Below are 288358 nucleotides of genomic sequence, written 5' to 3' on the forward strand. Positions count from 1 at the left end.
ACCAACTACTTCTCAGATAGAGTTCAGTGTGTCAATCGGAGGGCCTGTTGTCTGGACCTATGGCAGTCTCTATGGGGGTGCCACAGGGTTCAATTCTTGGGCCGACACTTTTCTCCGTGTATATCAATGATGTCGCTCTTGCTGCTGGTGACTCTCAGATCCACCTCTACGCAGACGACACCATTTTGTATACATCTGGCCCTTCATTGGACACTGTGTTAACAAACCTCCAAACGAGCTTCAATGCCATACAACACTCCTTCAGTAGCCTCCAACTGCTCTTAAACACTAGTAAAACTAAATGCATGCTTTTCAATCGAACGCTGCTGGCACCCGCCCACCCGACTAGAATCACCACTCTCGACGGGTCTGACCTAGAGTATGTGGACAACTACAAATACCTAGGTGTCTGGTTAGACTGTAAACTCTCCTTCCAGACTCACATAAAGAATCTCCAATCCAAAGTTAAATCTAGAATCGGCTTCCTATTTCGCAACAAAGCCTCCTTCACTCATGCTGCCAAACATGCCCTCGTAAAACTGACTATCCTACCGATCCTTGACTTCGGCGATGTCATTTACAAAATAGCCTCCAACACTCTACTCAGCAAATTGGATGTATTCTATCACAGTGCCATCCGTTTTGTCTCCAAAGCCCCATACACTACCCACCACTGTGACCTGTACGCTCTTGTTGGCTGGTCCTCACTACATGTTCGTCGTCAAACCCACTGGCTCCAGGCCATCTATAAATCACTGCTAGGCAAATCCCCGCCTTATCTTAGCTCATTGGTCACCATAGCAGTACCCACCCGTAGTCTGCGCTCCAGCAGGTATATCTCACTGGTCATTCCCAAAGCCAACACCTCCTTTGGCCGCCATTCCTTCCAGTTCTCTGCTGCCAATGACTGGAACGAATTGCAAAAATCTCTGAAGCTGGAGACTCTTATCTCCCTCACTAACTTTAAGCATCAGTTGTCAGAGCACCTTACCGATCACTGCACCTGTACACAGCCCATCTGAAATTAGCCCACCCAACTACCTCATCCCTATATTGTTATTTATTTTGCTCTTTTGCACCCCCAGTATCTCTATTTGCACATAATCTCTTGCACATCTAGCATTCCAGTGTTAATACTATTGTAATTATTTTTGCACTATAGCCTATTTATTGCCTTACCTCCATAACTTGCTACATTTGCACACACTGTATATATATTTTCTGTTGTATTTTTGACTTTATGTTTTTTTACCCCATATGTAACTCTGTGTTGTTTTTATTGCACTGCTTTGCTTTATCTTGGCCAGGTCGCAGTTGTAAATGAGAACCTGTTCTCAACTGGCTTACCTGGTTAAATAAAGGTGAAATAAAAAAATAAAAATAAAAACTTGATTCCACCTCTATGTTTTGAAGCCTTATGAGGTGTCAAAGGAACACAGCTGCTGGCGTTGGTGTGCCCCATGGAATGGAAAACAACATGCATTTGTCCTCACACTTTAGTATGATGTATCATCATCAGATCCAAAGTCACCTGTAGGCCTATACATCAATAATCCTATTTAAATGATCTAATCAAAAAGTGCAACATAATTTATAGTTTGCCTATTTTTATTGAATAAAATGTAATGTGCACATAAAGTACATGTTTAAATTACAGTACTGTCATTGTGTGATGTATTTTTTTCCTGATTGGATGACTGTCTCCCAGAAAGAGAAGAGGCGGGTGGGGGTGCTTTAAGAGACTCGCACAATAGCCCTCATCAAATAGCCGCCCCTGCAGGAGAGCGCACGAGCAGCACATGCTACCAGGAAGAGCGCACATCATAGATCACGAAGTTTGACCAACCCCGACTCTTGTAACGATAACGACGTGTTGTCACCCCTCAAGAAATCAGGTTTGTGAACATTATTAGCCTACAGTTTTGAGGAATGATTGTCGTGACATGGTTTCTTATCCGCTTGCTTAGGCTATCTGTCATAGGATTTGAGGCACGCGTAAAAGTAGTTTACCAGGTTATGTCAATCTGTGTTTCCGAAGTGACTTTGGAAATACTGTAGTAATGTGGAAATTAATGTTAAGGCACAGGTTTTTTAATACATTTGCATGTCAATAAGTGTCCAGGTTTTGTAAAATAATACTGAACATTTTACAGATGAAAAAAAACAAACTATTTTTAATGACTTTTAAAGAGGGTTTTAAACTTTTGTTTGTTTTGATATATATAATATATATATAATACTATAGACTAGGCGCCATATAGTCAGCTGTTTCTCTCTACCAAACGAATGCAAACATGAACAAAGTCGATTCTGCTGTGTTGCGTCAATCGGTCAATGTCGTTCTCAATAGTCAATACAGAATGTGAATTCAACTAAATGCCAAGACACATTAGCTAATCATAGTAGGCCTACCTTTGCCAAAGTGCGGCAATAAACGTTTCTGTGAATGCTCTTGACTGGAGCAGAATATCGGAAATAGCCTACTGTCTTGGCACAATATTATTCAGCAAAAACAAAATGTTACTGTCACTTATTATGATTTATTATGATAATAATGTGCAATTGTTTATACGTTGCTTTTTGGATTATTATGTTTTTTCATTATGTAAAAAGCAAATATGCTTTCTTGGACCACAACAAACTGTGTATCATTGTTTTGTGTCAAGGTGATTAAACATGATTACAAAGAGAACACTAGATTCAGGGATCTTTGTATATTCACAGGTACATTGAACAGACTTAATCTGAATAACAATGTCCAGCCATGCTCCTCTGAGAGAGGTCATATTTCTGTAATACATCATGTAACAAGTATATAATGAAACTTGACTGTTAGGGAGCAGTGAGTGCATTAACAAAAAAACAACAACAGTCACACTGTTTTCCAACACTGTTTGCTTTGAGTTATTTGAAACCATGGAATAACCTGCAGCTTCCCATATGAGGTGGACCAATATGCCAGGAAATTGTATGACAGCATGTGTTAGCAACTAGACAAAATGTTGTTAAATTACTAGTTAGACTACATGTAGTTCACTACTGATCTAGGAGCAGCTGCTTATGTGTATACTGTGTCTTTCATTTAGTCCTCCTTTGTGTGTTATTGGATACAGCTTGCCAGCTGTATCCAGACACTGGGAAGTGCTATTGGCTATCCCCGCTGTGCATACAGAACAGACATCTATTGCCTCAGTTTATTGCTGTAGTCCGAGAGCTATTTGAGTTTAGAAAATCTGTGCTGGGTGTGAGTGACCTAAAGCCTCCAAGGCTTTATCTGAATTGTGTTGCATTGTATTACCATCCTCCTGGCTTATTCATGAAGCTGGTTGACTGTAATGAGTAAGCGGAGGCTTCTTATCTTTTTTAGGAGGAAACCTGTGGGATTAACACTAAGAAAGCACTCATGCCCAGGCTCCCGAGTGGCGCAGCGGTCTAAGGCACTGCATCTCAATGCTTGAGGCGTCACTACAGACCCCCTGGTTCGATTCCAGGCTGTATCACAACCGGCTGTGATTGGGAGTCCCATAGGGCGGCGCACAATTGGCCCAGCGTCGTCCGGGTTTGGCTGGTGTAGGCCGTCATTGTAAATAAGAATTTGTTCTTAACTGACTTGCCTAGTTAAATAAAGATGAAATAAAATAAAATAAATGCCCTTGTCAAGTTCTACAGGGTGACTAAACTCCTGCTAGTATCCACTTACAGTAGCTTGCTAGCTCCTAACATGATGAAAATGTCATGCTGTGGTGGGATTCAATTTTGAGCGCCGGTTCAGATGTGGCCACACACTGCGTTTAGAATGTCTAACATCCTTTATTCCCTCGAACAGAAGCTGGCATCTCCCGAAAGGCCGTAGCTGCACCTACTGTTTCCATCAGCCGTATCTGCATCTACAGTTGTTTGAATGGAGGAGACCAGAGCTGTCAGTCATGGCACTCTAACCTCGATTGGGAAACACAGGGTTTCGATTTCCTGCCGAAGATCGCCCTTCAAATATTCATCGCCCCTATATTCTGGAGCCATTTGATAATTGACACTGGGACAGGTTTTCTTATCTCCTCTCTTCATCTGAGCGTGTGGAGCACCATTAAAGATAGCCCTTTAGCCTCTCACACCAGACCTATTAAACCTGCCTTTGTGTTGTGGCCCAATGCCTTCTTGGACTAGAAGCTGCTGACTGTTAGGAGTTATTCTGTTAAACTCTCCCTTTCTTCTCTAAATGTGTTTGGTCTGCTTTTCTTTGAGAAATATTATTCTGAGATGCTTGAGGATTTCCCTAGCCCAGAGATCAGTTTTACTGACTCTGACTTTACCAACGTCCTGCGTTCATGTCTTTGGAGACTTCTCTTTCTTGCTTAATCCATTCTTTAGGGCTCAATGTATGCCTTCTGTTGTGAACTGGATCTGTACAGTTAGCATGTACTGTATAGCCCAGCTATCAGTTTGACCGGACAATCAGCGTTTTTTGTCCTTAACTGCCCTTTAATTCAATTTCATTCTAAGACAGACTTAACTTTGTGGCCAGAGATAAGAAAAGAGGGAGTGGGCTTTCCGGTCCCAATCTGTCAGCACGTCTTCTTATCACAGACTGAAATGTATTGTATTATATCCTGTCTGAAAGTTGCTTTAACCTTTTCCCAACCTTTCCTTTGGACATTTTTAGTTTAGACTTTGCGGACTCTCTGTCTTGTTGGTGCTCTGCGGAGCGTATAATATATGTGTTGATATTCCCTGATCTGGCACGAGCCCCCACAGAGGATCAGAACAGAGGAAAGTGCTGTCCTCTGACTTTGGGAGTGCTGACATCTTCATATTCCTGCCCACCCTGCCACCCGCTCCCTCCCAGATACCTCTGGTTGATGTTCGTCTGCCTGGCCGACTTTCGTCCGCTTTCCTTCATGAATACAGACGTGAATCACAGGGATTAGCATTCCGCTCTTCCTCTCTCTCCCCGCCTCCGGCCGCCTCTTCCTCAGCGGTGTCTCAGCTCCATACATGCGTCTGGCAGTTCCGCTGACGTGGGGGGTCTGTGATGAGTGGCTGGGGGCCCCGGCGGAAGGAGCCCAGTCGGACGCTACCTCACTCACTGCCACTTTGGAAAGCCCTCGTCTCACTGAATATTTCATGGTGTGATTTGGGATGTAAATTAAAGATGTGTTCCAGGTGGGTTTGACTGGACTGAGTCTTATTCTCTGTGACTGGTGGGGAGAGTGGCTGTTCTAAGGCTGCCCTTCACCTTGGCAGGCTCGTAGGGACTTAGGGTTGGAGTGACGGGTCTTTTCTGGGTGTTGTTGTTCTGCTTGTTATCACAGAATATAATATAATATATCACAGATAAATATCAACTCAGAATGGATGAAGTGAGCGAAAGAAAGAATTTGAGCGTTAGTGTCTATGTGTGTGTGTTTATTTACTGTAGGCTGTGTGTGTGTGCCAATGAGAGACTTCTAAATTGGTAATGCCTGCATCCCACCCTCAGAGAGGTGGCTGTTTTCTCTGCCAGCATGGTGGAGTGTAATATTACTCAGCAGCAGCATGGGCTCTTTATAGAAGGCCACAGGCTCCCTGCGGTGCGACACACACTGACGGCTCAGACAATCAGGAATATTACACAAACATCCTGGAGTGGAAGCAGGCGTTCTGAACTAGAGGATGAAATCCCCCGCTGGGTTGTAGTGTGCTGCTGTCCTCTCACCAGATGACCCTGAGTCTAGCACAACACCAGCCCGGAAGGGGATATGTTAATGTTGTAAAACATTTGTCTCATAACTGATTCAAACACTAATTGGAATTCGAATTGACTGATCACATTTATGCTTCGAATAGTCTGCATGATGCATCTGTGGGATAACAGAGTGGACTTTGTAAAAGGAAAACGCTTAGCCATTGTGCTCCTGTCTAGAACAGATTGTCCTCCTCCCTCTGCCTGTCCTGTATCATGGTGAGGAATGTCTTCCAGGGAACCCACAGACAATTTATAACCTCCAAAGGCCACCGTTTACTCACTAGAACAGCCTGAATGGCTTATACTTCAAAATTATGAGGGTGAATGGGAGAAAATTACATTTATATATGTGAGCCAACATGTCTGGAGAATGTATGAATATACAATTCATCTCGTTGTCGTTTTATTCGCTGCATTGTTTTAAAAGGTCAGCAGTCTCAAAGTGCTCCACCCCTTCGCCCCTGCTCGCCCCCCTCGCCCCGGCACCACCACATTCACACTCGGCAAAAGAAGACTGTGCTACTCTTCTCACTAAAGTGACAGGCCGACTAGAAGGGGATGGCAGAGGGCTAAACAGGCACTTCAAGATGGAACAGCTGTATGTTTAATTGTTCAACTTGATCTCTACAGTAGTGTTTGAATGGCGGCCAGCATCATTAAGTAGAGAGAGAGAGCAGGACCTGGCCTGAGAGGAACGCTTAGTGTAAAGGGAAATGCCAATTTGCCCATTTTGTCTTTTGTTGTCTCTAAACATACCTCCGAAACAGAGTTGGGTGAGGGTATAGTGTTTTTATATAGACTGGCGCTAACTGGAGCTGAGAGGCTTGGATGCACATAGAATTTGGTTGGTTTGTTGTTGTTGGGAGCCCAAGGTGACCTGGTGCTATACTCCTCATTATAAACTGGGTGGTTTGAGCCCTGAATGCTGATTGGCTGAAAGCTGTGGTATATAAGACCGAATACCACGGGTATGACAATTTTTTCTAATTACGTTGGTAACCAGTTTATAATAGCAATAAGGCAACTCAGGGGTTTGTGGTATATGGCCAATATACCACAGCTAAGGGCTGTATCCAGGCACTCCACGTTACGTTGTGCACACACCTCCTTGGGCCTTATTGCCTAATTAGTCCCCTTGTGCTGGGATGAATGGTAGAGGACAAACACTAATATATCTATCTATACACGGCTAAAATCAAAGAAGCACATCAATAAGGGCCATGATGGATAGCATCAATAGGATCTCCTATGGACCATACTGTGATGCCTCTTCTGTATTTCCTCAGCATATGTTTTTCATACAAATAACATGAGTTTTTTTAGGGGCTGGATATAATCTGAGTTTTGTTGACTGGCTCCTCTGCCCTTTTCTCAATTCCAATTTATCTTTATCAACACAAAATTGGAAAGGGTTAATTCAATTATCTGTAGTCCTATGAGACTGGAGGACATTTAGACCTTTAGAGGAGGGGTTGCTTCTCTTTCTCGCTCTCTCTTTCTCTTTCCCTTTCTGTTTATTTTTCTATTTCTCTTTCCTTCTCCCTCTCTCTCTCTTGGCTGTAGTTAGGTGCTGCAGTTAGAGGTGGTTTGATAATACAGTAATGGTGATGGACCTAATGAAAAGATATTGCCCTGCCACGTTACTGCAGGTTGTGTGTGTGTGTATGTGTGTGTGTGTGCACTTGGAGAGCAGGGAAAGGGTAGAGCGGAGCCCAGTAAGGTAACTAAATGTAATTTAGCTATTTCTTCATTTACTCTGATGAGCTCTGTCACCACCTGTGTGACCAATGGCCCTGTGCAGGCGGACCCGTGGTGTGTGTGTGTGTTAACATGGCCCCGTGTAGCTCAGTTGGTAGAGCATGGCGTTTGCAACGCCAGGGTTGTGGGTTCGATTCCCACGGGGGGCCAGTATGAAAAAATGTATGCACACACTAACTGTAAGTTGCTCTGGATAAGAGCGTCTGCTAAATGACTAAAATGTAAATGTAAGATGCGGGTGTTCTATGAAGAGTGATGAGGCAGGTCTCCCCTCTGCACCTCTCAGAGGACTTGTTTCAGCAGCAGGGCTGAGAGGAAGTGTCCTCATGGAGTAATGGAGTGGGCGAGCGAGCCTGATGGAGGGTGATGGTTGGAGGGAGGACTAACGAGGAGGAAAATAAGCTGAGCAATCTCCCCCCACCCCTCCCTTCCGAGTGACTGTACACACACACACACACAGACACACACAGACACTGACTGACAGCCACTGAATAATGTTTTCCCTTGACTCCTCAGTGACACAGAGAGAGAGAGTATCTTTGTGTTATCCTCTATCTAGCACACTATCAAGGTCAGTTGTAATGAGTTTTGGACAAAACAACAAATTATCAGAAACCTACACATGGATAGTGTGTAAGGTTTCTCTAAACAGTTTTGCCAAATTGAAAATGTATCCTTTTAAACTTTATTTTCCAAGTAAAATCAATAGTTATTCTTCCTACTATAGTGTAAAAGGAAAGAGACCTTTTTAGAACACACCTACGATTGGATGATTGAATCCATAGCTATTGTTGGTGTGGAGGTGAGTCTGTGCTCAATCGGACATGTGACAGGTGATTAGTTAAATGTTTGTCTCAGGGTGAATACAATCCTATTGAACAGTAGTCGGTTTCATAGGTTCTCTGTCTCTGTCACATACAGAGAGCCACAGGCAAGGAGCCACAGGCACAGCAGGGAGGGAGGTGTGCTTCCTGTTTCTTTGTCATTCCCCAAGGAGGGACGTTCTCAGCCAGGAGTCTGTTTCTACTTCTACTTACTTTACTTTGTTCCCTCTCTACTTCCCTACTTCCTTTTTCTATTTCTGGTCTTCCGACCATCCAAGTGTCCAAGAGGAAATAATTGAGATGACTGTGTGTGTGTGTGTGTGTGTGTGTCCCCACAAGGGTTTTCGTTAGCCGGTAATAGACGGCTTTTGCCGATAAATCAAATTGGTGCAGGCCAAGTGTCCGGGAGAATAAAAATAATCCCATTGCGAATAATGCTTTTTAGCCTATTCATTGATGGAAATACCAGTCGATGTAAATACATTTGACCGGCCATGCTTATCGGTTTATAGGTAATTTGCATAATTTAGTGGAATTAAATTGGCGCTTGTGTATTTTCGTTAGTCATTATATATCTTATTTATCACACACGCACAGCATACAGATATAGAACCTAGTTTTAGCGGGAAAATCTGTCAGACAGAGCGAGAGCTGCTGCTACAGCTCCTGTTGCTGCTGGAGTGAAACGTAAAATGCTTTTATAAGTCCAATCAATGAGCAACAATTCTAAATGCAATCACGTGTTATTTTTTTATGGCCACAATTAAAAAGAGCTACTCATTTTATTTCTCAACTGGAAATTGAAGTGCGCTTCCCATTCGCCATTCAAGTGCATAAGCAATGGTATGCAGGCTTCAGTGTGTGACGGGACAGCCTTGCAATGAGCTGGAGGCAGTATGCAATTTGAAAACATATACTTAGTTGTTTGAAACCTGAACATTTTACTACATATTATGAGGTATGTCTTTCCTTGCTTCAAAGTAGCCTAGCCAAAATCCGACCATAGAAATGTGGAGGCAATTATTTTATAAAGACTTCCATTTCAACCAGCAGCATATTTCTCTCATTTTCTATTGTTTTTCAAATCAAATTTATTTCATTGTCCATTAGCCAAAGGCACAATCCTAATGATATTATACTAGTTCTTGCATCTTTAGATCTCCCCTCTTTCAACATTTCTAACGGATATTTTCATCTTTGTCACATGAACTCTCTCACATGTGCGGTGCACTTTTGACTATTGTATTCCCGCTAATTGCATAATGGAACAAACATTCAAATCAAAATAAAATACAATTGTATTTGTCACATGGTTCGTAGACTAACAGTAAAATTATTTCTTACAAGCCCTTCCCAACAATGCAGAGGGAAACATTTTTAAATAATAGAACAAATAATAACACAAGGAATAAATACACAATGAGTAATGATAACATGGCTATATACATGGGGTACCAGTACCAAGTCGATGTGCAGGGGTAAGAGGTAATTGAGGTAGATTTGTACATATAGGTAGGGGTAAAGTGACTAGGCAACAGGATAGATAATAAGCAGTAGCAGCAGCGTACGTGATGAGTCAAAAGAGTTCAAAAGGGGTCAATGCAGACAGTCCGGGTAGCTACAGTGGGGAAAATAAGTATTTAGTCAGCCACCAATTGTGCAAGTTCTCCCACTTAAAAAGATGAGAGAGGCCTGTAATTTTCATCATAGGTACACGTCAACTATGACAGACAAAATTAGAATTTTTTTTTCAAGAAAATCACATTGTAGGATTTTTAATGAATTTATTTGCAAATTATGGTGGAAAATAAGTATTTGGTCAATAACAAAAGTTTCTCAATACTTTGTTATATACCCTTTGTTGGCAATGACACAGGTCAAACGTTTTCTGTAAGTCTTCACAAGGTTTTCACACACTGTTGCTGGTATTTTGGCCCATTCCTCCATGCAGATCTCCTCTAGAGCAGTGATGTTTTGGGGCTGTCGCTGGGCAACACGGACTTTCAACTCCCTCCAAAGATTTTCTATGGGGTTGAGATCTGGAGACTGGCTAGGCCACTCCAGGACCTTGAAATGCTTCTTACGAAGCCACTCCCTCGTTGCCCGGGTGGTGTGTTTGGGATCATTGTCATGCTGAAAGACCCAGCCACGTTTCATCTTCAATGCCCTTGCTGATGGAAGGAGGTTTTCACTCAAAATCTCACGATACATGGCCCCATTCATTCTTTCCTTTACACGGATCAGTCGTCCTGGTCCCTTTGCAGAAAAACAGCCCCAAAGCATGATGTTTCCACCCCCATGCTTCACAGTATGTATGGTGTTCTTTGGATGCAACTCAGCATTCTTTGTCCTCCAAACACGACGAGTTGAGGTTTTACCAAAAAGTTCTATTTTGGTTTCATCTGACCATATGACATTCTCCCAATCCTCTTCTGGATCATCCAAATGCACTCTAGCAAACTTCAGACGGGCCTGGACATGTACTGGCTTAAGCAGGGGGACACGTCTGGCACTGCAGGATTTGAGTCCCTGGCGGCGTAGTGTGTTACTGATGGTAGGCTTTGTTACTTTGGTCCCAGCTCTCTGCAGGTCATTCACTAGGTCCCCCCGTGTGGTTCTGGGATTTTTGCTCACCGTTCTTGTGATCATTTTGACCCCACGGGGTGAGATCTTGCATGGAGCCCCAGATCGAGGGAGATTATCAGTGGTTTTGTATGTCTTCCATTTCCTAATAATTGCTCCCACAGTTGATTTCTTCAAACCAAGCTGCTTACCTATTGCAGATTCCGTCTTCTCAGCCTGCTGCAGGTCTACAATTTTGTTTCTGGTGTCCTTTGACAGCTCTTTGGTCTTGGCCATAGTGGAGTTTGGAGTGTGACTGTTTGAGGTTGTGGACAGGTGTCTTTTATACTGATAACAAGTTCAAACAGGTGCCATTAATACAGGTAACGAGTGGAGGACAGAGGAGCCTCTTAAAGAAGAAGTTACAGGTCTGTGAGAGCCAGAAATCTTGCTTGTTTGTAGGTGACCAAATACTTTTTTTCCGCCATAATTTGCAAATAAATTCATAACAAATCCTACAATGTGATTTTCTGGAAATTTTTTCCTCAATTTGTCTGTCATAGTTGACGTGTACCTATGATGAAAATTACAGGCCTCTCTCATCTTTTTAAGTGGGAGAACTTGCACAATTGGTGGCTGACTAAATACTTTTTTCCCCCACTGTATTTGGTTAACTATTTAGCAGTCTTATGGCTTGGGGATATAAGCTGTTCAGGGTCCTGGGGGAAGAAGCTGTTCAGGGTCCTGTTGGTTCCAGATGGTGCATCGTTACCGCTTGCCGTGCGGTTACAGAGAGAACAGTCTATGACTTGGGTGGCTGGAGTCTTTGAACATTTTGAGGGCGTTCTTCTGACACTACCTGGTATAGAGGTCCTGGATGGCAGGAGGATGTACTTGGCCATACGCACTACCCTCTGTAGCGCCTTGCAGTCGGATGCCAAGCAGTTGCCATACCAAGCAGTGATGCAGCCAGTCAAGATGCTCTCTATGATGCAGTTGTATAACTTTTTGAGGATCTGAGGGCCATGCCAAATCTGTTCAGCCTCCTGAGGGGGAAGAGGCGTTGTCGTGCCTTCTTCACAACTGTGTTGGTGTGTGTGGACCATATTAATTCCTTGGTGATGTGGACACTGAGGAACATGAAGCTCTCGACCCGCTCCACTACAGCTCTGTTGATGTGAATGGGAGTGTGTTCTCCCCTCAGTTTCCTGTAGTTCATGATCAGCTCCTTTGTCTTGCTGATGTTGAGGGAGAGGTTGTTGTCCTGGCAGCACACTGCCAGGTTACTGACCTCCTCCCTATAGGCTGTTTCATTGTCGTCAGCGTTCAGGCCTACCAGCGTCGTGTCGTCAGCAAACTTAATGATGGTGTTGGAGTTGTGCACGACCACACAGTCATGGGTGAACAGGGAGTACAGGAGGGGACTAAGCATGCACCCCTGAGGGGCCCCTGTGTTGAGGGTCAGCGTGGCGGATGTGTTGTTGCCTACCCTCACCACCTGGGGGCGGCCCATCAGGAAGTCCAGGATCCAGTCGCAGAGGGAGGTGTTCAGTCCCAGGATCCTGAGCTTAGTGACGAGCTTGGAAGGCACTATGGTGTTGAATGCTGAGCTGTACTCAATGAACAGCATTCTCACATAGGTGTTCCTCTTGTCATTCGTGCTTAGCCTACTGCCTTGTGGGCACTGCTGTGCTTATAATGTGAAGAAATAATATTTAACCAACATTTTAAACTAAACGTCCTCTTCTGTTGCATCAGTCTTATTGCTTAAGAATATTTTTTTATGTTGCCTAGGTCTACTGGTTGTGTGAATTTGGGATTTATCGTCCCACAACTGTCCCAGAGTCTATTTTAAGTAGGCTATTTCTTTCTCGCACAGGACGACAAGATGACCAATAGAATAGGTAAACTCTCTCGCTCTCATATGAGTATTTTACCTAGTTATTTACAGATTATCTCATTTAGCTCTTTTGTAGCTTTGTCAACTATGTGTGTGTTTTCTATACCTGTTCGCACCTCTCCCTGTAAGCTTTACAGACGCTCCCCACCCCTTGGCTGCAACCCTTCTAATTTAGTGTACCCTGCGCGTACAACCCATGTGGAATTCCTGATCTCTGGCAGCGTTTGGAACTGCCGATCTGCGGTCAAGAACGCTGACTTCATCTCAGCCTATGCTACCCTTCAGTCCCTGGACTTTTTGGCCCTGATGTGGAGACATGGATCACCCCAGAGAACACTGCTACTCCAGCTGCTCTTTCTTCATCTGACTATGTTTTCTCTCATAGTCCGTGAGCATCTGGTCATCGCTGTGGGGCACAGGTCTACTCATTTCTCCTAAGTGGAGATGTTCTCTTTTCTCTCTCTCTTACCTGTCCATCTCTTTGAATTCCATGCTGTCACTGTCACTTGTCCACTCAAGCTTAACATTATTGTAATCTATCGCCCACCAGGTGCCCTTGTAGAGTTCCTCAATGAGCTTGACACCTTGATAGGCTAATTTCCTGACAATGGCTCACCGCTCTTCGTACTTGGCGACTTCAACCTCCCGACGTCTGCCTTCGATTCATTTCTTTCCAACTCTCTCTTTCCCCTCCTTGCCTCTTTTGACCTCACCCTTTCCCAATCCCCTCCAACTCACAAGGCAGGCAATACGCTTGACCTCATCTTTACTAGAGTCTGCTCGCCTACTAATGCAACCCCCCTCCAGGTCTCTGATCACTACTTTGTTTCCTTTTCTGTCTCCCTTTCCTCCAACCCTAACCACTCAGCCCCTACCCAGATGGTCATGCGCCCATCGCAATCTTCGCTCTCTCTCTCCCACTACTCTCTCCTCTTCTATCCTATCATCTCTCCCTTATGCTAAATCCTTCTCCCTTCTGTCTCCTGATTCTGCCTCTTCGATCCTACTCTCCTCCCTTTCCACATCCTATGACTCACATTGTCCCATTTCCTTCCGGCCGGCTCAGCCCTCCCCTCCAGCTCCGTGGCTGAGTGACTCAATGCGAGCTTACAGAACAGGGCTGCGGGCAGATGAGGGAAAATGGAGGAAAACTAAACTTCTGGAGGACCTATCATCCTTTCACTCCCTCCTCTCTACCTTCTCTTCCTCTGTATCCTCTGCTAAAGCCACTTTCTACCACTCTACATTTCAAGCTTCTGCCTCTAAACCTAGAAAACTCTTCTCCACCTTCTCCTTCCTCCTTAATCCTCTACCCCCTCCACCTCCCTCTTCCCTCTCTGTGGACGACTTTGTCAACCACTTTGAAAAAAAGGTTGACGACATCCGCTACTCATTCACTCAGCCTATTGAGTCCACTGGTCTCACTCACACAGAACTACCCTACGCCTGGACCTCTTTCTCCCCTCTCTCTCCAGATGACATCCTGCGACTAGTGAGGTCTGGCCGCCCGATAACCTGCCAGCTCAACCCCATCCTCTCCTCCCTTCTCCAGACCATCTCTGGAGACCTTCTTCCATTCCTCACTTCCCTCATCAACTCATCCATGACCACTGGTTGCGTCCCCTCTGACTTCAAAATGGCCCGAGTTGCTCCCCTCCTCAAGAAACCAACACTCGACTCATGGGCTCCCGAGTGGCGCAGCGGTCTAAGGCACTGCATCTCAGTGCTTGAGGCGTCACTACAGATCCCCTGGTTCGATTCCAGGCTGTATCACAACCGGCCGTGATTGGGAGTCGCATAGGGCGGCGCACAATTGGTCCAGCGTCGTCCGGGTTTGGCCGGTGTATGCCGTCATTGTAAATAAGAATTTGTTCTTAACTGACTTGCCTAGTTAAATAAAGATAAAATACAAATAAATAAAAAATTAAATCTGACGTCAAAAACTACAGACCTGTATCCCTTCTTTATTTTCTTTCCAAAACACTTGAGCGTGCTGTCTCTGATCAACTTTCTCGTTATCTCTCTCAGAACGATCTTCTTGACCCTAACCAGTCAGGTTTCAAGTCGGGTCACTTAACCGAGACTGCTCTTCTCTGTGTCACGGAGGCTCTCCGCACTGCCAAAGCTGACTCTCTCTCCTCTGTTTTCATCCTCCTAGATCTATCCGCTGCCTTTGACACCGTGAACCATCAGATCCTCCTCTCCACCCTCTCAGGGCTGGGCGTCTCAGGCTATGCACACTCTTGGATTGCATCCAACCTGGCAGGCCGCTCCTACCAGGTGACGTGAAGAGGATCTGTGTCTGCACCACGTACCCTCACTACTGGAGTCCCCCAGGGCTCGGTTATAGGCCCTCACCTCTTCTCTCTATACATCAAGTCACTCGGCTCCGTCATATCCTCACATGGTCTCTCCTATCATGGCTATGCGGATGACACTCAACTACTTTTATCCTTCCCCCTTCTGACACCCAGTTGGCGACACGGATCTCTGCGTGCCTGGCAGATATCTCAACTTGGATGTTGGCCCACCACCTAAAGCTCAACCTCGACAAGAAGGAACTGCTCTTCCTCCCCGGGAAAGCCTGCCCGCTCAAAGACCTCTCCATCACCGTTGACAACTCCACAGTGTCACCCTCCCAGAGTGTAAAGAACCTTGGCGTGACCCTGGACAACACCCTGTTGTTCTCTGCAAACATCAAAGCAGTGACCTGCTCCTGCAGGTTAATGCTCTACAACATCCATAGAGTACGACCCTATCTCACACAGGAAGCGGTGCAGGTCCTAATCTGCCCCTCACTACCTTCAGGCTATGCTCAATCCCTACACCCCAAACCGAGCACTCCGTTCTGCCACCTCAGGTCTCTTGGCCCTCCCATCCCTACGGGAGGGCAGCTCCCGCTCAGCCCAGTACAAGCTCTTCTCTGTCCTGGCACCCCAATGGTGGAACCAGCTTCCCCCTGAAGCTAGGACAGCAGAGTCCCAGCCTATCTTCCGAAAACATCTGAAACCCTACCTCTTCAAACAGTATCTTAAATAATCCTCCTCCTCACCTCGACCCCCCCCCCACAGAAAAAACACTTAATCAGCACTTGCACTTGACTGCTGCCACTACGTTTTCCTAATGGAAACCCTGGTGTGCATGTGTCTGTGATGAACCCCCATGCTGAGGGACATGTATGGCTCTGTAGCAGTAGACACACAGCTAGTCAGGCTAGTCTGCATGCCTGTACTGTGTTGTGATGTAATAGTTGTGTGTGTGTGTGTGGTGTGGTGCTGCCATCTGTCTCTGGTTGCTGTGGTGTGCTGGGCAAGGCACTGGTCAGTCGAGAGGGCACCACTACTGCTGGGAAGCACTGCCACCCTTCCCTGCTCTCACACAGTCAGAGAGACTCCTTACCAAAACACCTTGCAAGTTTCCAGCTTTCACTCATGCGCACACACACCCACGCACGCCCGTACACACACACACACACACACACACACACACACACAATTTGCCCATTCTCACTTTATATCAAAGTTCCATCACTCATCAAATCAAATCAAATTTTATTTGTCACATACACGTGTTTAACAGATGTTATTGCGGGTGTAGCGAAATGCTTGTGCTTCTAGCTCCGACAGTGAAGTAATATCTAACAATTTCACATTATATACCCAATACACACAAATCTAAGTAAGGAATGGAATTTTAGAATATATACATATATGGACAAGCAATGACAGAGTGGCATGGACTAAGATACAGTAGAATATAATGTTCTCAGTTGTAGTACTTTAATGAAAGACCACAGTGCTGTGTGTAATCATATGTGTAGCCAGTCCTTAGAGCTGGGGAGGCAGCCAGCCAGAGTCTGTAGGGAGCTGTGTGCCAGGAGTGGAGACCACTGGGGAGCTGGTGATGGAAGATGAGAGGAGAGGGAGGAAGAGAAGGAGGAAGAGGAGAGGGAGAGAGGGAGGAAGAGAAGGAGGATGAGAGGAGAGGGAGAGAGGGAGGAAGAGAAGGAGGATGAGAGGAGAGGGAGGAAGAGAAGGAGGATGAGAGGAGAGGGAGAGAGGGAGGAAGAGAAGGAGGATGAGAGGAGAGGGAGGAAGAGAAGGAGGATGAGAGGAGAGGGAGGAAGAGAAGGAGGATGAGAGGAGAGGAAGAGAAGGAGGATGAGAGGAGAGGGAGAGAGGGAGGAAGAGAAGGAGGATGAGAGGAGAGGGAGAGAGGGAGGAAGAGAAGGAGGATGAGAGGGAGAGAGGGAGGAAGAGAAGGAGGATGAGAGGAGAGGGAGAGAGGGAGGAAGAGAAGGAGGATGAGAGAGTCTACAAGGTAGACTATAGTATTAGCAGGGATGACAATGTACAATGTGTGTGAATCATGGCCAAGGTCGGCTAGCTAGAAGAGAGGTAGAGGATGCTATAACTGTACTCCAACCTGGCTCTGTCCAACCCGCTACTCGACTCTCCATACCTATGCTCATTCACTGCAGGTGCTTTTGCTCTGTCCATCCATCTCCCCCTATCCCTCTCGCTCTCTCTCGATTTGAAACCCGTTCCGGTTGTCAGGGAGATGTGATTTATATAATTAATGAGAAGTCATTTGATTGCACATTTTTCTTTCAATGAGCAAACGAGCTGCTGAAACAATACACTGATGAATGAATGACATTTGTATTATCAGGGTTGTTCCACAAAAAGAGTGCCTTTTGATATTTAAAGTAGAAATTCTGCACCAATTTTGAATTTTAAAAGCCTTGTATATTAAATGAAGTGCCCTTTTTAATATAGACCACATGGTAAAGTGCCAAAATTCAGTATTTTAACATGTGCCTCTGTAAACCCTGTGCCACTTCTAGGAATATTTCAACCCATTTAATCCCTACATTTCTCCAAGTTTCACCATTATTATAAAGCCCTAGTCATTTTGTTGCTTTAAAAAAGTAATTTCTGAAGATGAAATTAATTATCATGTGAATAGTGATTCATTTACGTGTGTCCCTCATTTTAAGGTCAACCCTGTTATGTTTTAATGTGGTGAAACTATTCCATTTTAAATATTATTTTCAAATGAAACATTGAACATCTAATAGTCAAATCATAGTGTAAAAGCAGGTGAGCTGGTTCTACTCTTTTTGGCCATTTTCTGGTGTTTCGTGGTGGAATACTGAGCGGGTCAAGCGTAACACGTCAACCTTGTAACACATAGATAGTCAGGCTAGAACTGTTTTAGCAATTCATTTTCTTTTGTGAAGCTTCCATTCTCCCTGTCACGAGGGGATTTATGGCTGATTTTTAAGATGAAATCGTCAACCCTGTTACGGTCAACCCTCTTACTTGATTTGGCACCTACTATAGTCTTTTTAACATTTATTTTACCTCTTGAGATGGGAAAACGTGTTTTTTATGAAGTTGAACATGTGCTCTTTGTGACAGAATGTTAAAATTAGTTGAAATATATTATTTTGTTTTACCAATTTGCACTTCGCAAAAGGCACAGAATTGGTGGAACGAGCCATCACTGTTTATAAGCGTGTATTCATTACAGCTAATGCTCTTCTAATGCTGCTATAATCATCCACTAAATGAGTGTAATCAAGCAGAATTTCAGTGTAATACTTGCTACAGCAGCTGAGAAATGTCAGAATGTAATTGTTTCTTATTGACCCGAGTCTAAGAATGGAAGTATTTAGTGGAGTTTGCAGGGTTTTAAAGTTCCCTGTTCTGGCTATGGTCTATTAAGGCTCATGGTTGTGAGCATCAACCTTCAACCTAATCATTATAAGCTCCATAATGCATATAAATAATGCATACAACATTATATTGATATTAGTCAGAATGATCATAATAGGAATGTTGACTGTTGTGTTTCTTGTGCTTTCAGGTTGTGTTTTAAGGAGAGGAGGCGGTGAAGTCGCGTGGAGGAGAAACAGTTACTCTTGGGTTACAGACCTGGAGTAAGGCTTGGCTCAGTACACCAGAGGAAACCAACCCTTCTCTCAGAGGATCCTCTTCTTCAACACAGTAATACCCTACCGAGGACTCAGGACCATTGACTGTTATCATCAGTGACTGTGCAAACCCATTGACAGACAGACAGACAGACAACCATCTTTTACCACTTATTTAATCCTAAAAGGACACACTATATAGGGAGACCACAGGGTGAGAATGTTGACTTGTTAGACCCCCACTGGGCTATAGACAGAGCCCTGCTCTGCTTTTCAAACCCACTCACTGTCCCTTCCCTGGAGAAAAAGGCTTACTTAGCATCTAACACTAGCAGGGCGTGCTGTGTGTCACTTTCACATTCAGCACCATTGATCCACTGACCCCCCTCTGATCTGATTAGCCTTCTAGCCTCTCTTATTGTTTACACACACACACACACACACACACACACACACACACACACACACACACACCGGCGCTGTCAGCTCGTTCACACACCTGCGTCTCGCCTGGCTGTGATTACCATCCACTACAGACAAGACCTGGGTATATCCCATCTGCACACCATTAGCCCCCATTGAGGGAGCTGGGTAGTACTACTAGTACAGTACCCTGTTGCCCTGTGCTGTGCTGTACTGCTGTGCTGTGCTGTACTGCTGTGTTTATCCACACTGGCAGGTGCTAGTGTCATGTCCTGTCTGTCAAGGCAGATGCCTGTGTGAGAGAGTGGATACGACAAGGCTATGATAAACACATGTTCTGTTGTCGTCTACTACTGCCTACGGGTCGGTCACTGTGAGCGGAAGAGGTCCTGGTCCTGATCATACTGTCTGTCTATCACCCTGTCAGAAGGGATCAAGATCAAATCTCTCTTGAAGAAGACGCTTCATCTCAAAGAGACTGACCTGGATAAACAAAGGCTGAATAGAACATATTAGTCTGTCTGTCAATCCGTACCCCCAACTGTGGCCCTCCTCTTGCCTGCTCCCCCCACCATCCAATCTGTGTGTAAATTCTGCCGCCGGGCCCCTTGGAGGATGAGCGATGTCCCCACCCTGGACTATGAGCTGCTGCTGTCCCCCGGGCCCTCCCTCCCTGGGGCCCCCAGCAACCCTCCTCTGGTGGGGGGCGACGCGGAGCAGAGGACGGCCTTCGCCTTCGTGGGGCTCCTCATGCTCTTCCTGGTCTTCCTGCTGGTGCGCTGCTTCCGCATCCTGCTGGACCCCTACAGCCGCATGCCATCCTCCTCCTGGACCGAACACAAAGAGGGCACAGAGAGGGGGCAGTTTGACTACGCCCTGGTCTAGACCTGGGTCGTGTTCATTAGGCACCAAACGGACTGAAACAGTGAGGGACTACCAGAACTTGTCCAATAAGGAAGGCTTGTTTTTGTTTTCCGTTGCACAACGTTTTGCTACGGTGTTCCCTAATGAAAACGACCCTGGTAGGGTCTAAAGGGGGCAGTTTGACTGGCCCTGCTGTAGAAACACACAAGTAGTCAGACTGGAACTCTCAAGACCCAGACCAAGATCAGAACCCTCAAGACCCAGACTGAGATCAGAACCCTCAAGACCCACACTGAGATCAGAACCCTCAAGACCCACACTGAGATCAGAACCCTCAAGACCCACACTGAGATCAGAAGCCTCAAGACCCAGACCGAGATCAGAAGCCTCAAGACCCAGACCGAGATCAGAAGCCTCAAGACCCAGACCGAGATCAGAAGCCTCAAGACCCAGACCGAGATCAGAAGCCTCAAGACCCAGACCGAGATCAGAAGCCTCAAGACCCAGACCGAGATCAGAAGCCTCAAGACCCAGACCGAGATCAGAAGCCTCAAGACCCAGACCGAGATCAGAACCCTCAAGACCCAGACCAAAATCAGAACCCTCAAGACCCAGACCGAGATCAGAACCCTCAAGACCCAGACCGAGATCAGAACCCTCAAGACCCAGACCGAGATCAGAACCCTCAAGACCCAGACCGAGATCAGAAGCCTCAAGACCCAGACCGAGATCAGAAGCCTCAAGACCCAGACCGAGATCAGAAGCCTCAAGACCCAGACCGAGATCAGAAGCCTCAAGACCCAGACCGAGATCAGAAGCCTCAAGACCATCCTCCTTGAAACTCAGATCAAGAGGTAGAAAGGGGTTAATACTGCACTGCTGCCTTAAAACCCTATGCTGCATCTCCCCTGCTGTAGTCCCTGTAGACTGGCTAAAATGCAGGTGAAAGCTACCAAGCCATTACAAACATCCTGTGATATGGGATTACAAACAAGATCTCTTAACTACAGAATAAACCTATACATAACAGTATCTTGCAGTATTTACATCTCACCTGTTTCTGCACCTCCAGTTGATGATTTGTTATAGTATATTCAGCAGTTATGACCTTTTTAACCCATATTATTCTGACAGATTATTATTATTATTATTATTATTATTATTATTATATTACAACTGTGTTTACAGATGCAGTCACCCCTTTAAGAAACCAAACTGGTGATTTGTCTTCATATAAATATTATTCGTTTGTTTTGTGTCTGTATAACTGAAACAAAGCCATATCTTTAGTATCTATAGCAACATGTTGTTTGGTTGCCCTTTTAGCTTTAGCCACCCTGCCAAGCTTGGCGAAAACATGTACTCTACAACTGGGACTTTATTTTTGTATTCCGACTCAAGTTTGGATGGAGTCTCCTTTTGCTAGTGTTTTCTGTGGTTTGTAGCTCTCTCAATCTTATCGTTGGACTGTGATTCTTGAGGTAGCCAGGTCTTGGGATGGGGGGAGGCAGAGCAGGCAGCTTTGCTTGCGTTTTCAAGATTTGTAAGTAGATATTTTTCCTAACTGCTTTGTTTTTCCTACGCAGGGTTTCATTCTTTGAAATAAAATGGGGTTCTTCAATTAGTTTTTCCAATTTCCTGTGTAGGGGTGAACGGTTGGAGTGGGTAGATACAGGTAATTGACAAAATAAAGGAAACGTGTGAGTAAATGAGGGATACAAAGTATATTGAAAGCAGGTGCTTCCACACAGGTGTGGTTCCTGAGTTACATCCCATCATGCTTAGGGTCATGTATAAAAATGCCCAGTTGCCCATTATTTTGGCTACCATGGCTAGCAGAAGAGATCTCAGTGACTTTGAAAGAGGGGTCTCAAAGGAGCACAGGGTGTGTGTGTGTGTCTGTCTGTCTGTGTCACTAGATCGCAACCCAATTGAACACTTATGGGAGATTCTGGCCACCTTCAACAAAACACCAAATTATGGAATTTCTTGTGGAAGAAGGGTTGCATCCCTCCAGTAGAGTTCCAGACACTTGTAGAATCTATGCCAAGGCGCATTAAAGCTGTTCTGGCAGCTCATGATGGCCCAATGCACTATTAAGACACTTCGTTGGTGTTTCCTTTATTTTGGCAGTTACCGTTAACTCTTCCTGTAAGATCAATAAAACATATCAGCACATTAACCCACTTTAAGCACCTTAACGAAGTACTAACGAGACATTTACAGAGCTGGAAAATGAAACTCCAAGACAATCCTTTAAAAATATAACCCACAATACTTTTATTGCCATTAATGTCACTGACAAAAGTTTACAAAATGATGAGAATCACTCAGATTTGACAGATCGCAAATGTGTATACCCAATTAATGTTAGATTCGTCCCAGCATAAAATGAGAGTTTGGAAAATGAGAAAAGACTAGTTTGTCAGGGAAGTTCAGTTTTGCCCCAGTTAGAGGTATGTTATGGCTCAATGATTGTCATGGAAACCACTAGCTGGTTTCAGAGAGCTCCAGGTGTTGTCTGTCTGTGTTCTCCACACCTTCCTGAGCACCTCTAAAGAAATGACGTTAGAGTTATTTTCTCCCTCAAATTCAAATCAGAACTGACCGATTGAGCGATACCAGTGAAGTTCAAGTTTGACACTGAAGCTGAGATACAGTACGCACACGCACATTTTCTTAACATGTATTGGCAAATAAAATAAAATAAATGGACAGACAAAAAAAGATAAAGTATACAAAGTTCCCATGTTCGAAAAATGGTTATGCATAAATATAGCCCAGGCTGTGGGAACAGTGTAGTAACCTTGGATGTTCAGAGAGCAAAATCATAGTTGAGCACCAGAGATAGGTTACTAGACAGAAGCCACGTTTATACCTGGTTCTAACATGCGTCCTTTGTTCTGATCTTGTCCTCATTCTGATTGTCCCCACATTATTAGACAGGTGTAGATGATTAAAAGACTAATTGTGAACTGATTTTGATCAGATCTTATAAGTGTAAACGGGAAAGATCAGGACGAAGGATGCATGTTAGCGGCAGGTATAGACAGGGCTAGGGACACTCACAGCCAGAGTGTGAGATAGATGGCCACGTTGCGTTTGCGTTGATCCTATAGGCTTGTTACAGTGTCAACTTCATGATAGAGAGACATACTGTAGAGTGGGAATGCTACTATAGCTGTGTGTTTTGGTCTCTGACACTCAATCGAATCCAGCCAGGTCCCAGATCTGTTTGTGCTGTCTTGCCAACGCCTATGGTCGTTGCATAAACTGATCTGGGATCAGGCTACTGGCAATCCGCACCCACTAACCGACAGCATTATGAGCTCAGAGACTACAGTATGAGCTGAGAAGGACAATGATAGGTAAACAGTGGTACTTTAAGGTCATGTTCTAATCTACTGCATGATCACAAAATGGATGCCACTCCAGGATTTGATTTGATCTTTTCTTTTTCTGAGCAAACAAAGCCACCAGCACTTTAAGGCATTCAATCTTGGCCAGCCTTGACGCTTTTAAAAACAACATAAAAAACATCTACATTTCACTTAAAAATATACAATTTAATTTTCAAGAAGCAAGTTTGATAATATTGGTTTTCAGCATTAAGACATTACAAAAGACAGACAAACATGAAACATAAAACCTAGTAAGAATGACACTTTTTGCAATCAAGATTCAAGACTGCAATTGTTTTTGTACAGCATGTAAGAGATGGAATTATTTAGCACCTTTTTCTCTTCGAGAAAAAAATAATAATTGTGAGCTGATGGATGCTTGTTTTCAGTGAAATGTGGTGTTCACCTGTCTTGTTCACCTGTGTATTTGTGCCTGCATTTATGTGTGTGTTCTGTAAAAATCCCAAACGTTACCTGTCTGTTGTGGTAACGTTGTTATGTACCATTGAGGTTGTTACAGTATGTTTAGTCTCCAGCTATGTTTCTCAATGGGCTGCAGTTGGTTCAGCCATCCAATAAGTTCCCACTACCAGTCAGAATGCCAACTCTCAGAAAAGCTTCAAAATAAAGTTCTTACTGAAGCCGAATCCCTCAGGACCTGTTTGCTGCATTTCTAAGCAAAATCTCCCTGATTAAATTCAAAGAGCAGTTTCAGTGCATGATATAAAACTGCAGCACCACTAGTACAATGTCCTGGCAGTCTTTTGGAGAGAGGACTTACGGCTCGAGGTAGCAATCATCCCTAACCACTGAGCTAGGATCAGAGCACCCTACCCCCGATCCTAACCTTAACCATTAGGAAGATAAAACATCTGATCCTGGACCAGTGATTAGGGGCGGCCTCTACCTCCTGTTTCTGAGACATGGTTCATGCTCAGGGACAGTGTGGCCCTCTCCTGGCCAGAGGCAGCATTACAACAGAGCTGTATGGTGAGTGGAGGACATGAGTGAGAAGCATTTAGGTAACGGAACGCGGGCAGGCAGCACATGCCATCACACCAGAGTGTCCCTGTTTACCATTGAAGACATGATTATAAACAGTATAACGATGGTGTTTTACTCCTAGAGTTGATACTATGCATGATGACCAACTCGCCATTCCTGTTAAACCTGACGTGTAAATGTTGCAGTCCTTTGTGTGAAGTTTTATGACAGTACAATACATGAAATTACACAGAATACCGAGTAGGGCGAAGCATGACCCCTAACCTCAGTGTTGTGATTTCACAGAGATTACAGACAGGCGAGGGACCGCTTGGACCACCATTCACCAACACATACCCTTAGATCTCTTTTAGCAAATCAGTGGTTCTTACCTTTCCACATCACCATAAGAAGGTTGTCCCACACACGCTCAACTCAACAGTAAAATACTCCCCCCTACTTTATAGCACATTCTTTAGCATTTCAACCTTTTTCAGCTTTTTTGTGCATCTTCTTCCATTTCCACTTCATCCCAGTGCTTCATGGATTCGAAGGCATGAATCGATTCTTGTCAGGCATTTTGTGTGTAAAATCTAAAATGGCAGGGGTTTGTGGTCCAAACACTGCACACCTTTCTGTAATCTCCTCCAATTGTTCTCCAAGTGGAATAAAGATGTAGGATCTTAATTTGATCACTTTTTTGTTGCTGAGAATTTTCCTGCACAGCAGAAAATGCAAACTTGTAGTATATTTGAGTAATTTATTTTTCTTCTAAAGATTCTAATGTCCAATTTCAGACTTGATTTGCCCTAACAAAAAAATTATCAACCCCTACAAAAATGTCCATGAATTATAATCCACATAATATTTCACATTTCCTGTTGCAGCAGGATTATTTTCCTGCTGTAGCAAACTGGCTCAAATTAAGATCTTACATCTGTAGGCGGGGTGGGTCCGGGGTGGGTAGATACAGTAAGGCGGGGTGTGGGTAGTCAGGGTAACAAATAAAATAAAATACTTGACAATTAAAAAGTGGTGGTTGGGCTGGTTGACTCAGTCTTTCAAAGCCCCCAATTAGTTGGATGGTCCTGGGGTTAAGGTCAAAGGTCAGAGGGGTCATTATAAGGTTAGTCCATGGGCGGGAAGGAGGGAGGTTAGGGAGGGTTGGAGCACTTGCAGCTCAGTGCAGGTGGATGTGCAGCTTGATGCGCAGGGCGTCTCCTATCTCTCCCAGCAGGTAGTCGCTGTCATGTTCATCTTCCAGCTGTCGGAGGCGCCGCGGCCCGAACAGTGGCAGACTGGCAATCTCCAGGCGGTAGGAGCCGGGGGGAGGTGGCTTCCTGCCCAACCTCAGCACGCTCTTCCCATTGTGGCGCTCCAGCAGGCGGAAGTGCTCGCCCTGGTTGCCGTGGGTGATGACGTAGCGCACATGGTGCTCCAGGGGCTCCAAGGCGGGCAGCAGCTCCAGCAGGGGCTCCTTGTTGTGCAGCGAGGCCAGGCTCAGGTTCATGGGGATGGACTCCTGGGTGTCTAGGCTGGCCATGCTCACCTCCTGGAGAGATGATTGAGGAGAGGTTCAGCACATAACAAAAAACATACACATACACAAAACATACACATTTATAACCTGTAGATTTGAGAAAGAGTGAGAGACTGCAAAAGAGCAGAAAAAGAGAAGAGGAAAGAGAGTAGCAACAGCACCTTGAGGTCGTTGTCTCCAGCAGCGTGACGTCTGTGTCGGCCCTTCTTGCCGACATCTCCGTTGATCTTACATTCGTAGCAGGCCTCTGGAGACAGACTGTCCTCATCATCTCCCTCAGAACTAAACTGGTCCTGGAAGCCCTGGCCTGTAATACAATGACTGAGGAGACAACAGAGAGAGAGATAGATGTCAGGACATAGTACTCACATTTAGAACTCACATTCCTTAACACTGAGAGATACTCTTGTGGAGAAAATAAGTGTGACCGTTTATACAGTGTTGTGTTGTATGAGGTTCCCAGTGGCTCCAAATACATTTTTGTGCTGTGACCAACCTAAAGCTTTTGAAGTCTTTAAGATATGTATTTTTTCTCTTCACACAATAAGTGAATAAAACCAATGGTTGTAACCAAGACCAAGTTTTGAGCCATTAACCCATAAGGAATCAGCCACAAGCCTCAACCCATTTGGGAAACCCTGGTGTAAGTCAGTCAGTCAGTCAATGTAAGGCTAAGTCTCCCATCCACTCACCCCTGTCCAGCCCTGTAGTATCCTCCAGGACAGCCACACAGGTATCCTCCGTCTGTGTTGGAGCAGCCGAAGCTGCAGGGGTTACTGCCCATGGAACACTCATTGACATCCTGGCACCCGCCCCCTCCCTGCTCAAAGTCAAAACCGGACGGACACACACACTTAAAGCTGCCCAGGGTGTTGTAGCAGGAGGCCGAGCCACACACAGACGCACCCGAACACTCATTCTCATCTATAGAGAGGAGAGAGAGAGACAGAGAGAACGAGAGACAGAGAGACAGAGACAGAGACAGAGAGACAGAGACAGAGAGACAGAGACAGAGACAGAGAGACAGAGAGACAGAGACAGAGACAGAGACAGAGACAGAGACAGACAGATTGATGGGTCAAAATTAGTAAAAGACAAGCCTAAGCACGTTGTGCACACAGTATCAGATTTTGTTGATTGATGCAGATACTTGGTAAGTTAGGTCCTGAATCGTCATTGAGAATATGACACATAGAGCACAGCTCCTATGTCTCAATACTGGGCAGTGACATATCTTGTGGCCGTATGCACCACTTAAAGCAAAAAGGGTTTAAGTAAGTGACTGGTCTTGTGACTGGTGTGTGTCTGTCCCACTTACCCACACACTGGTTCCACTGGTAGTGTTGTACATAGCCCTGAGGACAGCCACAGCGGAAACCTCCCATCATGTTCTGACAGCCGTGCTGACAGCGATGGTTACTACCACACTCATCCACATCTGAAGGAGATGTCACAGACATGGAGGTTTAAACATTCCATAAGGCATTTTGGGTTAAAACTAGCAAAATTGGTGGAGTGTATGTGTGTGAGCTTATGGCTGGGAGTGTGTGTGTGTTTGTCTGCATGCGTGCGTCTGTCTTACCTTCACACTCCAGGCCAGTGGTGTCCAGAGAGAAGCCTTTCCCACAGTCACAGTTGAAGCTGCCGGGAGTGTTGACACAGGAGGCTCTGGAGCCACACACACTGTTCTGCCCATTACACTCATTGTTGTCTAAGAGAGATGAAGATACACATTCATGAGATTTCATAAAAAAAAAAATTGGGGTTCAAATTAGGTGCAAGTGAGGTGCTTATGGGAACTAACAGTTCTGAGTCTAAGTTTTTTAAAAACTTTTCTAGGTAGTAGAATTGTCCTAAGCAAAGTGTGTATCTTGTTCACGGCCACTCACCGATACAGGCGGTTTGGTGCTGGGTGAAGCCCGCAGGACACTTGCAGGTGAACCCTCCAATGGTGTTGACACACAGGAACTGACAGTTATGCTGCTTAGTGGAACACTCATCCAGATCTGTAGTAGAGGGGTAAAAATATGGATTTGTTAATATGCTGTGAAAAAAAGCATGTATACTGTATGTACCGTAGTTATATGAAAGCGTCAATACAGGACTTTTTTTGGAATCCTACTTTGCCGGCTCTGACGCTCGTCAAATGTGGCAGGGCTTGCAAACTACCACGGACTACAAAGGAAAACCCAGCCGCGAGCTGTCCAGTGACACGAGCCAACCAGACGAGCTAAATGCCTTCTATGCTCGCTTAATGGAAAGCAACACTGAACCATGCATGAGAGCACCAGCTGCTCTGGACGACTGTGTGATCACGCTCTCCGTAGCCGATGTGAGTAAGACCTTTAAACAGGTCAACATTCACATGGTCGCGGGGCCAGACGGAATACCAGGATGTGTACTCAGAGCATGCGCTGACCAGTTGGCAAGTGTCTTCACTGACATTTTCCCTGACCCAGTCTGTAATAACTACATGTTTCAAGCAGACCATCATAGTCCCTGTGCCCAAGAACGCCAAGGTAACCTGTTTAAATGACTATCGCCTCGTAACACTCACATCTGTAGCCATGAAATGCTTTAAAAGGCTGGTCATGGCTCACATCAAAACCATCATCCCAGACACCCTGGAACCACTCCAATTCGCATACCGCCCCAACAGGTCCACAGATGACGCAATCTCTATTGCACTCTGCCCTGGACAAGGGGAACACCTATGTGAGAATGCTGCTGATTGACTACAGCTCAGCGTTCAACACCATAGTGCCCTCCAACCTCATCACTAAGCTCAGGTCCCTGGGACTGAACACCTCCCTCTGCAACTGGATCCTGGACATCCTGGACAAAGATTTGGCATGGGCTCTCAGATCCTCAAAAAGTTATACAGCTGCACCATTGAGAGCATCTTGACTGGCTGCATCACCACTTGGTATGGTAACTGCTTTGCGTCCGACTGCAAGGCGCTACAGAGGGTACTGCGTACGGCCCAGTACATCACTGGGGCCGAGCCCACTGCCATCCAGGACCTCTATAGAAGGCGGTGTCAGACGAAGACCCTAAAAATTGTCAAAGACTCCAGCCAATCAAGTCATAGACTGTTCTCTCTGCTACCGCACGGCAAGCGGTACCGATGCGCCAAGTCTGGAACCAACAGGACCCTGAACAGCTTCTTCCCCCAGGACCCTGAACAGCTTCTACCCCAAAGCCATAAGACTGCTAAATAGTTAACCAAATAGTTACCCGGACTGTCTGCATTGACCCCTTTTGCACTCTTTTGACTCATCACATATGCTGCTGCTACTGCTTATTATCTATCCTGTTGCCTAGTCACTTTATCTACCTCAATTACCTCTTACCCCTGCACATCGACTCGGTACTGGTACCCCATGTATATAGCCAAGTTATCATTAGTCATTGTGTATTTATTTATAGTGTTATCATTTTTCTATTATTTTTTCTCTCTGCATTGTTGGGAAGGGCCCATAAGTAAGCATTTCACTGTTAGTCTACAACTGTTGTTTAAGAAGCATGTGACAAATAATATTGGATTTGATTTGACCCACCTTTGCAGGTCTTTCCATCAGGCTGCATGGTGTATCCTCTGGGGCAGGAGCACAGGTAGCTGCCCTCTGTGTTCTTACACAGGAAGTTACAGGGCTTGGGAGACGCAAAACACTCATCCATATCTGAAAAAAAGAACAGGAAACAGTAGTGAGTAATACGATCAGAATGAGGGCCATTTCTACCCCGGGGCAGGATGGTTTGGTCCAAGGCCCAGTAAGAGAGAGAGAGACGGGTCATACCAATGCAGGAGGTGCCGGTGAAGTCGGTGGTATAACCCACGTTGCAGTGGCAGCGGAACGATCCGATGGTGTTGATGCACTGGCCGTTCTTACACAGGTCTGGCATCACCGTGCACTCATTGATGTCTGCAACAACAGCAGGCAAGGAGGTTAGACAAACACACACACATCCCTATCTCCTTCCACATTCCTTTACCATTTACTATGACCCTCCCTCAACCCATTCTCACATCCTCTCCCCTCTCTAACCTCTGCCGTCGGTGGTGTACCCGGGTCCCAGTGGGCACATCCTCTTGTACTGCACGGTGCCAGGCAGAGGGCAGAGCTCACACTGGGGTCCCCAGCCACGTCCGAGGTTGCAGCAGCACTCAGATTTGGTGACACTATTCCTGTTGGTGGAGCCCTGCTGGCACATAGTCTGGAGCACCTCGGTGAAACAGAAGCCCTGTCGGTTATCTGTAGGGGTGGAGGGAGGATAGTGAGTGACTGAGTGACTGAGTGTGAGAGAGAGAGAGAGAGAGAGAGAGGTCAGCAATATACAGGAGCTGTATATCAAGTGTGTGTGTGGAAGGGGTGATATATTCTTTCATTATTTTGTTTTGATGTGGTTACATTGAAATTGCATGGATGGGTTGTGCATCCTTCTGCAGAATCCTTTGTGGTGATATGCTCACCGATACACTCTGTTCCAGTGGAGCTGGGCTGGAAGCCTTCGTTGCACACACAGCGGTAGCTTCCCACTCTGTTCTCACAGCGCCCGTTCTTACAGATGCCAGGCTTCGCACGACACTCATTCAGGTCTGCCAGGGGGAGGAGGATGAAAGATGAGAGGAGAGGAAGATGAGAGAGAAGAGAGGGGGCGAAGGAGAAGAGGGGAGAAGATGAAAGTTTAGAACAGTGTGAAATAAAATGTAATCACTTTCAAGAAGTGTCCTACTTCTCTCCTGCAGTGTGTGTGTTTTTGTGTGTCTGTCTGTGTGTGTGTGTGTGCCTGTGTCTTTGTGTCTGTGTGTCTTTGTGTGTGACTCACCCATGCAGCCCTCTCCGTCAGGTGTGCGCTGCATGCCAGGGGGGCAGATACACATAAAGTTGCCAATCAGATTCTTACAGGACATGCCCTTGGAGTCACAGTCATCCAGCCCCTCTGAACACTCATCCTGGTCTGGAGAGAGAGAAAGATTGAGAGGGAGAGAGAGTGAGAGATAGAGAGAGAGAGAGAGAGAGAGAGAGAGAGAGAGAGAGAGAGAGAGAGAGAGAGAGAGAGAGAGAGAGAGAGAGAGAGAGAGAGAGAGAGAGAGAGAGAGAGAGAGTGAGAAGAGTAAAGGTTTAAAGAACAATAAACCAATATGGCTTGGCTACTGGTAATGATAAGTAGGAGGAAAAAACACATTACTAAAACAGATGAATGACAAAAAAGATTCTACTGTAAATTATTTTCAGAATCCAGCCCAGTTCACTGTAAAACTGCCATCTCTAAAACATGACCATATAAAACCATCCTGGTGAATTTATGACTTCACTCTACCACAGCTGTATAATAGCTACCCCACATGGTTTCGTCTTCCTGAGTGTTTCCATATGACTACTGATAAAGGGAGAGAGAGAGAGCGAGATGGAAGGAGAGAGGTGAGAGAAAGAGAGAGAAAAAGCTCCTGTAGAGAGAGTAGTGCTGAGCGATTAGATTTTTCAATTATTTGTATTCCATTTTGTTCGGGGGTTTTCTGAGCTCAATGCGCAGTTTTCTCTAAATCAGATAAATCAGATCAAGCCCAAACTGTGCGATGTAGTAGGGAGTTGTATTTTCCAACAGGCCAGTATTCTACATAGTTTAACTCAGAAAACGTGGAATGAAATAATAGTCATCAAATGAAACTAATGTAATATACACAACAACTGACATATTGTATTAAATCATGGGATTAAATGATGGTTAATAAGTGATAAGCAGAAATGGGCATTCACTTCCATCATGGGACTTTTATTAATAGTTGAATTCTGTGTCGTTACAGCATTCAACACACATAATGCATAATGCATTTAATGTAAAAAAATATTAGCGAAACTGAAATCGAAAACCGTGATAATCTTTTAAATAATCAAACAGAAACCGAACCGACCTCAAAAAGCACTAATCGCTCAGCACAGAGAGAGAGAGAGAGAGAGAGAGAGAGAGAGAGAGAGAGAGAGAGAGAGAGAGAGAGAGAGAGAGAGAGAGAGAGAGAGAGAGAGAGAGAGAGAGAGAGAGAGAGAGAGAGAGAGAGAGAGAGAGAGAGAGAGAGAGAGAGAGAGAGAGAGAGAGAGAGAGAGAGAGAGAGAGAGAGAGAGAGAGAGAGAGAGAGAGAGAGAGAGACTCCTGTGTGGAGGTAGTTTATGGTGTCCCCTCACCTCTGCACATGCGGAGGTCGTCTCGCAGCACATAGCCCGAGGGACACATGCACTCGTAGGAACCAAAGGTGTTGACACAGCGGAAGGCACACAGCAGGGGGTTCAGAGAACATTCGTTGATATCTGGGGAGAGAGAAAGAGGGAGAGAGAGAGTGAGAGGGAGAGAGAGAGAGAGAGATGAGTACATTCTATTATACAAGACAAATTGTAGAATCTGATGGTATATCATCATAAGCATTTGTAATTTTCCATGTGTAAAGTTAGGTGAAATGTGAAAGGTGAGTATTCATATGATGTCACATACCTTCACAGGTCATCATAGGTCCGGGTTCGAAGCCTTCATGACAGGAGCACTCGAAGCCTCCCAACACGTTAGTACAGGTCCCGTTACCACACGGGTTCCCTATAGAGCACTCATCAGTGTCTGGGGTGGGGGAGGGAGGGGGGAGGAAGAGGTGGGAAGGGGAGACAGAGGGGGGAGGGTGGTAATGTTATGACCTCTGCCAAGAATGTCCTTTTGAATGAAGGACAGTCAATGTAATCATCATCCTCATCGGTTTATCTGTAAAAAATTGTAACCTGCACTTGTATGCTGATGCCACTGTTGTGTAAGCCGATGCTCCCACGGTTGACCAGGTTCTTTCTGAGCTACAGTCTGCATTCATTGCTTTACAGAAAATCTTTGTTGAACTGAAATTGGTGCTGAATGCAGATAAAACCAAGTGTATGTTGTTTTCCAGAACACTTACAAATGTATCTGATGATTTAGACATATGTACTTTGGATGGTGCCTACATTGATCGTGTCCCTGCTTATCAATATCTGGTCATCTGGATAGACGAAAAGCTGTCTTTTAAAAAGCATATTGATGAGTTAGTTATTAAGTTGAGAACAAAAATGGGCTTCCTTTATAGAAATAGGTCAAGCCTCTCGTTAAATAGCAGAAAGCAAATGATTCAGTCGACGTTCTTCCTGGTTCTAGACTATGGCGACATCATCTATATGAACGCAGCTCCCACTACATTAAAGCCGTTAGATGCTGTTTATCATAGCGCATTACGCTTTATTACGGGTGTCAGGTTCAGTACACATCACTGCATTCTATACATGAAAGTAGGCTGGCCCTCTTCGAAGTCACGTAGGTCAATTCATTGCTCCCTGAGACCATACCCGGTCTCAGGGATGGCTGACTCTGGAGACCTCTTCGGTCTCTACTGAGTTAGGTAAATCAGCCCCATGTATGGATCAATCTACAGAGTTCCTTACAACTAGATGTACCAGTGCCTCTCGGGCAGTTCAAATTGTTGATTGGGGAACTCTTTGCTGAGGAATGTGATTGTTTCTCTTGAGTGTATTTTGTAATTTTTTATATTTTTATTATGTTGTATTTGTAAATTGTGTATATGCAGGGATCCCTTGTAAAAGAGACATTGGTCTCAATGGGACTCCCTGCTAAAATAAAGATTTTAAAAAATCATCATCATCAGCATCACCAATAGGGGTCAGGGGTCAACTCACCAACACAGTTGACCCCGGTGTAGTCCAGGTTGTAGCCGAATGGACACTCGCAGCGGAACGATCCGTCCGTGTTGATACAGACACCGTTCTGACAGATGCCTGGGTTGTCCAGACACTCATTCATATCTACAGAAAGACAGATAAGGACACTTTATTGACTAGAGAGTTTTGACATCGGGTCATCAAAGAGCTGATGCAGTTGAGGGGTGGGTATGTCTGCGGTTGGCCCAGTCGTGTCACTTGTCACTCACCCTCACGGGCGTCCCCTAGTCCAGGCAGGGCTCCATGGCCATAGGGACACAGGCTGTCAAAGGCCGCTGGAGACACAAGGTGACAGAGGTCAGAGGTTAGATCTACGCACACTGATAACAAGACAGGATCATTTTGGTTTAGCTCTTATCAACTGGCTTGAGTTGAAGAATGCATTATTATCACTACAATGAATGGAAAAGTACTGTGTGTTTGTGTGTGTGTGTGGAACATGTCATGTGTGTAACTCACCCTCGCTCTCGCGTGGGCACAGCTCGCAGGGGTCCCCCCAGCCCTCGCCTGGCATCTTGCTGCAGCAGCACTTGGCCTTGGTGGTGTTGAAGGCTTTGGGCACAGAACACTTGCCAGACTCAAAGCGGGTGAAGCAGAAGCTCTCTCTGGTATCTGCAGGGGTTGGAAACAACCAAGTCAGGGGGAGAGTAGACAATAGACTACCACCAATGGGTCTGAGACAGTACTCAAAAGGTTATTACTTTTTGGCCACACTAGAAAGGACAGAATTCTGAGACTATATTTCCACAATTGTACTCGCTAACATGGGCATCTAGTGACTACTTGGAGGGTTTTCTCCCTCACCAAAGCAGCGGCGTCCGTTGTCAGACAGAACGAAGCCATTCTGGCAGATACACTGGAAGCTTCCTGGGGTGTTGGTGCATGTGCCAAACTGGCAGATATTGGGCTCCACCTCACACTCGTTGATATCTGGGAGGAGAGAGACAGGGAGGGAGGAGAAGAAGGATGACAGGAGGGAGAGGGGATGAGTTTCAAACTCCAAGGACAGATGGTGTATGGGTGTATAAATGTGGCTATAAGGCCGTTACACAGTGTGGTGTTTGTGTGTGTTGGGCCAGATGGCGTGGTCGCTGCAGGTCATTGACACCCTGATGTGTAGGTTTGGGCGTATTCTGACTCTAGCTGTGTGAGCAGGTGGGATCAGTATGTATAGAAGTGATGAAGTCATGTTCTTTGTGGTGGTCCAGTGTGTGTGTGTGTACGTAATTGCGTCAATGTTAATGATCTCTTTCACCTCCAATGGTCCAGTGTGTGTGTGAAGGAGACTCCTACCTATACACTGGTCGTTCTGGACCTCGTATCCAATGGGGCAGATACAGCGGAAGGATCCGTCCAGGTTCTGACAGGTTCCAGGAGAGCAGGTCCCAGGAAGACTCACACACTCATTGATATCTGACAAATGACAGCAGTACACTCCTCACTAGAAATACACCACAGTTCACACACACCAAGTCCTGATCAGACATACATTAAAACATTCCAAATACTTGATTTAGCTTGGAGTTTGCACTTTTCTGACTATTCCATTGGTTCCATTGTACAGGGCAAACTAAATCAAGCGTGGGTCAAGTATTTGAAAGTATTTGACATACAATATGTATTTCTTCCCCTAGTCTGCCTGGAAGTTGACTTAACTTACCAACACAGTTCTTTCCGTCTAGGGTGAGTTCGTAGCCTTCCTGACAGAGACACTGGAAGGAGCCCAGGCCGTTGATACACTGGCCATTCCTACACACCTGACCCACCAACGCACTGCACTCATCAATGTCTGGAAAGTGGATAGAGATAGTTCGTTTTCATCTTATCATTCAAAATATGCTTGAAACATTTCTTCATTACACAATTGAAAGTGTTCCTTTTAACATTTAGCCTGAATTACTCCTAAAGGTTGGTAATATAATTATTTTCCAAGATGTGCGTTGGGATGTGATCGAGTACGTACCCATGCAGTCATTGTTGTGCGTGAGCTCGAAGCCAGGGAAGCAGAGACAGTTGTAGGAGCCCACTGTGTTCTTACAGGTTCCGTTCCCACACGGCTGTCTGTCACACTCATCAATATCTGAGATGGAGAGAGACCAGGGGGTGAGGACCAGGTGAGACTGAGGTGAGTTGATTGAAACCAAACTATATATCATATACTGTGTCTGCTATTGTAAGTCTATTGAGTTCACTGGGATTCTTTACTCACCCATGCACATGGTCTGGTCGGCGGTAGCCTTGAATCCGTTGTGACAGAGACAGCGGTAGCTGCCCTGGGTGTCTATACACTCTCCGTGGCTACACACGTTAGGGATCTCCTGGCACTCGTTACGGTCTACACACACAGGGAGAGAACATTCATTGATTCATACATCATACACACTTTTTAGTTCATTTGTAATAAATGATCGAACTAGGAAGTTCCATGGAGATCAATAATCTGTTTTCCAAGGGAGACCAGGCCAAGAAGGCAGCTCCAGCATTAACTAATAGACGTTCCACGAAAAGAGTGCCCTTTGATATTTTAAGTAGAAATTGTGCACCAATATTGAATTTTAAAAGCCTGTTATATTAATTGAAGCTCCCTTTAATATAGACCACATGGAGAATTCAATAAATCTGTTTTTTTTATATGAACAAAGACTAGGAAGATTCTAATCCGCTTAACCCCAACATTTCTCCAAGTTTTCACCATCATTGTAAATCCCTAGTTATTTTGTTGCTTTGACAAAGTCATTTCTGAAGATAATTCTTTATTTCATGTGATTAATTTACATCTGTCCCTCATTTTAAGGTCAACCCTGTTACGTGCACTAAACTCTCATTTTAATATGGTGAAACAATTCATATATATTTTTTTCTTCAAAAGGAACATTGGACATTTAATGCTCTATTTTAACAAACCTAACCCAATGCTAAATCTAAGCTCTGGCGATAGGGCTATAGGTCCCAGGGTGTCAGAAATATTTGTGCTATTTTCACTGCAGGAATTATGAGCGCAATAGCTGGCGGTGACGCGAAAGGGCTGTGTTTTTAAGAATAAATAAATTATAGGTGTGACGAGGGCTTGCCCACTCACTGGCCAATCAACACGTTTCACGGCTTAATACTGCATGCCGTTGTCTCAAGTTCTGTAGGTTATTGACGGTCTTTGTGTTGTCATCAACTCCATTTTGTCTGCATGGGGGCACCGAATATTACCTTCCTAGTCCATTGTGGATTGATACAGTTTATTAAAAGGGGATGCTCCCAAACTTGATCTTTGGTGATTAAAGCATAGGTGATTAAGATTAGTTTCAAAGCAGTCTCATGAGCTAAACCCTTTATGATAGTGTTGACTACTTGGCGAATGCATTGGGCAGAAAAAAAAAACTGCCTTCATTGACAGGAAGGGAGGCTATGTTTTATTTTTTTTATCAAATGAAATTGGAAAGAAAACATTTGTTTTTTATGTTTCTTAATACCAGGTTTACGGGCACTAAAAGCAAATCTCTCTTGTTCCATGTGCATATGGGTACTGTGCATCACGGCTGGATAGGCTGCGCTTCCGCTGTCAAAATCCATGCCATAACCAACTGGGTTACCGCTAAGACCAGCTTTTGGTTGGTCTTAAATATCCCCAACAGCGCTGCCTGAAATTGGCACTTTGGCACGTTTTTAAGGACACAACTCAGATATTGCCACCCCTCACACCTCAGCTCAAGCAAGCTCATATAAGACAGGTAAATTACCAATCCTGGCGCAAGGGTTCGAATACAGAAAAGCGCCAGCATAAACAGGTTGAAATTGCAAACTAGTGTGCGTTTGACAATTGTGCTGGCTTAACGCCAGCTGAAAATAGAGACCCTAATAGTAAAATCATAGTGTAAAAGCAGGTGAGCTGGTTTGATTCTTTTTGCTCATTTTCTGTTGTTTTGTGGTGTAAAACTGAGCGGGTCGAGCATAACATGTCAACCCTGTTACTCATCGATAGACAGGCTAGAAATGTTTTAGCAATAAAAAAAAATGGTGGAAAGCTTGAATTCAATAGCCACTCCCTGTTGCACACAACAAGCTTCCATTCCCCCTGTCACAAGGGGATTTATGGCGGATTTAAGATCAAATAATCCTCAACCCTGTTACGGTCAACCTGTTAAGATCTACATTCTTGGCCCCCCTTAAATCTGAACTCAGCCCCTGAGTGACTTCCAAGAGGTTAGGAGTCACCATAAAGCAGAACTTGGTATCCTAGGTGACATCTAGGTGACCTCCCTGATGCCAAGGGTCAATGGCTGTAAATTCAGCCATCGATGGTTTCAAATGATCGAGACATCTAGTATAAGGCTCACTCTGACCCAAGTGCTCTCGACAACCTTGATTAAATGTTTTGATCAGGGGCCCGGAACACTTGGGGAACGAACAGATAAGCAAGACTATTTATGCCTGCCTGCCCTTGAGGACGTGGGGCAGATTGGTACGTGGCTGTGAAGGAACGTGTTAGTCTCCCTCTATGCTGCACATTATTTTTGTTTAATAAACCTTTAAATATAGAAGTTGTTGACCTTATCCTTGTATCCATCATTTCCACACCTCGGGCAAATTCACGCTTCCCGACAAACCCCTTGTACTTTATCTGGCACTTAACCCCTTACATGTGTGGAAATTGTCCTTTATGGATAGGGCCAAACTGAAATGTTTTTAACAGAAGAACTATAAAAAGCATGACCATGGTAGCAATTAAAAGAGAACACTTTGGAGATTATGGGAAATTAACAGACCAAAGGTGAGGACACAACAGTTCACCTTAAACAAGACTGAATCCAAACATTACACTCTTGATTTTATGCGCATTTCACATTTACTGTACTTCTCACAGCATTTGTCAATAACGTACTCTGGATACTGTCCATTCAGTAACATAATAAGTATATTTTTGAGTGAGATATCTAACTGGTGTCTCCAAGTGTCCACACACCTCTCCAAACTGTGCACAGTTCCTAAGTAATTTCAAAGCACTTGTATGACTCAAGGAAAGAGCCTTCAACTATAAAGGGGCTTTTTTGAGCTCTCCTAGCTTTGCCATTGAGGAACTGAAGCAAGCACACTTGTAGTTTTTTGTTTGGAACACAGCCCTGCATCCCCACCATCACACAATTACTGTTGTTGTTTACGCAATCCAAAAACAGTCCATTATAAATCGCAATCTGGGTCAGGTGGGCATAATTTGAAAGGTTATTCTATTGAAAACATGACTATCTAAGGTATAAAATACGATATTATAGTGTTAGGCTTTCAAAAATCAACAATTTTGGTACGCATAGAATGGAGTCATGAGTGCATTCAAGTGTGTGTTCCTCTGTAAATTTTGTTCACGATATGACAAACATAGGCTTAATATGTTCAGGACAACCCAGGGTATAACGCATGTCATCCTTGTAACTGTGGATCAAACATAGCGATCATAAACGTTGATACTGTAAATGACACAAGTTTTCAAATATGGAAATGTGTGAAGTGCACATTTGGACTCATTGGTGTGTGGTTTACTTGTATGACATCAAAGCTGTATTTATTATAATCCTCAACGTCTAATCTTTCAGATCACATCAACTCCTCTCGATTTACAGCATTTCCCTCACTCAGACAACAACAAATGGGCAAAAGTAGCCCAATTAGCGGGAGGAATGGGGGAAATATTCTTGTCGCGTCAGGTGCTCAAGGTAATAACGGCTGTCAGTCAAAACCAATACAGCGCTGTAAAGCGGAGAACCTGAGCTCTGACGTCATGTATAGCATGTTACTGTACAGCCACTGCATTCCAATTAAGGTGCTTATCGATGACAAAATCTGCCATTTTCAACTCGTATAACCTTTTTCATTTTAACATGTGTTCTTTATTACAGAATGTTAAAATGAAGTGAAATCAAACATTTTTTCTGACAAAGTCACACTTCTCAAAAGGCACCGAACTGGTGGAACGACCCACATATCGATCATCTGTGTGTTTTCCCATTGACTAATAAACCATCTAACTCTCGTACAATTACCTCTCAACAGAGAAACTCACTGTAGTACGCTTTACTTATAAACCATTAACATAATCCCGCCAACCCCCTATTGTTCTGAGATGGTAAATCCCTGCTGCCCCTGGGCACAGAGTCTGGACTCACCCACGCAGGCCCCGCTGGGGGACAGCCTGAAGCCTGGTGAGCACTCGCAGCGGTAGCTCCCTGGGATGTTGATACAGTTGGCGTTGCGTTGGCACAGGTTGTCTCCGCTGTTACACTCGTCAATATCTGGAGGGAAGAAAAACAAGAGCGGGCAGTGAACATCAGTCACAGTGGTCATAACCGTCTAGTAAAAACCCAGTGTGAGGTAATACAGAGGCTGAGGAGGACCAAACAGAACAGTGCCAGGCTGGCTGGGGTTCAGTGCATCTCTGCTTTAGGGTGATTTAAGTCCCCTGGACTGGCAGACCCTGGCACTAGGCTCCTACAGGGCCAGTATACTCTGCTGTCTGTCTTTACAAGCAAGGATAATTAAATGTAGGAGAGAGCAGCATTAAGTCTGCTGATCAGGAGTGCTTCTTAAGTGGCAGGTAGCCTAGCAGTTAAGAGCATTTGGCCAGTAACTGAAAAGCCAACTAGGTGAAAAATCTGTCCTTGAGCAAGGCACTTAACCCAAATTGCTCCTGTAAGTCGCTCTGGATAAGAGTGTCTGCTAAATGACTGTAAGTGATTGTTTTATGTGAGAGTGTCAGAGATTATATATAGACTGAGTGTGAGTATGTGTGTGTGTAGTTGCGTGTGTGTCCGAGCCTTACCTTCACAGATGAGCAGTATATTGTTATAACTGAAACCCATGGGACATTCACATCGGAAGCTTCCTATCTGGTTGATGCACACTCCGTTGGCACATATCCCCGGGATCTCTCGACACTCATCAATATCTACAGAACAATACAGAAACATCATGCTATGTTAGCGACTCTTTCACTCACAAAGCCACTTTCTACTCGACTAAGTCTTGAAAAGCACGATTTACAATAGACACAGACATGGTGGTACCATATAATTACAATAATGATGCCAATATAGATCAGTTTATGTGTTGAGCAAGCAGTAGGCCATTATGACCTATTTGACCTAACAACCTTACCGATGGGCTTGCCCGTGTGGATGTCTATGATGAACCCAGGAGCCTGGTTCCCACACAGTAACTGGTACTCCGCTGTGGGGGAGAGGACAAAACAACTGAGTGAACTTATGCACCAAGAACATATTAAGAACATATTAAGGGGCTGTATTGAAAGTGCTGGAGATAGTGTGTGTGTGTGTGTGTCTTTTGTGCCAACTCACAGGTGGCAGGGGTAGGGCAGGCTTCACAGGGCTTGTTCCAGGCCCTGCCCACATTGTAGGCACAGCAGCACATCTTCTTGGTCATGTTGAACGACAGCTCATTCTCACACGTGTCATTGAAATTGCGGTAACACACGCTCTTCCTCATGTCTATGATGTCAGAGAGGGGGTAGAGAATGACTCACCATAAATACACAACTCAATAACTGTTTAGAATCCATTATAGTTTGTAAACCATTAGTAAACTGTTTATTTACATACATACAGTATATGCACCACCCAGTGTGGTCTGACTCACCCATGCAGTTGTTTCCTCCGTTGACCTGCATGTACTCAGGAGGACACACACAGGTGTAGTTCCCCAAGGTGTTGTAGCAGGTACCAGGACCACAGATTCCAATGTGTGCTGTGCACTCATCAATATCTAGACACACACAGAGAATACACACAGTACAAATATAATACCAATCTAACAGTACAGTACTGAATAAGTACCCCACTTACTGACAGTACAGACATAACAGCTACCCCTCTTACAGATAGTATTGACATCTGACCCCTCTGCGACCTTTGCCCTCTTACCCTCGCAGATGCGTGTCTCCTCGTTGAGGTAGTAGCCTGCAGGGCACTCGCACTGGAAGCTGCCGAAGGTGTTGACACAGTTACCACCCTGGCACAGGCCTGGCAGCTCCTGACACTCATCAATGTCTAGAGAGAGAGAGAGAGAGAGAGAGAGAGAGAGAGAGAGAGAGAGAGAGAGAGAGAGAGAGAGAGAGAGAGAGAGAGAGAGAGAGAGAGAGAGAGAGAGAGAGAGAGAGAGAGAGAGAGAGAGAGAGAGAGAGAGAGAGAGAGAGAGAGAGAGAGAGAGAGAGAGAGAGAGAGAGAGAGAGAGAGAGAGAGAGAGAGAGAGAGAGAGAGAGAGAGAGAGAGAGAGAGAGAGAGAGAGAGAGAGAGAGAGAGAGAGAGAGAGAGAGAGAGGAGAGAGAGAGAGAGAGAGAGAGAGAGAGAGAGAGAGAGAGAGAGAGAGAGAGAGAGAGAGAGAGAAAGAGAGAGAGAGAGAGAGAGAGAGAGAGAGAGAGAGAGAGAGAGAGAGAGAGAGAGAGAGAGAGAGAGAGAGAGAGAGAGAGAGAGAGAGAGACCGGTTTAGTTTGTTGGGACATACAGATGAATAATAAGATCAGGACAAGTAGAAGAATAGGACAGAGAGGATGTGTTACCTTCCAGGATGACAGTGATGGGGTTGGGTCTGAAGCCCTCTCCTCCGGGACACAGTGTCTTGTACTCCGCTACAGACAAAAAAAGACCCCAAAACATCAATCTAGGACAACATATTCCTCAAAAACATAAGTGGAATTGGGCAAGATTAGCTCAGATCTTTTTTTTCAAAAAGAAAATGTCTGTCATGTTTTGGTTCGACCAAGCTTTATTGTACGTACTGGAGTTGATGGGGGGGCAGAGTTCACAGGGGTTTCCCCAGGCTCCTCCCAGGGAGCAGCAGCAGGAGGCGCGGGTGACGCCCACGCCGATCTCAGCACTGCAGGAGATGCCCCCGTCGCCACGCGCCAACGTATCTAGGAAACAGTTGCCCACTCGCGTGTCTGAGATGAGGGAAATAAACTATTGTTACACTTACACCCATCAACACTTCCTGCCAATCATTCATTGGCTGAGGTGTCTTCATCTCCATGGCTACGAGATATTAGCATTGCTCTAATGCCAGGTGTCCAGTACTTACCCACACAGCCCACTCCAGTAGGGTTGAGCTCGAAGTCAGGAGGACAGTTACACAGGTAGCTTCCTGGTGTGTTCACACACAAGCCGTTGATGCAGTTCACAGGGTCCGCACATTCGTTAATGTCTGGAACACACACAGAGCCAGAAACACACACTTTATGACCAACACTAACTAACACACATAGAGCCACACACAAACACTTTAACACGAGACATACACTTGATGAAAGCTATGCTTTCAGACTGTGAGATGACTTGAGAAAGCAGAAAGAGCCTTGTTAATCTCACAGACTTGCTGCGGCTGCATTCCTGAGATTGAGAGGTACAGCGAGGGAATAGAAAGTCCAAATTGATGGAGAAATATGAGGGTTGCCGGATTGGGTTGGTACGGAGTGATGCCGTGGCAGAGTTCTCAGTGTGTGGTATAGGGTGTGTGTTGCTCACCAGTGCAGTTTCCTCCACTGCGGTCCAGTTCGTAGCCGTCGTCACACACACACCTGAACATCCCCGGTAGATTCTGACACGTTCCAAACACACAGATGTTCTGGAAGTTACATTCGTCGATATCTACAGATGGAAAACACAGAGAGGATCAGTCAGGATCTATGGTGATAAAAATGAAAGGAATCACAGGGTGAAAAAGAAAGTGTGTTATTCTAACCCTGGCAGGCCTTGCTGTCCTCGGTGGGGGTGAAGCCCATCTCACATTCACAGCGGTAGCCCCCTGGAGCGTTCAGACACTGGCCGTTCTCACACAGGTTCACGTTGTCAGCACACTCATCCATATCTGAGCAGGAGAAGCCATCCCCGTTGAAGCCCTCCTTGCAGGCACAGCGGTAAGAGCCAGGGGTGTTGACACAGTCTGCGTTGAGATTACAGTTGTGCTCCTCAGTGGAACACTCATCCACGTCTATGGGGAGAGAGAAGAGAGTGGTCACAGTCAGCCATTATCAATGGAGACCCTGGAGCAATTAGGGTTAAGTGCCTTCCTCAAGGGCACATCTGCATATTTTTCACCTTGTCGCCTCTGGGATTCGAACTAGCAACCTTTCAGTTACTGGCCCAACGCTCTAACTGCTAAGCTATCTGCTGCCTAGTGGTCACATCCCCTGGTCATAGAGAGCTGAACAGAGGATCAACAGGGTTTTGTTCCAGCCCAGCACTATAGTGTACTCACCCACACACTTGATGCCGTCTCCCACCCAGCCATCACGACAGCGACACTTGAAGCTCCCGGGAACGTTGAGACAGGCAGCATGCATGTCACAGTTGTGAGCCCCAATCTCACATTCATCAATATCTGGAAGAAATAAGAGAGATCAATACAGGACAAGACATAACATTTTAGTTCCTCTCTCCTTCTGTCTGTACTCTGGTTTATACCCTATAGTCTGTACTCTGGTTTATACCTTATAGTCTGTACTATGGTTTATACCTTATAGTCTGTACTCTGGTTTATACCCTATAGTCTGTACTCTGGTTTATACCCTATAGTCTGTACTCTGGTTTATACCCTATAGTCTGTACTCTGGTTTATACCCTATAGTCTGTACTCTGGTTTATAACCTATAGTCTGTACTCTGGTTTATAACCTATAGTCTGTACTCTGGTTTATACCCTATTGTCTGTACTCTGGTTTATACCGTATAGTCTGTACTCTGGTTTACACCTTATAGTGTGTACTCTGGTTTATACCTTATAGTCTGTAATCTGGTTTACACCTTATAGTGTGTACTCTGGTTTATACCTTATAGTCTGTACTCTGGTTTATACCTTATAGTCTGTACTCTGGTTTATACCTTATAGTCTGTAATCTGGTTTATACCTTATAGTGTGTACTCTGGTTTATACCTTATAGTCTGTAATCTGGTTTATACCTTATAGTCTGTACTCTGGTTTATAACTCATACATTATCCATGGAAGTTAAACATGTCCAAAGCTTTATGACAGCGTCATAACTAAGATAGTGTTTTACAGTAATAACCTTGCTGTTACTACAATTATGTGTGTGTAGCCCATGGTGCTGTGTGTGTGTGTGCGCGTGTGTGTGTGTGTGTGTGTGTGTGTGTGTGTGTGTGTGTGTGTGTGTGTGTGTACTGTACCTGTGCAGCCGGTGGAGCCCTTCTTAACAAAGTAACCCAGCTGGCAGTGACAGATGAAGGATCCCTTGGTGTTCTCACAGTCCCCATGTAGACAGATGTTAGGGTTCAGCTCACACTCATTCACATCTGGACACACAGACAGGAACACACACAGAGGAACATGAGTTAACTGGTCTTGGAGAGGGGACAGAGGAGTAAAATGTCTAACAATTGATGTCTAACAGGGTCAAAGAGAGAGAGCGAGACAGAGAGAGAGACAGAGAGAGAGGTGGGGAGTGAGAGAAATAGGAAAAGAGAGAGAAACAGAGAGGTAGAGAGAGAGAGAGGTGGAGAGAAACAGAGAGGTAGAGAGAGAGAGAGAGAGAGAGAGAGAGAGAGAGAGAGAGAGAGAGAGAGAGAGAGAGAGAGAGAGAGAGAGAGAGATGGGAGAGAAAGAGAATAGTCTCACCGATGCAGGTCCTCATGTCCATGGAGGCCATGAATCCGTCATAGCAGAGACACCGGTACTCTCCAGGGATGTTGGTGCACTGGCCTCCATCACAGATATCAGGGGTGTCCTCACACTCATCAATATCTACACAGGGTGTGACAGAGTGAGTGTTAACATGTATTTTTTCCATGAGTGTGTGTATGTGTATGTGTGTGCATGCATGTGTGTGTATCCCAGTGACATACCAGCGCAGGTCCTGAGGTCAGGCATGAGAGCGTATCCCTCACTACAGCTGCACTCGTAGCTGCCCTCTGAGTTGGTACAGTGTGTGTCACAGCCTCCGTTCATAATGGTACACTCATCAATATCTGCAATCAGACGGGTTACAGGTAAGTATAGACACACACACAAACAGAAACTCAAACATTGCCATTTCTGATATGACAAAATGTTTTGACGTGATCTGCAAAGTCTGTTGTTGATTATTTTTGTAAACTTATGTAAGGTGTTACCGTACACTGAAGAATGGTAATTCCCCCCCGCCTCCCCAAAAGACAAATGATGACATGTCTCAGTCAGTGCTCACTCACCCACACAGCCCTGTCTGTCTGGTGTAACCTGGTAGCCCGTGTCACAGGAGCACTGGTAGTTCCCCACCATGTTGACACAGTGGCCATTCTTACACAGGTTGTCACTCAGCTGGCACTCGTTCACATCTGGAAACACACAAAGAGAACATGACAGTCAGCTTAAATCAAAGAAACTAGCTTCCACAGTAGACAACATAGAAAGTAGTAGAATACCTTGAGATTACCGTTATGGAGGTTAATGTCTGGTTAACTTGAAAATGCATTCCAGATGACTTTGGGATGATGTAACTTTTTTTTTTTTTTACGGTGGTGTAAGTGTCTCATATTCTAGGTGTGTGTGTGTGTGTGTGTGTGTGAAATGTATAGTGTGCACTGTGGATGGATATATGACCTACCTTCGCAGGAGGAACCATCGGGACTAAGCTGGTGTCCGGGTGGACATTCACACTCGTAACTCCCCTCTGTGTTCAGACAGGCGCCTCCTCGACACAGCAGAGGGTTCCGCTCACACTCATCAATATCTGCAGGGGAGAGGGGGAGGAAGAGAGGGAGAGAGTGCAATGAGGTCAGCTGTCAAAAATGACTTGCACAGAGGATCTGTGAGGAAATTCTCACACTCTCCTGTCAGCTGGAGAGCAGTGTGTGTCTGTGTTTGTGTGTGTGACTCACCCATGCAGTTCTTCATCATCATGAAGCCACTTTCGTAGCCCTCGAAGCATTCACACTCGAAGCTGCCAGGGGTGTTCACGCAGGTGCCGTGGCCACACAGGTCCGGAGAGATATGACATTCATCAATATCTAAGACACAGAGACAGAGGAGGGAGAGACAGAGGAGGGAGAGACAGAGGAGGGAGGAGAGACAGAGGAGGGAGGAGAGACAGAGGAGGGAGGAGAGACAGAGGAGGAGGGAGAGACAGAGGAGGGAGAGACAGAGGAGGGAGGAGAGACAGAGGAGGGGGGAGAGACAGAGGAGGGAGGAGAGACAGAGGAGGAGGGAGAGACAGAGGAGGGAGGAGAGACAGAGGAGGAGGGAGAGACAGAGGAGGGAGGAGAGACAGAGGAGGGAGAGACAGAGGAGGGAGGAGAGACAGAGGAGGGAGGAGAGACAGAGGAGGGAGGAGAGACAGAGGAGGGAGGAGAGACAGAGGAGGGAGAGACAGAGGAGGAGGGAGAGACAGAGGAGGGAGAGACAGAGGAGGAGGGAGAGACAGAGGAGGAAGGAGAGACAGAGGAGGGAGGAGAGACAGAGGAGGGTGAGACAGAGGAGGAAGGAGAGACAGAGGAGGAAGGAGAGACAGAGGAGGAGGGAGAGACAGAGGAGGAGGGAGAGACAGAGGAGGGAGAGACAGAGGAGGGAGAGACAGAGGAGGGAGGAGAGACAGAGGAGGGAGAGACAGAGGAGGGAGGAGAGACAGAGGAGGAGGGAGAGACAGAGGAGGAGGGAGAGACAGAGGAGGGAGAGACAGAGGAGGGAGGAGAGACAGAGGAGGGAGGAGGGAGGGAGAGACAGAGGGAATAATGTACATTACAGAAATATAATATTCAGCATTACTTTACTGATCTCATGAGAAAATTCAGCTGTGTCAACAAACAGCCCACTGGGCACACACTGGTTGAATCAACGTTGTTTCCACGTAATTTCAATGACATCAAATCAAATTTTATTTGCCACATGCGCCGAATCCAACAGGTGAAATGCTTACTTACAAGCCCTTAACCAACAATGCAGTTAAACATTTTTAAATAGCAAATAATTAAAGAGCAGCAGTAAAATAAAATAACAGTAGGGAGGTTATATACAGGGTGTACCGGTACAGAGGTAATGTACATGTGGGTAGAGTTAAAGTGACTATGCATAAATAATAAACAGAGTAGCAGCAGCGTAAAAGACGGGGTTGGAGTGGGGTGGGGGGGCAATGCAAATAGTCATTGCATTGAACCAACGTGGAATAGACATTGAATTGACGTCTGTGCCCAGTAGGAGTGTTTCAAAATGTCAAAATAATGTTTTGCCCCTAAAACATTCTCAAATACTACAGAAATCATATACAAGGATACTTACTAAAGATATAGATTTCTGCTTTAATCATACAGATTTTTAAATGCTTTTCTATGGAATAAACAGAATTATGTTTATTACAGTCTCTCTGCCACCCCCCCTTATAATTCTCTCTCTCTCTCTCTCTCTCTCTCTCTCTCTCTCTCTCTCTCTCTCTCTCTCTCGCTCTCTCTCTCTCTCTCTCTCTCTCTCTCTCTCTCTCTCTCTCTCTCTCTCTCTCTCTCCTCTCTCTCCCCTCTCTCTCTCTCCCCTCTCTCTCTCTCTCTCCATACCTGTGCAGTTCCTCTCCTCCATGGTGAGGGCGAAGCCGCTGCTGCAGCGACACTTGAAGCTGCCGATGGTGTTGCGACAGGTTCCGTGGGAGCACAGGCCGTTGAACACCTTACACTCATTTACATCTATGGAGGGACAACACAATGGACGAACAGCAGGGGTTAGCGGTGGAATTGAACATGGAATCCAGTAATAATCTAAAGAAATGTCTAGTGGTTAAAGAGATTAGACGCTGTGGTTGGTTTGCAACTGCTGGCGTGAGGCCATAATGGTGTGCTTGTTTTGTGTGTAGCTCCTCAGTGTAGTAGTAGGACTTCACTCAGAATCTGTTAGCGTAAGAAACATACCTACTTGTGTTCAGAAGATTATGACTGCTCATGAAGGCTTTATGAATATGTTGTGAATGCTACATTATCCCAACGCAAATTAGAGTGTTACCAAGACTAGATAATAAGTCTTAGTTCCTACCTTTGTAGAAGGGTCTGCCAGTCAGGATGTCTCCTCGGTTGGCGAAGCCTGGTCCTCTGGGGCAGATGGCCTTGTACTCCGGGGTGCCCGCCTTGGGACACTCCTCACAGTCAATGCCCCAGGCCGCGCCCACCGAGCAGCAGCACATGTCAACGCGGTAGCGCCCGGGCAGCGGCTCACCACACTCGTCCTCGTGCCACTTCATGTAGCACTGCTCACTGCGCACGTCTGAGGGATAGACAGATGGACGGACAACATTCAGACATACAGAACTTTACGGCTAATGCCACAGTATGCTAACCATGCTAATATTTGTTGTCACCAAATTTGTATTTTCTCCCATGTAGGTTATCATTCATATTTTATAGTGTATTATAAACTGGGTGTTTTGAGCCCTGAATGCTGATTGGCTGACGGCCATGGTATATCAGATTGTATACCACTGGTATGACCCCAAATTTGTTTTTACTGCTCTTTTTTTTACTGTTACATTGGTAACCAGTTGATAATAGCAATAAGGCCAGAGGGGGTGTGGTATATTGCCAATATACCACGGCTAAGGGCTGTATCCAGGCACTCTGCGTTGCGTCGTGCATAAGAAAAGCCCTTAGCCGTGGTATATTGGCAATATACCACACCCCCTCTGGCCTTATTGCTTAAATATAGTATATGTGTGAAGTCAACAGCAAAGATACATAATAGCCAGTTCTGATTTCAGTTATTATAAAAATGCATGGTGTCTGCCAGAGTTTATGTTGGTGGCAGTGTTGTCTTACCCACGCAGGTGCGTCCACTCCCGTCCAGGGTGAGCCCCTCGCCACACTCACAGCGGAAGGAGCCCTGGGTGTTGACACAGCGCCCGTTGGTACACACCCCCGGGAACACCTCACACTCATTGATGTCTGCAGGGAGGAAATAGGGACAATATTACAAGACTGACTGTGCTCTATGGCTCATCATTTTCTGAGGGAGGGAAGGAAGAACGGAAGGTGAATGGAATACCACAGGGAGGGAGGCAGAGGGTCATTATGGCTGTAAGAATGTCTGCTACCTTCACAGTTGACTGTGTGTGTGTGTGTGTGTGTGTGTGTGTGTGTGTGTGTGTGTGTGTGTGTGTGTGTGTGTGTGTGTGTGTGTGTGTGTGTGTGTGTAGGGGTCGATTAGTGTCTTACCTTCACAGTTGACTCCCTTCATACGAGCAAACCCTCTGGAGCAGGCAGTGTCTGTGGAGAGAGACAGCAGTTACAGTACACACCTCACACTTCATTATGTTTAGTAGGTGTGTGTGTTTGTGTGTGTACTGACCGATCTCGCAGCGTTCACAGGGGCTGCCCCAGGCAGCTCCCAGTGTAGAGCAGCACTCGGACTTGAGCGTGGCGCCGTTGATGTTGACCTCACAGCGGCCATCTTGGATGTTCAGCCAGCACGTTCCCTTCATGCTGTCTGTAGAGGGAGGAGGGGGAGAGAGAAGAGAGGGAGAAAGAGAGCGAGAGAGAGAGGGGTAGGGAAGCGAGAGTGAAAGAGAGAAAGGGAAGAGAAATAGGTAGGAGGGGAAGAGAGGGAAGAAAGAGAGAGAGAGAATGTGAGCAAGTGAAGGCACTCAAGAGAACCCTGCAGAGAAAAGGCACATCAATTCAAATGTACTGTAAAGCATCAACCAACATACACACATCTCTCATTGGTATACTGTACTCCAATCATTCCAAGCACAACAGCACCATCAGTGGAAAGTAATTAAGTACAGCTGTCCCTTCCAACAGCTTCCATCTTACCTCAGCCCAAACTGAGACAAATGCATAATTGACATTAATAATTTGCTATGGCAGTCCTAATGGACTGAGAGCACAGTCAGAACAAATGGGATGTGCATTTGTTCTCCCAAAACCGCAGGCTCACCCAAAACTAAACCACAATTTACATTCTCGCTGCTGAGTGATGGCTTTGAACCAAATATATGACTCTGCTTTGAACAGAAAACAGCGCTATATTCTAAAGTACAGGAATCTATTAGACTGACAAGGCCGGCTCATGTTGGTATTTATTCAAATGACTCATCCCAGATTACCATCTGTAGATGTTCAGATGTGTCTGGACATGTCCTCAAAGCAGACATTGACTTGTTTATTTCGACTAGAATAAGTGTGACACCAATCAGGCCCCCGAGGACTGGAATTTCCCAGGCCTGTTCTAGAAGGCCTATGAAGCTAGAAACTTTGGCTCAAATCCCACTTTTCACTCTGACTGTCTGCTTGATGATGATTCTCCAACAGAAGTTTGTCTCAGGAATACGTTGTTTTTCATTTGTGTCAGATTGAGTCTGCAGTTGTGACAGACGCCTCGTTCTCTTACCCACGCAGATGGTGTTGGTGGAGTCCAGCTTGCTGCCGTGGGAACACTCGCAGTTGAAGGACCCGGCGATGTTGCGGCAGACTCCGTTGACACACGGGCTGGACTCACACTCGTTGATATCTGAAACACATGGATCAGAGCAGGGTTAGGTAAGGCAGAGAAGAGAAGAGCCAGTTAAATGGGTCATCCTTAACAGGCTGTTGAGTGGAGAATGGCTTATAATAACGTCCGTAACGGAGCAAATGGAATGGCATGAAACACCTGGAAACCATGTGTTTGATGTATTTGATACCATTCCACCGATTCCGCTCCAGTCATTACGAGCCCGTTCTCCCCATTAAGGTGCCACCAGCCTCCTGTGATATAGACAGACATGCGTTTACTTCAACAAAGACAGAAAACTTTATGGAAAGTGGTTCAAGGACAGAGGATGTAAGCCAACACATGTTCATATATTTGATGTTCTATTTAACTCCAATCTCTCATGTGTTAAACAGTTGCAGGTGTACACACATCTAGCAGAGTTCACATCTACAACATATAGTCAATGAAACGAAGAGGAATACCAACACAGTTCAGATACTCCTAGCATTTTCAACTGTGGTTGCGCATAAGTATGCTGATATTGAGGCATTAGAAATGTGAGGAGTGTGTGTCTTCTCCATTGGTGTGTGTATGAAGTGTTTACCTTCACAAGTCTCAGAGTCAGGTTTGAAGACGAAGCCTTTGGGACAGGAGCAGGAGTAGCTGCCGGGGGTGTTTCTACACAGGCCATTGTCACACAGCAGACGGTTCACTAGGCACTCATTGATGTCTGGTAGGTTGAGGAGAAGATGAACAACAGGGTTGACTTATCAAGTGTAACACAAGCCAGCCAAAACAATCAACCCCAGTGTTTGAAACTTTGTTCATATGTCAAAGTCAAGACCACGAAAGTACAGCAGAGGCTGTGAAAAATATGGGATTCAGTTTGACTTTAGATCACTTTTAAGGTATGAAATGGTCTGATAAACTTTAATTTGGGTCACTGATTTTTCCAACAGACATTGGATACAGGAAGACTGGACTCACCCACGCAGTTCTTGCCGCTGGAGTCGGACTCGTAGCCGATGTTACAGATGCAGCGGTAGCTCCCTCTCAGGTTCTCACACATGCCGTTCTGACAGATGTCTGGGTCCAAGGCACACTCGTTGATGTCTGAGGAGACACACAGGAACAAACCCACATGAGCCACAGCCCACCACAAACCACAGCCTTAGCTTTCAGCTCTCTCCAACCTACAGATTCCTTTTCTTCACTTTCCCTTTTTTCTCTCTTTGATTTGAAATTCGGAGCAAGATTCACACCTTTCTGAGGGACGCATTGTAATGTTTGAGGGGAGGCCTGTTAAATGCCAGAATAACTAGCAGTGATTGTAGGACAAGCTCCAAACCACAGATACCTAACATTAAACAGTACCAGTCACATGACTCACCTCTGCCGTCAGCAGTAATGCCAATCCCACTGCTGCACACTGCCTGGAACTCAGCTGAAAGCCAAGAAAATGACCTGTAAGTCACCTGCTAATATATCCAGTGTAACAAAAAAATCACAATTTACATTATAATTCTAACAATCACTTCTGCAGTATTTGGTAGAGTTCTACAGGATCTTAGCCTGGAATCTAAACTGATATGAACAATATTGTGAAGTGAAACAATAGTGAAACAGAGCATATCAGCTTGGATTCCAGGCTAACAGGATCTGAATGACAGCACAAGTAAACCAATTATGTTTTCTGGTGTGGTTAGGGTTAGTCAGTCACCTGAGTTGCGGGCAGGACAGGGTTGGCAAGGCTCTCCGAAGCCGTGTTCAGGACTGGCACAGCAGCACTCAGACTTGGTGACGGCGCCAGGGAAGGGCCGCGAGCACGTGCCCATCTTGATGGCACCGTAGCAGGTGGTACGCATGTGTGTGTCGACACACACTCTCCCATCCACGTCGATGGCCAGGCCCGGTGGGCACTCACAGCGGAAGGAGCCCTCAGAATTGATACATCGTCCATTCATACAGATGCCTGGTGTCTGGCACTCATCAATGTCTGAGGGAGGAGAGAAGGGGAGAGATATGATGATGGTACTTGTGCCACATGGCTGGCAATACAGTCATGGAATCACTCAAATGTAATCTACATAACATTTCTTATCAGCTACTTTTATTACCTTCAAAGTCCTTAACAGTGACAGCCAAAATGCAAGCTAAGGTGACAGTGGCCTAGAAACACCCTTAGATACTAAGAAACCTTTTGAGAGGATCCACATCCAGAAATTATACCAGATGACGTACCTGTGCAGTAACGTCCGTTAGGTGCCAGGGCGAAGCCAGGTTTGCAGATACACTTGAAGCTTCCGTCCTCGTTGATACACATTCCATTGAGACACATGTTGGTGGTGGCACACTCATCATGATCTGGTTGAAGAAATGGAGGTGAATTAGGCTTTCTACCACGTAGGCTTTCTACCACGTAGGCTTCCTGCCACGTAGGCTTCCTGCCACGTAGGCTTCCTGCCACGTAGGCTTCCTGCCACGTAGGCTTTCTTCCACGTAGGCTTTCTACCACGTAGGCTTTCTTCCACGTAGGCTTTCTACCACGTAGGCTTCCTGCCACGTAGGCTTTCTGCCACGTAGGCTTCCTGCCACGTAGGCTTCCTGCCACGTAGGCTTTCTACCACAAACAAATGACTGTAACCTAGTAACATACAGTATGTGATTACCATGTAACAGGCCTGTAGGTGTAGACCATGCAGTTAGAGAGTAAGGTATGTGTGTGTAGCTCACCTATGCAGTTCTTCCCATCAGGAGTGAGCTCAAAGCCAGCGTTGCAGATGCACTGGAAGCTTCCGTCAGTGTTGACACAACGTCCGTTACGACACATCACTCCGTTTACGATGCACTCATCAATATCTGGGGAGGGAGGGAGGGAGGGGGAGGGAGGGGGAGGAAAGGAGGGAGGGGGAGGGGGGTTTAGGCTTAGTTTGACTGTTAGCCAGGTTAGGTACCAGTCTGTTTCTGTTCTGGACACCTTGTGGTGTTGTTACAAGCAGAGTCAGTCAGTGGGCCAACGTACCCAGTCTATCCATACAATACAACCGTTGTAATAAACAATTATAATGTTCTATAGTTGTTCTGGTGAGTGATTGGAACATACCAATGCAGGCCTGTTTGGTGGGGGTTCCCTGGTAGCCTTCGTGACACTTGCAGTGGTACGATCCAGGTGTGTTGACACAGTCTCCGTTGACACAGGGGTTGCTGACACACTCATCCACATCTGAAGGAGGGAGGCGATGAAGAAATATGAGTTTATCAGTGCAACCCAGGATGCTCCAATTACAAATCTGAACACTCCCATATGTGTTAAAAAAGGTGAAAGAATCAATGCTATTGTGTAAGTATACCCTGAGTTTTACATCTACCAGAGACGTTATGTGTGTGGTCAGAAGATGGCAGTAGAGTGTATGTCATTTTCCTAACTGTAATGACTGCAGTGGGTTTACCAATACACTCCCCGCGTACATCCTGTCTGTAGCCCATGTTACATTCACAGCGGTAGCTGGTCGGGGTGGGGATACAGCGGCCGTTCAAACACAGGTTGGTGAAATGTTTACACACGTCAACGGTCTCATTGACTGACACAGGGACTGAGGATACACAACACAACACACAATCACATTACAATACATTACAATACATTATCACACAATGTTTATAATTTATTAAAACACAGTGAAGAAAAGTTTATGAAAAGCCATAGACTATTCTCTCTTCTTCCGCATGGCAAGCAGTACCCAAGCAAGTCTGACACCAACAGGCTCCTGAACAGCTTCTATCCCCAAGACTGCTAAATAGCTAACTAAATGGCTACATGGACTATCTGCAATTACGTTTTTATTGCACTGACTCTATGCACACTCACAGGACCCTACACACACACTCACTTACACACACTCACACTGACACTCCAACACACACACACACACACACACACACACACACTTAATTTGCTCACACACACATAACACGCACACACATTTATACTGACTCTACACACACACACGCTCACATACAATCATCTTATACACTGCTGCTGTCACGCCCTGACTCAGAGGACGCTTATATGTTGAGTCAGGGTGTGTATATTCCTTGTTGTGATGTTCTATGTTGTATTTTCTATGTTTAGATCTAGTATGTCTAGATCTATGTTGGCCGGTGTGGTTCCCAATCAGAGGCAGCTGTCGCTCGTTGTCTCTGATTGGGGACCATACTTAGGCAGCCTATTGGCACTAGTGGGTTGTGGGATCTTGTTTCGTGTTAGGTATGTTGTTTGTGTACCTTGGACTTCACGTTTCGTTTCTTGTTTTGTCGTTGTGTTTAATAGTCAAATAAACATGTATGCATATCACGCTGCGCCTTGGTCTGACCCGTTCATGAACGAACGTGACAGCTGCTACTTTGTTTATCATACGCTATATATACAAAAGTATGTGTACACCCCTTCAAATTAGTGGATTCTACTATTTCAGCCACAAAAATCATCTGTCCTCTGTTTCAACACTCACTACCTAGTTCCAAACTGCCTCTGGAAGCAAGGTCAGCACAATAACTGTTAGTTTGGAGCTTCATGAAATGGGTTTCCATGGCCGAGCAGCCGCACACAAGCCTAAGATCACCATGCGCAATGCCAAGTGTTGGCTGGAGTGGTGTAAAGCTCGCCACCATTGGACTCTAGAGCAGTGGAAACGCGTTCTCTGGAGTGATGAATCACACTTCACCATCTGGCAGTCTGATGGACTAATCTAGGTTTGGTGGATTTCAGGAGAACGCTACCTCCCCGAATGCACAGTGCCAACTGTAAAGTTTGGTGGAGGAGGAATAATGGTCTGGGGCTGTTTATCATGGTTCAGACTAGGCCCCTTAGTTCCAGTGAAGAGAAATCTTAACGCTACAGCATACAATGACATTCTAGATGATTCTGTGCTTCCAACTTTGTGGCAACAGTTTGGGGAAAGCCCTTTCCTGTTTCAGCATGACAATGCCCACGTGCACAAAGCGAGGTCCATACCAAAATGGCTTGTCGAGATCGGTGTGGAAGAACTTGACTGGCCTGCACAGAGCCCTGACCTCAACCCCATCGAACACCTTTAGGATGAATTGGAACCCCAACTGCGAGCCAGGCCTAATCGCCCAACATCAGTGCCTGACCTCACTAATGCTATTGTGACTGAATGGAAGCAAGTCCCCGCAGCAATGTTCCAACATCAAGTGGAAAGCCTTCCCAGAAGAGTGAAGGCTGTTATAGCAGCAAAAGGGGGACCAACTCCATATTAATGCCCATGATTTTGGAATGAGATGTTCGACGTGCAGGTGTCCACATACTCCACATACTTTTGGTCATGTAGTGTATATCCTGATGCCTTATCCCTATACATTACTACCTCTACCACTCCATTATCCCTGCACATTGTAAATCTGGTATTGGCACTGACCCTGTATACATAGCTTACTTCATTTATCATGTTCTTATTTCTATTTCTCGTGTGTTTTTACTTTATTTTATAGTACTACGGATATTGGTTACTGCATTGTTTGGAAAGAGCTTCCAATAAAGGCATTTCACTGTACTTGTGCAGGTGACAATAAAACTTGAAGTTACTCCCATCATTATTTTGACATTCAGGTTAGTTTCCTTGAGTTACAATCGCTTCTCCAAAATACCCAGTCCAATGCCGCGTTCAAAACAACTTAAGGAATCTTAAGGTCGGAGCTCTAGAAAGAATTTTCCCAGTCAGAGATCGTTTTTTTCAGAGTTCCCAGTTGTCTTGAATGCACTGAAGTCAGAGGTTTCCGAGTTCCGAGCTCCCAGTTGTTTTGAACGCGGCACAAGACCTGATCGACAGGTTAAAAGATCAATAGGTCATAAACTCAGTTTAAACACTCTAATATCTCTGATACAAAACTTAAAACCACAGGCTAATAATGCAACACTACCCTATGGACACATGTCGTGGCCTAACCAACTCACCGATATTACGGCCGCCGCCGTTTCCTCCAAAACCATTGCCTCCTCCTCCCTGTCCCCCTCCTCCGATTCCTCCTCCTCCGATTCCTCCCCCGTTGCCACGGTGACCGTTTCCGTTAGGCCCGTTGGGGTTGAGTTTGTAGCCATAGCTGTAACCGTGACCGTTGCCGCCACCGTTGGGATAGCCGCCACCATTGGGGAAGCCTCCGTGGGGGAAACCTCCGTTACCTGTGCCATGGGGCACCCCTTCGATGCACAGCCTTCTGTACTCATCTACGGGGAAGAGGATGGAAAGGGTTATCTTCAATGAAAATGACATGCATGCACGTTTTGTCATGGTTTGGGTCAGTTTTACCTATTTTGATACAGTGCCTTGCAAAAGTATTCATCCCCCTTGGCGTTTTTCCAATTTTGTTGCATTACAACCTGTAATTTAAATGGATTTTTATTTGGATTTCATGTAATGGACATTCACAAAATAGTTCAAATTGGTGAAGTGAAATGAAAAAAATTACTTGTTTCAAAATATTCTACAAAATATATAACAGAAAAGTGGTGCATGCTATGAAGCCCCTAAATAAGATCTGGTGCAACCAATTACCTTCAGAAGTCACATAATTAGTTAAATAAAGTCCACCTGTGTGCAATCTAAGTGTCACATGATCTGTCACATGATCTCAGTATATATACACCTGTTCTGAAAGGCCCCAGAGTCTGCAACACCACTAAGCAAGGGGCACCACCAAGCAAGCGGCACCATGAAGACCAAGGAGCTCTCCAAACAGGTCAGGGACAAAGTTGTGGAGAAGTACAGATCAGGGTTGGGTTATAAATAAATATCAGAAACTTTGAACATCCCACGGCGCACCATTAAATCCATTATAAAACAATGGAAAGAATATGGCACCACAACAAACCTGCTAAGAGAGGACCGCCCACCAAAACTCACAGACCAGGCAAGGAGGGCATTAATCAGAGAGGCAACAAAGAGACCAAAGATAACCCTGAAGGAGCTGCAAAGCTCCACAGCAGAGATTGGATTATCTGTCCATAGGACCACTTTAAGCCTTACACCGCAAACATATGGAAGTAGGTACTCTGGTCAGATGAGACTAAAATGTAGCTTTTTGGCCATCAAGGAAAACGCTCTATCTAGCGCAAACCCAACACCTCTCATCACCTGAGAACACCATCCCCACAGTGAAGCATGGTGGTGGCAGCATCATGCTGTGGGATGTGTTTCATCGGCAGGGACTGGGAAACTGGTCAGAATTGAAGGAATGATGGATGGCGCTAAATATAGGGAAATTCTTGAGGGAAACCTGTTTCAGTCTTCCAGAGATTTGAGACTGGGATGGAGGTTCACCTTCCAGCAGGACAATGACCCTAAGCATACTGCTAAAGCAACACTCGAGTGGTTTAAGGGGAAACATTTAAATGTCTTGGAATGGCCTAGTCAAAGCCCAGACCTCAATCCAATTGAGAATCTGTGGTATGACTTAAAGATTACTGCACACCAGTGGAACCCATCCAACTTGAAGGAGCTGGAGCAGTTTTGCCTTGAAGAATGGGCAAAAATCCCAGTGGCTTGATGTGCCAAGCTTATAGAGACATACCCCAAGAGACTTGCAGCTGTAATTGCTGCAAAAGGTGAATAGTTATGCACGCTCAAGTTTTCTGTTTTTTTGTCTTATTTCTTGTTTGTTTCACAACAAAAAATATTTTGCATCTTCAAAGTGGTAGGCATGTTGTGTAAATCAAATGATAGAAACCCCCCCAAAAAATAAACTTTAATTTCAGGTTGTAAGGCACCAAAATAGGAAAAATGCCAAGGGGGGTGAATACTTTTGCAAGCCACTGTAGTATACATATGGGTCAGTGGTTGCATAAACTCACACACTGGCACAATGCCTGGACATGATTATGGCTGTAAAAAGGGGTTGTATATGTATGAACCTGATCTGATCTCCACTACCTTGAGGATCTCACACTGTCTATACAGTTGAAGTCGGAAGTTTCCATACACCTTAGCCAAATACATTTAAACTCAGTTTTTCACAATTCCTGACATTTAATCCTAATAAAAATTCCCTGTTTTAGGTCAGTTAGGATCACCACTTTATTTTAAGAATGTGAAATGTCAGAATAATAGTAGAGAGAATGATTTATATCAGCTTTTATTTCTTTCATCACATTCCCAGTGGGTCAGAAGTTTACATACACTCAATTAGTATTTGGTAGCATTGCCTTTAAATTGTTTAACTTGGGTCAAACGTTTCAGGTAGCCTTCCACAAGCTTCCCACAATAAGTTGGGTGAATTTTGGCCCATTCCTCCTGACAGAGCTGGTGTAACTGAGTCAGGTTTGCTCCTTGCTCGCACACGCTTTTTCAGTTCTGCCCACACATTTTCTATAGGATTGAGGTCAGGGCTTTGTGATGGCCACTCCAATACCTTGACTTTGTTGTCCTTAAGCCATTTTGCCACAACTTTGGAAGTATGCTTGGGGTCATTGTACATTTGGAAGACCCATTTGCGACCAAGCTTTAACTTCCTGACTGATGTCTTGAGATGTTGCTTCAATATATCCACATCATTTTCCTTCCTCATGATGCCATCTATTTTGTGAAGTGCACCAGTCCCTCCTGCAGCAAAGCACCCCCACAGCATGAGTCTACCACCCCCGTGCTTCACGGTTCGGATGGTGTTCTTTGGCTTGCAAGCCACCCCCTTTTTTCTCCAAACATAGCGATGGTCATTATGGTCAAACAGTTCTATTTTTGTTCCATCAGACCAGAGGACATTTCTCCAAAAAGTACAATCTTTGTCCCCATGTGCAGTTGCAAACCGTATTCTGGCTTTTTTATGGCGGTTTTCGAGCAATGGCTTCTTCCTTGCTGTGCAGCCTTTCAGGTTATGTTGATATAGGACTCGTTTTACTGTGGATATCGATACTTTTGTACCTGTTTCCTCCAGCATCTTCACAAGGTCCTTTGCTGTTGTTCTGGGATTGATTTGCACTTTTCGCACCAAAGTACGATCATCTGTAGGAGACAGAACGCATCTCCTTCCTGAGCGGTATTATGGCTGCGTGGTCCCATGGTGTTTATACGTGCGTACTATTGTTTGTACAGATGAACGTGGTACCTTCAGGCATTTGGAAATTGCTCCCAATGATGAACCAGACTTGTGGAGGTTTACAAACAACATTCTGAGGTCTTGGCTGATTTCTTTTGATTTTCCCATGATGTCAAGCAAAGAGGCACTGGGTTTGAAGGTAGGCCTTGAAGTACATCCACAGGTACACCTCCAATTGACAAATGATGTCAATTAGCTTATCAGAAGCTTCTAAAGCCATGACATCATTTGCTGGAATTTCCCAAACTGTTTAAAGGCACAGTCAACTTAGTGAATATACATTTCTGACCCACTGGAATTGTGATACAGTGAATTATAAGTGAAATAATCTGTCTGTAAACAATTGTTGGAAAAATTACTTGTGTCATGCACAATGTAGATGTCCTAACTGACTTGCCAAACCTATAGTTTGTTAACAAGACATTTGTGGAGTGGTTGAAAAACAAGTTTTAATGACTCCAACCTAAGTGTATATAAACTTCTGACTTCAACTGTATCTATCTCTATATATACAGTATCTATGTGTGTTTGTCAGCATGTGAAATCGCTTGCATGTGAGTGTATGTTTTCCATGTTGTATGGCAGGTAGCCATCTCCTAGCAAAGGATACAGAGAACACACACACACAAAACACACACACACACACACACACACACACACACACACACACACACACACACACACACACACACACACACACACACACACACACACACACACACACACACATACACATAAACTGAGTGAACCCCAGAGGAGGAAATAGCCAAAGGGAGGCCTCCCACCATAATGTGTGTGTGTGTGTGTTTGTGTGTGAGAGTACAGCTCGGCACTCATTCATACAAACAATCACAAATACATGAAAGTATTAAGTATGAACACACACTCTCACAGGGGAATAGACCTGCGGTAGGTCCAAGCTGTTCAAGCTGTTCATTCATACCACATATGCAAAAGGAGTGTTTGGACTCCCTTTGGACTGTGGGTCAGTAGTGGTAAGTGTGTGTGTGTGTGTGTGTGTGTGTGTACTCACCGGATCCCCTGACAGGGCACATCTCAGGGATCTGTCCAGATGCCCAGCAGCGGCCCGTGTCACAGCAGCACTGCATCTTGGTATACTGGCCCTGCAGGTCGCCCGCACAGCGCCCGCTCGCCAACGCCGAGAAACACGTGCCCACACGCTGGTCTGAGGAGGGCGAGGATGGAGGGAGAAGTGGAGAGAAAGAGAGATGGGAAGAGAGGTCAGTATGCTTCAGTGTGAGTCACTCAAATCACTCATGACCTGTGTTGTAACAGGGTTGACTTCCAGGTCATGTAGAAAATCTACTGTAACTCTTTCAACTTTAAGCAGACCATATTATAATGCATGTGCTTTAACATACTGTAAATATTCTGGTGACCAAGTATAAATACAATACTGAAGTGTTTCACAAATGTGGGTCACAGACAGTTTCTACTGGCTCACAGTGTACGGTTGTGACGGGAAACAGGGGTTTGTACATTCTTGAGGAACACAAGACAATTCAGAAGCCTTCAGCACAAAAAGGCCTGACAAGCACCTCCCTACCACACAGAGGTGTGGTTCCTCCAGCCCTGACGAGGGGATACAGGTAACAGCTGTCCCCAAATACCAGGGCTGCCTCTCCCCTGGAAGTCTCCCCCTGCCTGCCCTCTACATGGTAGCCTGGGAGGAAGCTAATTTATGGTCTGGGAGCTGTAAAGGTCTGAGGGGACCTGACTAACTGCAGGCATCACAAGGGCCTCCTAATTTGGTCTTGTTTGTTACAGTCTCTCAGGTCAGGGTCAGTTGGGTGGAGGAGGGAGGGGGAGGGAGGGAGGGACGCAGGGAGGGAAGAGGGTGTTTGGGGTAAGTGGAGAAGAAGTGAGGGTCCCTTAGTGCGTATGTGTGTTTGTGTGTAATGCAGATGAAAGTGATGGGGGAAAGAGAGGAGCAGGGGAAGGAGGAGTGCAAGTCGATTAACTTGGCTAATGAGGCAGCAGTCTGGAATTAATCAGCTCCATGTGGAGCAATCCTGGCCAATTATATTATACATGAGAAGCTGTGCATCTAGGGTTTACAGCCGAACTTTCCCCCTTGCTTCGACCCTCCCTCCCTCCCTAGGACCAACCCAGCTGGGGGCAGGATTGGGGGAGGATGGGTGTGGAGGGGTGGGAATAGGGGAGCAGAGAGGGGGAGAGAGGAGAGAGGGAAAGTGGTGATGGGGATGATGATAACTTAAATTGGAACCAGACCCTTAGCTAGCTAGTCTATAGCAAGCCGCACAAACACATGCTTTCTCTTTTACAGACTGGGTTTTCACAGTGCGACGGACGGAGCATTAGGGCTGATTAGTGTTGGGCTCAACAGGTCCCTTCGGTCTGCTTCTCCACGCTATGCTGCTAGAGTTGACATTCCTGAACCTGGAGCCCCCCGCTCACTTCATGTAATCTGGGTCAGGTCAAAGAGGAAACCAGAGGTGGATGGGGGAGGAAGGGGGAGGAGTAGTTTCTTAGTCTACCTCCACTTGCAAAACACACCCAAGCAAACAGGGCCGAGTCGGCCGACACACCAGGGGAGCCAGCCATAGCATGCTTCTGGCTGGAGCTGAGGATATATGGTGGGATGTGTCATTGTGTCAGACAGGGCCTGATATCACAACTCTCTTTTATTTGTTCCTGGGGACTCTACAGGTCATCGTGTTACACTAGACAGATGGATGAGCGCTCAGGGTGAGAAGCGAGGGAAAGAGAAAACAGGGGGAAAGAGGAAAAGGGCCTGGAGGAGAGAAGGAGAAAGAAAGAGAGCAGGGGGTGGAAGGAGAGGGAGTGTGAGAGAAATGGTCTGTCCCCTTAGAGAGAGAGAGAGAGAGAGAGAGAGAGAGCGAGCGCTGTGATACCATACGGCCAGCAGCTCATTTTCCCAATCAGGCTACGCTTCCCTCTCCTCCTTCTATTCCCTCTCCTCCTTCTCTTCCCTCTCCTCCTTCTCTTTCCTCTCCTCCTTCTCTTCCCTCTCCTCCTTCTATTCCCTCTCCTCCTTCTCTTCCCTCTCCTCCTTCTCTTTCCTCTCCTCCTTCTATTCCCTCTCCTCCTCCTCTTCCCTCTCCTCCTTCTATTCCCTCTCCTCCTTCTCTTCTCTCTCCTCCTTCTCTTTCCTCTCCTCCTTCTCTTCCCTCTCCTCCTTCTATTCCCCCTCCTCCTGCTCTTCTCGCTCCTCCTTCTCTTCCCACCCCTCCTTATTTTCCTCTCTCCCACTGCTCTACACCTTTGTTGCGACACAGAACAACAGAGAAAGGGGATCGTTTGGATAGTTTTTTCCTCCTCTCCTCCCTCTCTTTTCTGTCTCGTCTTGCTTGTTGTCGTGGTGGTGTCAGCTTTGTTCTCCTGCAGGCCTCTAAGTGAGTCCAGATGTCTTCTACCTTGACGCTAAACAATCTGCCACACAACCAGGCCAGGCAGAACAGAACAGAAGAGAACAGATGCCTCCTTGTGAGATCAACGTTGACCCTGTTCATTGTTCGCTTGGCATTTCCACCCCATTTCCCTTTTTTTTGTCAAAAGACAACAAACAAGTACAGCAGAGATTTGATTGCCTGACAAAGAGAGCGGGGGGCCAACAAAACGTTGACCCGGGAGAGAATTTGAATAAGGCATTCTGCTGCCTAGTAGACTTTGGGTCGCACAACTTTTCAATTAAAGTAATCAAGGGGTTCTGCTTGGCTATGAGTGGGGCCTTGAATGAAGGACAGTTATTGGACTCCCATTCGGACGCTGTTGAAAAGCAACAGAGCCAGCTCTCTGGCGGCCATTTTGAGACAAGCTGCTGGAGATTGCAGGCGCTCTACATTAACACCTGGTAGTGTTTCAGGGTGTGAGTCAAATAGGTGCTAATGCTAAATGTTATTACAGCATTCGAGCGCACGTGACCTGCGGCAGACCTTCTTGACTCATCAGAACACTAGTCACAGGAGGGAGGGAGGGGGGAGAGGGAGGGAGGGAGGGAGAGAGAGAGAGAGAGAGAGAGAGAGAGAGAGAGAGAGAGAGAGAGAAGCCCAGATGTGAGCAGGCAGTGGCTACAGGAGGGTGAGGGAGGGGTTTGTGTGTGTTTGGAGGGGGCAGCAGTAACTCACCTACACATCTGGCACCGTCAGTGCTTGTGATGTAACCACGGGGACAGGTGCAGACGTAGCTGCCGGCTGTGTTGGTGCATTCACCTCCGTCACACACACCTGGGATAGTGCTGCACTCGTCAATATCTGAAACACACACACAAACAATTAGATCATTGGAGTTAGAGAATACACTGAGCTTCATCTTAGTCATACACTTATTACACACACAGTAAATCAAAACCCTGTCACAGGCATTGTTTGGAAGAATTCCTTTTCCTTGAATGCAGCTGTTCAAAGTCTTTGGATCTCTCTAAAATACTTGAAGAAGTGGACGATATCTCAGCTGTCAAAATGCACTTGAGGACCTCAAATAATCACAACTCATAACAACTCTAAAGACAAGAGCAGGACCTACTGCTAGACACAGTCAAGACAACCTGAGTGAAGGTCTGAAGGGAGGAGGCGGTCATATGGAAAATCTCTGTGTTCGTTTTCTGCCAAAGACTCATGACTTTATTTCTCTCTGGTCTACACTTATCAATGTCCAACACACCTCAGTGGACTTCATAACTGTGGTGGATTTTAAGAGGTTTAAATAGTGAGAGTTTCCCACACACACACCATGGGAGCAATTCAGCTGCCCCAGAGAGATTACACTAGACCTGGGAGGCAGCAGTAAAGAGCTGGTGTGTGTGTGTGTGTGTGTGTGTGTGTGTGTGTGTGTGTGTGTGTGTGTGTGTGTGTGTGTGTGTGTGTGTGTGTGTGTGTGTGTGTGTGTATGTATGTGTGTGCACACACCTGTGTGTATGTGTGTGTGAGTTAGCCAGGACTTGGCAGGGTCTACTCTTCTGTGTAGTGTATTACAGTATATTACCCTACACATGAAAACGCCTCTCACTGCTATGATGACAGTGAAGTGAGGTTCCAGAAGGTATTGGGTTTTTATGACGTGCTACCACTTATCTATACACATACATAATGACCTTTATTTGGTCAAATTACAGTATGCGTGTGTGTATTCCATGGCGTGTGAGAGTCGTGGTGGCGTGCCGTAAATGTGTGTGTGCAGTCGGCGGGTATGCATTAGTGGTGTGTGTGTGTTGACAGTGGGTATGCAGTAATGCTGTCTATGGGGCTGTGTGTGTGGTGTGTGTGTGTGTGTGTGTGGTGTGTGTGTGGTGTGTGTGTGTGTGTGTGTGTGTGTGTGTGTGTGTGTGTGTGTGTGTGTGTGTGTGTGTGTGTGTGTGTGTGTGTGTGTGTGTGTGTGTGTGTGTGTGTGTGTGTGTGTGTGTGTGTAATGACATACACAGTGGGAAGTTAAGAGCCACTGGGTCCCCTGCTGACTATTGTCTGACTGCAGTGGTAAAAGGTTCTCCTCAAGTCATATATAAAAGAGTAGCAAAATAAACGTGGCGTCAGCATTCCCCCTGAATAGGAGCAGACTTTACACAGCTCAGACATGGAGAGCTGTGTGGCGCTGTGTGTGTGGAGGGAAATGTCTGCCACCTGGATAAATGACCACTGTTCAATCATCATAGTCTGTGTTGTGAGACAGTGTGTATGTCGGTCTCTGCATGTGTGAGAAAGTGTGTATGTGTGTCGGTATAGTATGTGTGTAAGTGTGTATGTCTGCACAGTATCTGTGTGTGTGTGTGTGTGTGTGTGTGTGTGTGTGTAACTGTGTATGTCTGTACAGTATGTGTGTGTGTGTGTGTAACTGTGTATGTCTGTACAGTATGTGTGTGTGTGTGTGTGTGTGTGTGTGTGTGTGTAACTGTGTATGTCTGTACAGTATGTGTGTGTGTCTGTCTATAAGTGGCAGACGTCCTTGTATATAACACAGAAATCATCTCTGCTCTTTAAGTGTTTCTTTGTGCTAGCACTAACAGCTGGTCCTGGGCCAGTAGTCTGTATTTATCTAAGGAAAATGGGGGGCAAAAAAGGAGTGGAAAAAAAACAACTATGAAATCAGGTAGGTTGCTTTGGCCTAGAAGAACTACCTCCCTGACATCTTAACAGCTCCAAGGCTGGCTCCACAGGAACATGAGGCCATGTTGGTGCATAAACTTGGAGGGCATTTTGAAACCCATTTTCCCTTTGGAAAACAGATGGTTGTCTGTGATGTCTTAACCGAACAAAATGGGGCCTGAATCTCTCAATCTCAGAGCTGTGCTATTTGAGGTATCTGGGCATTTATAGTTATGGATGGTTCAACTCAGTATTCTCTACCCTTTAATGGGCTTTGGAATGCTTGATGTTTTGAAACTAAAAACTGACTGCCCCACTTAAGTTATAACACAATGTTCCCTAAAAGCAGCCCCATCCACCATCCAACCCCCACCTTGGCCCAAGCGAAGCCCATGTACAGAGCCTCAGGCTTGGGGCTGTAATTAGTTAACCTCCAAGGACCTCCACCCCCATACGCTGCCTCTCACCCCACCAGGCTTCAAAGACTACAGGGCATAGGTCACCTCTCCTGCTTGTCCAGCCAATAGGCCTCCAGCCATCATAAGGTCATAGCACAATCCAGCCTTTCAGTGGGACTGTGATAGGACAGCTGCCGGTGTGTGTCATCACATGACCAGCTAATTTGACATTCACATATTGTCCATAATGTCTCTACACACCATTCAAATACATATATATATATTTATATTCCGGAATCTGGTCCGGAAGCTAATTTCCTGCAATTCTATCAATTTTGCTTAGGAGTTTTGTACTGTGTATTTAAATACTGTATTCTTGACATAGCTCATTCTAATATTTCTACTACTGTACGTTGCAATTTAGTTACATTGTTTATACACACCGCATAGTTATTTATATACTGGATTCTTGATCTAGCTCACTGTAATATAGCTACTGCTGTACATATCATTCTTAGTATATCTTGTGTAAATTCATCCGGTGTATATAGATTGCATTTGGATTACAGTTACAGTGCTATTTGGGTTACTAATTGGTTTCGTTCCAACATTTTTTGATTTGTTGATGTTTTTTTAAAAGCTGCAATATGTAACTTTTTGGGCAACCTGACAAAATTCACATAGAACTGTGAGTTATAGATCTGTAATTCCCATTGAAAGCAAGTCTAAGAAGTGGTAGATCTGTTCTATGTATGCTATTTCTATGCTCCCCATTTTAAGTTTCATCTTTTACTTTCAGTTTTGTACACCAGCTTCAAACGGCTGAAAATACAAAAATGTTGGTTATTTAAAATATTTTTCACAGCGGTTTAGATGGTACAATGATACGATACTTGCTTGTTTGGTCACATAAACTGAAATTAGGTTAACTATTCGAATTTTAGCAACCTGGAAATGGCAGAGCGATTTCTGCATAGTGAATCTTGAAATATATATATTTTTAAATATTTGTGTACTTGTTTGACATTTACTTCATTGTTAGGAGCTAGTAACATAAGCATTTTGCTGCACCTGCTATAACATCTGCTAAACTGTGTACGCGACCAATACATTTTTATTTGATTTTATTTAGAGGCTCCATCAGGTATATGAGTGTTTCTAACCCTTCATTTACCCTCAGGGTCTACTGATATCTCCCAGCTGATCTCTCTCTCTCTCTACCGCTGTTACTGGACACCCAGGCCCTGTTCAAATACTCTTAAAATGCACCCTTCCTTCCTTCCTTCTTTCCTTCCTTTAGCTAATCACAGATCAGAAAGTGATTGGATAAGTAAAAGAAAAAGTACCACCCTATTGTTCTCCCTAACATAACTCTCTCAGACCAACTCTCTCCTTCTTTAAGCAAGGAAGGAAGGAAGGAAGGAAGGAAGGAAGGAAGGAAGGAAGGAAGGAGGAAAGGAAGAATTTCCAAAGTATTTGAGCAGAGCCTGAGTTTCTCTCCATCACTCAACAGGGCATCATCAGCCCTGGTTCTATGGTAGTTAATGATATGAGGGAGGGGAGCCCTGGGAACTGACCAGAGGAGGCTGGTGGGAGGAGCTATAGGAAGAGAGGATTTTAATGGCTAGAATGGAATATATGGAACAAAGTCAAACATGTGGTTGCCATATGTTTGATGTGTTTTCTACCGTACCATTTATTCCATTCCAGCCATTACAATGAGCCCGTCCTCCTATAGCTCCTCCCACCAGCCTCCTCTGGAACTGACTGGGTGTGGAGTGAGGTGGGTAAAGGACCTACTATTGGCCACGGTCTGCTCTGCCCTATCACTTAATGCTTGGGTTCTAAAAGTTGGGTCCGTGGAGGTCTGTGGCCAGATCTCCCAAAATATATTTACAGTGTATATTATTATATATTTTTACATTACTAACTTTTTAATAAATATTAATAACAAAAGATTAAACGACTTTTGGCCATGGGATCCGTCTAATAGGTTTAAAGTGTGTAACACAATACTAATATATTAATAATATTATTAATCTACAATGTATGTTCTTAACCCTGGGCAACATGGGCCTGGGAGGCTCACAGGGATATTGGTATCCGCAGTACAATTATCAATTTTTAAACTGAAAAATATTCCATTTTATTTTTGTACATAAATGCACTCACTGTATTTTAAGCTTTAAAACTGCAAAGTTTTCTCTCTGCCTCATGGCAAAATGTGTAGAATTGCAGGAAATTAGCTTGAAAACTGAAAAAGAAAATCTCAGATGCCAAGAGGCGGGACTTTTAAATGTTCTTTCCCCGGGCCCGAGACTTGGTTCGTCCAGCCATGCACTGCAGACGTCATAGTAAAAACTCCTTGTAGACTATCAGGGGGTCCCTGATTAATTTGCTATTACAAAAGGGGTCCCCGACCCCAAAAAGTTTGAGAATCCCTGACTTAATGAATCCCTAAGATCAGTGATTATTACAATGCCTCTTTCTGCCTGTGAGGAGTCAGGGGATGGTTTGTACACCATAACCATAACACAATTACACTCCTAGACAGCATATCAGACAGTGTAGTTAAGTGGGTAAAATACCTCTGGCTGAAACAGTCCCAGAGCTCTTTCCAACCTCCCCAAAGACTAGGAAACCATCCAAGACCTACAGCCCCCGCCTTGCAAAGTGCCTCAGCCTGCCTGTTTGTTTAAATTGTTTAAATTCAACCCAATCAACACATAGCAATGCGACCCCTCACTGGAGTGTGTGTGTGTGTGTGTGGATTTCCATATCAGTGACCAGATAACCACAGAAGCCAATTGTCACTGGCTGTCTGGCAAAAGTATTCAAAACACTGATAGTAGTGTATAACGAAACCCTGCCAAAAAAACAAAACAATGGATCTACGCTCGCAATTCAAAACCCCTCCTCTAATTCTTAACTGAACCTACTTTAATTTAAGACCAATATGTTTTCCATTACATTAATTCACTGTACGTAATACATTCCAGTTTGTTATATAATGTGTATAATAATATGGTATTACCACAGAGGTTGAGTGAGTGGGCTGTGTGTGACTCACCTTCGCACTTGTGGCTGGTGTCACTCTGGCGATGGCCCGCGGGACATTTACACTCATAGGAGCCCACTGTGTTGATACAGTTACCTCCTGCACACAGCCCGGGGATGGCCTGACACTCATCCACATCTAGAGAAGGGAGAGGGGGAGGGGGGGGGGGGGGGGGGGGGGGGATTGAGAGAGGGAAAGAGAGGAATAGAAAGAGAACGGAGACCATTAGCACAAATAAGCAGCACTTAACATGAGCTGCTTTCAGAGATGCTGTTTAAGTACTCTGAGTCTGCTCTTAATGAGCGAAGAATCTCCTAAAGCTTTACTGCCCGCCAACTAACCTTGATTCAGATGGAGTCTATAAATGTGGTTGACATTTTTTGGATTTTAAGCTCTGTGATATACAGCATCTTAGATTTTTAAAGTGAAGTAGGCCGGGTGCAAACATTACATTACAGTACCACAATCAATCATGTTCGGACATATGGCTAAAATACATTTTTCATGAGCTTCTGTTGCCGCATTAAAACCAGTTTAGAGGGGCGCAGCAGGACAGAACAGGGGATATATTTGACCACCGCCAACTAGGAACCAAGACCACTCCAGACTGTAGCCATTGTTTGAGCAGGGAGTTGGTTCATGTACGCGCATATTTCCTATCATGCCGTGAGTAAAGATGATGGAACTGTGAGCGTAGGGCTCTGATTGGACAGTGGTCACCGTAACCAGGAAACACGCAACAGTTTCTTCTTTAAACTCGATTAACGAGAGGGAAAAGTCGTTTATCACCTCATCTTCCTCCCCTCTTCACACATTTACACATCGTTAGCTCACAGTCTGGCCATGCTAGCCAGAAAGAGGTGTTGGTGTTTCATCATCTTCAGTGGAAACACATTGACAGACCCCTCAGATGGTTAGTGTGTCTAGAGGGGGTTCGTCTTGTCGGGGTGTGTGAATATGTGCTGAGACTGGTATGTGTCTGGATGGTATGAAGACATAGACATAAAAACACTTAGGCTATGCGTGGGCACAAACGTGCACACACACACCTGGTCATCTAACTCTGCGCCAGTCTCAGAGAGGGAAGTTGGCACGCATTGCCAGTATCCAGCCAAGCAACCAAGATTTATACCCCCCTCTCTCTCTCTCTCTCTCACCACACACACGCACACAAATGCAGTCTGTTTCTAATCATGTGTTCGACCTCTGTTCCCTTTTAACAAAGCCTGAAAATGTGCTGTCATGTTGAGGAGCGCCGACTGCCAGCGGTGGCGAGAGCATCCAAATCCATGATGTCTGGAATGCTATCCTTACATTGGGATTCATGTGCATGTGTGCTTTGAACTGGTTTCAACAGGACTTTGCTCGGGGGCTTTCTGGCAATTAGGTGTCCTCCTTGGTGTGTTTACTGTACATAAAGGCAGACTGATAGAGGCTCAGTGAGAGAACGTGACTTTTCATTTAAAAAACACTAACAGACAAGCTATCAGGAAGGATTGTATTAAGATAGAACTGCCATACAGTCACGTCTGTGGCCAGGTCTATTAATTTAGCAATAATTGTGTGTAATGAATGGGTTGACAGAGTTGAATGTACAATCCTGTATGACAGTGTGCTGTATTAACTTGAATCAGCTTTGGATATTTTAGGAATACTTAGGTTTTTGAAGTGTCTTAAGGGCACAATTTGAGGTTTGATTTAGCGGACAAATAAAGCAGACAAATAATCCACAGGGCACAGACGTCAATTCAACGTCTATTCCACGTTGGTTGAACGTAATTTCATTGAAATGACATGGAAACAACGTTGATTATACCCCAAGGCACTCAGTCACATTGGTAATTCAAAGCTGTGCAGAGTGAAGCTTGAAAGCCATATTTATTTTTCAGTTGTTCAGTTAACAGCTATTTTTCATTAGCCTGTGTGCAAAAGCTTTTGTATAAAATGTGTCTCTCACCACACCTTACTGAGAATGTGTCAACACTTAACAGGCACTTTAGAGGCCATGTCCACCCACATTCAGATGGCAGAAACATCCACACAGCTAATGTAAGGTTGGGAGAGACTGAAGGACACTGCTGACTTGCAAAACGACTAACCTTACTTACCTTAACCCTAACCTTAAACAAACCCTTATCCCTGACTCTAAACTGAAATGAAATATCAGTTTGCAGGTCAGGAGTGTCCGAACAGCCTTTTCCTATAAGGTGAGTGTTCTGGCACAAATGGCCACAGTGTTTCACCCAGTTGGCTGCTACAAATTGGTGGTGAATGAGATAACCCAGCTAGCACATAATGTTCTGAGAACCATACAGTGGGGAAAAAAGTATTTAGTCAGCCACCAATTGTGCAAGTTCTCCCACTTAAAAAGATGAGAGAGGCCTGTAATTTTCATCATAGGTACACGTCAACAATGACAGACAAAATGAGAAAAAAAATCCAGAAAATCACATTGTAGGATTTTTTATGAATTTATTTGCAAATTATGGTGGAAAATAAGTATTTGGTCAATAACAAAAGTTTCTCAATACTTTGTTATATACCCTTTGTTGGCAATGACACAGGTCAAATGTTTTCTGTAAGTCTTCACAAGGTTTTCACACACTGTTGCTGGTATTTTGGCCCATTCCTCCATGCAGATCTCCTCTAGAGCAGTGATGTTTTGGGGCTGTCGCTGGGCAACACGGACATTCAACTCCCTCCAAAGATTTTCTATGGGGTTGAGATCTGGAGACTGGCTAGGCCACTCCAGGACCTTGAAATGCTTCTTACGAAGCCACTCCTTCGTTGCCCGGGCGGTGTGTTTGGGATCATTGTCATGCTGAAAGACCCAGCCACGTTTCATCTTCAATGACCTTGCTGATGGAAGGAGGTTTTCACTCAAAATCTCACGATACATGGCCCCATTCATTCTTTCCTTTACATGGATCAGTCGTCCTGGTCCCTTTGCAGAAAAACAGCCCCAAAGCATGATGTTTCCACCCCCATGCTTCACAGTAGGTATGGTGTTCTTTGGATGCAACTCAGCATTCTTTGTCCTCCAAACACGACGAGTTGAGTTTTTACCAAAAAGTTCTATTTTGGTTTCATCTGACCATATGACATTCTCCCAATCCTCTTCTGGATCATCGAAATGCACTCTAGCAAACTTCAGACGGGCCTGGACATGTACTGGCTTAAGCAGGGGGACACGTCTGGCACTGCAGGATTTGAGTCCCTGGCGGCGTAGTGTGTTACTGATGGTAGGCTTTGTTACTTTGGTCCCAGCTCTGCAGGTCATTCACTAGGTCCCCCCGTGTGGTTCTGGGATTTTTGCTCACCGTTCTTGTGATCATTTTGACCCCACGGGGTGAGATCTTGCGTGGAGCCCCAGATCGAGGGAGATTATCAGTGGTCTTGTATGTCTTCCATTTCCTAATAATTGCTCCCACAGTTGATTTCTTCAAACCAAGCTGCTTACCTATTGCAGATTCAGTCTTCCCAGCCTGGTGCAGGTCTACAATTTTGTTTCTGGTGTCCTTTGAAAGCTCTTTGGTCTTGGCCATAGTGGAGTTTGGAGTGTGACTGTTTGAGGTTGTGGACAGGTGTCTTTTATACTGATAACAAGTTCAAACAGGTGCCATTAATACAGGTAACGAGTGGAGGACAGAGGAGCCTCTTAAAGAAGAAGTTACAGGTCTGTGAGAGCCAGAAATCTTGCTTGTTTGTAGGTGACCAAATACTTATTTTCCACCATAATTAGCAAATAAATTCATTAAAAATCCCACAATGTGATTTTCTGGATTTTTTTTCCTCAATTTGTCTGTCATAGTTGACGTGTACCTATGATGAAAATTACAGGCCTCTCTCATCTTTTTAAGTGGGAGAACTTACACAATTGGTGGCTGACTAAATACTTTTTTCCCCCACTGTATGTTTCTTAGAGTTTGGTGAGAGCGTGGTTGTCCTATGGTTATTTTACATACACCCTTCCCACAACTTTCTGGGAATGGTGCAGGATAGTTGCTTGGCTTTGGAACATTATCAGCACATTTAAAGAACATGACAAAAAAAGCATTATTTTCTTAGTATTTCATTACTTTAACAGAACGTTTCCTAAAAGTTAAAACATGGTTACATTTAATAAAATTTTTGGTAATGTTCTAAGAATGTTCTCCAACTGGTTTGACATTGGGAATGTTCTCAAATTGTTCAAAGGAACGTTAAGAAACAATGTTCTTCTGTGGGAATTTCAGTACTTCAGCATAACGTTTCCTATAGGTTTCCTCATGGTTCTATTTACAGTCATGTTCTCAAATTGTTCAGAACATTTTAAGAAAACGTCCATAAAAAATACAAGAAAACATTAGTAGTGTTCAGAGAACATTCTAAGAATGCAATTTAAAAACAAACATTTTGTTCTCAGAACATGAAGAAAACTATCCATAAAAACAACAAGAAAACTTTAGTAGCGTTCAGAGAATGTTCTAAGAATGTTATTTAGAAGGGAGTCGCTCCTAATCCGTGACCGGATCTGTTATTTCTGAGGCTCCATATCCGTCAGGGCTCAAATTCTCGCAGTATCTTGCGGGAATTTGGGACTACAAATTTTCTCATGCTGAAACCGGATTAGATACAAACCGGTATTTAAACCAGAGTTAAATGGCAAAAAGATGATAATCGCAATCTCACTAAGCAAAAAACAAACAACCAAAACGTCAATAGCCACTACAATATTGAAACATGATTTTGTCATGAGTTCAGTACCATTTGCTTGATTTTGTGGACCCACGACTATGGTGTATTGACATTAGCTAGCTAGCTAACGTTAGCATGCTAGTGATGCTAGTTGTCAGCATAGGCTGCTACATCATAATCAGCTTGACTGTTGTAAGTAACAGCAAACTTTCCAGGACATAGACATGTCTTATATGGGCAGAAAGCTTAAATTCTTGTTAATCTAACTACACTGTCCAATTTACAGTAGCTATTACAGTGAAAAAAATACCATGCTATTGTTTGAGGAGAGTGCACAACAACAAAAAACTTATCACGGCAACTGGTTTGATACATTCACCTCTGAAGGTAAATAATGTACTTACATTCAGTAATCATGCTCTGATTTGTCATCCTAAGGGTCCCAGAGATAAAATGTAGCATAGTTTTGTTTGATAAAATCCATTTTTATATTCAAATGTAGGAACTGGGTTCTACAGTTTGAACCCCTGCTGTCGCTGGCTCCACACCCACCACGCCCGGCCATCTAGATGTGTGAAAGTTAGTGTATAAGCTAATGATCCATCATGTATGACATTCCTGGGAGTGTGTAAACTTACATTTTGTATTACCATATCATTTTTGTACGTTCTCTATAGTTATGTACTAGTGGACTCTATCAAGTACTGTTGAAATCAATTTGATCTGTGTGTATACGATGACACGATGACACCTAGTGGTCTTATGGTTGATTTCTCCCTAACCATCATTTTTATCTCCCCCTCGCTGTCCACAGTTTTTTGTAATCTGGTAGGTCCCTGAAAACTGTCTCCACTTCTTTCCTGTGCCAGAACTACGAGACAAATGTCAGAGAAATTGTGGACTAATATGCAATGTATTGAGAGATATTTCGACATATGCATTCTTTTTGCCACAGTAAGATTCATAGCTAGCTAATGGAGATGACACTAATGGAGCTAGCTACTTTACACTTCACAACATGCTCGCTCATAGCTATGTGAGTCATAGCTATGTGAATTAATGTGTACTGACTGCATTGCATGAGAGCTGCATCTATGTATGTGCCGGCGTTTTTGCATCCCATTGGACAGCCCGTCCTAGTTGTAATATTAACACCAGAGACGGTCTACCATCTTTGACAAAACTGGTCCTGCCATGCATGCAAAGCTAGTTTGCATCTTCTTTGATAACTGGAATACCTTACTAGCTAACTTAGCTAGCTCATCAAACTGTACTTTATTTGCCATTTCTGCACAATGACACTTATTAGGGCCTTGAATCTCATATACGGACCTCACTGTCACCACTGGTCATCTAGCTAGCCATGTAGCCAGCAGGAATGCATCAGTTTCCATTGGACTAGACTAGAGCTTGCTAGCTAGGTAGCTAACGCAGGATAGCATACAAACGTTAGCTAGCTAGCTAATGACGATACACCATAGTCGTGGGTCCACAAAATCAAACAAATGGTACTGAACTCATGACAAAATCATGTTTTGACATTGTAGTGGCTATTGCTGTTTTGGTTGTTTGTTTTTCGCTTAGTGACATTGTGAATATCATCTTTTTGGCATTTAACTCTGATTTAATTAGCTGTATCTAATCCGGTTTCGGCATGATGACTGGTCCCAAATTCCCGCGAGACTCTGCGAGAATTTGCGCACTAATGGTTACAGAACCTCAGAAATAAAAGATCCGGTCATGGATTAGGAGCCTCTCCCTATTTAGAAACATATACATTCCGTTCTCAGCATCAATAAAACTCTCTCTTTACTCTATCTTGTTAAGTGTGTTCAGGTGTGTTGGCCACACCCACTAATTGGCCAGCTGATTAATGAGTGCCTGTTTCCTTTGAAATGGGGTCTGTTTGAATAGACTAAAATGAACAGCTTTGTATGCGTAAAAAAACATGGCATACTAGCTCCATCCTGGTGGCGCAGTGGACTAATTCCATGGATATAAAACAGAAGATTATAGGTTTGAATCTTACTGGTCACAATAAAAAATACATGTGTTTGCAAGATTAATACCTAAGGAAATAAATGTCCTATCTAAAAAAGTTAACCCCAAATAAGATAGCAGTGTTATTAAAAGTCTTATTGAAACATTCATTGAATGTTTTAAGGAAGTGACTTAAAAACTTCCAAATAACCTCAGAGCGTTAATAAAACCTCCCAGGAAAACCTTCAAAGAACAAGAGTAAAACATTCTCAGAACCTCCCTGCAACCTAAAAATAAACGGCCCCAGAACAGGGAACATTTTCACTTCTGTTCTAAGAACACTTAAAAAACGTACATTTTTACAGGTCAGGAAATGTATGGCTTCGTTCCCACAACCAACGTGAAACCAAAAACATATGTTCCCACAACTCCCAAGGAACCAAATGTGCTAGCTGGGAAGTGTCCCTCTTTGAGACTAAGTGAAAAACATGACATAAAGGCAATCCATTATCATGAGATGAAGGTGTTGGCTAAACATATCCTATTAAAATCTCCACATAGAGGAAGAGGCTCCAGTCCATGGAGGGCCATTTGAATATTGCTGGTGGGTGAGACGCTGTGTTTACCTAAGAGAGTACACGACCTCTACACTCTTAGAAAAAAGGTGCTATCTTGAACCTTAAAGGGTTCTTCGGCTGTCCACATAGAATAACCCTTTTTGGTTATAGGTAAAACCCTTTTGGGTTCCATGTAGAACCCTTTCTACAGAGGGTTCTACATGGAACCCAGAAGGGTTCTTTCTACCTGGAACCCAAAAGGGTTCTCCTATGGGGACAGCCGAAGAACACTTTTGGAACCCTTTTTGCTAAGAGTGTACATGTCATCTATTGATACAGCCTCACTGCTTCATCTGGCTGGTCATTATGGAGCCTACCCACTGGGCACACCACATCATTTTACGTGGACATTTGGGTAATATTTGGTTGAGATGTTGATCAATGAGATTTCAACCTTTATTCACCCACTCAAAAAGCTCTCCACAGAACTGCAACCTTTGCATGCTATCTTGAACATAAGAAGACATTTATAGTTACAATAGGATAACCTCAAAAAGTGGCCATGGATGTGCTACTCATTTTAAGGTTGAATAACTACTGTTACATTAATTTGTAAGCCTTAATTTTAGGCTATTTACCGTATTACAAAAATATTATTGAATCGTGTTTTGTTGACAAAGCAACCAAATATATTTTCATCTGAGCCACTGAAAGTTTGATTAGATTTAGTCATATTCTTAAACTTTTTTTGGTTGAGATGGATACGTGAATCCAACATATAAATTATTTGTAGTCTGGCTTTAATTCCAGTTTGTCTACAAATTAATAATTGATATGTTGGACTCACGCTTCCATTTCAACCAAAAATCTAAGTGAAAGAATAGGACCTAATCCAATCAAATCAAACTTGAAATGCACTTTAAATAAAGTTAGATTTTATTTAGTCCTATTCTTTAACTTTTAATTTAGGTTTAGTTGGAGACGTTAATCCAACATATAATTTGTTAATAGGCTATGTACTGTATTGCAAAAAGTGATTGATTTGATTTGGTTGTCAACAAATTCCAGTTTGTCTGGAAATTAATAATTTATATGTTGGATTCATGTCTCCATCTCAATGAATAATCAAAGTTAAAGAATAGTACTAAATAAAATCTAACTTTATTTAAAGTGCGTTAAAAGTTTGATTTGATTAGGTCCTATTCTTTAACTTAGATTTTTGGTTGAAATGGAGACGTGAATCCAACATATCAATTATTAATTTGTAGACAAACTGGAATTAAAGCCAGACTACAAATAATTTATATGTTGGATTCACGTATCCATCTCAACCAAAAAATCTAAATTTAAGTTTAAAAATAGGACTAAATCTAATCTAATCAAACTTTTAAGGCACTTTAAATAAAGTTTGATTTAATTTAGTCCTATTCTTTTACTTCGATCTTTGGTTGAGATGGAGACGTGAATCTATCATATTAATGATTCAACCAAAGCTTGAAACCCTAGGCCTATATGTATTGTCTATTTTTAGTTGAACCCTGGGTTGAATTGAAACAATAGTTGTTGATGACTTTGCAAATGCTATATAGGCCTAAATAGAGTCTCCCGAGTGGCGCAGTGGTCTAAGGCTGTGCCACTAGAGATCCTGGTTCGAATCCAGGCTCTGTCGTAGCTGGCCGCGACCAGGAGACCCATGGGGCGGCATGCAATTGGCCCAGCGTCGTCCAGGGTAGGGGAGGGAATGGCCGGCAGGGATGTAGCTCAGTTGATAGAGCATGGCGTTTGCAATGCCAGGGTTGTGGGTTCGATTCCCACAGGGGGTATGAAAGAAAATATTGTATGCACTAACTGTAAGTTGCTCTGGATAAGAGCATCTGAAAAAAAATAATGTATGCACTAACTGTAAGTTGCTCCAGATAAGAGTGTCTGATTTATAAAGTATGGATGTATTTCATTTGCTCTGTTAAACCTATGCTTTGTAATGACTTCGATAGCAACAGTGAATATATTTAGTTATTAAGAGGTCTTCAATAATCATTCTCATGATCGCACATTGGTAGTAGTCAGTGACAAATATAAAAGCTAAGTTAGGGCTGGGCTTGGTTAAAACCCTGGATGGAGACCAAATTAATAGCTGTAGATATATCAACTCTCCAGTAGGAGGTGCTGCCCAGCCTATTGTTAGTTTTTGATTTTGGATATAACATTGAAGATCTGACATTGTTTCAAAGGTACAAATTCAATACATTTTATACAAGGTTATTCTATGTTGAAAATTGGTTACAATGATGACAATCATGTGGTTGAAATTTCCCCCTCAAAACAATAGTTTTTGAAATCCATTTACACGACACAATGCGCTGACAAACTATGTTGAAACAACGTTGATTCCACCAGTTTGTGCCCAGTGGGTAGTGTGGAGGCAGGGAGGGGCCAGACAATGAAGAGAGAGAGAGGAAAGCCTGTATTTACACAGACACTGGCCTAGGTCTGGGGCTGCTGCTGGAATGTTGATGAAGGAAGGTGAACTTCAGTTCATGTGGCGATGAAATGAGAACTCTCTCTCTCTTGCTCTCCCTCTCTCTTTCTCTGGCTTTGATGTGTATCTCAGCTCTCTCTCTCTCTCTCTCTCTCTCTCTCTCTCTCTCTCTCTCTCTCTCTCTCTCTCTCTCTCTCTCTCTCTGTGTGTGTGTGTGTGTGTGTGTTGGCCTCTCTGTATGGGTGGTGGTTGCAGGCTGCAGGAGTTTGGTGACAGTATCAGAAATAGAATAGGATAGGATAGGGAAGGTGACCGTTACATTGACGTTTACATTAAACATGACAGTGTTAAAGATGTTGCTGATGGTGACAGATTAAGTAATGTTTACAGTGTTCGTGATGAGGAGGGGGTGTGTATGTTTGCGCGTGACGTACTTGTTGAGTTTATTAGACTGAAGATCATCCAGGTGTGTTTATATGCGAGTGTAAAAATGCATGTGTGTGTTTCTGTGCGTCTTACCCTGGCACGCGCCGCTGCGGATGTTGGGGATGAAGCCTCGGCGACAGGGGTGAGGCTGGGCGGGGCACATCTCACAGGGGTGTCCCCATGCCCGTCCGATGGTGGCACAGCACAGGGTCTTGGTGCACACAATGCCACTCAGCTGGCCCTGGCACATCTGGTTGTTGACCTGTGTAAAGCAGGGCCCAGTCCGGTAGTCTGGAGGGAGATAAGGAGAAAGGGAAAGGGGGATACCTAGTCAGTTGTACAACTGAATGCATTCAACTGAAATGTGTCTTCCGTATTTAACTCAACCCCTCTGAATCAGAGAGGTGCGGAGGGCTGCCTTAAGAGAGAGAAAGAGTCAGCCATTTTGGCAGCCATTTTCTTGTATAACTGAAAGGTAATGTGAAGGAAAATACATTTTAAAGCCAAGTCTATTTCACTCTTCTGCTAGCTACGTTTCATTGAATTTGAAATGTTATTGAATTAAGTATAAATATACAAGAAATATATAAGAACACCCTTTAGTGGGCATTAAATGTTGCAGTAGGAGATATTGGTGCCTAAGAGAGAGCAGGCACTGTCTGGGTCACAGTGTGAATTAATTTACCTCCCCAGTCTTTAACCTATTGGTCTAAATGTACGCTGCTGCTCATTCCTGGTTAGAGACTTTGTTCTGGAAATGCGTTGAAAGGTGGATTCTCCTATTCATTTGTCTAATGGGATAACTATATAATGGGAGACCCATTTAGTGCTGGTTCCCATCAATAACGACCTTCCCATGACAAACATTCTCGGTCCAGACTCAGGTCTGAAGCTGGTCTAAAGGTCTGGTGGACCGTGGTGAAGCTATCACGACCGTACCAACGACATTTGAAACCTCCCTGACTGTACTGTACTAACACAGTGTGTCACTGTGTGGAAACAAAGTAATTACAAGAACACAATGTCCTCAGACTTCAATGGCCACCTTGCTGCGCTGCTCGCCAGGCAACGACCGCAGCAACGTAATCTTGTTAACCGCACTTCACGAATCAAACACAATGACCTCATGCTGAAACCATTTGAGCAATATGATTTCCATTCAATCGCACGTAATATAACGGGCCTAATGATGGCTTCTGGTGTGGTGGAAAGGCCTTATTAACTCCAGTAGTGGCGCCAAAGCTAATACAGCATTCATTAGAGGTACTGTAGATGGAGACTCAGAATGAAATAGAATACATGGTCTGAGAGGGGCTGTCAGGAGGAATGTAAGTAACATAAACCCTGGAGAATTGGTTTAAGTTAATCCTCTTGAGTTCTAAAGGAGATGTACAGAGAGATAGGACTGCTTATTGTGGTAGCGCTGATCTTATAACTTCCTGGTGCAGCTAAATGAAAGGTAAATCACAGCCAGCCCTGACTGAAAATGAGAGAGAGACAGAGAGAAAATTGGTCAAAGCCAGCAGAGAGAGAGTGAGAGAAAGAGAGAGGACAGAGCTCCCAGCAACTTCTAACTGTCCCCTCTACTGCTCACACCCATGACCTGAAAATCTTACCTGGACAGGATTGTCCCTCTCCCAGCGGCAGAGACCCACTGCGGCGATCATGGCCATCTGGGTTTGATTAATCTGGCCTGGTTGGGGCTGGTCCAGATGAGTCCATTGGGAACTCAGAATCACTCTGGGCCACATCCACAACCCCCCACTAACTAACAAACCCTGCCTCTCCTCTTCTCCCAGTCAACACCACATTAAAAACTCATGTAAATCAGAATACTCACACTAATGCTGGACTCATATGGTCCAATCCTTTATGTCCGTCATGCCTTGATCTGGTTTTGATCTAATCTGGTTTTGATCTAATCAACGATTTCAGTACCCTCTTAGAAAAATGGGTTCCAAAAGGGTTCTGCGGCTGTCCCCATAGGATAACCTTTTTTGGTTCCTGGTAGAACCCTTTTTGGTTCAAGGTAGAACTTTTTGGGGTTCCATGTAGAACCCTCTGTGGAAAGGGTTCTACAGGGAACCTAAAAGGGTTCTACCTGGAACCAAAAGGGTTCTTCAAAGGGATCTCTTGGGGACAGCCGAAGAACCCTTTTTGGTTCTAGATAGCACCTTTTTTTCTAAGTGTAGAACTTAGTGGTGGAAATGAGCGAGGACCAATTATCTTTATTAAGAGCTACAGTTTTGGGAAGCTGTTCATGCAAAAGGTATGAGATGACTTGGAAGGGAGACATTTAAATAAAGAAAGAAAGAAAGAGAGAAAGAAAGAAAGAAAGAAAGAAAGTGAAAGCTGGGGATTTATCCCTGTCTGGCTGCCATTCCTTTGATCAGCAGTGAGACCCTGAAAGTGAGGAGGCGTCTGGGCGCTCCCATGGCCAAAGCTTTCAGAAGAGCTTTAGTCGACTGCTTGAGGCTCAAGCCAAGTTCAGCAGAGTCCTGTCTGTCTGTGTGCAAACGGCCACCAAACCAGGCCAAACAAAAGACTGGAGCGATCAGAGCGTTCGCTCTTTTAATGGACTGAATAACAATCGCCTCGCCAGGGTCTCTATGTCTCAACGCCACAAGATCCGACTGACTCAGAACCAGACAGGCAGGCCATGCAAGAGTGTGTGTGTGTGTGGACTATGATCAGGGAACATGCACATTCCAGGGCCAGAAGAGTTAGGAATGGGAATGGGGTATAAGGAGGTACTGGCTGGGCAGAAGTCAACAACATTCAGAAGCAATTTGGTCTGATTACAGTTAAAATTGCTTGATAGATCAAAACCATTCACCGGAACCTCCTCTTCTGTATCCTGCCTTTCACCACATCGCCTCCATCTTTAGTCACATCTGTATCCTCTCCAGGTATCTCCAGTTTCCTACATCCTCCCAACAATGTGAGTGCATCTGAACTGCATGTGCGTCCCCTGTGTGTGTGTGTGTGTGTGTGTGTGTGTGTGGGTGTGTGTGTGTACGTGTATGTGTTTGCGGCTACTTGCATATGTGTGTATGCATTTAAACTCCTCAAATGTGTGTACAGTAGCTACACTATATATACAAATGTACGTGGACACCCCTTCAAATTAGCTATTTCAGCCACACTCTGTGTATAAAATCGAGCACACCGCCATGCAATCTCCACAGACAAACATTGGTAGTAGAATGGCCTTACTGAAGAACTCAGTGACTTTCAATGTGGCACGGTCATAGGATGCCACCTTTCCAACAAGTCAGTTCGTCAAATTTCTGCCATGCTAGAGCTGCCAACTGTAAGTGCTGTTATTGTGAAGTGGAAACATCTAGGAGCAACACTCACTACCGAGTTCCAAACTGCCTCTGGAAGCAACATCAGCACAATAACTGTTCGTCGGGAGCTTCATGAAATGGGTTTCCATGGCCGAGCAGCCGCACACAAGCCTAAGATCACCATACGCAATGCCAAGCGTCGGCTGGAGTGGTGTAAAGCTCACCGCCATTGGTCTCTGGAGCAGTGGAAATGCGTTCTCTGGAGTGATGAATCACGCTCCATCACGCTTCACGAATCTGGGTTTGGCAGATGCCAGGAGAACGCCACCTGCCCGAATGCATAGTGCCAAATGTAAAGTTTGGTGGAGGAGGAATAATGGTCTGGGGCTGTTTTTCATGGTTCAGTCTCCTTAGTTCCAGTGAAGGGAAATCTTAATGCTACAGCATTTAATGACATTCTAGACGATTCTGTGCTTCCAACTTTGTGGCAACAGTTTGGGGAATTCCTGTTTCAGCATGACAATGCCCCGTGCACAATGCGAGGTCCATACAGAAATGGCTTGTCGAGATCGGTGTGGAAGAACTTGACTGGCCTGCACAGAGCCCTGACCTCAACCCCTTCGAACACCTTTGGGATGAATTGGAACGCCGACTGTGAGCCAGGCCTAATCGCCCAACATCAGTGCCCGACCTCACTAATGCTCTTGTGGCTGAATGGAAGAAAGTCCCTGCAGCAAGGTTCCAACATCTAGTGGAAAGCCTTCCCAGAAGAGTGGAGGCTGTTATAGCAGCAAACGGGGGACCAACTCCATATTAATGCCCATGATTTTGGAATGAGATGTTCGATGAGCAGGTGTCCACACACAATTGGTCATGCGAGTGTACGTGTGTTATTCTCATTTTATCACAAACTGTGGTGTTTCTGTTACTGTTATGAACAGCATTATCAACAGCCCTACTTCCCCTTCAGCTTAATGGCTCTAAAAGACTGAACCCTTCCTCACGACACTCACCCAAACGTGATGATACGCTAGAATGCTTCCATGTGTAACCCCTGCTTTGAGACTGTGGGAGACTGGGAGGCTTGGGGAAAGTGAGAGAGATAAGCTTAAACGCAGGATAACAATCTCTCTCCAGTGATATAAAATTGGCTTTTGGCACCAGAAAGCTGTGTTGCCAGACTGCTAAGTTAATGGATAGCATTCTTTGAAGCAGAAATCACCACTGTGGGTAATTATGCAGAACACACACGACTGTGGAAACTCAAGTGAACACAGAGGGCTACAGTACCGACACAACACAATTCTTGCTAACCCATTAAAAGTGTGCTTTACAGTCTGTTATCACTCTTTCATGTCTGTCTGGCAATCATTTTCTTTCCACAGATACAATTTGTTCTCCTCTCAAGTCCATTCTAAAAACAATTTATACTCTAATTCAGAACAAAATGGACTTAGCCTGGGTTCAAGTCTGATTCTGCTTCAGTCATCTTGTCACAGTGTGGTTTGGCAAGGCAACCATGTGGCATTACTGATTAGAGAAACAGTCAGACACCCAGGCTAAAAGTCTCTGGACTCCCCATCATTGGGACTCTCGCTTCTAGGACCTCAACTGATTTTCCATCAGGCAAGATCAAAGACTACCCTTCACTGTGCCTCTTAGGACCATTACATTTTCGTCATTTAGCAGACACTCTTATCCAGAGCAACTTACAGTTAGTGAATGCATACATACTGGCCCCCCGTGGGAAACAAACCCACATCCCTGCCGGCCAAACCCTCCCATACCTTGGACGACGCTGGACCAATTGTGCGCCGCCCATGGGTCTCCCGGTCGCGACTGGCTGCGACAGAGCCTGGACTCGAACCAGGATCTCTAGTGGCACAGCTAGCACTGCGATGCAGTGCCTTAGACCACTGCGCCACTCGCCACTTGATTTATGAGGTCATTTTTTGAGGGCACTCTCAAATATCAAAATGTAGTGCCACTATGACTCAAAAGCCAGCGTGTGTTTTTAACATTTCCAATGATACATAAAACATAACTTGGCGATGTCATTAAAAATACATAAAAGGCATAACATGACGATGAGGTAGAGTTACTGTACTCTACTCATTACAGAGTCACGGGTCTCTCTTTCTGGCAGCACGTCCCACTCTATGCGGTCTCTAAGGAGCGAAAAATGTCACACTTTCTCCCTTGGATACACCCTTCCCTTCCACTGGGGGAGCCGTTGCCAGACTACAGGAGGAGGACAGAAATAGCAACACTTCCCCTTTCCACTCCTTCCCTCCTTTCCATCCCCTCATCATCGCCCTGATGTCATCATGGGCCCAGCTCTCCCGTGTTTTTTCGCTTGGTTTGTTTGGGCTGGGCTGGCCTTAGCTGGGCTGGGCTGACTGTGTGGGCCCATAAGAGTAGTAATGTTCACTATTGGACCTGAGCCTGGTTAATGGACCGAGAATCACTGAACACATGAGCAAAACAACGTCCCATGGCAGCGTTCACACAGCTGCTTTGTAATGAGAGGGTTAGGATCTCCAGTCTGCAGAATGGATGGCTGTAGGTTGGGGGAGGCTGGGGTAAGGGTTAGGCTGCAGGCTGGAGGGTTGTGGATGAAGGAGAACTGGGGATGGAGCAGGCTAGGGATAGAGGAGGCTGGGGATGGAGGAAGCTGGGGATGGAGGAGGTTGGGGGATAGAGGAAGCTGGGGATGGAGGAGGCTGGGGATGGAGGAAGCCGGGGATGGAGGAAGCCGGGGATGGAGGAGGCTGGGTATGGAGGAGGCTGGGGATGGAGGAGGCTAGGGATGGAGGAGGCTTGGGATGGAGGAAGCTGGGGATGAAGGATGCTGGGGATGGAGGAGACTGGGGATGGAGGAGGCTGGGGATGAAGGAGGCCGGGGATGGAGGAGGCTGGGGATGGAGGAGGCTGGGGATGGAGGAGGCTGGGGATGGAGGAGGCTAGGGATGGAGGAGGCTTGGGATAGAGGAAGCAGGGAATGTGGGATGCTGGGGATGTAGGAGGCTAGGGATGGAGGAGGCTTGGGATGGAGGAAGCTGGGGATGAAGGATGCTGGGGATGGAGGAGACTGGGGATGGAGGAGGCCTGGGATGGAGGAGGCCGGGACTGGAGGAGGCCAGGGCTGGAGGAGGCCGGGGATGGAGGAGGCTGGGGATGGAGGAGGCTGGGGATGGAGGAGGCTGGGGTTTAGGGTTAGGCTGCAGGCTGGACAGTTAGTGATAGGCTGGGGGGTTTGGGGTTAGGCTGCAGGCTGCAGGCTGGACAGTTAGTGATAGGCTGGGGATGGAGGAGGCTGGGGATGGAGGGAAACTCAGCTGAATAGAGATGGGCCAGAATGGCTGTCAGTCTGCGCTTTAACTCATGCTTAACCAGACTGTCTGCAACACTCACACACATACCTTTCACCAATATATCAGCAGATTTCTCTGTGACTCATAGACAGTAAGTCGACAGGGAAAAACAGCACACCTGCTGTAACCATACTGTACTGTCAAAGCACCTCTGGGCTTGGTTTTATAGTAATATCACAGTACACACTTGAAAAACCCCTAAGTGCAACCCTGGGGCAGTGTGAGTGAAAGGTTTATCTAGGTGGACGTCTTTACAGCCTTCACAGGACAGGATAGTACTAATAATGACATGTAAATTCTCACTGAGATGATGGCTGTTGTCTTAAGGAAGCCCTGGGTTTATGTGAAAATTAGAGCATATCCCCTCTCTTTGGCTAGATACTGTGTGGATGATTGAGGAGGCGATAGAGCGACAGTTTTACAGCCTCCTCCAGACTACGGCAAGCGGGGACGGAGAGAGAGTCGGACGGGGGTCCTATTTTTACAGGACACAATGAGGAGCCAGCAGTGGGATCTGACAGGTTGGCACCAGACACACATACACACAAGCACACACACATACACACACACACACATACACACACATACACACACAAACACACACACACACAAACACACACATACACACACAAACACATACACACACACAGGGGTGGTGGGTGGGGGGGTTTACTGTAGGGCTGCTGGGGTCCGGTGGTCTCCCTTTTCTCTTAGCACAGAGACGAGACTGTTTGTGCCTGCCTCTGTGTACACAGCTGGAGAGTCCATTTTGACTTCTACCTCCTGCCCCTCCCCCCTTCCCTCTCTCCCTCCATCCCTCGCTCCACTCCTTTTCAGGAAATGTCCACCGCACTCCACAAATAAACGTTTTTCTGTCATTCCAAGGGCGCTTTATTTATTGCCAGATGTCTGCGAGGCTCCCCTCTCCCCCAGTGTTGTGTTTTCCAAGAAAACAAGACCCAAGTTGCTTAGGGGGGATGGGGGAGAGCAGAGGGGAGAGAGCAGGTGGGAGAGCAGGGGGGAGGGGGAGAGCAGGGGGAGGCCAGGGGGGAAAGCAGGGGGGAGGCCAGGGGAGAGAGCAGGGGGGAGGCCAGGGGGAGGCCAGGTGGGAGAGCAGGAGGGAGGCCAGTGGAGAGCGCAGGGGGGAGAGCAGGGAGGAGGCCAGGGGGGAGGCCAGGGGGAACAGCAGGGAGAGGCCAGGGGTGAAAGCAGGGGAGAGAGCAGGGAGGAGGCCAGGGGGGAGGGCAGGGGGGAGAGCAGGGGAGAGAGCAGGGGGAGGCCAGGAGGGAGAGCAGGGGAGAAAATCACAGATAATTTTCCATGAGGACCTTTCGACTCATGAATTGGAATTGCAGTTCACCTCCAGAATTAACTGTATTTAAATGGCATTGACCCAAACCATACTGAGACATAGTCCCACTGAGACACAGCCCCTCCTCTCGGCTCTTGCCTCCCCCTAACCATTCATCTCAGCTGTAGCCTCCACAGGAGGGAGTCCACTATCCACAACACTACACAACCAGATTACAGTCCCTGGCTAAGCCTTGGGAGACAGACCCCCACGTGTCTGTCTGTATGTACTTACTGTATGAAGTCATACTACGGTCACACTATGTCTAGACTTAAATGAAGTTAATATATGCTTTAAAAGGACATTTCTCGACTCCCCATCATTGGTACATGGAGGGGACTTTCGCTTCTAGGACCTCTACTGATTTTCCATCAGGCAAGATCAAAGGCTATCCTTCACTGTTCCTCTTATCTAGACTGATATGAAGTTAATATATACAGTAGATCAAAGCCTCTAAAGTTCCTGGCACACGATCTTCCACAGCACTGGTTGGTGTGTGGTGATAAAGGTGGGTGTAGTGACATGGTCTGTGTCACCACATGATTGTGTGGCGTCTCTCAGTCAGAGCCCCGGGCACTGTTGTGATAATGTGTCTGTCTGTAAGAGGTTTTCAACAACTCTTGAAGAACCAATGGAAGTTGATAGAAGAAGGCTTCTTCAGTGTTCAAAACCAAATAATTTTGACTATAGTATTTAGTAAAAAAACGGAGTATTTTGGCTACAGCCTTCAACCATACACTTCATACACGTTGGTTTTTAACAATAAATATCAAGAAACATTCCTGTGTCAACTTCCATTTATCCTCCAAGAGTTGTCGAATACCTCTGGCATCTCCTGTCTGTTCCTCAGTTGATAATGTCTGTGAGCAGAAACAGGGGTTATGGGATGAACCAGGTTCCTGTGTAGATAATGTAGCCGCCTATGAGCAGACCCATGGGTTTACAGTACGAGTGAAGTGGAAATGCTGGGAAGGCTCTTACCTCTCTCGCACTGCGGGCCAGTGAAGCCATAGACACAGGCACATCTGTTGGGCCCAATACAGCGCCCTCCGTTCTGGCAACCATTCTCACACACAGCTGCAGAGAAGAGAGAGGAAGAGGTGTGTTAGGGTTCTGATACAAGTGGACAGAAACACACACACATGCACAAACACACACACATGCGCCACACATACACACACTAGCCGGGGGAGTGCTGAGTGAGGTACTCACGCTGTCCACAGTGATTGCCGGTGTAGCCCTTCTGACAGGAGCAGGAGTCTTCCTGGCAGCTGCCTCCATTCATACACCTGACGTTACAGCTCTGCACTGTGGGACACACACACACAGGGGTCAACAGATGCAGCCGGAACAACTTGCCTGTGCTAGCCGAGAACCTCAACTCAACCAGCTGGTGGTCACATACACAAGCAATGACCTCCAAAGGGAACTTCAACCCCCAGGTGCTTGGTTTAACTTGGAACACCATTACAGTTCAACTCCATATTTGTGTAAAAATGTTGTACAGCTAGGTCTAGTATCAGACGTGTGCCAAGACTAACAGTTAGTCCAATGGAAGTGACACTTGGGTACTGACTGTCTTTTACATACTGGTATTTGGGCTCTAAAAGCATTTCAGTTCAACTCAACTATATCAACACTCACTTTTTACTATAACATTTGTAGAGCACTCTTACTGCAATTCTGGGCTGTATTTGTGTAGACTTAATTGTATTAGTATATTGTAGAGCACTTTACTGCCAAACAAGGCCCAGGCAGGCCCCACTCCAGCTACAGCATAATCAAACAGACTGTGGAGGCTATAAGTTGAGCCAGCTGTCTCCTATAGATAGGAATGTGCTGAGAGCTGAAAACCTTCATCCTGGAGGAGCAGCATACTTAGAACTCAAAGCAGCGAGCTTTCGATAGACTGACAGACAGAGCCTGCCTGAGACAGACAGACAGACAGGCAGAGCCTGCCCGAGACAGATAGACAGTCAGGCAGGCAGGCAGACAGATACACAGACAGGCTTGACAGACAGACAGTCAGGCAGGCAGGCTGACAGACAGACAGACCGACAGACAGACAGACAGTATGTTCGGGGGGATGTGTGGGGATGTAAAACAGGATCCCCCACTGCTCTGCTCTATCCAACCAGATCTGGCAGAGAGCAGCCATCCCAGAGCAGAGTGAGAGTGCTTAAGGCGTCAGTGTGCTTCAGTTCGGCTGGCATCTAGCCGAACCGAACGAGTGTGCTCGCATACTCCCTTAAAAGACCTTCACTTGAAAAACAAGAAAAAAGCAATAGTACTGTTTGTCCATTTTGAGACGCGGTAGCCAGTATACACTTCCTCAAAATAGTCTGAATTAAATCTAAGATAACTCAAGAAATCTGTCATTAATTGTGACGTTTTTGCCGACATCTTAGTCATGCAATTCCACATCTAACTAAGATGTTTGGTGCAGTATTTCTCAATGAAAAAATGAAAACGAGTAGTCTCTCGTTGAATGACAACAAAGACTTTATTGAAGAATCCCTACTGTTGACCAATCACCAACGAAGGTGCGTAGACTTTAGTTCCGAACTTCGGCTTGCCTCCAGAAAAGTCCAAAACGAACAAAAACATCACAAAATGTTGTCATAATATATGCACAAACTCTTCCGAACTGTTTCGGCTGGGAAGCATGCGGACGCCTTTAGTCAGTCTCTCTAAACACATTTCATAATACTACTTCTACAGTAATTGGCCCTGGAAGATGCCCGTGTTTCTACTCAGCCTGGGTAGAACGGTACATGATGCCCATGCAAGCCTTTGATTGGAAGTTGGAACACCCTTCTCACTCTCTCTTTCTCTATCTTGCTGCCATCTTTAATTACTGTAATTGATCCCTATTTCTCTTTCTGTCTTTACAGGCTGTGATTCATGAGGTGGTGAGGGGATTCAGCATGACTGAATTTCCCGGAACCCTTCTTCACCTACACAGTTTCTCTAGAACTTCCAGTTACTGTAAATGACCCAGTAGTAGTGTTCTGACTAACTGTACACAGCTGGTCCAGCTAACGACCATTCTGACTCCAGGCCTGGCTAGCGTCTCGTGCAGACACTTGGTGATGGATTAGTGTGAATGCCTTTGGACTACAGGTTTATGGTTTTGTGTACAGGTCTATTCTCACCAGACTCAACCTCAGCTCAACCCAGAGCTCCAGGACAGAGGGCCATATTGTTTAACTCCCACAGCATTCAGCCTAATCTCTTCTCAGCCCAACAGGGAAATGAAACATGAAATATGACTCTATTGACTGAGGATACAATTCCAGCATGATGTAATCATGCAAACGTTTAATCAAAGCAGAGTAAATTTTTCAAATGTCTGATCAAAAGTGATTCTAGGTCACAAAGAGGGGGGATAGGAAGAACATCAGACAGACTCTAAGTTTATAGAACCTTTGTGTTACAAACCATTCAGGGGTTGGAGGGGTTCATGTGTTTTCTCTGTAATGGGGGGTTGGTGGAAGTGGGGAGGGGGGAGAGATGGCCCGTTCCTGTGACCCGTGCCTAAAGCGCCACACATGCAGAACAACAGGTAGGAGGTTGGGGTCCCACAGACCCAGGGAACCACAATGTACCTCTGTGTGGATGCACTGTGGGTCGGCCTGCGTCCTCCACATCTGTGTGATTTTTACGGGGGGTTGAGAGAGCACAGGAAACTAGTGGTCGTGGGGCTGAACACTGAAGCACTTTATGGCTGTGTTCTGTTCTGTATAGGCTACTGGGAATAGTGACATGTCAACGTCAAGTTCACTATGGAGATGTCATGTCGTCAAATACAAGTGCTCATGCTGAGATGTTGAGAAACTGTGTCTGAAACGATTCACAGCATGAAGGTTTTCAGTTTGCAAATCAATTTGTTTTTATGTAATAATGTAGTCTGGTGAGTTTGGCTGAATCACATTTCCATCTTTCAGTTTAGGACTTCAGTAATCACAACTTCATCTGATTAGTAAAGTTAATCAAATAGGGCTGGTTTACAGGACACAGACTATTCTTAGTCCTAGAATAAAATGTGCGCTCAATGGAGAATCTCCATTAAAATACATTTTCTGACCAGGACCAGGCTTAATCTGTGGCCCATAGTGTTTAAATTAACTATGGAAGTGATTTGGATTTCCAAGAACGGAAGTCATAGGTCTTAAGAAAGCTTTTTTTCTGGGGCTCTTCTGTCTGTGTAATACAGTGCCTTGCAAAAGTATTCATCCCCCTATTTTGTTGCTTTACAACCTGTAATTTAAATGGATTTCTATTTGGATTTCATTTAATGGACATACACAAAATAGTCCAAATTGATGAAGTGAAATGAAAAAAATAACTTGTTTCAAAATATTCTAAAAAATAAATAACGGAAAAGTGGTGCGTTCATATGTATTCACCCCCTTTGCTATGAAGCCCCTAAATAAGATCTGGTGCAACCAATTACCTTCAGATGTCACATAATTAGTTAAATAAAGTCCACCTGTGTGCAATCTAAGTGTCACATGATCTGTCACATGATCTCAGTATATATACACCTGTTCTGAAAGGCCCCAGAGTCTGCAACACCACTAAGCAAGGGGCACCACCAAGCAAGTGGCACCATGAAGACCAAGGAGCTCTCCAAACAGGTCAGGGACAAAGTACAGATCAGGGTTGGGTTATAAAAAAATATCCGAAACTTTGAACATCCCACGGAGCACCATTAAATCCTTTATTAAAAAATGGAAAGAATATGGCACCACAACAAACCTGCCAAGACAGGGCCACCCACCAAAACTCATTAACTAGGCAAGGAGGGCATTAATCAGAGAGGCAATTGGAGTATCTGTCCATAGGACCACTTTATGCCGTACACTCCACAGAGCTGGGCTTTACAGAATAGTGGCCAGAAAAAAAGCCATTGCTTAAAGAAAAAAATAAACAAAAACATTTGGTGTTCGCCAAAAGCCATGTGGGAGACTCCCCAAACATATGGGAGAAGGTACTCTGGTCAGATGAGACTAAAATGTAGCTTTTTGGCCATCAAGGAAAATGCTATGTCTGGCGCAAACCCAACACCTCTCATCACCCCGAAAACACCATCCCCACAGTGAAGCATGGTGGTGGCAGCATCATGCTGTGGGGATGTTTTTCATCGGCAGGGACTGGGATACTGGTCCGAATTGAAGGAATGATGGATGGCGCTAAATATAGGGAAATTCTTGAGGGAAATCTGTTTTCAGTCTTCCAGAGATTTGAGACTGGGACGGAGGTTCACCTTCCAGCAGGACAATGACCCTAAGCATACTGCTAAAGCAACACTCAAGTGGTTTAAGGGGAAACATTGCAATGTCTTGGAATGGCCTAGTCAAAGCCCAGACCTCAATCCAATTGAGAATCTGTGGTATGACTTAAAGATTGTGGAACCCATCCAACTTGAAGGATCTGGAGCAGTTTCGTCTTGAAGAATGGGCAAAAATCCCAGTGGCTAGATGTGCCAAGCTTATAGAGACATACCCCAAGAGACTTGCAGCTGTAATTGCTGCAAAAGGTGGCTCTACAAAGTATTGACTTTGGGGGAGTGAATTGTTATGCACGCTGAAGTTTTCTGTTTTTTTTGTCTTATTTCTTCAAAGTGATAGGCATGTTGTGTAAATCAAATGATACAAACCCCCCAAAAAATCCATTTTAATTACAGGTTGTAAGGCAACAAAATAGGAAAAATGCCAAGGGGGGTGAATACTTTCGCAATACCACTTCCCCAAAGTTGAGCTGTGCTGAGGCTGTTTGGACCATGTTAGTTGACAGTTGTTTCTGAGGGACTGTGAGGTAACGTTCATGGTCTTTCAAGGGTATTATAGTTATGGGAAGAAGTCTGACATGACTGGACCAATCCAGAACACAACTGCTCCACTGGAGACTAGATTATGGTCAACAGATATTTATATTGTCTACATTCATTTATTTGTCAGGCATCATGTTGTAACAAAGTCAACGTTAATCAACAAATCTCCCTTAGGACAGGTCTCCCTTAAATATGAGATGGGCAATCTCAATGGGTGTCACGGTTTCGGCCGAGGCTGCTCCTTCTCCTTGTTCGGGCAGGCTTCGGCGGTCGTCGTCTCCGGAGTACTAGCTGCCACCGTTCTTTGTTTTCGATGTTTGTTTGGTTTGGTCTGTTTGGTACACCTGTTCTCGTTTAGTGTTGATTATGTGTCCTTTAAGTTCTCGTTGTTTCTGTCATGTGTTTGTGTGTAGTTGTTCTTTTGTCAGCTGGAGCAGTCCGTACATTTTTCTCTATTTGTTTTGTTTATAGAGAGTCCGCACTTGTTGTGCGCGTTTGTTGCATTCAGCTCGTTTACGCAGTGTGCGTAATTTTCTTGTGCCTCCGGCTCTGTTTTGTAGCCGTGTCATTTTGTCTTTACTAAAGACTTTTGGACTAAGCCTCTGTGTCCTGCGATTGATTCCTACACCACATCCACGCCTTCTGACAATGGGATGAACTTTATCAATAAATTATAAATAAATACAATTTATTTGCATCTGTGATGTCTGGAAATGAACACACAGCCATATAACTATGGCACGTGTATGGATTAAGATAGATATAAACAGCTTGATCGAAAGCATGTTGCTGAAGAACATGTCGTTCTTTAGTTACGACCTCTACATTCCAGATGTGGCCTCTGAGCCATAAAAGTACTATCAATAACCTGACCAATGACTACGGTGTCAGAGACCGGATGTAATTAAAAGGAAGGGAAATGCACAGTATTTACCAACAACTCTATATAGCTTCTCTTAGTCTGAATTACCCAAAGCAGTATTGCAACATAGGAAGGCCTGAAGTTTCTGTAACGTGTCAAAGTGCTTTGCTTTCCTACTAAAAACAAGCACTGAGATGCATAGTGAAAACTGAACACAACAGTGAAATAGAACCACAGGTCAACCTACAGTTTCAAAACATACGGAGGATTGATTTAGACAGAGCAGGTTTTTATGAAGTATCAAATATAGCTTTGTTGGACAGAAACTCCCCAGCGCTATACTGCTGACCTGTATGAAACCTGTATGAAACAGAGGCCAGATGCCACGCTTTGACAGAGCCATTTCCCAGCACTGGCCGATGGGTGTATTTATGCCATCAGCAGTCATAAACCTGCATGACCCTTGACCCCATAAAATCTTCCAGAAGGCCAGAGAGAGAGAACCGTCTTTAATGATACACACAACTCACAGTGTTGAATTACAAAATTTCTGGTCCCTTTGCCAAAAATCAGACAAAACAAACTCCAGACCTACTATTCCTGTCTTAGTTTATCTGGAAAAGCCCAATACTGTAAGGCAGGTCTGTAAACAGCCCATACATCCCCTGTATGAGAGCAGAAGCAGTGAGTGTGACAATCAGTTCCTGCCTCTATGTCCTCTCTCTCTCTCTGAGGGAAATTACTTCATACTGTTTCATACCATTTCCCATCACTTTACTTGGGCTCTGCTGGAGGCCTGGAGGCCTGTCCTGTCTATGGGGGGACGTTAGCCACTCATACTCTGGTTTTGGGAACTGTTTTCCCAGCACATAAAGCTGGTGTCGGGCCTCTCTGGGGCGTCCAACCAGTGTGGACTGTGGAGTCAATCCTGTTTTACACCTCAGGGTCAGACGGGGAGGCCCGCACTCAGGGCTCAGAGCTCAGTGTGTGTGTACAAGGGCCTGAAGGGGCTAGGCGTGACTGACGAGACTGCCCGGGCCCAGCCGAGCATGCAACACACACTCAGTAAGTGTTGTAAAAGTGCTTCTCCAAAGGCTAGGAGCCCCAGCCATGTGCATGAATCCTCCCAAACTCGGTGGCCTGGAGGCTGCAGTCTGAAGCGGCTGAAAGCTTTCAGGCAAAGAAATGGGCTGAAACCGTGATGCATCATGGATAAATTGTTACTGATCTACAAATAATATTAAGTAGTTATTTATGATGCAAAGTGATTTGTAGATCAGTCAGTCTCGACTCGCCTTTAAAGTCGGCTGCAATGTCGAACGCGTCCATGAATACACAGAGATACCTAGGCAAACTCAGTTTGAGATTTAGCAAATTGGAATGGTGATATTGTCATGGAACAGTTGGTGGTACCAACATGGATTGCTGTACTTTCCTGTATCTATAGATGTGGTGGTCCATTGTGTGTGTTAGGTTGTCTTGGGTGGTGTTGGGGTGTATTGGGTGGTTGCTGGTAAATTGGTGGGGGTGTAGGGTGCTAGTTGTTGTGACTCACCTCCGGCTCCGGCCCCACAGCTGGGGGAGAGATGGCCGCTGCCGCAGGTGCACATGTTGGGTCTGGAGCAGAAGCCATCACCGCACGAGTTACGGCAGATCGCTGGGAGGAGACACAGACACAATGCCATAGAGATGTCAAAGCAACCTCTACACAGCCACCCAGAAGAGGATGGGCTCTTCATTTGTGTGAAACCGCTATACAAATACAATAGGCTTCCATTTGATTTATTGGACTACCAATGGAAAGGCAACCCACAATGACTCAAGTTATTTAGTCATCAACGGATTGATATAATGTAATATAACTTCTTAGTACTTACGGACGATACACTGATTCCCTGCAGGCAGAGTCTTCCAGCCAGGGCAACAGTAGGAGTGGAAGCGAGAGCCACACACATTGGGCCTTCAAAAGATAAGACAGGGAAAACAAACTCAGTACTCAACAGAGCTCCGATATAATTTAGGCAAAGCCCTCAACAAATACACATGTGCATGATTATTTTCCAAGTGCTCAGAGACCCGCTTTCACTCTAAACGGGCTCAAAGGTGATACGAAGCCTCCAAGAATGGTAGGCATTTTTGAATGGGGCTTACACAAAAAGACCAGTTTGTTTTCAGTCATACTCAATGTAAACTTCCCAAGAAACAGGAGATATTTATAAACACCTTTCTCTAAGCCTCCCTGGTCTCTGGTCTTCTGGCATCCTGCCCGGTAACGTCCCTCCTGGAGTCCAGGTTCTGCCTGCTGATTGGTACCGGGAGTTCTTTTAATTTTTTATTATTGGACGGAAGGCTGCCCTGACCCCTGACACATGTAAGAGTCATCACACAGCTCGGAGAGCGGCTGACTGGTCTGCCAGGTTATCCACAACATCCCCCTGAGGAAACGGCCCAGCCATATCTACAGGTCTGTCTCTGGTTTACACATAATGAACCTGGCCTCAAGTACCCTAGCGACCTTACTGAGTTCTCACAAACTCTTAGTCTTCAGAGCCTCTAATGCAGGGGTACTCAACTACTATTTGGTCCGGATGGATATCGTCCTTTATCGGCGCTGTGGTACAGCATAGTAACAAACATAATCGTCTACGACTTAGGAAACATGTTATATAAAATGTACATTAAATGAGACAAAAAATTTGAATTAATTACAACTGCTTACGAATGTAAACATGTGCATCATTGCATCAACATTGCTGAAGAACAAAAGTGGTTGCATAATTGTCTATGCAAAAAGTGCACTGTGAACCAAAGTATTCATGGGCCTTGATTTTTTTAACAAATAAAAGAAAGTGCATGTTTTCAGGAGAACAAAGGAGAGTTGAACAAAAATAATCATCTGAATGCACAGAACATCACTGTGGGCCATGCAATATTCATGTATAAGTCCCTCTGGGCCTTGCCCTGCATTAATGACAGAAATTACACTTTCTGTCTCCTGCCAATGCTTTGAACTTTGGCACAAATGGTGTGAAAGCAACTCTGAGACACTGGTGCAGGTGTTCATTGGTGAGCCTGGTGCGGTATTTATTTTTAATAAAGTTAATTGTGGAGAAGGTTGATTCACAGCTTTATGTGGAGCCAAAAACACATGGTCAGGATGTCTAGTGCCAGTTTCTTGAGCACAGGGACATCAGCTGCAGGCACCATCTTTCCCCAGAAACTGACAGGGTCACAATCACCAGCCTGCTCCTTCAAAGACACATTTTCTTGCAGCTCAATCAACTCCATTTGCAGTGATGCAACATCTACCCATCTGAAGATCTGTTTTGCTTCTTCTGACAACTTTGTCACATTTGTGACCAAGAAGGGGTTCTGGATGAGCAGCAGCAGTTCTCTTCCAACAGTGAAGTCATCAAAGCGAGCCTTGAAGTTATCCATCAGCTTCTGGATGAAATCAACACGGTTGGGAACATCTTTTTCTCCCTGCGTTTGCACCAGAAGATTGGGGGAAGTGGACAAGTTCTCCCTGGAGATCATTCTTGAAAAGCTCAAATTTATTCTGGAAATCCGAGACTGCTGTTATCATATCACACACTGTGTTGTCCCGTCTGTTAAAAATGCAACTGTTTCCATCTTCTCCTCATCTTCCAAAAACGGAGAAAACCGAGTTGCCTCAGCAAAGGCAGGGTTTTGGAACTGAGTTTTGCTCTGATAAGAAAGCTTTGATTTCCTCCTGAATGGCCCAAAAGCGTTCCAAAACCCTGCCTTTGCTGAGCCATCTGACATTGTTGTGCAGTAGTAAGTCATCAAAACTGGCATTGGCCTTTGTCAGAATGCCTCGTAGCAGGAGGTGTTGTAGGGATGATGTTGCTCTCAAAAAGTTGATCAGTTTCATCATCGTAGTCATAACCTCAGAATACTCTTTTCCCAGACTAGCACACAGGACAGATTGATGGATGATGCAGTGATATGATGTCAGGTCAGGGTGGTCCTCTTTCAAACGCAACCAGTCCCCTCCCTCTTCCTATCATGGCTGGAGCTCTATCTGTGGTGATGGAGACCACTGACTTCAGATCTATCCCCCTTTTTGTCAGCATCCCTTTAATGGCCTCATGGATATCCTCTCCCCATGTGTGTGCTTCTAGATTTGTTAAGCCCAACAGCTCCTCACATAATTCTTTCTTTGTTTCGTTATAAAATCTGCCAGAAGCAGGGCATTATCAGTGTTATCTGTTGATTCATCCACAGCTTATGAAATGCATGGTGCATTCTGAATGGCCTCATCAAGTTGTGAAGTTAAATCTTCATCTAATATTTCAGTTCTCCTCATTGCTGTGGAATCTGACAGTGGGATCTGTTTGATATTTTCCCTGAGCTCCTCTTTTTGTTTACCTTCAAGCAAGGTGTCAGCAACTTCACACATCCATTATTTTACCATCTCAGTGACTGAAAATTGATTTTTATGTTTTCCCAAAACCCAAGCTATCCTCAGTGAACACTCCATTGCATGTTGTTGGGCTGTCAGGGAATTGACAAGGACTTTGGTGGACCTCTCATATTGGGATTTGAGTTGGATAATCTTGTTTGTTCTCACCTCCGTGTTCAGGGGATACATCTGATCAAATTTACTATGCCTGGTGTCATAATGGCGCTTAACATTGGCACTTTTCACGAGAGCTACGGACTCACTGCATATCAGGCATATTGGTTTTGTGCTAGTTGAATTAATAAATACTGTTCCGTCCACTCGTCTTTGAATATACGGTTTTCAGAGTCAACTTTTATTTTCTTTGAACAAGCCATATTAACAAAGATACTGGTAACTAAGCTCTTTCTATCTGTGATATTTACAGTTGAACCGTGGTCAAATCTTTCTGTTTCTTCCTGCCTGCTTGTCCCAAGGTTCCGCTGAGGATATTTGGATTAATGTGATTGGGTAAGATTTTTTGAGAGAATAGTCAAATTAACTGGTAACTGACACAGACATTGTGGCGTAGCAGGACAATCTGAATGCCGTGAACCAAGAGGTTGTGAGTTCAACTCCCAAGTGAGGACATGTTGAATAATATTTACTGTATAAATGAACATGCGTAATGTAATAATTTGTGTCAAATGAGTAAATTGTAAACACTGTATGTTAAAAACACTGTGTGTGTCTTTAACCCTAACCTTGCCATCAGACAAAAAGAGCTGTGAATGGATCAGTGGTTCACCATTCAGTGTCTTGATTGCCTTGGCAACACACAAATGTTCTTGCAACAGTCCCATGAAACGTGTCTACAACATAAATATCGTATATTCTGAGAACATGGCAACCATGTTCTGTGTTTGTTTGGTGGAACGTTGATGGAATATTTTCCTAACCCACAGAAAACCGGGCACGAATGTTCTTGCAACGTTTCTAGAACAGTAATATCTTAACTTCTAAGAACATGGTAACCACGTTCTGGGTAAGTTCTATTTGACATTAAGGGAATGGTATCTTGGAAGCTTTCTTTGCACATCCCGGTAATATTCCTATGAAACCGTTAGTTAATGACCTAATGAGACTCTTAAGGGAACATTCTCGAAAGTTGTGGGAACGTTTGTTGTTAGCTGGGTATGGTATAGAACTGGAAGGGTTGCTGTCGATGAGGTCAAACAGGGGCTTTGTTTAAGCCTAGTGGCATACTTTCATTGCCCCACTGTAAGGAAAATACTTTTAACCTGGTGAAAGGACTAGAGCTCAAAGGCTTTCAGAAGAAACACCTAATTGCTCCTTTTCTCTCCAGGGCCCGGTTTCCCGATAGTGATGGCACTTAAAGTCTCTGCATTGTAAATCCGACTTCTGCAGTAGCTGTACAGCATTTACTGCGATACGGCTTTTGCAGAATTCAGGGCATTTATACTTCTTGCGCTTCGCTGAGCAGAGCAGAGCTGTTGTGAAGGAAGTTGTCAAGGAAATGAGTTTGTGTTTATACTGGACCTCCCGCCCTCACCTACCGTGAACCAATCATGTCAGTGTGGAGCTATACAGAGCCCTCCGCATTGTTACAATATGTGGCCTCTGCAGGCCTCCGGTGGCTCTGTAATTGCGTCACACCCTCATACCACATTTTCGGATCAAGCATAAATTGGCTTTTAGGCTTATGAGTGTTTTAACAATGGATCTTTCCTAAAACGTCCGAAGATGTAACATTCGTTTCCCAAAACAACATGCAGAGAGAACGTTCGCTAAGTTACTGATAGGATCAAAAGAAAGAGAGTGCTGCTCTCTTATCAGCATTCTACATTCAAATCTTACCTTAACATTATATTTATTTCACAATACTGACGATGGATCAGCTCCTAGAGAGATATTACCACCCACGGCTGCAAATATTGACACACCTTATTCTAATGCTTACCCAATAAAATGCACTAAATCACAGATTTGGCACATCATTGCGCACATGTTAGGCTACACATTACAGACAGTAGCCTACAAGTAGCAAAATATAACTAAATTGATTGAACATTAAATGTATTCCAATATGATTGAAATAGGCCTACAGCCTATACTGTATAGATTTTAATGCAGTCGTCTCGGTTTTCATTTGAAGCATCTTTATACATCGCTTGTTTGTATGAATTGCAAAGACATTGGCAACTTTGTCCTGAGGTGGTCACAGAGAGACAGATGAACCATGTGTTTCTATGTTTAGTGGAGATCTTCTGTGTATAAAGTGACACAGGAGGGCAAAAAAGCATCTAATGACGCACTTAGCTGGTCTGACGCAGGCGTTAGATTACAAACATTTTAAAGTGCAACGTTAATAACTATGGTTTTGGGAAACAGCTCTGAGATTTAATGATGCTCCTACGAAGGTTCTAACGATGAACTTAGCTTTAAGACGCTTTTGGAAAACCGGGCCCAGGTCACTGTCAACAACATATGTCGTCAGCTATCAGATCTTCTGGCTTTTTCTCAGTCCTTTGATCTTACAGACCAATATATAGGATAGAGGCCTTCTGGGGGCCACATGCTCCTGGCTTGAAGGTGCAAACTCAACAGTTATGAGACAGAGTGTCGGAGGCTCTTCACATGGAGGATTCCAGAGGGACAGAAGTTCAGAGCCAGACAGTTCAGAGGCAGAGCAGGAGCCACGGAGGGACTGCTGGGAAATAAAGTGGGTGGATGGGGGGCTGTAAAGACCACAGGCTGGCTTTCTATGAAGAGACAGAGCAGGCCAGCAGCTCCCAGCCAGGCCAGGACAACTGTAGGTCAGATGGAGGAGGTAATCCTACTGGGGTGGGAGACTACAACCCCTCTTAATGGTCAGAGGTCAGTTCACTGGAATTTGACCCCCAGTCAGTAGATGGTTACCTTTTTCTGCCCTAAGCGATTGGGGCCTGCTGCTATGTCAGATCGTGAGCGGATAGGATAAGCTGAGTTCATCTTTATCTTCATGACTCTGGGAAGGTTGTTCATTCAAAAAAAACACAGAGAGGGGTTTTTTCTGAGCTAAAGTTGGCCTGATTCTCTCCCTTGACTAATTTGAACCCTGAGCTCATACTGTAGTGGTCTAGATGGAGGCTGAGGTACTGTACATCCTTCTCACTCTGGGTTAGTGGGTTTAGAGGGAGTAGGACGAAGGAGGGGGGTCTACATCATGGGCCAAACTATTACACAAGTCCCAAATGGGCATACGTGTTCTCAGTAAGAATAACCATCAAGTTTTTCATTGTTTTTTTATGAGGCCCATGTGATTTATGGCCCAACTTACAATGTTTGTGATAAACTACATTATAACGATAAGCAGAGTTTTAGAGAAACATGAATCAATCCCGTCAACACCAAAAACAAAGAACCCATACATATGTGTCCTAGGGCAGATGGAGCAGATAGATTTCTTGTTGCGTCTCTGTCTTCGAGGGTGACAGAAAATCTAAACCACATTAGCTCGACCACATGCCACATGAACCCCCTGAAACAGAGGTTCTGTCGTTTAGGTCTAGCCTAAATGTATACCTAAAATGCAGACACATAAAACATGAAAATAACACTAATCCATATAAAACACAGGGAAACGGGCCATCCTTGATACATCCCAAATGCTCCTCTCAGACTTTGCGAGCTGCCCTTCTGGCTTCTTCCCCTATTCAATCAAAATACCAGCTGATGTATCTATAGATTTATGGGAGAGAATGATCAGGACCTTCAAGAATATGGGAATTATTTTCTTATGGGTCAGGCATGTGCCAGGGCAACCTCTGGGGAGTGTGATGACCCCGTCCAGGCGAGTGGAGTGTAATTGACATGACCTTTGAAGGAACCTGAGAGTCTGAATGCACTTCTCTGCTTTGAGGAAGACTACCAAGTGAACAACCTTCCAAAGCATCTCCCCTGAGCTGAGTGCTGGCTGCCCAAAATCCACAGTCTGTTTTCAATACCCTATCGCATACAGGAGACCTTATTAGGCTGGTTATTAGCCACAAGAACTCAGTGCTAGCTGTGCCACTAGAGATCCTGGTTCGAATCCAGGCTCTGCTGTAGCCGGCCGCAACCGGGAGACCAATGGGGCGGCGCGCAATTGGCCCAGGGTAGGGGAGGGAATGGCCGGCAGGGAGGTAGAGCATGGCGTTTGCAACGCCAGGGTTGTGGGTTCGATTCCCAGGGGGGCCAGTATGAAAATAAAAAAGAATAATGTATGCACTAACTGTAAGTCGCTCTGGATAAGAGCGTCTGCTAAATAATGTAAATGTACAGTATAGTATCAAGGTACAGTGGGGGAAAAAAGTATTTAGTCAGCCACTAATTGTGCAAGTTCTCCCACTTAAAAAGATGAGAGAGGCCTGTAATTTTCATCATAGGTACACGTCAACTATGACAGACAAATTGAGAAAAAAAATTCCAGAAAATCACATTGTAGGATTTTTAATGAATTTATTAGCAAATTATGGTGGAAAATAAGTATTTGGTCACCTACAAACAAGCAAGATTTCTGGCTCTCACAGACCTGTAACTTCTTCTTTAAGAGGCTCCTCTGTCCTCCACTCGTTACCTGTATTAATGGCACCTGTTTGAACTTGTTATCAGTATAAAAGACACCTGTCCACAACCTCAAACAGTCACACTCCAAACTCCACTATGGCCAAGACCAAAGAGCTGTCAAAGGACACCAGAAACAAAATTGTAGACCTGCACCAGGCTGGGAAGACTGAATCTGCAATAGGTAAGCAGCTTGGTTTGAAGAAATCAACTGTGGGAGCAATTATTAGGAAATGGAAGACATACAAGACCACTGATAATCTCCCTCGATCTGGGACTCCACGCAAGATCTCACCCCGTGGGGTCAAAATGATCACAAGAACGGTGAGCAAAAATCCTAGAACCACACGGGGGGACCTAGTGAATGACCTGCAGAGAGCTGGGACCAAAGTAACAAAGCCTACCATCAGTAACACACTACGCCGCCAGGGACTCAAATCCTGCAGTGCCAGACATGTCCCCCTGCTTAAGCCAGTACATGTCCAGGCCCGTCTGAAGTTTGCTAGAGTGCATTTGGATGATCCAGAAGAGGATTGGGAGAATGTCATATGGTCAGATGAAACCAAAATAGAACTTTTTGGTAAAAACTCAACTTGTCCTGTTTGGAGGACAAAGAATGCTGAGTTGCATCCAAAGAACACCATACCTACTGTGAAGCATGGGGGTGGAAACATCATGCTTTGGGGCTGTTTTTCTGCAAAGGGACCAGGACGACTGATCCGTGTAAAGGAAAGAATGAATGGGGCCATGTATCGTGAGATTTTGAGTGAAAACCTCCTTCCATCAGCAAGGGCATTGAAGATGAAACGTGGCTGGGTCTTTCAGCATGACAATGATCCCAAACACACCGCCCGGGCAACAAAGGAGTGGCTTCGTAAGAAGCATTTCAAGGTCCTGGAGTGGCCTAGCCAGTCTCCAGATCTCAACCCCATAGAAAATCTTTGGAGGGAGTTGAAAGTCCGTGTTGCCCAGCGACAGCCCCAAAACATCACTGCTCTAGAGGAGATCTGCATGGAGGAATGGGCCAAAATACCAGCAACAGTGTGTGAAAACCTTGTGAAGACTTACAGAAAACGTTTGACCTGTGTCATTGCCAACAAAGGGTATATAACAAAGTATTGAGAAACTTTTGTTATTGACCAAATACTTATTTTCCACCATAATTTGCAAATAAATTCATTAAAAATCCTACAATGTGATTTTCTGGAATTTTTTTCTCTCATTTTGTCTGCCATAGTTGACGTGTACCTATGATGAAAATTACAGGCCTCTCTCATATTTTTAAGTGGGAGAACATGCACAATTGGTGGCTGACTAAATACTTTTTCCCCCACTGTAATTGAGGAGGTCCCAGGACCCAGGCCATGGTCTGATCAGATTCCACCCTTATGTAGACGCCAAATTGCACTCTGCCAAGGGAGCCAATAAATCAGACTAGCTCAACATCAGCAGGTCCAGCAACAGACCAGCAACAGTAAAGTCTGAAACCCTGGGATGTGGAGCATTTAGCCAGCAGATAAACACTGTTCACACAACAAAGACCAATGAAATGACCACCATTAAAATAATCTCTCCCCCACAGAGGGAATCTGTGACTCTGATGCTGTACATAATGTGTAATGGAAGACTTTCCAATTTCATGTCATGGCAATGTCATTATGTAGTGAGGGGAGGTGGGGGCTATCAACTTGGATAATCTGTATATGTTGTGTGCTAATATAGTCCTCCTATAAAGAATTGTGCTGTAGAACTTAAAAGTTATGGAAAAGTCCACAGGCTTTGTTACTTGACATGAAAAGGCTGCTGGCTTCCCCCGGCCATTCAGTTTCGGAATTGTTGCATTATTATTTTATATCTAATCTAATCTTGACGCCATGCAACACGGTTCTGCTTCACTGTGCAGATCAGAGGATAAGATTGCCAGACCAGAGCAGCCCACCACGTGTGTCTGAGTCAACCACTGAGTGAATGTGACACAGGTCAGGCCTGAAGCGGCCTTGTGTCTAGCTGGCTGTCACATGAAATGGCTCCAATGTGACTTGTTTGGCTCTCCAATATACAGGGAATTAATTTATGTCAGGCAGAGTGGTCCAATGGCTGCTGAATTAATCACACTGACTGACAACGCAGACACGTCTGCTTATTTTGTGGGACGTGAATCATTATTGAACATGTTATTTAAGAAAACAGCAAGTTAGTCTTATGTGTGCTTTACCCCCCCCAATAGAACATGTTTTGTTGTCATTTACAGTGCATTCGGAAAGTATTCAGACCCCTTCCCTTTTTTCACATTTTGTTACGTTACAGCCTTATTCTACAATGGATTAAATAGTTTTTTCCACCTCATCAATCTACACACAATACCCCATAATGACAAAGCAAAAACCGGTTTTTAGACATTTTTGCAAATGTATTACAAATAAAAACCGTAAATATCACATTTACATAAGTATTCAGACCCTTTACTCAGTACTTTGTTGAAGCACCTTTGGCAGTGATTACAGCCTCGAGTCTTCTTGGGTATGAAGTCACAAGCTTGGCACACCTGTATTTGGGGAGTTTCTCCCATTTTTCTCTACAGATCCTCTCAACCTCTGTCAGGTTGGGTGGGGAGTGTTGCTGCACAGCTATTTTCAGGTCTCTCCAGAGATGATCGATCAGGTTCAAGTCCGGGCTCTGGCTAGGCCACTCAAAGACATTCAGAGACATGTCCCGAAGCCACACCTACGTTGTCTTGGCTGTGTGCTTAGGATCGCTGTCCTGTTGGAAGGTGAACCTTCGCCCCAGTCTGAGGTCCTGAGCACTCTGGAGCAGGTTTTCATCAAGGATCTCTCTGTACTTTGCTCCGTTCATCTTTCCCTCGATCCTGACTAGTCTCCCAGTCCCTGCTGCTGAAAAACATCCCCACAGCATGATACTGCCACCACCATGCTTCACTGTAGGGATGGTGCCAGGTTTCCTCCAGACGTGACACTTGTCATTCAGGCCAAAGAGTTCAATCTTGGTTTCATCAGACCAGAGAATCTTGTTTCTCATGGTCTGAGAGTCCTTTAGATGCCTTTTGGCAAACTGCAAGGGGGTTGTCATGTGCCTTTTACAGAGGAGTGGCTTCCGTCTGGCCACTCTACCATAAAGGCCTGATTGGTGGAGTGCTGCAGAGATGGTTGTCCTTCTGGAAGGTTATCCCATCTCCACAAAGGAACTCTGGAGCTCTGTCAGTGACCATCGGGTTCTTGGTCACCTCCCTGACCAAGGCCCTTCTCCCCTGATTGCTCAGTTTGGCCGGGCGGCCAGCTCTAGGAAGACTCTTGGTGGTTCCATACTTCTTCCATTTAAGAATGATGGAGGCCACTGTGTTTTGGGGGACCTTCAATGCTGCAGAAATGTTTTGGTACCCTTCCACAGATCTGTGCCTTGACACAATCCTGTCTCGGAGCTCTACGGACAAATCCTTCGACCTCATGGCTTGGTTTTTGCTCTGACATGCACTGTCAACTGTGGGACCTTATATAGACAGCTGCGTACCTTTCCAGATCATGTCCAATCAATTGAATTTACCACAGGTGGACTCCAATCAAGTTGTAGAAACATCTCAAGGATGATCAATGGAAACAGGATGCACCTGAGCTCAATTTCGAGTCTCATAGCAAAGGGTCTGAATACTTATGTAAATAAGGTATTTCTGTTTTTAATTTTTAATGAATTTGCAATAATGTCTAAAAACCAGTTTTCGCTTTGTCATTATGGGGTATTGTGTGTAGATTGATGAGATTCTTTTTTCTAAAATTCATTTTAGAATAAGGCTGTAACGTGACAAAATGTGTAAAAAGTCAAGGGGTCTGAATACTTTCCGAATAAACTGTACACCGGATAGGTGCAGTAAAATGTGTTGTTTTTTACAGGGTCAGCCATTATAGTACAGCACCCCTGGAGCAAATTAGGGTTAAGAGCCTTGCTCAAGGACCCATCTACAGATTTTTCCCCTCGATGGCTTGGGTTTTCAAACCAGCAACCTTTCGGTTACTGGCCCAATGCTCTAACCACTAGGCTACCTGTCACCCCATGTCTGCACTGTAACTGAATACTATTTCATTCCATGGAGGCCTAGCTTTCTCTCTCTCCCTCCTCTCTCTCTTTCTCTGCTGCCATGCGTTCTGTTGCTTTGTCACCTGCGGCAGTGAAACAAATGTCCCTTGTCGTGCCCCCAGAGTAATCGGAATACCTCATTTCCTGCGTTGGGGTGCAGGGGAGCCATAAGCAGGGACAGATGAGAGACTGATTGGAATAACTGATGCTGACATTCAAGACTAGTCCCAACAAAACATCCTTTGTTTTTCCGAAAGGGGGCAATATACAGTAAAAGCTTTGCCTTGCTCCATTGACATACATCCCACCCAGTCCCAGGGGAGATCGTGGGGGGTGATATGAAGGAGGGAGGAGGGGGGTTCTGTGGTTTCTATGATCCACCCCACTGGAAAACTTGAACAGACCCCCCTTCGCAAATTCCCAATTGACTGCCCTTTTACCCCCACTTTGAGTGATTACCTCCGCTCAAAACATTCTTGCCAATAAACTTTCCCCTGCTGTCTTCATCTATGTGTTCTCCAGCTAATACGCTTAACAGAATGCCTACTTGCTTAGATTTGGGTCAACAAACTTTTATTTATGGTCCTCCCCCTTTACCTAGACTCTCACATGAAAATGCCAATTTTCTGCAAATACTCAAGGATCTCTCAGTTTTGCAAGCAACCTTTTAGCTTCGAACATGTGCTGTCTTTGGGAGAACAATGATGTATTCAGCATTATTTGGTTGTACTAAGGCTATGTTGGCTTTAGTCCAGGAAGCACAGCAGTGGAAGAGAGAGTTGCCAAGACAGCTCAATGGGGAAAGCCATCCAAATTGTCCAACAGTCCACATTCTAAGCCAAATCTATTTCCTAATCATATGACCATGTTTCAGTGGATAAACTCAAAGACAGACAACCCCACAAGTGCACATCCTTTCTTCATAATCAATCAAAATAAAGAAGTTGCTGTCCTGGCTTTAATACTCAGCAAACAGAGAAGCCTAGAAGCCAAACTCCTTACCCTCTGAGTGTCTCCTGTCCTCTCCGTCGAACCCTCTGCACCTCCCTCTCGTCCACCTTCCCCGTGAAGCGGCTGGCTTGGTACCCTCCGTCTCCCGCACCCGCCTGGCCGTACGCCGTGTGGACTGAAGCCCAGTACACGGCCGCCCATCCCAGCAGCACCCGGGCCAGCTTCCCTGCTCCCATTGGCTGCTTTGTGTGGCTCTGCGTAGCCCTGCTGCTGAAGACAACTGGATGATGTCACTTCCTCTTACTCTTCGTTGACGTCACCTGGGGCGAGCTACACACACACGTCTATGTGGACCTGTCCAAGTCCCTGTGTGCACTTCAGGGTGGGGGGCTGGTGGGGGGCAGACACATTAACATACATCAGGGCTTTTGGCCTCCAGCAGACATGTGCAAGTTAACCATCTCAACACAAGAGTATGGGCTACAAGTGATACAGTAGGTATTTAGGGTGAAATGTGTGCTTGCAGAAAAAGTAATGGGTTGCTGTGCCAAATGACAGTGAAATGTGTTTTTAAATGCATTTAACATGCACTTTCACCGGTATCTGGATTTCAAAATCTAATTCATTTCTAATTACTTACCTGCAAGTCTACTTTTACAAGTCGGTTCTGACTGCATTATAGCATATTACGTTGAAAAGCGTTCAAGTCTAACTGGACAGCCATTGGTTTTATTATTTCTTCCTCTCATTAAAAGTCAGCTTTAAGACTAAATGATGGGCCCTCAGTGATATATAATCACAGTTTAAACCACATCAGGGGGTTACAGAGGAAGGAAATATTGGCAATTTTCTCCTCAATAGTGGGAGACGGTTATTATGTAAAACATGGGGAAGAAAAATAGCCTCCATCACTGACTCTAATCAAATGTAATGGAAGATGAGTGATACATGACTGGTAACTAAACTCTGCCTTCCCTCACTCCACGCCGCTCTCTTTCTTTTGCTCTGTCTTTCTCTCTCTCCCACTTACAGACACACGCGCGCGCACGCACGCACGCACACACAAACACACACACTTTCAATTGCTTTACACTGAAATATAATGTTAAAATGTCGATGCAAGAAGTTATTTAAATTAAAGACCTTAGGCATGTTATTATCATAATTTGTTATTGTATGTGTCATCATACATACATAGCAGGCCTATTCTGATTTGTTTTCTCTTTCACAAACGTGATAGGCTACAACGACACCCTCAGTGGTAAAACGTTTAGTGGCTTCATTTACAGTAGATAATGCATTTACAGTAGATAATGCATTTACAGTAGATAATGCATTTACAGTAGATAATGCATTTACAGTAGATAATGCGAGGGAGTTAATGTGTGTGGGATCAATCCGCGAGACCAAACAAAGAAATGCCTGATCAATTACAGTGCCTATTGCAGAATAGCCTTTTTCTCCACTCAAATGTCAAATGACCGGTAAGCTATTTACATTGCAAAAAAGACAAATGCAAAACTTAAATCAGCTAAAATGTATATTCAACTTCTCTTGCCTTTGCCTTACCTCTGACAAACGTTTCATTAAACGACAAGATAAAATTACATAGAACAGTGAAATGAATGAAATTCTAAATATTTGAGGGGCAAAACATTTGGGCACTATCATGCAGACATTTTGTCAGTAACTTTTTGAATGGGGCAAAAATCGCAACATGATATCGAAGTGGACCACAAAGGTATCGTCTCTTGAAGCAAAGTAACAAACTAACCACCTTGATAATAACTAATCACACAGCATTATAATTATATTCCCAAAGCATACAGCGAACCTCGGCTCCTAGGTAGGCTACTGAATAACGTTACTTATCAGCCACGGGAAAAATGCCGGTAAAACAGATGTTGCAGCCTTGCCTAAAATAATCCTCACCGAAACAGTTTTGACAACAGTTTTGACAATTCCTTTCAACCGTTCACCACTGAATAGTAAATGCACATTACTTTTGTTTTATAACACAAGTAAGACATTCTCAACTCGGGTAAAAAAAAAAGTCCTATGACAATAGTGAATAATTGATAACCAGTGTCATAAATCAATAATAGCACAATACCTTACAATTGTTGCAGTGCCTTGAAGTCGAGGATCCGCGAGTCCGAATTTGAAATGCAATATGTGCCCCAGAATGGGATATTGAACTATAGCCTTTTGAGAAAATTTTAAAAGTTAGGGAATTGCCCTGATTGGAAGAGGGGAGGTGCTTTTTTAAGACACACAGAGAGGGGGTTACTAACGGACCACAGGACAAACCCACATTCCATAAGACTCCACTGTTATAAAGGGGGCAAGTATTCAGACAGACCTTTAACATGAACACATTTCCAGCTACTTTCCTTTATACCTGTGTAATGAATACGGGTCTAATTAAGTAAATGATCAGTTAGACTAAAGCAATTAGTCAACTAATAATCCTCAATCGATGGAAATGTGTAAGACAAACTAACCTTGCCAATAGGCTAGAATTCCATCATTACAGCCCCAAAAGGTTGTTATAGTTCTATGGTTTTTGACTATTATCACATGGAAGTGATTTGTGAACCTTTCCAATCATATTGAATAAGATATTTTGTCTTTAAAGTTTGGTCAGTGGACACACCCTGTCATTTATCACAGGCAATTTAGTATGTTTATGTTAAAACCAAACTTAAAGGACATGTTATTGCTATATTGTGTGTGTATTGTATGAGAGGTTTACGCATGCTATTTAGATAGCTCCTCTATTTATTGCAGTAGCCTACAGGGCAGGGGTGGAACTTTCATTGGGGACGGGGGGACATGTCCCCCCCACATTCTGAAATTGCATTTTTGTGTATTGTTGTTAATGTTGATAGGAAGTAGATCAAATTAACTGGCGGCCTTGCCATCTGGGTGGTATATTGAGCAGCTGAGCACATCCCAAATGTTGGGGCCTACAGAGTTGACTGATAACCCCTGTTTGTCTAAGGAAACAGGTTTGGAAAACACATCACGCAGTGTTTGTCAGGACTGCCCTCAAATAGTTTCCTCGCCACTCACAATTCGTAAGGTAGTTGTAAATACTGTCTTTTTACAACAATGCACGAAAATGCTGAAAATTTACATAATATTGTAATTAGGGTGTACAACTTCAATGGAGTTATGAGTTTTGAGAATAAGGACTTGGTTATAAAATGAGTGGGAAGGTCAAATGTCAGTACTCCTGATATACAAATCATGTATATTTCCTTTTGTTCTGTTGGGATCGTTGACATTTAGATTGTGGGTGTTTCCCTACTCACTAGATTAATGAACACTTCCAAGCCTTCATAGAGAAATCAGTGTTCAGGCCAGCTGGCATGGGCATGCTCTAAAGGTAATAAAACTAATTAGGGAAATTTGTATGAAATCATGTTCCAGCACTCTCTCTCACACACTCACACACTTTCGCAGACACGCACGCACGCGCACATACACACACACTTTCGCAGACGCACACACACAGATCTCCATGTTTAAGCCAATTTTCATGGCACTCCATTCTCACATGGAATAACACACCCAAACAGGCTTAGCCTTGAACGTGCAGCAGTGGAGTGACTGGGATGATTTGTGATGTGCTTAGTTTGGAGTCCTCTTGGGTCTTCCATTGACTATCTTTCACAGTGTGTGATGGGAAGAAAGACTGAACACCTCCAATGACTGTCTTCCAGCCCCCTCCACCCTTACAGAAAAACCACATGAATTTCACGTGATCACATGTGAAGTGTTCCAAAAACACTTGATCACGTGATCTTATGTGAAGTTAATGTGATAACATGTGACAACATCTAAAGCAACATGTGATAACATGAAACCACATGTGATCACGTTAAATATTCCAAAAACATGTTTTCATATGATTTCACATGACATTTTACGTGAAATCATGTGATTTTTCTGTAAAGGCACCCCCTCAATCCACTAAACAGAACCACATTTCCCCATGTAATCAGGGGCCGAGTGAAAGAACCACTGTCTGTATGGATTGTACAGCAGGAACCCAGGAAAATACTTTAACTAGCCCCCCTACCTCTTTCTCTTTCTCCCCTTCGCTCACTACTCTCAACACACTCATTGCTGGGCGTATGTCTACACATGGAGAATACATAACTCTCACAGAACACGCTACCGGCCTGCCGCAAACCACCCAGGTACAGAATGGTGATGACATCACTGCTATGATCCAGATAGACCAGGTTATTAAAGTAGTGGAACAGTGGATGTTTTGTTCATCTGGTGTTCTACATACATAGTAGTGCTTTAGATACAGTATGGTCATATGGTGTGTGCACTGAGTTGTGATAGATGCATTAATATCCTGCCACAGGGCACATTTTTATGGGTTGTGCATGGTCGGCATTAAATATTGTTATTGCATGTTTAAGTATGCTTTTAGAAGCCCTGCATGTCAGTCTTAAAAGGGCTCTTGTGAGATGCCATGCCCCATTTGGATTTTTAAAAAATCTATTTGTCCAACATCGTCCAGACTAAAAGATTACACATGCGTCGTCTTGCAAAGAGCAGGAATACAGCCGGGGGTGTAGTAGAGTGAGCGTTGGGACTGGGGTTCTTCCCAGAGATCTCTGTATATGAGGAATGACAAGTGGTACAGAACCCAGACAAGGACCTAGTTGGTGCCCATATGGGCCCAGCCAGTCCCATCTTGGCACTCCCATCCAGCTCCTCATGAGAAGACTTCTGGGGATATCACTTTTCATTCCCTGTGTTCTGTGCCAGCAGGGGCGGACTGGCCATCTGGCATTTCGGGCAAATGGTCCATCTTTTGCCCAGTGGGCCTGTCTAACTTTGTTTTTTTGTGCAAAATTATCATTATCTGGCTAATAATGGGGGCCTGAAGGAAAAACATAGTCCAGTGTGAGGGCCTCAAGGAAGGAAATGGGCCGGTGTGTTAGAAATGCCAGGGCAGATTTTTGGTCCCAGTCCGTCCTCGGAGAGGAGAAGGACGGGGGTAGAGGGGTTTTAGGAATGACGATAGGGGACAGATTCTTGGTCAAATGCCCAGTTTGTTCCCTCCTGGTGCTGCCTGAACCTTGTGAGAACACCAGGGGCCTGGATCTTAGAGGACGGGCCCTGGAACGAGGAGATACATCACTCAGACAAACCAGCTCACTGACAGGCCCACAGCAGGGATAAACAGCCCACATTACTCATCCTGCTCATAGTAATGAATCAAAATGTCACATCCTATATGGGCCAGACAATGTTTGGATAGAAATGTCTGGAAAAATCCATAGTTTGGTTTGGGGGTTAAAAGACGAACAGTAGAAGCCCTGTTTTTTTTTATTAGGATCCCCATTAGCCGACGCCAATGGCGATAGCTAGCCTTACTGGGGTCCAACACAATGAAAAAGAAATTAGAGACAAAAACTTTACAATTTACATACATTTAAAAACATTAACATGTAGACATTATTGACTTTTTAAAAACTACAACTAAAGACACACACATTTACACAAATTTAACAAAAGAAACAATACAACTAAATAATAATAATGTATGGGTGTGTGTAGAGTGTGTGTTAGAGAGAGAGAGTGTGTGGGTGTGTGCGTGCGTAGAGTAGGCCAGAAGGCTAAACTGAAAAACCTAACCTCTATCAAATAAAACGATGGCGGAGCCGCAAAAGTACTTCTGTGCAAGGGTGTTTATTTACATCGTAATTCCGGAAGAAAAACAGTACTGCCACCAAAAGTATACATTATGGAACAGCTAAAACAGTGCTGCCTCATCAACAGCTCAATCAAAACGGTCCCCCTCTTGAACTGAAAGAGAGGCTCCTTTTTTAGGGGAAGCCCCTCCCATCAGAACATACCAAACTCTTTAATTAATTAAGCAATTACCAACATCAATGCCTACATTTTCCGCTCAGCTAAACATATCATGAGTTATATTCATTGAACCTTTGCAATCGGTTTATCATAATACAATATAACACAGTATAACACATTTACAGAGTCCCATCACTACTGACATGGTGCCTTCCAATACACCCATTCACATGAACGCGCCATTCGGGACAGGCACTACTAAGCCAGCCCGATTGCTGTAGCTCGGGTCCTTATTACACCATACCCGGAAGTTACAGAGAGGGAGAGAGAGGAACAGAAACAAACAAACAGCACACTCATCCATAACATTGATAAGTACAATAAACGTCACTTAAATTAAACATGAAAGCTTGTCTGTATATTCCTTATACCAGACCAAACTGTTACTGACGGGAGGTAAGAATAATGTGTGTGATGTCTGCACTGAGATCGCTAAGTTAACTTGTGTGTTGCAGAGGTGGGACAAAGTCATTGTTATGCAAGTCACAAGTAAGTCTCAAGTCTTTGCCCTCGAGTCCCGAGTCAAGTCGAGTCAAAGATGAGGCAAGTCCCAAGTCGAGTCAAAAGTCAAAGCCATCAAGTCTCAAGTCGAGTCCAAAGTCCTACATTTTAGTTTCGAGTCATTTCAAGTCCTCTTAGCAAGCCTTTGCAAGTCATTACAAGTCCTCGTAGCAAGTCTTCTCGAGTCATAAGGCGCAAGTCCAAGTCAAGTCACGAGTCATTGATGTTAAAGTCCAAGTCGAGTTGCAAGTCTTTGTACATTTTGTCGAGTCGAGTCTGAAGTCATCAAATTCATGACTCGAGTCTGACTCGAGTCCAAGTCACATGACTCGAGTCCACACCTCTGGTGTGTTGACCCACATTGCTAACGTAGCTGAAAACGGAGCAGGGAGGGGGAGATGAGTGTGTGTGTTAGTTTACCAAATGCTGCCCGCGGCCAGTGACGGACTTCTCCGTCACAATCAGTTACACATACATATCAGTACATACACACAAGTAGGTCACATGGGGGAGAGGCGTTGTGCCGTGAGGTGTTGCTTTATTTGTTTATTTATTTTTTGAAAACAGGTTTGCTGTTCATTTGAGCAATATGAGATGGAAAGGAGTTCCATGCAATCATGTCTCTGTATAATACTGTACGTTTCCTTGAATTTGTTCTGGACCTGTGGACTGTGAAAAGACCCCTGGTGGCATGTCTGGTGGGGTAAGTGTGTGAGTCAGTGCTGTGTGTAAGTTGACTATGCAAACAACTTTTAATTTTCAACACATTAATGTTTCTTATAAAAACAAGTAGCAATGAAGTCAGTCTCTCCTCAACTTTTGGCCAAGACAGACTGGCATGCATAATATTGATATTACCCCTCTGATTACAATGAAGAGCAAAACGTGCCTCTCTGTTCTATGCCAGCTGCAGCTTAACTAGGTCCTTATTTGCAGCACCTACCATATGACTGGACAATAATCAAGATAAGATAAAACTAGAGCCTGCAGGACTTGCTTTGTGAAGTGTGATGTCAAAAAAGCAGAGCATCTCTTTATCACGGACAGACCTCTCCCCATCTTTACAACTAATGAATCTATGTTTTGACCGTGACAGTTTACAATCTTAGGTAATGCCAAGTAATTTAGTCTCCTCAACTTGGTTTACAGCCACACTATTCATTACCAGATTCAGCTGAGGTCTAGAACTTACCAAATGCTGTGACAAAGACAATGCTCTTAGTTTTAGAGATGTTCAGGACCAGTTTATTACTGGCCATCCATTCCAAAACTGACTGCAACTCTTTGTTTAGGGTTGCAGTGATTTCACTTGCTGTGGTTGCTGACGCGTATAGGGTTGAATCATCAGCATACATAGACACACAGGCTTTGTTTAATGCCAGTGGCAGGTCATTGGTAAAAATAGAAAAGAGTAGAAGGCCAAGAGAGCTTCCCTGCGGTATACCACACTTTACATTAGAGAAGCTTACATTAAAGAAAACCCTCTGTGTTCTGTTAGATAGAAAGCTCTGAATCCCCAATATGACAGAGGTTGAAAAGCCATAACAGATAAACAATTTTAACGACAAGTTATGGCCAATAATATCAAAGGCTGCACTGAAATCTAAAAGTACAGCTCCCACAATCTTCTTATTATCCATTTCTTTCAACCAATCATTAGTAATTTGTGTCAGTGCAGTACATGTTGAGTGCCCTTCTCTATAAGCATACTGAAAGTCTGTTGTTAATTTGTTTATAGAGAAATAGCATTGTATCTGATCAAACCATTTTTTTCTCCAAAAGTTTGCTGAGTCGGCAGCAAGCTGATTGGTCGGCTGTTAGAACTAGTAAAGGGTGCTTTACTATTTTTGGGTAGTGGAATGACTTTGGCTTCCCACCAGGTCTGAGGACAAACATTTTTGTCCAGACTCAGATTAAAGATATGACAAATAGGAGTGGCAATATAGTCCACTACCATCCTCGGTAGCTTTCCATCTATGTTGTGTCAATACCGGGTGGTTTCTCATTATTGATGAACAACAATACTTTTTCTACCTTACCCACACTAACTTTACAAAATTCTAAATTACAATGTTTTCCTTTCATTATTAGGTATTTTATACATGAATATGATGGCTCAAAGTTTGTTTTTGGCATTTAATGCCACATTTGCTTACGTTGCCAGTGAAATAATCATTAAAGTAATTGGCAACATCAAAAGGTTTTGTGATAAATGAGCCATCTGATTCAATGAAAGATGAAGTTGAATTAGTCTTTCTGCCCATAATTTCATTTTTCCAAAGCTTTTTTCCATCATACTTTATGTAATTTATCTTGGTATCATAATACCATTTATTCTTCTTTTTGTTCAGTTTAGTCAAATACTTTGTCAATTTACAGTGAGTTTGCCAATCAGATGTGCAGCCAGACTTATTAGCCACTCATCTTGCCCCATCTCTTTCAACCATACAGCTTTTCAATTACTCATCAATCCACAGAGCCTTAACAGTTCTAACAGTCAGTTTCTTAATAGGTGAATGCTTATCAATAACTTTGCACAGCATTGTGTATCGCTCAAGGTGCTGGTCGCGACAAAAACAACAGAATATATGTCACGACTTCCTCCGAAGCTGCCTCCTCTCCTTGTTCGGGCAGGCTTTGGCATTCATCGTCACCGGCCTTCTAGCCACTGCCGCTCCTCATCTCATCATTCCATTTGTTTTGTCTTGTTTATTACACACACCTGGTTCATATCCCCTCATCAGTACCTGTTAAGTGTTCCCTCTGCCCCCTTGTCTTTGTGTGTGATTGTTTATTGTGGAGGATAGAGAAGCTCGGTGGAGCTCCGTGTATTTTGTATCACTGGGATATTTCCCTGTGTGCCTTGTATTTTCCAGTGCGCCTGTTTTGCGCACTGGAGTGTTTTGACCCATTACTGCGTAACTCTGTGTTCTTCTGAATAAATCTGGTTATTCTGTGATTTACCCTCCTGCGCCTGACTCCTTCGAAATCACCTCATCACAGAATCACACACCAAGACATGGAGTCAGCAGGAGAGGAGCACATGCCTGGAGTGGTGGCGCGTGTCCGGGAGCATTTGACGATGCTAGCCAGCTTGGGAGAAGCGATGGATTGGGTTCTCCAGGTCGTCCAACGCCTGGAGAGGAGAGGACCCGATCTTTCGAGACCAGCTGAGCGACCGGATCCAGCCACCCACACCCCAGCACCCAGAGGGATTCATATATCCCAACCAAGGGAGTTTGACGGGACAGCTGCCCGCTGCCAGGGATTCCTCCTGCAACTGGATCTATACTTCTCGACCATCAGCCCGGTTCCATCGGAGCGGGAGAAGGTGTCCGCCCTCATCTCCTGCCTCTTGGGGAAAGCCCTGGAGTGGGCCAACGCGGTCTGGAGTGAAGGAGGAGCCACGTTGGACAACTACGGGGAGTTTGCTCGCCCGTCTTCGATCACCCGCCCGAAGGTAGAGCGGCTGGTCCACCTGAGACAGGGGACGAGGACCGCGCAGGACTTTGCCCTGGAGTTTTGTACTCTAGCGGCTGGGTCCGGGTAGAACGAGCGTGCCCTCATCGACCACTTCCGGTGCCACCTGTGAGAGGACGTCCGAAGGGAGCTAGCCTGCCGGGACACCACGTTATCATTTAATCAACTGGTGGACATGGCCATCCGGTTGGACAACCTGCTGGCTTCTAGAGGACATCCTGGAAGTGGCCTGCCCGTTTCACCCCCCCCCCCCCCCCAACCCGGATCACAAGATGATGGAGCTGGGTGATGCGGTGATCCGGGAGAGCGGAGGACGACAGCGCCAGTGTCACTCTTGTGGCACGAGAGGACATTCGAATGCAAGCTGTCGTCAGCGTTCTTTTAGGTCTGGAGGCAGCAGGCAGGACACTCTTGCGTCACCCCAGGTATCGAACACCCACACTCGTTCAGAGCCCTCTGCTGCGCACTATACCCTAAACATCCGCTTTCCTGATTACCCGGTAGTTCCCCAGTGTAAGGCGCTGGTCGATTCAGGTGCAGCTGGTAACTTTATGGACAGGTCGTTAGCACATTGTGTAGGTATTACATTGGTTCCTCTATCCATTCCACTCCCCATCAGAGCACTTGACAGTCGACCATTAGGGTCTGGGTTCGTTAGGGAAGTTACAGCACCGGTCACTATGGTTACGCATGAGTCCCATAGAGAGCAAGTCACTTTTTTTTATTATTGAGTCTCCTGACGCTGTGCCTCCCAGGAGTCATGTGTATCCCCTGTCGCAGACAGAAACGGAGGCGATGGAGACATATGTCTCCGAGTCCCTACGCCAGGGGTTCATACGTCCCTCCACTTCGCCCGCCTCCTCGAGTCTCTTTTTTGTGAAGAAGAAAGACGGAGATCTGCACCCTTGCATTGATTACGGAGCACTGAACAAGGGGACAATACGTTATAGTTATCCTCTACCCCTCATTCCATCTGTGATCAAGTCAATGTATGGGGCGCGCTTCTTCACAAAATTTGATCTCCGGAGTGCGTACAACCTGGTGCGTGTCCGAGAGGGGGACGAGTGGAAGACTGCATTCAGCACAACCACAGGGAATTACGAATACCTGGTGATGCCTTACGGTTTGATGAATGCTCCATCGGTCTTCCAGTCCTTTGTAAACGAGGTGTTTCGGGACATGCTTGGTCGCAGTGTAGTGGTCTACATCGATGACATTCTGGTGTATTCCGCTACATGCGCCGAGCATGTGTCCCTGGTTCGCAAAGTGCTGGCCCGACTGTTGGAACATGACCTTTATGCCAAGGCAGAAAAGTGTCTGTTTTTCCAGCAGTCCGTCTCCATCCTCAGATACCGCATTACCACCTCAGGTGTAATTGGCCGACTCTAACCGCAGTCAAGGAGGTGCAGCACTTTATTGGCTTTGCCAACTACTATGAGGTTTATCTGGGGCTTTGGCAAGGTCGTAGCTCCCATCACATCTCTGTTGAGCCGTCCCGGCTCCGCTGGTCTGCTGAGGCTGACAGAGCCTTCAGTAACCTGAGGGTTCTGTTCACCTCAGCCCCGGTACTGGCCCATCCCGATCCATCACTACCGTTCGTAGTAGAGGTGGATGCGTCCGAGGTAGGGATAGGCGCTGTCCTATCTCAACGCTCGGGCACGCCACCCAAGCTCCGCCCCTGCTCCGCCCCTGTGCCTTCTTCTCCAAGAAGCTCAGCCCGGCGGAGCAGAACTACGATGTTGGTGAACGGGAGCTTTTGGCTGTTATCCGAGCCCTGACCGTGTGGAGGCACTGGCTCGAAGAGCGAAACACCCTTTCCTCGGACCACCGTAACATGGAGTACATCTGGGCAGCGAGGAGGCTGAACCCTCGCCAGGCCAGGTGGGCCCTATTCTTCACTCGGTTTGATTTTACACTATCTTACATCCCGGGTAGGAAGAACGTGAAGGCAGACGCACTGTCACTTCTGTACGACACAGAGGAGAGGCCCATAGACAACACCCCCATACTCCCGGCCTCCTGCATTGTGGCGCCGGTAGTGTGGGCGATGGACGCGGACATAGAGCGGGCGTTACGCACAGAGCCAACTCCACCTCAGTGTCCAGCTGGGCTGCAGTACGTGCCGTGTCTTGTCCGTGACCGTCTGATCTATTGGGCACACACATCCCCCTCCTCTGGTCACCCAGGTATCGGTCGTACAGTGCGCTGCCTGACCGGAAAGTACTGGTGGCCTACCTTGGCTAAGGACGTGAGGGTGTATGTCTCCTCCTGCTCTGTGTGCGCCCAGAGTAAGGCACCTAGGCACCTCCCAGTGGATAAGTTACAGCCCTTACCAGTTCCACAACGGCCATGGTCCCACCTCTGTATTGACTTTCTCACTGATCTTCCCCTCTCTCAGGGTAACACCACCATCCTGGTCGATGTGGACCGCTTTTCAAAAGCCTGCCGCTTCCTTCCTCTGCCCGGTCTCCCCACGGCCCTGCAGACTGCGGAGGCCCTGTTTACTCACGTCTTCCGGCACTACGGGGTGCCAGAGGACATAGTGTCTGACTGGGGTCCCCAGTTTACATCCAAGGTCTGGAAGGCGTTCAATGTGTTTTCGGTTATCAGCCGGTTCAGGCAACGTGGCATCAGAGCCAGACCGAATCTCCTGCGGTGGATGACTGGTTTCGGCGCGCAGAGGAGACGTGGAACGCTGCTCACGTCCACCTCTAGCGCGCTGTGCGTCGCCAGAAGGCCAACGCTGACCGCCACCGCAGTGAGGCCCCGGTCTCGGTACCGGGTGATCGGGTCTGGCTCTCGACCTGGAATCTGCCCCTCCGCCTGCCCTGCCGGAAGCTGAGCCCGCGGTTTGTGGGGCCGTTCAAAGTCCTGAGGAGGATAAACGAGGTTACATATAGGTTATTACTCCCTCCAGATTACCGTATTAACCCCTCGTTCCATGTGTCTCTCCTCAGGCCGGTGGTGGCTGGTCCGCTCCAGGAGTCTGAGGTGCGTGAGGTTCCTCCGCCCCCTCTGGACATCGAGGGGGCCCCGGTGTACTCTGTCCGTTCCATCCTGGATTTGAGGCATCGGGTGGGGGGCCTTCAGTACCTCGTGGAGTGGGAGGGGTACGGTCCGGTGGAGCAGTGCGGGGTTCCGGTGAGGGATATCCTCGATCCATCCGTATTGCGGGATTTCCACCGTCGCCATCCGGCTCGCCCTGCTCCGCGTCCTCCTGGCCATCCCCGAGGCCGGTGTCGGCGCGCTGCTGGAGCTGCGCATCAAAGGGGGGGGGACTGTCACGACTTCCTCCGAAGCTGCCTCCTCTCCTTGTTATGGCAGGCTTTGGCGTTCGTCGTCACCGGCCTTCTAGCCCCAGCCGCTCCTCATCTCATCATTCCATTTGTTTTGTCTTCTTTATTACACACACCTGGTTCATATCCCCTCATCAGTACCTGTTAAGTGTTCCCTCTGCCCACTTGTCTTTGTGTGTGATTGTTTATTGTGGAGGATAGAGAAGCTTGGTGGAGCTCCGTGTATTTTGTATCGCCGGGATATTTCCCCGTGTGCCTTGTATTTTCCAGTGCGCCTGTTTTGCGCACTGGAGTGTTTTGACCCATTACTGCGTAACTCTGTGTTCTTCTGAATAAATCTGGTTATTCTGTGATTTACCCTCCTGCGCCTGACTCCTTCGAAATCACCTCATCACAATTTGTCTTTGATCTAAGGCTATCAACGTTCTCTTAGGCACTGCATAAATGTCAGAAAGGTTCGGTGAAGATTTCCTTTGAAATGTGATAGCTCTATACGCCCTGATGTTTCAGCAGAGCAAGTGTTGGATTTATGTTGAATAAAATCTTTATGGGAGAGCTCAGTCATCAGTCGGTCTTTCAGTATAACTACTCTGTAATTTATTATCATACAGTCTGGCTCCCGAGTGGGCTCCTGAGTGGCGCAGCGGTCTAAGGCACTGCATCTCAGTGCTAGAGGCGTCACTACAGACCCTGGTTTGAGTCCAGGCTGTATCACAATCCATCCATGGTTGGGAGTCCCATGGGGCGGAGCACAATTGGCCCAGCCTTTTCTGGGTTTGGCCGGGGTACGCCGTCATTGTAAATAAGAATTTGTTCTTAACTGACTTGCCTAGTTAAATACAAAAAAATTAAAGATGGGAGACACATGGAAAGCTCTGGATATTTCTCCCGTTCTGTGTGTGTGAGAGCAAGCGACATATGGAAGTCTTTGAGGACAATTCATTATTTTCTCCCAAAGTAGGACAAAGAAGTCAAAGAAAGACAAGATATTCTTCATTGATGACCCTGAAAGCCTCAAGATTTGTGCGTCTCAAAACAAAAACTAAACTAAAGAGCACCATTTCTCCATCCTCCATTGAATGACACAGATTCACAAGTTTCCACTCTGCACTCCATCATTACACCCCGTGTATAATGTAACACTCATGTTAAGGGGTGGTGTTAAGGTCAGGGATGTGATGAGGTGGGGCTGAACGGAGGTTTGGAAGTGTCGTCATCCTTTGTGGTCACGCCCGTGGGGTCTGGGTGGAGCGTGGCTGAGCGTGGAGACGCTCCCAGCTGGGAATCCTGTGGTCTGGTGGTTTAGGGCCCAGGAGGATTAAAATAGGGTCTTCCCTCCTCACAGGAAAAAAATGGAAGGAAAACCACCCTGAAAAAACAGCGGCCATCTTTAATTGAGGCCCTCTGAGGCCCTGTCAGTAGGGCTGTGGTCGGAGAGAAGCGGGGTCGGAGCCATTGGGGTCAGCACAGGAAATTCAGAGAGATAATTAAAGAGGGTTGCTGGGTACTATGTGGTGAGGAAAAGGGGGCCATTTTGTGGCGAGAGGCGGAAGTTGGCTACACCAGACTTTCCCATAAATCCCTTTGACCAACAACACTCCGTCTTTCTATTGTGATTTGTTTCAGCGTGTTCTTTAAAACATCTGAGTGGCGGCCATATGAGTGAGTGAGCTTCGGCTGGGGTTATTTTTGGTACCCCCTCCACCTTACATAATCGGAATCACAGCTCTTACCTAGCTCTGTCTGTTCGAAGTTCTTTGAGCTTTGAGCGAATTAAAAGTCTTCACCAGCTCTTCATGTGTGATGCTGCTCCAACTCCCCACTTCTCCCTGCCTCCACCCATCCTCCTTCAGAAAGAGACTAACCTAACTAGGCTCACCTAACCTAGATTTCCATTCCTCTGCCCCCAGAAGCCAGCTGCACAGCCCCAGTGATGCAGTGTCAGAAGAATGCAGCACTTCAAAGAAGATGACTAGAGACAAAGGGGAACAGTGTTCAGGGATGAGAATGTGTCATCTCATAAAAAGCATACAAACACACTGATCCACTTGTGCTGGGGCGGACTGGCCTCACATGTCTTCAGTGAGGTCCGTGAGAATGCGAGTGAGGCTCCCTCACTGATAGGACGCATTGCGCGTAGCCTCTTGGCCATGCTTCACTGCCTCTTTAAAACGTACAGTGGAGGGGAGACAGAGAGAGGGAGAGGGGGATGGAGACAGAGAAAGCAGGGGAGAGAGAGCAGGGTCTGTTATATGGGTGATGTTTAGAGAGCTTTGGAATCAGTGGGGCATGCAATAAGACTTCCTGGAAAAGGACTCAGAAATTCCATGATCCTTGTAACTGTGAAAAGACAGAAGTGAAAAAAGGAAAGAAATGAAAACAAAGGGAGAGAAAGAAATGTAGCAAGATTCCAAGAAAGCGGAAATAATACTCCGCTTGCTAACAGTTCCCTGGACTAATGGTTCTCAGATGTGAGAAGAACGTCTTTCATTTTCAAAAGCACATAAAACATTCCATCTCAGGGGAATCCAAAATAATGGCAGGAATTTACTGCATGAAAATCACAACTGGACTCGACATTATGACTGTACCTCTCCAAGTCTGATCGAGGTGACTGATGCCTCATTGAGGGAAAATGAAGAGGGCGAAAAATGAACCCTGAGGCTCCTCCTCCCAGGATGGGGGGTGCATTGGGGGAACAAATCTGCAATGCAGAGCTCCAACTGTAACAACTTGGAAAACTCTTTCTCACACACAGCTCCCCCCACCGAAATGTTTGCACTTAAGCGTATCATAAACATGTCGTGTCCGTTCGGCGAGGCACTAACTCATGGCCTGGCTGGAATACATACAGTATGTATTCAATTCCACCCTCACGTTTTAACTGACTGCCATTGCTAATGATTTAAGAGCCCTGGCCTTATTCATGGAATAGTATCTTATATTCGATTGTCTTATAGTGCCTTAGCGTTTATAGCTATTCCCCTTCCTCCATTTGGGGGTGTTTGACGCTCAGCACAGGGTAAGGGCTTAAGCAAAGGCAGCTTGGGCAGAGGGAAATTGCAAAAGCAAAGCTCAAGTTTCACCAGCGCTTCGTGGTCTGGTGGGATGAGATCGTTTTCTCTTTTTTGAGGGAAGGAGAGAAAGTGAGAGTCTGCTTTTGTTTTGTCTCGGTGAACGCCAGGGATCTAGTCCACACAGTGACATTGACCATGCAAACACAGTCAAGGCCTTTTCATCCCCATCCATTTCACTTTCCACACAGTGGACCTCCAGATCAGATCAGATTCACACAGCTCTTCAGGGACCATGCCAGAAACTCAGACCTCAGAACTAAGTGGAGCATTTCTGTAAACATCAAATCTATCCCCTCAAAGTCTGTCTGTCTGTCTGTCTGTCTGTCTGTCTGTCTGTCTGTCTGTCTGTCTGTCTGTCTGTCTGTCTGTCTGTCTGTGTAGCCTACTTTATAAATATGTATCTCTACCTCTCTATCTGCACCTCTCTGACCGAGATGCTGTGAGAGTTAGATTAGTGAAGTGGTGAACAGGAAGCTGCTTCTCAGTGAATGTATCTTAGAGAAACACCATCTACCACCATGATAATAAACCTTAGGGCCTTGTCCAGCCCTCAGTATGATCTGTGCTTGTTTGAACAGCAGGACCTCATCTCAGTCATTCTTCCTCCAATTATTTACACTGAAATTTGACCGTCTGAGCTAGATCACTCAGTCCACTGAAACCAGATCCACCTCCCTAGCTCCCTGGCTGGCTGCAGAATGGCAAAGTATCATCATACAGACCTGGACAAAGAAGAAACATTTTTCTATCAGATTCTGTTTGTCTTCCAAAAGTCACTGAATAAGCCTATCTCACATATACCATCTCTCACATATACTGTAGCCATGGGATTTATTTAAGATACACTTTGAATAGGTAGAGTTTCAGACGTTTTCGGAAGATGGGCAGGGACTCCGCTGTCCTGACGTTAGGGGGAAGTTTGTTCCACCATTGGGGTGCCAGGACAGAGAAGTGCCTTGACTGGGCTGAGCGGGAGCTGACCCCCGGTAGGGGTTGAAGGGCCAAGAGACCAGAGGTGGTAGAACGGAGTGCTCGGGTTGGGGTGTAGGGTTTGAGCATAGCCTGAAGGTAGGGAGGGGCAGTTCCCCTTACAGGGGGCAGTTCAATCACCAAGGTCTTGAAGCGGATGTGAGCTTCAACTTGAAGCCAGTGGAGTGTGCGGAGGAGCGGGGTGACATGGGAGAACTTGGGGAGGTTGAAAACCAGGCAGGCTGTGGCATTCTGGATAAGTTGCAGGGGTTAGATGGCACAAGCGGGGAGCCCAGCCAACAGGGAGTTGCAGTAGTCTAGACGAGAGATGACAAGTGCCTGGATTAGGACCTGCGCCGCTTCCTATGTGAGGTAAAGTTGTACTCTACGGATGTTGTAGAGCATGAACCTACAGGAGCGAGTCACTGCTTTGATGTTTGCAGAGAACTACAGGGTGTTGTCCAGGGTCATGCCAAGGTTCTTTGTACTCTGGGAGGGGGACACTGTGGCGTTGTCAACCGTGATGGAGAGGTTGAAATGACACCATGCCCTGCAAGCTCAAAATCTGCCCGGCCACAACAACACCTCATCAGTCTGGCCTGCCTGTATGAGCAGTGGAAAAGCCACAAAAGCATTTTATGAGTGTGAAACTCCAGTAAAGCAAGTGTACCCTGGATAAATGGATGGACAGCCTGCACGATCATTAGGGGTTTAAACAACAGATGCTAAGATTCTTCATTGCAGAGTGCCCTACCTACCTGCATCCCACGTCTCACACACTTCCTGCAGCTGTTTTTACAGTGCCTCCCAAGACAGATGAATATGAAGGAGAGGCTCTGTCAGCATTTTGTGTGAGTGTGAGTGTGAGTGTGAGTGTGAGTGTGTGTGTGTGTGTGTGTGTGTGTGTGTGTGTGTGTGTGTGTTTGTGTCAGTGTATGTACGTCTATGTGTGTTCAGTATTTAAATTAAGTGGGTGATGACAATTTGTTTGTCCGACAAAAACAAAAAAACACAACTACTTAATGGAAAGATTACTTAAGATTAATAGAATACTGGTATGTTGTTGCGAATCCAGCCACATTCCCTGAAACTGTGACACTTTGTTTAAGGTCGAGTTCTATTCCTGTAACACATGCTCTGTGCCTATTGAACTGTATCAATGGACCACCCAGGAGTTTTACACAAACCAAAAGGGCGGAGGGTTTAGTCTAGCAACACAGGACTGCACGTAGTGACACTGGAGAAGATCTGAAAAGACAATCAGTCAATCTTCACACTTAGAACTGCTAACATACAGACACCCCCACAGTACCAGTTTAGGTTGAGGGCATCAGGTGGCCAGCTGTATTTGCTGTCTCCTGATAGTGGGACTGGGGAGCCAATTAACACACACACACACATCCTGTTCATCCTCTCTACTAGGTCACAGCAATGTTAAATCAGTACACATCGTAAAACAAAGCTGACAAGCACAGCAGTATTACTGTTACTGTATTGTACACATTCAGTTATTTTGTGCCCCCATGTAGTCTGTGGAGTGGGGTTGGAAAGCCCTCCATGACAGTTGGTGTGTGACACTGGCGGCCTCTCCAGTGGACTGGAGGTGTTTTTCAGGGGGTCCAGTAAGAAGTTATTCCTCACACTTCAACTCAAACGTCTGTTTCCTCGGCATTAACAAGTGTGATCCTGTTAGCCTGTGCTGCGGCTGGTCACCCCACTGGAACTCCCAGGCGGAGGCTTTGAAGTGTCCCACCGCCCCCCAGACATGAGGGGGCTGTGTGGGATGGAGTAGGGGGTCGGAGTGGGGTGGGCCTCCATGGAAGGTGGGACAGGAGCGGCCCAGCTGTTAGCCCAGCAAGCGAAGTGGCGAGGCGGAAACAGGATTCCCCAGAGTCAATATTTGTCACTACACCAGTGTTCAGAAAGAGTAAGAGTCTATATCAACTTTGAGGTACTGTTTGAGGTGGCGGTTAACCCTAAAAGCGGCAACATATTTTTTGAATTTGACCCCAAATTCATAATGATTACAGAGACACTGTCTGTCAAGCAGTAATTCATTTTATTTTATTAACCTTTTGTAAAACAAGTAAATTGCTTAAATTCCTCAAAATAAGCATATATTTCATAGTCAAATCTGATATTTCAAAATATGTTTTTGTATGTTTTTCATGTTTTGAACAGATATTTTAATATATTTCATCCATAGCAACTTGTTATGAACATATGTCTGTTATTCATTCAATTTGTTGTGTTTCTGTGATACTCAGAGGCTGAGAAATTGTTGATTTAGCTAATCTGACATACCTAAGATGGCCACCGATATGGGCAATATAGGCGATATGGGCGCCGGTGCCATCAGACTTTTAGCTCTAACTCTGGAACGCTATGGGCTATCAACTCAGTTCCAATTGCATCTGAAATATGAGACTCTTGACTTGGTATAGATACATTGCTTTTTAGTGGCTGCCCCAGGGGGCAAATCTGGGGTGGCTCCAAATTTATATATTTTCAGAGTACATACATCTACCTCGGTGGCAAATCTGGTGCTTTTATCACAGCGTTTTCTATTGAGTCCACATTTTCAGTTTAGTATACAAAAGAGAGATTATTTTTAATTTCTCCATACTAACACAGAAGTCATGGTAAATTGTGTTTTTAGGTCGGTAACCAGTTGCTTGACAAAGTCCTAAAATTTCAGAAAGATTTTTGACCCCTTGGAGTCAAAATTTACCCCTGTTGGTGCTTCTAGGGTTAACTGTTTATTAGATAGTTAAGGAGAGTAAACAAGCAAAAAAGTCATTTTAAAAGTGTGTGGTCTCGCTAAGGAAATGTAGGCTATACGCCTCTCTTGAACATGGTTTCCAGCATCTGTTACTTGTTGAGGCTTGGCTGTTTGATTTCGCTCTGTAGTCTGTGCGCCACAGCAATGTCAATGCAGCATGCGACTTGATTAGCAAGGAAGGCTGGATATAGCCAAGCTCTCCACATGTGCACTGTTGCCTCTGAACAGCTGCAGATGTCATATCTTAATTTGACCCGTTTCTCACAGCAGGAAAATAATCCAGGACATGTGAATTATTATGTGGACTATAACTAATGGACATCTTTGTAGGGATTGATATATTTTTTGTTAGGGTAAATCAAGTCTGACATTTAAAGTGGAAATTACAAAGTTTAGAAGCCTTTGTAAACCTCAAATACACTACAATTTGCATTTCCTTTGCACAGGAAAATTCTCTGTTACAACAGTGATCAAATTAAGATAGGACATCTGTACAAAAAGTGGTGGCCATTTCTATACAGTTGTAAACAGCAGGGCTTCCCTATGGCCGCCCCTACAATCTTGTTAGTCAGAATAGTTCCGACCTGTAGGTCGTGTCTCTCTATAGGTTTGAACGCTTGGCTGCCCTAATCAGGGCAGCGGGGAGCTGTCACGGGATATGGCTTGAAAATGTACCTCAATCCAGAGATGAAAGATGTCGCTGTACTCCTAATTATCCCATTATTTCCACTGACAAATTGAGAAGATTGAAAATTGATAGTTTTGGATTAAACTGCCTTTTTCGTCCTCATGCTAGGTATCAGAAGCCACAGCAGGCAGCAGCCATTTTGGAACGGCTTGTAGAACGTTGTGTTGAACAGCAAAGGAGCCTGATTGGTTGTTCTACATGCCATTCCAAAATGGTTACTGTGGCTTCTGCTACCTAGCAACTTTACTTCATTTTTAAAATAGTCCCTGCAAGATTTTTGCCTTTTGGAGCCCTACAAGAAAACAATAACCCTAAACTTAAATTCCTGTTGCCACGGCTCCCTCCTTCCACTCCACCAACACATTCTAGCCGCCAGTGCCATCCTTTCAAGACTGAGGCCCTGGGTCTCTTTTATACACCAGGTGACATTCAACCATTATGCCGCACACACCTACTCCTCTACAGAGACACACACACACACGCACACACACACACACACACACACACACACACACACACACACACACACACACACACACACACACACACACACACACACACACACACACACACACACACACACACACACACACACACTCAAATACTCACAAACAGTTTAGATTGACACAAACAGTTTATATGTACATACAATGCTATACATGCATGCACACACACGCAAACACATTGTTTTACAGTGGGGAAAAAACGTTTTTAGTCAGCCACCAATTGTGCAAGTTCTCCCACTTAAAAAGATAAGAGAGGCCTGTAATTTTCATCATAGGTACACGTCAACTATGACAGACAAATTGAGAAAAAAAATCCAGAAAATCACATTGTAGGATTTTTTATGAATTTATTTGCAAATTATGGTGGAAAATAAGTATTTGGTCACCTACAAACAAGCAAGATTTCTGGCTCTCACAGACCTGTAACTTCTTCTTTAAGAGGCTCCTCTGTCCTCCACTCGTTACCTGTATTAATGGCACCTGTTTGAACTTGTTATCAGTATAAAAGACACCTGTCCACAACCTCAAACAGTCACACTCCAAACTCCACTATGGCCAAGACCAAAGAGCTGTCAAAGGACACCAGAAACAAAATTGTAGACCTGCACCAGGCTGGGAAGACTGAATCTGCAATAGGTAAGCAGCTTGGTTTGAAGAAATCAACTGTGGGAGCAATTATTAGGAAATGGAAGACATACAAGACCACTGATATTCTCCCTCGATCTGGGGCTCCACGCAAGATCTCACCCCGTGGGGTCAATATTATCACAAGAACGGTGAGCAAAAATCCCAGAACCACACGGGGGGACCTAGTGAATGACCTGCAGAGAGCTGGGACCAAAGTAACAAAGTCTACCATCAGTAACACACTACGCCGCCAGGGACTCAAATCCTGCAGTGCGAGATGTGTCCCCCTGCTTAAGCCAGTACATGTCCAGGCCCGTCTGAAGTTTGCTAGAGTGCATTTGGATGATCCAGAAGAGGATTGGGAGAATGTCATATGGTCAGATGAAACCAAACTAGAACTTTTTGGTAAAAACTCAACTCGTCGTGTTTGGAGGACAAAGAATGCTGAGTTGCATCCAAAGAACACCATACCTACTGTGAAGCATGGGGGTGGAAACATCATGCTTTGGGGCTGTTTTTCTGCAAAGGGACCAGGACGACTGATCCGTGTAAAGGAAAGAATGAATGGGGCCATGTATTATGAGATTTTGAGTGAAAACCTCCTTCCATCAGCAAGGGCATTGAAGATGAAACGTGGCTGGGTCTTTCTGCATGACAATGATCCCAAACACACTGCCCGGGCAACGAAGGAGTGGCTTCGTATGAAGCACATTAAGGTCCTGGGGTGGCCTAGCCAGTCTCCAGATCTCAACCACATAGAAAATCTTTGGAGGGAGTTGAAAGTCCGTGTTGCCCAGCGACAGCCCCAAAACATCACTGCTCTAGAGGAGATCTGCATGGAGGAATGGGCCAAAATACCAGCAACAGTGTGTGAAAACCTTGTGAAGACTTACAGAAAACGTTTGACCTGTGTCATTGCCAACAAAGGGTATATAACAAAGTATTGAGAAACTTTTGTTATTGACCAAATACTTATTTTCCACCATAATTTGCAAATAAATTCATTAAAAATCCTACAATGTGATTTTCTGGAATTTTTTTCTCAATTTGTCTGTCATAGTTGACGTGTACCTATGATGAAAATTACAGGCCTCTCTCATCTTTTTAAGTGGGAGAACTTGCACAATTGGTGGCTGACTAAATACTTTTTTCCCTCACTGTATACATTGACACATGTGTGTGTTTGTGTGTGTAAGCGTGTGTGTAAGTGAGCTGTAAACAAGTTAGACTAGAGGAATGCAGCCTCCACTGCCACCCTTCTCCTCCTCAGCCCATCCATCTTCATTAACAGCTGTTACCACATACTGGTCATGTGATTTACAGCTCCTGCTCTCGACAGAGATGTAGGGCAAATTCCTCACCTTGATCAGTCAAGTTACACACACAGCGGGAGCAAGGCCCCACTAATGGGCCAAGCAGTAGAGCAGTATTTCCCAAACTCCAGTCCTCCAGTACCTCCAACAGTACACATTTGTGTTGTAGCCCCAGAAAAGCACACCTGATTCAACTTGTCAACTAATCATCAAGCTCCTCAATTAGTTGCATCAGGTGTTTTTGTCAAGGGCTACAACAAACATGTGTGCTGTTTGGGGGTACTGGAGTTGGGAAACACTGCTGTAGGGGATACAAGATGGGCCCCTCATTGATCCCCTATTCAGCACTGTACGGGTAGTCAGGTACATCTAGGTAGTCTAAAGTTGTTTCCTTTCCACAGGCTAGGTGAAAACAACATGGTGGATGCCTACTGGGAAGCAGCATTCACCATTTCATATCATTAAATTGAAGAGGAGCTGAGGAGAGGAAGCCTCTTTAGACTATAGAGATGAGATGTACCCTGTGCCTGTGGTACAAGGGATCAGGGAGGTTTAAAACACCCATTTGTTGTCCTGCTGCAGGAGTGGCTCAGTTCAGTCCTGGAGGGTCTGGTGTGGCCTGGTGTCACTCTACATGCCTAACGAGGAACTGATTTACACCTCTGGCAACAGGTGGGATGGCTCTTTATTAAAATAATGATGATTAGGGGCCTTTTTCTATCTCATTCACTCACTCACTCACTCACTCTCTGTGGTGTGAGATGTTAAGGCCTCTACACACTTCAAGCAAACAGAGCGACGGAGCGTCGTATACGGTCCGTTTCAAAATTTGAGCCACACAAAAGTACGTAGAATTACGTGTGAAAATGGCGCTCCGTCGCTGTGTTTGCGTGATGTGTGTAGGGCCCTTTACCATTTCCAGGAGATCACAGGCAGGTGAGGAAACAATAAGCCCTGCCTGGTCCGGGTGACAACCCACCAGATACCACACATTCTTAACTGTCATTAGTGATGCTAGATAAGAGTGGCTTTACTAGAAGTTATTCTAACCATTGTGTTTGGGATTTACTACCTGTTATCTGGCCCTTTGTAAGTGGGTGGGGCCATTATCTACTCAAACAAAGAGCTTTGTGTAAAATAACGTGCAATTACATGTAGACAAAATATTGGAGTAAATGTTAAATACAGTAGTAAATGTTCATCGTAATATATGAAAAGAGGTTTTGAGATTACCTACATCATGAAGACGATTATGAATATGACAGGGATGACATCAGTGCTGATGATGACGGTGTTGATGATAATTTAGTGTCCGATAGAACCTCTTGGCCAGTGGATGATCCAACACACAGCTAGATGCTAATCACCCCAATGTGGTTCCACTTACCTCCCTGTTGTTCTTTCCACCTCCGTCTCGCAACCTGTTTTCACGGCCAAAGGAAACTCGTCAAAAAAGCCAGTGCAGACTTTTAATAGTGGTTGATAATGATACTAATTACAGAAATGATCAAGAAAGATGTCCTCGCCGAGAAATTCTATGATGTCATGCGGAGACAATGAGAGGTCCAGGCAGGCAAGTCAGCTGTGCGTGTTCCGACCTGCAGCCCAGATCTAAAGAAAAGAGATGGGCTAATTGTGTGTGTGTGTGTGTGTGTCTGTGTGTGTGTGTGTGTGTGTGTGTGTGTGTGTATGAACACGCTCATCAGTAAATGAGCAAACTAAAGACCCCATTGCTTTAGAAGTTCTGAATCTGTCAACTTCATTTCCATTACAGCTAATTTCTCTGACACATACAATAAGCTTCTATGCCTTCAGTTTAAGAATCCCCCAGAGCTACTTCTAAGTCTAAGTTTAACCTCTAAACCTAATTTATGTACCTGCAATAGCTGTGACATAGTTGTAAGCAATAAGTGCATGTATACCGTTAGGTGGTAAGAGGATACTGGACAAAAATTGCATTTTATTGCTGGCCTCACCTGGTTTTGCTTTAAAGCAGAGTAGGGGCCCATACAGGGGCCAGGTAGGTATTTACGATGGCTCTTCTGCCTCAGGCTCTTTCCGAGAAATCTGTCCATTAGCCATTTGCGCTCAGTGGTCCAGTCATAGAGGCTTAGAAAGCTTTAGAATGATTGGTTCACAATTGGTGAATAGAGCTAGATAGAATAACTTTGCAGGATATAACTTCTTGCAGGATGCATATATTGTATGAGACATGATCTTATGATCATGAATCGAAATGCTATGAAATCGATGGTTTGGTTGGCAAAGGGTCTGCTGCTTTTATGTCTGGGCAGCTCTTCATTCATTTTTGAATGACTGAAATAAACTTTATTGATGTAATGATGTAATGTGTGACAAATGATGATGTTTTGTTTTACAGACTTGTTTTGGATGATAGATATAATCTGCACCACACCATTTCCATGCGCAAATTTGCTATTCTAGTTCAGTAATGAGTGCTATGACGTTTCAAATAGCAAAAAGATCCAAAATGCCATTTCCAATATAAAAAGATCTTAAATAAACATGGACTGGAGTTTGCCATTGTTGTCATTACGTCTCTGTATGGTTGTTTGATTACTCAGAAAACTTATTTCTCTGTGAATCTGTTTTGTGATTGGCCAAGCACTCCCTGTTCTCTGATCTCACAGCAGATACAATACAATAACTAGAACACAAGTGGGTCCTATAAACTTCAGGGCATCCTGACCGTGGTTTAGGGGTTATGGGTTACTGTTATGGCTATGGGCGAGTAGTCTCAAATATTTTGGCCCGATTCCGACGTAGGAAATTACGCCTTTCTTACTCACGCCTTTCCTACGCACTTCTCAGTAGTTGGTATTCAGACTTGCCTTATGAAGGTGCATAACGGGCTTTGCAGGCGTGGTTCCCTTGCGCGTGCTGAATAAATGTAATTCAACTGCTGAAAACCCTCACACTTGCTAGCCAAAAGATTTTCTTGTAGAGTTTTGAATACGAAGTAACTTTTAGGTAGAATTTTGTCGACAGACTCAATAGAATACTGTGCGTTCGGAAGGTATTCAGACCCCTTCACTTTTTCCACATTTTGTTACATTACAGCCCTATGCTAAAATGGTTAAATATATTTTTTGCCTCATTGATCTACACACAATACCCCATAATGACAAAGTGAAAACAGGTTTTTAGAGATGTTTGCAAATTTATCAAAAGTAAAAAACAGAAATACCTTATTTACCTAAGTATTCAGAACCTTTGCTATGAGACTCGAAATTGAGCTCAGGTGCATCCTGTTTCCATTGATCATCCTTGAGATGTTTCTACAACTTGATTGGAGTCCACCTGTGATAAATTCAATTGATTGTACATGATTTGGAAAGGCACACACCTGTCTATATAAGGTCCCACAGTTGACAGTGTATGTCAGAGCAAAAACCAAGCCATGAGGTTGAAGGAATTGTCCGTAGTGGTCCGAGACTGGATTGTGTCGAGGCACAGATCTGGGGAAGGGTACCAAAAAATTTCTGCAGCATTGAAGGTCCACAAGAACACAGTGGCCTCCATCATTCTTAAATAGAAGAAGTTTGGCACCACCAAGACTCTTCCTAGAGCTGGCCGCCGGCCAAACTGAGCAATTGGGGGAGAAGGGCATTGGTCAGGGAGGTGACCAAGAACCCAATGGTCACAGAGCTCCAGAGTTCCTCTGTGGAGATGGGAGAACCTTCCAGAAGGACAACCATCTCTGCAGCACTCCACCAATCAGGCCTTTATGGTAGAGTGGCCAGACGGAAGCCACTCCTCAGTAAAAGGCACATGACAGCCTGCTTTGAGTTTGCCAAAAGGCACCTAAAGGACTCTCAGACCATGAGAAACAAGATTCTCTGGTCTGATGAAACCAAGATTGAACTATTTGGCCTGAATGCCAAGCGTCACGTCTGGAGGAAACCTGGCACCATCCCTACAGTGGAGCATGGTGGTGGCAGCATCATGCTGTGGGGATGTTTTTCAGCGGCAGGGACTGGGAGACTAGTCAGGATTGAGGGAAAGATGAACGGAGCAAAGTACAGAGAGATCCTTGATGAAAACCTGCTCCAGAGTGCTCAGGACCTCATACTGGGGCGAAGGTTCACCTTCCAACAGGACAACGACCCTAAGCACACAGCCAAGACAACACAGGAGTGGCTTCGGGACAAGTCTCTGAATGTCCTTTGAGTGGCCCAGGCAGAACCCGGACTTTAACCTGATCAGTGGTGTACAGTTACTAAAGTAAAAATACTTTAAAGTACTACTTAAGTCGTTTTTTTGGGTATCGGTACTTTACTTTACTAATTTATATTTCTGACTAGTTTTACTTTTACTTCACTACATTCCTAAAGAAAATTATGTACTTTTTACTCCATACATTTTCCCTGACACCCAAAAGTACTCGTTGTATTTTGAATGCTTAGCAGGACAGTAAAATGGTCTGATTCACACACTTATCAAGAGAACATCCCTGGTTATCCTTACTGACTCTGATCTGGTGGACTCACTAAACACATGCTTTGTTTGTACAGTTGAAGTCGGAAGTTTACATACACCTTAGCCAAATACATTTAAACTCAGTTTTTCACAATTCCTGACATTTAATCCTAATAAAAATTCCCTGTCTTAGGTCAGTTACGATCACCACTTTATTTTAAGAATGTGAAATGTCAGAATAATAGTAGAGAGAATGATTTATTTCAGCTTTTATTTATTTCAGTACATTCCCAGTGGGTCAGAAGTTACATACACTCAATTAGTATTTGGTAGTATTGCCTTTAAATTGTTTAACTTGGGTCAAACGTTTCTGGTAGCCTTCCACAAGCTTCCCACAATAAGTTGGGTGAATTTTGGCCCATTCCTCCTGACAGAGCTGGAGTAACTGAGTAAGGTTTGTAGGCCTCCTTGCTCGCACAAGCTTTTTCAGTTCTGCCCACACATTTTCTATAGGATTGAGGTCAGGGCTTTGTGATGGCCTGGACTTTGTTGTCCTTAAGCCATTTTGACACAACTTTGGAAGTATGCTTGGGGTCATTGTCCATTTGGAAAACCCAATTGTGACCAAGCTTTAACTTCCTGACTGATGTCTTGAGATGTTGCTTCAATATATCCACATCATTTTCCTTCCTCATGATGCCATCTATTTTGTGAAGTGCACCAGTCCCTCCTGCAGCAAAGCACCCCCACAGAATGATGCTGCCACCCCCGTGCTTCACGGTTGGGATGGTGTTCTTCGGCTTGCAAGCCACCCCCTTTTTCCTCCAAACATAACAATGGTCATTATAGCCAAACAGTTCTATATTTTGTTTCATCAGACCAGAGGACATTTCTCCAAAAAGTATGATCTTTGTCCCCATGTGCAGTTGCAAACCGTAGTCTGGCTTTTTTATGGCGGTTTTGGAGCAGTGGCTTCTTCCTTGCTGAGCGGCCTTTCAGGTTATGTCGATATAGGACTCGTTTTACTGTGGATATAGATACTTTTGTACCTGTTACCTCCAGCATCTTCACAAGGTCCTTTGCTGTTGTTCTGGGATTGATTTGCACTTTTCCCACCAAAGTACGTTCATATCTAGGAGACAGAACGCGTCTCCTTCCTCAGTGGTATGAGGGCTGCGTGGTCCCATGGTGTTTATACTTGCGTACTATTGTTTATACAGATGAACATGGTACCTTCAGGCATTTGGAAATTGCTCCCAAGGATGAACCAGACTTGTGGAGGTCTACCATTTTTTTCTGAGGTCTTGGCTGATTTATTTTGATTTTCCCATGATGTCAAGCAAAGAGGCTCTGAGTTTGAAGGTAGGCCTTGAAATACATCCACAGGTACACCTCAAATTGACTCAAATGATGTCAATTAGCCTATCAGAACTTCTAAAGCCAGGACATCATTTTCTGGAATTTTCCAAGCTGTTTAAAGGCACAGTCAACTTAGTGTATGTAAACTTCTGACCCACTGGAATTGTGATACAGTGAATTATAAGTGAAATAATCTGTCTGTAAACAATTGTTGGAAAATGTACTTGTGTCATGCACAAAGTACATGTCCTAACCGACTTGCCAAAACTATAGTTTGTTACCAAGAAATTTGTGTAGTGGTTGAGAAACGAGTTTTAATGACTCCAACCTAAGTGTATGTAAACTTCCGACTTCAACTGTAAATGATGTCTGGATGTTGGAGTGTGCCCCAGGCTATCCAAAAATGAACAAAACAAGAAAATGGTGCTGAGTTGTTTGCTTAATATAAGGAATTTGAAATTATTTATACTTTTACTTTTGATACTTAAGTATATTTTAGCAATTACATTTACTTTTGATACTTAAGTATATTTAAAACCAAATACTTGTAGACTTTTACTCAAGTAGCATTTTACTGGGTGACTTTCACTTTTACTTGAGTCATTTTCTATTAAGGTATCTTTACTTTTACCACAACTGACCTGATCGAACATCTCTGGAGAGACCTGAAAATAGCTGTTCAGCGATGCTCCCCATCCAACCTGACAGAGCTTGAGAGGATCTGCAGAGAAGAATGGGAGAAACTCTCCAAATACAGGTGTGCCAAGCTTGTAGCGTCATACCCAAGAAGACTCAAGGCTTTAATCGCTGACAAAGGTGCTTCAACAAAGTACTGAGTAAAGGGTCTGAATACTTATGTAAATTTTATATTTTCATTTTGTATTTTTTATAAATTTGCAAAAATTTATAAAAACCTGTTTTTGCTTTGTCATTATGGGGTAATGTGTGTAGATTGATGAGGAAAAAAACTATTTATTCCATTTTAACATAAGGCAATTTCAAAAAAGTCAAGGGGTCTGAATATTAGGGATCAATAAAAGAAAGCCATCTAAATACTGTATATCCATTTTCTTCTCCGTTTCAGCAACAATTGGTGGATTTAAAAATACTCTGCTTTTGTAGATTATTTAGAGTTAGGAAAGTATTTATGAATTATAAAAAACTGGTTTGGAGACCTTTTACGCACGAAAGAAAGAAAACTGTGGTTTGATTCATACAGAAAATTGCCACATTCAGTGCTTTAACCCATGATAATGTCAGAAGATTAGTGTACATATAATTATAATAGGGAGAATAGTGTACAATAGTAGGCTATAACCTCGTCTATTGCCTACACTATCCATGGAACTGTGTGATGACACAGCCAAATATTGCGCAATGCGTCGGGTTCAAACTGTTACGGCTTGGTCTGCGCTCCACTCCATAACTATTTAATTAGTCGACATGTCTTTTTTTTATATTAACAACTTTTAATAATGATCCTCAGCGACAACCACATGGCCGTGACGGCGTTTACAGAGGAAGCAAATGAAGGTAAACGAAACTGAGTGAGATGGACAGTAAAGAGTGACCCCTGGTCTTTGAAGTACCCTTCATTTGACTTGGCGTATGCCTGCTAATTAAGGCTATAAACAGGTGGATGAGACAGGCTTTGTAGCTTTGCCTTACTTGATAAACACAGCCAGACCATGACTTTATACTTGATAGTCAAGACACTCTCTGAGTTTACCTTTCCACCTCCTCTCGAGATGGGAAAGTGCTCAAGTGCTAACATAAAGTCACTCATCAACACACAGGCAGGCCCGCAAACACACGCACGCACACTCACACACACACTCACACACACACACACACACACGCACGCACGCACGCACGCACGCACGCACGCACGCACGCACACACACACACACACACACACACACACACACACACACACACACACACACACACACACACACACACACACACACACACACACACACACACACACACACACACACACACACACACACACACACACACACACACAAACACACACACACACCAAACCAGAAGGATAAACAGCTGGATGTAAGATGTATCCTGAAGTTTCAGTGACAGTGGGAGGAGTCAGACCTATTTTCCTAATTTCCTCCTGACAAAGGGTTAAATCTCTGTGACAAAATGCCCACTTATGTTGAAGATGACAACTAGGAAGTTCATCTAATTGTTTCTGCACTATACTCCCTCTTAACAGTTCATACAGACAATCAGTTAGAGCGTTTACTGACAAGTGACAATTTAGTGAAATTCATTATAACTACTGTAATTCCTGTAAACCCATCCATATCTGACCTAAGTGGAAATCCCGACTGACTGGAAACACTGATACCGGCCCTCTGAGTTGGGATCCTGGCCTGGGTGAGATACAGAACCAGGCATGTGACAGACACAGGACCTGGGGTGGAAGGAGATCTGTCAGGAAAGCTGAGAGCGAAGAGAGACGGGTGAGAGGGAGAGATGGTTGAGAGAGGTCGAGAGCGTGCAAAGAGAGAAAGAGAGAGCAGAGAGAGGGAAAGAGGGAGAGAGAGAGGGGATCCAAGGAGCCAGACAGAGGAGAGGAAAATATTACTCCAGCTCTCTGGGAAAACCATCTGAGGAGTGAAAGGAGAGATAGAGAAACAAAACAGAGGAGTCAGAGAATGGGATATGATTAATTTATATGGCGTCAAGGGATATTACCTAAAGATGTCCATCAATTGGAACTATTCACCATTTAGTACTCCTTTGTGAAAAGGATATTGTTGTTTTGGGATTCCTTCCCAAACCACTTAATTAAAAAAATGTGATGACCATTAGACCTTTATTAAAGGTTAATTTGAATTAAAGGTTTTATGGTGAAAGCCTTGGAAAAAAGTTCAGTGGCCTCATTTATCAATATTGCGTAGAAACTATTATAAAACACCACTTACGAACGGAATTTGGAATGATATGCATAGAAAAATTGTGATTTATCAAACAATCCTACGAGCGTCATACGCACACCGGTAGAAGATAACCATTGATAAATACCAATCGTTCTCAGCCTCAATGCTCGTGCACGACCATGGCTATTTGTATTTCGAAACAGCCCTAATTAACCACATATGGTCAAAATCATCCCTTTAAAGCCTGTGAGGAACACCTTCCTAATATTGAGTTGCACCCCCTTTTGGCTTCAGAACAGCCTCAATTCGTCAGGGCATGGACTCTACAAGGTGTCGAAAGCGTTCCACAGGGATGCTGGCCCATGTTGACTCCAATGCTTCCCACAGTTGTGTCAAGTTGGCTGGATGTCCTTTGGGTGGTGGACCTTTCTTGATGCACACGGGAAACTGTTGAGCGTGAAAAACCCAGCAGCATTGCAGTTCTTGACACAAACCTGTGCGGTTTAAATATTTTGTCTTGCCCAATCACCCTCTGAATGGCACACAAGCACAATCCATGTCTCAATTGTCTCAAGGCTTAAAAATCCTTCTTTAACCTGTCTCCTCCCCTTCATCTACACTGATTAAAGTGGATTTAATAAGTGACATCAATAAGGAATCCTAGCTTTCACCTGGATTCACCTGGTCAGTCTGTGTCATGGAAAGAGCAGGTGTTCTTAATGTTTTGTATACTCAGTGTACAATGCTGTACCATGAAATGCAACCTGGTCTCACAGCATTTCATATTATTCTGTAAGTAAATCCGAGACACTCCACTTAGTACGGTATCAAATCACATCACATTTTATTGGTCACATAAACATATTTAGCAGATGTTATTGCGGGTGTAACAAAATGCTTGTGTTCCTAGCTCCAACAGTGCAGTAGTATCTAACAATTCACAACAATACATACAAATCTCAAAGTAAAATAATGGTATTAAGAAATATATAAATATTAGGACGAGCAATGTCGGAGTGGCATTGACTAGAATACAGTTGAATACAGTATATACATATGAAATGAGTATAACAGTATGTAAACATTATTAAAGTCCCCAGTGATTCCATGTCTATAGGGCAGCAGCCCCTAAGGTGCAGGGTTGGTAGCCGGCTATTGACAGTGACTAAGTTCATGGCAGGGTACTGGGTGGAGGCCGGCTAGTGAAGGCTTTTTAACAGCCTGATGGCCTTGAGATAGAAGCTGTTTTTCAGTCTCTCTGTCCCAGCTTTGATACAACTGTACTGACCTCGCCTTCTGGATGATAGCGGGGTGAACAGGCCGTTGCTCGGGTGGTAGATGTCCTTGATTATCTTTTTGGCCTTCCTGTGACATCGGGTGCTGTAGGTGTCCTGGAGGGCAGGCAGTGTGCCCCCGGTGATGCGTTGGGCAGACTTCACCACCCTCTGGAGATCCCTGCGGTTGCGGGCGGTGCAGTTGCCGTACCAGGCGGTGATACAGCCCGACAGGATGCTCTCAATGGTACATCTGTAAAAGTTTGTGAGGGTCTTAGGGGCCAAGCCAAATTACTTCAGCCTCCACAATGTCTGTGTGGGTGGACCATTTCAGATTGTCAGTGATGTGTACGCAAAGGAACTTGAAGTTTTCACCTTCTCCTCTGCGTCGATGTGGATAGGGGCGTGCTCCCTGCTGTTTCCTGAAGTACACGATCAGCTCCTTCATATTGTTGACGTTGAAGAGAGGTTATTTTCCTGCCACCACGGTGCCAGGGCCCTCACCTCCTCCCTGGAGGCTGTCTCGTCATTGTTGGTAATCAGGCTATCCTTAAATAAAAATTAAAAAACAAGAAAATTGTGCCATATGGTTTGCTTAATATAATGAATGTGAAATGATTTATACTTTTACTTTTGTTACTTAAGTATATTTTAGTAATTACATTTACTTTTTATACTTAAGTATATTTAAAACCAAATACTTTTAGACTTTTACTCAACTAGTATTTTAGTATTTTACTGGGTTTCACTTTTACTTGGGTAATTTTCTATTAAGGTATCTTTACTTTTACTCAAGTATAACAATTGGGTACTTTTTCCACCACTGAATTTATATAGATTATTATCATAACTAATGCACTGATGTGGTCAAATGATATATAGCCTGTCAAGATATGTTGCATGAATTCACAATGGAAATACAATTAAATCGAACAATTATTTATGTATTACTCTCACAATTTCACACATTTTCAACATATATTTCCCCCATCCTACACTTTACAAGCAGTTCCCTTATTCCACCACTTGGCAGTGCATACCCATGGTTAATGCTCTGTGCACACTATCAAGCAAACGTTCATATAGATAAATCTCACACTTTGCGTGGACATTATCCCATGCATAGTTTGCGCACAGATTTGTGCTTACACGTGATTGATATAATGAGGCCCCTGGCATTTAGATAAGGTTTTGGAAAAGCAGAGCCACCTACTGGCCAGTCAGCTAACTACACTACTTTGGGTAACTTGGCTTTGGCTTTGTAGAACCTTGAAACAATATGAACAATATGTGCAAAGAATTTGATTCTGTACATGATGCGTAAAAACATAGCATACCTCGTGAATTCCCGGTATAGAGTAAATTTTTCAAAATTGTCAAAATACATATGATAATACCTAACTTTAACATTTTGGGTGTGGCGTCTTTTTAATTTGCAATTTATATCACCATTGAACCCTTGACACAATAATATAGAAAATGTACAAGAATACAGATTAAACTCACATTTATATTTGCATTCCAAACAGATGACATACAATGTCTCCATTGTGCTTTCTGCCTCACAGGGAGGGTTTCTGTTATCTCCACTGAATTCCACTATGGAGAGATGATAGGTCAGACAGACCTCTTGGGCTCAATTCAATCAAACCCACACTGCACTGTTTACACAGTAATGAATAAACAAATGTTTCTCCCTTGTCAAAATCAAATTGCTAAATGGGTTTGGTTGCAAAAATAGCAGGCACAAAGGTCTGAATAAAAATGTACAAGCAACCAAAAACATTTCAATGCATTGTTTTTGACTGGAAGAGGCACTGGAAGAGGCACCTGTTTTCTGGTTTCTTATAAATGTTTATTTAGACTTTTTTGGAAGTACATACCGGGCGTAACGGCAGTAAATTACGATAGTTGCAGGCAGGGCAGCCATATTAGGTGAGTAACGAATGTATTTTGACATTATAAAGCTTGCAGAGCTGGTTAATGGTAGCTTGATTGGTAGCTTTCTGGTTAGAGAAGAGATCTCATCATATTCATCATCTCCTGGGCCCAGATACTGTTTCAACCAGGCCCATGTGCTTACTAACTGATAAGATGATCTGACCACTTAAGCTCAGAGGGGTAGCAGACAGACAGACAGACGGACAGACAGACGGTGGTTGATAAAGACCTGCTGGGGGGCAGGAATCACAGTGGGGCTCCCGAGTGGCGCAGCGGTCTGAGGCACTGCATCTCAGTGCTTGAGGCGTCACTACAGACCCCCTGGTTCGATTCCAAGCTATATCACAACCGGCCGTGATTGGGAGTCCCATAGGGCGGCGCACAATTGTAAATAAGAATTTGTTCTTAACTGACTTGCCTAGTTAAATAAAGGTTTTAAAAAATCTCCTCTGCCTTGAACCCACCCCTCCAATAAATCCAACCAGGAGAAAGGTTCTGCATTGTTTCAGATTGGAAAAACATGAAACCAGGGTGGAAGTCGATAGAAGACAGATAGGTCATTCATTGTATGATGGGAACTGTTTTGGCATTCGTCCAAGTAGTGTTCATTACAGTAATACACCAGTATCAACTCAAGCTCAGGTTAAGTCATGCTTTCTTTTTACCTATACCTTTTTTTTATCTATACCAGAAATTCCTTAGGATATAAAACAACTGCACAGAGCCAAGTTCATAAAATGTTTCTGACAAATGCTATACGGCAGTACAGGATACATTTGGACACATGACATCATTTTGATCCCACTAAATACATTGTAAAAGCAATCCGAAACAGCTATTTCAACAAAGTCCATTCAGAAAGTTATACATAGAAAAGCCAAATGGGTTCATTTCCTATGTAACACAATACAACAATGATACATTTCATCAGCCAAGGAGTTTTGAATAATGTGTTCATTTGGTTTTGTATGTCATTTATCCCAAAGAGCTGTTGGGAGCCACAATGCATTGGCCCCAAACTCATACTCATGTGCGCTCTCTGCTGGACGATGGAGTTATAGCAAGACTCATGTAATTCACAATGGAATGAGGTCAGGCTCTGAGCTCTGTCAGTGAGTGAGATTTTCAATTAGCTGGCCCCAGAGCAACATTCATGTCTCCAAGTTGTTGTGTTATCCAATGCCTTGGGAGTGGGTGTGTTTTAAGAGAGGGTTTGTTCTGTTTTCTTTAGAGCTCAGCGTTGCTTTGGGGGTACGAGAGGGTCCACGCCAAAAACAACAGGATGAAAAACAACACAGGGTGGAAGGATTGAGGAGGGGAGGAGGGGAGGAGGGGGGTCAGGGACAGTAGTGGGTAGAACTTATGAGATTTTTCTCTCTGAGTGAGAAATGTACCCAGCAATGTTTTATATGCAGGCTGAAACAGTGGTCCTGTTGTGTAGGCAACCGCAGGGAGCAATCCAGACACCTGGCACACACAAACAGAGACATTGCCCAGCTTGCCTGTGTGTGTGTATGTGTGTGTGTGTGTGTGTGTGTGTGTGTGTGTGTGTGTGTATGTGTGTGTGTGTGTGTGTGTGCGTGTGTGTGTGCGTGTGTGTGTGTGTGCGTGCGCTTGTGTGAATGTGTGCGCTTGCGTGTGTGTGTGCTTGCATGTGTGCATACTTGCGTGTGTGTGTTTGTGTAGCACATGGATATGTGTGAACCGTACCCCTCAGCCTTAGGTGTCCATGTTTGCGCCGGTCAATAGCTAGCTTTTGAGTGGCGCGACCGGTAGAGACGCTTGATGGAATACGGTCACTTGTTTTAGTGAAGCAGAGGCCCCGAGTTTGTGCAAGGTTTGTACCGAATCGGGGGGAAGTGGTACTTGCCCAGCAAGCAGCGTGACATCCTTTACAGTGGTGACTTGGATCTACAGTTTCGCTCAGCTCAATGCTGGGGTCTCTGTTGAGTAAGTTTGAGGGGTGAATGCAGCAAATGGAGATGTGTGAAACTTAGTCCTCAACCTTAGGTGTCCACGTTTGCACCGTTCAATAGCTAGCCTTTGAGTGGCCCGACCAGTAGAAACGCTTGAGGGAGGACCGTCACGTGTGTTTGTGAAGCAGAGGTCCCGGGTTTGAGCTACGTATGTGCTGAATCAGGAGGAAGTGGTACTCGCTAAGCAAGCAGTGTGACGTCCTTTACACTTGCGTGTGTTTGCGTGCAGACATTCTTGCCTGTGAACTTGGGTCAGGAGGATCCCGTGGGAAGGCAGAATGTGTTTCCTGCTGGAGGACCTCTCTCTCTGGGAAAACGTGACTCCACTCCGGCCAGGTCTTCAGCAGCTCAGACTCAGCGGTGATGTATTTGTATTTTTTATGGATCCCCATTAGCTGCTGCCAAGGCAGCATCTACTCGTCCTGGGGTCCTGCAAAATTAAGGCAGTTATACATTTAAAAAACATTACAATACATTCATAACAGATTTCACAACATATTAAATGTGTGCCCTCAGGCCTCTACTCTACTACCACATATCTATAATACAAATTCAATATGTACATATGTGTATAGTACGTATGTTATCGTGTGTTTGTATGCATGTGTCTATGTTTGTGTTGCTTCACAGTATAAGGTGTAGTTTTTTCAGTTTTTTAAATCTAATTTTACTGCTTGCCTGAGTTACTTGATGTGGAATAGAGTTCCATGTAGTCATGGCTCTATGTAGTACTGTGCGCCTCCCATAGTCTGTTCTTGACTTGGGGACTGTGAAGAGACCTCTGGTGGCATGTCTTGTGGGGTATGCATGGGTGTCCGAGCTGTGTACCAGTAGTTCAAACAGACAGCTCGGTTCATTCAACATGTCGATACCTCTCACAAATACATTTACATTTACATTTACATTTTAGTCATTTAGCAGACGCTCTTATCCAGAGCGACTTACAGTTAGTGAGTGCATACATTTTCATACTGGCCCCCCGTAGGAAACGAACCCACAACCTTGGCGTTGCAAGCACCATGCTCTACCAACTGAGCTACACAGGGCCTTATTCACATCATATAACATTGTTATTAGCTACATTGTTATTGACATTAACTTATCGTATCATCCATGTCAAGGAAGGAAGTAAGGAAGGAAGGAAGGAAGGAAGGAAGGAAGGAAGGAAGGAAGGAAGGAAGGAAGGAAGGAAGGAAGGAAGAATATTCTGCATAGTTTTGGTTGCAGGTCAGTACCTATTCAGGTGAGGGCTGTACCTACATGATTACTAGCTAACACTCAAACACAATCCAAATGTTTGTGTGCAGGCAGGGTGTTTCTGAAATCAACCAGCTCATCATAACTCTGCTCTGTAACGTTAGCTAGCTAGCTAGCAAGCCTACCATATCAGCATCATTATCTTGACTGTAGATCGAAGAACAAAAGCACCATCCCATTAGAAAAAGGGAAGCTGATAATAATGTAGGTTAAATTCTAGTCGATAAGAAAAACCCAAGCCACTTGTGAGTGACTCACTCAAATACACGTAGTGATGAAGTGAATCTCTCCTCCACTTTGATTCAGGAGAGATTGACATGCATATTATTAATGTTAGCTCTCTGTGTACATCCAAGGGCCAGCCGTGCTGCCCTGTTCTGAGCCAATTGCAAATTTCCTAAGTCCCTCTTTGTGGCACCTGACCACACGACTGAGCAGTAGTCCAGGTACGACAAAACTAGGGCCTGTAGGACCTGCGTTGTTGATAGTGCTGTTAAGAATGCAGAGCAGCGCTTTATTATCGACAGACTTCTCCCCATCCTAGCTACTATTGTATCAATATGTTTTGACCATGACAGTTTACAATCCAGGGATGTGAAATATTGGTTTCCTGTTCACATTCCCTACCTCCCCGGCTGTGTTATTGTTGGCCCTGAGAGAGGTACCAGGCTGGAGGCTGGGAGTCTGCAGTCGAGCGGTCAACCACCCCTCTGCCCCTCGGGACTGCCTGCCTGTGTTATTGCTTAACCCACAGACTCTTGGCAGCCAGTTAGGTCCACTTTATTTTATCTGCACCCTTTCGCCGTGTTTCACACCCTCTCTGTCTGTTTAAATGTTGTTTCCTCTCTGTGGCTGAGGCTGGGGCTGTCTGTGTCTAAGCTGGATCCATGTGAAGTCCAGCCAGAGAAGAACAGCTTTGATCACTGGCAGACTACAGATGTCTACTCCATTAACCAAGGCTAAGAGTGGACAAGAGCTATGGTCAGCTTGTCAAGGTAGATGTAGGTGGGTGTGGTGGTGGAATCAGGCGCAGGACGCAGAACGTTAGTCCAACAGACTTTAGTAGATGCACACAAAAACAATCACGAATAAATGCCCTGAGGCGAAAACTCCGCACGTAGGCGAAAATAACGGGCGCACTAACAGGTGCGACAAAACACTCCAAACAATATGGAGAAATAGCTCAACCGAGCAAACAGTAGAATAACAGCCTACCGGCACGACAGTAAAACAATAACACACAACACTAGACAAACACAACGAGAACTTATAGGACACTAATTACACTAAACGATAACAGGTGTAACAACAATCAGACAAAAGCAAACGAACATAGAAACATGCAACGGTGGCAGCTAGTATTCCGGAGACGACGAACGCCGAAGCCTGCCCGAGCAAGGAAGAGAGGCAGCCTCGGCCGAAACCGTGACAGTACCCCCCCCTTGACGCGCGGCTCCAGACGTGCGCCGACTCCGGCCTCGGGGACGACCAGGAGGACGCGGAGCAGGGCGCGTCGGGTGCCCACGATGGAATTCCGTCAGGAGAGACGGGTCCAAAATGTCTCTCCTCGGCACCCAGCACCGTTCCTCCGGGCCGTACCCCTCCCACTCCACTAGATATTGGAGACCCCCCATCCGACGTCTCGAATCCAAGATGGACCGCACGGAGTACGCCGGTGCCCCCTCGATGTCCAATGGGGGCGGAGGAGTCTCCCTGATCTTGTGACAGGTTAAAGGACATATTCATAGCCTGTTATACACTAAAAAGTATTAGTAAGTTCATGGTATGTAAGGATCTTCAAATATCTAAGGTTAAAAAGATTATGCATCCAGTACTAGTTCATAGAGATTGATAAAATGCATAAATGTGTTTAAAATCCGTCAAGAGTCAAAGGGGTTAATATTGTAAGAGGAATGTGTAAATGTTATATTGACTACTTTATTTGGTGGTGCCTAATTTAAGGGTAAAAGTGTTCATCTGTGATCTACTAAATGCTCTTAATCTATGAGCCTGAGATCGATTGCTCTGGTCTCCACCCAACTTCCTGGGGGAATCGCGGTCTTTTTCTCATTACACTAAATTTGTCAGTGAGGAAACATAACTGCGTCACGTTCGTGATTATTTCTTCCCCTTTTTTCAGGTACGTTATTGATATAAAACGAGTTAATTTGAATGTAATAACTTGCTAACATGTCAAGAGAGTTTAAGGTATGTGTTAGTAACATCTTGAGGAAGTTAGAGTTAAGTTGAAGAGAGTTATTAGGTGCGTGTGTGACTGTAATCTGCTTGGTTGCAGCGATAGCTTCGTACTGAGAGTAGCTGCCATTTTATGCTAATTGTGAATGAACATGTGCGTTGTTAATAATAATATTTGGGGTTATTTGTATAATGTGTTTCGAATACTTTGTTGACATGGTTGATAAATGTAGTTATGGGTTACTGAGCTAAAGCTACTTTGTGTTTGACAGTTATATTGAAACATTTGTATATGTTTTAGTGAATTACAGTTTATGCTGTTGTGACTTGAATAAGCTTTGTACCCTACAAAACTCTGGTTCCTGTAGATCTGTTGTTCTGTAAAATGTGGTATTTTTGTAAAATCATTACACTAAATTTGTCAGTGAGGAAACATAACTGCGTCACGTTCGTGATTATTTCTTCCCCTTTTTCAGGGGTGTAACATTTTGGAGGCTCCGCTGAGATTGCTGCTCAGATGTCCGGCTTCCACATCCTGGTCGCTGAATTCGAGCCAGCTAAATCCCTACATAACAACCCAGGCAGGCTGCAGTGAGGAAAGTGTTGCTGTTCGAGGGGAGCTGGAAGTTGGGGGTTAAGTACGTGTCAACTGAGGCCGTTGAGAGACCATCAGAGACAGTAAGGACCATCTAATTCAGAGTCAACTCCTGCACAGTAAAGGTTCCTCCTGTCCTGTCAACATGACAACCGCCTTGGAAGAACTACAGGAAGAGGTAGTAGGAGAATTGCAAACCCTGACTAAAGACAAGTTACTAGACGTATGTGATTTCCTTGACATATCAGGCGAACAGAGAAGAGTTGTTCAAGACAAATCCCGCATATCATTGATGACTCACATTATGATGTTCCTTGAAAGAGAGGAAGTTGCAGAGTTAGAAGATGGCGGCATGTCGGAATTATTGTTACTTAAAGACAAAATGACAGAGATGATCAGTGGCATAGATAGCAAGACAGGGCAAACTGACCATGATATTGAAACAGCCAGAACACATCACAGAATAGAGGGACTGAGAACTGTAACCCCCACAACAAGGGGTGGGAACTGAGCAGAGTACTGCAGACCAAGCCAGTGATTCTCTGCGCCAGCCCCAACCCCTGCCCATCTTCAGAGGAGCATGCAGCTCTCACCCAGTGCACAGCCCGGCTCATACTGGCGCAAAGAGTTAAAAATTTCTGGTCAGATAGGTGAACCGGGCCAAAAGATAAACTGACTTTTTCCAGCCTTGCCCATCAGATTGAGAATGGACTTAACAGAGGCTATCCTGAGGTAGAAATAGTAGACGCAGTAATCAGGGCTATTTCTCCAGGCTCACAGCTACGCAGCTACTTGGAAGGTAAACCCCAGCTAACTCTTCCCACACTTAGATGCATCCTGCGTTCCCACTTCCAAGAGAAGAGTGCAACAGAGCTTTACAAACAGCTAGCTTCAGAAGCACAGCATAGCAAGGAGACCCCTCAAAGCTTCCTGATGCGCGTCTTAGATTTGAGGCAGAAAGTACTATTTGCGTCCCAGGAGTCAGAATCAGGGCTTAAGTATGACCCTGCTCTAGTCCAGCGCATGTGTTTACACACAGTCCTTACAGGTCTCCAGAGTGACAGTATCAGGATAGACATGCAGCCTCTCCTGCTTGATAGCGAAACATCAGATGAGGTTTTGCTAGAGAAGCTTAACATTGCTTGTGCTAATGAGATAGAAAGACGAAACAAAAAGCGTTTTAATGCCCCACAGCCTGCTACAACTGTAAGTGTAGTTCAGTTAGAAGATACGCCATCTGCAAAGTGTCCTGTGAAGGAAGCCAAAGCTAAGATACCCGCAGAACTGTTAACAGAGTTAGCTGAACTTAAGACAGGTGTAGCTTCCCTAAAAGGTCTCAGTGCAGAGATTGCTCAGATTAAGGAGACATTACAGCAGCCTATGTTTCAGTCATCGCCTTATGCCCATGCCCCACTTCCAGTTAGGAGGCCAGATAGGGACCCCCAGCCACCTGTTTCCCAGCAGCAGTATTACAGCAACTACAGTCAGCCCCAAGCACCTGACCCTGCGCAGTATCAATATGCACCTAACCTGTATACCAACCGCTCTGCTCAAGCTCCAAGGAGGTGTTTTGTCTGCCAGCAGGCCAGAACAGATGCACGCTGCACACACTGCTTCCGATGTGGGAGTGGGGAACATTTTCAAGCTGGATGTAAAATTCGGGGAGTCAGACCATCCAAAGAGGCCCCTTTAAACGGGGAAGGGTTACCGCTGAGGGACAAGTGTTAACCATAGCTACCAAAAAGTCCCAGAAATGTGCAAATTGTGCCAGAGAAGAGTCATTTGAGAACCTGAAACAATGTTCATCATGTAAAGAGACACTGTACTGTTCCAAAGGATGTCAAAACCAACATTGGACTAAACATAAGGAAAAATGCACTCACCTGAAAATTGACTCTACCTGTGAAAAGCTTTCCTGTACAGAAGAAAATGCCCACTCTTTACCATCCCTAGCTCAAGGTTGCCACCCCCATAAGGTCACCTCGCTAGTCGGTAGACAGTGCCTTGTTGAGTGTCACCTGAATCGCCACCACCTCCAAGCTCTATGGGACACAGGCTCTCAGGTATCGGTCATTGATGAACGATGGAAAGCGGAATCTCTCCCAAACGCAAGGCTGAGGGATGTTTCAGAAATTCTGGACTCACCTGATGATCTAAGATTGACGGCAGCAAATGGGACTGAAATGCCGTACCTGGGATGGATTGAAACAACTTTTCGGTTAGCCTCTGAAACTGACCAAACGAAGGAACTGATCATCCCAGTGCTGGTAATGAAAGGCTGTCACCTATCTCATCCCATCATAGGTTTCAATGTTATTGAGCACATCCTGACAATGACCGAAAAGACTAAACGGTACAGTACAGTAAAAAAAGCTTTCCCAAGCCTCAAAAGAAATAAGGTGAGGGCTTTTATACAGGCTGTTAGCGCAGAACAGACAGATGAATACGCAGTGAAGACCAAGAAAGAGAAGGTTGCTGTACCAAAACACAGTAGCATTCAGATTGAGTGCCGGGTAGCTTCCCAGCCTTTCAAAGATGACATGACAATGCTTTTCCAGCCAGACCTGAACCCGCAGTGGCCAGATGAACTTGAGTTCTTTGACACACTAGTCAGAGTTAAGAAAGGTGTTTTTCCAGTTGTCATGCTTGATGTCTCTAACCCCACTGACCACGACATTGCCCTGCTAGGACGCACCATAATCGGTACAGTACAAACCATTATGACTGTGTTACCTGCCCAAGTCTTTGAAAAAGCTGTCACCCCAGCCACAGTGAATCACACTAGTGTTCAAACTCCATGTACTGCTACTGAACAGTGGGATCCACCAGTAGGTTTAAGTCACCTAACCGAAGAACAGAGAGAGGTTGTTAGGAAAATGCTTAGAGAAGAGTGTCACTCCTTCTCCAGATCAGACAATGACATTGGCTGCATTGAACGATTGAAAATGACTATTTCTCTAAAGGACTCTGAACCAGTCAAGCGCACATACATGTCAGTGCCCAGGCCACTGTATCAGGAGATGAAGGGTTACCTTCATGACCTCATAGCCCAGGGTTGGGTTAGGAAGTCAAACTCTTCATATTCTTCACCTGTCGTGTGCGTTAGGAAGAAGGACGGGACCCTCCGGTTGTGTATAGATTACAGAGACCTGAACAGAAAGACACATCCCGACCGCCAGCCCATCCCTCGGGTCCAGGACATCATGGACAGTTTAGGTGGTAATTCCTGGTTCTCCCTTTTAGATCAGGGAAAAGCATATCACCAAGGGTTCATCTCTGAAGAAAGCAGATCACTGACAGCATTTGTGACCCCATGGGGACTCTATGAGTGGATACGTATGCCATTCGGCCTCATGAACGCTCCTGCAGCTTTTCAGCGTTGTATGGAGGAATGTTTGGAAGGGCTCCGGGACAACATCTGCATTCCTTATCTGGACGACACGCTAGTTTTCAGTAAAACTTTCGACAGCCATGTGAATGATGTGCAAAAGGTTTTGCAGCGTCTCAGAGAGTATGGCATCAAACTCAAGCCAAGTAAGTGTGATCTCTTTAAACCCCAGGTCCGTTATTTGGGCAGAATAGTGTCTGCAGACGGCAGCAAAGTTGACCCAGCCGATTTTGAAGCAGTAAGAGCATTGAAAGAGATCAGACCACAGACTGTGGGCCAGCTCAGAAAAATGCTTGGTTTACTCACTTACTACAGACAGTACATCAAAGACTTTTCTAGGAGGGCCAGCTGTCTGTATGACCTCCTGAAAGCAGATTCAGAGAAATTACCTGACCACCCACGGAAAGCAAAAACAAAGAAAGTAAGTCATGTGGTGCCCTCAAACAAGCCAATCCTGTGGACTGACCAGCATCAACAGGCACTTGAACAGCTGATTGAGTGTCTGCTTCACCCACCAGTCTTAGGTTTCCCTGACTTCACTCAGCCATTTGTTGTACACACTGATGCGTCACACCAAGGCTTGGGAGCAGTTCTTTATCAAGAGCAAGATGGGAAGCTTAGGGTCATTGCTTATGGCTCTCGAACCTTAACAGCAGCTGAGAAGAACTATCACTACCACTCTGGCAAGCTAGAATTTCTAGCTCTAAAATGGGCAATCACTGATAAGTTCCATGATTATTTGTACTATGCTCCGACCTTCACTGTATACAGTGATAACAACCCGCTGAGCTACATTCTGTCTACTGCAAAACTGAACGCAACCACTTCCAGGTGGGTTGCAGAATTGGCCTGATTTCCACTTTACAATAAAGTACAGGCCAGGCAGAGAGAACGGTGATGCAGATGCTTTGTCGAGGATGCCACTGGATGTAGAGTCACTGATGAGAGAATGTTCTGAGGAGCTTCCACCAGACACCATTGCCGCCACTATACAAGCAGTAGAGGTACAGAAAGAGCCTTTTTGTGCCTTGGTCAATTTCAGCTGCATCTATGTCAGTATCAGCTGAAGGTGAGACAACTACAGCAACAATCAGCTCGATCCCAAAAAGAGGGGATAAGAGAGGCACAAGAGTCTGATCCGGTCATCCGTCCTGTGCTCGATTTCAAGCTGTCTGGTTCCAAACCGCCAGTTAAAGAGCAAAAGGAATTCAGTCCAAAGACAAAATGCCTATTCAGAGAATGGGACAAATTGACAATCGACAGTGATGGTATTCTTTACAGAATCACTACAGCCCGCAAGCAGTTAGTTCTACCAGAGCAGTACAAAGGTAAAGTGATGGAAGAGTTGCACAATAACATGGGACACCAAGGTACTGACCGCACTGTATCACTAGTACGTGACCGCTTCTTCTGGCCTTATATGCAATCTGACATTGAGCACTATGTGACTAAAACTTGTAGCTGTGTCAAGCAGAAAAAGCCAGGCCATGAAACAAGAGCTCCTCTGACAAACATTGTGACAACACAGCCATTTGAACTGGTATGTATAGATTTCCTCCATCTCGACAGATGCAAAGGGGGATATGAGTACATCCTCGTGATTGTTGATCATTTTACACGTTACACTCAAGCCTACGCCACCACATCAAAGTCAGGAAAAACTGCTGCAAATCTCATCTTCAATGACTTTGCCCTGAAGTTTGGGTTCCCCTCCCGCATCCACCATGACCAAGGGGGAGAATTCGAAAATCAGTTGTTCCATCAGTTAAAGAAACTCAGTGGCATGGCGGGGTCCAGAACAACACCCTACCACCCGATGGGGAACGGTCAAGTGGAACGAATGAACAGAACATTGTTGCAAATGCTAAAGACACTAACTGAGACACAAAAGTCAAACTGGAAGGAGTCTCTAAACAAACTGGTTTATGCCTATAACTGCACCCGTTGCGAAGTGACTGGCTATTCACCATTTTATCTTCTGTTTGGGAGATCACCCAGGCTTCCAGTTGATATGTTCTTTGGATTGTGCACAGAGGCAGGTTCCAGTAACCAGCGAGACTACGTGGAGAACTGGAAACGAGGAATGGAAGAAGCATACGCCATTGCAAATGAAAATGCTCAGAAAGCTGCTGAAAGAAGTAAGAAGTACTATGACACTAAAGTTAGGAGTTCAGTGCTACAGCCTGGCGAAGCGAGTTCTGATTAAAAACCTGACACCAAGAGGAGGACCAGGCAAACTCCGTAACTATTGGGAAGATCAAATTCACACAGTAGTGAGACAAATGGGTTCAGACCTGCCGATTTATGAGTTGAGACCAGAAAAGGGTAGGGGACGCTCCCCGGGTCCTGCACAGAAACCTGCTCATGTCCTGTGACCACTTACCTTTTGAGAGACAACCAGAAATGACTAAAGATGACAAAAGTAAGAAAAAGAGACATCAGCCTGGATCACAGCCTCTAGATTCTGATGAAGACAGCGGGGATGAATATGACCTTCATCATGAGCCGCTACAGGTCCCCACATCTCCTACAGTACCTAGAGAGGTATGCTGAACCAGCGAGAGAGTCGGAAAACAGGCCCCCACCAGTGAAACAAACAGTTGCGGTGCCAGTTCCTGATACGCTACCAGCACAGCCTCTTGTTGAAAATCAGCTGGAGGAGAAAACAACAGTTATAGAACTGCCTGCTGAGGAGATGAACTTGCCTGCTGAAAATGTGCTGGATGATCGTCCACTAAGTGCCTTTCCTTCATTAACTGCTGCTGCTGAACCTGAGGAACCAGCTTACCAGCTGCCACAAAAGAGAGACACCCTCCAAGACGTATCACCTATGATCAGCTTGGTATCCCTTCCTGCTACAGTATCCAGCCACAGCCACAGTTGTTCCCTGTCTACCCTGCACCAGGACTGGTTCCATGGCTGCCATCACTACAGCGATATTACCTTCAGCCACCCTACATGTATGGACTTCAGCAAACTTGAGGCCACAGACAGAGTTGACATGTTTGACCATGGACTACTGACTGATTTCACAGACTTTCACGAGACAATTAGCAGACTATGCATAGAGATCATTAAAACTGATGGACTGTTGACAATAGTATGAGAAAAGACTGCTTATGGACTGTTTATACAGCTGGTCAACAGATATGGACTGTGAATATAACTTCTTGGTTCTATTTGAACTGTGAACTTTGACCTCTGCTCAAGGACTATCTTACAGAAGAGGATTTTCTACGTCCAGTGCTTATAGACTGTTTATGAAGATAATGTTGGTAATGTTGGGACAACATTTATTTTGTCGGGGAGAGTGTGACAGGTTAAAGGACATATTCATAGCCTGTTATACACTAAAAAGTATTAGTAAGTTCATGGTATGTAAGGATCTTCAAATATCTAAGGTTAAAAAGATTATGCATCCAGTACTAGTTCATAGAGATTGATAAAATGCATAAATGTGTTTAAAATCCGTCAAGAGTCAAAGGGTTAATATTGTAAGAGGAATGTGTAAATGTTATATTGACTACTTTATTTGGTGGTGCCTAATTTAAGGGTAAAAGTGTTCATCTGTGATCTACTAAATGCTCTTAATCTATGAGCCTGAGATCGATTGCTCTGGTCTCCACCCAACTTCCTGGGGGAATCGCGGTCTTTTTCTCATTACACTAAATTTGTCAGTGAGGAAACATAACTGCGTCACGTTCGTGATTATTTCTTCCCTTTTCAGGTACGTTATTGATATAAAACGAGTTAATTTGAATGTAATAACTTGCTAACATGTCAAGAGAGTTTAAGGTATGTGTTAGTAACATCTTGAGGAAGTTAGAGTTAAGTTGAAGAGAGTTATTAGGTGCGTGTGTGACTGTAATCTGCTTGGTTGCAGCGATAGCTTCGTACTGAGAGTAGCTGCCATTTTATGCTAATTGTGAATGAACATGTGCGTTGTTAATAATAATATTTGGGGTTATTTGTATAATGTGTTTCCGAATACTTTGTTGACATGGTTGATAAATGTAGTTATGGGTTACTGAGCTAAAGCTACTTTGTGTTTGACAGTTATATTGAAACATTTGTATATGTTTTAGTGAATTACAGTTTATGCTGTTGTGACTTGAATAAGCTTTGTACCCTACAAAACTCTGGTTCCTGTAGATCTGTTGTTCTGTAAAATGTGGTATTTTTGTAAAATCATTACACTAAATTTGTCAGTGAGGAAACATAACTGCGTCACGTTCGTGATTATTTCTTCCCTTTTTCAGGGGTGTAACAATCTCACTTTCTTGGAGTGGGCCAGCTACCACCGGCCTGAGAAGAGACACATGGAACGAGGGGTTAATACTTTTATACTCAACAGGTAGTTGTAATTTGTAACACACCTCGTTCAACCTTCTCAGGACTTTAAATGGCCCTACAAACCGCCGACCCAGTTTCCGACAGGGCAGGCGGAGGGGCAGGTTTCTGGTAGAGAGCCAGACTCGATCACCAGGTGCGTACACCGGTCCCTCACTGCGGTGGAGATCGGCGCTCGCCTTATGACGACGGAGGGCCCGCTGCAGGTGGACGTGTGCAGCGTTCCATGTCTCCTCCGAGCGCCGCACCCATTCATCCACCGCAGGAGCCTCGATCTGGCTCTGCTGCCAAGGTGCCAGAACCGGCTGGTAACCCAACACACATTGGAAAGGGGTTAGGTTAGTGGAGGAATGGCGTAGGGAATTCTGGGCCATTTCGGCCCAGGGAACGTACCTGGCCCACTCCTCCGGCCGGTCCTGGCAGTATGTTCTAAGAAACCTACCCACATCCTGGTTCACACGTTCCACCTGCTCATTACTCTCCGGGTGGTAACCCGAGGTGAGGCTCACCGAGACCCCCAACCGCTCCATAAAAGCTCTCCAGACTCTGGAGGTAAATTGGGGACCTCGATCAGACACAATATCCTCGGGTACCCCGTAGTGCCGGAACACATGGGTGAATAGTGCTTCGGCGGTTTGCAGGGCAGTAGGAAGGCCCGGCATAGGGAGCAAACGACAGGCCTTAGAAAACCGGTCCACAACGACCAGTATAGTGGTATTCCCCTGTGAAGGAGGAAGGTCAGTGAGGAAATCCACTGAGAGGTGAGACCATGGTCGTTGTGGAACGGGCAGGGGTAGTAACTTACCCCTAGGCAGATGTCTAGGCGCCTTACACTGGGGCGCACACCGAGCAGGAGGAAACATAAACCCTCACATCCCTCGCCAACGTGGGCCACCAGTACTTGGCACTAAGACAGTGCACTGTCCGGCCGATACCAGGGTGTCCAGAGGAGGGTGACGTGTGAGCCCAATAGATCAATCGATCCCGAACCTCGAGCGGAACGTACTTCCGACCCTCCGGGCATTGAGGTGGACTAGGGTCGGTGCGTAACGCCCGCTCGAGTTCAGCATCGACCTCCCACACTACCGGTGCCACCAGGGCCACATGCTCGACTCGGGTAGGCGAGTACACGAGAATGTCATCTATGTACACGACCACCCCCTGCCCCTGCATGTCCCTGAAGATCTCATCCACGAATGATTGGAAAACTGAAGGAGCATTCATCAACCCGTATGGCATGACAAGATACTCGTAATGGCCCGAGGTGGTACTAAAGGCTGTCTTCCATTCATCGCCCCCCCTAATGCGCACCAAGTTGTACGCGCTCCTGAGATCTAATTTAGTGAAGAAACGCGCCCCGTGCAATGACTCCGTCATGGTCGCAATCAGCGGGAGTGGATAACTGGTACTTCACCGTGATCTGATTTAGACCACGGTAGTCAATGCACGGGCGTAACCCCCATCCCTTTTCTTCACAAAAAAAGAAACTCGAGGACGCAGGGGAAGTGGAGGGCCGTATGTATCCTTGTCTCAGAGATTCGTCTATGTAAGTCTCCATAGCTCTCTTCTCCTCCTGAGACAGAGGATACACATGGCTCCGTGGGAGCGCAACTCCTGCCTGGAGGTCTATCGCACAATCTCCCCTGCCTATGGGGAGGCAACTGCGTCGCCCTCGACTTACTGAACACAATAGCCAAATCCCCATACTCAGGGGGAACGTGCAATGCGGGCACCTGGTTTGGACTCTCCACCGAGGTAGCCCCCTACGGAAACGCCCTAAACATCAACCCACACACTGGGCAGACCACTCCATCAGAGCCCTCTCCTGCCACGAAATAGATGGGTTATGGGTACTCAACCAGGGCATGCCCAGCACCACCGGATACGCAGGCGAGTCGATCAGAAATAGCTGGATCATCTCCTGATGACCCCCCTGCGCACACATCCTAAGTGGCGCCGTGACCTCCCTGATCAAGCCCGCACCCAACGGACGGCTATCTAGGGCATGAACGGGAAGGGAACGTCAACAGGGAGAAGGGGAACTCTAAGGCTAAACAAAATTTCTTATCAACAAAATTCCCAGCCGCGCCTGAATCTACCAGCGCCTTATGCTGGGAATGAGGTGCTACCTGTGGAAAACGCACAGGCATACAGAAGTGTGCAACAGAGAGCTCTGGGTGAGTGGGGCGCCTACTCACCTGGAAGGACTCCCCAGTGCGGGACCTGTCGTCTTCTCCCCTAGGAGGCCATCCCCAGCACCTAGCCGCGGTGTGTCCTCCCCGACCACAGTTGGTGCAGGAGATGGACCCCTCGTCATCCGACCCCTCCTCTCTCTAGCGCCAGCGCCCCGAGCTCCATGGGGCACGGCTCGGAGGCGCTGGAGGGTGAAATGGACGGACCCCCTCGGGACGTCCGCGGGTAGCTAGCAGGGTATCCAGCCTGATGGACATGTCGACCAACTGGTCGAACGAGAGGCTGGTGTCCCTACAGGCCAGCTCCCTACGGGACGTCCTCACGTAGACTACATCGGTAGTGATCGGTGAGGGCCCGCTCATTCCACCCTGCATCCGCCGCTAGAGTACGGAATTCTAAGGCGAACTCCTGGGCACTCCTCCTCCCCTGCCGGGAGGCAGAACAGACGCTCCCCGCCGCTTTCCCCTCGGGGGATGGTCAAACACCGCCCTGAAGCGGCGGGAGAACTCGTCGTAGGTGATGGTGGTAGCGTCGATTCTCCTCCACTCTGCGTTGGCCCATTCCAACGCCTTACCGGAAAGGCAGGAGATCAGGGCGGACACGCTCTCGTGTCCCGAGGGGCGCCGGGTGCACGGTGGCCAGGTAAGCTCCACCTGGAGAAGGAATCCCTGACACCCGGCAGCGGTCCCATCGTAGGCCCTCTGGAGCGAGAGTCGAACTCCTCTGGGTTCCGGAGCGGGAATGGGCTGACTTGCCGATGGTGCGGGCAGGGAGGATGGTGGTGGAGGTGTCCCTCGGGTCTCCCAGCTTCGGATGGTGGTGATCACCTCCTGCAGTGCGGACCCCATCCGCAGGATCTGGTCATTCTGCTCGCGGACCCGGTCCTCCAGCGTCGCCTGTGCTGCTGCGGCTCCTGCTGATTCCATTCTAAGGTGTGTTATTCTGTCAAGGTAGATGTAGGTGGGTGTGGTGGTGGAATCAGGCGCAGGACGCAGAACGTTAGTCCAACAGACTTTAGTAGATGCACACAAAAACAATCACGAATAAATGCCCTGAGGCGAAAACTCCGCACGTAGGCGAAAATAACGGTCGCACTAACAGGTGCGACAAAACACTCCAAACAATATGGAGAAATAGCTCAACCGAGCAAACAGTAGAATAACAGCCTACCGGCACGACAGTAAAACAATAACACACAACACTAGACAAACACAACGAGAACTTATAGGACACTAATTACACTAAACGATAACAGGTGTAACAACAATCAGACAAAAGCAAACGAACATAGAAACATGCAACGGTGGCAGCTAGTATTCCGGAGACGACGAACGCCGAAGCCTGCCCGAGCAAGGAAGAGAGGCAGCCTCGGCCGAAACCGTGACACAGCTTAACCTTCCATTTTTCAGCCAGCATCACACCATCATTCGTAACAGTCGGAAAACATTATTCAGAAACCTCTTATTACAAAATAAACTACAGTATACTTTTTTTACAGTAATTGAGGGGTTCAGCAGGGTCGTTTACACAATCCACCAACCCTTCATTACCACATCATAATTTGTAAACAGCATTCCTGTGAAAACTCTTGTCCCTGAATGAACTACAGTAGATATCAATAGGAAGGGATTTCACTGTCTACAAGACAACACACTGAAGTTAGGGAAAACAGCGAACTGTGTTGAAATGTTCCGGATCGTTTCTGTACTGTATTTCAGCTCAGCTTTGTAATGGCTGGTATTGATGTCTTTGAACCTTGAAGCATGAAGCATGCATTATTCATGTCAATGTGTTGCTCTGCAGGTTGGTTGACTCTTTGTTTTCATTTCTCTACTAAAGATCAGACAGTCTGTCTGAAACAGGTTCACTTTGTACACTTATATTAGTCATTTTGATCACCTTGGTTACTTTTAACAGGATACGAGCTCATTAGCACAGGCCTAATATGTTTGGACAACTGTCACTGGTCCCTGTCGGTGGTAACAGGCATCTAACAGGTACACACACACACACGCACACACACACACACACAACCCTCCGAATGACACACTGTTTTCACAAAAGTCATTGGCCCTGTTGATCATGAGAAAGCCGCACTATAAAACGTTCTCTGGCCTCAGGTCAAGACCAACACCGAGCAGAGTTTTCCTCCTCTCCCTACAACGTTTCAAGAAGTTACAACCTCCAGGCTTGGTGGGGGGAAATGTCCATCTGTCCTTCTCAGGTTGTTTATTTTCCCCCTCTGCCCCTGTCTGTGTGTAATGACTCAGGCCTTCAGAGGGCACTTTGATAATTTTTTCCCTGATGCTGTCTGCAGGCCGGCTGGTTGGCTGGCTGCCGAAGGAGGCTGCCTGAACACCCCAGTCCCAGTCATACTACATTCCAGCGTGGGTCCAATAACCCCATTACTTCTCACAGATTCATTGATTGCTTTAAGGGTATAAATCACATTGCTGCAGCCAGGGCTCTATAGCAAACATGCCCTGTGACAGCTTAACCATCGGACTGACGGCCCAGAGTGATAGCAGTGTGAAAAGTGAAAACACAGGAGGGGGTGTGTGCATGTGTGTGTCAACTTTATGCCTGCGTGCATGTGTGTGTGCGTGTGTGTGTGCATGTGTGTTTGAGTAGGCTACCCAGCATGGGAGAATGAAAAAGCCAGGGGCGCAACTTTGGTTTTAGAAGTGGGGGGGACATAACTTTTTTTATTCAGTTGGATAAACACTCCAAACAGCCTACCCGACCGCTCGGAGGTGGCCGAAAGCACACCGTTGCCTCGTTTTGTATCACATTCCAATGATAAAACTGGAGGGGCAAAATGCAATTTCAGAATGTTGGGGGGGACATGTCATTTGGAATCTGATAGGAGTATACATATGCCTTGACAATCAGGTGTTCAAAGAGAAGTCAGTAGACACACATGCTGTATCCCCATCTCAAGTGCCTCGACTCTATTCACACCCTGAATTCCTGAGGAAAGACAGAGTGGAACATCTTTACAGGGGGGAGGGGGAATACCTTCAACAGCAGGTTATATACAGACAGAGCCATGGTGTTCCTCTAGGGAAACTCTGGAGACCCCCTTCCCTTCAGAAGACTGTTGGTTTTGGCCTAAAGCCACCAATAGCCTAGCAGCATGGAAAAAAGAGATGGTTGCCAGATTGGCTAGGTTATGAACAGTACAGCGCCCTCAGGGAGATGCTGCATCTCTAGGGTGGTGGGATTAGTTTTGATTAGGTCTGGATTTTGAGTTTCGGAAAGAGGGGATGCATGTGGTTTAGACTGATTAGTAAAGCGAAGTCATGCAAGGGCCAGGAGTTTTCCTGACCACATTACCTGACCAGGACAAACCTCAGTAATAGCTTATAAATAGGACCTAGAGCTGAGAGTTTTCCTGGGAAAACTGTGATACATTGCTGGTGAGTAAGACTCAAAAAGGGAGAGCAGGAAATTGAATGGTGCCAACAAAACCACTCATTTGGTTGTAAAGAGGTCTTCTGTCGATATATGCCCCTAGGTGCTCTTAAGTTTCTCTGACAATTATGATGTAGGCCTAATTAAGCTCATAAAACATGTGTTAACAAGCAAGGTACTCAGATATGAATGACTGATCAAATCAAATCAAATCAAATTTTATTGGTCACATGCGCCGAATACAACAGGTGCAGACATTACAGTGAAATGCTTACTTACAGCCCTTAACCAACAGTGCATTTATTTTAAACAAAAAAAGTAAAAATAAAACAACAACAAAAAAAGTGTTGAGAAAAAAAGAGCAGAAGTAAAATAAAGTGACAGTAGGGAGGCTATATATACAGGGGGGTACCGTTGCAGAGTCAATGTGCGGGGGCACCGAGCTAGTTGAGGTAGTTGAGGTAATATGTACATGTGGGTAGAGTTAAAGTGACTATGCATAAATACTTAACAGAGTAGCAGCAGCGTAAAAAGGATGGGGTGGGGGGCAGTGCAAATAGTCCGGGTAGCCATGATTAGCTGTTCAGGAGTCTTATGGCTTGGGGGTAGAAGCTGTTGAGAAGTCTTTTGGACCTAGACTTGGCACTCGGTACCGCTTGCAGTGCGGTAGCAGAGAGAGAGAACAGTCTATGACTAGGGGTGGCTGGAGTCTTTGACAATTTTGAGGGCCTTCCTCTGACACCGCCTGGTATAGAGGTCCTGGATGGCAGGAAGCTTTGCCCCAGTGATGTACTGGGCCGTACGCACTACCCTCTGTAGTGCCTTGCGGTCGGAGGCCAAGCAGTTGCCATACCAGGCGGTGATGCAACCAGTCAGGATGCTCTCGATGGTGCAGCTGTAGAATTTTTTGAGGATCTGAGGACCCATGCCAAATCTTTTTAGTCTCCTGAGGGGGAATAGGCTTTGTCGTGCCCTCTTCACGACTGTCTTGGTGTGTTTGGACCATGATAGTTCGTTGGTGATGTGGACACCAAGGAACTTGAAGCTCTCAACCTGTTCCACTACAGCCCCGTCGATGAGAATGGGGGCGTGCTCAGTCCTCTTTCTGATCTCACTAGAGTAGGTAGTACTAGTAACTAGATAATATGAAGGCAGGGCGTAACCAGTGTTGCCAACTCCTCAGTAAGGAAAGTAGCTATTGGCTGTCCTAAAAGTCGCTAAATGACGTCATCACCTAGTTTGCATAATTGGCCATGTGCATGTAATTGTGATGGACGCTGTAGGAGAAAGGAATAACGTTGTGGGAGATGTGGGGGGGATCTATTTTCTCATAATTGGATATGTATGTGATGAATAGCTTAGAAGGAATGCATTAATGATAAGCATAGGTTTGTACTATACTGATATAAATTGTTTCACATAACAGGCTGTGATTCATGTGAGGAACGTTAGGGGGTAGGACAGATAAGACTTGTATTTCTTACAGATACGAACACTGCCTCTTTGTTGTCTGTGAACCGTTGTCTGTGAACCGTCCTTGAACTAGGTACTCACAGTACAGTACAGTGGAATGCTGTCTTTTGGGTGCTAACTCCACAAGTGGTTATGATAAAAACTTATGCCTGGCAACAGTGTGCAAAAAGTGGAGCGCCAAGAGCCTGGGACCTCTAGTGGTCCTCAGTAGCTCAGCTGGTAGAGCACGGCGCTTGTAACGCCAAGGTAGTGGGTTCGATCCCCGCGACCACCCATACAGAAAAATGTATGCACGCATGAGTGTAAGTCGCTTTGGATAAAAGCGTCTGCTAAATGGCATATTATTATTATGATAAAAACGTATTCCTGGCAACAGTGTGCAACAAGTGGAGCGCCAAGAGGCTGGGACCAGCCGGTGCGCCAACGGATTGGCTGAGTAAGTCTAAACCACGCTCAGTCTCTACTCTGATTGGCCAGCAGGGAGTGGGAAATATCTCTGTCAGAGTATTTGAAGAATAACCTGTAACAATGGATTAGTTCTCTGTCTGCCCTGCATGGTATTTCAGTATACGAACCAACATACTTATCATACATACATTTTGCATATAATAAATTTAGCTTGGATTGAAGATCTCTTGATTCTTATTCCAATACCAGATTTGAATTACGCAATTTCTAACAATTGGTGACCTCCGACTGTGATCTGGTAGCGGAACTTCGCTGACATTGCTGTCGTCGAACGGTGTGTTTCACAAAGTGCCCGGGCTTCTAACAACAGGTAAGCAGACACCTATTGTTATGTAACTAAAGTTCTGCACATTGGCTTTATCCAAATTAATTTTGTGAAGCACCTGTTTGATGTAAGTGAACCCTATTGTACTATAAATAACGATTACAGTATACTACTTCGATTTCATAATGTACTATGCAAATGTTTGATAATTGTGATGGTTAAACCCATGGGAGTGCGAGCTATGACTGAGACTCATAGGAGGTACTTTAAAATAGATTAGACAGTGCGAGCTATGACTGAGACTCATAGGAGGTACTTTAAAATAGATTAGACAGTGCGAGCTATGACTGAGACTCATAGGAGGTACTTTAAAATAGATTAGACAGTGCGAGCTATGACTGAGACTCATAGGAGGTACTTTAAAATAGATTAGACAGTGCGAGCTATGACTGAGACTCATAGGAGGTACTTTAAAATAGATTAGACAGTGCGAGCTATGACTGAGACTCATAGGAGGTACTTTAAAATAGATTAGACAGTGCGAGCTATGACTGAGACTCATGTGGTCCTCTGTAGCTCAGCTGGTAGAGCACGGTGCTTGTAACGCCAAGGTAGTGGGTTCGATCCCCGGGACCACCCATACACAAAAAAAATAAATGTATGCACGCATGACTGTAAGTCGCTTTGGATAAAAGCGTCTGCTAAATGGCATATTATACATATTATTATTATAGGAGGTACCTTAAAAGAGATTAGACAGTGCGAGCTATGACTAGAGGCTCATAGGAGGTACTTTAAAAGTTAGACAGTGCGAGTGTTGTCGTATGCATGAGAGTGTGAATGATAAACCTGTATACCTTGATAGAAAACTAATTGGGAATCAAAGACGTCTGTGGCTGTCCAAACTGTATAATTTGGGGATAACTGTTGGGTTTGTGGTTGCTTAAACCATATAACCCGTTAATAACAATTGGGAACATAAAGCTAAAGTGATGAATTGTGTGACTGAACTGAAACGTTTGAGCTGATATGATTGAACTGTGGCGTTTGGTGTTAGACATAGCATAATACTGGTTTTAGGTGCTTGGGTTGAGGCTTTTTGGTTGATTATTTGATGTAACGTTTGATGTTTGACCCTGCAAAATACTGGTTAAACAATTAGACTGAAGTAATTCGGTTTATCGTTGAAATATAAACATGCACCAACTTAAACTAATTAGGTGGGAATGATTTGATTTAAATAAATAGACTAAAGTACCTTAATTAACGGCAGAGTATTGAAAACACTAACACGAAACACAGCTCCTCAAAATAGCCTACTCCCAGAGGAGAGGAAGAGAGAGTTGCAAGGGGAGGGGCTGGAGACAGCGAAAGTGTGGCTTTTGGAGCCATGATAGACTGGGAGTTCGCTGGGAACACCACGGGACGATTGTTTGAGAGGTACCTATAAATTTATAACGATATATACGTATGGGCTTGCTCACCCCAACGTAGACATATGTCATGGGTGAGAAAGTAGAGAATATTTACATTTGCGGTAATTTGGCAGACGCTCTTGTCCAGAGCGACTTGCAGGAGCGATTGGGGTTGAGTGACTTGCTCGAGGGCACATCGGCAGATTTTTCGCCTGGTTGGCTCGGGGATTGGAACCGGCGACCTCTCGGTTGTTGGCGCGGCACTATTGGTCACTAAACTGCCTGCCGCCCCATATGAGTTTAAGGTTGTGGCGTTGTTTGATCATGTGATAAGGTTTAATGGGTAATCGGACCATAACTAATGTGGTTATGGAAGTAATGTATAAATAGTGGAGAGTAAATAGGGGGCTCGATTGAACTATTATGGTTTATTTGGCATTTCAATGGCATAAGGGGAAATCTGTATGTATGAGGGGAATTCGATTATGTATTATTATAGTATTATGGACACTCCGTAATAAATAAACTGAACCAAACAAGACTTTACTACAGCAATAGAGGATGGTTAATGTTGTTACGTTAGTTTTTAAACCCGATGATAGAGGTAAATGCAGAACGCTGTTAGAGAGTGTGTTTTATTTTTCCTACTAGGGTGTTTGAGATGAGAGGGCTGGCTAGACGGGGAGGGATGACGTGGCTGGTTGTGCGACATGAAAGTATTTACTTTGAAAGCATCGCAGATGGTGTGGAGTGACTGGCGATGTATGTAGAGGGTTCCTGGTTCGAACACAGGTAGGGACAGTGGGTAAAGCTTTCGCATTGGGGCTATAGACCTAGATTACTATGTGGATTGGGAAATGTGAAAGGTTGAAGTAGATAGCTTAAGTAGAAGTATTCTAGAAAGGTCTATGAAAATATGTTACAAGGTCCCCATGCGCTTTCCCCGAAGGAGCAAGGGGAGGGTGAGAGATAGTTCAAATGTTAGGAACATCATTAAATGTATGCTTATCAACGATAGCAAGTATTTGTTTTATTAATTAGGGCCTAATCAGAGAGAACAGTTAAAGAAATTGAATAGCGAACTGACATGGGTTAGTGGGAAAATATAAATAGTTGGTACATTTTAGAACGATAATTTATTTTGGTTACGGGGATGCAAGTGGCATTGGCTGTTGTGCTGGGGGAATAGCGCCAGCCTGTGGTGGGTTCTGGATTTGTTACATAAACAAACTTATATTTTAAACTAAAGTGATGGAATAGGCTACAATTATAACATTATCAGAAAAAGGCACAATTTAATGTGAAATAGTTATTACAATTATTATTGATAGTTATTACAGTTATTATCATTGATCCAGTAATGATAGAGGATAGTAGAAGAAAGGCAGGGGATTAAATCTCATTTAGGGAAGTTATATTAGGGAGAAAATACCATTAACTGAGGGAACATTTGATGTAACCGTGATTGTATTGGCTAAAAACTGAAATATGACATTTACAGGGGGGACAGGAACAATAGAAGGGGAGACTGATTTTCCTAGGGGGTTGAACAAATAATTGATAATGGATCATTTGAGATGAGATCACATGTAGCAGAGTTAGGGTAATCAATTAAATAATCATTGTATACTCAAGGAATTTTGAGTGGTTTTATGGATTAGTTATGAGGAATTAGATTGATACAAACAATTATTGATGGGTTAGGACTGGGGATACCTGTATCATGTTTTGTGTGTACTACCATCTTTAAATTATAACCAGGAGAAAGAGATTAGCTCATCTCATTGGAATGTTGCCCAGGGCTAGCAGTAGTGAAGTTAGGCAGTATTTAGGTCATAAAAGTGAGCTACCAAATTAAGTGAGGCGTGGCTATTTGTGGTTGTTGTTTTTTCAAATTGGGTTTTTCAAACAAAAACAACACACCTAGTATGATGTTTATAAAGCCTTGTTGTTTCAAATTGGGTTTTCAGCAGGTCAAGGGTGATAGGTCTTAGAGGAGCACACACAGTGAATTTTATGGAGTTTTTTAGGTTTTGGCTGAGATTGGGGTATATATGATTTCTTATGAGAATGAATGTCATGAGGACTTAATGAACACTTGGGATAACTAACATTTATGAAAAAGTGTGAAGAAGATTATAATTTGGTAATAATATATATGATTTGAACCACTAAATAACAGAAGAGAGAGTGGAGGGATGGCAATTGGATAATGAATTACCAATATTACCTAAGTGATTGTTTAGGTAGGTGGTAATATTGACACATGAGCAAATCATGTGTCAAAAGGGGAGTGGTAGGATTAAATAATAAATATATACGAAGGAGATGACAAAATACTTTTTAAAAAAAATTAGAAAAAAAGATTCGAAATTGAGAGCTGAACATGTATGTGTGAAGATAGTTTATTAACCACACCCGTATGTCAGAGGTTTTGTGTCCCACAGGTGAACTAAAGGAGAAGATGAGCATCCAGTCCCTAAAGAAGAAAAACTGGAAGCAGGCCTGTTGGGAAGGGCCCTACCAAGTCCTATTAGATCCACCTGGGTGCATGTCACACACTGCAAAAAGGTAAACCCAGCTACACCTGACGAACAAACACAGAGTTAGGAGAAAGAACCGATCACATTACATTACATTTTACATTTTAGTCATTTAGCAGACGCTCTTATCCAGAGCGACTTACAGGAGCAATTAGGGTTAAGTGCCTTGCTCAAGGGCACATTAACGTCATTTAGCAGACGCTCTTAGCCAGAGCGACTCACAAATTGGTGCGTTCACCCTATAGCCAGTGGGATAACCACTTTACAATTGGGGGTAGAAGGATTCCTTTATCCTATCCCAGGTATTCCTTAAAGAGGTGGGGTTTCAAATGTCTCCGGAAGGTGGTGAGTGACTCCAGGAAGGGGAGCCAGCAGGCCAGAGGTGGATGAGCGCAATGCCCTCGTTTGGGTGTAGGGACTGATCAGAGCCTGAAGGTACAGAGGTGCCGTTCCCCTCACTGCTCCATAGATCACCACTAGGGCTCGGGGGTTGGCTCCTTAACAAAGATTCCCTTACCCTGTCTGATCATCCCTGTGTGAGTTCGATAGAAGATAAAGCAATGGGTTGGCCTCTGGCGTCTGACATGTTCTCAGGGCGAGGGTGGGGATTCACAGGTCTCCTGACGGTAGGTAGCTGTCTGATTGTGGGGGCCATATTCCTAACACACTCAAACCCTCCTGATCAGCCAGAAGTAGTAGTTAACCTAACACAAGTTGATAAAATAATACCTGAGCACAGTCTACGAAGGCATAGGAGACAGCTAGACGTAGGGAAAGGGGAAGTACTAGGGACTTTAGGGAAGGACATCACCATATGTATGTCACCATGTACATCCTGGGACTATGTAGTTGCTCATACCAAGCGGGGGGATATGTCAATCTCCATACACAGTTTAGGGACAGGTGTAGTATTGTGAAAGTAGGGAATTACCAGAAATGGCAGTGCGACCCATATAAGGGTAGGTGCTGTCTGAAAGTCTGAAATACGCTAAAACAGGTTACAGACCTGAACAAGTGAGATATCCTCTTCAACTGGGGCACCCTATAGAGTAAACCTCTCTGAGGGAGGTAGTGAGACCGGGGCTGTGGTGAAGATAGTGCAAACTATAGACCTGAAGAAAGTAGGACAGGTGGAGACGGGGTGTAGAAATCTTAACCTGTGGTTGGAATGGGTTCAGTATACGGCAAGAACTATGTCTAAAGAGGACTGTTATGCCTGTGGGACAGCCAAACCAAGGTTAACAACTACTCCGTTCCCCTTGACAGGCTTTAACTCTCTGTCAGGTTTATCCTCCATGCAAGCCACCTGGGAATGTGGTGAAAGAGTCTTGTAGTAACTTGCACTATCTGTATCCCCCGATAACAAAGTCACCCCGACCTAGGTTGCCTCCGTTTGAAGTCTCAGGGGATTCTTATTGTTTTTCTAGGACTAGTAAGATAGGATACAGGGTAGGGCATCTTAGCTCCTGCTCCCACACAGAGAATGTCACAACTAAAGAGACCATGACTAATCTCTCCTCTTTGTTGCAGCCAGAGGATTTTAGGAGCCAAAACCAGGCCCGTGCTGACATCTGATGGTTGTGTGGTGATAACAGATTGTGAACTCACCTACATACGCAAACAATCAAACGTGTCAGAGACTGGTGAGTTGTCACGTAGAAAGTAGGACCTCCTCCCGGGATCCTTTGATGAAAGGATATATATTGATGGGATAGGAGTACCTCGAGGGGTTCCAGAAGAATTCAAAACTAGGAATCAGATCGCAGCTGGGTTTGAATCAAGTCTTTTTTGGTGGTCAACAATTAATAAAAACATAGATTGGATAAATTATATTTACTATAACCAGCAAAGATTTATAAACCACACTCGTGATGCAATAAAGGGATTAGCTGAGCAGACAGCGGCAACTAGCTTAATGATATGGCAGAATAGAATAGCTTTAGATATGCTTTTGGCTGAGCGGGACGGGGTTTGTGTTCTGTTTGGATATATGTGCTGTACTTTCATCTCCAACAATACAGCACCGGACGGGTCCGTGACCAAAGCGCTTCAGGGACTCACCACGCTGACGAACGAACTGGCTGAGAACTCTGGTATTGATAGCTTCATAAACGGTTGGTTTGATAACATATTTGGTAAATGGAAAACTATTGTTGTAACTATTCTGGGTGAAGTTATAGCTTCTATGGGTATACTTGTTCTTTGTGGATGTTGTCTTATTTCCTGTGTCTGAGGGTTGGTGAGAAAGGAGATGGAAAAGGTGGTTTCCCAACAGATGGTGAGATACGGCCCAATCCCGGACTCCGACCTAAGGAATGAAGGATATGACCTACCAGGCTTGGTGGAGTGACACCCTAGAGGGTGTCTAAAGGGGGCCAAAATTTACTTCCCTGTTTGTGTTTTATGTTTGAATAATCTTATGTTTTGTGTTCTATTAATCTTGTGTTTTATGCTTTATTAATCAAGTTAACCATTGTGAATGTTTGTCTTTCCTTATATGAAGGTTTGAAGTTCCTGGGTGAGTGGTAGCCAACCGTTTGTAAGTTGGGTGTAGATGGAAGGACTGAAGGTTTTTATTTTTTAGTATCATTATTGCCTATTAATAAAAGTGTGATTATTTTTGTTTGTATTGTATTTTAATGAGTGAAACCCTGTGTTTTCTTATTTTGGGTTCACACCCAGTGGGTGTGAAAAGGGGGATTGTGGGGTTCTATTTTCTCATAATTGGATATGTATGTGATGAATAGCTTAGAAGGAATGCATTAATGATAAGCATAGGTTTGTACTATACTGATATAAATTGTTTCACATAACAGGCTGTGATTCATGTGAGGAACGTTAGGGGGTAGGACAGATAAGACTTGTATTTCTTACAGATACGAACACTGCCTCTTTGTTGTCTGTGAACCGTTGTCTGTGAACCGTCCTTGAACTAGGTACTCACAGTACAGTACAGTGGAATGGTGTCTTTTGGGTGCTAACTCCACAGGTGGTTATGATAAAAACGTATGCCTGGCAACAGTGTGCAACAAGTGGAGCGCCAAGAGGCTGGGACCAGCCGGTGCGCCAACGGATTGGCTGAGTAAGTCTAAACCACGCTCAGTCTCTACTCTGATTGGCCAGCAGGGAGTGGGAAATATCTCTGTCAGAGTATTTGAAGAAGAACCTGTAACAATGGATTAGTTCTCTGTCTGCCCTGCGTGGTATTTCAGTGAGCCCGTTTACGAACCAACATACTTATCATACATACATTTTGCATATAATAAATTTAGCTTGGATTGAAGATCTCTTGATTCTTATTCCAATACCAGATTTGAATTACGCAATTTCTAACAGAGAGACAAAAAAATAGTAAAAAACACCCTACATTTACATCCCGTCCTGAATGTTGTAAGCCAGGGCGGGATCAGCCAGCGGCGGCTTCCCACATGCGTGTTTCATTTGCAGTCTGGACGCGGAGGGGTGAACATCTCCTGCTCTGACTGCAGCTGGGAGGGACTGCTGCGCGAGGACTGGGCCGCCTGTGAGTGCTTTGGGACGGGGGTGGGGCCCACGGCAGCACCCGCTGCTCGTTGAGAAGAGTAAGAACGATACATGCTTTCACGTCAGAGTCTCCAAAAGTCTCCAATAACACCAGAAAAAGGCGCTAGATTTGTCGCTAGTCGCTTTTTTGAAAATTTGTCGCTAAAGGGGTCTGAAAACTCGCTAAATATAGCGACAAAGTCGCTAAATTGGCAACACTGGGTGTAGCTGAAGGTTAATCCTAGGACAATAAATCTAAATATTATTCACTGTTAGCAAAGGGAGGCTCCCTAATATACAGTACATATATATATACACTACCGGTCAAACATTTGGACACACCTACTCATTCAAGGGTTTTTCTTTACATTCTTTACATTGTAGAATAATAGTAAAGACATCAAAACTATGAAATAACACATATGGAATCATGTAGTAACCAAACAAAAGTTAAACAAATCAAAATATATTTTATATTTGAGATAGCCACCCTTTGCCTTGATGACAGCTTTGCACACTCTTGGCATTCTCTCAACCAGCTTCACCTGGAATGCTTTTCCAACAGTCTTGAAGGAGTTCCCACATATACTTAGCACTTGTTGGCTGCTTTTCCTTCACTCTGCGGTCCGACTCATCCCAAACCATCTCAATTGGGTTGAGGTCGGAAGATTGTGGAGGCCAGGTCATCTGATGCAGCACTCCATCACTCTCCTTCTTGGTAAAATAGCCCTTACACAGCCTGGAGGTGTGTTGAGTCATTGTCCTGTTGAAAACAAATGATAGTCCCACTAAACTCAAACCAGATGGGATGGCGTATCGCTGCAGAATGCTGTGGTAGCCATGCTGGTTAAGTGTGTCTTGAATTCTAAATTAATCACAGTGTCACCAGCAAAGCACTCCCACACCATAACACCATAACACCAATTCAAATCTGGCATTAGGAACAAAAGAGGTCAACACAACTTCTAAGATATACTAGTTATTTTAATTAATGCAAAAACCTTCAATGGTAAATATGATGTTTCGTATATACGGGCTCCCCGATATGCCTCGCAGGGCACTCAGAGAACTAAATCCATTGTTTCAGATTGTTCTTCAAATACTCTTACAGAGAGAGAGTTCCCACCTCTCTGCTGGCCAATCAGAGTAGACGCTTGAGCGTGGTTTAGACTTACTCAGCCAATCCGTTGGAGCACAGGCTAGTCCCCCGCCTCTTAGCGCATCCCTGTTTCCAGGCATACGTTTATCATAACAACCTGTCATAGTGAGAAGAGCCAGCTCCCTTAGACACCATTCCTACGTCCAAGGATGGTTCACAGATCACAAAGGGGCAGTGTTCGTATCTCATCCTAGCCCCTAACGTTCCTTACATGAATCACAGCCTGTTATGTGAAACAATTTATATCAGTATAGTACAAACCTATGTTTATCATTAATGCATTCCTTCTAAGCTATTCATCCCATCAATTAGGAGAATAATAAATCCCCCATAACCTCCTCCTCCATGCTTTACGGTGGGAAATACACATGGGGAGATCATCCGTTCACCCACACCGCGTCTCACAAAGACACGGCGGTTGGAACCAAAAATCTCCAATATGGACTCCAGAACAAAGGACAAATTTCCACCTGTCTAATTAATATCCATTGTTCGTGTTTCTTGGCCCAAGCAGGTCTCTTCTTCTTATTGGTGTACTTTAGTAGTGGTTTCTTTACAGCAATTTGAACATAAAGGCCTGATTCACACAGTCCCCACTGAACAGTTGATGTTGAGATGTGTCTGTGACTTGAACTCTGTGAAGCATTTATTTGGGCTGTAATTTCTGAGGCTGGTAACTCTAATGAGCTTATCCACTGCATTAGAGGTAATTCCTGTGGTGGTCCTCATGAGAGCCAGTTTCATCATAGCGCTTGATGTTTTTTGCGACTGCACTTGAATAAACTTTTAAAGTTCTAGAGATTTTCCGTATTGACTGACCTTCATGTCTTAAAGTAATGATGGACTTTCGTTTCTCTTTGCTTATTTGAGCTGTTCTTGCCATAATATGGACTTGGTCTTTTACCAAATAGGGCTATCTTCTGTATAGAAAAACCCTTGAATGAGTATGTGTGTCCTAACTTTTGACTGGTACTGTATATATATATATATATATATATAACTGGTTTGTATGTATGGGGCTTTAGCTGAGATTGTTCTTTACAGAGTCAAGTATATGTGTCCAGGATCAATTGGAAAGGGAAAGGGGGATACCTAGTCAGTTGCACAAGTGAATACATTCAACTGAAATGTGTCTTCCGCATTTAACCCAATCAGAGACTAGCTGTCTGTAAGGGTTGGTGTGAGGTGTGACCCAGATGCGGTGCAGGATAGACAGTAGGCAGTAGGCAAAGATGGTGAAACAAGGATCTTTACTGGTGGTCCCAAAGCCAGGATACAACATAAAGGACTTATCACGAAAAATAGAGGAGCAAATTGGTCTAAAAAAACAGGCTGACAGCAAAAATACGAAATACTAACTATGACTGAAAACAACAATGAAACGGGGAGAACACTTCTCAAGTACCTCTACTTCCGTCTCGTGATCAGACACTGATTCGTACTGCTTGACATCAAGAAACTAGCAGAGAAAACTGAGCAAGGGATCACAGGGAAATGAGGGCATAAATACACAGGTTAACAGATAGACACAGGTGACACCAATAGGATGATGATTAGTCCCGACTGTGAGTGAGGAGGTGCCTAAGGTTGTCGGAGGATGACACCTAGTGGGTCGCTCCGGAACTGCGACCTCCTCCTGTAACTGTGCCCCCCCCCCCCGACGAACGGCCCCAGCTGGCGACGGAATGTTGTTATCAGCCCTGGGTCCAGAATGTCCCTCCTGGGCACCCAGGACCGCTCCTCCAGCCCATAACCCTCCCAGTCCACCAGAAATTGGAGACCCCTCCCCACCCACCGGAAGTCCAGGATCCGGTCCACAGTAAAAGCCGGCTGCCCTCCGACGAGGCGCAGCGGGGGAACAGGACGTGGAGGGGGAGCCAGGGGACAGGTGGCAACGGGCTTGAGGAGGGACACATGGAATGTGGGATGCACCAGCATGGTGGGGGGAAGTTGCAGGCGGTAGGCCACTGGGTTGACTCGCCGGACCACTCTGAATGGCCTGACGAACCGGGGGGACAGCTTCCTGGACTCCACATGGAGGGGAAGATCCCACGTGGAGAGCCACACCCTCTGTCCCGGGCGAAAGACCGGGGCTGGCGACGCCTTCGGTTGGCCTGATGTTGAGACCTGACCAAGGCCCACTTAAGCACCGCCCGTACCTGCCTCCAGGTGCGGCGACAGCGACTGATGTGGGCCTGGACAGACGGGACCGCCACCTCCTCCTCTTGCTCGGGGAATAGGGGGGAGTTGGTGCCCGTATTGGCACCGGAAGGGGGACAGGCCGGTGGACATGCAGAGAAGGGTGTTGTGGGCGTACTCCACCCACACCAGTCGCTGACTCCACGTAGCTGGGTTGCTGGAGTGTAGCACCTCAGCACCCCCTCCAGATCCTGGTTGACGCACTCCGTCTGCCCGTTCGACTGGGGATGGAAGCCAGAAGACAAGCTGATGGAAGCGCCGAGGCAGGTGGCGAACGCCTTCCAGAACCTGGAGGCAAACTGAGGGCCCCGATCCGACACCACATCTTGGGGAAGGCCATGGACAACGTGCTGCACCACCAACTTAGCCGTCTCCCGGGCCGACGGGAGTTTGGGAAGAGGAATGAAGTGGGCAGCCTTCGAGAACCGGTCCACAACGACCAGGATGACTGTGTATCCATCAGAGAGGGGTAGGGCGGAAATGAAATCCAGCGAGATGTGGGACCAGGGGTGTTTGGGGCTAGGCAGGGGTCGGAGCAGCCCTGCCGCGGGCTGATGTGAGCTCTTCGTGCACGCGCACACTGGGCAAGCAGCCACGAAGGCGCGCGTATCCCCCTCAGCAGATGGCCACCAGAACCTCCTACGCAGGAACCCCAACGTCCTGGCGCCCCTCGGATGGCTGGTGAGGTCGGACGCGTGCGCCCACTGAGGCAGTCGGGAGCGAGCAGCCTTGGGTACGTACATCGTCCCCGATGGACCTCCGCCCGGATCAGGATTCAGCCGTAGCACTGCTCTGACCAGCCTATCAATTCCCCACAAAACTGGGGCAGCAATCAGGGCGTTGGGGACAATGGGGTCGTCCCTCTTAACCAGGTCCATGGGAGAGCGCGTCAAGCCTGGTGGGAGAGCGCGTCAGGCTTGGTGTTCTTCAACCCCAGATGGTATGAGATGGTGAACCGGAACCTGGTGAAGAACAACGCCCACTTGGCCTGGCGCGAGTTGAGCCTCTTGGCCCCCTGAATGTAGGCTAAGTTCTTGTGGTCAGTCCATACGACGAATGGATGGGCGGCCCCCTCTAGTCAATGCCTCCACTCCCCCAGGGCAAGCTTGACCGCTAGCAGCTCACGGTTCCACACGTCGTAATTCCACTCCACCGGGGACAGCCAACGGGAGAACAACGCGCAGGGGTGAGTCTTACCGTCCGTGAGGAACCGCTGAGACAGGATTGCTCCCACCGCAACGTCTGAAGCATTCACCTCCACAATGAACGGCAGGGACGGATCAGGATGCCCGAGGACCGGGACCGAAGTAAAGCGCCGCTTAAGCGCATCAAATGTGTTCCCCACTTCCGGGGTCCAGGAGAAGGAGCGTACGCTCATCTGGGTGAGGGCTGTGAGGAGATATAAAAATTAGCTACCCTAAAAACCATTGTAGTGATGCGGGCTGGGGCCAATCCAGTACCCCGCTGACCTTGGTTGGGTCCATCCGTAAGTCCCCCTGGGTGACAATGACCCAGGTATGGTGCAGGATAGACAGTAGGCATTAGGCAAAGATGGTGAAACAAGGATCTTTACTGGTGGTCCCAAAGCCAGGATACAAAATAACGGACTTATCACAATAAATAAAGGAGGATCAAATTGGTCTCCAAAAACAGGCTGACAGCAAAAATACTAAATACTAACTATGACTGAAAACAACAATGAAACAGGGAGAACACTTCTCAAGTACCTGTACTTCTGTCTTGTGATCAGACACTGATTCGTACTGGTTGACATAAAAAAACTAGCAGAGAAAACTGAGCAAGGGAACACAGGGAAGTGAGGGCATAAATACACAGGGGAACAGATAGACACAGGTGACACCAATAGGATGATGATTAGTCCTGACTGTGAGTGAGGAGGTGCCTAAGTTTGTCAGAGGATGACACCTAGTGGGTCGCTCCTGAACTGCGACCCCCTCCCTCGATAATTATAATGTTATAACTTCTAATAGTAACTGTATCCATTGGTCAAATGGGAGAGAGTGAGGTGGTGGGAGAGAGTGAGCAGTAACTTTCTCTGATTGATTGAGAGATTCAAGGGGCTATCATAATAGTAACATAATAGATGGAAAGCATTGAATATTTAAATTCATGCACTTCGAAATGAATTTTGCAACTTTGACTGCATGGCACTCTCACATCATATGAAGGAATGTGCCTACCTGATTTAGGGGAAACAGTGAACAGTTAGGAGTTGGGGCCAATTTCATCGTAAAACGTTTCCTTGTTGTTAAATACAGTCTGTGAATAAACTTCAAGTGCATAAATTGATGGTTCAGATTACGGGATGCCAAGGTCATATTTTTCCATATTCTGTTCCAGTTAAAGCGTCACAACCACTTTCTATGTGTGTACATATCCTCTCAGATTTTTTATGTCAAGCCCTAGACTGCGGAGGCGTTAGGCAACGCTTGCTAAAGGAAAGGGATTTCAAAGATTCAGTTTCAAAGCTTGCCTTGTGAATTGGAGGGGGTGCAATGAGCAAAGTAGAATTCTCCAGTTTCAAGCATGTGCTCCAGGTGTGTGGAATTCTGAATTTTTCTATTTCAGTCGAGGGAGGACCTCCAAACACGGAGCCCCATGTTGTAAATGGTCAGCTTTGTGGACTCAGACCTGGCATGGGCTTGGTGTCTATCTGCTGCTGCTGGGCCTCCTTGGTAACCTTCCCTGACTGACTGATCTCTCCCAGTGCACCGCTGGGGGATGGAGTCTCTCTCTCGCATTTTTGCGGTAATGCTGCAATTATTTGGTTGTAATTTTGGGTAGAGCAGACATTTCCATATGTTTTTGTTAGCTGCATGTGCAACATAACTCCACCAGTCCTACCGATGATATCATTTACGAAGATTATACATTTTTTTTTAAATTTCAAAAAATAAAAGGTTTTTTATCAATTAGTATATTTGAGTTTAACGACAATATTTGTTGCATTATTTGTTCTGTCGTTTCTGGAGGATTACATTGAAATTGCAACCAACTTTCTATGGCTTGTTTTAGAAATAGTGATATTTGGGAGATTATTTCCTTTTCAAATAACTGAAAGTGAGTGGTTGTAATCTGAATAAAGGGAAAAAGGCCATTCTTGAACATTGGGTGAGACAATCTTACTAATTTGCTAGCGAACCAGTTCGGATTTAAGTATAACTTTTGTATGACTGAAACTTTAATATTTAATAATTTCTGTCCTCCTAATTCATATTCATTATATAAATAGGCCCGTTTAATTTTGTCTGGCATGCCGTTCCAAATAAAATGGAATATTTTTTTCTCATATAATTAAAAAAACTGTTTGCTAGGCGTAGGCAAGACCATAAGCAAATAGGTAAACTGGGATAAAGAGTTAATCAGGGTGATTTTTCCACAAATTGACAGGTATTTACCTTTCCATGGTAGCAAGATCTTATCTATTTTTGCTAACTTTCTATTAAGATTTATTGGAGTGAGATCATTTATTTCATTTGGGATATGTATTCTGAGTATATCCACATCACCATCATACCATTTTATTGGTAAACTACATGGTAATGTAAAAATTGTATTTTTTAGTGATCCAATACATAATATAGTACATTTATCATAATTTGGTTGTAATCCAGAGAGGTTAGAAAATGTATCTAGATCCTCTATGAGGCTGTGGAGGGATTCAAGTTGTGGATTTAAAAGAAAACATGAATCATCAGCGTACAATTTACATTTTACATTTTAGTCATTTAGCGGACGCTCTTATCCAGAGCGACTTACAGTTAGTGAGTGCATACATTTTTACACCTTTGTTTTTAAGCCCTGGATTTCTAATCCCTTGATATTATTGTTGGATCTGATTTTAATAGCTAACATCTTGATGGCCATATTAAATAGATACGCCGATAGTGGACAACCTTGTTTCACTCCTCTTGACAGTTTAAAACTTTCTGAGAAATAGCCATTATTTACTATTTTACACCTAGGGTTACTAAACACGATTTTAACCCATTTTATAAGAGATTCTCCAAAATTGAAATGCTCCAGGCATTTATATATAAACCCCAGTCGTACTTTATCAAATGCCGTTTCGAAGTCTGCTATGAATAGCAGACCTGGTTTCCCAGATTTTTCATAGTGTTCTATTGTTTCCAGTACTTGCCTTATATTATCTCCAATGTATCTTCCATGTAAAAAACCTGTCTGATTAGAATGAATAATGTCCGACAATACCTTTTTAATTCTATGCACTATACATTTTGCTAGAATTTTTGCATCACAACACTGAAGTGTAAGAAATACAAAATAACTGTCAATCTCCCTCGGCCTGGGGCTCCATGCAAGATCTCACCTCGTGGAGTTGCAATGATCATGAGAACGGTGAGGAATCAGCCCAGAACTACACGGGAGGATATTGCCAATGATATCAAGGCAGCTGGGACCATAGTCACCAAGAAAACAATTGGTAACACACTACGCCGTGAATGACTGAAATCCTGCAGCGCCCGCAAGATCCCCCTGCTCAAGAAAGCACATATACAGGGCCGTCTGAAGTTTGCCAATGAACATCTGAATGATTCAGAGGAGAACTGGGTGAAAGTGTTGTGGTCAGATGAGACCAAAATCGAGCTCTTTGGCATCAACTCAACTCGCCGTGTTTGAAGGAGGAGGAATGCTGCCTATGACCCCAAGAACTCCATCCCCACCGTCAAACATGGAGGTGGAAACATTATGCTTTGGGGGTGTTTTTCTGCTAAGGGGACAGGCCAACTTCACCACATCAAAGGGACGATGGACGGGGCCATGTACCATCAAATCTTGGGTGAGAACCTCCTTCCCTCAGCCAGGGCATTGATAATGGGTCGTGGATGGGTATTCCAGCATGACAATGACCCAAAACACACAGCCAAGGCAACAAAGGAGTGGCTCAAGAAGAAGCACATTAAGCTCCTGGAGTGGCCTAGCCAGTCTCCAGACCTTAATCCCATAGAAAATCTGTGGAGGGAGCTGAAGGTTCGAGTTGCCAAACGTCAGCCTTGAAACCTTAATGACTTGGAGAAGATCTGCAAAGAGGAGTGGAACAAAATCACTCCTGAGATGTGTGCAAACCAGGTGGCCAACTACAAGAAACGTCTGACCTCTGTGATTGCCAACAAGGGTTTTGCCACCAAGTACTAAGTCATGTTTTGCAGAGGGGTCAAATACTTATTTCCCTCATTAAAATGCAAATCAATTTATAACATTTTTGACATGCGTTTTTCTGGATTTTTATTGTTGTTATTCTGTCTCTCACTGTTCAAATAAACCTACCATTAAAATTATAGACTGATCATGTCTTTGTCAGTGGGCAAACATACAAAATCAGCAGGGGATCAAATACTTTTTTCCCTCACTGTATGTCGGAAAAAATCAGTTATAAATTCCTCTGTCCTAGTTAAAAACAAGTTATCATCCAATAGGCTTTGATTACATTTCCAATATCCTCGCTCACGTGGAAATTCAGTAAGAGTAATGTATATGCCAATTATATGATGGTCCGCCCGCATTCTGTCCCCTATCAACACTTTTTAAACTTTTGGTGCCAACGAGAATGTAAGAAGAAAGAAGTCAAGACGACTAGCTTGATTGAGTCTCCGCCATGTATATCTCACTAGATCAGGATATTTAAGCCTCCATATATCTACTAGTTCTAATGTATCCATGACATTCACGATTTTCTTAAGAGCATGAGGGTGATTGTTTGTAGTGTGATTTCCTTTACGGTCCATTGAGCTATTTAAAACAGTATTATAATCTCCCACCATAATAATAGAGTGTTGAATTGCTTGCAGGGTTGATCATTTATTATATATATATTGTCAAAGAAGTGTGGATCATCATTATTTGGTCCGTAAAGGTTAATGAGCCATATCTGTTTATGGTCCAATAACATATTTAAAATAATCCATCTACCTTGCGTATCTGTTCGAAATTACAGTTAATTAATATCATCACCCCTTTTGAGTTTCTTTGCCCGTGGGAGAAGTATATATTGTTCTCCACTAATTCCCCCGCTAAAGCCCCTCCCCATCCCAAGTTGGGCCGTCATCCCAGTGATCGGCATACCACCCCCGTCCCTCCGGATCCCTAGGGCCCAGAGAGGCCAGGACCCATCCATCGAAAACAGCACACAGTGCCACCCACAAAACAGAAGCAGGTCAACCGCCAAAAGCATTTCTAATGCTCTCACCTCAATATTTTGCATATCTTATTTTCCATCATTATCAATCAATATGCGTAATAATGTTGGCAGTTCATGCATAGGATTTTAACCTATAACCCGGATTGCCATTGTATTACATTACATTTTTGACAAGCAATTATTATTTTAGCAAACAATTATTGTGGTTCATCCTATATTCTCCCTAACATCCTTACCCCCTTGCAACAGATGTGGGATAAACACACACGCACATACTCTAACACACTCAACCCCTTTCCTCCACAATCAACCATAAAATCAGATGCTCAACGGTTGTTACATCCCAGAGCCCAACTCAAGAAAGGACCTGATTTACGAATGCATACACGAATGCATATACAGTTACAGCTGTTTGAGAAAGCATGCAAGATTGAGCAAAAATTGACAACAATGTGAGATTTTATTAATCTATTTAATCTATGTCAAGTCCTAGGTGATGGAGATCAGATCCACCCTCTTCACCTGAGACACAAACACTCTGGTCCCCCGTTGTGACCATTTTCCCCAAGCATCTCCGTGCAGTCAGACCATTGATTATTTTGTGCCACCTGGGCCACAATGATAAGCCCCCTCTCCGATTGTCCGAGTGTGACCCCCTCCCCATGGGTTACTGCAGCCAGTGTTGCCAGCACTGCCACTACCTGGGTGGGGGTACCCAACCTGAATCCCCACCGGCTAGGTACAAGGTCGTCAAGGTTCTCATTAGCAGCTTTTAGAATTTCCTTGTATATTATGCTCTACCATCAGGGGGCTCTGGCTTTGTAGGACCAACCCTGCCAGGCAGGCTCAGAATCTTGAGGGGGCGGTGCTGCTCAAGTAGGTCTCTGACTGCATTAATTTTTCTGTTTTGGCTGCATATAGGCAACTCACAGCAGGTCCATAAAACAGATGGGGACTTCTCTTTGGTGTATGGGTCGCTCAGGTGGGTGTCTAGGATATAGGGTTGTGGATCGTTCCATCATGATAGAACAATAAAAAAATATATTAGATGTACACTATATTTTAAAATGTATATCCCTCATCTACACAAAATTGAAAGCTCTCTCTCACAACCCCTGCTCACAGACACACATTGGTTCTGGGATATGCAACCATTTCCTTTCTCACTCACTTAACGCCGCACTTATTCAAACACAAAAACGCACACCACACCTTCCATCACAATTCATCCACACATACCCACATACTGTGCCTTCTATGTCTTCTGTTTGCTATGTTTTTATCTCCACTATGTTGATTGAGTACTTGTGTTCTAATTTAGTTGTATTTGAAGATGTATTATTTTGCTTGTTATCTTTTCTTGTAATACCGTCTTATCCCTTTATAAACTACTATACCTACTATAAATGTGCTTTATTATTACAATCCCTACCATGGCTAGTATTGGGTGTTCTATTATTCGACTCCTCTATTAGAACTTTCAGAATAGCCATGGAGTAGTCTTTGTGTCGCGGAACATTTGGTTGTCAATATACAGTTTATGGACAACAAGAGCAACACGCTTCCCTTTTAATCTATTTTCCTTGAAGATTGGGTACAGAACTTTGCGCCGTTCTGCAATCCCCCTCGGGAACTGATCATTCATGCCTATTTTCGTGCCAGCAAGTCTTTTATCCTTAAAAAAAGCAAATTTGGCAACGATTGGATGCTGTCCTCTTTGTCCGAAACGGTGTACACATTCGAGTTGGATTTTGTCGACAGCCTCGAGTGGAATTTGAAGCGCTGTAAGAAAGAAGTCCTTCACAATTTTTTCTGTAATCTGTCCCCCTTTTTCCTGGAGTACTAGATTTTCTCTCATCGATCTAGTTTGTATGTCTAGTAAGGCTTCTCTCAGAAAGTTGTTCTCCTTTTTAAGTTCCTTAACGTCCGTTTCCATCCTAGTGACTGTCCCTTTTAGTTTTTTTGTATCGCTCTCCATTATCGCAGCTTTTCCGTCACTCATTTCAAGACTCGCCTTCAACTCTTTTACATCATTACTGACCAACTCTAGTATGCCCAGTTTGTCATTTATTGACTTCAACAGGTCGCTTTCCACACTTACCAGTCCCAGTGGTGAAAAGCCTAAATCATCTGTATTAGTCGAGGAGTCGCGCTTTCTCTTGGAGATTGATTCTCCTCGTTTATCTTCCGTCATGTTTGGGTGTTGCGTGTTGTTGTAATATTTGTTTTGCCTTATAATTTGTTTTGTGTTATTATCCAGATTGAATGTTATTACCCTCGAATATATGAAATGTTAACATTTAGTCTAACTTACTGATATTGAATATTATGTTTTTATCTTGAGGTGATTTGTACCGCTGTGTATTCAATATGCCATCTTGTATACCTGCCCTCTACCGGAAGCTTGGTGTCTCCTGGCAGTTCTTGCACTCCTGTAGATCTGCTTTAACCCCCTGGTGTTTGTTTTGTTTCCCTCTTTCCCTGCAGCCTGTCGCTGAGGCTCACTACTGGTATTACATCACAGAGCTGAGTTTCTATTGGTCCCTGCTGTTCTGCGTCTCTGTGGATGTAAAGAGGAAGGTAGGTGTCACTCCTGTAACCTCACACACACTCCTGTCCCCTTACACAAACTCTCCTGTCCCCTCACACACACTACTGTTTTCTCACACACACTACTGTGATTTAGCAGATGCTCTTATCCAGAGCGATTTACAATTAGTGCATTCATCTTAAGATTGCTAGATGAAACAACATCAAAGATGTGAACAAATATGTTTTAATGACACAATGATTAATTGTTATCTAAGAGGAGATATGTTTGTTTCTGTATAAATTAAGACAGACATTCTACCATTCATCAGTGTTCAGTCTATTTAGGGAATCCTGGATTATGGTCCAAAATGGTCAAAAAGCTCAACAACAACAAATGTGGAATATGATTATAGCTAATGGCATGGCGACAAAGTTGAAAACTGTCTCCACACACACACACACACACACACACACACTCCTGTCTCCATTCACACAGTGATGCAGTCCAAACCGCAGAACAGCCTCAGCTTTCATAGGAAAATCATTACTTTCCCTTCCGGATCACAGATTTCCAGCTTGTTTCCTCAAAGGAACTGCCTGCAGAGGTGGTTGATGTTTTCAATGATAACTACAGTATGAATCTGGACAATGTCCAATGAGGTTTAGTAATTAGACACTAGTCCAGCCCCTCAGGACCCAGATTACCTGATCCCTTCCCCCTCCTCTCCTCAGTCAAATGGGCAACTGAAAGGTCGCTGGTTTGAATCCCCAAGCCAACAAGGTGAAAAAGGAGAGTTGGGGATCTAAAAAAAAACACATTTTCAATTCACACATTAGTATCAATACACACTTGTACATGTGTGAAATAGGAGAAATATAAGCCCCCACCTATTTTTTTATTTATTTTTTTACATTTTAGTCATTTAGCAGACGCTCTTATCCAGAGCGACTTACAGTTAGTGAGTGCACATATTTTCATACTGGTCCCCCATGGAATCGAACCCACAACCCTATGATTATTCTCTACCTGTAATCCTTCCACAGATGTTGTCACGTATATATGATTTGTACTGTTTTTTAAATGTATTTTTCTGCATTCTGTACCATTGATAAATCAACCAGTACAGTACACAGCTGAATGATTTACAGCACCAGGAGTGCAGGACTGCTGAAGCCCAGGTTATAGCATCCTCTACAGTTGTGTGGTTTGTGTTTGTTTCCAGGATTTCATCCACCACATCACCACCATTTTCCTCATCGGTTTCTCGTACTGTGCCAACTATGTGCTCGTTGAAACTCTGGTGATGCTAGTTCATGATTCCTCAGACTTCCTCCTGGAGGTAGGAGATCAGTCTCAGCATACAAGTCTCACACAAATCATACAGACACGGGGAACTAAAGGGGGAATCAAATCAAATCAAATCACATTTTGTCGTGCCCTCTTCACGACTGTCTTGGTGTGTTTGGACCATGATAGTTTGTTGGTGATGTGGACACCAAGGAACTTTAAGCTCTCAACCTGTTCCACTACAGCCCCGTCAATGAGAATGGGGGCGTGCTCAGTCCTCTTTTTTTTCCTGTAGTCCACAATCATCTCCTTTGTCTTGGTCACGTTGAGGGAGAGGTTGTTATCCTGGCACCACACGGCCAGGTCTCTGAGCTCCTCCCTATAGGCTGTCTCATCGTTGTCTGTGATCAAGCCTACCACTGTTGTGTCGTCGGCAAACTTAATGATGGTGTTGGAGTCGTGCCTGGCCCTGCAGTCATGGGTGAACAGGGAGTACAGGAGGGGACTGAGCACACACCCCTGAGGGGCCCCCGTGTTGAGGATTAGCGTGGCAGATGTGTTGTTACCTACCCTTACCACCTGGGGGCGGCCCGTCAGGAAGTCCAGGATCCAGTTGCAGAGGGAGGTGTTTAGTCCCAGGATCCTTAGCTTAGTGATGAGCTTTGAGGGCACTATGGTGTTGAATGCTGAGCTGTAGTCAATGAATAGCATTCTCACGTATGTGTTCCTCTTGTCCAGATGGTAAAGGGCAGTGTGGAGTGCAATAGAGATTGCATCATCTGTGGATCTGTTGGGGCGGTATGCAAATTGGAGTGGGTTGAGGGTTTCTGGGATAATGGTGTTGATGTGAGCCATGACCAGCCTTTCAAAGCACTTCATGGCTACAGACGTCAGTGCTACGGGTCGGTAGTCATTTAGGCAGGTTATCTTAGTGTCCTTGGGCACGGGGACTATGGTGGTCCGCTTGAAACATGTTGGTATTACAGACTCAGTCAGGGACATGTTGAAAATGTCGGTGAAGACACTTGCCAGTTGGTCAGCACATGCTCGGAGTACACGTCCTGGTAATCCGTCTGGCCCTGCAGCCTTGTGAATGTTGACCTGCTTAAAAGTCTTACTCACATTGGCTACGGAGAGCGTGATCACATAGTCATTCGGAACAGCTCTCATGCATGCTTCACTGTTGCTTGCCTCGAAGCGAGCATAGAAGTGGTTTAGATCGTCTGGTAGGCTTGTGTCAGTGGGCAGCTCGCGGCTGTGCTTCCCTTTGTAGTCTGTAATAGTTTTCAAGCCCTGCCACATCCGACGAGCGTCAGAGCCGGTGTAGTACGATTCAATCTTAGTCCTGTATTGACTCTTTGCCTGTTTGATGGTTCGTCGGAGGGCATAGCAGGATTTCTTATAAGCGTCCGGGTTAGAGTCCCGCTCCTTGAAAGCGGCAGCTCTACCCTTTAGCGCAGTGCGGATGTTGCCTGTAATCTATGGCTTCTGGTTGGGGTATGTACGTACGGTCACTGTGGGAACGACGTCATCAATGTACTTATTGATGAAGCCAGTGACTGATGTGGTGTACTCCTCAATGCTATCTGAAGAATCCCGGAACATGTTCCAGTCTGTGCTAGCAAAACAGTCCTGTAGCTTAGCACCTGCGTCATCTGACCACTTTTTTATTAACCGAGTCACTGGTGCTTCCTGCTTTAGTTTTTGCTTATAAGCAGGAATCAGGAGGATAGAGTTAGGGTCAGATTTGCCAAATGGAGGCGAGGGAGAGCTTTGTATGCGTCTCTGTGTGTGGAGTAAAGGTGGTCTAGAGTTTATTTTCCTCTGGTTGCAAATTTAACATGCTGGTAGAAATGAGGTAGAACGGATTTAAGTTTCCCTGCATTAAAGTCCCCGGCCACTAGGAGCGCTTCCTCTGGGTGAGCGTTTTCCTGTTTAGTTATGGCCTTATACAGCTCATTGAGTGCAATGTTAATGCCAGCATTGGTTTGTGGGGGTAAATAGACAGCTATGAAAAATATAGATGAAAACTCTCTTGGTAAATAGTGTGGTCTACAGCTTATCATAAGATACTCTACCTCAGGCGAGCAAAACCTCGAGACTTCCTTAGTATAGGCATAGATGCAATGATTATTCTTATCATACATGTACAGTTGAAGTCGGAAGTTTACATACACTTAGGTTGGAGTCATTAAAACTCATTTTTCAACCACTCCACAAAGTTCTTGTTAACAAACTATAGTTTTGGGAAGTCATGATGTCATGGCTTTAGAAGCTTCTGATAGGCTAATTGACATAATTTGAGTCAATTGGAGGTGTACCTGTGGATGTATTTCAAGGCCTACCTTCAAACTCAGTGCCTCTTTGCTTGACATCATGGGAAAATCAAAATAAATCAGACAAGACCTCAGAAAAAAAATGGTGGACCTCCACAAGTCTGGTTCATCCTTGGGAGCAATTTCCAAATGCCTGAAGGTACCACGTTCATCTGTACAAACAATAGTATGCAAGTATAAACACCATGGGACCACGCAGCCGTCATACCGCTCAGGAAGGAGACGCTTTCTGTCTCCTAGAGATGAACGTATTTTGGTGCGAAAAATGCAAATCAATCCCAGAACAACAGCAAAGGACCTTGTGAAGATGCTGGAGGAAACAGGTACAAAAGTATCTATATCCACAGTAGTAAAACAAGTCCTATATTGACATAACCTGAAAGGCCGCTCAGCAAGGAAGAAGCCACTGCTCCAAAACCGCCATAAAAAAACCAGACTATGGTTTGTAACTGCACATGGGGACAAAGATCATACTTTTTGGAGAAATGTCCTCTGGTCTGATGAAACAAAAATAGAACTGTTTGGCCATAATGACCATAGTTATGTTTGGAGGAAAAAGGGGGTGCTTGCAAGCCAAAGAACACCATCCCAACTGTGAAGCACGGGGGCGGCAGCATCATGCTGTGGGGGTGCTTTGTTGCAGGAGGGACTGGTGCACTTCACAAAATAGATGGCATCATGAGGAAGGAAAATGATGTGGATATATTGAAGCAACATCTCAAGACATCAGTCAGGAAGTTAAAGCTTGGTCGCAAATGGGTCTTCCAAATGGACAATGACCCCAAGCATACTTCCAAAGTTGTGTCAAAATGGCTTAAAGACAACAAAGTCAAGGTATTGGAGTGGCCATCACAAAGCCCTGACCTCAATCCTATAGAAAATGTGTGGGCAGAACTGAAAAAGCGTGTGCGAGCAAGGAGTCCTACAAACCTGACTCAGTTACACCAGCTCTGTCAGGAGGAATGGGCGAAAATTCACCCAACTTATTGTAGGAAGCTTGTGGAAGGCTACCCGAAACGTTTGACCCAAGTTAAACAATTTAAAGGCAATGCTACCAAATACTAATTGAGTGTATGTAAACTTCTGACCCACTGGGAATGTGATGAAATAAATAAAAGCTGAAATATATCATTCTCTCTACTATTATTCTGACATTTCACATTCTTAAAATAAAGTGGTGATCCTAACTGACCTAAGACTAGGATTAAATGTCAGGAATTGTGAAAAACTGAGTTTACATTTATTTGGCTAAGGTGTATGTAAACTTCCGACTTCAACTGTATGTGGTCAAGCTAATTTGGCAGTACCATTTTCACACACTGTTTTGATGGGTTGTGTGGTTATTTAAGCAAGGTTCTTGGCTAACATGGAGGTCACTGTAAACTTGATTTGAATACAGGGATTGTTTATTCACATAACCTCCTCATATAATTTTGACCGTGAATCACACTATTATCTTCATAGCAATCAAACACATTTAGTTTTAAATAGCAATTTTTTGTGGAAAGTAAAACATGTCTTGGGGTTAAACTTCTCTTACCTCTCCCAAGAGACTTTGAGCTCTGAAATACAACTCCTATCATCACATTTATTCCTAAAACTGTTTTAAAATTAACTCAGTAAAGTCTAGTATTGCCCTGATGTTATCTCACAAGAATCATTGTTTTCATCATCTTGGGCCTGATAAAATATGTATGGCTTGTCGTGTGGATCCAGGCATGAAGAATGCCTCCTTTAGAAGCAGTCAATGGGAGACATTGGGTCAGAATGGGACATTGGGTGTCAGGTAGCCTAGCGGTTAAGAGCGTTGGGCCAGTTAGGTTGCTGGTTCGAATCCCCGAGCCGACTAGGTGAAAAATCTGCCGACGTGCCCTTGAGCAAGGCACTTAACCCTAATTACTCATGTAAGTCGCTCTGGATAAGAGTGTAAATAGCTAAAATGTAAATGTGTAATGTATGCTAGAGAAAACAACTACACTTGTCCATCAGAGAGTAGGAACTGGAAGATCATTTAATATGTTAGACAACATCATCACTGTACTGTATATTACTATTTGTTCAACCACTGTGCTATATTAGTAAACCCAGATGATAAGCAATAAGGCCAGAGGGGGTGTGGTATATGGCCAATATACCACGGCTAAGGGCTGTTCTTATGCACGACGCAACGCAGAGTTTAATTACGTTGTTAACCAGTTTATAATAGCAATAAGGCACCTTGGGGGTTTGTGGTATTATGCCAATATACCACGGCTAAGGGCTGTTCTTATGCACAACGCAACGCGGAGTGCCTGGATACAGCCCTTAGCCGTGGTATATTGGCCATATACCGAAAGGTGGTGGTTCGACTACCCGAGCCATCATGTGAAATATATGTTGATGTGTCCTTGAGCAACCCTAATTTGCTCCAGTGGTGCCGTACTACTATGGCTGACCCTGTAAAACAACACATTTCACTGCACCTATCCGGTCTATGTGACAATAAAAACATCTTTATCACATAGGGAATGTTTAAAATGCAAGGCTTGAGGATGGATTAATTTACTGTTTTCTATGCCACTACTTCCTGCCTTTCAGAATAGTCCACAACACCCTGGTTGTTCCCTTGGATTTCTTCCAGCCGTTCTTTGGCTACTACTTCTTCAATGCCCTGCTACTTGTGCTGCAAGCTCTGCACATCTTCTGGGCCTGGTTGATCCTACGCATGGTCTACAAGTTTGTCTTCATGGTCAGTAGACTAAAGTCATCCTTATCCACCTTACTGCCTGGTAGTTATTTCATTGGATAACATGATACAGTAGAATAATAGACATGATGCTCACCCTCAGATTATTTGTCAGAAGTAGTTAGATGCTGAATCCTTGTAGTAAAGCCCATAATGAAAGAAATGGAGAGTGACACTATACTTTATCTTCAGTTATTCATTTATTCTCTGTATGGACGTGTTTTGTCTGAAACGTTCATTACACAGCGGACAAAACGTATCCCTACAGAGAATACATGAATAATTGAAGATTATTATTGTGTACAGTCCATTTCTTTCAATATACACCTGAAAGTGTTCCAGAGCACTACCTTTAGGGCATAGTGTTTGAAAGATGTATTGGCATTATCAATAGTTTCTCTGCTGAACCATCTGGTAATTGTCCGTTATTTTGTAGATTTGCAACCTTACCGTGTCACTTAAATATCTCTTTTGTTTTTAGGTGGAGAAAGAGGAGCGTAGCGATGAGGAAAGCGAGCCTGAGGAGGCGGCAGAGGAGGAAGAGGAGACTAGCTGAGAACTGAGTAAGGGCATTCTTAATTTCAAAACTGTCTTTGCTTCCCAACAACTGTGTTCTGAACAACCTAACCAAATCATAGAAATATGAACAGCAGACTGCTCAAAGCCAGAGAGTACCACTCCCTTTTCTCACAAGGTTAAACTTAGAACGTTTTCCTCTCCTTCCACAGTATATGCTGGTAAGATATAATTCATATATAGTGCATTCGGAAAGTATTCAGACCTTTACTTTTTCCACATTTTGTTACGTTACAGCCTTTTTCTAAAATTGATTAAATTGTTTTTTTCCCCTCATCAATCTACACTCAACACCCCATAATGACAAAGCAAAAATAGGTTCAAGTCCGGGCTCTGGCTGGGCCACTCAAGGACATTCAGAGACTTGTCCCGAAGCCACTCCTGCGTTGTCTTGGCTGTCTGCTTAGGGTCATTGTCCTGTTGGAAGGTGAACCTTCACCCCAGTCTGAGGTCCTGAGCACTCTGGAGCAGGTTTTCATCAAGGATCTCTCTGTACTTTGCTCCGTTTATCTTTCCCTCGATCCTGACTAGTCTCCCAGTCCCTGCCGCTGAAAAACATCCCCACAGCATGATGCTGCCACCACCATGCTAGGGATGGTATTGGCTAGGTGATGAGCGGTGCCTGGTTTCCTCCAGACGTGACGCTTGGCATTCTGGCCAAAGAGTTCAATCTTGACGTGACGCTTGGCATTCTGGCCAAAGAGTTCAATCTTGGTTTCATCAGACCAGAGAATCTTGTTTCTCATGGTCTGAGAGGCATTTAGGTGCCTTTTGGCAAACTCCAAGCGGGCTGTCATGTGCCTAGGAAGAGTTTTGGTGGTTCCAAACGTCTTCCATTTAAGAATGATGGAGGCCACTGTGTTCTTGGGGACCTTCAAAGCTGCAGAAACGTTTTGGTACCCTTCTCCAGATCTGTGCCTCGATACAATCCTGTCTCGGAGCTCTATGGACAATTCCTTCAACCTCATGGCTTGGTTTTTGCTCTGACATGCACTGTCAACTGTGGGACCGTGTATAGACAGGTGTGTGCCTTTCCAAATCATGTCCAATCAATTGAACTTACCATAGGTGGACTCCAATTAAGTTGTAGAAACATCTCAAGGATGATCAATGGAAACAGGATGCACTGGAGCTCAATTTCGAGTCTCATAGCAAAGGGTCTGAATACTTATGTAAATAAGATATGTTTTTTATATTTAATACATTTGCTAAAATTTATAAAAACCTGTTTTCGCTTTTGTCACGGATGTCGGGAACAGAGGACCAATGCGCAGCGTTGAATGCAAACATATTTATTTAATCTGAAAGATAACACGAACAAAACAACAAAACGATAACGTGACGTCCTTAGCTCAAACACAACCTACTAGGAACACGGAACAAGATCCCACAAACACTGAGGGAAAACAGACTGTTTAAATATGGTTCCCAATCAGAGACAACCAGCAACAGCTGACACTCGTTGCCTCTGATTGGGAACCACTCTGGCCAACATAGAAATACAAGACCTAGAATGGAAAACAAAGAGCACAAAACATAGACTCTACACACCCTGGCTCAACATAAAAGAGTCCCTAGAGCCAGGGCGTGACAGTACCCCCCCCCAATGGCGCGGACTCCGACCGCGCCAACAGAACACCACAGGGGAGGGACCGGGTGGGCACTCCGCCTTGGCGGCGGATCCGGCTCTGGGCATGATCCCCACTCCCTCTCTAACCCCCCACAGTACCCCTGGTCCGGTCTGGCCCTGCTGGCCGGAGCTGGACTGAACACTGGTGGAGCGGATTGCTCTAGCTCCGACGTGGAGCAGCTGACCGGTACCGGACCAGGCACCGGTGGAACAGGAACAGGCCGAGCCGGGCTGACGAAGCGCACCACTGACTTGGTGCGGGGAGCAGGAACAGGCCGGACCAGGCTGGCGACGCGCACCATAGGCTTGGTGCGGGGAGCAGGAACAGGCCGGGCCGGACTGGCGACGCGCACCATAGGCTTGGTGCGTGGAGCAGGAACAGGCCGGGCCGGGCTGGCGACGCGCACCATAGGCTCGGTGCGGGGAGCAGGAACAGGCCGGACCGGGCTGACGACACGCACCACAGGCTCGATGCGAGGAACAGGAACAGGCCGGACCGTACTGGGGACACACACCACTGGCCCTATGCAGGGATCAGGAACGGGCCGGACCGGACTGGTAACACAACCCAGTACCTCTCGCCGTGCCTCAACACCCTTTTCTCATTCTGACTGACCACCGTAACCTGGAGTACATTCGGGCAGCTAGGAGACTGAATCCTCGCCAGGCTCGGTGGACTATGTTTCTAGCCCGGTTCGTGTTTAAGATCACTTACATCCCTGGGTCCCAGAACGGGAAGGCAGATGCCCTGTCTCGGCGGTATGACACGGAGGAGAGGTCCGTTGAGCCCACTCCCATACTACCTAAGTCTTGTCTGGTTGCACCGGTGGTATGGGAGGTCGATACGGAAATCGAGCGGGCATTACGCACCGACCCTAGCCCTCCACAGTGTCCGGTGGGTCGGACGTACGTCCCGCTCGAGGTCCGGGATTGGCTCATTTATTGGGCTCACACGTCACCCTCCTCTGGGCATCCAGGTATTGACAGTGCACTGCCTTAGCACAAAATACTGGTGGCCAACGTTAGCCAGGGATGTGAGGATTTTATGTCTCCTCCTGCTCGGTGTGTGCCCAGTGTAAGGCGCCCAGACACTTGCCCAGGGGTAAGTTACAACCCCTGCCCGTTCCACAACGACCCTGGTCTATTACAGACCTTCCCTCCTCACAGGGGAATACCACCATCCTGGTCGTTGTGGATCGGTTCTCGAAGGCCTGTCGTCTCCTTCCCATGCCGGGTCTTCCTACTGCCCTACAGACCGCTGAGGCTCTATTTACCCACGTCTTCCGGCATTACGGGGTACCCGAGGATATAGTGTCTGATCGAGGCCCCCAGTTTACCTCCAGAGTCTGGAGAGCGTTTATGGAACGGTTGGGGGTTTCGGTGAGCCTTACCTCGGGTTACCACCCGGAGAGTAATGGGCAGGTCGAACGTGTCAACCAGGATGTGGGTAGGTTTCTGAGGTCATATTGCCAGGGCCGGCCGGAGGAGTGGGCGAGATATGTTCCCTGGGCCGAGATGGCACAGAACTCTCTCCGCCACTCCTCCACTAAACTAACCCCTTTCCAGTGTGTGTTAGGGTACCAGCCGGTTCTGGCACCTTGGCATGAGAGCCAGATCGAGGCCCCTGCGGTGGATGAGTGGGTGCGGCGCTCGGAGGAGACGTGGAACGCTGCACACATCCATCTGCAGCGAGCCATCCGTCGACAGAAGACGAGCGCCGATCTCCACCGCAGTGAGGGGCCAGTGTACGCACCTGGAGATCGAGTCTGGCTCTCAACCAGAAACCTGCCCCTCCGCCTGCCCTGCCGGAAGCTGGGTCGGCGGTTTGTGGGGCCTTTTAAAGTCCTGAGGAGATTGAACGAGGTGTGTTACAGGTTACAACTGCCCATTGATTACAAGAATATTAACCCCTCGTTCCATGTGTCTCTCCTCAGGCCGGTGGTAGCTGGTCCACTCCAGGACTATGAGATAGAAGAGACTCCTCCGCCCCCGTTGGACATCGAGGGGGCTCCGGCGTACACTGTTCGGTCCATCCTAGATTCGAGACGCCGGATGGGGGGTCTCCAATATCTCGTGGAGTGGGAGGGGTACGGCCCGGAGAAGCGGTGCTGGGTGCCGAGGAGGGACATCCTAGACCCGTCTCTTCTGACCGAGTTCCATCGTGGTCATCCTACGCGCCCTGCTCCGCGTCCTCCTGGTCGTCCCTGAGGCCGGGGTCGGCGGACGGCTGGAGCCGCGCGTCAAGGGGGGGGTACTGTCACGGTGTCGGCCGAGGCTGCTCCTTCTCCTTGTTCGGGCAGGCTTCGGCGGTCGTCGTCTCCGGAGTACTAGCTGCCACCGTTCTATGTTTCTATGTTTGATTGGTTTTGTCTGTTTGTTACACCTGTTCATTGTTAAGTGTTCATTATGCGTCCTATTTAGTTCTCTTGTGTTTGGTCAGGTGTTGTGTGTAATTGTTCGATGTCACGTGTAGTAGTTGGTTCGCTGTTCTGTGCTCTCTGTATTTCGTTTTGTTTGAGAGAGTCCTGCACGTTGTGCGCATTTACTTTGGTTCTTACCAGTGTGCGTATGTTTCGCCTGTGGCCTGTTGCCGTGTTTGGCTTGTATTTTCGGACTTCACTAAAGACATCTGTTTCGAATCTCTGTGTGTCCTGCGTGTGATTCCACGTTACCTCTACACTCAACCCTGACAGCTTTGTCATTACGGGGTATTGCATGTAGATTGATGAGGAAACAAATTAATGTCATCAATTTTAGAATAAGGCTGTAACATAACAAAATGTGGAAAAGTCAAAGGGTCTGAATACTTTCCGAATGCACTGTATATTGCCAACACAGTCCATTTATGATTTCATTTACGGTTTCAGATAATACTTAACTTCACTGCGATTGGAGTACATTACTGTACTGTCAAAATAATGGTCTGGCCAAACAACAAGAACACTGGTTTTACTTTTAGATCAAGTTTGTTTATTTATTTTAGATTTATAATGTATTTGTTTTTGTTTTAGATTGTGTGTAAATAATGAAAGACATAGGATACTCAGTCTCTGGCCCAGTCAGTCTCTGGCCCAGTCAAAGTGTTACAAGTGTCACAATTCCTCCCTGGATAATTCCTCCCTGGATTAAAATGTTTATGAAAAATGACTGAATCAGGATTATAAAAGAAACAACCAAGTAATCAATGGCCTTCTTATTCGTTATATGAACAACTGTGACACTAATAACACAAGTATGATAATAGAATTTGGAAGAAATTATACATTTATTAAACAATTAGCTTTTTATTAAATTAAGGATATCACAGGCAACATTTCTAGAATGAAATGTGCAGTTACTGTAGCTTTGTGATTTTAGCTGATTTATCAGACAATTTATACAAACTTCCCAAACATGCTCATTTTTGTCATCAATTCCTCATATTGGCCATATTCCTTTTTAGAATGGTGAAAGCGCCCTCTAGTGAAGAAAATTAGAACATGCCTATTTGTTATGGAGCAGCGTCATGACCAGGTATTTAACATTTTATAAGAGCAGCCATGGGAAAAAAATATTTATGTTTTTTCTATAAATGTATTATATCAATATCTTTGTGACAACAGAGAGGAGTTTGCAGCATGTTTCTCCTCAAGGTGTTTTACTCTGTGCTACTGAACTTTGTTATTTTGTGCCTTGGCCGCTACCTTTACACTGTCTGTCACAAGCACTTGTTATGAAATATGACAATGTTTTAGATTCTGTCTAAATCTATAACTGGAATAATGTCTGAATCGTTACAAGTTTACTACTCATATAGTTTACAGGAGCTTTTGCAAAAATGCGATGTCATTAGATTGACGTGACAAAACGTTCAAGCACTAAAAACATTATACTACCGTGCTGTGAAAAGATGGGGGTTTGGAATGACTTGTATTCCTCTTTTGCCCAGAGATGTGTCAATCACGATCACCTCTATCGTCTCACACTGGAATACCAGATCTGTATGAGCTTGTCATGCAATGACAATGATAATCAGATTAGTTGACTAAAGCACATACAGATCTGGGACCAGAGTAGGAACACACTTCTTTGAGACTGACTATGTTGTTACCAGGGTCTATGTGTACCTCACTCTCTGTTAATGCTGCTTTTCGACTGTAACACCAGTGTTACACTAGTGTATACAACCTTATGTTATACTAGGGAAATAGTGTTTCCATAGCTATAGCTGACAGTGAGGACTTCTGAAGAGCAGAATCAACAACAATCCCTGCATAATCAAAACAGTTGCTTTGTGAGAAGGTGTTAAAGTTCACAGTTAGTCATGGTTACTGTATGTAAATACAAGCAATATCATTTCTGGGTAACAATTAAGTACCTTAATGTGATTGTTTTCGATTAAATGATCAAAAACATACAAAAATATATTCTTAGCAAAGAGCAATTTCTAAAGCAAGAATTTAGCTAGGACTATCTGGGAGTGGTCTGAGTTGGAAGGGGAAAAACTGAAAACTAGCTGTTATTGGCAGAGAGGTTTAGAACTCGCTTTCTTATTGGTCTATTAACTGTGAAATTGTGAAAATGATGATAATGCCCTTTTAGTGTAAGAGCTGTTTGAAAAGGCTGCCTGAAATGTTTGCCTGTTTTGGTGGGATACATTTTTGGCCTGCCTGCCTGTGATGTCACCAGGCAGGCCAAAACTCCACCCCAATAGAACAGGCAAACATTTCAGGTGGTCTTTTCAAACAGCTCTTACACTAAAATGTACTGTATATATAAAACACGGGGAAAATCATGATTACTGGATGTTTATTTTATTAAAAGTTATTCTAGTGCAACAATAGAAATGGCAATAACACGACTAGTCTTGTTCTGAATGCACACACCTCATAAGTTTGTTCACTCTGTGGCCAGTTCAACACAATCAATAAATAACTTTTATCAAACTATTGATAAATGTGTTTGTACCTTTTCATTCAAAAGCTAAATCAATAGCTGATAAGTGTCTGACCATTTCAATACAATATCTCTTATTTTGGGGTGAGGGAGTTGGTGAGAAGGATGTGAACTGCTAAATGTTTACTGGTAACTCACTAGTGTCATGTGACTATGCGCATGGTGATACAGCCACGGAGAGGCACAGGACAGGGTATGGCATTGTCTATTTCCATGCAGGTGTCGATGTAAGGATCCATCAGTACCATGTTTGGGAATGCTTTGTTCATCTTTCGCTCGCTCAGCAGGTAGATCTGCCCATTGACTGTGGTGCAGCCACCAAAGAACTTTCTGTCCAGACATTCTTCTTCTAGAACTGTCCATTCGTCTGTCTCCACATCTAGCCGCAATGCCTGACCTCCCAGGAGATAGAGGGCTCCGTTGAGCACTGTTGCAAGAAGGTCATACCTACGGGACATAAATATCTATTTTTATAAGGAACCTGCCCCAGACAAACGTCTGTTGATGCAACCTAGCTAGTTCCATGACTTTCAACCTAGCAGAACTAGTGCAAGCTCTGAGTTCACTTACCTGGGCAGAGGGGAGTAGGTGACCACGTCCCATTGGTCCTCCTTCACCAGGTACCTCTGAATGCCACTGTACACCTCCCCATTCTCATCCAGTCCACAGGCGACATAGATACACCCACCCAGAGTGACTGTGGCAGCCCTATCCACAGCCCGCACCATGGGGCTGACCTCCTCCCAGCCCTGTGCTCCCAGCAGCAGCTTCTCCACGTGGGCCACAGGCCCCTCGTCCATGCTGCCCCCCAGGACATACAGCTCCTGCCCCAGGCCCACAGAGCAGTGGCTGTGCCTGGACTTCTGCAGCGGAGGGCCATCCACCCAACGCTCATTCCCACACTGGAACATCCGCACCCAGTCCACGCTGTACCAAAAGATCTCATCACGGAAGTTACCTCCGGTGACTACAATGTTTTCTTCTGGGAGAGTAAGAAACAAGAGATTGACATAAATGACTTGAATTATGACTCCTATGGCTTATTCAAGTATACATCCTCCCGATAGCATGTTGATAGTAAGTTCATGCATCACTTTAGCTGACTTAATTTACTCAGAATAAGAAAGGGTGTTTAACTTCAGAAAGGGAGTCAAATTGTCAAATCGTTACCTACTGCTGCCACAGAGTACTGGGTGAGATTCTTCCTCTGAAGTGGTGCATGGGACTGCCATCTCCCACTGTGGGGGTAAAACTGGTAGAGAGACTGTTTGTCCTGGTCATGGGGCCCTCCGAGTATGTACAGTGTCTCTCTGGCCCGAGTCCGAGGTACGGACCTGCCCATAGACCAGCTAGTAGGAAAATTGTCATTCAGTTTACAGATGAGTTTGGCTCGTGGGTCGGACCCTTTGAGCCTGGTGAGCAGATCAGTGATGTAGGGCAGAGACAGGCTCTCTGGTTGCACCAGTTCCACCAACTCCATGAAGTCCTCCTCCCGACTGGGGTCAAAGGTTGCCCAGCGTAAGGTCATCTCCAAGGCTTGATCCTCCCTGGGTACAAACAGTTTATCACTGGCAAGGAGGTCTGCCACACTCTCCTTGGACAGGTACATGAAGTCCTCCTCTGTGGCGATAGCAGGTAAGTGGGTTAGAGCCACCTCACGTGCTGCTGTGTAGAGCTCCCGGCATCCCAGCTGCCAAGCGTAGGCCATCATGCCCAAGCAGTTGCTCAGATGCAGCTCTCTCTCCAGGAACTTGCAGCATAGGAGCCTGGGTCTCTCCAGCTGGAGGAAGTCTGCTGTCTCTAGGATCCTCAGGACATTCTCTCTGCTGAGAGACAGCTTGGATGTCTTGGTGTATTCCATCAGGACACGAAACTGGTCCACACCCACACCTTTGATCTCAACGTGGCGCTTGCCACTCTCTCTGCCACCGCCATAGAAAAGTGCACGGAAATAGGGGCTCTGAAGAGCCAGCTGTTGACGGTTCACAAAGAAGGATTCTGTCTCTACGTGAAGAACTGTGTCAGGTATCATCACATTTATCTCAGCCTCCTCGTCGGCACTGTCGTTATCGGGGCATAACACAGGAGAAGGTGTTGCTCTTAAAGTATACGGCACCAGCTCTTGATTTCTCCTGGCCATGTCACAACAGCCACGGTCCTCCCCTCGTCTTACTTTCTCTGGTGCGACCTTTCTCTGGTTCTCTGTTGGCTACCAATGGAGAAATTAGGTCAGGTCAGCTTGCAAAACACAAGCTAAATATAACTAGGGCCTATGTGCCAACCAGACAGCAGGCATACCCAACTATTTGTTGTGGGTGAAAGGGGTTTGTAAAGACCCATGTAATAACATTGAATTATAACATTGGCTCCTTGATAATTTGCAGACCTATGTGTTAAATAGAGAATTGTATTTTTGTAGCCATTTTTTTATTTGTTCATCTTGTTTGAATGAAGAAAAAATAATAATTTAGCTAAGTTCCATACATTTTGGAAAGGGTTTAACTTTTAAATATTTTCGTACTCTTTACTTATTATTCAGACTAGCTAACCACCTAGCAGCACTGCAAGTCCTGGCTATCATGGCTAGCTAGCTAGCTACCCTTGCAACTATCGTGTTTCTAGCTCTGCTCCATGGCGTTTCGTGTGGCTTGAGTCTGCTTTAACACCCTGCATCTTTTCAATTTGTTTAGTCACTTCCATCAATATACTTACGTTACTCACCAAAATAAAATATGTTCAAGTTCTGACGAAATTATATGCAATGCGCGAGCATGCCCGTCTGACTAGCTCTGGACCACGGGCATGCGTCGGATATTCACTACGAGCTGCATGCACATTCGACGCATGCGCATGGACGAGAGCTAGTCTGACCGCAACCAAGGTGCTCGAAAGTAGTTTATTTCGTATTTTGGACAAATGACAGCTTGCTCATACAGAAAAAAGTTTGTCATTACTCCTGCAACACTTTTATGTTTGAGATTAACAAAAGTATATTAAAGCCAGTCAGTAAACAAAATGTTACACATTTCCTCTATGGAGGGTAGCCATGTAAACTTGAACCTCAGCTGCATATCTAATATGCTATTTACTAACTGTAATCAAGATATTTTTGACTAACCTTTACTTGGCGACACTTTCTTTGTTCTCTAATTCGGAAGGGGCCGGTGTCTTATAAACCTCTACGTCCAGTTACAGGTGGAACTCCGATAATGAGGAAATATTCAGAAAGATATGAAATCCACGTTTTGTACAGAGTGAGAAATGGCATCTTGTACATGTGTAAATGTTTGTTTTGTTTTCGGTAGCACTGTGCTGTAGTCTTCTTCTGCATGTGACCGTGGCGCACCTCGATCAAACCTACAGAGAATTTGCGTTTTGGTACATCAGAAGTATATTAAAATGCAATGGAACGCCGCGTTTGCCTTGCAGCGGTAGTTGCAGTGCGTTCTGTGTGGTGCAAACGTTGGATAAATTGAACGTATGTGTAGACGGCTTGACAGAAATGATAGCAGAAGGTGTGTTGAACTTTTCTTGCATACATATCCAGATGAGGCTGAGAACCATTTTACGCAAAAAAACTGTCGGTGTGATCGAGGTGTTAGAAATGACCAGTTCGTGCAGATGGCAAATGCCAGATCTCCGGCAGCTAAGGTGGCGAGGAACCTCCTCATGTGGTGCAAAAAGTGGATGAAATATTTTTCAGAATATTCTCTGGTTTTTGGAGTTCCACCTGCAACTGGCCACAGAGGTTTATAAGACACCGGTGCATTCCGAATCGAGAATGAGGAAAGTATCGCCAAGTAAACGGTGGTCAAAAATGTGCTGATTACAGCTAAACAGGAGCTATCACAAGCAAATTAAATTAATTCGCTAATGATAAATCGTTTGATTTGATATCAATTATATTAATCGAAATATGCAGGGCATTGAGGTCGAGGCTCAAGCCACACATAACGCCCTGGACCAGAGCTAGCATGTTTCCAATCCCCACATGACACATTGTCGATTCATTATTTATTTCCTCTGCAGGATAAAGATAAGAAGAAGCAAGAAAGTATATTTGACCTTTCAAAATATATAGACAAACCAATCTGAGTGAAATTTCAAGGAGGACGAGAAGGTAATTGTCTAGCTAGTAACTAAGCAGCTATTTTGAACTAGGACTGGTCATTCATTGTTTTGACAGTCAATGCACCTCAATTCCAAACACTAATTGTATTCACAGCCAGTGGTGTCCTGAAAGGTTTGATCCTTTGTTGAACCTGGTGTTGGATTGAACAGTTGAATACATGCGTGGTAAGGGATACAAAGTCATCTGATAAAATCAATTGCATATATTCATGTCCTCCCGCCTCCTTTCTCAAAACCCATTGGAGGAAAAGGTCAGAGAGGCGGAACCTCTGGCTTTCTCATCCAATGGGTTTTGAGAAGGAGAGGAGAGGAAATGTGAGGACTATGCAATTGAGATTCTCCCTATGTGATGATGTTTATACTGATGAAATATTTCCCACAGCACCCTGATGAGGACTTTACTGACAAAATAGCAGTTTCAGTGAAATGCATTCTATTGAACTTCCATTTTGTTCCAAGAGAGTGGCTGATTTATCATGTTCTTCTCCCTCCCCAGACCCAGATGACCAGTTCAAGCTGACAGAGGACACAAGACAGCTGGGCCTAGCAGTGTGCAGAGGGACCTCGTGGTGCTCATCTGCCCTCAGGATAGCATGGAGGCCATTCCTAACCCCTTCTTACAGCAGCAGGAGGGCTAGCCGGTAGCAGCACCTCCACCACCTCTTTCCTATAACTCTCAGCGGCTGCATCTCAATAGTCTACATTGGCTTCCTCTCCTTGTCTTCTCCCCTTTATCTACACTGTTCCGAAAAGACAGGATCGGTGAAAGCAGTATGACGGATGACTACTAGAAATGTTTCTTGCATTTGTCCAGCTATTCTACGTTAGTTCAGATGAGGAAATGCAGACATGGAGAGGAAGCCACTTCAGACTATATGGGAAGATCTCAATTGCAAACTCCTCGCATCCTTTTTCCTCGTTTCCTTCTCAAAACCCATTGGATGAGAAAGCCAGAGGTCCCTCCCCTCTGACCTTCTCTTCCAATGGGTTTTGAGGAGACGAGTATGCAATTGAAATATTCCCTTTGAGGTGCACCCACCTACAGAACTCGGGAAACAGTGAACAGTTAATGAGGTCAGTCAACTATCATGGAACATTCCGGACCAGAGAGTAATAATGTACATACAAAAATGTGAATCTCAGATCATGTGGATTTTAAAATAAATAAAAAAACGTGATTTTTGTTTCTGTTTGAGTTGTGCCACACAGGCCTATCTGTTAATGGGCCGGAGCTGCATAAACAGTTGCGCACTACAGTTGTAGTTCTGATCTTAAAAAATTAGCACTTACGTGTTTAACTTAATTTTCTACAGTTAGTTGTTTTTAAGAAAGTAAAATAGAAAATTCATATCTCTCCCTTTGTTCTCTGTCTCCAGTGCCAAGTGTGACTCTCAGGGTGCACTGCAGTACTAGAAAAGTGAAGTGGAGGATTTTCTTTACAGACAAATTGTTTGGGCATTGTTCTAGGTACACCCAGCTAGTTGTTAGTACTATTTGAAGGACTAGATGGCAGTATTTCTCATTTCAACCACATTTGTGTATTCAAAAGAAGGCTGAGGCTAAGAATACAGAGTTTTCACCCTCTGGAAACTTCTTTCTCAAAACTAAGGATCCAAATCACGCATGTTATTTTGCACACACATTCAAGTTTTTCTCTTTACTCTATGCTTTTCTCACCCTCTTCTGAACCCTCAACCACTTTGATCGACATGATGATGTAGCGTATGTCTCTGCCTCATATTTCTGAACAGCTGAAATAAAAACTTGGCGGCGATTTGAAAGAACATTCCAAAAATAATACACTACCAGTCAAAAGTTTGGACACATCTACTCATTCAAGGGTTTTTCTTTCTTTCTTTTTTTTACTATTTTTTACATTGTAGAATAATAGTGAAGACATCAAAACTATGAAATAACACATATGGAATCATGTAGTAAACAAAAAAGTGTTAAACAAATCAAAATATATGTTATATTTGAGATTCTTCAAATAGCCACCCTTTGCCTTGATGACAGCCTTGCACACTCTTGGCATTCTCTCAACCAGCTTCATGAGGTAGTCACCTGTAATAAATGTAAATCAACAGGTGTGCCTTCTTAAAAGTTAATTTGTGGAATTTCTTTTTCTTAATGCTTTTGAGCCAATCAGTTGTGTTGTGACAAGGTAGGAGGGTATACAGAATATAGCCCTATTTGGTAAAAGACCAAGTCCATATTATGGCAAGAACAGCTCAAATAAGCAAAGAGAAACGACAGTCCATCATTACTTTAAGACATGAAGGTCAGTCAATCTGGAAAATTTCAAGAACTTTGAAAGTTTCTTCAAGTGCAGTCTCAAAAACCATCAAGCGCTATGATATATTTTGATTTGTTTAACACTTTTTTGGTTACTACATGACTCCATATGTGTTATTTCATAGTTTTGATCTCTTCACTATTATTCTACAATGTAGAAAATAGTAAAAATATTTTTAAAAACCTGGAATGAGTAGGTGTGTCCAAACTTTTGACTGGTACTGTATATTATAAAGGCTGTCTGTTGTAACGGATATTGCTGTAGCACAAGCAAAACTGTCTACACATTGCACTGTGGCAAAACTATCAGCATTTTGTGTGATGATGTAATCATTATAGTTATGCTGCCATATATCCAGAGAACTCTGCCTCCCAACAGCCAATGTTTGCGCATTAAATCGCTATTGACTGCCTGTCTGTGTCTTGCTTGTTGATATGCTGCATACATATAGCTTACCTGAATAGCTGCATGTAGTCTAACTTCTCTCCTAAAAAAATTAAATGAAATTAGTAGACTGCCTGTCCTGTCGTACTTATGTTTGCAATAGATTACTGTTACAACAGACAAAGAACTAAGTTTGTTCAAAGTCTTTCATTTACAAGTGGCAGCGGCGTCACAGAGTGAGTGAGCACTGAGCAGCAGCTGAAACTTGGAGGGGGAAGCGCGTAGCAGATCCTGCACATGTGCAGAAATCTCTATCTTTAGTTGTAAAAAATCTGGGTTCCAGAAAATCCGGAAGCGCAGCCACTGTAAAAAGAACATTGTGGAGGGTTGGTAGCTGACTGGCTATAGTGTCACATTTATAGCTAAGGTAGAGGGGCTGAACAGCTCTTTTCATCCTCCAGGAAGGGAGGCTTGTTGATTGTGATCAGTAGGCTGTAATTCTTATCTGCTGTAGGGGGCTACTCAAGCTTGTGGGCACACACAAAGAGACGCTTGTGGGCGGCTCGGGTCTTCCTGGGGTCTTAAGCGGTGCGCGGCTGCGAAACGAATATAGGGGAAACTCCGTTGACTCTTGAATGCATTTACATTTAAAGCAGCTACTGGCAATTATTTATCTGTAGATAGATCTAAATGTAATGCCACATGTATTTTCATCCTAAATAGTGTACTGCGTGAGTGGCACAGTGGATGTGGTGTAAAATCACCATGTAACTAGAACTGATAAGCGAAGTTGGCCAGAGAGACTGCAGTCCTTGTAAGAGAAGTAGAGATCTGCCAAGAGCAGTGAGCCCAAGGCATCGAGCCAAAAGTTAAAAGAATTCCAGGACTCTCCCCTCCATCTTGAAGTGTTTTTACTATGTCAGGAGATAAGATAATGATGCATGTATCCTGAACAAAAATATAAACGCAACATGTAAAGTGTTGGTCCCATGTTTCATGAACTGAAATAAAAGATCCCAGAAATGTTTCATACACACAGAAAGCTTATTTCGCTCAGATTTTGTGCACAAATTTGTTTGCATCCCTGTTAGTAAGCATTTATCCTTTACCAAGATAATCTATCCACCTGACAGGTATGGGGGGCTCCCCATACCTGTCAGGTGGATAGATTATCTTGGTAAAGGATAAATGCTTACTAACAGGGATGCAAACAAATTTGAAACTTAGATGAAAACTAATTCTGATTGGCTGGGCCTGGCTCCCAAGTGGGTGGGCCTATGGCTTCACCCATGCCCAGTCATGTGAAATCCATAGATTCGGGCCAAATGAATTTATTTCAATTGACTGATTTCCTTCCATGAACTGTAACTCAGTAAAATCTTTGAAATTGTTGCATGTTACGTTTATATTTTTGTTCAGAATAATAGCCTACATGGCCACAAATATATATACACTACATGACAAAAAGTATGTGGACACCTGCTCATCGAACACCTCATTCCAGAATCATGGGCATTAATATGGAGTTGGTCCCCCCTTTGCTGCTATAACACTCTTCTGGGAAGGCTTTCCACTAGATGTTGGAACATTGCTCCAGGGACTTGCTTCCATTCAGCCACAAGAGCATTAGTGAGGTTGGGCACTGATGTTGGGCAATTAGGCCTGGCTCGCAATCAGCGTTCCAATTAATCCCAAAAGTGTTCAATGGGGTTGAGGTCAGGGCTCTGTGCAGGCAAGTCAAGTTCTTCCACACCAATCTCAACAAACTATTTCTGTATGGACCTCACTTTGTGCACGGGGGCATTGTCATGCTGAAACAGGAAAGGGCCTTCCCCAAACTGTTGCCACAAAGTTGGAAGCACAGAATCGTCTAGCATGTCATTGTATGCTGTAGCTTTAAGATTTCCATTTACTGGAACTAAGGGGCTTACCCGAACCATGAAAAACAGCCCCAGACCATTATTCTTCCTCCACCAAACTCTACAGTTGGCACTATGCATTCGGCAGGTGTCGTTCTCCTGGCATCCGCCAAACCCAGAAAGCGTTTCCACTGCTCCAGAGTCCAATGGCGGCAAGCTTTACACCACTCCAGCCGACGCTTGGCATTGCGCATGGTGATCTTAGACTTATGTGCGGCTGCTCGGCCATGGAAACCCATTTCATGAAGCTCCTGACAAACAGTCTTGTGCTGATGTTGCTTCCAGAGGCAGTTTGGAACTCAGTATTGAGTGTTGCAACCGAGGACAGACGACTTATACGCGCTATGTACTTCAACACTCGGCGGTCCCATTCTGTGAGCTTGTGTGGCCTACCACTTCGTTGCTGAGCCGTTGTTGCTCCTAGACCTTTCCACTTCACAATAACAGCACTTACAGTTGACCGTGGCAGCTCTAGCAGGGCAGAAATTTGACAAGTTGACTCGTTGGAAAGGTGGCATCCTATGACGGAGCCACGTTGAAAGTCACTGAGCTCTTCAGTAAGGCCAATCTACTGCCAATGTTTGTCTATGGAGATTGCATGGCTGTGTGCTCGATTTTATATACCTGTCAGCAACGGGTGTGGCTGAAATAGCCAAATCCACTAATTTGAAGGGGTGTCCACATATTTTTGTATATATAGTGTATATCCAATCTTAACTTTTTTGGATTTGACATTCAACTCCTATGAAATTAACCTTTTTTAGCTGAAAATAGTTGTCACAACATTTCAAGTAATTCCATGATGAATACTAGGGAGTACCCTTTGTTTTTATTTACCTGTAGATTTTGACACACCTTATAATCCTTTTAGGTCACATAATGTGTACAATAAAGCCTATGTACACCGGGGTGTAGCCAAAACCTTTTTTAAGGCTCTAGGTGGGATCAGGGCTGCTAGGAGGGGGGACTCTGAGGATTTGTGAAGGGAAGTACCTGAGCGCAAGGTGATTCTTGCGCCTTCACGCCCACTGGCAGGTTGAACAAATACTGGACCTGTTTCCGATGTATTTAGTCTCCATGGACCTCTTGTCTGTCCCGACTCATCCTCTGAAAAGGATACTTTGATCGTCACTGTCGGACACTGGAGACGGGACAGGTGAGTTGGCATACTTTAAGTCGTTTAACTTTAACTGCAGTTGCTCGACATAACTTTATGCGTAAAAGTGGCGCTTAGTGTTTCCAAAACTACATTCAACTAGTTTAGGCTGCTCATCTCACAATGCCGTTCGTGGTGTGTAGACTCATAGCATTTGTTTTTCTTACATAGACTTCAAACAATAGCCTACGTCTCCTATTTATCATACTTTTTATTTGGCCTATCCATTCCTTAGGGCGATCCATTACTCCGATGCGCTTTTGACGGGTGAGCGCACGTTTCGAAATCGCCCAAAATGAAGCCCCCAAATAAGAAACTTAGATGAAAATCATAAACACTTAAATATAGCCTACTAATTATGTAGTGTTATTTCAACTCCACTCCTATTAATAATACCATTGTCTAGTGATATTGATTGTGCATGTTTACTTATAGTAAATTGCTAGCTTTTTTCTGCATTAGTAGCTAGGTTTACATCCAATTGGTGACAGATTTTCATGCGAATAGGCCTATTCTAAAATCCGCATAAAGAAAATAGCCTATGTGAATTTTCCCACCATTGGTGTTTCCACCAAACGGATTTGTTGCAGATAAAAGTCAGTGAGTGATGACTTAGTGCACACAAAATGTACTTTTCATCTTAAATTGTACCCAATAAAAATATAATGTTCAATGTGTTTCCATCGCATTGTCATAAAAACTGTTGAGTTTAATAGCAAATGTGCTTACTCTGGTCTTGGCGAGTGCGCTCTAGCCAACAGCTTGCAGATACAGTGCTGGTAGTAGGCTAGACATGATGAGATAATGGATAAGAGCGAGAATATTTGTATTTGTCAAATGGCAGTCAAGCATTGATCATGTCACCTGAATAAGACCCTCGATATTTATTGGAAAGGAGCATCAAGATCACCCCTGCATGGTTTCCCGGGTCATAGTGTGAGGACCACACGCCATATAATCGCGCAACACATCGCGTGACTCCAAGTTTACTTAGATTTGGTGGTTATTATATCAATATTTGTTATACATTATACATTTTACCAACACAAAAAGATCCCACCATGTCGAACTAACAAATTATCTGTTGGCATTTATCAAATTGTATCGAAACTTCCTGTTTCCATCTCAGCTGTCTTGATTTTTTCAAATAAAGTATGACTTTACTCGCATAAAAACTGTGGATGGAAACTTGGTTAGTAGCTAGGTTTCCATCCAACTGTCAACAGATTTTCATGCGAATATTCTAAAATCCGCATAAAAACAATATGCGCATTTTCCCACCAGAGATGTGCTTAAATCAAATTGACTTGTTGCAGATAAAAGGCTGTGCGTGATGGTGTAGTGCAGGGTTTTCCCAAACTCGGTCCTGGCATAAAAAATACCTTTTGCGGTTTAATTCCCATTTACCGAATAGAAATACAAGTTAAATGGGTGTCCATCGCATTTCTAACTCTACTGATGGTTTTCTCACATTGTTGTTTTGCATTATATAGCGAGTGTGCCCACTGGGATTGGCACATACGCTCTAGCCAAAAGTGCTATCTGTGTTGGCTAGAGTGCACGTATAGCCTACATGATGGGATTATGAGGCCTATTATTGACAAAAGAGCGACATTATTTTTATTTCTCAAACGGCAGCCAATCATCGATTATCATGTCACCAGAATAAGACCTTGGATCTTTATTGGAAAGGAGCATCAAGCTTATCACCTTGCACTTTCACCACCATGTGAAGATCATAATTTATTTAATTTGTAGCCTAATAAACTGCATGCTTACCGGCTGAATCGTAGTGAGAGGCCACACAACAACTCAGCGCCAGCGCTTGACTCCAACTTTACTTCGATATGATGGTTATTATATCAATATTTGTGCATAAAAGCGTTTCCACCAACATTTCTAGCATAATTCATTTTACCCACACAAAATATTCCTCATTGTCTAGCGTATTTTGTTTTGCGGACATTTGGAAAGTTTACCGAAACATTTTATGTTTCCATCAGGCCTGTCATTACATTTTGTATCTGACTGTGTACTTTACTTGCATAAAAAAGTTGGATGGAAACCTGGTTTAATACTGTCAATGGCCTAGTTAGATGGAATATTTAGTTCCATTGTTCCATGGTGGTGTATTTCCACTGATGGAATAACATTGGATGGGAGATCAGCCTTTTCTCCCCATGAGAGCTGCACCCATCATTATGATGACCTTTACAGAGTTATGCAATGTGAATATTATCTTGTCAAAAATAGACATCTGATGTAACTGAATTTCACCACAAGTTGTAGTATTATTGGGGGATAAAGAAGTTTGACCAGTAGACCTACAGTAAATTCCATTGCCCTTAAATGTCATACCCATCTTACCATTATTTTTTATAACTTTCTTTTAAATGGGGTTTGATATGCTTCATGTAAAGTAGGCTACTATTACAGGGTTCAATTCAAGGTGTACAAGCTACTATTACAAGGTGTGCCAAAAAAAGGAAAGCCTACAATGCATTTCCCAATCTTTGACTGACTGAGTATTCCATTCTATGTGCAGATACTGGAATGCTCTGTGTGAGGTAAGGTTGCTTTGAAGCCAAGATGGAGTTAAAGAAGGATCGTGAGTGGCCCCCAGGGGAGCCTGCTCCTACTCCCCCCAACTCTGTCTGCTGTAGGAAAATCACACTGGCTTTTATCCTAGTCTTATTCATCAGCGTCTTTGTGGGCTTGTTGGTTGGTGAGTCATGTGACTTACGTCATGCTTATTACAGATAATGTATCGGCTATTTGAATAGTAATAATCAATTGCATACAGATGTTTGATCCTCTCTGACATCATCAGCATACTTGGTGCAAGAGGAGCATTACTTCATGGAGACAGTAGAGCTGAAGGGTCTGAAGTATGGCCCTGACCTGCAAGATGAGAGCTCTGCATTCTCTATAGTGCTCACTTCTACTCTAAGGACTAAGGTAAGAGCTGACTGCAATGAGATCCTGGGGCCTGATTTCATGGCACATATTCACATTTTAATGATTTTATTAATAAATAGTTCAAATCTTTCCATCCACTTGCAGATCAAGAATATTTTCATTGCCTCGTCAATAGCACATCACTATATCAACTGTAATATTGTTGCCTATGGGTAAGTCCAAAGATAATTAATGTTACGTTGAATAATAATATATGCCATTCAGCAGATGCTTTTATCCAAAGCGACTTACATGCATGCATACATTTTATGTATGGGTGGTCCCGGGAATCAAACCCACTATCCTGGCATTACAAGTGCCATGATCTACCAACTGAGCTACAGAGGACCACACATACTTAAATGAAATGTATAGTAAAAGAGTGTTTTAGAACCTTTAATATTTTGTTTACTTTAATTTGATGTCTCCCTTTATTCCAGTAACATCAATGGCGATGTGATGGCCACATACCGACTGGTCTTCAGCGTGTCCAAGGTCCAGCAGTACTCTGATAATTTTATTCAGGACCTTTTGAGGGTAGGACTGAATGCCCTGTTCCATGGGAAGCCCATAGAAGTGCCTGAGTTTGGAGAGATCAACACTATTGTCTTACTGGGTACTGTGTCATCTTTTTTTGTCTGATAGACATGATGTATGATAGAAAATCCCACTCAAACACTCTGATTGACACATATCCTGATTGTAGTTACAAGACAATGTTTCGACCAAAACAGATCAAGATATGTAGAGAAAGAGGGGGTATAGATATTGCATAGTTCACAACTATCATTAAAGTGTATAGTTACATAATATGTCATGCTTTCTTCCTCATCCAATCTTTTATTTTCATGTTCACTACCCAGGGGCCAGTGGGAAGTCATTCTATAGCATTGGAGATGATATGGGTGAGTGTTTCTATTCTACCCTAATCTTGATTGCTCTAAAAAAGTCAAGGCGCCGCGGGTCAGGGTTTTCTGTCTGACCGTATGATACTGTCTCTCCCCAGCCAGCTGTCCCGACAACACTTTCAGCTGTGACAATGGGGAGTGTGTCACCAAGGTCAACGCCGAGTGTGATTTCATCCCAGACTGTGCCGACGGCTCTGATGAAGCTTACTGCTGTGAGTGCTCTTTAACCTCTATGACTGACAGACTGACAGACAGACATGACAGACAGAAACACCAGAACATACAACTTTCACAATATACTAACTGACTGCTGTTGTCCCCAGCCTGTGGGACTCGTCCGGCCATGGGCAGTAGAATAGTGGGTGGAGTGGATGCCCGTCCTGGGGAGCTGCCCTGGCAGGTCAGTCTGAGGCTGCATGGCCGACACAACTGTGGAGCCTCCATCATCAACAGCCATTGGCTTGTCACTGCTGCTCACTGCTTCGAGAAGTAGGTTACTACACCATGCACCGGTTTCCACTAGATAGCACAGCCACAAAGTCAAAATTGGCTATATCGTAAAAATGTGGTCTTAATTTAAGGTTAGGCATAAGGTTAGCAGTGTGGTTAAGGTTAGGGTTAAGGTTAGGTTTAAAATCTCATTTTAAGAAGAGAAATTGTAGAAATAGGTGTGGTTTCTGACTTTGTGGCTGTGGTAACTAGTGACGACCCCTTGCACCTGTCAATAGACTTGCCACACATACAGTGGTGTGAAAAAGTGTTTGCCCCCTTCCTTATTTGTTATTTGTTTGCCACACTTAAATGTTTCAGATCATCAAACAAATGTAAATATTAGTCAAAGATAACACAAGTAAACACAAAATGCAGTTTTGAAATGAAGGTTGTTATTATTAAGGGAAAACAAAATCCAAACCTACATGGCCCTGTGTGAAAAAGTGTTTGCCCCCCCTTTATAACACAACTCAACTGTGGTTTATCACACCTGAGTTCAATTCCTCTAACCACACCCAGGCCTGATTACTGCCACACCTGTTCTCAATCAAGAAATCACTTAAAAAGGACCTGCCTGACAAAGTGAAGTAGACCAAAAGATCCTCAAAAGCTAAACATCATGCCGAGATCCAAAGAAATTCAGGAACAAATGAGAAAGAAAGTAATTGAGATCCATCAGTCTGGAAAAGGTTATAAAGCCATTTCTAAAGCTTTGGGACTCCAGCGAACCACAGTGAGAGCCATTATCCACAAATGGCGAAAACATGGAACAGTGGTGAACCTTCCCAGGAGTGGCCGGCCGACCAAAATTACCCCAAGAGCGCAGCGACAACTCATCCAAGAGGTCACAAAAGACCCCACAACAACATCCAAAGAGCTGCAGGCCTCACTTGCCTCAGTTAAGGTCAGTGTTCATGACTCCACCATAAGAGACTGGGCAAAAATGGCCTGCATGGCAGAGTTCCAAGACGAAAACCACTGCTGAGCAAAAATAACATTAAGGTTTGTCTCATTTTTGCCAGAAAACATCTTGATGATCCCCAAGACCTTTGAGAAAATACTCTGTGGACTGACGAGACAAAAGTTGAACTTTTTGGAAGGTGTGTGTCCCATTACATCTGGCGTAAAAGTAACACCGCATTTCAGAAAAAGAACATCATACCAACAGTACAATATGGTGGTAGTAGTGTGATGGTCTGGGCCTGTTTTGCTGCTTCAGGACCTGGAAGACTTGCTGTGATAAATGGAACCATGAATTCTGCTGTCTACCAAAAAATCCTGAAGGAGAATGTCCGGCCATCAGTTCGTGACCTCAAGCTGAAGCGAACTTGGATTCTGCAGCAGGACAATGATCCAAAACACACCAGCAAGTCCACCTCTGAATGGCTGAAGAAAAACAAAATGAAGACTTTGGAGTGGCCTAGTCAAAGTCCTGACCTGAATCCTATTGAGATGCTGTGGCATGACCTTGAAAAGGCAGTTCATGCTCAAATCCTCCAATGTGGCTGAATTACAACAATTCTGCAAAGATGAGTGGACCAAAATTCCTCCACAGCGCTGTAAAAGACTCATTGCAAGTTATCGCAAACGCTTGATTGCAGTTGTTGCTGCTAAGGGTGGCCCAACCAGTTATTAGGTTGTAGGGGGCAATCACTTCTTCACACAGGGCCATGTGGGTTTGGATTTTGTTTTCCCTTAATAATAACAACCTTCATTTCAAAACTGCATTTTGTGTTTACTTGTGTTATCTTTGACTAATATTTAAATTTATTTGATCTGAAACATTTAAGTGTGACAAACATGCAAACAAATAAGAAATCAGGAAGGGGGCAAACACTTTTTCACACCACTGTAGGCTATCAAGGTGGAGAAGTGAGGAGTGATTGTGTCAGTTTGAAGTTGAGTGAATTGACTACTCTTTTCCAACTCCCTACAGGGACAATGACCCAAAAGAATGGACAGCCCTGGTAGGAGCCATCCTGGTGAGTGGAGAAGAGTCAGAAGCCATCTCTGTGAACATCAAGTCTGTGTTTGTGTCCCCACACTACAACCCTATGACCACTAACAACGATGTGACCATGCTGGAGCTAGAGACCCCCCTCACCTTCAGCCCCTACATCCAGCCTGTCTGTCTGCCCTCCTCCTCCCATGTCTTCAGCCCAGGCCGGAACTGTGTGGTGTCTGGCTGGGGGGCTCTCAACCAGCATTCCTGTGAGTTACCTTTGAATTTGTTTTTATAACCACAGCATTTTCCCAAAAGTCACACCTTTGTAAGTTACCTTTTGTATTGTAGTGCTCACTGACCCTGTTCTCTGTTGTGCTGTGTAGTTGATACGCCACCATCTCTACAGAAGGCAGTGGTGAATATCATTGATTCAAAGGTCTGCAACAAGTCGTCCGTTTACAGAGGCTCTGTGACTGACAACATGATGTGTGCTGGCTTCTTACAGGGGAAGGTCGACTCCTGTCAGGTGAGAAAGAGAAAGCGATGAGCCTGAAAAGCTATCCACTTGCAGTCTGACTTTTTTGGTTCCCCTACATGGTGGCTCTATTTAAGTAATAAGGCCAGAGGGGGTGTGGTATATGGTCAATATACCACGGCGAAGGGCTGTTCTTACGCAGGACGCAACGCAGAGTGCCTGGACACAGCCCTTAGCCGTGGTATATTGGCCATATACCTCAAACCGAGGTGCCTTATTGCTATTATAAACGGGTTACCAATGTAATTACAACAGTAAAACATATTTTTGGGACATACCTGTGGTATACCCACGGCTTTCAGCCAATCAGCATTCAGGGCTCTAACCACCAAGTTTATAATACATACTGTATACATGTCCTTTCTTTTGTTGTGTGGAATGTGTACTTAGAGTTCAAATAACACATTGACCCTTAGGGCTGTCCTACAAATAGTGGGCTGGGTTTATGGCATGTTGACATGCTTATTAAATTCCCTGATTTTGTATTAAATCACTATCAGGGTGACTCTGGAGGGCCACTGGTGTGTGAGGAGGCCCCAGGGCGGTTCTTCCTGGCTGGGGTGGTGAGCTGGGGTGTGGGCTGTGCTCAGATCAACAGGCCAGGGGTCTATTCCCGCGTCACCAGGCTACGCAACTGGATCCTCAGCCACACCAACCCTGGCATGGTCCACTACCCTGCCCACACCCCGCCAATGGTGCCAGTTACGACACCAACAGTCAGTCCTATTTCCAAGACAATGGCAGCAGCTCCACTCCTGCCTGGTAATATTGGAAGCAAGGTTATAGGGACATTTTAGGTAGTTGATGTTTGATAATACAGGATATACAGTGCATTTGGAAAGAAATTCGACCCCTTGACTTTTTACACATTTTGTTACTTTACAGCCTTATTCTAAAATTGATTAAATTGTTTTTTTCCCTCATCAATCTACACACAATACCCCATAATGACAAGGCAAAAACAGGTTTTTAGAGTTTTTTGCAAAAAAATAATACAAAATACTGAAATATCACATTTACATAAGTATTCAGAGCCTTTAGTCAGTATTTTGTTGAAGCACCTTTGGCAGCGATTACAGCCTTGAGTCTTCTTGGGTATGATGCTACAAACTTGGCACACCTCTACTTGTGGAGTTTCTCCCATTCTTCTCTGCAGATCATCTCAAGCTCTGTCAGGTTGGATGGGGAGCATCGCTGCACAGCTATCGTAAGGTCTATCCAGAGATGTTAGATCGGGTTCAGGTCCGGGCTCTGGCTGGGCCACTCAAGGACATTCAGAGACTTGTCCCGAAGCCAATCCTGCGTTGTCTTGGCTGTGTGCTTAGGGTCGTTGTCCTGTTGGAAGGTGAATCTTTGCCCCCAGTCAAGGATCTCTCTGTACGTTGCTCTGTTCATCATTCCCTCGATCCTGACTAGTCTCCCAGTCCCTGCAGCTGAAATACATCCCCACAGCATGATGCTGCAACCACCATGCTTCACCGTAGGGATGGTGCCAGATTTTCTCCAGACGTAACGCTTGGCATTCAGGCCAAAGAGTTCAATCTTGGTTTCATCAGACCAGAGAATCTTGTTTCTCATGGTCTGAGAGTCCTTTAGGTGCCTTTTGGCAAACTCCAAGTGAACCTTCCAGAAGGACAACTATCTCTGCAGCACTCCACCAATCAGGCCTTTTACTGAGGAGTGGCTTCCGTCTGGCCACTCTGATTGGTGGAGTGCTGCAGAGATAGTTGTCCTTCTGGAAGGTTCTCCCATCTCTACAGAGGAACTCTGGAGCGGTGTCAGAGTGACCATCGGGTTCTTGGTCACCTCCCTGACCAAGGTCCTCCCCCAATTGCTCAGTTTGGCCGGGTGGCCAGCTCTAGGAAGAGTCTTGGTGGTTCCAAACTTCTTACATTTAAGAATGATGGAGGCCGCTGTGTTCTTGGGGACCTTCAATGCTGCAGAAATGTTTTGGTACCCTTCCCCAGATCTGTGCTTCGACACAATACTGTCTCGGAGCTCTACGGACAATTCCTTCGACCTCATGGCTTGGTTTTTGCTCTGACATGCACTGTCAACTGTGGGACCTTATATAGACAGGTGTGCGCCTTTCCTAATCATGTCCAATCATTTGAATTTACCACAGGTGGACTCCAATCAAGTTGTAGAAACATCAAGGATGATAAATGGAAACAGAATGCACCTGAGCTCAATTTCGAGTCTCATAGCAAAGGGTCTGAATACTTAAGTAAATAAGGTATTTCTGTTTTTTATTTTTAATAAATGTGCAAAAATGTCTAAACCTGTTTTCGCTTTGTCATAATGGGGGTATTGTGTGTAGATTGATGAGTTTTATTTATTCAATCATTTTTAGAATAAGGCTGTAACGTAAACAAAATGTGGAAAAAGCGAAGGGGTCTGAATACTTTCCCGAATGCACTGTAACTAATCATAGTGTTTTTTTTGGCAGCTGTGAACTGTAGTGAGAACTTCAAGTGCAGGGCTGGGGACTGCATCAACAAAATTAACCCTGAGTGTGATGGTGTCATTGACTGCTCTAACGAGGCTGATGAGAAGAACTGTGGTGAGTTTATCACTGGCCTGTCTCACAAACTGTACAACTGTCTCAGTTGTCAACATACAGTGCCTTCAGAAAGTATTCACACCCTTAGACTTTTTCCACATTTTGTTGTGTTACAGCCTGAATTTAAAATTGATTAAATTTTTATTTTGTGGCACTGACCTACACACAATACCCCATAATGTCAAAGTGGAATTATGTTTTGAGAACTTTTTACAAATTAATTAAATATGAGTTAAATTAAGGAGTAAACTTACATGGACTCACTCTTTGTGCAATAATAGTGTTTAACATGATTTTTGAATGACTACCTCAGCTGTGTACCCCACACATACAGATAATTGTAAGGTCCCTCAGTCGAGCAGTGAATTTCAAACACAGATTCAACCAAAAAGACCAGGGAGGTTTTCTAATGCCTCGCAAAGAATGGCACCTATTGGATTTCACCATGAGGCCAATGGTGACTTTAAAACAGTTACAAAGTTTAATGGCTGTGATAAGAGAACTGAGGATGGATCAACAACATTGTAGTTACTCAACAATACTTACCTAAATGACAGAGTGAAAAGAAGGAAGCCTCTACAGAATAAAAATATTCCAAAACATGCATCACCTCTTTTCGGAGTACATAACCAGCTTCTCAGGCTCCATCTCAGTGTGCTTCATCCTATAGCTAGAGGACTTCTGAGATCTCCAGCAGTGATAAGTATAATTTTTGTCTTTATCTGTTATCTAGTACAGTCTTTTTGTGAGCTAAGGCCATCTAATTTAAGTGCTGCCTGTCTTCCCAGTAGCCTACTTGCTGTGTGAACTACTGACTGCTATTCATTTGCAGATGATTGTTGACACATCAACCAGGATTAAGGGGCAGGGCAATTTGGGACTGTTGTTGTTTTGGTCATCAGTGGCTGTATTGGAGAGGGAGGTGTGCTCTTCACCTTTGCAAGGCAATTAGCAATTAATATTAGTACTTCAGTCTCCCCTGTTTTCTCAGCGGTGGTCTTGTCAGCGGTGCAAAACTAAGACCGTCGCCGAATCAAAGACTGTTCAGCCGAGTTGTTCTGCAGAGTTATTTGAGGAAGGAAAGAGAGGAAGACTCCACACCACTCTCTGACTTTAGTATCTTATCTAGTTATTTTCAGATGATCTCATTTTGCTCTTTTGTAGCTTTGGCAACTATGTGTGTGTTTTCTATTCCAGTTGGCTGCAACCTTTCTACAGACGCTCCCCACCCCTTGGCTGCAACCTTTCTAATTTAGTGTACCCTGCGTGTACAACCCATGTGGAATTCCTGGACTCTGGCAGCGTTTGGAACTGCCGATCTGTGGTTAAGAACGCAGAGTTCATCTCAGCCTATGCTGCCCTTCAGTCCCTGGACTTTTTGGCCCCGACGGAGACATGGATCACCCCAGAGAACACTGCTACTCCAGCTGCTCTCGCTTTATATGACTACATTTTCTCTCATAGTCCGAGAGCATCTGGTCATCGAGGTGGTGGCACAGGGCTACTAATTTCTCCTAAGTGGAGATGTTCTCTTTTCTCCCTCTCTCACCTGTCCATCTCTTATTTCGAATTCCATGCTGTCACTGTCACTTGTCCCCTCAAGCTTAACATTGTTGTCATCTATCGCCCACCAGATGCCCTTAGAGAGTGCCCTTAGAGGTGCCCTCAATGAGCTTGACACCTTGATAAGCTAATTTCCTGGCGATGGTTCACCGCTCTTAGTACTTGGCAACTTCAACCTCCCAACGTCTGCCTTCAATTCATTTCTTTCCAACTCTCTCTTTCCCCTCGCCTCTTTTGACCTCACCCTTTCGCAGTCCCCTCCCACTCACAAGGCAGGCAATACGCTTGACCTCATCTTTACTAGATGCTGTTCGCCTACTAATCTCACTGCAACCCCCCCCTCCAGGTTTCTGATCACTACTTTTTTATATATTTTTTTAAAATCATTTTCTGTCTACCTTTCCTCCAACCCTAGCCACTCAGTCCCTACCCAGATGGTGATGTGCCGTCACAATCTTCTCCCGCTCTCTCTCCTCTTCTCTCTCTCTCTCTCCTCTTCTATCCTCTCTCCATTCTGCTGAATCCTTTTCCCTCCTGTCTCCTGATTCTGCCTCTTCAACCCTACTCTCCTCCCTTTCCGCATCCTATGACTCGCACTGTCCCCTTTCCTCCCGGCCGGCTCGCCCCTCCCTTCCTGCTCCGTGGCTGAGTGACTCATTGCGAGTTTACAGAATAGGGCTGCGGGCAGCTAAACTTCTGGAGGACCTATCATCCTTCCACTCCCTCACTCAACCTTCTCTTCCTCTGTATCTGCTGCTAAAGCCACCTTCTATCACTCTAAATTCAAGCTACTGCCTCTAACCCTAGGAAACTATTTTATACCTTCTCCCTCCTTAATCCTCCACCCCCTCCCCTCCCTCCTCCCTCTCTGCGGACGACTTTGAAAAGAAGGTTGACGACATCCGCTTCTCATTCACTCAGCCTATTGAGTCCACTGGTCCCACTTACACGGAACTACACTACGCCTTGACCTCTTTCTACCCTCTCTCTCAACATGAAATTCTGCGACTAGTGAGGTCCAGCCACCCGACAACCTGCACGCTCGACCCCATCCCCTCCTCCCTTCTCCAGACCACCTCTGGAGACCTCCCTCATCAACTCATCCCTGACCACTGGCTGCGTCCCCTCTGACTTCAAAATAGCCCGAGTCGCTACCCTTCTCAAGAAACCAACACTCGACTCCTCTGACATCAGAAACTACAGACTGGTATCCCTTTCTTTTATTTCCAAAACACTTGAGTGTGCTGTCTATGACCAACTCTCTCGCTATCCCTCTCAGAACAATCTTCTTGACCCTAACCAGTCAGGCTTTAAGACGTGCCACTCAACCGAGACTACTCTTCTCTGTGTCCCGGAGGCTCTCCGCACTGCCAAAGCTACATTTCTATCCTCTGTCTCATCCTCCCAGATCTATCTGCTGCCTTCGACACTGTGAAACATCAGATCCTCCTCACCCACTCAGGGCTGGGTGTCTCAGGCTCTGCACACTCTTGGATTGCATCCTACCTGGCAGGCCGCTCCTACCAGGCAGGGTTGCCAGGTCTAGATACAATTTTTAGCCCAATGACCACTCAACCTGCCCAAAAGGCCTGAAAACTAGCCCAATTTTGAGAGGAGTTGCCACAATTATACAATAAACCCTTTTTCCATAACGTTGTCGAGCCAATTAAGAAGGAATATCGACGTAACTTGTAATGACGTTAGAAGCAAAATTCAGTTTATCAAAATAATAATTATTGCGAGCTAGGACATGACGTAATAAAGGAATTTGAATATCACAAGAGAAAAGATCATTCGGCAGATGATTTTCCATCAATGGATGTCGATTTACCTCGATTGACTGCTATGATTAAGCAATAAGACACGAGGGGGTTACGGTACTGAATATGGCCAATACAGTGCATTCGGAAAGTATTGCTATGAGACTCGAAATTGAGCTCAGGTGCATCCTGTTTCCATTGATCATCCTTGATGTTTCTACAACTTGATTGGAGTCCACATGTGGTAAATTCAATTGATTTGGAAAGGCATACACCTGTCTATATAAGGTCCCACAGTTGACAGTGCATGTCAGAGCAAAAACCAAGCCATGAGGTCGAAGGAATTGTCCTTAGATCTCCGAGACAGGATTGTGTCAAGGCACAGATCTGGGGAAGGGTACCAAAACATTTCTTCAGCATTGAAGGTCCCCAAGAACACAGCGGCCTCCATCATTCTTAAATGGAAGAAGTTTGGAAACACCAAGCCTCTTCCTAGAGCTGGCAGCCCGGCCAAACTGAGCAATCGGGGGAGAAGGGCCTTGGTCAGGGAGGTGATCAAGAACCCGATGGTCACGCTGACAGAGCTCTAGAGTCCCTCTGTGGAGATGGGAGATCCTTCCAGAAGGACAACCATCTCTGCATCACTTCCACCAATCAGGCCTTTATGGTAGAGTAGACAGATGGCAGTCACTCCTCAGTAAAAGGCACATGACAGACCACTTGGAGTTTGCCAAAAGGCACCTAAAGGACTCTCAGACAATGAGAAACATGATTCTCTGGTCTGATGAAACCAAGATTGAACTCTTTGGCCTGAGTGCCAAGCGTCACGTCTGGAGGAAACCTGGCACCATCCCTATGGTGGTGCAGCATCATGCTGTGGGGATGTTTTTCAGCGGCTGGGACTGGGATACTAGTCAGGATCGAGGGAAAGATAAACGGAGCAAAGTACAGAGAGATCCTTGATGAAAACATTCTCAGGACAACAATCCTAAGTACACAGCCAAGACAACGTAGGAGTGGCTTCGGGACAAGTCTCTGAATGTCCTTGAGTGGCCCAGCCAGAGCCCGGACTTGAACCCGATTAACATCTCAGGAGAGACCTGAAAAAAGCTGTGCAGCGATGCTCCCCATCCAACCTGACAGAGGTTGAGAGGATCTGCAGAGAATGGGAGAAACTCTGCAAATACAGGTGTGCCAAGCTTGTAGCGTCATACTCAAGAAAACTCGAGGCTGTAATCGCTGCCAAAGGTGCTTCAACAAAGTACTGAGTAAAGGGTCTGAATACTTATGTAAATGTGATATTTCATAAAACCTGTTTTGTGTAGATTGATGAGGGAAACAAACTATTTAATCAATTTTAGAATAAGGCTGTAACGTAACAGAATGTGGAAAAAGCCAAGAGGTCTGGATACTTTCCGAATGCACTGTATACCACGGCTGAGGGCTGTTCTTAAGTATGACGTAACGCGGAATGCCTGGATACAGCCATTAGCCGTGGTATATTGGCCATTTACCACAACCCCCGGGGTGCCTTATTGCTATTATAAACTGGTTAACAACGTAATTAGAAAAGTAAGTCATTTTTTTGTCATACCCGTGGTATATGGCCCGATATATCACGGCTTTCAGCCAGTCAGAATTCAGGGCTCGAACACGGTTTAAAATTGCAAATAAATCCCTTTTGCGCATGTGCATAACTATAGATAAATCCGACAGGAGTGTTTGAGTGATGAGAGTTAGACAGAGGATCTCAAAATCATTGTGCCATTATTATGTGCCAGATGTTAATAATAATTAGATGTTAAGACTACAAACCGTTATAAATGGCCCATTTGCGAGATTGACTTGTAATTTCAATAGGCATAGTCCACAGTAGCGGTACCTGGGTAAAATCACCGGGGAAGCCAAACCAGGGAAAAAAAGCAATTTTACAACCTATGTGTTGTGATAATTGCGTTGTTTTCTCTATAACCTATTAGTTCATATGCCTTGACACCGTGATATAAGGCAGAGACAATAAGAAGACACAGTGGCGGAATAAATTCTACCACACATTTGTTTCATTACAAAACCGGAGAGCAACATCTGTCCGGTGACGTCCACAAAACATATTGGATGTAACAGTTACATAACCTACAGCATGGTCAAGCAAGGTAATGTTTCTGACATTTTCGGACTACTAAACTATTGATTTAGAACCACGTAGAGTTACCACAAGTCGCAAAGAAAACAGGAGCTTCTTCCATTATTCCAGCACCATTTCAACATCATGTAATCACCTAATCTTAGTCTACTACAGTGCCAACTAAAAGATACCAAAAACATTTTAGTCCAATCAACGTAAGGTAAATATGATGTGTCTGTCCATGGTACTGATTTGTGTGTGTGTGCGTGCGTGCAAGTAGAAAAAACATGTTGACTCACCCTACTTGTAGAGAAACGCCAATGCCATTCTCTTTCATGTTGCCTAAACGGTCTATGACTGTCATTTAGTACATGCTTTTAGTTTTTGTTGTCCTAGGCTACCTGGTTAAAATGCTTGCTCGCTAGCCTAACTTTCTTTTATGGGCAACGATACGCCAGGCCAGCTAGTTAACATTAGCAAACTACATCTAGCTACATGTTGAACTTCCATCATCTCAGGCCAGGGGCACAATGTATGAATTTATTGTTGGATCAGAATCGCCGAAATAATCATTGGCCAGTATGGAGAATCAAGTAAAACCACTCCAAATAACTATCTCCATCCAAGGCTAATATAGGAAAGGTTCGATTTTAGCTAGCCACCGGAGGACAACAACATGAGATGCAACAATTCAAGTTATTTTCTGTCAACAATTACATTTGGCCTGTGATGTGATTGGTCTGAAGCCAAATCCAAACTGGCTTCCCTTGACACAATGTTTTGGTGCGCCAGGACCATTCACAGCTGAGCTCGCTCAGTTTAGCTCAAGGCTGATTGCCTATTATTTTATTTTTTATCAGCTTGCTTAGTTCAAATTAACAGACTAATTAATTCAACATGAATAGGGAGGCGATTTCGAGGTAAGACGTGCTTGTGTTTCCCAATAGCCAGCTGGAATAGGCTACTGAGGATGGGGTCATAATTTTAATCACTGAATTAAATATTAATAATTTGTATATGAACTGAATATGCTTGTCAACAACAGCTAGTGTTTTTTTTAAATGTTTTTTTACTTGTAGCCTATGACTACTGTTACAGTCAATCTAATGCGTTCTAACAACCGATCAGCAATTGCGATAGAGATTTGATAACTTCCGATTGAATTAACAAAACATGGCCATTAATAATTGCACAATAACACAAGGCTACAAATGGGCACAAATGTATTTGCAATGACTCCAGTGATATCGTCATTTCAACATATTTTTTGTATCAAATGGTAGCCTACAGTAGCCTACAATGACATATAAATTAATAGGCTAATTGATGGCCAACAGAGGCAAAAGTATCATTCGCTACATTTAATGTCAGTTTCATTGAGGACTTTGCCACATAAAAAGAACCACGCGAGGGAGTTCCATAACTTTCATTTCAAATTTCCACTCACGCAGCCCCAGAGACCCAAGAACTGATGAGCATGCGTAAAACACTTCGCTTTAAACCGTTTTCTTTAAGAAAAGTCGACATTAGAATGGAGTTTAAACCACCTCTGAGCGAAGTTATGTAATGCGCTCTAGTGCGCCCAAAGTCGTTTCCAATGCTTTGTCTCCACTATTTATTGATGTGCATTAGTTCTAGCGTGTTAATATGTTTTATGGAAAAAGGGTTGGAAAAAGGTAGGTGTCTCCATAATGACAATCTATACTGAACAAATAAATACTGAACAAAAAATAAATAAAAAATATTAACACAACATGCAACAAGTTCAAAGATTTTACTGAGTTACAGTTCATATGAGGAATTCAGTCAATTGAAATAAATTCATTAGGCCCTAATCTATGGATATCACATGACTGGGAATACAGATATGCATCTGATGGTCAAAGATACCTTAAAATAAATGGGCCTCACAATGGGCCTCAGGATCTCGTCACGGTATTTCTGTACATTCAAATTGCCATCGATAAAATGCAATTGCGTTCGTTGTCCGTAGCTTATGCCTGTCCATACCATAACCCCACCGCCACCATGGGGCACTCTGTTTACAACGTTAACATCAGCAAACCGCTCGCCCACACAACGCCATACACGTGGTCTGCGGTTGTGAGGCCGGTTGGATGTACTGCCTAATTCTCTAAAATGACATTGGAGGCGGCTCATGGTAGAGAAATGAACATTAAATTATCTGGCAACAGCTCTGGTGGACATTCCTGCAGTCAGCATGCCAATTGCACTGTGTTGTGTGACAAAACTGCACATTTTAGAGTGGCCTTTTATTGTCCCTAGCACAAGGTGCACCTGTGTAATGATAATGCTTTTTAATCAGCTTCTTGATATGCCACACCTGTCAGGTGGATGGATTATCTTGGCAAAGGAGAAATGCTCACTAACAAGGATGTAAGCAAATATGTGCACAAATTTTGAGAGAAATACGCATTTTGTGCAAATGAAAATTTCTAGGAGTTTTTATTTCAGCTCATGAAACATGGGACCAACACTTTACATGTTGCGTTTATATTTTTGTTCAGTGTAAATAGCCTACCTACAACTGGTAAAAAGTTGTCACGATGTGCACGCGTGCTGCTCTGTTTCCTCTCACTCACGTGGCTCAGCCAATAGTGGACTTAGCTGCCTGCTGTAGCGCTCTCTCAACACACACACACCCCTCCGGCCCTCCCCACCACTCACTCACTCAGCAACAGACTGCCTCGCTGTCAGCAGCAGGTCACAGTGAAATTATTTTTTAAGAGAAATGCCATGGTGGTTGTGGTGTAACTTAGAAATAGTCCTAAAACCTGCAACCAATATACACTATATATGCAAAAGTATGTGGACACCCCTTCAAATTGGTGGATTCGGTTATTTCAGCCGATGTTGCTGACAGGTGTATAAAATCGAGCACACAGCCACGCAATCTCCATAGACAAACATTGGCAATAGAATGGCCTTACTGAAGAGCTCAGTGACTTTCAACGTGGCACCGTCATAGGATGCCACCTTTCCAACAAGTCAGATCGTCAAATTTCTGCCATGCTAGAGCTGCCCCGGTCAACTGTAAGTGCTGTTATTGTGAAGTGGAAACGTCTAGGAGCAACAATGGCTCAGCAACTTCAGCACAATAAATGTTTGTTGGGAGATTCTTGAAATGGGTTTTCATGGCCGAGCAGCCACACACAAACCTAAGATCACCATGCGCAATGCCAAGCGTCGGATGGAGTGGTGTAAAGCGTGCCGCCATTGGACTCTGTATCAGTGGAAACGCGTTCTCTGAAGTGATGAATCACGCTTCTTATTGCACCCCCCCCCCTTCTCACCTGACACCTCCCCTAGCTCTGACTTTGCTGATAGCTACTCTATTGAGGAAAAATGTACTTACAATGACTGATATGTGGTTGTCTGACCTAGCTATCTTAAGATGAATGCACTAACTGTAAGTTACTCTGGATAAGAGCGTCTGCTAAATGACAAATGTAAATAAGGCACTAAAGTAAAACTGCAAAAGATGTGGTGAAGAAATTAACTTTGTCTTGAATACAGTGTTATGTTTGGGGCAAATCCAACACAACACATCATTGAGTACCACTCTTCATATTTTCAAGCATTTTGTTGGCTGCATCATGTTATGGGTATGCTTGTCATAGGCAAGGACTAGGGAGTTTTTTTTAGGATAAAAAGAAACGGAATCGAGCTAAGCAAAGGCAAAATCCTAGAGGAAAACCTGGTTCAGTCTGGTTTCCAACAGACACTGGGAGACAAATTCACCTTTCAGCATGACAATAACCTAAAACACAAGGCCAAATCTACACTGGAGTTGTTTACCAAGACGACATTGAATGTTCCTGAGTGACCTAGTTACAGTTTTGACTTAAATCATCTTGAAAATCTATGGCAGGACTTGAAAATGGCTGTCTAGCAATGATCAACAACCAAATTGGCAGAGCTTGAAGAATGTAAAAAAAAAAAGTGCAAATATTTTACAATCCAGATGTGCAAAGCTCTTAGGTGATTCTAACATGTATTGACTCAGGGGTGTGAATACTTATGTAAATTAGATATTCCTTTATTTCATTTTCAATAAATTAGGTAACATTTCTAAAAACATGTTTTGACTTTGCCATTATGGGGTATTGTGTGTAGATCGGTGAGAAAAATAAATTTTGATTTCAGGCTGTAATGACAAAATGTGGAATAAGTCTGTATGTAGCAGATGTAGATGGACCCAATTTTACAATCCCTCTTCAAAACATTGACGACTTTTGAAGTTCTAAGTTGCCATCCTGCACTCTTTCTCTCCTCAGACTGTGGCATGCGTCCGGCGGTGGGCTCCCAGAGGATTGTGGGTGGCTTGACAGCACGGAGGGGGGAGTGGCCATGGATTGGCAGCCTACAGTATCAACGCTTACACCGCTGTGGAGCCACTCTCATACACTCTAAGTGGCTCCTGACTGCTGCCCACTGCATCAAAGGGTACATTTTAGGCATTTAGCAAACGCTCTTATCCAGAGCGACTTACAGTTAGTGAGTGCATAAATTTTTTCATACTGGTCCCCCGTGGGGATCGAACCCACAACCCTGGCGTTGCAAGCACCATGCTCTACCAACTGAGCTACACGGGACTACAGAATACATCACTGTCTGTCAGGGCCTAATATGTATTGTAGACCATTCACATTGTCACATACTGTAGAAGAGTGATTCCTCATGAAACCCAGATAAAAAAATACCATAATTTTGGGGATTTTCATGATTAGTCCTTTGGAGGAAGAATTGTTGACATACATTTGACATTTGTATCTAAAAGCATAATATAGAAATCATTTATCAAAGTTGGCATATTTATTACATTTTGGCCTTACCCAGGCCTCCTTTAAGACTCCATAATGTTTCAACTGTAGATGCTACAAAGCAAACGTTGGTGTCATATAAAGCTTTACCAGTTGCTCTGTAATATGAGTAGTATTTAGATTTCCAAAACTGTTTTCTCTTTACATTAATTTATGAATATTGACAAATAAACATAAATATAGAAAATATACAATTTTAGATTTGGCAAATATCAAAGTTTCAGAGTGAGCTCTGCTAGTTTAAAAGTTATGGCCCATTTTAGTATATAGAGAAATTGGCATAGTAGGCAACGTATCCAATCACAGCCCTCTTTTTACTTGTATCATTGCACATCCAGCAGAGGGCAACCATTTTGAATCAATTTTCACATTCATTCTTGGTAACGCTTACAAATTCAATCATAACTCTAATAAAAGTAGGAGAGATCCCACTTTTGAAACTTTGATATGCCAGTAGTGCAGGGTTCCCAACTGGCGGCCCATGGGCCGAATTTGGTCCCCATAGTTTTCTGAGCAAAAACCTTTTTATTTGTATTTTTTCATTGTTGGACATTAAAATAATTTTGGAAATCTGTTCCCAAGTATTCCCACGCATAATAGAGAGACGTGGTCGTATACAAATATAAGCATGGTTTGAAATGATTGTTTTAGTCAAATATCATATCTGTTTGGGATTCTTGCAGTCAATCTGCAGTCTACAAATTATTTGTAATTATGTTCCGGCTCCCGACCATCCGCTCAAGAAAAAATCCGGCGCGCGGCTGAATCTAGTTGATGATCTCTGCCGTAGAGTATATTATGTTCAACAATATAAAAAATTGCCAAATAAATAAATGGTATTTTCAATATTCATCTTTATACATTTTTATTATTCATAAATTAATGTTTAAAAAAGTTATTGAAATCAAAATACTACTCATATTACAGAGCAAGCATGTGACACCAATGTTTGCTTTGTAGCACCTACAGATGAAACACTATGGAGTCTGGGTAAGGCCAAAATGTCATAAATATGCCAACTTTTATAAATTATTTCTCAATTATGCCTCAATTATGCTTTAGATACAAATGTCAAATATATGTCAACAATCCTTCCTCCAAAGGCCTATTCTATGGATTACACTTCATGATAATCATCAAAATCATAGATTTTTTTGTCTGTGTTTCGTGAGGAATCATTCATAAATTGTTTACTTACACAGGGAGGGACATCAGATTCCCCATAACATATCCTTCCATTTTTTTTTAAATAGGGTAAAAGGTGTGCACGTCTGTCTGTCTCTCGTGCACCTCATAACTGTATATAGAACATTCACTTCTACACATATCCAAAATCCATGCCCTGCCTAAACAGTCAGTTAAATAATCAGCTAATTTTCCTCATCCCGTCACCATAGTGACTCCAACCCTGGCGGCTGGTCAGTGAGTCTGGGTTCAGTGCTGAGGTCCGGGGTGGGAGCTCTGGTTATCCCCATCCAAAGGATCATACTGCACCCAGGCTTCAACAGAACCAACATGGACTATGATGTGGCCCTGCTGGAGCTGGCTGTCCCAGCACCCAGGTCCTACACCATCCAGTTGGTTTGCCTCCCCTCTCCCGTACACAGCTTTCTGAAGAACACTGAGTGCTACATCACTGGCTGGGGCTCCATGAGGGAGGGAGGTGAGAGTAATATCAGATAAAATGTTTCATATGTTCAAATAAGTGTAAGTGATGTGTGTATAAATCTTGCAATGCTAATCATTGACTATGTGACTCATGTTGACATTTGTCTCACCCACAGGTTCGCTGACCAACCTGCTCCAGAAAGCTGATGTGAACATCATTGAGCAGTCAGACTGCCAGCAGGCATACGGCAACAGCCTCACCCCGAGCATGATGTGTGCCGGCTACATGGAGGGGGGCAAAGACACATGCCTGGTAAGAGCTCAGATGACATGAAGTGCAGAGCACACTTTCTCCAATTTGAAGCAACTGAAGTCTTTTAAAACACTTCAGCTCAAGATAAGTTAACATTGTTCGGTACTCTTGCCCTTTCTTGAAAGACAAACTTTGAGTGGTTGTTTATCCTAAGACACTGCTGCACTTAAGCAAGTGATGCTTATCTGTACATTGTTTCTCCTTAAAATTGCACCAGCAGTCAGCCTCCTCTTCTCTTAAGCTGCTTATGTAACCAAGTCAGCCGATTTGCATTCCTGGGTCCGGGCATCCAGCGTCTAGCTAGCCAAATGGCACTCTACTCAGCAAAAGAACAAAAATAATCACACAGAGTCACTGTTCCCAAAAGTACATTTATGGTCTGCATGGTGACAAACATTTAAATCGGGTGACTTATTTTTGTTCTTATGCTGTAAATCGACCTTCCCAAGACCAGTGCACATTTTGGATGTGCTTATTGCCTTGTATTTTGAATTCTCTACCACAAAGTTGTCAACCGAGGTCTCTCTCTTTCTGAAACGCAGGGAGATTCTGGTGGCCCCCTGACGTGTCGTGAACTCTCTGGCCAGTGGTTTGTTGCCGGGGTGACCAGCTGGGGACATGGCTGCGGACGGACTGCTTTCCCAGGAGTCTATATGCGGGTCACTGCCATCAGGGAATGGATATCCAACTATCTGCACTTCTGAGGCTATGGAAGAGAGAAGGAATTGAGACCGACAGAGACATCATACAATCCTCAAGGACACAAAATGGGTTTTCTACACTGCAGCCACCACTGGCATTTCTTGTGTGTTACTGGTCAAGGAAGATATGCTGCTGTATGCCACCACTACCACCATCAGTAAACTGCCTGGAGAGTCCAGCTGAAAGTTTCATCTTGGACAATAATGTGGATAACTGTGGTCCAGGGACATTTTACTACAACATACATTATTATTAAATGGGGAAGTGTATTTATTTTAGTATTTGTGGGTCCAAAAATATATTTCATTTTATTGGCATTTACCCAACTGTCATTTGTCTTATTTAGCCAACCACCTTTTCGATGATAGTTCTATAGACCAACCATAACTAAAATGTTTGACAATTATGGGCATAGCTATAGCAGATTCTTGTCAGGAAGTCTTGCATCAGTGGCTAAATCTACACATATTCTAGAAGCTGTTCAGGCACTACATGAAATATGAAAGGCAGCCACTGATTCATCAAGCAACAGAACATTTATTAATTTTTAAGGACAAAAATTGCAATTGGGCAAAAACAAGTCTGGATTTATTTACTTCTGATAAGTGAAAAAGGCCATTCCAGTCAGTCACAAACACACCTCAGTCCTCTGAGCAGCACCCACCTTTCAGCATTCACAGGCCATTTCTTTTTACTTCTCTACACAAGTCAAAGGGCTGAATGAAGTGGAGCTGTTCCCAGAAATCTGACAAACCAAGCACACAAAGCCAGCTGGGTTCAATACAAAGTCTGCACCACAGCAGACCTTGTTAAAACAGACCCACTACTGTGGTGGGCAGATAGAGTGACAACTGGAACGAAAGTCTGACAATACTGTTTTGTTCTCAACATGTATTCTGATATAGGATTATTTGGCTTGGCCGGGATCACAGTTATGAAAACAAAAACTTGTTCCTCAATTCATCCCCATGAGAGAAACTAGGTTTACAGAGGAAAGAGGTGGTAAAATAAACCTTGCCTACCCCTTCAGGGAACTGGTGTTTCACCCACACAAACATATACCCACAGCCTGTGACAAACTGAAGAATGGGTACCTGGCACTGAACTTAAGGGGACGGTTACAGAGTGTAGACTAGTTCAGAGTGATTGAAAATTGACATTATAATTGCAGAAAATCTTTCCTCATGAACATGATTAATTCATGACTCTTGTAATAAAAATAAACTATAGAAGATATCCATTTGTTAAACTATCCTTTAGTGAAAGGAGAATGTCCACAAGTATTATGGCTGCTGTTCACAAGGTCTGCAAACCAAACCTGTCCGTGAGGTGTTGTCACAAAAGTTTGTGTGTCATCGTGCCACACATGCTCTTACAGCCTCGGCCACTACCGTTAACACCTTCCCTGCCATATGTTTTGGCTTTGCTAAGGTGTGGCTGGCAGAGTAGGATGATGTTCATATACGAGCTCTTTCCCTCTGTAGTCTGGAATTGTAGGCACGGGACACAGTATTCCATGCATCCATATATCGATCCATGCACATTGCGATGCATTTCTGCAATAAACACAAAAATATCAGTCAGCATTACCACTGCAAAATATTTGCATTTTCACATTTCCAACATACCGGATGTCTCAAATGACAACGTCACTGATTCAAGTTAGGGGTCACAATCAACCACTTCATATTCATATCCCATCATAATAATCTGCAAATAAAATACAGTGGCATACCTGTTCAGAGTTATCCAACGTGCCTCCTGGTTTGCCTATGCATTTCTTGAAGCATTTGTCTGTCATCCTCTACAAAAGAGGAGAAAGATAAGATTTAACCCATCATCACTCACCTCAGGCAACACGACCTCTGACAGGCAATTTAGCTAACTGCATTGATAATAGGCCTGGCCTACAGACCAAATATGCCGTTTGAAGTTAACTATATGTTGGAAATATGAATGTAATAAAATATTTACATGGCTTGCTAAGAAAAAACACCATTCATTCATTGACAGGCTAAGATAGCTAGTTAGCTAACCAACGTTAGCCAGCTTGTAGCTATAAGGCCTATTGAACTAGCTAGCTTGCTAACTAGTTGTATGGTGGTAGTAACTTATTGCTTTCACATTAGCTACCTTTAGCTATTTCAACTTGCTACTCAACAATTAGCTAACCAGTCAGCTAGCTGTCAGCTGTCTACAATGAATGTAGCTAGCTAGCATAGCAAATTACCTGCAAGAGCTCTTGCGCATTAGCCACCGCAATCTGGACCTTTACTTGCTCCATGATTGTGCCGGTATCCATTTTACCGGACCCAGCACCTGATGAAAAATCGGAACCAAATCCATCCATATCTATTTGTGATAGTTAATATTAACTTTAAGAAATGAAACTGTACCTAGCCAACTACACGTGTAGCTCCTGCAACCACTTCGACAAGTTGCCCTTGAAACGAGATAATTCGACAACGTGACTTCCTGTAATTGTGATTCCAACATGGGAGACGTAGTTTTCAGTTTCCTGGCTAGTTCAGGTCACTAAAAGTTGTATATCAAGTATGAACTTTTTGTCTTGATTCATTCATTGAAAATTTTTTTTTAAACACATAATCTCCCTGAATTGTGTTTTAGCCCATTTCAACGTTTTTGAGACATATGGGTGTGTGGTGTGCTATATTCCAACACATAGATTTGACTGACACTATGTTATGCATTATGCAACTATTTCACACCATCTTCCAGCATACTGCCAGACTGGTCTACATATATATATATATATATATAGGCTTGTTTGAGAGGGAAGCTAAAAATACAGTTTTGCTGATCAGTTGTATGTGGGCCAGAGTATGTGAGTGCAAGGAGCTGAGCATTCCCAATTTGACTGGAGCATGGAGCGAGTCATGGAGTTTGCAAAATATTTTCATAAAGAAATTGATAAACACACAGGTGCAAAATCAAGATGACTTACAAAGATGAGGACCAAGAGCAAGAGAGGAAAAGCGGTGATAGTGTCCACAACTAAAGAATCATTGTGGAATCTGAAAAAAGACACTTATCCCGAAAGCATGATGGTGTACTTACTACCTGCACATGCTAAAATAAAGGAACAAGGTGGGTAGATCACTAAGTGTGTCATTGTAGCAAAGTATTTATAAACAAAAAATCAAAATCGCTTAAAAAGTTGTTTATTTTTGTTCTATTATCTATACAATAGGCCATAATTGATTTTGGCCCAATAGGCCTGGTATATTCCCACTTTCAAGGAGCTTTCCGTTTTGATTGGGTTATTTTGCCTAAAAACCTTTAGGCCTACCTATATTTTTTTTTTTAACAACTCTGCATCTCTGCCCAGCCTGGCAAAAGTGGCCAAAAGGGTGTTTAGCATCCCCAGTGGCTCTGCAAGCGCGGAGGATATGATCCGCTACTGGCCTGCTCTCCAGGCACCATCGCATGAGCCCGAAGCCACAGCTTGGCCAAACTCATGTTTCTAAAAATGAATTCAAAAAGGCACTGAGCCTAATAAAGCATTTTTCATTTAATTTGTATTTAATTCTAAGTCACAGCATATATGCGCAGTTTATAGACTATAATGATTTAATATAATTAAATGTTGTTTAAAATGCTGAGCCCTTTATGTCCCTACCAGCCTATTGTGTCGTACTCGCAAATGCTTCACAATGTATTTCTTTGTAGACGATAGCCTTGAAATAATATAAATAATATAGCCTAAAATCAATCATTTTCGTTCCTTCTTTCTATAGGCTCCTGACCTATTTTGTGTGTTTATATGCTGTTTAATATGACATGTAGCCTATTTGAAATGATGAGTGCTTCTTACATTCACCTTTCATGTTTATTAAAATACTTTCCATTAAAATCATATGGTTTGGTTCAACACTTCAAAACCAAAAATGGTAGGTCCAGGTAGTAACAGCAATAGAAGGGTTAGGGTTACAAAACAGGGTAACTGTGTGCGCTTTAGGACCATGCGGACGCCTCTGAGCGGTCGGGTAGGCTGTTTGGAGTGTTTAACCCACTGTCCCCCACACTTCTAAAACCAAAGTTGCACCCCTGTCAAAACCATAATGTATCATGGGTAAATTGTGACTGTTCTACAAATTATAATGAGTAGATATTTATGATGCAAGGTTCTTTGTAGGTCAGTCAGAAATCCCCATGATTAAGTAGAACAGAATAAAATGTTCAGCCTTACAGACAAAGACTTGTATATCTGTTATTGAGAGCAATAGTAATGGCCCCTTTTTGTAGGCACTAACTCTGCCATGGTTTCCATGGTTCGTTAGACAAAGCCTATGAGGAAATTAAAGGGAAAATTAGTGAGTGATGAGGTGTTTCAGACATAATTATCCACCATATCAGTATTTTTTTTATTTTTGCGCTGGGAGAGTTCAACCAATGTCGTCATTGATTGATTGAGTCTGCTGTCTGATCTAAAAATGAATGGAGTCATGTTTTGTAGCAATTATTGTGGCCTTTGTGTTTCGCCGTTGCACGATCACGCTAGCAGTGAGTATATATGGTTGTCCTTGTTCAATAGAGACATTGGACTTGTCTCAACGATGTTCCTATCTACCTCGACATTGCAGGATATCTATATAGATAGACTCAATTTCCCTAGCTTTGTAAAGGCTACAGCCTGACAGGAGCCCTACTTCCTTGTCCAATTGTGTTCGCACACTTCCCACCCTCGAAGGCAGTCTTTTTAAATCAGGGCGCACTAATTTCTACAGGTTCACAGGAGCTACAGTGCCTTCAAGAAGTATTCACACCCCTGTCTTTTTCCACATTTTGTTCTGTTATTTAGTTTTTTTTGTCACTGACCTACACACATTACCCCATATTATCAAAGCAGAATTATGTTTTTCCAAATGTCGGATTTCCTCCAATTTCATGTCGCACTCTTCAATCGTCCTTTCAAGATCAGCATGCTGGTCCTTGTCGAGCTTGACCTCTTCATCTCCCTTAGTTCCCGCTTCAGCCAGTAGGCCAGCCGCGTAGTCATCATTTGAATCACCGACACTTCTAGCCAGGGAACTGAGCTTGCTGAACTCCTCTTGTAGTTCATGCTTAATCATACCAGCTGCAGCTTTACTCAGGTAGTTCGCTTGTCTGGTGAAAGCAGATTTGGCTAAGGTCCGCTCTTGCTTCAGTTGCTTGACTGTTTTCCCAAAAGTTTCCTTGGCCATGGTGTAGAGTTTTACAGGCAATTCTTCCTTTGCGTCGACAGCTTGACTTCAGCCCTTTGATCCTCGTCCTCACTGCCACGCTGGTTATCAACTGTCAAGTTCTGCGTGATTTCTGGCTGACCACAGCTCTGCCCAAACTTGAAAACGGCTTTATCCTTGATGAACGCAAAGGACAACTCAAAACTGTTCACTTTATGATTTTTTATTGTCACAAAGATGGAACAGAATAGGTTGATAACCTTCAAACCACACAAACAAAACCCCATGGATTAGTTACAAATAACTCTCAATTCCACTTTCTCAAAAATAAGCATAAACTAATGTTACTGAATCCTCAAACCTAACCAAACAATCATTTCATCATTTAGATTAACCTAGGATCATTGCAAGTTAATAATTAAATATCAATATCCTAATTAAACATTTAACAATACACATGATTATAGTAACGTTACTGTCAAGTACTACGTTCACATAATGAAGTCTTCACTATTTAATTTAATTAATAATTGTATTGTATGTTACAACCAAACAAAAGGGCATATAGAAGCATTAATTCACAACACATTCTGTCCTACCAGTTGCGTCTTTGGATGATCAGGAGCTGTGGTCATTGGTATCTCTTCTCAGGAATGAGTGAGAGCCAAGTAAGCTTTTACCAAACATTTCGATGCCATGCACATGCACTGCTTGTGGGTGCGCAGGATAATATGGTCCCCAGAGCACTTCCTGGTGGTTGGTTTCAACAGCTCCGGTTGCATGGTTGCCCCCTGCAGGTTGGGAGTGCTTTGAGCACCCTGGGTGGATTTAGGCTTGAGTGCTCGGTATAGCTTGTAGTCAGGAATTGACACAACACAAATTAATAACAAAATCAATACCTCAATAAGTATTCAACCGCTTTGCAAAACTTTCAAAAAACTAGTTTTCACTTTGTCATTATGGGGTCTTGGGTGTAGATGGGTGAGATTATTATTATTTTTAATCCATTTTGAATTCAGGCTGTAACACAACAAAATGTGGAATAAATCAAGAGGTATGAAAATAAAAATAAAATGTATGCACTCACTAACTGTAAGTCGCTCTGGATAAGAGCGTCTGCTAAATGACTAAAATGTTAATGTAAATGTATGAATACTTTCTGAATGCACTGTATGTTACGGTGCACTGTCTATCCGAGATGGCTAAATAATTACAATGGCTGCTTCTGGTTAACAGACATGGTTGCCCTGTTCCTAGCTCCCAGCCAACTTTGCACTATTTCGTTTTTTGTTGTTGTTATTTTTTACATTATTTGCTCAGAACGTTTGTTGCATTATTACCTACAGCCAAAATTTACTTTTGGATATTAGATCGGTCACTCACCAGCATTTCGACCAGAAATTAGACTTTCCTGAATTGGAAACTGTATTCTATTCAATGCTCATCCTATATAACTACTGATCTACACACCTTTTCTATTCATATACTGCCCATAATAATAATCATTAATAATAATTTATAAAATGTCTATAGCGCTTTTCATAAGAATCTCAAATCGCTTCAAAAGCAAAAAAGAACAAGCAATACATCATCATGAATAGCCTAACTATAGTTAGGTCAACCAATAGAGGCAAAGTCTTTGAGTGCATGCATCCTCTAAAGATGGGGAGGGACAGTTCATGGCTTGATCAGAGGAATGTGGTCAGGGAGATGGTTGATGACAAGTCTAGTGACGATCATGTAGAGGGCTACTCTGGGAACCAGCCTGAGTCATATAGCTACTGGACTTCTTCACAATGTGTAGCACCCACTTGGGCGATGCCTCAGCAGCTCTGGGTGCCAGAAAGCTCACCACACACAGTTCAGAGTAGTAGCCAGTCGTCCTCACTATGAGCCCTCTGCCTCAGCTCTGCATTACATTACTGCATCTCCCATTCCTCTCAAGCTTCAGGTGACTCCTCAATTAATTTGAAGATCAGGAACTAGTAGCCAGGTGAAACAAAAAAGCTGGTACAGTGTCCAAATGCATCATAAATTTTTAAATAATTGCCAGCTAGCTAGCCAAGCCAAAAAGAGTTGACGTGCCTGTCCATCTGCAAATCTGTGGGTCAAAACCACCAGAAATATGCAATAAAACTCAATGTTATCAAAAACAAAACAGCTGATTAAAAAAAATAAAAAATACACACAATTAAAAGCACATACAAATAATTGTATATGTACAGTACATATTCTGGACTCTGACTGCTCTTTCTAATATTTCTATATATTTCTTAAAGCTACAATATGTAACTTTTTGGATGACCTGACCAAATTCACATAGAAATGTGAGTTATAGATCTGTCACTCTCATTGAAAGCAAGTCTAAGAAGCAGTAGATCTGTTCAATGTGCAATATTTCTATGCTTCCCGTTCTTAAGTGTCATTTTTGCCTGTTTTACTTTCGGTTTTGTACACCAGGTTCAAACAGCTGAAAATAAAGTTTTTGGGTTATTGAAAATATATTTCACAGCGGTTGCGATGGTACAATGATTCTCTACACTCGGAGTGCTTGTTTTGTCAAATAAACTGAAATTAGGCTATTAGAATTTTAGCAACCAGGAAATGGTGGAGCGATTCCTGCATATTGCACTTTTAATTCCTTTCTTTAATTTTTTTGGGATTTGCAGTGTATTGTTTTGTATTTTTAGGTATTGCTGCATCGTTGGAGCTAGTAACAGAAGAGGAATGTCTGTGCTGCATCAAATTAGATCGCGGACCGTTCTTACTGGAGAGGTCCACTACAGATCGTGTGTCTGTGACAGAACATTGAAGTTTCGACGCACATATGGATAGAGGTGTGCTGGAGACGTTCTTCAGAACCTCCAAGATCAACTGGACCAGCATGGCAAATGAGTTAGTTGTTTTGCTGTCAGTAGCTAGCTAGCAATATAAACTCACTTTTCACACGAGGCAGTGTTGTTCAGTGCAGTATAATTTTGTGATCGATTCAGCCATAACAGGGCTTGCTAGTACCACTGCAAGCCAAGCTAGCCAAGTTGAGCTAGCTAGCTTTGTTTGCTATACCAAAACTGTACTGTAGCCTAACGTTATGGCTAGCTAACGTTAGCAGTATATCTGTTGCCTAGCTAGCCTCAGTGCATCTTATTAGGAGCAAAACTGGATAAATGTTTTGATGATGATGAAGAGTAAATAAATGACTTTTGCTTTATTAGTCTTTGAGCAACTATACATGTGTGTTTTAGCTAGCTAGCTAACGTGTGTGTCTGTGAGATGTGTAATATTCTGCATCGTGCTGCTACGGTAAGAATATTTGTTTGTATTTGGTATTTTATTAGGATCCCCATTAGCTGTTGCAAAAGCAGCAGCTACTCTTCCTGGGGTCCACACAAAACATGACATAATACAGAACATTAATAGACAAGAACAGCACTACATCAATTAAAATATAAATATAAAAAGGCACACGTGGCCTACATATCAATACCAATACATACACAAGCTATCTATGTCAAATAGGGGAGAAGCGTTGTGCCGTGAGGTGTTGCTTTATCTGTTTTTTGAAACCAGGCTTGCTGTTCATTTGAGCAATATGAGATAGAACAGAGTTCCATGCAATAATGGCTCTATATAATACTGTACGCTTTCTTCAATTTGTTCTGGATTTGGGGACTGTGAAAAGACCCCTGGTGGCATGTCTGGTGGGGTAAGTGTGTGTGTGTGTGTTACAGCTGTGTGTAAGTTGACTATGCAAACAATTTTGGATTTTCAATACATTGTTTCTTATAAGAAGAAGTGATGAAGTATAGATGGTACACAACGATTGCCCATGAAAGTCTAATAGCGTTTTTGACACTCTCTTAAAGACAATACCGCTTGGTGGCCTACAGATTATTTTTGGAGTTTGTTCAATGTGGGGAGAAGCTAGGCACAGGACACCAAATCCCCTTGCATGTGGGTGTTGTTTGGGCCATTCAAGCAATTTATCCCTCACACGATGGACAGTATGTTGGATACAAATAAATTGATGACTCAAGAGGAGAAAGGTCCATAACAATTATCTCCCCTTGCATCAAAGCGACACCGAACACCTCACTGCACCCACCATATGCAAATATTCCCTTTGTAGAACAGTAGTATTTATTATAGGCGTTAGTAGTATATTTTTCTTCTACGGTATAAATGTCATACATTGCCATAACTGTTCCTGCATACTGCTGTGTAAACTCACCTCGGTCTCCAGAGCAAATAAACTCGGTCTTGAATACAATCTGTCTATTTATTTGCTACATTGACAGACTAATCTACTGTTTTATTGAAACATGCTTACTTAAAATCTAAATTGTACTCATCACATGCGCCGAATACAACAGGTGTAGACTTACCTTGAAATGCTTACTTAGAATCCCTTAACCAACAAGGCAGCTTTAAGGAAATAGAGTTAAGAAAATATGTACAAAAGAAACTAAAGTTAAAAAAGTAACACAATAAAAGAACAATAACGAGGCTATATCCAGGGGGTACCGGTACAGAGTCAATGTGCGGGGGTACAGGTTAGTCGAGGTAATTTGTACATGTAGGTAGGGATAAAGTGACTATGCATAGATAATATACAGAAAGTAGCAGCAGTGTAAAAATAAATCAGGGTGGCCATTTGATTAATTGTTCAGCAGTCTTATGGCTTAGGGGTAGAAGCTGTTGAGGAGCCTTTTGGACCTAGACTTGGCGCTCCGGTACCGCTTACTGTGCGGTAGCAGAGAGAACAGTCTATGACTTGGGTGACTGGAGTCTTTGACAATTTTTTGGATCTTCTTCTGACACCACCTAGTATAGAGGTCCTGGATGGCAGGAAGCTTGGCCCCAGTGACGTACTGGGCTGTGCACACTACCCTCTGTAGCGCCTTACGGTCGGATGCCGAGCAGTTGCCATACCAGGCGGTGATTCAACCAGTCAGGATGCTTTCAATTGTGCAGCTGTAGAACCTTTTGAGGACCTGGGGACCAATGCCAAATCTTTTCAGTCTCGAGGGGGAATAGGCGTTGTCGTGTCTTCTTCACAACTGGTGTGTTTGAACCATGATAGTTTGTTGGTGATGTGGACACCAAGGAACTTGAAGCTCTCGATCCGCTCCACTACCGCCCCGTTGATGTGAAAGGGGGCGTGTTCGGCCCTCCTTTTCCTGTAGTCCACGATCAGCTCCTTTGTCTTGCTCATGTTGAGGGAGCGTTTGTTGTCCTGGCACCACACTTGCCAACAAATAAAAGTTTAAATGATACACCAACTCCCTGCATCATTTGTTTTAGCAGTAAGATTGTAGCTAGTTACTTCCAAATACATTTCATGAATATCACAATGAATTGATCCAGAAGTCAACACTTTATTGGTTTCTGATGCAGCTGGAATAATTGAGTCACTTGTCAGTACACTTAAAAAAATATATAATATATAACATTTTATCAAACTCTTTACGTACATACACTATATATACAAAAGTATGTGGACACCCCTTCAAATTAGTGGATTCGGCTATTTCAGCCACAGCCATTGCTGACAGGTGTTTAAAATTGAGCACATAGCCACGCAATCTCCATAGACATACATTGGCAGTAGAATGGCCTTAATGATGAGCTCAGTGACTTTCAATGTGGCACCGTCATAGAATGCCACCTTTCCAACAAGTCAGTTAGTCAAATTTCTGCCCTGCTAGAGCTGTCCCAATCAACTGTAAGTGCTGTTATTGTGAAGTGGAAAGGTCTAGGAGCAACAACGGCTCAGCAACGAAGTGGTAGGCCACAAAAGCTCACAGAACGGGACCGTCGAGGGCTGAGGCACATAGCGCGTAAAAATCGTCTGTCCTCGGTTGCAATACTCACTACCGAGTTCCAAACTGCCTCGTCAGTGCAATACGTTTTTGTCGGGAGCTTCATGAAATGGGTTTCCATGGCCAAGAAGCCGCACACAAGCCTGAGATCACCATGCACAATGCCAAGAGTCAGCTGGAGTGGTGTAAAGCTCGCCGCCATTGGACTCTGGATCAGTGGAAAAGCGTTCTCTGGAGTGATTTATATATTTGTATTTATTGTGGATCCCCATTAGTTGCTAACAAGGCAGCAGATACTCTTCATGGGGTCCAGCAAAATTAAGGCAGTTATAAAAAAAAAATTATTACAATACATTCATAACAGATTTCACAACATATTAAGTGTGTGCCCTCAGGCCTCTACTCTACTACCCCATATCTATAACACAAAATCCATGTGTGTATAGTGCGTATGTTATCGTGTGTTTGTATGCATGTGTATGTTTGTGTTGCGTCACAGTCCCTGCTGTTCCATAAGGTGTATTTCTATCTGTTTTTTTAAATCTAATTTTCCTGCTGGCATGAGTTACTTGATGTGGAATAGAGTTCCATGTAGTCAAGGCTCTATGTAGTACTGTTCGCCTCCCATAGATTGTGCTGGACTTGGGGACTGAGAAGAGACCTCTGGTGGCATGTCTTGTGGGGTATGCATGGGTGTTCGAGCTGTGTGCCAGTAGTTCAAACAGACAGCTCAGTGCATTCAACATGTCAATACCTCTCACAAATACAAGTAGTGATGAAGTCAATCTCTCCTCCGCTTTGAGCCAGGAGAGATTGACATGCATATTATTAATGTTAGCTCTCCATGTACATCCAAGGGCCAGCTGTGCTGCCCTGTTCTGAGCCAATTACAAAGTCCCTCTTTGTGGCACCTGACCACATGACTGAAAAGTAGTCCAGGTGTGACAAAACTAGGGCCTGTAGGCCCTGCCTTGTTGATAATGCTGTTAAGAATGCAGAGCAGCGCTTTATTATAGACAGACTTCTCCCCATCCTAGCTACTGTTGTATCAATATGTTTTGACCATGACTGTTTACAATACAGGGTCACTCCAAGCAGTTTAGTCACCTCAACTTGCTCAATTTCCACATTATTTTTTGCAAGATTTAGTTGAGGTTTAGGGTTTACTGAATGATTTGTCCCAAATACAATGCTTTTAGTTTTGAAACATTTAGGACTAACTTATTCCTTGCCACCCATTCTGAAATTAACTGCAGCTCTTTTTAAAGTGTTGCAGTCATTTCAGTCGCTGTAGTAGCTGACGTGTATAGTTGAGTCATCCTCATACATAGACACGCTGGCTTTACTCAAAGCCAGTGGCATGTCGTTAGTAAAGATGGAAAAAAGCAAGGGGCCTAGACAGCTGCCCTGGGGAATTCCTGATTCTACCTGGACTATGTTGGAGAGGCTTCCATTAAAGAACACCCTCTGTGTTCTGTTAGACAGGTAACTCTTTATCCACAATATAGCAGGTGGTGTAAAGCCCTAACACATACGTTTTTCCAGCAGCAGACTATAATCGATAATGTCAAAAGCCGCACTGAAGTCTAACAAAACAGCCCCCACAATATTTTTATCATAAATTTCTCTCAGCCATATGAAGCCCATAGAAATGCATTGGGCTTTCTTTGACGAGTGAGCCCTCTCGCGTCGCCTCTTCCTCTCTGCCTTAGTCCTGCTTGCAACCAAAGTCTTTCAAGATATGTTCGCCCTCTGGTTGGTAGTCATCGGAACAATTTAGTCCTTTTTGAACAGACTAAGGGCGATGTATCTATACTGAACAAAAATATAAAAACGCAACATGCAACAATTTCAAAGACTTTACTGAGTTACAGTTCATATTAGGAAATCAGTCAATTGAAATAAATTCATTAGGCCCCAATCTATGGATTTCACATGACTGGGAATACAGATATGCATCCGTTGGTCACAGACACCTTTTAAAAAAAAGGTAGGGCCGTGGATCAGAAAACCAGTCAATATCTGGTGTGACAACCATTTGCCGCATGCAGCGTGACATCTCCTTCGCATAGAGTTGATCAGGAGGTTGATTGTGGTTTGTGGAATGTTGTCCCACTCCTCAGGAACTGGAACACGTTGTCGTACACATATATCCAGAGCATCCCAAACATGCTCAATGGGTGACATGTCTGTTGAGTATGAAGGCCATGGAAGAACTGGGACATTTTCAGCTTCCATGAATTGTGTACAGATCCTTGCGACATGGGGCCATGCATTATCATGCTGAAACATGAGGTGATGGCTGCGGATGAATGGCACATCAATGTGCTTCAGGATCTCATCACGGTACCTCTGTGCATTCAAATTGCCATCGTTAAAATGCAATTGTTTTGTTGTACTTAGCTTATGCCTGCCCATACCATAACCCCACCGCCACCATGGGGCACTCTGTTCACAACATTGACATCAGCAAACCGCTTGCCCACATGGGGCCAAACACGTGGTCTGAGGTTGTGAAGCCGGTTGGACGTACTGCCAAATTCTCAGCCTAGCAACTCAAACATTTCCTGCGCCAGCAAGGCCTTTTTCGTTGTAAAGACTTTGGCAACTTGTAGTTTATTAGAGGGGAGCTACAGGTCTCCGGTGCTTTGCACGGGTACCGGTGGATGTACAGTAAGTGCAAAGAAAGGGGGTTGCACGTACGGAAAGAAGACGACTAATTCTATCCACACTTGACTTGACCCAACTGACAGAGATTCGAAGGAGTAGAAGACTTACAAGGGGCCCAACTTCGTGTGGCATGTCGATTCCTATGATAAATTGAAGCCATTTGGGATCTGCATTAACAGTGCCATCGACAGGTTCTCAAGAAAAATACTCTGGCTAAACGCATACAACCCCAGCAGCGACCCCAAAGTTATCGGTGGCTATTTCCTTGATACGGTTGGGGAAGTGGGGGCTGTGCCCGCATTGTAAGAGCAGACATGGGGACAGAGAACAGTCGTGTCCGGGACATGCAACGGTACCTACGACGCAATGATGATGCATATGGGGGTGAGAGAAGCTTCACATACCGTCGATCCACCAGCAATCAGATAATCTTAAACTGGTGGGGGTTTCTGCATAAAGAGTGTTGATTTTTGGCTTGAGCACCTCCATAGACTGAAAGATGAAGGTGATTTTGACAGGGACTTCTTGGACAAGAACCTAATGCTGTTCTGTTTCCTGGGCTTCGTGCAGGTGTGTGCCACACTGTACTGCACTTGGCTATGTGAATGAACTTTCTACTTCCGTGTCCATGTACCTGACCAATACTGCAATTACAAGCATATTTTGTAGCGTATCCGAAAACGAGGACAGAATGTAACTCTTAATAATCTGTTTTATTTCCCTATGACTTCCCATTTCTAACTGCAATTGAATTGCATGCTGTTTGGAGCAGACAAGTGTCCAACTTCAATCAATAGACCCCCAGTCATATAGGCCTATCAGTGTATTATCTATGGCCTGTAGCGGAAACCAAAAGATCTGGAGCAGTAGTTGCAATAATCTTTAAGTGTATTCACTATTTTACAATTCTAAAGTTCAGGGGAATGGGAACAATAACATTGGAAACATAGCAGTCTCGCCTATGAAGCCTTCCACATGCCAACACACTAGCAATGCAAACCCCAACGAGCCACAGGTTTAGTCTTCTCATGAGCTCTGAGTTGAGCGGAGGCATTGCCCCCGGTGCCCCTTTCTTAATATTTTTATTTGTGTGTATTGCTAGGTATTACTGCACTGTTGGAGCTACAAACACAAGCATTTCGCTGCATCTGCGTTAAAATCTGCAAATATCTGTACACGATCAATATATTTATATTTGATGGGTCGCTGTCCAGCAAATGGTGGTGCTGAAATCACAGAGGTAGCCCTCCTATGTTTATTTGGCACTGATTTGTGCCACTGTTCATGGTCCTGAATCAATACGTATCTGCTGTTTTAATAGGCACATCTTGGAGTTCATGGGGCTTCTCAAACTTACCTATATTTTTTCCCTTACTTTGGCACTTGACATAGCTTGTGATGAGGATGTGTACACCCTGTGCGCCTACATTATGGCAGAGAACAATCTTGCTGTTAATGCGGATGCACACATGGCCCTTGACCTCTACCTCACGCTAAGGGAAGAGCTGTTAGTACTTTTAAACCCCTGAGAGTCCATGGTGGTATGCTTGACTGAGACTGTAGGCCTATTTCATTCTCCCTCTACCACTCATATACTAGGTATTTACAAGTCATTATTTGAGAATTAATGGATAGGAATTGTGCCTGTAAGTAACAGTATACTTTTACATTTTCAGACAAAATATAAGCAATGTTGACTTTTGTTATCAATGACCCTTTTATTTCATGAACATGTAAACTCAAACTTTGGACTCAAACGCATGGAGTTTTTACAAACTAGGCTACTCCCGAGTGGGGAGAGTGCGCACTGTGGAACCGCGGCTTTAAAAATAAGTGAAAACAGAGCCCTTACGCTAATTATTGATAGTGGTTTGGCAAATGTAGATGCGCAAGAAACCTCAGTCTCTTCTTTCAGATGGTCCATAAAAATCTAAACATCTGGGCTGTATGCGATTTGAAATTATGATTTAATAAAGTTGAATTTTTGTTAAGAAAACTAAAACAGAAGATGCTTCCTGACTCCATGTAGACCGAAATTAGGGTTGAGGTAGCCTGGTGGAACAAGACATACATGTATACTGCTCCCCAATAACGTAACCATCATCCTCCCTACTAATTTTTGCCAATTCAACCACTAATGCTACATGATTGATTTGAGCAAGTTCATTGTGTGTGTGAGAAAATGTCTCACTTATATTTAAATTATGTCCATCACCCACACCTTGGAATCCAGGACCTGTGTGAATTCCTGTGGCATCTTAAGGAATGATGTGTAGGTGTTGGGGATCTCCAAAACACATCCGCAGGTGTGTGTTTGGGGGCTTCTCACTAAGTCACTCTTGGGCTCAACAAAGCGTATGTGAATGGCTGAAGACACTTTCTTATACAGGTGCAGATGTCCTTGTAAGACATAACAGAACAAAGAAACACTAAATTACATTTAACCTCCATTGAAGCAATATCAAACAAACACATGCTAGGAGGTTGGCTACTTAATTATTATTGCTCAACATTGATGTTACCTGTGCAAAAATTTGAGAAATTGCTTTAGGCGGTTGGCTGAGCAGTTACGCATGTACTTCTTCAAAAAGTCCATGATCGTTTGTTTCCTCTTGGTTAAGGTATCGTGTTTAACAGCTGCAACAACTCTTGCATGTTGGTGTGAGGCTCCCGAGCACCTAGTCCAAACCCCCAAGAGGCAGTTTCAACCTTTTCAGTACGCTGTTCCAGCACTCAGTAATGTAGGCAGGATCTTGAATGATTTGTGGACGACTTCAAGCAGCATCTTCTGCCATTGCATCTCATTGATCAGAATCTTGACATGTGCTTAAAGAAAATCCAATAAATCTTCACTCCCAGCAACTGACGAGCAATCTTAGATTGACTGTTCTAACGATTACCTTTTCCTCACTTGGTATAGACTGCAAAAATGTTGCCAAGAGGTCTTCAGATTTTATCTGTTCATTTACTGCCTTTTTTTACTCCCTTTTCAGAACCATGGCTGATGTTATAGTTAACATGATAGCCGACTCCAGACTCTGTGGATGTGAGCTCTAAGAACGGCGTTCTCCTTAAGTATACTTTTAGGCTTAGTAATTTCAATAACCTGAAAAGTAAGGACCCTCGCTAGCTGTCATAACTGAATTATGCATGTTTATGATGCAAACTAAAGCCACTATGTGCAAACTCGGATTCATGCCACATGGACAACATGAACAGCGTCATCTGCTGAATAATTTCGAGATTACACCATGAAATAACACCAACATGAAAATGGTTCATGTTATTGGAAAGTATATTTTGCCTGCTCCTTACCGTACTGACAACTACATTATGCGATTAGTGATTTGTAAATACAGAGCACAACCATGCAGAGAACCATGCACAGAACGCAACTTTCCCCACCCGGAACTAAATGTGCTTGCTATAGTGACATCTTGATTTGATCGTCCAGTAAAACATGGCATCAGGAAAACGCCTTGATGTGTTCATGATTGTTTAATTGTCACAGGCAGAAAGGAATAATGTATAGGACTGGTGGCTTCGGTGTTAACAGGTGCAATGTCAATGATGCGTTCTCATCCTTGCGCTATAACTATTTTATTATGAACCTCCTAAACGTTAACTACATCACATAGGCCTATGACCTTTTCATTGATGATGGTCTGTACGAGATCCTCATCAAACCCTCCTTGAGCTTTCAAAAAAGCGCTGGAATTCCTGGCTCTGCTCCATTCTAGCTAGCCTATACTCCAGAGGATGGAGAGGGGCAGCCTCTGGTTAACTAGCTATCTATTAAAAGCTCGCTAGCTATCTACGTATCCTAGCCTGGCAATCAGCTAATGTCCAGGTGAACGTATTGTCATAGCAATAAAGCATATAGCCATCAGTTGCTTAAATTGCCTGGTTGCTTAAATTGTTACACAGCAAACGAACAAGACAGTTAGCATACACCAAAACACTGCAAACTGCTTACACTACCAGCTAACTACATATGAATTATAAATCGTTTACCTGTTTTAATCGATCTCAGACTATCGTTCCATCAGCAGCATGTTTTCTGGCGAAGGGTGTAGGCAGACACAATGAATGGAAAAACACGAATATTCCAAGGATTATTAAAATTGAGGGAATTAAAAAATTTTAAACGTAGAAATGAATAAAAGATCAGAGGGAACTGAAAAAACAACAACAGGGGAATTGATTTAAAAACACAAACAAGGAACGGGTTAGTCTGGCAGTTTTCTCTCTCCACCATGACTCCTAAGGGGCTCCGTACCAATCAGATAAACTCCGAAAAAGAGCTGATGTAACAAGATCTGATGTGATTGGTCAAAATACCAATTAGTGGAAAAATTATCAGAATTGGGCTGCCTGTCTAAACGCAGCCACAGTGACACAGATAAGGTACCATGAACAACTCTTATATGAAAATTCGATTTAGGCCTAATTATAGGCCTTAATGTGTGGCCTTCAAAAACAAGGGAAAACTGCTCTCACAACGGTATAAGCGATGGTAGTGTAGAATACAAAATGTAAACACCTGATTTTCCTTGATTGCATCCATCAAACATGTCATTATCCAATGGTCAAGTTATCTCAATTGTGACGTAAGGGACACCTGAAATTAGAATTTCTAAAAATATTCCATGTCAACATGAGAGGTGGAGAATGGGGAAACGTCGGGCAAAGAGGATATCAGGTAGGCTAATTTTGCTTTGTAACTTCAGGTAATGGTTACATAGAAAGTAAGCTATGAACATGCTCAACACACATGTAGGCTACAAATAATCTGAGTTTATCGATACAAAAATTCGTTTCAGTCTAACAACATGTCTTCACCAACTGCGGACGTCTTCCGATGTGGGTTGCAAATTTATCAGCTGTCCCCAGATTCAAAGCGGCTTGGGTCTTACACGGAGGACAGAACATATGATAGTTTGGATGGGTAAGAGTCCATGTTAGAGATGATTACTGTAATATCTGATAATCAATTTAAATGTCATGTTTTAAAATGAATTTTTCAGATTTGCAGGGACCAACTAGGTCATTATAAATAAAAAACATGATCAGAAATATAGGCTGTTATTTTCTTGTTCAAGTGTAGCATGTGTATTCAAGACCTCGTCCGCGCTTTACTCAATGTCAAAATACACTTAATGTTTATATCAACTTATGAATGTTGATATCAATGGTTCTGCAGGAGCTCCACAGAGTTGACTGATGTGTTTGAAGAAGAGGATTGTATTCAGGATGAAGGCTGGAGTACCCCTGTTGCAGACCTGAAACAGAAAATTGCAGCTCGGCTAGAAAACTATCTTACCAATGAGAGCCTGTCTGAAGATGCCTTTTTACTGAAACATGTTCAGAGGAACAAGATGGGCTATGTCAGTGTGAAGTTACTAACTTCATTCAAAAAGGTAGGATTTATAGATGACTTTGTTATTGAAATCTACCCTGCTCACAGCTTTGGCCTTCACTGACATGTATTTTGGTAACAAGTATAACCATTGAAAACTACTAACCTAAACATTCTGTGTCGTAGATCAGGGAGCTCACACGTGACTGGCGAACCACTCTGGCTGCGGCTCGCACCACGCAGCAGCTGGAAGTCAACGAGGAGGGAACCAAGGTGCGACGGAGGGACCCAGTGCCCGACTGGCTACTGTGTGTCCCCACCAGCAAGCTGCTGCTGGCCTGGAATCTCCTGGGAGGAGAGGACAACGATGAAGAGCGCGTAGCCCCGGGGGTGGAGCACCAGGGCCTGATGGAGACAGCCATGAGACTATTTGGCTGCCACGGCACCATCACTTCCCTCCGTATCCTGCGCCCAGGAAAGGAGATCCCTGCCGAGCTCAAGAGGTATGCCAAGAAGCACATGGAGCTGGGGCGTAAGGTGTGTGCCGTGGTGGAGTATGAGTACCTGGAGGGGGCACGGAGGGCCTATGAGGCCCTGCAGGCTGAGGAGCAGCTGCAGGGGAACAGGGCGGTACGTGTGGTGCTCCTAGGCAGCAGGGGCACCAGGAAGCCAAGGAGCAGCCAGGACCGCACAGAGGAAGAGTCTGAGGACGGCATCGAGAGTGTGTGCTCGAGGAAGCCCAACCGCAAGGGCAGGCGCTACCCGGGCTACTCCCTGGAGGACTCTGCCCTCTACAGCTCGTCGGAGTCTGACTTCGCCCCAGCCTCGCCCAGGCCCAACCGCAGGGTCACACGGCCTCAGGCTCTGTACGGCAGCCCCCTGGCCATCCCCCGGGTGTCCTCCTTCCGCTCAGACCCCTACAAGAACCCAGTGTGTAGCCCTGTGGGGAGCCCCCTCCTGCCCCGCAAGCTGTTCCCCAGTGGCCACACTCCATCCCCGCTGGCTGCCCCAGAGATCAGCAGCAGCAGCCCTGTATCCAGTGGCAATGGAAGCTTTGGCAGCAGGAGCAAGTGCTCTGGGGACTATTCCCAGGAAAGTTTGGGCTTTGTGGGGAGCCCCTGGGTCCAGCGTCGAAAGACTGCCGCCCAGGCCTTTTTTCCTGACAAAGGTGGGCCCCTCTCGCCTGGCCTCCCCAAGAGGCCACTGGGCGTGGTGGAGGTGTTGCGCCAGCCGCTTGGCCCTGACGGCACTAAAGGCTTCTACAACTGCATTTGCAGGGGGAAGCTGGTACTGCAGCAATGATAAAACCTGGCCAAAATGACCTCTGCCCAAAGCAAGGAATGATTGGATCTGATTTTTGGGGGGGGAATAGTCACATTGGTCAAACTTGTTATGAATGTTATTTTGTATTGAGATTAATAAAGATTACGATGTACTTTCAACAGTTCTTTGTTAAATGTTCTTTCCCTTTATGCCCAGTATGGACAACAATTCTTCACAGAATATACAATGACATCTCAGTACATTACTATTCTGGGGTAAAACATAGGGTTGCATTCCTGCCTCAACTGCTAAAGACACATATGCAGTTATCTGAACTTCCCTAGCATAACTTCTAATGTATGCGTCTCCGTCTGGATAATGTTCTCAAAATGGGTCCCACAGGGGCAATGGCCACCATAGCCTTTGTCAGGCACCATTCCCCGTGCCTGCATGTCTTCAATAGTGGGGTATGTTCTACAAAGATGGAAGTATTTTATTTCTTTGTCACACTGCCAAGCTATTAACGTTCTCTTTTTCAAAGTAAATGGTGTATGAATAATTTATTCATGTGGCAGACTGATCTATTAAAGCATTCCTCATTGAACCAAAATACCTATTTTCTCATTCATTTCTTCATTGACTAGGACATGAACAGAGCGAGCAACACACGTTTGACAGTTCAGAGGCAATATACAACTGTCCCCATGCTAAAGGTACAGTGATCACAAGAGGAACCGTTTAAGCAGCACAATCATGCAGTTGTACTGAAAGACAAAGCAGACATAACATTATTTTAGCCACCTGATGATTTAACCCAACACAATATATATTGCTTCTATAATGATTTAGCAAAACAGTACAGTATAAAGAGAGCACAACAAGGCATGGTTGTGATGTCAAATATTTGTTTTACTTCTAAAAATGTAGTTTACGAGGTTCAATCAGGAAGGCTGGTCTGAATGCTTGTTTAACTTCATCCAGTAAGCATAAATCATTTTTTCTATTCTACGGGCATAGAATACAAACAGCATAGCGTCTTGTTTCTCTTTCCTATTAGCTATGTGCAGAATGTCATTTACCTTACAGCCTATAAGCGTGGCACAATAATGCACATTCCACACACTTTCCATTTAACATATGGGCTCACTCTTATCACTGTCCTCTCTCTCTCAACCAATGAGTGTAAATCTTGGGATGTATTTATGTCAACTTACCCTTGTTCTCATACTTGCTGTTTTTCAGCAACAGTTTGACAACCATCCACCACCTATAAAAACCTTGAGGTTGGAACTCCTTTCCTCCGGAGGGGGTTTAGATGTTGCATTCAGTCTTAATGTTCTTTCAGTTAAGCCTGTACTCAATTGAACTTCCACTATTAAAAAATAATAATAACCTTTGCTTCTGACCCTACTGGAATGTGACATCTATGTAGCATCTTATGTAATGTAAGAATGAGTGAACTGTAAGAATGAAGCAAACTTCAACGTTGCATAGACTTGCTTCACTGAAGCAAATATTGACGCCAATAAGAGGCTAATGTATGTCTTAGATTTACCATTAAATGTGTCATGTTTACAAGGGAGTAACTACAATCCCTGAAAATAATCAAGCACTTTAAACTGAATTGTCACTTTAAAAAAAATGTATGACTAAAACGTGTATACTACATAGACAAAGCATGGGATATATTGGAACTTTGCCTTGCATGTGCTGCAGATGTACTTTCTAAAATTTGAGTTTCTGAACACTGACCATAAAGAGGTCCTGTTTATACTATTTCCAAATATTTCATATTACAGTATAAAAATATAGCAGTTGAAACAACCGGAACAGATGTGAAACGTATAGACATCTGGTTGTCTGGTTAAGACATGGAATCAAGGCAGATTAGTTTCTCTCTATTTGGTTACATCAAAGGCTTCATAACGAGTTGAGCAGTTCCCCCACATTCATGTGACGTCACGTTAAGTTGTAAGTCATCTGCTTAACATACAGAACTACTTAGAGCATAAAAAAGTAACACGACATGCATGATGTTTTGAAATGACTCATGCTTCTACTTCAAGTACTATCCTCTTCTAGAACCTTTTCACCTCTAACCTATGTAACTCTTCTCAGGGGCCTTTTACTATACAGTTGTTCCAAACACTATCTCATCCAGCTCCTGGTCATCCATGTCATCCTCACTCAGGGAGAAGTCTTTGTGGTTAGAGATGCGGTTGGGACTGCAGTTTGACTCCCCGTCTGTGAGGGATGTATTGGTTGTGGGTTCACCCATCCCCAACACTGGCCCAAGTCTTTCTGCCTCAGCCATATGGGACAGCATACTGTCTAGTAAAGGCCTGCTCTTGCAGATGTTGTCCAGGAGCTGGCAGCGATGTTGCAACTGTCCTATCATAGCATCCTTCTCCTTGACCATGTTCTGAAACCTCTGGATGGTCTCCTCTGATTTGCACAGCTTCTCGTGGAGGTAGTAAATCTCCCTAGAGAAAAAATGTAGATGAGACATGATTGATAACCTTTAAGCACACCCTTCTGCAGTCTCGAGCACACAATGCACATATGAAATATCAATGGTTGGGGACATTAAAGGGGAGCTTTGGCAATGCCCGAAGAGACAAGACCTCAATCACTTACTTATCCTTGGCCTCGGCTATCTCCCGGGTAGCAGCCCTCAGTTGCTCGTCTTTCCTGATGAGACTCTCTGCTTGTTCCCTCACGGTGTTCTCCGCTGCCTCGAGCCGCTGCTCCAGCTCTGCTACCCGCCTGTGCACAGCGACCAGGTGTGCGTTCGCCTCTCGAATTTGGACCGGTGATGGCGAGGACATGTCACATGAGGAATATGGTACGACCTAAAGTCAAGTTACAACAGCTCACCGTAGAAGATTGATCGTGACGATTGACTCATTGACAATGACATTGTTGACAAAGAAGAGAGCAATGAATGATCACTTGAATGCTCGTGAACAAGCATTTCACCGGAGGGCTGGTGTTTACTATTCCTGCCATACCTGCACCTTCTTCAGCGTTTGTTCCTCGTTAAACAACTGAACCAAAAAATAGTATTCCTTGTCCAGAAAAAAAGTGTTGATGATGTTATGCTAACCAGCTACCGACACGTCATCCTCCTACGGGATTCTAATCTCTGAAACTCAAAAGAAATGTATCAATATATAATTAAATGGATTAATTACGAACAACATTACTCGAGCAATATAATCGTTCATTATCTGCACTGTTTTGAAATAAAAGGCTGGATAACTTGAATGAACTTCGAAACTGATTCGCTTTGTAACCTGTGGATTAAACTCCGCCCCGGAAACAGTAGTGTTGACAGCTTTACATAAAATGTAGAAACATGTTGTCAGTGTGTGGTGTTGTTTTACATATAGCTATTAACACATCTAAAAAGTAATGATATATTAAACTTATTTATTTTTAAACATATGTCAACAAAATACTCTTCATAAGATGTTTGTTTAGCTAATACATGTTTATCAATAAAGTTTTCAATATTTCAAGTATCGTCTTCTTCTTTTTTCCATCTCGCGATATTTCTCCAATGTCTGTGTCCTTCATGTGAAATCCAAAATGGGTTATTGGGATCTGCAAGAAGGGAAGGATTGTATCGAGAAAACATGGATAACCACCAAATTGGGCACAGCTCTAGGTATCTAAATCTAACATAAAAAAAGACATTATGGAAGTTAGCTAGCTGGCGGTAAAGAGCGGTACAGTAACACTAGACCCCATAACCGGTTAACTTTAGCTAGCTACTAAGCTAACTAGCCATAGCATAGTTAACTGCCATTCTAACGAACTAGTGCTAGCTTACTGTACTAGTAAGCAATGTGTTGTTTTCAACGAATGTAACGTCAGCTAATGTTGTTCGGTTAGCTAGCTGCAGTCAGGCAGTACAGCTAAGGCAGTAAATTAAACTCTGCATTTTGAATGATGTTTACCAGTTAGCTAGCAAGCTAATCATAGATAACATTCTTGTGACTTTCAAAAACAAAATAGTTGGCAAGTAGGTAGTTAGCTAGCTAGTTAACCCAGTGCACAGTATTCTAACAACCTATTTTGTATTTATTTTTTTACATACAGGGTTGGTGGGTTCAGCCTATCACATTGTGGCATTCCAGCCTGATTCCGCAATCCAAGCTGTTCAGAGAGCCACAAATGGCACAGTAACCATGGGTATGCATGTCTCTAATCTCATACACTGTGATAATAATCACCTGGCTTGCTGCCATGAAGGTATCCAAGTTTACACTTGAATACCTAGCTACCCCTCCTAGACAACAGTGTTCAAGCTAGAAGGTTATCTCAGATCGGTACACTACATTTTATAATAATAATAATAATAACAAGAGGATTAGTCCAGGGCCCATATCCACAAAGCATCTCAGTAGGACTGCTGATCTAGGATCTGTCCATATAATCTTATTCAGTATGGTCTAAAATGCAAAACGGATCCTAGATCAGCACTCAGCTTTCTGGATATTGGCCCAGGTCACAATGCTGCAATTTACCTAATAAACACCAGAGTCTCTACAGTTGCGTCGTTTGAGTGATGGTGAAAGTGTGTCTGTTTGATCTTAGTGTTTCAATGGTGGTTTTTTTCTGTGATCAGATGTTTATTAACAAACAACATACAGTTAAGGTGAGTTTATGCCAGTATAAGTTCATTTAGGGCTCTATTCAATTATATCCGCTTTAGCGGTGTCGGAGGTATAACTGCGTTAGAGCTGTCAAATCCACAAGCGGCTCCTGTCATTATACCTAAAGCGAACATTGCTATTAGCTGCACGGAGTTGCATTGCGAGAAATCCCATGCAGCCTTGTTTACACGTTCAAACACTGGAATGTGAGATGTAATTTACACCTCGATTAGGCTGATAGAAATCCTCATTATTTTATTTAATGATTTTCAATTTGAGCGTAATTATTTCTATATAGCCTACACTTTCTTGTTCTGAACGGGACGGGTGTGGCTTCGTGAAAATGATCAAATGCAGCTGCTCACCGATTTGACAGCTCCAACGCAGTTACACTTCAGACACTGCCAAAACATCAGCTATGCGGGTGTCGGCAATCGCCAGTTAGGGCTAACGCTGATTGAATCCAGGCCTTAATTGGTTTGATCTTTCCTTCATGACAGCTGCCTTGGGGGCGATCTTTGGAATGACCACTTGTCTAGCTGCACAGGCCCGGGATGCTCCTGATGACCCGGTGAACTATTTCCTCGGAGGCTGTGCATCAGGAGTCTTTCTTGGAGCTCGTAGTGAGTAGGCTAAATATTACATAGTATGCTGAAGATTTGGGTTAGATTCAGTAGGAAAAAACAGGAGCAAACGTTTTGAAACGGATAAGGAAAATGAGCATTCTTATTGGGAAAGTGGTATTTGCCCTTCTGCCCTTGTTAACATCCCACATAGTTACCATCATATTGCTGTCATCTATCAAGCGCTATAAGATCTTTGTAGGGCAGTGAACGTCTTCTCATTGCTAGATGATGTTTGCTAGAGATACAGAGGGGCATCACAGAGATTATCCTCTTTCTTTTCCACTAATAACATGTCTTTGTTTCTTTATGATACACAGCTCACAGTGCAATGACAGGCACAACGGCGTGTATTGGGCTGGGGACACTGGCCATGTTCACCAAGGTGGGCAAGATGGAGGGCTGGAGATTAGCGGGACCACCCAGGATGTAAACAGCCCAAGGGGGAGACTATATATTGACATGTATATTGAATATTCCTTGAATAAACTTGTGTGAAAGAGTCTACGACAGTCTGTATCTCCCTGCTTTAGCCACATGGTGGAGACATTGGCTAACTTCCCAGCCAATTTGCACCAATCAACTGCAATTGAAGATATAATATAATATGCCATTTAGCAGACACTTTTATCCAAAGCGACTTAGTCATGTGCGCATACATTTTTACGTATGGGTGGTCCCGGGTATCGAACCCACTACCCTGGCGTTACAAGCGCCATGCTCTACCAAAGATTGTGTGTGTCAAATAACTTAAACAGTGGTGTAAAGTACTTAAGTAAAAAGTACTTTAAAGTACTACTTAAGTCGTTTTTTTGTGTTATCTGTACTTAATTATTTATATTTTTTGACAACTTTTACTTTTACTCCACTACATTCCTAATGAACATAATGTACTTTTTACTCCATACATTTTCCATGATAAAAGTACTTGTTACATTTTAAATGCTTAACGGAACAGGAAACTGGTCCAATTCACACACTTATCAAGAGAACATCCCTGGTCAACCCTACTGCCTCTGATCTGGCGGACTCACTAAACACACATGCTTCATTTGTCAATGATGCATGAGTGTTGGAGTGTGCCCCTGGCTATCCGTAAAAAAAATAATAATAATTGTGCCGTCTGGTTTGCTTAATATAAGTAATCTAAAATTATTTTTACTTTTGATACTTAAGTAAATTTTTGCAATTTCATTTACTTTTGATACTTAAGTATATTTAAAACCAAATACTTTTAGACTTTTACTCAAGTAGTATTTTACTAGCTGACTTTTACATGAGTGATTTTCTATTAAGGTATCTTTACTTTTACTCAAGTATGACAATTAGGTACTTTTCCCACCACTGCTTACAAATCCAATAATCATTCAAAATAGTATATGTAAGCATTGTCATGTTCATACTGTTGCAAATATTCATTTTAATATTGTATGATACAGTACATAACAATATGAATGCAATAGCCTCTCAACTAGCCATTTAGATTGACATTTTAGTCATTTAGCAGACGCTCTTATCCAGAGCGACTTACAGTTAGTGAGTGCATACATTATTTTTTAATTTTTCATACTGGCCCCCGTGGGAATCGAACCCACAACCCTGGCGATGCAAACGCCATGCTCTACCAACTGAGCTACAAATTCTCTAAAATGACATTGGAGAGAAATGAACATTCAATTCTCTGGCAACAGCCCTGGTGGACATTCCTGCAGTCAGAATACCAATTGCACACTCTCTCTAAACTTGAGACATCTGTGGCATTGTGTTGTGTGACAAAACTGCACATTTTAGAGTGGCCTTTTCTTGAAGAGAATTAAGCTTTGCATCCCCCCAATGGCCCAAATGTGGAATCCGTACCCTTGCCAATATCATGGACAGAAATAGTTTGAGAACATACCAAGATTTTTAAGACATATACACATTTCCAGGTAACTCCTTTTTTCTATATTTAGGTCAGCTATGCTGGTTTAAGGAGTCCCTTGGAAAACCCAATTACCAAACCATCCAATGATGAGATCTATAAATAAATTACTGATCTCTATAATATATAAACCACTTTTGGAAAGCTCATATTCTGAGCTACCCATTAAAAAAGTATGGTCCATAGATCTAATTGAATCTGAACAACCCTTTAACTGGAACAGAATATGGAAAAATATTACCTTGGCATCCCGTAATCAATTTATTTCAAGTTTGTTCACAGACTGTATTTAACACCAAGGAAACTTTTTACGATGAAATTGGCCCCAACTGTTTACTGTGTCCCCTAAATAAGATAGGCACATTCCTTCATATGATGCGGGAGTGACCTGCAGTTAAATGCTTCTTGGACAAAGTTTCTAAAATAATTTAGAATTGTATTCATATAAATATTCAGTGCTTTGCATCAACTATGTTACTTAACAATAATAGGTCCTTGAATCTCTCAATCAATCAGAGATGATTACTGCTGAAAGGCAGCACTGCTGCAAAAAAAAGATGTTGGCTCTTAGATGGCAATCACCTCACTCTCTCCTAATTCACCAGTGGATAGAGTTACTATTAGAAGTTTTAACATTATAATTATCGACATCGAGAATTAATGGTGCTAGTCAAGGAACAATTGTAAAGAATAATCTCAGCTAAAGTCCAACACATACATATAAACAATAGACACTGAGTGTACAAAACATTAGGAACATGCTAACAAACTAATCACAAATCTACGGCCATCAACATACTGTTGTCCTGCACATCTAATTTGCTTCCTTGTGTCTATCGTCAGGTACTTACACTGAGTGTACAGAACATTAAGGACACCTGCTCTTTCCATGATATAGAATGGTGAATCCAGGTGAAAAGCTATTATCCCGTATTGATGTCAACTGTTAAATCCAATTCAATCAGTGTAGATGAAAGGGAGGAGACAGGTTAAAGAAGGATTTTTAAGCCTTGAGACAATTGAGACATGGATTGTGTACAGTCGTGGTCAAAAGTTTTGGTCTTCACAAAGTTCGCTGCTTCAGTGTTTTTATTTTTGTCAGATGTTACTATGGTATACTGAAGTATAATTACAAGCATTCCATAAGTGTCAAAGGCTTTTATTGACAATTACATTACGTTTATGCAAAGAGTCAATATTTGCAGTATTGACTAAAGACATTTCAGCTTTTCATTTTTAATTAATTTAAAAAATGTAGAAAAACATAATTCCACTTTGACATTATGGGGTATTGTGTTTAGGCCAGTGACAAAATAATCTCAATTTAATCCAATTTAATTAATTTTTTGTCAAGCAGTGTGACTGTGAAATTATTCAGACCCCTTGACTTTTTCTAAAATTGTTTAAATAGTTTGTTTCCCTCATCAATCTACACACAATACCCCATAATGACAAAGAAAAAACAGGTTATTAGAAATGTTTGCAAATTTACTCAAAATAAAAAACGGAAATATCACATTTACATAAGTATTCAGACCCTTTACTCAGTACTTTGTTGAAGCACCTTTGGCAGCGATTACAGCATAGGGTCTTCTTGGGTATGACGCTACAAGCTTGGCATACCTGTATTTGGGGAGTTTACTCCCATTCTTCTCTGCAGATCCTCTCAAGCTCTGTCATGTTTGATGGGGTGCATTGCTGCACAGCGATTTCCAGAGATGTTCGATCGTGTTCAAGTCCGGGCTCTGGATGGCCACACTAGGACATTCAGAGACTTGTCCCGAAGCCACTCCTGCGTTGTCTTGGCTGTGTGCTTAGGGTCGTTGTCCTGTTGAAAGGTGAAACTTCGCCAAAGTCTGAGGTCCTGAGCGATTTGGAGCAGGTATTCATCCAGGATCTCTCTGTACTTTGCTCCGTTCATCTTTCCCTCGATCCTGACTAGTCCCCCAGTCCCTGCCAATGAAAAAAGTATTCACAGTCACACCGCTTGAAAAAAAATTGATTAAATTGGATTACATTTAGATTTATTTGTCACTGGCCTCCACACAATGCCCCATAATGTCAAAGTGGAATTATGTTTTTCTACATTTTTACAAATTAATTAAAAAGCTGAAATGTCGTTAGTCAATACATATTCAGGAGTAAGAATCTGCTTAACAAGTCACATAATTAGTTGCATGGACTCACTCTGTGTGCAATAATAGTGTTTGACATGAATTTTGAATGACTGCCTTTTACTTTCTACCCCACTTTGCTTTTATTGAATTGAATGAAGGATGTTTGGCCATGTGACCTTCCGGATCCTGCCATTCCCAGTCTGTGAGTCAGCTGTGACTCAGAGGTAAACCCTCACCACTCAATAGGTCCGCCCTACACCCCTCATACCTGGGCTCTGTTTAAATACTTTGAGATGCTTCCACCGTTTTCCTCCTCTTGAGTAATCACTGATCTGACTTGGCTGGGATGGTGTAAGTTATGTAGCTATGTAGTGGGATCCCTGCTTCACCTAGCCGACTGAGTGAGCTTGATCAGTGATTACTCCAAGGAAAGTATTCACACAGGGCTCAGTTGGTAGCTTAGTATTATGCTGGACCTTTCTCTCCATCCATCACTGCTTGGAACTCAACTTCCCGTGACAGTCCCTGGAGAGGATCCCTGTGATAAATCCCCTTTTTTATAACTTGGCACAAACATTTTCATTATTAACACAATGCAATCATAAGTGCAAACAAATGATGGCTTCAATGTTTACATATTTGGGTAGCCTAATTATTTACAGCAATGTGAAGTGCCTTGCATCTTGCCTGTTAAGACCCACCTTGATTGCGCAGCGCTGAGACAGAACTTAATAATATGCCATTTAGCAGATGCTTTTATCCAAAGCGACTTACAGTCATGCGTGCATACATTTTACGTATGGGTGGTCCCAGAAGTCAAACCCACTACCCTGGCGTTACACACGCCATGCTCTACCAACTGATCTACAAAGGACCACTTGATGATCTGCATTATTTATAAGGCAGGTTTCTCCCTCAGTGGTTGAACCAGGCTGAGCATTCAGTCAGGGGTGGGCTGGCTCTGGCTGTGGGACGGTGTGGTGGAGGGCAGCAGAGGGACTTTACAGGGAATCAAGGCCTTTCAGAATGCCCAATTACACATCACCTGTTTGGCAGCCATTTCCCTAGCATTGAGGGAAAACTAAAGCCACGCGCCTCAGTATTGGCATGTTGGAGAAAGCCTTCATGGCGTTAAACCTTTATTGATGTACCATGCAAATAAAAGCGCATCCCTCCAAAATGTATTTAAAGGCGATTACTTTAAGTATTATGGTTCAGCACATAAACACTGTAAATTAGATGCGAAAAACCAGCTGCATCTTGTTTGTTTTCTGAGGTAAGCACCTGACATGAAATACATTAAGGAGATAGTGAGAGAGAGAGAGAGAGAGAGAGAGAGAGAGAGAGAGAGGGAGAGAGACAGAGACAGAGAGAGGGTAAGGCCAAGAAAAACCTGGATGCATAACTGGAACTGTGAAGAAGACACAACAATGAGGGAGCATTTGACTTGGCCAAAATTCACTGCAAGCAGATTGTCCATCAGTAGTGCTTAGAGAGTTCCGATAGGCAGAGGTGAGTGGGGTAATAATTCATCCAGCTACTGGTACAATAGGACGGTAGTCGACCTTCGTTACGATCCCAAATCACATGCTTCCCTCAGCCAGGCTTTCAGTAATGAGGGGAGATGTGTGGACAAAAAGAAGGGGAGTGACTAAGTGGCTCAGATTTCCTTTGCTAATGGCTGGCTTTAATGCAGACAGTTTGGGCAGATCTCATCTATCTGTTTGTCTGAGAGACTGTGGTGTTATCAAGCAGTGACTGAAAGAGGTTGCTTCACTCAACACCCTCAGACCACATCAATCCGTAACATCTCTATGGGAGATATAAGGTTGGGCAATGGAAAACTCCCAGGAAAGATCAACCTACAGTACTGTACCTCAACCACATCTAATGAGAAGACACATTCTGAATCTGATCCAATCCTATCAGGCCTTGGTTGAACTCTGTAGGATTAAGACATTGGGATAAACTTGGGAAAATAACATTATGTTATGGTATGGAAAATTACAAGGTTCATTCTTTTTATTATTATTTTTTCCTTTATTTAACCAGGTTCATTCTTACCAGAGCAAAGCTTATGGGTTAGTGTTATAACATGAATCCCTTATTAACAGAATGAAATACATTGAAGAGGAACCCAAATATGTTGATGGTTCAGCGATATCTGAATGTGTGACCCATGGAGTGTTTTTGCAGGGATAATGTTGACCCTGGTTTGGCTGGGGATGAGAAGGAGGAGATCCATGGGGGTCCTGGCTGGCATTGTTGATGTATCAGAGGAAGTGAAGGCTTGTGCCTGACAGTATTCTAAAAGAAAAGGTCACATTGTGATGAATGAAGGTCCATAGGCTCACGTCTGCATGCTGTGCGAGCGTGTGAAATCCCAAATTCCACACAAACAGCAACAACTTCCTGCCAACTTTGTGGCTCAATGGCTGAACGTGTTGTAGTTTTTTCAACGTAATTTTTTGAAAGAGGATCATAGTGTTCCAAAATGATGAGCCTATTAGCATGTTAAGCGATTCGGAAAGGTCCTTGCAGTACAGTAAGCCATTTTTATCTTTCAATTCTCATTCAAACCTTTATTTTGACTCTCATTGACACAGTTAGAATGGACATGTCTTTGTGGGTGTAGTCATATAGCAATAGCAATAATTTACAGCTACATGAGAGACTCCAAAGAGAAAGAGACACAAATTCCATTAAATGAGAGTGGCAAGTACAGACAGAGCCAAACACACACAAAAATACACATTTTAAGACCACCTTAGGAAAACATTATTAATGGCTGTTGAGTGGATACTTTTGCTAGTAGCACAAGCTGCACCCACGTATTCAAGCTCAGAGATAATATGTCATGGAGCAGAAGGAGCATCATTCAACAGGCTTTTAAGATGAGATAACACATGGAGTCAGAGATCGGCCACATGCAACACTGATTCCAGCATCAATCTAAAACTCCAGCGGTCATAAGTCTTTCTTATATCCCTCCAGGAGACAGGCTTTTAGAGAAGCTGTTTGAGAGGACTTGGCTAGGCTAGTTGTAGGCTAAAGTAGACCATACCCTTCTATTTACACATACATACATATATACAACTGATATTGTAGAGACACATGAAATAAATCTACAATAATTATGTTGTTTGTAATGTGTGAGCGCATAAACTGAACAGTCTAAGAACATGGTTAAAGCTCATGTCATAAGGTTTCAATAAGCACATCTGAGAAAGTGAGTGAACTCAGGAATTTTTGAAAAAGTTATACACAAGTTCAAAGCCCCCATAAATCAATCTGTATTCCAATCTTAATCCAACATTTTTGTATTGTATAATTTTGCCAATGAGAGATCACAAACATATGATACTTTGCTCTGTATGGGATTCAAAATAGCATGCCTGTTTCAATCCATGAGAGAAAGGGGTTTGGTTTGAATCAGTTAAATGGACTTGAGTAATTTAACTACTGTACAGCAGCTCTGACTCCTGAAGGTCTTGTCTTGATTGCACAGTCCATATTTAATATCTGATGTCTCCTGCTATTGCTGTTGCTCCATTGCCTGATGCCACCAAGTAGAGGTCATCGTGATGGCATGGTATTAATAGAACCAACTGTCTTGTCTGTCTCTTTGTAAAATGGAAAGATAGCATGATGCTACACTGTCTTCCCTTTGTCGCTTTGTCAGTAGACACAGCCCAGAACCCTTCAGAAATACAATGCTCAGGATTTTGGGGTGGTGTGTACTTACACTATACTGTCTATATATAGGACTACTACATTTCCGTCCACTGATATTCAAGCTTTTTACAAATTTGATGACATGACAAGAACGTACTCCGGGGGGACACCTCTTTTTCAGCCTGGTAGCTTATGTAAGTGAGTTGTTAAAGAGTTCTGTGCCTTGGTGGCCCAGTCAAGTACACAGTGATAGGAAATGAGTGTTACAACCCTTACCCTGGAAGCTAGGTTGCTGATTGCTTCTTTGTCACACCATTATGTCAGAGCTGGATGATTTGAGTTTGTCCTGATTTTACATATATTCCTTGAGAGTCACCATGCCCTCCCTTAAAGGGATAGGACACTCAAAAATCTCATAATTTATTAATATTTTTCTTACCTTGGATGTCATCTAAATCAAAATAAATGTGCTTACAATCACAGAATCGACTGGGACATAAAGGCAGTGGCAGAAAAGAGTACAAATAGTTTGTTTTATGCCTGTCTGGGATATCCGCCCACTCAGTTCAGTATTATCTGCCTATGTTTAATGCTCTGCAACTATTGTTGAACTTATAGCCGTGGCTCATAAAGAAAGAGGAAGGATCTCCTGGAGGTTAGAGCAATGCCCCCTGTCAATGGCCTCCTGACCAACGCACACCGCAGCCCAGGTCGATGTTCACTAGATTTAAAAGGCTTGTTTCATGGAGATGAGCTTGCTGATCCTCTGCCATCCCATTTTACCACCCTAGGAAGAACAGTAGAGTACATCACATGTACACTGTAAATGTGCTAACTCATTTAACACACTCACCTACATGATCTGACAGGCTATGGAATAACATTTGCTTGACTCAGAGGAAGAAACAGAAGCCACGTTTATACCTGGTTCTAACATGCATCCTTTGTCCTGATCTTGTCTTTATTCTGATTGTGCCCACATTTTTAGACAGGTGTAGATGATTCAAAAGACGCATTGTGAACTGATTTTGATCAGATCTTATAAGTGTAAATGGGCAAGATCAGGACAAGATCGGGACAAGATCAGGACGAAGGACGCATGTTAGCGGCAGGTATAAACTGGGCTTAAAAGAGGTGACCTGATGCTGAATTAATTGAAAATATGCATTCTGCATTTCGCTGTACCCTTTTTCCTGCAAACTCATTAGAATAGGAGGATGTGTTGAATAAAAAATGAGAAAAACTGAAGTTAGCAAACTCCAGGCAACAAATACTCTATTTACTAGACTTAATATGCAATATTGATATCTATGACACTTTGAATCAGTAAGATTGATTTACACTGTGTGTTGACATTTTGTTAACTTACTGGTCCATTATGACAAAGACGACCAATACCAGTATAAATTACTATTCTGACATAGTGAGTACAAACCCAATTTCCATTTTGATCAAATATACATTTTTTGGGCTAGATGTTTGGAAACGCAAAACTCAATCACTCCATGTTGGTTGGGTCTGCACTCCTCAATGTGACAAGGATCCCACCATACTGTATGTGAGCCCGAAATATTCCCCAGACGGCAAAACATGAAAGTTCAATTTGCAGGAGCGAACGAATTGAACTACATTTAGATGGAATCATAATGGCAGGGCACAAACCTTACGAGATACAACTACACATACTACACATAAAAAAAATACATACAGGCATGGCCTAACAGTCCATTCATTGCATTCCAGAACATTGTAAATTACGTTGTACAGAGGATCGATCAGCGCTTCCAGAAACGTTGCACAGTGGCCAGTGATTGATGAGACATGGAGTACACTAGCACAGTGAATGCTTTCACAGAACGATCAGTCACCCTGAGCCCTGAGCAGCAGAGCCCTGGCCATCTGTGGGGTCTGTAGGGGTCACGACCTTCAGACAAACATGCTGCTGCCCTGGGTTACACTGAGCATGATAGTAGAGGCTAAGCCAGGTCCGAGTTCGACACAGTTTACAAGGGGGCTGATGGATAGGAGCGGCTCATTTTTGATCTGACCAGCTCGAAGAAGAATCGAATGACAGGGTTTGGTATATCGGTCTTTGGTGTTTTAACATCTTCCTAATTGAGGGGTTGAACTGCCTAAAACCAGTTAGGTCAGGGAATGTATGTGCAGTGTTGAAACAAAAAATCCAATGGGAGACCAATTTAGCTACAAACTGATTCAGGATTATCACAATGGTTAGCCTAATGTCTGTGTATGGACTGCGAGAGTGGTTCTCCTTTGCAGGCACTTACAGTGCCTTCGGAAAGTATTCAGACTTTTTCCACATTTTGTTACATTACAGCCTTATTCTAAAATGGAAAATTAATACAAATCCTCAGCAATCTACACACAACACCCCATAATGACAAAGCAAAAACAGTTTTTTAGAAATTTTTGCAAATGTATAAAAACTAAAATACAAATAAAATCTTATTTACATAAGTATTCAGACCCTTTGCTATGAAACTCGAAATTGAGCTCAGGTGCATCCTGTTTCCATTGATCATCCTTCAGATGTTTCTACAACTTGATTGGAGTCCATCTGTGGTCAATTAAATTGATTGGACATGATTTGGAAAAGCACACACCTGTCTATATAAGGTCCCACAGTTGACCGTGCATGTCAGAGCAAAAACCAAGCCATGAGATCGAAGGAATTGTCCGTAGAGCTCCGAGACAGGATTGTGTCGAGGCACAGATCTGGGGAAGGCTTCCAAAACATTTCTGCAGCATTGAAGTTCCCAAAGAACACAGTGGCCTCCATCATTCTTAAATGGAAGAAGTTTGGAACCGCCAAGACTCTTCCTAGAGTTGGCCGCCCCGACAAACTGAGCAGTCGGGGGAGAAGGGCCTTGGTCAGGGAGGTGACCAAGAACCCGATGGTCATTCTGACAGAGCTCTAGTTCCTCTGTGGAGATGGGAGAAGCATGGTGGTGGCAGCATCATGCTGTGGGGATGTTTTCCAGCGGCAGCGACTGGGAGACTAGTCAGGATCGAGGCAAAGATGAACGGAGCAAAGTACAGAGAGATCCTTGATGAAAACCTGCTCCAGAGCATTCAGGACCTCAGACTGGGTCGAAGGTTAACCTTCCAACAGGACAACGACCCTAAGCACACAGCCAAGACAACTCAGGAGTGGCTTCGGGACAAGACTCTGAATGTCCATGAGTGGCCCAGCCAGAGCCCGGACTTGAACTCGATCTAACATCTCTGGAGAGACTTGAAAATAGCTGAGCAGCGACGCTCCCCATCCTACCTGACAGAGCTTGAGATGATCTGCAGAGATGAATGGGAGAAACTCCCCAAATACAGGTGTGCCAAGCTTGTAGCGTCATACCAAAGAAGACTCAAGGCTTTAATCGCTGCCAAAGGTGCTTCAACAAAGTACTGAGTAAAGGATCTGAATACTTATGTAAATGTGATATTTCAAAAAAGAAAAAATATATACATTTGCTAAAAGTTCTGGGGTTGGAAAGTAATAAAGGGAAATATATTTTTTTAAAGAATATGTATATGTATGTGTATAGTATATTTGTATGTATGTATGTGTATGTATGTATGTGTATATATATACAGTGAGAGAAAAAAGTATTTGATCCCGTGCTAATTTTGTACGTTTGCCCACTGATAAAGACATGATCAGTCTATAATTTTAATGGTAGGTTTATTTGAACAGTGAGAGACAGAATAACAACAAAATAATCCAGAAAAACGCATGTCAAAAATGTTATAAATTGATTTGCATTTTAATGAGGGAAATAAGTATTTGACCCCTCTGCAAAACATGACTTAGTACTTGGTGGCAAAACCCTTGTTGGCTATCACAGAGGTCAGACGTTTCTTGTAGTTGGCCACCAGGTTTGCACACATCTCAGGAGGGATTTTGTTCCACTGCTCTTTGCAGATCTTCTCCAAGTCATTAAGGTTTCGAGGCTGACGTTTGGCAACTCGAACCTTCAGCTCCCTCCACAGATTTTCTATGGGATTAAGGTCTGGAGACTGGCTAGGCCACTCCAGGACCTTAATGTGCTTCTTTTTGACCCACTCTTTTGTTGCCTTGGCCGTGTGTTTTGGGTCATTGTCCTGCTGGAATACCCATCCACGACCCATTTTCAATGCCCTGGCTGAGGGAAGGAGGTTCTCACCCAAGATTTGACGGTAAATGGCCCTGTCCATCGTCCTTTTGATGCGGTGAAGTTGTCCTGTCCCCCAAAGCATAATATTTCCACCTCCATGTTTGACGGTGGGGATGGTGTTCTTGGGGTCATAGGCAGCATTCCTCCTCCTACAAACACGGCGAGTTGAGTTGATCCCAAAGAGCTTGATTTTCACTCAGTTCTCCTCTGAATCATTCAGATGTTCATTGGCAAACTTCAGACGGCCCTGTTTATGTGCTTTCTTGAGCAGGGGGACCTTGCTGGCGCTGCAGGATTTCAGTCCTTCACGGCGTAGTGTGTTGCCAATTGTTTTCTTGGTGACTATGGTCCCAGCTGCCTTGAGATCATTGACAAGATCCTCCCGTGTAGTTCTGGGCTGATTCCTCACCGTTCTCATGATCATTGCAACTCCACGAGGTGAGATCTTGCATGGAGCCCCAGGCCGAGGGAGATTGACAGTTCTTTTGTGTTTCTTCCTTTTGCGAATAATTGCACCAACTGTTGTCACCTTCTCACCAAGCTGTTTGGCGATGGTCTTGTAGCCCATTCCAGCCTTGTGTAGGTCTACAATCTTGTCTCTGACATCCTTGGAGAGCTCCTTGGTCTTGGCCATGGTGGAGAGTTTGGAATCTGATTGATTGATTGCTTCTGTGGACAGGTGTCTTTTATACAGGTAACAAGCTGAGATTAGGAGCACTCCCTTTAAGAGTGTGCTCCTAATCTCAGCTCATTACCTGTATAAAAGACAACTGGGAGCCAGAAATATTTCTGATTGAGAGGGGGTCAAATACTTATTTCCCTCATTAAAATGCAAATCAATTTATTATATTTTTGACATACGTTTTTCTGGATATTTTTGTTGTTATTCTGTCTCTCACTGTTCAAATAAACCTACCATTAAAATTATAGACTGATAATTTCTTTGTCAGTGGGCAAACGTACAAAATCAGCAGGGGATCAAATACTTTTTTCCCTCACTGTATATATTTGCAAGAAAAAAAAACATGGGGGATTGGAAGTGATGCAGACAATTACATTGATGGAATTTACAATCTATCTGCAATATTAAAGCTGATCTACCTCCTAATTTTATTTTTTGTAATAAAATAAATAAATCTAATAACCTGTTTTTGCTTTGTCATGATGGGGTATTGTGTGTAGATTGATGGGGGGGGACTATTTAATCAATTTCAGAAAAAGTCAAGGGATCTGAATACTTTCCGAAGGCACTGTACATAAATGTTCAGTATGCTACCTCACTTGGGATCAATTTAGAATCACTCACAATGTCGTTGTTTTTCTTATGCTACATTTTAGTGGCTGAGTTCTGTTGTATATATCAATGAACATGAAACGCTTTCTTCTTAAATCCTGAAATGCTTGAGTCTCTCCAGAGGTCTCATGTTTTGGGTAATTGGACTGAACACATTTACCTTCACTGCGAGTGTCACTTTATCCATACTTATAACTCCATACCATGTTTATTTGATAGACAATTACGAGACCGCTTGCTAGAGATAGTCCAAACATTTGTGATCCAGAGGTTTTTTCTCTGACAGATAGGTCTCTAACCCTAACCTCCTCTCTCCATTCCCAATCAGGACCCACAGATTGCCTGAGTGTGGATGGTTTTCACCAGGTCCTAGCCAGCCGTGTTTCATTAAGGTTGTGTATATTTTGACAGAGATGCTGATGGAAAAGATGATTAGTCCACTATTTCCACCCACCCACCTCTGTCAGAGGCTCTCATTTGCCCAACACACATGACAGGTCACAGGTCAGATTCCTGGTGCTAAATAACCTGAGGAGGACAAAGGTTAAACCCACTCTGTAAACCACCTGTCAGGGATTCTTAAAAGTAGTACAGCTCATACCCATTTGTAGCAATGGCTGACTGTGGCCTGTTTTGCTGGTGATTTACTTTTTCAACCACTGAACAGCATGTTCCAAAGCAGTGTTTGTTGGCCGCTGATGTGGTCTGATTTGAACCAGAGTGTTTACACGTGATTAACTATGCCAATGTTTGTGTGGTCTCTGAGTTTCCTTTGAATTACCGCTGAATCCACGACATTCCCTCGTAGTGTATACAAACTCTCACAAGCGAGGAAGCCTGAAGACTATTTCCCTCAAAATTAGCTCCATCACTCCCATTTTAAAGTTATTTTCCAGTCTAATTATTTTCTCAGTAATTTATGTGTATTTTATTTCACCCCATGGGTTAGTTTAGATAAGCATTGATATTATCATGAAAACGATCATAAAAAAGCATTATCATTAAAAACTGTAAAGCAGATACCATTTATCTAATTGGCTGACGAAGTTGTGGCATTAAGTTGCTGTTACCAGTTATCCATGTCCTTTTCACTCACATCCACTAGACCAAGATAGATCTGAGGGTCAGGAGATGTAATAAATGTCCCACGAAAACAAGAAGACGGGTCTCAGCGCCAGTGTAACAGATGTGATCATACTTCGTAACGCTCTTGCGTTGTGTTTTTAAAGAATGTTGATTGGTGTTTATACTGACGATAGACACAATGAAGCACATTAGATGTGCAGGACAACAGTATGTTGATGGCTGTAGATTTGTGATTCGTCGCTTGCATGTCAATATCAGACTGGGTATTTTGTAATCAAACATCATAACAATAACAAAAATATTAGAAAATATAATAAAATGTACACTGAGTGTACAAAACTTTAAGAACACCTTCCTACTATTGAGTTGCACCCCCCCCCCCTTTTGCCCTCAGAACAGCCTCAATTCATCAGGGTATGGACTCTACAAGGTGTCAAAAGTGTTCCACAGGGATGCTGGCCCATGTTTTCTCCAATGTTTCCCACAGTTGTGTTAAGTTGGCTGAATGTCCTTTGGGTGGTTGACCATTCTTGATACACAGGAAACTGTTGAGCGTAAAAAACCCAGAAACGTTGCAGTTCTTTACACAAACCGGTGCGCCTGGCACCTACTACCATACCCCGTTCAAAGGCACTTAAATATTTTGTCTTGCCCATTCACCCTCTGAATGGCACACATACACAATCCATGTTTCAATTGTCTCAAGGCTTAAAAATCATTCCTTTAACCTGTCTCCTCCCCTTCATCTACATCGATTGAAGTGAATTTAACAAGTGACATCAATAAGGGATCATAGCTTTCACCTGGATTCACCTGGTCAGTCTATGTCATGGAAAGAGCAAGTGTTCTTAATGTTCTGTACACTTAGTGTAAGTACCTGACGATAGACACAGGGAATCACATCAGATATGCAGGACAACAGTATGTTGATGGCTGTAGATTCGTGATTTGTTTGTTAGCATGGAAATAACTGTGAATTAGCAAGGAGCTAATGCAACCATTACAATTAAAGCATGCTAGCTAACTCGCTCTTATAGCAATAACATACAAAAGCACATCCCAGGTGTCACACCCTGGCTCTGGGGACTCTATATGTTGAGCCAGGGTGTGTAGATTCTATGTGTTTGTGTTCTATGTTAATATTCTAGTTGTTCTATTTCTATGTTGGCCAGAGTGGTTCTCAATCAGATGCAACGAGTGTCAGCTGTTGCTGGTTGTCTCTGATTGGGAACCACATTTAAACAGGCTGTTTTCCCACAGTAGTTGTGGGATCTTGTTCCTTTTGGTTTGTACCGTAGGACTGCATGTATCGTTTGTTGTTTTGTTCGTGTTATCACTATTAATAAAAGAGTATGTTTGCCTTCAACGCTGCACCTTGGTCCACTCACTCTAACGATCGTGAAAGAAGATCCCACCACACCAGGACCAAGCAGCGTGTCCAGGAGCAAGCGCCGGGTAAGGAGCTGGAGAGGTTGGCGATGGCCCATGTGGGCCAATGGTGGTCCTGGGAGGACATGCTCGCGGGAGAAGGGCCATGGGCTAAAGTTAAGGCCCTGGCGAGAGAGGAGCAACGGCGTCAACAGGGTCGTCGGCGGACGGACGAGAGGCAACCCCAAAAATTTTTTAGGGGGGGCACACGGCATGGGCGACGGGGCAGCAGGAGGCTGCCACAGGGCGAATTGGGAGATTAGGAGAGGAGGCCACCGGGTTTGGGGGGCCGGAAGGGAGGTTGGCGGAGCCTAGAGGGAGAGCAAAGCCAACTCCCCGTACTCAGGCATGGCAGCGTGAGACTGGGCAGTTTCCGGGGTATGCGGAGCTGCGTATTGTGCCGCGAGTGGTCCGGCACAGTCCGGTACGTCCTGTGCGAGCACCCCGCACGTATCGTGCGAAGGTGGGCAGGCAGCCAGGACGGAGTGTGCCGGCTCAGCGCTCGTGGCCTCCAGTACCCCTCCTCGGTCCCGGATATCCTGCGCCAGTGTCACGTGCTGTTATGCCAGTACGTGCACACAGCCCTGTACGTCCTGTGCTGATGCCTCACACAGAGTGTGTGAAGGTAGGCATTCAGCCAGGACGGGTTGTGTCAGCTCTTCACTCCAGGCCTCCAATCCGTCTCCACAGCCCGGCCCGGTCTGTTCCTGCTCCCCACACCAAGCTAATGGTGCGCGTCGCCAGCCCGGCCCGGCCTGTTCCTGCTCCCCGCACCAAGCTAATGGTGCGCGTCGCCAGCCCGGCCCGGCCTGTTCCTGCTCCTCGCACCAAGCCTACGGTGCGCGTCGCCAGCCCGGCCCAGCCTGTTCCTGCCCCTCGCACCAAGCCTACGGTGCGTGTCGCCAGCCCGGCCCGGCCTGTTCCTGCCACTCGCACCAAGCCTATGGTGCGCGTTGCCAGCCCGGCCCGGCATGTTCCTGCCACTCGCACCAAGCCTACGGTGCGCGTCGCCAGCCCGGCCCGGCCTGTTCCTGCTCCCCGCACCAAGCCAATGGTGCGCGTCGCCAGCCCGGCCCGGCCTGTTCCTGCTCCCGCACCAAGCTAATGATGCGCGTCGCCAGCCCGGCCCGGCCTGTTCCTGCTCCCCGCACCAAGCCAATGGTGCGCGTCGCCAGCCCGGCCCGGCCTGTTCCTGCTCCCCGCACCAAGCTAATGGTGCGCGTCGCCAGCCCGGCCCGGCCTGTTCCTGCTCCCCGCACCAAGCTAATGGTGCGCGTCGCCAGCCCGGCCCGGCCTGTTCCTGCTCCTCGCACCAAGCCTACGGTGCGCGTCGCCAGCCCGGCCCAGCCTGTTCCTGCCCCTCGCACCAAGCCTACGGTGCGTGTCGCCAGCCCGGCCCGGCCTGTTCCTGCCACTCGCACCAAGCCTATGGTGCGCGTTGCCAGCCCGGCCCGGCATGTTCCTGCCACTCGCACCAAGCCTACGGTGCGCGTCGCCAGCCCGGCCCGGCCTGTTCCTGCTCCCCGCACCAAGCCAATGGTGCGCGTCGCCAGCCCGGCCCGGCCTGTTCCTGCTCCCCGCACCAAGCTAATGATGCGCGTCGCCAGCCCGGCCCGGCCTGTTCCTGCTCCCCGCACCAAGCCAATGGTGCGCGTCGCCAGCCCGGCCCGGCCTGTTCCTGCTCCCCGCACCAAGCTAATGGTGCGCGTCGCCAGCCCGGCCCGACCTGTTCCTGCCACTCGCACCAAGCCTACGGTGCGCATCGTCAGCCCGGTCCGGCCCGTTGCTGCTCCACGCACCAAGCCAGGGGTGCGCATCGTCAGCCCGGTCCGGCCCGTTCCTGCTTCCCGCACCAAGCCAATGGTGCGCGTCGCCAGCCCGGCCCGGCCTGTTCCTGCCACTGCGCACCAAGCCAGGGGTGCGAGTGCGTCAGCCGGTGCACGGCCCGTTCCTGCTCCACGCACCAAGCCAGGGGTGCGCATCGTCAGCCCGGTACAGCCCGTTCCTGCTCCACGCACCAAGCCAGGGGTGCGCATCGTCAGCCCGGTCCGGCCCGTTGCTGCTCCACGCACCAAGCCAGGGGTGCGCATCGTCAGCCCGGTCCGGCCCGTTCCTGCTCCACGCACCAAGCCAGGAGTGCGCGTCGTCAGTCCGGCACAACCGGTGCCTGGTCAGGTACCCGTCAGTTGCTCCACACCGGAGCCTAAGGTATCCGCTCCTACGAGGTCCAGTCCAGCTCCAGCCAGCGGGGCCAGACCGGACCAGGGGCGCTACGGGGGGATGGTTGAAGGGTGGTGGTCAAGCCCGGAGCCGGAACCGCTTCCGAGGAGGAATGCCCACCCAGCCCTCCCCTGTTTTGTTTATGTTTAGGCGCGGTCGCAGTCCGCGCCTTTGGGGGGGGGGGGGTACTGTCACACCCTGGCTCTGGGGACTCTATATGTTGAGCCAGGGTGTGTAGATTCTATGTGTTTGTGTTCTATGTTAATATTCTAGTTGTTCTATTTCTATGTTGGCCAGAGTGGTTCTCAATCAGAGGCAACGAGTGTCAGCTGTTGCTGGTTGTCTCTGATTGGGAACCACATTTAAACAGGCTGTTTTCCCACAGTAGTTGTGGGATCTTGTTCCTTTTGGTTTGTACCGTAGGACTGCATGTATCGTTTGTTGTTTTGTTCGTGTTATCACTATTAATGAAAGAGTATGTTTGCCTTCAACGCTGCGCCTTGGTCCACTCCGTTCAACGATCGTGACACCAGGATGCCCCCAATATCTAACAGGTACCATACACACATACAGTTGAAGTCGGAAGTTTACATACACCTTAGCCAAATACATTTAAACTCAGTTTTTCACAATTCCTGACATTTAATCCTAGTAAAAATTCCCTGTCTTAGGTCAGTTAGGATCACCACTTTATTTGAAGAATGTGAAATGTCAGAATAATAGTAGAGAGAATGATTTATTTCAGCTTTTATTTCTTTCATCACATTCCCAGTGGGTCAGAAGTTTACATACACTCAATTAGCATTTGGTAGCATTGCCTTTAAATTGTTAAACTTGGGTCAAACGTTTCGGGTAGCCTTCCACAAGCTTCCCACAATAAGTTGGGTGAATTTTGGACCATTCCTCCTGACAAAGCTGGTGTAACTGAGTCAGGTTTGTAGGCCTCCTTGCTCGCACACCCTTTTTCAGTTCTGCCCACAAATGTTCTATAGGATTGAGGTCAGGGCTTTGTGATGGCCACTCCAATACCTTGACTTTGTTGTCCTTAAGCCATTTTGCCACAACTTTGGAAGTATGCTTGGGGTCATTGTCCATTTGGAAGACCCTTTTGCGACCAAGCTTTAACTTCCTGACTGATGTCTTGAGATGTTGCTTCAATATATTCACATAATTTTCCTTCCTCATGATGCCATCTATTTTGTGAAGTGCACCAGTCCCTCCTGCAGCAAAGTACCCCCACAGCATGATGCTGGCACCCCCGTGCTTCATGGTTGGGATGGTGTTCTTCGGCTAGCAAGCGTCCCCCCTTTTCCTCCAAACATAACGATGGTCATTATGTCCAAACAGTTCTATTTTTGTTTCATCAGACCAGAGCACATTTCTCCAAAAAGTACAATCTTTGTCCCCATGTGCAGCTTTTTTATGGCGGTTTTGGAGCAGTGGCTTCTTCCTTGCTGAGCGGCCTTTCAGGTTATGTCTATATAGGACTCATTTTACTGTGGATATAGGTATCTTTGTACCTGTTTCCTCCAGCATCTTCACAAGGTCCTTTGCTGTTGTTCTGGGATTGATTTGCACTTTTCGCACCAAAGAACGCATCTCCTTCCTGAGCGGTATGACGGCTGCGTGGTCCCATGGTGTTTATACTTGCGTACTACTGTTTGAACAGATGAACATGGTACCTTCAGGTGTTTGGAAATTGCTCCCAAGGATGAACCAGACTTGTGGAGGTCTAAAAAAAAAATTCTGAGGTCTTGGCTGATTTTGATTTTCCCATGATGTTAAGCAAAGAGGCACTGAGTTTGAAGGTAGGCCTTGGAATACATCCACAGGTACACCTCCAATTCACTCAAATGATGTCAATTAGCCTAACAGAAGTTTCTAAAGCCATGACATCATTTTCTGGAATTTCCCAAGCTGTTTAAAGGCACAGTCAACTTAGTGTATGTAAACTTCTGACCCACTGGAATTGTGATACAGTGAATTATAAGTGAACAATTGTTGGAAAAATGACTTGTGTCATGCACAAAGTAGATGTCTTAACCGACTTGCCAAAGCTATAGTTTGTTAACAAGAAATTTGTGGAGTGGTTGAAAAACTAGTTTTAATGACTCCAACCAAAGTGTATGTAAACTTCCGACTTCAACTGTATATATACACATCAGAAGCACGGTTTCAACTGCTCCTACAGTTTCGCTTCGGTACTGCGTTTTACTGAAGCCCGGCCCAGAAAGACAATTTCCATAGATGGCCACATTGAGAAGTCTGATTTGAAAATTCCTAATAAGACATCCATTGAATTATTCAAATAATTGTTGCTGAGGACAGTTTTTTTTCCATCACTCACAGCCGAAGATCTTAACATTTTATAGTCATCCAATGGCTGTCATGTTTTTGGATGTCGTGATGACGTCGTCGCTGCTCGCGCTGCTCCCAGTGCGCATTGAGTGCTAGTGCACATTTGATGTTGGTCCGTATAAACCAGATGCAACCCGAATATAGACGGTCCATGAATCGGCATATGCAAACATGAGTAGATTACCTTGAAAACAACAGTTGGACATCTTGGACGCAGTCTCCAGTTCTTATTATACCTCAGTGTGTTACACAGACATCCTCTTAGTGATAATGAAGCTGCAGGTGAAAATATGTAAATCAGAAAACACAAAAGTCAGTCAAATGTTCATGGGCATCATTTACCAACAATTGACCCAATTGTTTTTTTTTTCGAAGAGACTATCATGTGACTGAGATAAATGAAAGCTGCCGAAACATCAACACAATACACTACATACAACCCAGGACTAGAGAGCTCCTTGCATTCACTGAGAGGACACAAATGGATCAATATTTATTTTGGACCACCTCTGCCAACAGATGAATCCTTTAGAATAAGGTGCATAATGTTAATTAAACATATCTTACAACAGAAGTTCATGGTTGGAAATGCAGCTGAGTTGCATTTGGACAAAAACAAATCTGCATTGGCTCATGAAGAGTATTTGGTGGAATCCAACACAGATAATATGGAGAGGTTTTATTTCTGAGTTCCAGGGGTTTTCAGGAGACATAATTTAAGTATGTGAGAGAGGCTTAGTGGGTACTATTTTTAACCAGCTTTAACAAGTCTTAAAAACAAGAATTAAGATCCTGTTAGTGAGAATGTAGGCTTGATAATAACAGCTATTCCTGATTATTTGGATTTCTCTTACTTCGGAGAATCAGGCAGTAAGGCACAAGAGCTGTGTCACACGTGATGGACAGTCAGCCAATAATCCTCCAAACTAGGAGTCCCACCACTGAATAATTTACAGAATGCTGAGCCTGGGGAATCTATAAACCAAACTTCTGAAGTTTGGCTGGTTGAACTCACACACACACTCACCCAGATTAACACACACACTCCCTTTCCCTGATGCATGCATATGCACACACACACGCCGACGAGGGTATAAACTAAAGCGAAATGTACATGTCCTCGGGGCGATATTATGGCTGTTAAAAGGTTTGTCTTACTCGTTTCTGCAGCAAGGAAAGAACATGTTGGAGACATTCATAAGCCCTCCCAGAGGAGAGCTCTCTCCCAGCCCTGTGTCTCCACAGCAGTACCTCATCTGGGGGGAGGAGATGACACAGTCCTGCTCTCTGTGCTCTCATATCTCTGCTCTCTGATAAATGGGAGAGCATGGAGCAAATGTACTCGGCAGCCCACAATGACATTAAGATCAAGTTTTAATCCCTCCACCGCAGAACTGTAACTGGAGTGATTTTACACCCACATTTTCTGTAATATATCAGCTATATGTCCAATATCTTGACTTTTTCATGTGGGAAAATTGTAATCATACCCTGTATCTTACCCTGTTGTATGACATGCTCCTACATTATATGACTGTACTGGAATGATGGATATGACCATAGATCGGTCGTTGTGAATATTCATCACTTAATAAACAAAACATATTTAGTCCTCTGTAGCTCAGTTGGTAGAGCATGGCTCCTTTGGCGTCACTTAATTCACATAAGGCTGTCAAACATGTCCAATCACCCTTCAGTTGTCCATGTTTCATAAGCCAATCATGTATAGATTCTCCTTCTTTGGAAGAAGGACACAACAATAGCATCTCACCCCTCCATCTTTGAATTATGGATGACGTGAAAGTGAAAAGAAGCTGGTTGACTGGAGCTAGCTCAACCTACAACAATCCTGATCCTTTCATTTTTCAAATTACAAGGTACGATCCGAGAGTAATTGCTAATCAATCATACTGTAATTCATTATATTGTTGCATGCTAATAGTTGCCAATTTGTCCTAGACAATTTACTAGCAAGATGGGTAGATAGCCAGGAGTTGTGGTGGTAGCTAGCTAGCTAACGTTAGCTAGCTAGCTAGGTACCAATCAAATTGACATCTGAATTTGGGATTCATGAGAGATCAGAGGGAGACACTGATGAATCGTGGAGCTCTCCAGCTTCCTCTGATTAAAAGAACGGAGGGCCAGAACACATCCAGTGCATGTCCTCCTGAGCCAAAGTCTCCTGCCACCAGTATCTGTCCACTGCCAGCCAACCCCACCCCATGCAAAATACTTGATTGGTTTGATAAGTGGCAACACGTCACTAGGTTCCATATAACCGTACTCCACCCTTTTTTAATCTTCTTCCTGAAACAATAACTTTTAGAAGGAGTTTTTTCCTCTTTTTGGGTGGATCCTGTCCTATGTTTGGATACTGTTGTGTCATTGCAATGCCCACTCATTAACTTGAGCCCCTAGGGGCTGTGTCAGTTTTCTCCCTTTTCTTTCTTTTTCCTCTCTTTTTCTAAGTTCTTCCTCTTTTTCTTAATTTGCGCCAAAGCTGGGGAACAATAGTATGTTAAGGGGAAAGAGGAGAGAAAGAAGGGGAAGATGGGGAGAATAACATTTTTGCAAAAGAGACAAAAAATCAAGAAAAGGGAAAAATGGAGGGTTCTTCATCATAATATAAGTGTTCTTTCATAATTATTTATTATGAGCAGCTGAAAAACGATTTCAAAAAATGTTTTCCTGTGTTTGAGGAAGGGGTAGAGTGGACCCGAAGGTCTCAAGTTCGAATTCCGCCTCAGTCAGTCTTTCTTTTCCTGTAGCCCACAATCATCTCCTTTGTCTTGATCACGTTGAGGGAGAGGTTGTTATCCTGGCACCACACGGCCAGGTCTCTGACCTTCTCCCTATAGGCTGTCTCATCGTTGTCGGTGATCAGGCCTACCACTGTTGTGTCACCAGTAAACTTAATGATGGTTTTGGAGTCGTGCCTGGCCATGCAGTCATGGGTGAACAGGGAGTACAGGAGGGGACTGAGCACGCACCCCTGAGGGGCACCCATGTTGAGGATCAGCGTGGCAGATGTAATGTTACCTACCCTAACCACCTGGGGGCGGCCCGTCAGGAAGTCCAGGATCCAGTTGCAGAGGGAGGTGTTTAGTCCCAGGATCCTTAGCTTAGTGATGAGCTTTGAGGACACTATGGTGTTGAATGCTGAGCTGTAGTCAATGAATAGCATTCTCACGTAGGTGTTCCTCTTGTCCAGGTGGGAAAGGGCAGTGTGGAGTGCAATAGAGATCTGTTGGGCGGTATGCAAATTGGAGTGGGTCTAGGGTTTCTGGGATAATGGTGTTGATGTGAGCCATGACCAGCCTTTCAAAGCACTTCATGGCTACAGACGTGAGTGCTACGGGTCGGTAGTCATTTAGGCAGGTTATCTTAGTGTTCTTGGGCACACGGACTATGGTGGTCTGCTTGAAACATGTTGGTATTAAAGACAGTCAGGGACATGTTGAAAATGTCAGTGAAGACACTTGCCAGTTGGTCAGTGCATGCTCGGAGTACACGTCCTGGTAACCCGTCTGGCCCTGCGGCCTTGTGAATGTTGACCTACTTAAAAGTCTTACTCACATCGGCTACGGAGAGAGTGATCACATAGTCATCCAGAACAGCTGATGCTCTCATGCATGCTTCAGTGTTGCTTGCCTCGAAGCCAGCATAGAAGTGATTTAGCTCGTCTGGTAAGCTTATGTCACTGGACAGCTCGCGGCTGTGCTTCCCTTTGTAGTCGGTAATAGTTTTCAAGCCCTGCCACATCCGAAGAGCGTCGGAGCCGGTGTTGTACGATTAAATCTTAGTCCTGTATTGACTCTTTGCCTGTTTGATGGTTCGTCAGAGGACATAGAGGGATTTCGTATAGGTGTCGGGGTTAGAGTCCCGCTCCTTGAAAGTGGCAGCTTTACGCTTTAGCTCAGTGCGGATGTTGCCTGTAATCCATGGCTTCTGGTTGGGGTATGTACGTACGGTCACTGTGGGGACGACGTCATCGATGCACTTATTGATGAAGCCAGTGACTGATGTGGAGTACTCCTCAATGCTATCGGAAGAATCCCGGAACATATTCCAGTCTGTGCTAGCAAAACAGTCCTGTAGCTTAGCATCTGCGTTATCTCACCACTTCCTTATTAACCGAGTCACTGGTTATGGTCAGATTTGCCAAATGGAGGGCGAGGGAGAGCTTTGTACGCGTCTCTGTGTGTGGAGTAAAGGTGGTCTAGAGTTTTCTTTCCTCTGGTTGCACATTTAACATGCTGGTAGAAATAAAGTAGAACGGATGTAAGTTTCCCTGCATTAAAGTCCCCGGCCACTAGGAGCGCTGCCTCTGGATGAGCGTTTTCCTGTTTACTTATGGCCTTATACAGCTCATTGAGTGCAATCTTAGTGCCAGCATCGGTTTGTGGTGGTAAATAGCTAATTCCCCCGCTTTTTCTATCAGGATTGCTGTTGGTCGCGCTAGCTTCAGCCAACCAGCTTGCTTTTTTCTTTCATGTCATCCATAATTCAAAGATGGAGGGTTGAGACGCTATTGTTGTGTCCTTCTTCCAAATAAGTATAATGTACACTACCGGTCAAAAGTTTGGACACACCTACTCATTCAAGGGTTTTTTATTTATTTTTACTATTTTCTACATTGTAGAATAATAGTGAAGACATCAAAACTGTGAAATAACACATATGGAATCATGTAGTAACCAAAAAAGTGTTAAACAAATCAAAATATATTTTAGATTTTAGATTCTTCAAAGTAGCCACCCTTTTTCTTGATGACAGCTCTTGGCATTCTCTCAACCAGCTTCATCTGGAATGCTTTTCCAACAGTCTTGAAGGAGTTCCCACATATGCGGCAGGTGGCTTAGTGGGTAAGAGCGTTGTGCCAGTAACCGAAAGGTCGCTGGTTCTAATCCCCGAGCCGACTAGGTGAAAAATCTGTCGATGTGCCCTTGAGCAAGGCACTTAACCCTAATTGCTCCTGTAAGTCGCTCTGGATAAGAGCGTCTGCTAAATGACTAAAAAAAAAATATAAAAAAAATAAAAAAAATATGCTGAGCACTTGTTGGCTGTTTTTCCTTCACTCTGCGGTCCAACTCATCCCAAACCATCTCAATTGGGTTGAGGTCGGGTGATTGTGGAGGCCTGGTCATCTGATGCAGCACTCCATCACTCTCCTTCTTGATCAAATAACCCATACACAGCCTGTAGGTGTGTTGGGTCATTGTCCTGTTGAAAAACAAATGATAGTCCCACTAAGCGCAAACCAGATGGGATGGCGTATCGCTGCAGAATGCTGTGGTAGCCATGCCGGTTAACGGTGCCTTGAATTATAAATAAATCACAGACAGTGTCACCAGCAAAGCACCCCCACACCATCACACCTCCTCCTCCATGCTTCATGGTGGGAACCACACATGCAGAGATCATCCGTTCACCTACTCTGCGTCTCACAAAGACACGGCGGTTGGAACCAAAAATCTCAAATTTGGACCAAAGGACAGATTTCCACTGGTCTAATGTCCAGTGATCGTGTTTCTTAGCCCAAGCAAGTCTCTTCTTCTTATTGGTGTCCTTGAGTAGTGGTTTCTTTGCAGCAATTCGACCATGAAGGCCTAATTCACGCAGTCTCCTCTGAACAGTTGATGTTGAGATGTGTCTGTTACTTGAACTCTGTGAAGCATTTATTTGGGCTGCAATTTCTGAGGCTGGTACTCCAATGAACTTATCCTCTGCAGCAGAGGTAACTCTGGATCTTCCTTTCCTGTGGGGGTCCTCATGAGAGCCAGTTTCATCATAGCGCTTGATGGTTTTTGCGACTGCACTTGAAGAAACTTTCAAAGTTCTTGAAATGTTCCAGATTGACTGAACTTCATGTCTTAAAGTAATGATGGACTGTCATTTCTCTTTGTTTATTTGAGCTGTTCTTGCCATAATATGGACTTGGTCTTATAATAGGGCTATCTTCTGTATATCACCCCTACCTTGTCACAACACAACTGATTGGCTCAAACGCATTAAGAAGGAAATAAATTCCACAAATTAACTTTTAAGAAGGCACACCTGTTAATTGAAATGCATTCCAGGTGACTACCTCATGAAGCTGGTTGAGAGAATGCCAAGAGTGTGCAAAGCTGTCATCAAGGCAAAGGGTGGCTATTTGAAGAATCTCAAATAGAAAATATATTTTGATTCGTTTAACATCTTTTTGGTTACTACATGATTTCATGTGTTATTTCATAGTGTTGATGTGTTCACTATTATTCTACAATGTAGAAAATAGTAAAAAATTAAGAAAAACGCTTGAATGAGTAGGTGTTCTAAAACTTTTGACCAGTAGTGTATATACATGAAAATACAAAAACACAGTCATGGGAAGAACAAATAAAACATCACAAATCACCCAGAAAAACAGTTGCATTACTCCATAAATAATTTTGTTACAGCAATACAGTGCATTAAAACTAAATACAGATTTACGTAGCTTGGTGGAGACCCTGCGCACCTCAAGAGTTAACTAGTCCTGTGAACGGGTTAGGCAACTCAGGTGTCTATACTTCAACAGCAAAATCAGATAAGACGGAAGTTTAGGATGTAGGGCCTTGTAAACAAAAAGGGAGTGATGTAGAGATATACGGGTCTGAAAGTCTAGCCAACATTTTGATACAGGATGCAGTAATGAGTATCAAAACTATCACCTGTAACAAAACAAAGGGCACTATGGTTGATGGCATCCAAAGGTTTGAGAGTAGTAGCAGTTGCCCTTTGATAAATAATATCACAATAATCAAGAACAGATAAAAAGGTTGACTGAATAATCTGCTTCCTACTGCTTAGAGAAAGGCACGATCTGTTTCTGTAGAAAAAGCCAACTTTAAATCATATCTTCTTAAACAGCTCATCTATATGTTTTTTAAACGGCAAATCCATATCAATCCAAATGCCTAAGTATTTATATGCGGGAACGCGTTCGATTGGAGATCCATCTAATGAACATGTAGTTCATCTAAAACATTCTTACAAGAGTTTAAAAACAACATGTATTTCGTTTGGCCGTATTAAGCACAAGTTAAAAATCAGCAAGGGATTCCTGCATAGCTATAAAATCTGACTGTAGTTTTGATACAGCCAGATCAGCAGTCGGGGCAATAGCATACATAATAGCATCATCCGCATATAGATTAAGTTGACTATTTTTTAAAGATTGACCAATGGTGTTTATCTAAATAGTGAAGAGAACAGGTCCCAAAATCGACCCCTGTGGTATACCTTTATGTACTTCAATAAATTCAGACTTAACCCCATCAATCACAATGGCCTGAGTTTTGTTACTAAGATAATCATGAAACCATGAACAGGCGTCAGAGCTCAGGCCTATCGAGGACAACTTATTCAATAGAATAGCATGATCAACAGTATCAAAAGCTTTTGACAGGTCCACAAACAAAGCAGCACATTTCATTTTAGTGTCTAAAGCATTGACAATATCATTAACAACTAAAGTGGTTTCTGTAATAGTGTTACACCCAGGCCTAAACCCTGATAGGTTTACATTCTAAATACATTTCTCAGATAAAAAGAGCAAAGTTGTACATTTACCAAGGATTCAAAAATCAAGGAAGCCTTGAAATGGGGCGATAATTATTAAGATCACTACTATCCCCGCCCTTATGGAGTGGCAGCACAAGAGCTGATTTCCATACTTTTGGGATATTTCCTGATAACAATGTTAAATAAAACACTTGGGTTATTGAGCCAACAATGATGGGCGCTGCACACTTAAGCAGACCGGGATCCAATTGGTCAGCCTCTGTGGAGTTCTTGTTGTCTATTGCTAGCAAAGCATCCAATACTTATTTTTCTGTAAATAGCCTAGAAGACAAGCTTTGACTATAATTTCTCTGGTCCTTCAGCAACTTTCCCCTATCAGCATCCATCACAATTTAATGGTGAATAGGCTTAGAAGTTATTTCAAAGAGATTGCCCGCTGAAATAAAATGGTGATTAAATGCATCAATGATGGCATTTCTTTTCGTAATGAGGCCAGTGTCTGAATGAATTTGTTGTGGCAAAGAGGAGGAAGTAAAACCCTTCAGGGATTTGACAGTGTCCAGAATTTAGCCGGGTTCCCATTACAATCTGAAAGAGTGGTTATATAATAATCAGATTTAGCCTTTCTGATTTGTCTAACACAATGATTCCTCAGTTGCTTAAAAGCTTGCCAGTCCGGGCCTAAACCTGTGTTCCTGGCCTTGACCCAAGCATCATCTCTTTTATGAATGACTTCTGATAATTCCAGAGTGTATCAGGCATTTGATCTACCTTTAACCCTTAATGTCATTAAGGGAGCATGATTATACACAATAGTATTGAAGACATCTGCAAAAAGGCTCAAAGCTAAATCAGGTTCAAGGATAGCTGAAATACAATCAAGGTCACTAAAATAAAAGATTCATTAAAATAAGATCAATCAGAGTTGCCTTCTATGTGATTTGAAAACCGAGGGGGTATTCAAGTTTATGGAATTCACATTTTAACTAAAAGCACTCGGTGAGCAGACCACAGTTGGCTTATTTTTTGAGCTAACAATAACAGAAGTGTAGAGTGGAGTTCAAACAAATGGGTACAAGATTACAACTGACAACACCCCTGGGAGTATAGACAACAGTACGACGATAACGCTTAGAAAGGATGGGAGGTATTACCTGAGCAGTAATATCCATAAAAAAATTAAAAATAAAAATAATAATAATATTAAAGAAATTACGCATTGGAGCCAATCCTTAAGGGTGATAGTTAAAAAATTCCTCACTGTTACTGTATATCTCATTCCATTTATTTATCTTAGCCTTCACAACTTCTCGTTGTGTTAATGTGGTGCTATTCTGAACACTGCGATCTCAGAGCCTAAAGACAAACATACAGTTAAAAGCATTGAGGAAAGCCAGAGGTCTCATTGCCATGGAGGGTTTGGTAAAAAACCTGTGCATAATATTTTTGATTTTTTAGACTGTGAGGAGTGCTAACATCATAACTGACCGACTGACTTGTGTAAAAATAAGAACAGGTAAAATATACACATACTATAAACAGTCTAGTCTAGTCTGTAGCTCACTGGTAACAACTTTGCTAAGGGGAAAAACAAAACATATGGCATATCATCAAAGACCTACCAAAGAACAAGAGGATGACCTGTATTTTCTCTGCCTGTCAAGATTTGTCACGGTAGACCAGTAACTCTGCCCAGAGGAACAATCTGAAACATTGCATCTGGTATTACAATGTTCAGGTTTACTAGAACTAAGGCAAGTGAACTGGAGTATACAATGTTAGTGCACTCCAAGTGTCAAGAACCACGAGAGAGAGCAGCCACACAGGAGCCTCCAATAACTGTGGTCACCATCACCACACATGTCGACCTGTCCAATGGTCCTCAACAGCTACAAATGTACACTATCTGTAAGTTCAATGGCTTTATTGATTTGGTGGTAGATAGGATTTACTGAATATTGAATGGTGGTTCAGGTGATGCTATACATTTCTACCAGTTTCCCTTAAAGGTGATTGTTTCTAATGAAATTATTTCTGGTTCAAGATACTGTTGGTGAATCTGTGTGAAAAAATCAATGGATGATGAAAGCTTAATCTTCTGTAACCAGACCTTGGTGCCACATAGTTAACGAGAAGCTATGTTCCCTCATTAGTCTACAACATTAACCACACATGCCAAATTGGACTGGAAATGGGGGTCAGTGTTGGAAAACTCTGGATAAGGGTTTGGAAAACTCAAGTTCTGAAAACAAAATCAGGACATCTCATACAAGTTATTGGTTTTTGGTGTCACATGTGGTGCCACCGTTTGGACATGTTAATAGTTGCCAACCAGATATATATATTTTCCTTTACTATAATGACTGGGCTAAAACAGTGTGCTTTAAATAATTAAGAGATGTCTGATATTCAAGCCAACACTTTGATTGCAAACAAAACAGACTTCTCCTTTATGGACAGCATTAAAATAATATAATTCTCTATTTTCCTCAAAAGTGTTTTCTTGAATCTTATTTTATTTGGTCTACTGCTGAGGTGCCAACCACAGTAGTTTTAATATCACCAGTTTTCTCTCTTTATGTAACACCTCCCTTGTTTTCTCCTTCCCACAGCTGCTGGATCCAATTAGGTTCTGGCTGCTTCTATAAGTGCCAGCTTGTTTCAACAAAGATTTCCCAGTTACTAGAACGGAATATGATCAATTTGTACCATTGAAGAAATATGATGGATAGATACTACCAGTACATCTATCACTACTGCTACACCAACCCCTGTACTACTAAAGAAACGGCTTCTATAATAAAAAGACAGACCAACTGCATTTCAAACAGACAGCACTGAAGATTATGTTTCACAAGAGTAAAAGCAGGGCTAAAAGCACACAGGACATGCATGTCCTCATTGTATCTCCAATCAGTGCTCTCTGCCTGAACAGTTTCAAGTGGAGGTTGAGGTGACAATTGATGAGAGGGTGTAAGAGAACAGACACCTTCAACAGAGTCATCCCCTTCCAGCAGCCAATCATATCATATACAGAGCCAGTCATCCACAACCATCAGCCAATTACTGTCCACCAACAGACCTTCTTCTGATCACACCCCACCTTGTTGGTTCAACAGTATGCACATCCACTATTCTTATCCTGTACCACTCAACTTGAGTATTCATCTATCTGGACACATTGTCCAACCTCTGCACCCAGGGAACAAGTGCAGGCATAGGGCCTTTTTCTTTTTAGTGCATAGCTCCCTGCCTACTTTGCTCAAGTGTTTACTTTAGCAAAGATCAGATGGAAGAGGGTGCTTACCTGGCGGCTTGTCTGACACTGCCAAAGACAATACAGAGTGGAGTGTTTCTAGTAGATTTATAAACCTTGGCTGTGAAATAAATGCAGTAGCTGAGGATTCACTGAGGTGGAATCCTTCCTATTTTCCATCCACTGTGGCATTTTGGGGGAAATTTACACTTACATGGCCAACATACACTACATGGACATAAGTCTCGTCAAACATCTCATTCCAAAATCATGGGCATTAATATGGAGTTGGTCCCCCCTTTGCTGCTATAACAGCCTCCACTCTTCTGGGAAGGCTTTCCACTAGATGTTCGGACATTGCTGCGAGGATTTGCTTCTATTCAGCCACATGAGCATTAGTGAGGTCAGGCACTGATGTTGGACGATTAGGCCAGGCTCGCAGTCGGCGTTCCGATTCATCCCAAAGGTGTTTGTTGGGGTTGAGGTCAGGGCTCTGTGCAGGCCAGTCAAGTTCTTCCACACCGATCTCAACAAACCATTTCTGTATGAACCTCACTTTGTGCACAGGGGCATTGTCATGGAAAGGGCCCCAAACTGTTGCCACAAAGTTGGAAGCACAGAATCATCTAGAATGTCATTGTATGTTGTAGCGTTAAGATTTCCCTTCACTGGAACTAAGGGGCCTAGCCCGAACCATGAAAAACAGCCCCAGACCATTATTCCTCATCCACCAAACTTTACAGTTGGCACTATGCATTCGGGCAGGTAGCGTTCTCCTGGCATCTGCCAAACGCAGATTTGTCCGTCGGACTGCCAGATGGTGAAAAATTAAGAGACCACTGCACATTTTTCTTAAATCAGCATCTCTACATGTATGACAGCCATTCCATTCCAGTGTCTGTTGAATTCCAACACAGGCACACCTCATTCTACTGAATTAGGTACTGATTAGGTGATCACCTGAACCAAATCTTATTTAATGAGGAAAAAGTATAAAAACCACTGCTGTGGTCATCACTATCCTCTTGCAATAGATATTGTAGATCTATGTTGGCTGGGTGTGGTTCCCAATCAGAGGCAGCTGTCGATCGTTGTCTCTGATTGGGGATCATACTTAGGCAGCCATGTTGCCTACCTATGTTGTGGGATCTTGTTTCTGTGTGTTTGGCTTGTTTGATGTTAGCCTTTAGAAATTCACGTTACATTGCTTTTG

The 288358-nt window shown here is 44.2% G+C and overlaps 7 protein-coding genes and 3 pseudogenes across 11 annotated transcripts; 6 read left to right on the top strand and 4 right to left on the bottom strand.

Moving 5' to 3' along the window:
• Window positions 1-1781: 1781 nt before the first annotated feature.
• LOC121576792 lies at window positions 1782-20272 on the top strand (annotated as a pseudogene).
• A 4969-nt stretch (window positions 20273-25241) lies between these two features.
• LOC121576793 (fibrillin-2-like) lies at window positions 25242-110815 on the bottom strand. Its single transcript, XM_045223502.1, has 64 exons — window positions 110730-110815; window positions 108663-109001; window positions 96442-96524; window positions 96120-96221; window positions 89079-89174; window positions 88848-88943; window positions 79945-80142; window positions 69745-69870; window positions 64327-64452; window positions 61230-61382; window positions 57063-57332; window positions 54538-54681; window positions 54192-54311; window positions 53822-53947; window positions 53330-53452; window positions 52809-53084; window positions 52479-52532; window positions 52076-52201; window positions 51693-51818; window positions 51005-51124; window positions 49961-50098; window positions 49828-49878; window positions 49432-49557; window positions 48656-48883; window positions 48187-48312; window positions 46525-46653; window positions 46251-46376; window positions 45856-45981; window positions 45511-45633; window positions 45284-45409; window positions 44836-44961; window positions 43910-44032; window positions 43394-43642; window positions 43177-43299; window positions 42734-42856; window positions 42435-42596; window positions 42216-42284; window positions 41581-41706; window positions 41297-41422; window positions 40999-41148; window positions 40799-40870; window positions 40464-40589; window positions 39811-39936; window positions 35871-35996; window positions 35625-35741; window positions 35322-35450; window positions 34955-35074; window positions 34466-34591; window positions 34121-34273; window positions 33871-33936; window positions 33620-33745; window positions 32406-32525; window positions 32102-32224; window positions 30747-30878; window positions 30391-30516; window positions 29966-30172; window positions 29717-29842; window positions 29477-29599; window positions 27806-27922; window positions 27499-27627; window positions 27235-27354; window positions 26609-26840; window positions 26078-26237; window positions 25242-25928 (listed from the first exon to the last, which is right to left on the bottom strand). The coding sequence occupies exons 2-64, from the start codon at window positions 108845-108847 to the stop codon at window positions 25557-25559; spliced, it is 8700 nt and encodes a 2899-aa protein (XP_045079437.1). The 5' UTR covers window positions 108848-109001; window positions 110730-110815; the 3' UTR covers window positions 25242-25556.
• Window positions 110816-177593: 66778 nt separating this feature from the next.
• LOC121577137 lies at window positions 177594-191787 on the top strand (annotated as a pseudogene).
• A 6342-nt stretch (window positions 191788-198129) lies between these two features.
• Window positions 198130-205304, bottom strand: LOC121576794 (kelch-like protein 23). 4 transcript variants are annotated; one of them, XM_045223503.1, is made up of 4 exons: window positions 205174-205304; window positions 199461-200499; window positions 198861-199272; window positions 198130-198737 (listed from the first exon to the last, which is right to left on the bottom strand). In XM_045223503.1, exons 2-4 carry the CDS (start codon window positions 200428-200430, stop codon window positions 198434-198436), a joined length of 1686 nt encoding a protein of 561 aa, XP_045079438.1. In that variant the 5' UTR covers window positions 200431-200499; window positions 205174-205304; the 3' UTR covers window positions 198130-198433. The 4 variants fall into 4 exon arrangements, with proteins under 4 accessions (XP_045079438.1, XP_041746204.1, XP_041746202.1 ...); XM_041890270.1 differs by lacking the exon at window positions 205174-205304 and adding an exon at window positions 201409-202270; XM_041890268.1 differs by lacking the exon at window positions 205174-205304 and adding an exon at window positions 201012-201353.
• LOC121577138 lies at window positions 201793-203599 on the top strand (annotated as a pseudogene).
• Window positions 205305-208105: 2801 nt separating the features above from the next.
• Window positions 208106-230536, top strand: tmprss9 (transmembrane serine protease 9). Of its 2 annotated transcripts, XM_041890271.1 has the most exons (16): window positions 208106-208176; window positions 210722-210901; window positions 211007-211134; window positions 211240-211307; window positions 211575-211750; window positions 211998-212039; window positions 212141-212254; window positions 212366-212531; window positions 214471-214745; window positions 214863-215005; window positions 215515-215776; window positions 217464-217577; window positions 227324-227492; window positions 229267-229532; window positions 229654-229790; window positions 230333-230536. In XM_041890271.1, exons 2-16 carry the CDS (start codon window positions 210766-210768, stop codon window positions 230492-230494), a joined length of 2358 nt encoding a protein of 785 aa, XP_041746205.1. In that variant the 5' UTR covers window positions 208106-208176; window positions 210722-210765; the 3' UTR covers window positions 230495-230536. The 2 variants fall into 2 exon arrangements, with proteins under 2 accessions (XP_041746205.1, XP_041746206.1); XM_041890272.1 differs by lacking the exon at window positions 217464-217577.
• Window positions 230537-231009: 473 nt separating this feature from the next.
• LOC121576798 (mitochondrial import inner membrane translocase subunit Tim13) lies at window positions 231010-232965 on the bottom strand. The gene is made up of 3 exons (XM_041890275.2): window positions 232723-232965; window positions 232228-232296; window positions 231010-232048 (listed from the first exon to the last, which is right to left on the bottom strand). The coding sequence occupies exons 1-3, from the start codon at window positions 232840-232842 to the stop codon at window positions 231950-231952; spliced, it is 288 nt and encodes a 95-aa protein (XP_041746209.1). The 5' UTR covers window positions 232843-232965; the 3' UTR covers window positions 231010-231949.
• Window positions 232966-248747: 15782 nt separating this feature from the next.
• On the top strand, window positions 248748-250968 carry larp6b (La ribonucleoprotein 6, translational regulator b). Its single transcript, XM_041890273.1, has 4 exons — window positions 248748-248869; window positions 248991-249115; window positions 249371-249587; window positions 249713-250968. The coding sequence occupies exons 1-4, from the start codon at window positions 248825-248827 to the stop codon at window positions 250826-250828; spliced, it is 1503 nt and encodes a 500-aa protein (XP_041746207.1). The 5' UTR covers window positions 248748-248824; the 3' UTR covers window positions 250829-250968.
• Window positions 250969-251334: 366 nt separating this feature from the next.
• On the bottom strand, window positions 251335-254118 carry LOC121576797 (vimentin-type intermediate filament-associated coiled-coil protein). The gene is made up of 2 exons (XM_041890274.1): window positions 253427-254118; window positions 251335-253272 (listed from the first exon to the last, which is right to left on the bottom strand). The coding sequence occupies exons 1-2, from the start codon at window positions 253615-253617 to the stop codon at window positions 252918-252920; spliced, it is 546 nt and encodes a 181-aa protein (XP_041746208.1). The 5' UTR covers window positions 253618-254118; the 3' UTR covers window positions 251335-252917.
• Window positions 254119-254329: 211 nt separating this feature from the next.
• Window positions 254330-256580, top strand: LOC121577304 (NADH dehydrogenase [ubiquinone] 1 alpha subcomplex subunit 11). The gene is made up of 4 exons (XM_041891069.1): window positions 254330-254459; window positions 254894-254986; window positions 255951-256073; window positions 256394-256580. The coding sequence occupies exons 1-4, from the start codon at window positions 254381-254383 to the stop codon at window positions 256504-256506; spliced, it is 408 nt and encodes a 135-aa protein (XP_041747003.1). The 5' UTR covers window positions 254330-254380; the 3' UTR covers window positions 256507-256580.
• Window positions 256581-288358: the final 31778 nt, after the last annotated feature.

This window comes from Coregonus clupeaformis, chromosome 11, assembly GCF_020615455.1.
Source record: "Coregonus clupeaformis isolate EN_2021a chromosome 11, ASM2061545v1, whole genome shotgun sequence".
NCBI lineage: Eukaryota > Metazoa > Chordata > Actinopteri > Salmoniformes > Salmonidae > Coregonus > Coregonus clupeaformis.

Coding starts and splice junctions, on each gene's coding strand:
- larp6b (XM_041890273.1), top strand. CDS start 248,825: ATGAGAGGTGGAGAATGGGGAAACGTCGGGCAAAGAGGATATCAG. Junction 249,116..249,370: donor ACATATGATAGTTTGGATGG/GTAAGAGTCCAT, acceptor ATGGTTCTGCAG/GAGCTCCACAGAGTTGACTG. Junction 249,588..249,712: donor TACTAACTTCATTCAAAAAG/GTAGGATTTATA, acceptor TCTGTGTCGTAG/ATCAGGGAGCTCACACGTGA.
- LOC121577304 (XM_041891069.1), top strand. CDS start 254,381: ATGGGTTATTGGGATCTGCAAGAAGGGAAGGATTGTATCGAGAAAACA. Junction 254,460..254,893: donor CAAATTGGGCACAGCTCTAG/GTATCTAAATCT, acceptor TTTTACATACAG/GGTTGGTGGGTTCAGCCTAT. Junction 254,987..255,950: donor AAATGGCACAGTAACCATGG/GTATGCATGTCT, acceptor CCTTCATGACAG/CTGCCTTGGGGGCGATCTTT.
- tmprss9 (XM_041890271.1), top strand. CDS start 210,766: ATGGAGTTAAAGAAGGATCGTGAGTGGCCCCCAGGGGAGCCTGCTCCT. Junction 212,040..212,140: donor TAGCATTGGAGATGATATGG/GTGAGTGTTTCT, acceptor GTCTCTCCCCAG/CCAGCTGTCCCGACAACACT. Junction 229,791..230,332: donor GGGGCAAAGACACATGCCTG/GTAAGAGCTCAG, acceptor TCTGAAACGCAG/GGAGATTCTGGTGGCCCCCT.
- LOC121576794 (XM_045223503.1), bottom strand. CDS start 200,430: ATGGCCAGGAGAAATCAAGAGCTGGTGCCGTATACTTTAAGAGCAACA. Junction 199,273..199,460: donor GTACTCTGTGGCAGCAGTAG/GTAACGATTTGA, acceptor TTACTCTCCCAG/AAGAAAACATTGTAGTCACC. Junction 198,738..198,860: donor ACCTACTCCCCTCTGCCCAG/GTAAGTGAACTC, acceptor TATGTCCCGTAG/GTATGACCTTCTTGCAACAG.
- LOC121576797 (XM_041890274.1), bottom strand. CDS start 253,617: ATGTCCTCGCCATCACCGGTCCAAATTCGAGAGGCGAACGCACACCTG. Junction 253,273..253,426: donor ATAGCCGAGGCCAAGGATAA/GTAAGTGATTGA, acceptor TTTTTTCTCTAG/GGAGATTTACTACCTCCACG.
- LOC121576793 (XM_045223502.1), bottom strand. CDS start 108,847: ATGGGAGCAGGGAAGCTGGCCCGGGTGCTGCTGGGATGGGCGGCCGTG. Junction 34,274..34,465: donor CAACGGACGCCGCTGCTTTG/GTGAGGGAGAAA, acceptor CAACCCCTGCAG/ATACCAGAGAGAGCTTCTGC. Junction 33,937..34,120: donor GTGCCCACGCGAGAGCGAGG/GTGAGTTACACA, acceptor TTGTGTCTCCAG/CGGCCTTTGACAGCCTGTGT.
- LOC121576798 (XM_041890275.2), bottom strand. CDS start 232,842: ATGGATGGATTTGGTTCCGATTTTTCATCAGGTGCTGGGTCCGGTAAA. Junction 232,297..232,722: donor ATGCGCAAGAGCTCTTGCAG/GTAATTTGCTAT, acceptor CCTCTTTTGTAG/AGGATGACAGACAAATGCTT. Junction 232,049..232,227: donor CGTTGGATAACTCTGAACAG/GTATGCCACTGT, acceptor TGTTTATTGCAG/AAATGCATCGCAATGTGCAT.